The sequence below is a fragment of the Camarhynchus parvulus genome, chromosome 2 (genome assembly GCF_901933205.1).
Source record: "Camarhynchus parvulus chromosome 2, STF_HiC, whole genome shotgun sequence".
In the NCBI taxonomy this organism is placed as follows: domain Eukaryota; kingdom Metazoa; phylum Chordata; class Aves; order Passeriformes; family Thraupidae; genus Camarhynchus; species Camarhynchus parvulus.
The window spans coordinates 56,562,154-56,850,511 of record NC_044572.1 but is presented as its reverse complement, the minus strand read 5'-3'; the positions used below and the strand labels follow the sequence as shown (position 1 = coordinate 56,850,511).

Genomic DNA, 288,358 nt, shown 5'->3' with positions numbered 1-288,358 from the left:
GTCTGAATTCCTTTCTTAGAACTGGCAAACATATTTCAGTGTGTGGCAATTAAACAGCTGAAAAGAGAATGGTAAAACTTGAATGCAGCCTTCTGCTAATGGTCCTCCAGAGTATTAAACAAGATTTGTTTGCTTAAACTATGACTGGTCCCTTGCGAGTAGCTTCAGCCTATTGAGTTTAATTGGTCGGCAGGTATTATTCTCCTGGTTTTATTTAGTTGTAGGAAAGATAGAGAGAGGGGGACAAGTTGGACACTTCCTATTATGTTCTTGATTTTTCCCATATGTCAGGATTTTCTATGCTCTCCAGAGGACACTGAACTTAAAAAAATGCAAGGATAGAGTGAGGGAACTCTGTTTGAAATCTGTTTTGGCAGAAATTAAGAGACAAATGAAAAATTATTTTCTTTGTCTATAAATACCTTTTAAAAAAATTTATATTACCTGCTGGGATCTTGGACTGTATTCCAAAAACACATAGCATCCCTCCCCACTAGGAAAGCATTGCTATCTCTGTTGTTTTAGTAAAGGCTAGATGTCAGAATAAACTTTCTAAATGTCTGCTACCCAGGCTTGACTTTTCACTCTCGTGAGGGCTACAGAGCACTTTCACTTGTGCCTCTTCATTTGGAATGCTTTCAACCAGAACAGTATCTCTTTCAGAAAGTCAATTACATGGTTCAAGGCAGAGTGTAATTGGACTCAAAAAGCTTGTCTGGCCAATTCAGTCATTATTTAAAGGAGTGAGGAAGAAAAGAAGCTGGGCAGTGGATATTCTTCATTTGGCCGTGAGGATGGAGAATGGTAGGGTAATTTGCTATGTTGGTGTGACAAATGTTATGAAATCCTAATTCCTTTTTCCACTGACTCTGCTTTTAGAATGTGTGTCCAGCTCAACTGAGGAGAAAACCCAGGGGCCTGAATACTACATCTTTATATTCTAATGCTCTACCTTAGGTGGGGAAGCAAGACCTGTTGCCTGTGAAGGGTGGATTGACTGTTCACAGTGGAAAATTCAGCAGGTCACATATCTGAGCTTCATTCCCAGTAGTGCCCCAAACTCCTCCAGCTGGTTACTCATTATCTTTTGTACCAGTGAAAGCCCCTGGGCAGAGTGAGGCTATGTCTTCTGGGAAGGGAAGGCAACATCAGCCCTGGGTTCCAAGAAATGGGGAGTGTGAGCAATGTAGAACCCAGCCTGGTTGCTCCTCTGCAGAGTGATCTAAGAGCTTCTAGTTATAGTTATCTACTACTGTGAGGTTTTTTTCCTTCCCCTGTTGCCATGGTTACACTGTAATTCTGTTTAGCAAAAAAACCCTATAATTACCTTTGATCTCCTACGTTCATAACAATGGACCAGCTTCAGCTGTAAGGGGTAAGGGTCGATCTGAAGACAAGGGTATTGGAGAAAGGTTTCACATTAAAATCTGCAGATAATTTAAAATTAATCTTTTAATTTATAAAATTTGTTGGTAAACTCAGTAGTCCTTTATCATACTGTGAATCTGAAGACAGCAAATTTACTCTGCAGAGCCCAACCAGTCTGTGCTCCTGTTAATGCTGTGTGTTTTATGTGGATCATGGGACAATAACATATATGGTTAACTTAGTTTATTTACATCATATGATGTTGGACCCTATAAAGCTGACTTTATGCACTAGATGAACTGTCATGTATTAAAGTTTTTAATCAGGTAAAAATATTTTGCAAATTAAGAAGCAAGCATTTTATGCTTCTTTTCTGTTACAAAAACTTAGTAAAAAAAGTATCACATTTGTCCTACTTACCTTCATAATAAAAATTCTTGCTTGGAGTCTGTCTTGCAAGGTATTGAATGCTCTGGCTGTAACCCAGCAAGACATAGGCATGCAATTGAACTCTAAAGTCATAAATTGTTATACTTTATTGAAACCATGTTAGTGCTTAAAGAGCGCAGGTGCATTATGTGCTTTGCTGGATTGAAGCCATAATGTGAAGAGTCTTCCAAGTTCAAATACTTAATTAATAAATTGATTCAAAGCAGTTCTTGTATCCAAAGCAACAATAGCAATGAGATGTTTGAATAGAGTACTGAACTCTCTCAGGGCATCTAAGGACAACATGTTTTGTAAAATTATGGTTAAATATGGCTAGATATGGTTTGCTGTAATCTGTTCTTCTCAAACAGGCAAAATCTGGCTTGATGATTGTATGTTGATGAATACAAATGGAATAAATGTGTCACCTATGGAGAATAGATATAAACATTTATGGAGTTTTACTGTTTGTTTACTAACTTAAAATAAGTCTTTATCTTACTACTTCTTCAATGGTTAGATTATTTTTCTATTTGATTAGAAATTCTTTTTCATTAGAAGGATGTTGCTGAACCTCTATATCATTTGAGAGACTTTTAAATATATATTTCTTTTGTCTCTCCTTCTTGGATTATGTGTAAATGGAGAATACTTTCTCTTTTTTTATTCTCTAAGATTAAATTTACCACTATTATGCTAAACTATTAAGTAATCCAAAACTGTTTAAATATTGGACAAAAAGTGGAAGGCCTTTCTTTTATCTGTGACTTTACACCTGAACAGGTGATCAACCCTGGCAAACAGATGCCTCCTCTGATAGAAAGGTGCCTTGCCAACTGCAATCAAAACCAGCAGCTTCTCACTCTGTACTGAGGCCTGGCCACAGTGCCTACTGGGCCACAATGCAGTACTCTTAGAGGACTGTAGTTGAGGCAGGAACCCAAACTGCATTTGAGGGTACTAAAGCTGAGACGGGGACTTAAACTACAGCAACTACAATAATTACTGTAGTAGTGAAAAAGAAAAAAGGGACAAGATGACCAATGCATCTATATAATCTTTATGTTTAAAGTTCTTGATTTTGGAGATTTTCTCATGGGTGTTTTTGGGCTGGGTTTTTGCTTTGTTTTTCATAGAACTAACTTCACAGTTCATCTAAACAGAAAACTGAACCAGTTCTTCAGCAATTTCCTCCAAATCCTCAGCTGCTTTACAACAGCTAAAGCATAGTTCATTTCAATGGCCTAGGGTGCAGTAGACTTGACTGATAAATCTCAGACGTGGATCAATGTAGGCTCTTCCACAGTTACGTATTATGTAACGGAAAACAGCATGTAATGTTTACCTAGTGTTTTCCAAGCTTTCCTAGCTTCCATCTGTCTGTAGTTGTATGTCTTGCACCATAGATCTATCTTACGCGTTTTTCATGTTGCACAGCATCAAGATAGTCTCATGAAGCACTGCGCAGTGGCCATGCTGCTGGTTCCTGCTGCTACCATTTAATATCCCCTTCACCTAGTCAATAGCTGTCCACATATTTTCTTGCAAACCTTGGTGGTGAGCTAAACTGAGTAGGGTGGTGAGCTAAACTATAGCAATGTCTGTGGAGCAGCCAAACGCCCTCTGTAACATGACAATTCTCCTCCACCACCAAGCCAAAAAAGGGAGGGCCATGACCCACCCCCCACTCACCAGCTAAGTCTTGGTTAATCCCAACACCTCTCCTTGCATTATACTGAAATTCTGGAGGAAAAAATATCCACCCATTCTCAGAGCTGACTCCCCAGCCAAAACTCCCAAACTCTTGTTCCCCTGGTGGAGCAATTACACTGGTATGTGAGAGTGCTGTGCCATTTCTTTTGTTTCTTAATTACCCCTTATTCATCTCCTGAACAACCCCTCCCCCTCTTCTTTTCTGTTAGCAGATGGGGGAAAACTCCCTGAAAAACCCAAACCCACAATAGCACCCCAAGCAGTTTGTGCTTTTTCAGTCATCAACATTTTTCAAACCATATTTTGCCCATCTTTTCCACCACTAGTGGAAAGTCCATGTCTCAGAGCAGCCCACATAGCTCGTCTACCACAATACCATTTCAAAGCTTGACCTCTAGCTCCTACCTTGTACTGGAGATGGTGGCCTTTCTCCGGTGCTGTGATAATTTCATATGGGTGGCCCACCTTAGTGTAGGCACCTGCATAAAATTGATCAAAGGGTCATTCTTTACCTTTCCTTTAGTTTCACACTTTTGTGCTGTCCTGTAGTGCTCCCAGTATAATCTTATTTTTAATCTGGTCCATGTCAGACATCTACATGTCCAATGTTCTAAGAAACACTTTGGGTGTTGAATTCTGCCTGGAGGTGTTGTACCTGAGGTAACAAACACAGCCTTTTGCAGCAGACAAACACTGTTGTGCTGGAAATTGCTGATTCTGATCCTAAAACAATGTATGACAGTCCTACTGGTCTTAAATTTTGACTCGTCATTGAAGCAGCAATCATTCAATATTCTCTGTTCTGGAGAATTCAGAGCTGAACAAGCTGACCTTGCAATCAGGGAGAGCTTCAGGAGACAAGGGTGCAAGGTGCTGCCTGACAGGGCATTAGTAATAAATATTCATACTGCTGTGAGAAACAACTGCTCACTTTTAAAATTTCAGAAGTTTATTAACCTTAACAAAAATTACAGCAAAGGACTGAATAAGGAAAAAGATTTCAGTGCTGGCAGCCCCTGTGACTACCAGCCATGTGCTTCTATGTAAAATGGATGCTCGGCCTTTTATACCCTTGGCCCTTCCCAAAATTTTGTCAGTCAACTTATGAAGAATGCCAATCACTTGTTTTAAAACCTTAAAAGTTTAATAGTAATAAAATGGTTATAAAAATAGTAGTACAAATTAGAACAATAAGAACTGGAACAATCAGAGTTAGGACAATAAAGGACAATAAAAGCAAAGAATTACAAATGTTTGGATGCTTTCCTAGGGCAATTAAGCCCCAAAAGCACACACTTAACAAAGGATTAACCCTTAAAAGCAATAGCCTGTTGCATATTCATATATCTCATACATGATGCATAAATTCTTTTCAAACAAAGGGTATTCTCTGGTTATTGTCAACTTCTCCACCTTACTCCTGTTGGCACCTCAAGATGAAAAGGAGGTGGAAGAAAGTTTGTCTTTTCCAATAACGAGGCAATATTTCTTTTTGGGGGCTTGTTGCTGTTATCTCTGTGTGAAGAATTTCTTGCTTATCTTGTAGCTAGTTAAAAAATATCTCACATTGTACAGTTTCTATTTTAACATTATGTGATAACCTAAAACTATATTTATCACACTACTTAAGAGAGTTAATTCAGCATAACTTTCTAACATAACACACATAATATTAATTTTAATATCTGCAAAAAGCCAATCATATAATACACGTTTTTCACAAACTCTTTCTCTGTTGTTTATTGGTGAAGATTACTTTCTTATATCTTGATTGGAGGTCAGGTGTTGTTATGCTGTGCCTCCTGGTAATAAGTCGGCCTTCCCCAAATGTCGTCACTACTAAGGCTATTACAAGGAGGAGAGAAAAGAGGTCTGTAATATATGTTGTGAAATAATTAATCCTATAGAGAGAATGTATTTTATATAGATTGTGAAATCCAAACGAGTGTCTGACCACAAGCAGCCCAAAAGGCAGACGTCTACTGTCTACTCAAACTCCGAGATTCCTGGAGGTGGCAGGAGAACAATTGGCATTTAGCTTATGAATAGACATGCCCAGCGCAATGATCACCGCTATCCCGAGTCATCCATCTGCCTAAGAGTGATCATCACTCTGTCGATAACATCAATCAAGATAGCTGAAGTCGCCAGAAAGATACATCCGAATATGCAACTTCCCTGGACTCTAACACTGGCTATAGACCAGGAAACAGCGATTTTCCAGATCTGCACAGTGAAAGAACCAGCTTTGAATATGCAGAGTTACAAAAGAAACTGGGACTCCTCTGCTTCGGGCATAATAAACTGTATAAAACATCCCCACTAGAAGTGGCTCTCATGAACAGGGAAGGGTCCAATGTGATAGAGGTTGGATTTATGTTCACCCAGTGTTGAACTCGGGCTCGACGCTGTCTCTTTGGCTGTGGTGGTTTTGAGGACTGTATTTTGGTTGCAGGAAAAGATAAATAAAATCTTTTCGCATTTTTGATAACTTGACTCCTCAATTGATTATTTATAACAAGGTCTAAGGGGAGGGCATATAGCAATAACATTACTATATATCTATCTCTTAATTGTGAAAGTCAACTATTACATTACTCATCTATAACACTGCTATCAGTCTGTGGTAAATAATGTGTGCCTGATGCTTTTTGCATAATGGACAACACCCCTGAAATTCAGAAGTCCATGAGTGTTCTCCTGGTTCTGTAACTTTGGTGAAACTAAGGCAAAGATATTGTGACACTTGTTAGATAAATAACTTCATCAGCTGACTTTACCATGTGCTTCTTTTTCCTGAAGAATTGCTGGGTGACAAGAGAGGGAACGATGATTTTTCAACTGCATAGACCTGGTTAAAAGACTTGCAGTAAAATTAATGAAGAAAATGCAGTAAGCCCTGAGGATTATTAACTACTGTTTAAACTATAAAGAAAATTACTTCACCATTAGTCACGTAGCTTTGTGACATACAGGTGAACAGATACAATTTCTACGTTTCATGAAGCACATTCACTGAGCTGTAGTGTCAAGGGTTATTGTGTACTATTGCAAAAAACCAACCAACTAACAAAAAAAACCTCAAAAAACCCCTCAATTCTGATGTGATAAACTACAAATCTGTCAAATTTCTTGCATCATGTTCCTTGCAAGGAAGGACTACTCCTCCTGTACCTGCGGCCCAGCACCTCAGCATTTCTTTGCTCCTTCCTGTTTTCTCATGCATCAAAAAGAAGGAGGATCTGTGACCAACTGCAGCTGTTGCCTGGAGCTGTAAAGAAGGAATGACTGTCCCAGGGCCACTTTGCTTAGCAGGGCCCAGAACATAAAATTATGGTTCTGGGAGGCACTCGTCACTGGAAGCTGCATCCCACAGAATGTCTCTCCTCACATCACCTCATACACCAGGGAGTCCATGAAGCCCAACTGGAGGATGTTGGGAATAAACTTGAAAGAAATTAATTTACTGCTTGTTTCAAAGTATTTCAAAGATCCATTGTACTAGAAATAAATTTTTTAGGAGCCTTGACTTGGTAAGCACTAAAGATGGCATTCTATTTTATTTATGAATAGTTGATGGATATATATTGTTCTTTCTAGGAGATTTCTGTTTTGAGCAGAATTTCACAGAGTAATTATTTAATATAAAAATAATCAGAGAGATCAGGGTGTCTCTTTAATAAGGATGTTTTTCTTGAATCACTGCAAAGTTTTGGCCGGCTACATTTAAAGTGCAGATACAAGAATACCAGACTATATTCCCCTAACTTTCAGGATTTTACTTTTGTAGAAAACTGGAGAAGCATTTGCCAGGCTCAAAACAACCAGGGGTGAAGTGGTTGGAGAACATGGAAAGCTCTGCCAAGGTGGGTGCACAGCACCCATACCCCCTTGAGCCTTGCCCACATGAACATTTGAAATGTCAGCTGGTGGTCTGCACTGTAATGGGGAGCAGCCAACCACATGGGACTTCCAGTTGAAAGCACAAAAGACAAAGATTATGGATTGAGATAAGAACAAGTTTCTGGAAACAGCAGTGAGATAAGGAAACAAACAGTAGCAGCAACAATTACAAAAGTGTACAAAGAGAGAGGGTGATTTACATGAAAAATTTCTGGGGCAATGAAAAACAATGTTGGACAGACCCTCCACCTGCCATGCTTTCCCCTGACCTCAAACCATGCCCACCTTCTTTGGAGCAAGATACCTCTCCCCACCAATGATGATGTGAGGTGGTATAGAATAACAACTTAGACATGTCCAAAACTTCCAGTACAGTCAGCTGTGCTGATTCCCCTGTCACTACAGAAATAGTGGCAGATTATGCCCCTACAGATCTTGATTGCATCTGGGTACATTGTCTGCAGGTGTCAACTAAAGCCTTACACTCTTGTTGGTCTGATGTTCCAGGCCATGAGATCCATACAGTGCAATAGATTCAATTGTCTCTTTCCTCCACTTTGCTGGAGGCAGGGGCCTTCTAGTTCTGGTCATGGTACTCATTGTTCACTTCTTGTAAATATGACTGGAAAGTCTCTTCCAGAGCATTAGAACTAAAATTGGGCTTTCTATTTGGTCTGAGGATTTGCCTACTGGAAACTGGAGTGGCATTTTTCTTTGAAGAATTTCCTGTGGTGGTTGTTCTTCTTCTCAACTCATGTACCCATGCTACTGGAGCAGTGGTGGGTTTTTCCACTCCCACTTTCCTCCTGTCCTCCCTGTGGTTATGCTTACTCCTAGTAACAGAGACTCTGGTCCACACTGACAGGATGCAGGATGTTTCCTCTCTAGTTTGCTTGAGTATTTCAAATCTCTCTGCAGTCCTTTACAGTGAGGTGCAGGTAGATAGGGAGGAAAAAAATGGTCTTCATATTGTCCAAGTTGCGTAATCACCTGAACCAATGTTTGTTCTCCTTCTTTCATTGACATCAATGCTAATGAGTAGACATACAGCAATGGCACGCTTCATAAAAATTTCCATGACATGGATTAAATACAGTCAACTTGCAGGGCACTGCTTTGTTATTTGAATCCCTACAGATTATCTTCAGCACAGCTAACTCTCTCAGGTACTGGATACATTTCTCCACAGTATTCCCCTGCTTGGGTGCACTACTAGATCATCCTTGAGAGAATAACTTTTATTCACACTTCACATGAATAGCCTCCAGAGGCTGAGTTTCTGTCCTCTTCCCAATCTTGCCAATGTTCACATTCACAGGACAGGGATCCCAGTTGCATGGCTTCACTACCACTATGTTTTATAACATCGGCTGCAATATCCCAGCATCAAAGCAGCTAGGTCACCAGAAGCTCAGCCTGAACTATTTTTGTGTATCTCGCAGCTCACTCAGGGAGAGGGATCAGTTGGTTATCTCTGGCCCTGCCTTTTCTACCTGTCATGATGGCCTGTCTGGGTTTAAAGGACAGGTGTCTGCCAAAGAAGGGAGGTACCTACTTTGGAATGAAAAAACATGACCTGCTTTCCTCCAAATTATTATAACTTTGAAATTACAGAGTAATCTTTCACACAAGGATATGGGAAAAGGAATAACAGTTCTTTACTAGTATATATATGTATAACAAGACAAACAAATAACAGCAATGGCAATATCAACAATCAAAACCAGAAACCCAGGAATAGCCTTCTGTTGGCCATCGAGCACTTTCCCCTTTGGTGTAGTTACAGCCAGCAGGAGCGCTGTTGGCTCCCGGCCAGGCAGGGCAGAGGTACAATGATTCCCTTGCGGCTGCAGGGGGCGCTGTAGCCTGAGTTCAGCAGCCTCTCCACTGGTTGATGGCAGCTGAGCCAGGGGGAGAGAAACCAGGGGTTTCCTTTGCGAACTCATGGGTGGCAGCCGGTCTCAGTGCCACTCAGGAAGCTGAATGGACTGCAGCAGGAAACCTAGGAGCAACAGGCTGGAACAGCAGAGGCAGGCACACCTGGGGTGGCAAACAAAGTGTAGCAAAGTGTCCAGAGCCCTGCCAGAAGCCAGGGGTGTCTGGGTGGGTGGGTTAAAGCATAGTAAAAAGCCCAGAAGCAGTGACAGAAAAAGCAGGGCTGAGCAGGGTATCTCTCCCTTGCATAGCTCACCAGTAAAGGCTGGTCCTGGGGTCAGGCCGCTGCACAGAGGGAGCATCCTGACGGGTAGGCCTCCTGGCTCCTAGTACAGCACACCCTGGGTCTGGGCCCCCAGGTAAGCAGAGGACCAGAGAAGGAAGACAGCAAGCCCTAGGCACAGTGCTGAAGGAAAAGGGGAAAAAAAAAGACACCAAAAAAGATCACAAGGCAACAGTACCTCCAGTCAGACATCCATGCTGTGTGGCTGCTGAGTTGTTCCCTCCCACCAGAAGGAAGCAGCAGCCTCTGGCCCCCAGTCCTTGCAGGATGCCAGGTTGCCTCTCACCTATCACAATACTCCCAGTGCTGGGGGCTGGGGGAGGCAGTGACCATTAAAGACACAAAACAAAACCAAAAAATGGATATGGGATAAAACCTATCCCCAAGACAGGGCCCTACTTCCTCTTCATCCCTCACTCTGTGAACTGATTTATCTTGGATTTCTTCTTCTGTGTAGGAGTGATTGCCATCGGCACAGGTAGTTCCTCAGGTTCCTCTGTAGTTTGAGTGGCCGGAGTGTGTATTGGTTTGCTTTTGCCTTCTCCCACTGAGGGTGCTGTCTAGTACTGAGCAGTGTGATAAATAGCAACCAGGGCACCACCACACTGCAATAAATCACTTGTCTCTGGAGCAGCCATATCATTCTCCTTGTCACTTTAAGAGGATCCTGTAGTTGTTCAAGGGTGAACTTCCAGACCACTGGAGCAGAGAATTTCCTCACAAACCAGCCCATTTTCTCCACCTTCTATGCCAGTCTTTGACAATTCACCCTCAGGGTAGATCTTAAAATGACCTTCCTAGAAATATCCATCTTGATATGGTGTGGACTGCACTGAGGAGACCTGTCAGACTTCGAAACAAGAACATGTTTTCCTGAACATCCAAAGGGAATTCAAAATTCTCAAAAGCTGTTGTAGCAGTCCTGAAGGAGGAAGAGGGAATGAAGACTTGGAAAATAATTCTTCTCTTTCCCCTCAGACTGGGTATGATTATTACTGAATTTCCAGAGGTGGCAGCCAAGGCCAGGACAGTAGAGCAACACTGAATACACATCCCAAATGATGATCATTGCCTTTGGTGGTATCATGTCCTAAGCTGATATCACATACTACAGCAACAAAGTAATTCCGATCCTTCTCTCTACTCTGAAAAAAACCATCATGAGGAGCACAGACAAGAATATATACAGGATTAGGTACCACACCCACATGAACAGACCTTATCACCAGTGGCTCTGCACCTAATACACAAATGCTTAGATCAAATTTGTTTCCAACCTGCTCTGGGCAGATCTGTTGATATCATAATCCTTTGTGCCCCATATTGCACAGCAAATGAGGCTGTCATGGTTTAAGACTTGTATTCTTCAATTCAGTGCTCTAACAAAAACCATACTAGTACCTGGTTACCCCCTTCTTCCAGTTGGAAGCACACACACACAAAAAAAAGATTCCAAGTTCCAAGTTGAGATAAGAACACGTTATTGGAAATACCAATGATAAAAGGAAACAAACAGTAGCAGCAACAATTACAAAACTGTACAAAGAGAGAGTCTGATTTACATGAAGAATGCTCACCAAGGCTGGGGCAATGAAAAACAATGTTGGACAGACCCTCCACTTGCCCTGACCTCCCCTGACATCAAACTACACTCACCTTTTCTTTGGGAGCAAGAGTTCCTTACTTCTCCCCACCGATGATGATGTGAGGTGGTATAGAATAACAACTTAGACATGTCCACATGCTTCCAGACTCTGCTGCCCTCATGGCTAATGGGAAAAATTAATTATTAAGTCCTTGCCAAAACCAGGACATCTGGTGAGAAGAAAAGTGGTAAGGCTAAAACACTTTAGTAAATAATTAATTATGTTGGAGTTGCATGAAGAAACCAGACTGTCTTATTATGTCCATGAACAGAATGAAACTAAATCAATTTTTTTTAATCCACCTACTTCCTTGCTCGCCTTCCCCCAACTCTAGCAATACCTCTGTGTGTTAGTGTGTAGGTACAATAAAAAAAAACAGAAAAACAGTTCTCCTGACACACTGCTCCCTCTGCAGTCCAAGATGTTTATTTCTCTGCCCATCCATTCTTCTGCATTCTTCTGTATTCCCTTGTCGCTCCTGAATTCATTCAGGTTATCAGGACAAGGTTATCTGATAGTTTAGTTACACATAGCATATCATAGTAGCAGTTTCATAGCTAGGTAGTTCTGTTTTACCATGCCTTGGTAGCTGCATGATCCTGTGAAAAGGATCTCTTCTGTTTTTTCTGCCATTGGTATGACGTAACTCAGAGAAAAAATTTGCATGGCTGAAAGTATTTGGTTATTTAGGTGGTTTTCAGACAATGCCTCTTCTGCTCCTGGCCCTTCTGAGTAGGCTGAGAACATGATGCCCATCCAAAGTAGGTTTATGGGGATCAGCTGTCCACTTGACATTGCCAGATTTTGGGAAGGCAAGGTGGCATGGAGGAGTCCTTGCTGTATGGGTACAGACAACTCCAAACCCCTACCTGGTCACTGATGTAGCAATTCTGAAGAGCCAGTGGAACAGTGCTTACTATTTCCAATCTGCAAGTGAAAAAAATTACTCTGATCTGTTCTGGTACTTAACAATGAAGGGCAGGATTCAGCTCCTGTATAGCCACAGACTCAATTTTTAGGCAAACAGATAAATTAGTCCGATAGGCCCTTTTGTCATGGAAAAAAACCAGTGTTGTATTATCCCATCTCTGGAGGTACCTATGCTTCTTCCTTGATCACAGAGAGTATCTACCTGATTAACTTAGGCTAAAGGTCTGCTTTTCAGATGGCTGCTATTTAAATGAAATTAATTGCTTTCTAGGCTTCCAACTTTCTGCAAAGTTCTGAGTCCTGGGGTAGAGCTGCCAGTTGCAATACAGAGACTTAGACCAGTCTGTTAGCAAGAAGTAGGTGGCAGCCAAATGGAATTATATTTTGTGCAGGATCTCTTAAAATAATATACAACATATCTGAACTACTTTTGCTGCATCAGATGTTTTAGGAAGGTGTGGGGTTTTATAGATATATAAAACAAAAATCTATCTGGCAGTTCTTGATGCACACGCTTTTCAAATAACTTTTAACAACCAGATTAAAAGAATAAGATAAATGGAAATCTCATTACGGGTTTTGACAACAATGGAATTCTCTTTATGAAAAATATGCTTGTTGAATCTCTGACTTTTTAGTAGCAGTGAGATATTAGCTTACACTGTATATAATTCAAGGGAAGCCTTTTCACTTCTGTAGTATGCCAATGATTCAAGCATTCACTATGGGAACCTTGTTTTCAATGATTTGGTAGTTTGATCAGAGAAATAAAATTAGTTAAAATTGAAATGGAAGTAAATCTGCTATATGCATGTTGATGGTAGGTCTGATACCTGTTGCTCATTTCCTGTAGCATGGCCACTATACCGCTAGAGGGAACCCAGAGTGACTGCCTTTAAATTCAGCACTTACTATTATATACCTGAAGCAGATAGCGTGCAAACCTCTTCTTCTCCTCTCTTTCCTTTCAGAGTAGTATTTGTTGATCTAATTCCTCTGTGAACAAGGCAGCTTTGCCTGACCTTCTCTCAAGAGATTGTGTAGAACAATGACCATTGTACTGCACATGCTATAAAAAGTTGTTTGTGTGTATGTTGTTGTGGTGTGTGGGTTTGTGCTATGTGTATATTTTAAATCACCGTTCTGAGGCTTAATTTCCATTTCATGAAGTAGATCTGTATCAACACAGAAAACAGATAGTTCTGCAAATAGTATATAGGCTGCATTCATGTAGCATGAAGAGTGCTTTATTCTGGTCAAAATCCTTAGATCTAGGAACTGGATAGCTGTAGCAGCCAGTCTAATTTTTAATACCTTTTGAAAGTTGTAGTTGTATCTCATTTTACTTACTTGTGTTTGTATGATTGAAGAAGGAGCAGTTGCCTTAGGGAGAGAATGGCTTGGAGCACCTGTAGAGAATTAGGCTGGATGCTTCTTAATTTTTTTAGATAACTTGACGAGCGTGGCTTTCATGGCAATTCAAACACATTTATTCAAATTGTGTTTTTGAATGCATCAAGTGTAAAAATCTAGGCAGAAGTAACATCTGCTGTTCAGGTATACAAGTATACACTCAGGGTGTATGAAAATAGAGAAAAGCAGTGCTCTCAACTCCTTTGGGAGGAAGGATATGTAATTAATTTACTGTGTGGAACAACAGTATATTAAAAGCCATATACTGACATGAGTAGGCTGGCATTCAGGACATTGGCTAAGAAGCTGTTCAAGCATGAAAGTTCAGTTTTTCCTCCAGGGTGGAGGCAAAGGAGCAGATCTTGATTCTAAGAGCTAAGGCAACTTTTCTGAATCTGGTGAACTTGCACTGATTTGCACCATCAAATGATCTGCTTTCTAACTCTGTCTGTTGAATCGTGCACTCAAGATTTTTACATCATAGAAAAAACATGTCGGTGAATTCCTTTAGTAAAATAGAATACATTTAAAATTACATTTGTAGAATAGGGAGGACAGAAGAAGAAAAACTTCAGGGTTAAGTGAGAGGAAACAGAATAGTGGTATAATGTGTGAATTGGAAAGCAAGTTATTTTTCTATATTTAACTGCTGTTGTGGTTTAGCCCCAGCATGCAGCTGCTCACTCATTCCTCCACCAGTGGCATGAGTGACAGAATTGGAAGAAAATAAGAAAACACCTGGGTTGAGTCGAAGTTTAATAGGTAAAGAAAAAGCTATGCACACAAGCGAAGCAAAACAAGGAATTAATTTACCACTTCTGATGGGGAGATAAGTGTTCAGCTATTCCCAGGAAAGCAGGGCTCCATCACACGTAATGGTTAGTTGGGAAGACAAATGTCATAACGCCAGATGTCCCCTGCTTTTTCCTTCTTCCCTGTCACATATACTGAGTATGATGTCTATGGTATGGATTACCCGTTTGGTCAGCTGGAATCAGCTGTCCTGGCTGTGTCTTTTGTCAACTTCCCATGCATCCCCAGTCCCTTTGCCAGCATGGCAGCATGTGGAGCAGAAAAGGCTGTGTCAGCACTCCTCAGCAGTGATTAAAACATCTGCATTACCAGCACAAATACGAACACAGCCACATACCAACTACTGTGAAGAAAATTAACTCTGCACCAGTCAAAATCAACACAACTGGCTACAGCCCAAAACATCAGTAAGAATGATACGTACTGGGGAATCAAATGGGTTGCAATGGCTAGCTCGTTACTGATGTTCCACTGTGTGATGACTTTTCGAGAGGGCTAGCTGGAAGGAATAAAGGCAAAACCATGAACAAAGGAAACATGGTGCAAGTACCAAGAGGATCAGAAATCTCTCTGGCAAGATAGAAGGGAAATCTTTCAGTATCACTTTAATTACGGTATATTCCCATGAATACTGTTGGAAGCAGGAGCCTGTCTTTACCACATGTGTATGACAAAACTGTGTAGTGTTAATTCTTTTGCAACCTGTTTTTAACACTGCTACCTCAAGTTTTATTTTGCTGAGTAATGGTATAAGTTTTATTGGTCCTGATTTTGGTTGACTTGCTTTCAACAGCTGCTTGCTGTAATACAAAGAATCACATTACGCTGGAGAATCATACTTAACTAGTATGCTGAACAAGACCAAAGAAATAAAACAAAAATATAAAGACAAATGAAATCTGATCAAGCAGCACTGTTTAGAAAAGACTGGCTTTAGAGGATTAAAAATGTTTTGCTGTTGAAACTCTATTTTTTTTTTAAACCCTCCCCCTCCACCTGCCCCCAAACAAGGAGAAAATTTTCATTTAGAAAATGAAACTATACCTGGAGGCAGAGCTGCTTTTGGTCTTCATGGTACCAGGGACTGCAAGTTAGTGTGTGAAGAAAATACACAGGGATAAGTGTATTTGTGAGAATCTTTAGGGCCTTCATGTTCTCTTTTCCTACTAGAGCTTCTTTCCCATTGTTTACCTTTGCAAATATCCAGACCAGATGCTCCTCCACCACTTTGTTTTTCCTGATTGCAAGTTGCACTGGAAAGCTATATGATTATACTAGCTGCAAATATTGCATTTTTACTGGACACAGTACAAAAGATGGGCATCACTGCTGCTAGCAAATTGCATCTAGTTTGAAGAGGATCAAACTTACAATATTACTGTTGGCAGGCAATCTGAAGAAAGCATAAGCTATTGCTGATGATCCTGATGCTTAGCCTAAGCCTCTTCACTAAACTATCTCTTCCAGCTCTCAAATGTTTCAGTCTCTCTGGGTATTTAAGAAGGAGCTTCTCTAGAGAGTGATTCAGATTTTAGGAGCTCCAACTCACCTTTGGGACTCCCTGCTCACTGCAGTGGGAGTCACAGCTTTCCTCATTTAGGCAACTCAGCCAAGTGACTGAAACTAGATGGTGTAGATTCCTTCTGTGCTTTTAAAGACAATAATGCACTTTCTCTGAGTTGTGGAGCTGCTTGAAATAGTTGCGATGAAGTCCAAGCTCAAAATAATATTACATTTTTTATTCCTTTTCTGTGCTTTGTATTTACTGGATGCATTTGGATTTTCACCTATGGTGTAAAGTCACTTTAAATAGCACAAAATGTGTGTTTATTGGGAAATATAAAGTAGCATGAAGCAAGAAAATACTCCAGCAAGTTGAAGACTATTCCTTTTTTCAGCTTGTGGCAAGGGAAAAATGGTGGCAAGCAGAAAACACCAGAACCTGTTGATTTAAACAGCTTTCATTAAAAAGTCATATCGTCTTCTGGCTGCTACACCTAAAAAAACTTGTATGTGGTGAGTAGTCCTGACAATGCCAACCTCTGATAATATCATCACAACCTGCAGATGAAATGTGTCTAGAAAATGGTAGAAGCTTTCAGGGAAGAGTAGCATCTTTGCATAAACAACCTGCAATACCTAAGTTCATTGCTGATTGTGAGAAATACACCAAATACCTCAGTGATTACAGCTGAATTTCTTTTGTGAAGTTAGAAATTTTCTTAAAAGATTTATCAATTTTTAGAGCATCATGCTCATTCATATAACTTCTTTGGGATAGTAAATGTTTTCAGGTGATACTGAAATTAGTGGTGAGACAGTCCCTTAAAACGTCTCTCAAAAATATATGCTTATAAAAATTATTCAATTGAAGTTTGTGGAAATTCAGTGGTGGAATCAATATTTTCAAAGGCAGGAGCTTCCTTGTGCTTTTGTGGTCCCTCACTGGAATCTCCTATCTCAGGGGTTCCTTACCACTAGAAATCCTGCATGCTGGGGATGCCTCTGCCACTCATGTGATCACACATCACCTCTGGATTTATAGCCAGAAGACTTCAGAATTGATACTGAGTATTGGGCTAAAGAGCAACCAGGTAGTGAGAAGGAGAAAGGTTCAAAACAAACAATAGCAGGAAGTGTTCATGTGATTTGTAGTTAAACTGCAGACGTTTCTGATGGAGGATGCTGAGGGTGCTAACGTTTAAGCCGATTGAACAGAAAATTTTGGACTGTTTATGAACACACAGAATATATGCAGGCCATAAGGTACCCGAGCTGGCGGTGACTGAATACCAAGTATCACCACAGTCTACCTTGTTCTTGATAATTTTTAACATCTTTATAATTTTTGAAGCATTTACTTTTGAGCACTGATGGAGATATGATACAAAGCTTGATATGGGGCACTGTTTTTAATGGACCTTTGGTCTTATCTAGGATGGCTTTTTTTGGGGGTTTTTTTGCTGTTGTATTAAAAGTCAAGTTGTCCACTGATTTAGGATACCAGAAATATTTCTGATAAGATAAATTCAGAGATCCTAATTCTGATAACTTTAGTGTCTGGCACTACAAAAGGCATATGGGTACCTGAGACCTAAATTTATCACTTTATCACTGCACCTGTGAAATTTGCTTGCGTTAGGAACTAAGTGAAGAGGAGCACAGATATGAAAAACCAGGAGGATTGAGCTTCAGTCCTGTTGAAGTGAGTGGGAATTTTGCCCTTGACATTTGTGGAGTCAGGATTTTATTTAATGCTCTAATTTTCAAATTCTCATGCTACATGAGTTAGGGGATACAAGACTGAAAGAATAAATTATGCCTTTAGTTTATATGAAGAAGTATTTATCCATGTAACTGATATTTTAGATTATATTTGGAAAGTGTAAACTGCAATTAAAAATCCTTCAGTCTTGCTGAGGCAAATTTACATCAATAGTATACTTTTTCATGCTAAAGGGCAGAAAAAGGACTGGTTAGAAATAGGAAGTGTTTCCTGCGGCTGTTTTTTCACCACTTTTTCTAGTATGCATTTTGGAGATTAAGATATGATACATAAGATGTGCATTATTGTTTTTACAAATAATTTGGTGGGTGAATGTATGGGTGTTAACATCTTTAAAATGAGTCCTAATGTCTCTACTGACTTTGGGCAGCAAGTTTGTTACCAGACTCAGATAGTTTGGCTCCTGAAAGAGACAAGAATCTGCACAAGCCTGACCTTCTGAATTTTGGGATAAAACAATAAGTTCAAGGGGGAATATGGACTAGGTAGTTCAAGAAGGCTGTACCTTCCTAGTACCTCAGCCTATGGGGGAAAAAAGAAGGCAACAAGTGGCTGAGAGTTAGGATAAAAGGGAGGCTGCAGCCTCTGAAACCCTGAGTGAGAGAGAGAAAACCCCGTGGATGTGTGCCCCTGTGAACACTCTCCCTTTATTTGCATAAAGTTGAAGGACACCTCTGTCTCTTTTTGGACATAAACCTCTGGTGTTTCTGGATTTTACTGACAGATTGGTATTTTGTTTAATTTGAGATGATCATAGGTTAAAATAGACTTCCTGAAAACATGCAAACTCTTCTACACATAGGAAAGTAAAGGCAAAATGTCAAAGCAACTGCTGTTTAATGGGCTGTCAAATCAAAAGTTATTATGTAGACTGTGGTCTTTTTACAGCAATAATCAAAAATATTTTTGATTCACACTGTGCTTTTTACCTCAAAGGATTCAAGTAGTTTACAAATGACACATCTACTGCTCTACATGACAGTGAGCTGCAGCCACAAGAAGTGCCTGGTAATCTATATTGGTACTTCCTGGCAGTGGAAGGTAAACCACCTATACCTTGAATGAATCTGTAGGAATTGTTTGGGAAAGCAGGATGTAAATGCAGACTTGAAATCTAGCCAAGAACTGAACAGCAAAATGCAAAGAATCAGACAGGACCATCTATCAAGTTTCTGATACAATTTGGTAATTCTTTGAGCAGCTGGATTAAATTTTAACTGGGGCTGGGAAGAAATTGTTTTCTTCTTGGAAAATTTGCAGATCAAAACCTTTCTCTTTTCACCCCAAAGTGATTACCTCTGCAGTTTTGAATTGAGAGAGGATCCCTCTGCAACCAGCCAGTTAAGGGCCCTCCCCAACAGTATGGATAATCTGGCTTCTAAACTTATTTGATCACTTTACTCTCCTGAGTGACTGTCTTTATTCTGTGGTGCAAATGTTCACTTTGACCTAAATGAGTTTATCAAACTACTACAAATGTTTGACTTAGTATTAGGTGGACCTTGAACAAGTATTGTAAGGTAGCTTCAAAGTACTCAGCCACTTAAGGACCAGATCATTTTCTCTCTGGCAATCTTACAACGTGGCTGAAACACCAGTGAAGGAGCCCAGAAATTAGCATCACAGCAGTGGGTGATCTGGATGCTCTCCTCAGAAGAGAAATGCAAATATAATTCTCCTGCTTCCTGTGTGTGAGTACATGGTCCAAAGCCAAGGAGGAAGCAGGAGTGTCTCTGCTTGCTGTTTTTTGAGAAGAACATTTCTCCTCCAACTTCAGTTTCATGACTGAAACTTCATCAAATCATCATTGGTATCTTCCCAGAATTTTTCTTCATGATAAGTGCTTTATGCCTTAAGGAAGAAAATGGTGTCAGCAAGTAATTAAATTTTAAAAAACCCCAAACCTGATAGTTCCAAAATTTTGAAACTGTTAGGTTTCCTTACCTTTAATTTAGGTAACATTTAACTTTCTGCTTTCTAAATATACTATGAATCATTCTCTGTGCTTTTGCTGTCTTAGGAAGAGCATTGGTGCTTATATGATCTATATGACAGTGACAGACAAAATAATTCCTTAAAAATATTTTATACTTGGATTATTTTCCTACCTTCTTTTGGAGAGGCAGCTACATGATGGATTTCAGTAAACTGCATGAGCAGTCTTCATTGCAGGGGCTATAAAGTGTCTATAAAGAGCAGCAACTCTTAAATTCCAGAACTATTGTTTACATTTTTCATTGCAGTTGCAAGTGTTGGATATGTTATATGTAAGTAGTTGTTTTTGTTTCAAAACAATGACTTATGAAAAAAGCCCAACAAACCCTCACTGCTAGAAGCTGTTTTCTTAATGAACTTGTCTTATATTATTGAACATCCAAATAAATAATTAAAAAAAAAATCAAAAAAGCTCTACTTGGCTGAGGCTCTCCACTGTGGTAGAACTAAGTGGAATTTAAATTAACTGCTGGAGTTCAGTAGTGATTCTCTTCCATCCTTTTGTTATAAATAAGAAGCTTGACTAGGCCAATATTCAAGCAGCAATCAATTTATTATCTAATATGGTAAAGTATGAGCAATACAGCGCTGGGTACAGTGGGGGAAGTTTTCCCTCCAACTGCACACCGATAATTGAGGATTACAGGTATTTATAGGGGTACTCATCAGTTTTTTTCAGCAGTTTCTCTTTCCAATTTTTTATTCATCAGCAATATTTATTCCAAATTATTACATCACAATTCTATACACTATTGTGATTTAGTTTTTCTCAGGATGTGTTTTTAAAGGAGTATCCCCAGATGGTGGTGGTCCAGTTTCCGATCGAAGGAAGACGAATCCCATCTGGTGTAGTCCAGCTCCCCAGATGTGGGTCCACCTTCTAATTGCAGAGACTATAAATCTAATAACAGTGATGTCCATCTTCCCTTGGTCGAAACCATAAACCCTGGAGGTGGTGGTGATCTTCCTCTCTCAAGCTCTTTTTCTTTGCTTCAATAGGGTGTGAGATAAGCATATTTCCTTTATATATTTTCCAAAGCTATAGTTTCAAAGATATAAGTAATATTCTAAAATTATACTTCAAAAGGTTATTGTTGCAGAGCTCTTTATGGATTAACTATAAGCAAAAAGCAACATCTTTAACGCTTTAATTCCAATGCTCCTAAATCAACTAGGGTTAATTTCAAAGGCCTTTTCCATGCTTTATTTTCCTCAGTTATTATTAGAATTCACAGCTCTCCCACTGTCGGTGCGCTCACAAATACACCGTCACCTGTTTGTACCTGACACGAAACACAGCTTTGTATTTCACACTTTTAAAAGTGCAGCATTCTTATCTGACTTGAGCTTTTGTTGAGAACCCAAGGTAGGGCTGGCGTTTATACCTTAAACATGACCACATTTGCTGATATTTTGTAAACCTTTAGGAGTGCATTGACCAAGCTTTCAGTAAACCGTGTCCTGGCTATTGTTTTGATGGTAGTCTTCTTGCAACTTAGTGTTTCCAAGTGCTTTTGATCCAGACCAATTTGATGCATTTATGTGGAATTTAAGGGGTTTTTTTGGAACATAAAAACTGGACCATTTAAATAGCACATTTATAGTTTTAACATATATTGCAAGAAAAAGAAAGAATTGCACAGATTTATGTGTTCTGGAATCATTTAGATGTTGACCATGTTTCCTTAGATGCCTACTCATAAAACTTTGGCTTGCAGCTGGCCTTCTTGTGGAAACTTTGCCAGCTTTGACTCTAAATTTTGTCTGTTCTTAGGATTTGCCTGCCTTTTTCAGTGGATTGCTAGCATGTACTCTGAGTCAACATTTCTAAACAGTACTAAGTATAAAAACTACAAAGATGAGTTTGCAAACCATGATGAGCAACAAGGAGAAGGAAGACTCTGTTGTGTGTGTGCATGCATGAACATTTTGCTTAGCTTATCAACAGTACTGCTAAATTACATGTTGTTTCCCTGTGTTCTTCTTTACTGATAATCTCTAGTTCTGTGCTCTCAGTTGAGTTTCTAGAGACTCGCTGTTTACATAAGTAGCAGATGACTGATGGTGTAATGTATTTGGGTTGATTAATTATATCTTGAATTATTAAAACACACTGCCTCTCTGAAGAGCTGAAATCTGAGCACAATTTGCTGCAAGTCAAAAATCCCTATGAGTAAGAGGAGCCACAGAAACTAGTTCCAGCATAGCAAGGAATACAGGGAGCATCAGTGGGTAGATAACAGCAAAATCTAACCTTTTATTCAGGTTTTTTTGTGTGCTACCTCCTACACAGAGATTTGACAGCTACAGCTGGCTTATTGACTTGGTAGTCTTGCACTAATTGACTGCTGGCTTTGATAGGGGAGCCTCTAACCAGTTGAACTCTGAGCAGGCATGTAGGTAACTTGCCAATTAGAGTGTTTGGGGGAGGAGAAAATTCTTGGGTGCACGCCTCTCAGATCCCTGTAAGATGTGAGGCGTGGTGTGTGTGTGCTGTCACAGGCAGAGATACTCAAGGGCAGCTAAGAGTGAGCTCGAGTGCTTTGCTTCCACGAGGGAGAGAGAGGCAGCTACTGAAAGTACAAGCTGGTAGGAATCATGACAGACCCAAGCAGCAGAAAGGAAGCATTTAAAAAATGCCAAAGTGCTACATTCAGTATTGATGGCTATAACTTTACAGTTGGTAAGCCTGATTTAATTTGTCTTCTTTCATTCTCCTCTCCTCTCCTCTCCTCTCCTCTCCTCTCCTCTCCTCTCCTCTCCTCTCCTCTCCTCTCCTCTCCTCTCCTCTCCTCTCCTCTCCTCTTTCTTAGTAGTTCCAGTAAGTACAGTTAAAAGATAGCTGTTGTCAACTGCCATTTGTCAATAAGTGCCTCTAAAATGTACAGATACCTGCAATTTTTGCCTGAATTAGTTTTGCATTCCATCTTCTGTATTTCTTTTGCCCAAGAAACTTGCCTTTGATATGCAGCCACTCTACATTCTTTTGTTTTTGCTTGGGTTTTGGCCCAAGTTCACCAAGAGGTTTGCAGTACTTTTGTTTTGGAACCTTACCTCAGGAAAGCCTGGGCTCTGGCATTGCAGGTTTCCAGCTTGCTAGCTGCATTTCCTTCCTATGAGCCCAGAATGTCATCCTTGGGAGCCTTGGCTTTCTTTGCAATATTTTATTGTTTACTTAGCCAGTATTTCCAAATTCTGTAATCTTTTGTCATTTCTCACTTTGCACAAAGGTATATATGTAACAGTTCGCAAACACAGGAAGTAAAATTGCTGAGGCAATGAGAAATGTTGAGGAAAGATTAGGAATTTTAGGATAGATTGCTGTAGTTGTTTGGAGAGTGCTGTTTGATGTTTATGTCTTAGGGGAAAGTGAGGCTTCTCAAAGTGAAAGGGCTTTTTCCAACAGCCTTGGTACACAAAATTTGAGGAGTCTCTGAGCAGACTGCTTTGCTACAAATGCTTATCTTACTTGAGTGTGCATATATATATATATGTACCCCCATACATATCCATATAGATCTTAGAAGAAAAGCAAGCTTATATCACATTTGAATTTTTAGATTAAATCCAAGTTAAAGTATATGGATAACTTACATGTAATAATCAATAGAAATTCCTTTTGAATACTTTTAAGAAGACAGAGATTTCACTTCCTTGCCATTGTGAAATCAGGAAAGTTTTTCCTGGGTGATACTAACATAATTGGGCCAGTATTTCATCTAATAACGATGGATACAAGCTTTTATTGGTGTGGATGGACATACCTGTTTAGCCCTTTGATTCATGAAGAATTTGTTTTTGCAATCATTAACATCATGCAAACAGGCTTGTTGAAAAAAAGTGGAGATATATGTTTCATTAAAATATCTTTACATAGTTAAGATATCCTAACTATCTGTTAATGTTCAAACAGCACTTTAAAGGTGAAACTGCCATGCCAATGCTACTTTTGAAATTTCTTTCTCTAATGGGAAGGTCCTCCACAGGTTGTTGCAATATGCTCACTTTTGCATCCCCTATCATAATCTCTTCTCAGCATCATTATAAGTAGTGGGTTTTTATCACTTTGTGTCAGTCTGGTGGATGAACATATTCTTTCTCTTCAGGTTTGTTTTTTTTTTGGTTGGTGGTTTGTTGCTTTTTGGTTTTGTTTTTGGAGGTTTTTTTGGGTTTTTTTTTTTTTAATTCAGGAACAAACCAACAGGATTGCTGTGTTGTTGCTCTGTTGTCTTTATTGTTACTCATGCTCGCAATACAATAGGACCAATTTTAGGATCAAATGACTAAGGGTTTAGAACTGAAGGTTGTCTTGGGTAATCAAAAATGTTATAGTATTTCATATCTTTCTGAGCCCAAAAATTGTTACTGTCTCTTTAAGGTGGCATATCTGGCGGTCTGGAGCCAGACTCATGGGGCAGGCAGGTGTGGTACACTTTAAAAGGTTGGGGCACACAGGCAGAGTTCCCTTTTTCACCTGATGGCTTGCTTTCTCATCCCTTGCACACTTCCTGGCTTTAACCTTAAAGCTGAGGTAGTGTGGGCAGAGGCTTCCTTTTTGTGTTCTCATGTGTTGTGGCATTTTGCTTAAGGCAGAGGTTGTTTGGGGGGGAGGGGGAAGGAGTTCTGGGCTAGCTACCCAGAAAAAACTGCACTTCTGCAAAACAAAACTGTTTCAGAGTGAATTTTGCAAACCTCTATTGGCAGCGCAAAGCTTGAGCTGGTACCTCAGCGGGCCACCCCATGTTGATTCTGGGAGACTGTTTCTCTCCACTTCAACACACCTGTGGCTCAGAGGACAGCAGCACCAACACTGGTGGAATAAAGTGGGTGGCAGAAGGAAGCGGTGAGTGGTGGAGCTGATCCCACATGTGCTGGCAATTCCCACACGCCACTAGAACTGCTTTGTAAGCTCATACCTTCCCAGAAAGGTTTACTGCCATCCTTTCCCCTTTGTCTCCCAAACTGCGTGGTTGCCAGCAAATGCTGTCATCTTGGTCAGATGCCATTTCTGCTTTGTCTCCCTACATGTAGTTGCCTGTGATGGATGCCATATTGAAAGGGGTACTTTGCCATTTTGGATTTTTCTTTGTTCTCAGGGAGTCTGTGAGATTTATCAATTTTGTATCTAGTGAATAATTACTGTTATTTTCTGCCTGTTGCAGTTTTGCTTGTTAGTAATCTGTTATTTTTTTTCACTTATATCTACTCAAATTTAGTTTCTCCTTATTGGTGGAAAGGGATTGATTAAAACAGTGGGGGAGAAATCATGTTAGAGTGATCCCCTTTAAATTGTCTTAAAGCAAGACTCAAGTTTTTTCCGCTTCTTGGGACAGTTGTTGCATTGCAGCTTCTGTGCTACTTTTTTTCATGTGCATCTGTATTTCATGCACACAGTGTATTAATTCTGTGACCTGTGTATTATATAAAATTTATTCTTGTATCTGGGCAAGTGTGAATTGTATTGAATCACATAAGCACAAAAACATTGTAAACATGCTGTGTAGTATTACCATCACTGTGTGGTAGATTGACCTAAATGATTCAAGTATTCGTTAATCACTATACTGAAGAAAATAAATCTATCCAAGAAACCCCACTGTAACATTAGTGTGTTAGGGATGGGCTTAAATGTCTTTTTTTCCATCAGACGAGAATTCTATTTTTTGTGCCCTGATGATTTTTAAGAAGTTCTTGGGAAATGTTGAGCTGCTGCATCTGCTACTGTAGTATTAGCTGAGAGAGAAGGCTGATACCCTTGAGGAACAGAGAAATATTAGTTTGAGAGAAAGTAGCTTCCCTTTGGGTACAAAATGAATCATACTAGTTGTCATGCAAGATTTGCGAATTGTTGTCCAACTCTGTTGCAGCCAGAGTGGGAATAACACACTGGGAGTTTGGGTAGGTTCATGATGAAATATCTGTACTATTAGAAGGGAAGCATGGTAATAATTGTAACTTCTATCTTCACTATTGTCATCTGTAACTGCATGGTTGAGAGCACTGGAAAAGGATGTTTGGTCATTCCATTGCTTCTTTTGGTGTATTTGGCAGTGTACAGTTTCCAATTGATCTCAATGGTCTTAAATGTCTTTTCCAACCAAAATGATACTATGAAGAGAAAACATTATGCATACTGATTCACATTTATATCGACTTCTAAGAAATCATGATCTTCACAGTGTTTTGAAAACTTGATATTCACATTTATACTGACTGATATACTGATCATGAGACCTAATAAAAATTTAAATGAAAATTAGTGAAAGACCAGACTCTAACATCGAACATGAAATTATGAAAGCAAAGAAGAAACCTGGTGCAAGAAGAGCTACTTGCTGAAGGCTTGTACTTAAATACCCTTGTGTCTCTAGAGTTGGACAGCATCTACTTACAGAGCAGAGCAAACTAGGTTCTCAACTGTTCTAATTTTCACTTTGGCTGCTTACCACATTGGTGTCAGGACACAATAGGTGTGGGAACTACACACTTGCCAAGGACTTCACAGATCCCTGCAGAAGAGAGAGATGTGCCACAGCAGAAAGGCAAACCTTTGACAATACTATGTAGCTTTCTTTTGTATAAAGAAACAAGGTAGTTGCAAATCCTTTTCCTCTAGATGCAACTGTTTTGACAGAGACTCTGAGGAGGATTGAAGTGCACTGGCCCAGTGAGGATTTTGAATATTCCACTTTTATGCACTTCTTGCACTGGTAGCTGATGGACAGATTGGAGCCACAGTGTGAGCCATTTAGTGAGACTATTCAAGAACTGGAATCATGCAACTTAATTTGATCTAGAAAGCTCAATCTGTCTCAGATGAAGGCTTCAAGATCTTTATTTGCCATTGTTTATGTTACAAATTTCAGAGTACATGGAGTTTTATATACACAAGACACTGTATTTGAGCTCTTGTTTGATTTTAACTAAGTTTTCCCCCAATAAAGCATAACAGAGAGGAAATTAAGGCCTTTTTTTCCCCTGTGAATTGCCTTATCACTGCTGTGCAAATGAGAGACTCTTAACTTAGAATGCCAGTTAATTGTTACTTGCTGTTGTAATTGACGTTCCTGAGGTTGATCCACTGTCTTTAAACCTGGGAAAATGATAAACATAAATATTAATAGGAAGATATTTTCCTCACACTCAAATTTTCTGCTTTTTATATCCAGAAGCATCTGGCAACACTGTCCTATCCATTGTATAAAATAAAGTTTTAAAAATAGATTTATACAATGAGGTGAAGTGGTGAGGAGTTCTACTGTAACTTAGGTGTTGTCGCCGAGGAAGGATGTGGCACTGAAGCACTTAGTCTAGCTCACAGCAGTTCTTTATAAATCTTGTAGGTAATTTTCTTTATGAAAACACTCTATTACATTTCTTGCATGTAAAAGCTTTCCCTCCAGTTACTATGGAAGTGCTGAGTTTTGCTTTGTGGTGATTTTTGATCCAAACTCAAGGTGCAAATAGGGCAGAAGCTGGAGACATCTGGCTGGAGATGAGGACGCCTATTCTCCTCATACCAAGAGTTTGTCCCCGTATCCATCTTCTGTGAAGGAAGGAAAGAAATGCAGTCAGGCCTCTTTTACAGACAACAAATGATGTTACTCCCTACAAGGAGGGACCCGATATAAACATGATGAGAAATAATATTGCTTCTGCTTTTTTCCTCTCTGGTTTTTGGCTAACTATTCCTGCTCACAGTGCCTTCTGAATTGATACAAAGGTATTATTTTAAAGATTTAGATTTTCTAGAATCCCTAAGTTTCAAAAGAAATAAAGAGGCGTGAACTCTTCTGTGCCTTTTGAGCAGTTTTACGCAGGCAAGCAGGCAGGCCTGTTCCTGAGCAGGCAGGCTCTGACAGGGAGAACCTTCTCTCAAGACAGTTCCTTCTCCCATGCTGAAAACTAGATCTCCTCCTCCTCCCCCTCCCCCCCGACCCAGTCTTCTTCTTCCTCCCGCCCTTCCCCCCCTGCCCTTGCTGCTGCTCAAACTCTAGAAGCTTTCAAACTAACTGTCTTTGGGGATTTCTGTTTTTGCTGCAAATTTTCGCTTTCAAACCCTTGTGCTCTGCTAATTTGTCTATTGTTTTCATGTAGTGTAAATTTTCATGTAGTGCAAATACAAGTTCATTTTTCCTAGTTCTGTAGCTTTGCATAACTAAGAAAGCAAAAGGCTCCTGGACATATAATTCACTTATTTGTGTACTAGTGCAAATCAAATTAAGGGGCAGAATCCTAACCAGCAGTAAATATTCATCACGCCACTGCAGTCAGGAGAACTGCAATGATTTAAATGAGAAAAGGATCTGTCCTGGTCTTTTCCAGTTAAAGTTGCTGTTGGAGAAGGAACTATCCTAAATACAAGGTAGGCAAATAATGCAGCTTTTCCATGGCTTGCTTGCAAGACTTCAGCAAGGCTATGCTGGTATCATTTTGCTCCCTATTTCTCCTTGCCAGGTGACAGAGCTTGTACCTAACAAATCTGCTGAAACTCGATTCCAAATTTCTAACAGCTACAGGCTTGAAATTTTTAGGACTGAGAAATGAACCCTCATGATTACATCCAACAGCTCTGTGCTATGACTATGGAAATTTAGAGTTGTGGTGCAGGGAAGGATGCAGTAATTACTGAATAGTAGCACTTAATGAAGTCTCTACTGGCTTCCCAGCTGGTGAGTAGAATGGTTCGCTGGAACAACATGAAACAGTCACTTGGGTCATTATGTCACATCCTCTCTCTCGTTGTCATAGCAGCTGCAATCAGTCCCCTGAACATTTTTCTTATGTGCAAACATCATCTCTTTCCATTAAATGTCAGTGCATGGTTTTTCTTTTGCTGATACTGCTGCATGATGATACATTTCATGTCTGTTGATTTAGTACCTTTCCAATCACCTCACTCCTCCTTCTCACTGTTGTACAGAGTGATGAAACCTGCCAAGTGTATTGGGAAAGGGGAGAGGGTACACAACTTGCTCAGTCAGTACCACTTAATTCTGTTTCAACTCCAAGGACTTAAAGTAGATTTATAGCCATTGGAGATAGGAATAAGGATTCTGGGTTAATGTTGCATATTCTTTCTCTTTTAGTATTGATAGTCAGTCATTATTAGGAGTCAAAGCATTCCAAAATCAAATTTTATTTGTTTCTTCCCCACATACATGGGTAGCTGAGGTCCTTGCAGTTCTGCTATATGGCATGCTGATTGCTTTTTATGGACTAAATTTTTCACATTCTTTTTTTTCTTTCCATTTTTGGGTCTTGCATTCTTGAAGTGTGGTAATAGATCTGGTCCCCAGATTTTGTTCTAGTGTTTTCGTCTTTATATTTTTCTCTCTTTTATTTTGTACTTTGTAAATGCCAGTGTGATTTAGTTTAAATGGAGTCAACTGAAAACTAAACTTTCTTGCTCTGGTCTCCACACACAGCTAATCATATACAGAGAATTTCTAGGGAATTTTTTTATTGCTCAAGTGGATCAAGTCATTTAACACTTTTGGAAACAGACTTGAAGTAGAGATTATAAATATGTTAACTTTCTCTGAAACTACTTACAGTAATTTTTGCTGTTTAGAAAATTGAGTTTCAATTCTCTTCTTTTTAAAAAATGGATCTTTAGATGAAGACAAATAATTTACACGTATGAGGCAGACAGCCTTAAGAAAACCTAAAAGGAGATTTTAATTCAAGACATGATTCTGTTGATAGACTTGCACATGAAACCTTACTGAAGTAACAGGATTTTCCAAACAAGTGGTCTTCAGTTAGTTACAGGATGTGAAGCTCTGTTGCATAGTGATCAAATGTGCTCCATGATTAAACTAGAGTAATTGCTATTCTTAAATGTCAAGTTGTTGTAATTGTAACTCTCTAGGAAGTGAGCAAAGAATGGAAAGCCAAGGAGAAAAAAGGCTCTCTGAAACTCATAGATGCTATAATATGTAGGTGCCAATATATACGTGCTCCAAGTGCAAAGTGTGTTTTCCTCTCCTAGTAAAACTGACATTTGGCAGAATAGGATGTTTATGCTTGAAGTGATATGAGTAGCAGAATACTAAGCTCATTTAGTTGATACTGATTTACTTCCCCCCTCCCAAATCTGTAATTATTACCAAATAAGTATACTGGTAATAATCACTATTTGCTATGAAATGTACTCTGAAAAAGGCATCTTCAGAATGTACAGACCTTATTTTGTGACCCTGTACCACATTATATTAGCCTAGAGGAGGGACATGGTCTTTTCCCCCAACTGCTGGCCATTGATTTAAAAACAATTCATGATTTTTCCACCTCGAACATCACCATAAATTCAGAATTACAGATTTTTCAGGCCACATTCTGTTCTGACTCTTATGCAGCCCCAGTAAGTCAAAATATGATTTGGTCTCAAGTGGGTATTATTTTTTTTAAACTATTATATAAGCAAATTTAAGAAATCGCTGTCAAAGCTGAAGGGAAAAAAAAAAAAACCAAACATTTTCTTCCTTTGCCAAAATCTGAAATTTTAAACTACAAAGAAATAATCAAAGCTGATTTCAATCTGAGTCATAGGTCAGGTGATCTACACAGGGGAGCAGTCATCTCTGAACTACTCAGTTCAGTATGAATATACTTCTTCCTCTGCAGAGAGCTATTGCTGCTAAGACCTTTTAAGGGAGAACGGATTTAACCGTCTCTGTGTTGCATCTGCAGTAGCACTAGTATTGAGGCTGAAGGCCTTATATCATTGTCAGAGATCCTTGAAGGTACATATACCTTCTGCTGTGCACCTGTAGGCTGGCAGATAGCTCCTGCTCCACCAAGAGGCCAAAACTGGTTTGTCCTGATATTTCTTCTGTTGTACTGACTCAGCATTCACTGTGGCCGGCTTGCCTTTGAAGCTGCTGAAATAACACTGTCTCTAAAAAGACTTAAAGGATTTTTCCAGCCAGAATTAGTGATGTGCCTTAAAACCAAGGTGTCTGTTGGGAGATGTGGGGGAGATGTAGCATGTATTACTGCCTGGTTCAATCTCCATGGTATCTGCAATAAATTATCCTATGGCGTTACTAAAAAATTGACTGCTTTTCACAGGTGTTTAATTTAGTGGCTTTCAGAAGAACTAAACAAACAAAAGTATTTTTCATTGGTTAATGTTTCAATTTAAAGAGCCATATGTAACTTAACTAAGACTGATACTGTGTTTTAGCCTGTGTCAGTGTCTTTCCTCAGGGCCTTTATCAAGGACCTTGCAAGCACAGTGCAATAAATTATTTGACTCAAGCCTTGGGTCTTTTCTTCTTTTATCACAGATTGGCAGCAAATTGATGTGAAGCCTGGTGAACCTTTTAAAGGTATAAATTTTAAATTAATGTAGTATTAAGACAAAACTGTATCCTTTTAAGTGGGAAGGCAGCTTTGGGGAAAGAGACTACATTAGACTCATGACTACTTTTATGGGTGTTGGTAGTTTATGTGAAGTAATATTGGTAACTCTGGCAAGACACTTCCTAGTGGCATTTTTCATGTCTGAAGTGCTTAATGGTTTGGCTATACTTGCTTCAATGTAGAGATTTAAAAGAAGGAGTTTAAAAAGAGTATTGATTTTAAAATGCAGAGCATATTTGTGTGACTAAATACTTTTGCATCACAACTGGACACCAGTTGCTAGAAAGGTGTCTCTGAGAAGAGCTGTCTGCTGGTACTCACCAGCAGATTGCCAGTGGCAGTGAACTGTGAAGCAGCACTTGGTTTCTATATAAACCAGAAGTTTCTATATACACTTTAGTCATCAATCTTAAATTCAATTGCTTGAAACAATTATATCAGATGGCATCATGACACCAGCCCACCTCTGCTACAAGCTTTAGAAAGCACACAATCTGAAAAGAAAAAGGACCAGTGGTCATAGTCCTAACATCTGCACCAGCAGCTTAGGAAGTGGTGTAGTGTTACTGTATGGTATGGTTGACTTGCTGTATTGAATATTAATGAGAAGTTTATTTACCAGGATTATCTTTTGTAGTTTTTTGCCCATATTGTGCTTTGTGAGAAACCCTTTGTATTTGTTCCACCTGGCAGGTGAGCCAAAGCAGCATTAAGTTTTATTAAATCAGATTGATTTCATAAGTTGAAGGTGGCAAATCCTGCCCTGTACTTCCTCTCTGAAGTACAGGCAAAAATGCAGTCTGTTTGTATCCTGGTTTTAAGGCCATGCTGTACCCCAGGGTAGGATTTATTACTCAGATATTTTGACTCCTGAATGGAATCTTAAAAAACTCTTAAAGTCCATTATATCTGATCCCATGCTGCTTCAAAAGTACATAAAGAGTACATACACCAAAGTGTTTATATGGAAATCCTCAGCAACATCCATAGAGTGACAGTGAATGAAGGAAGTCAGAAACTTAGTGCATTTCCATTGTGAACAACTTTTGCAATATTTATAGAGTCACAAAGCTGTTCACATTCAACCTCCTGCTCCTGAGACAGTACACAGAAGAGTGAGAAGGGAGAATTCTCTGATGATTAAAAGTGAGTTGCTGGACAGTTAAGGGGAGGAATTATGATGAGGCCTCTTCAAAAAAGAAGTTGAAATGCTCCTTTTCTACTGCCCATGCAAACCTACTCGTCTTGGTAGATGAAAAAGCAGTAAACTTCAGGGCATTTTCAGTCAGAGCTACCACTAATATACTTGAGCTGTGAATCCACTCTGCTGTATGGCATGTGCAATAATCAGCTATACAGGATTCCTGTGATTAAAGGAGCTAGCAGGTCTGCCACTTCTTGTCTTTCTGTCAGTATGCAGATGGAAGTGCTGATGTTATTGGCAAAGAAAGGACTTTCTTAGGCCTCATTTTAAATATGCATGTGTGTATTTGTTCAACTTTATGAAAACAGAAAGGTAAAGCAACCATGCAGCAATTGTACAAAAATTTAGGAGAATTACAAATGATCAACGGTTAAAGTCAGAGAAGACCTGGAATTTAAAGAAGATCCAAACAGAGGAGTCGTAAAGGCATCATTCACACTTAATTGCCTTCCTTGTTTACCTCTTCTGTCCTGTTGGCTTTTCGAATTTCATGGGGAAACATTAGAAGTGATATGTAGGAAAAGAGGAATGGGGAAAATTACATGTTCAGGAATAGATATAGGTGTCCTCCGAGGGAAACACAGAACAAGGTTTGGGCTTCCTGGCACATGCTTCCTCAAGTATTATCTAGGTGTGCTCTGGGTCACCTCTGGGCTTGGATGATGCCCCCCTTCCTATCCAGGAAGGGAGGGAAAGCAGGCACCAGAGGAACTTCCTGAGAAGTCCCATTCACAGCCTAAATCTGTTTTAACCCTATTGGGCTAAATCTGGATCCCCTGGGATTGCAGAATGAAATAGAAGGGCAAAGGAAATGGTGTATAATTAGTCCCTATTGAAAACAATTGGATTGTTGCCTTGTAAACACAAGTACTGCATAAATAAAACTTCCAGAGACTGCATGTTTGGAAGTTCCTTTAAAGTGAACTCTCCTTGGAGCTGAGAGACAGAGCCCACAGCACGCTACAGTTTTGCAGAGCCCATTCATTTGTAGGAAGATATCTGATGAAAATCTGAGTGGGAAAAGTGATGATCCCAGGGGTGCATACAGATTAAAAATTAAAATAGGATTCTGGAAAAAAATGATGTCAATCATATGCAAATTATGCAAATATGAAAATAATTATTTCATCTCTTGAGAAAGAAAACTCAGAAATGCCTATTGCCTTTCCCAGTCATCTCTTTGTCTGATACAAACAACAGAAATCAGAGACAGTGGATCTTCTTTTCTTTTTGGCTTTTGGAATAGACCCAGTGAGAGAAAATGTAGACATAGCCTGGTGCTTGAAATGTGGGTTTGACATATAGCTAACTATGTCAGCCATGCTTCCCAGTACCTGAAAGTCTTTTATGTGTCTTCTGAACTCACATTTTTACAGGAAAAATAGCAATAGTTAATAGGAATAGTAACTCAGCATTTATACAATTTGTTCATTGTAGCGCAGAAGTATATCCAACTAATGGAAAAAAAAATCAGTCAGATTAGCCATGTTTCTTTTTTTAGTAAATCAACTAGCCTGAAATGCTTGTCTTTATGTACTGTTATGGAAATCAGTCCAATCCAGGCTATTGAGTATTGCAGTCTTTGCGTAGGGGGAGGATGAAAGATGATGTGTGTCCTAAAAGTATGTCCTATTCATCTAATGTACATAGAGGAGACAATATAGAGGAAGATCACAAGAGCTGACCATTTTTTTTAGAGCCTCTGAACTCTCAAGGAGGTCTGTCTGCTCAGTGCATCTTGTAGCTGTGGGAAAAGGTGAAAGCATACAGAATCACAGAGTGGTTAAGGGTGGAAAAGACTTCTGGCGGCCATCCTGTTCAATACCGCTGCTCAGGCATACCCACCTATACCAGAATTGCCTAACAGCATGTCCAGATGGCTTTTTAATATCTTCAAGGAGGAGAGACTCCAAAAGCTTCTGAGCAACTTGTGCCAGTACTTGGACAAACTCACAGTAAGAAAAAAAGAGGTGTTTCTTTATATTCAGAGGGAAGCCCCTGTTCTCCAGTGTGCGCATATTGCCTTTGGTCTTGTCATTGGGCACCGCTGTAAAGAGCCTGTCTCTGTCCTTTCTGCACCCTGGTCCTACAGGTATGGCTACACACTTATGAGATCCCCCTAAGCTTTCTCTTCTCCAGGTTGAAGAGTCTCAGCTTTTTGACTTTGCTTATCCATGAGGTGCTTTAATTATCTCTGTTGGCTTTTGGTGGATTCTGTGTCCATCTCTCTCCATGTCTTGCTCAGGGAAGTGCAGACCTAGACCCAGCACTCCAAATGTGACCTGATTAGTGCGGCACAGTAGGGAAGTATCACCTCCATTGACCTGCTGGCAACACTTAATGAAGCCCAGGACACTGTTAACTGCCTTTGATGCTAAGGCAAGTTGCTGGCTCATGTTCAAGTGCAGATAGCCATCTCACCCATCAGTGAAGCCAGGCTTTGCATCTTTGACATAACACTACTGTGACATCTCCTCTCCTTTGTGAATATCTGTGCTAGGGAAGAGAGAAATTGTGGCACTGCACAGTGTACTGGTTCCCCTCAGGTGTCCCAGCTGGAAAATGTATTTTCAGGCTGCACTCCTGTAGCTCCTCTCCAGCCTTGAAATGACTCCTCCCATGGCATTGGGTTATGCAGTTGAAATAGAGCTGTTGGACAGAAGGTGTGCACATCTGTGCTGTAACTGCTGTTGGGGAATCAATCTAATACTGCATGATCTCCTATGTTCTGTTTTGTGGCATATATTGGGCAGAATCAGGGCAGTTGAAAACAATCCAGGGCAATCAGGAGTTAAAGGGAAATGCAGAGTACTCTGGTTAGGTTTTTTATTCTTTGAATGTTTTGTCACTGCAAACATAGCCTAAGATACCTTTACTATGGATACAGGGCTCTATCTCTCCTAATTCTTCAGGAACAACTTGTTTACACCAGGCTGCACTAAGATCATAAAGATGCATGCTGTTGTTGATAGTTATCAGAACCTTTCTGTCTTCATAGTAGATGACATTTACAAAAGCTCCTAATCAAGTGGCAGCTGGGGCTCTGCTGTCAGGTGTAAATACAAGCACTTATGTCTCTGTGATTCTTAAAAGTAAGACTTGCCCTCCCAAAACATCACTTAGTACTGACAGAGAGTAATGCATCTATGAGTCTTGTATTTCCAGGTAACAGATGTGCTTCTTCGGCTGAGTGAGGATGCAGTTGTATCACTGTCAATTTAAGTATCTATCAATAAAGTGCTCTGGAGTTACTGCATTTTCCCCATGCTAGAGAATAATTTGATTTGATGTTGTATTAGAGCTGGCAGGTGCTTGAGGTTAAGAAGGTTTGTTGCTCTCTGATGGTTACCGGATCCTTTATTTTGAAAGCCAGTTCCTTTGATGAACAGGAAACCCCAAACATCACATATCAGAGGCTGAACTTCTAGTCTAGCATTCCTTTAGCTGTGCACAGCTCAGTGAGTTTCCTTTATTTTTTTTATTCTTCTTCTTCTTTCTTTGTTAAGAATCACTCTATTTTATCCCTGCAGCACACATTGTTTAATGTTTTTTGTGCATGTGCGGCAAGGGGAAAAATGTGCCTTTGAGAAATTAGCTGCTGTTACAAAATTCAGATCCAAAGAGTCACAGCCACAAGAGCTTATTGTCAAACTGTACTCTATCAATGAATTAAAAAAAAGTTTCCATGGTAACTTTCTAATGAATCTGCTTGAGAATCTTTTCAAGAAGAACTTTTCCCCATCAGATTAGACATTTGTGAGGCTGAGCTCCTATGCTGTAGCTACAACTGCTACATGGTATTGCTGGTAGTTTCTACATAGCCCAAGTATTTTCAATGAGAGAATCTCAAGCATGATCTGTACAAGCAGCATACATAACCAGGTCAGGGCAGGATTTCACTTAATTTAAGGCATCATCAGCTGAGGTAATTATGTTGGCTTCCTTTAGAATCAATGAAGAGAAATAGATTCTTTTAAGGTGTTGTTCATTTGACTTGTTTTAGACATCAGTCTTAGGCTGAGTTGAATCATGCCCTAGAAGCGACACTTTCTATTTTTTTAAAAGGAGCTGGATAATTGTATTATACTTGTCGATATCTGTATCCAGAGAAATATCTGTATCTGCCCCTCTCACTCCCCATAAACTTTTGTAATCTAGAGGTCTAGAAAATATGCTTTTAGCAAAAAAAGGGTAGAGTGAGTAATTAAATAGTCTGTGAAAGGTAAAATGAGGCACATGCATGCAACAGTTTTCAAATACATAAGTCTTCTGAGGAGAAGGGAAAAGTGATCAAACTGGACAAAAGTAGTGGGTTGAAGACTTCTAATAAGGATAGAGAGACATCAATGTTTCACTGAAAATTACTGAGAATCTACTTTTTTTAAATTTTATTTTGAAACATTCCACAGTTTGTTTCATTTTCCAGAATTCTGCAAGTTCCAGCCTTCTACTTTAACAGAAAGTTACTTACTGATATTCTTTTTTCCTGTTGTCTTGACTGCACATGCTTGTACACCCTCACTTTTTTTCTCAAGAATGTAAAAAACCCCAAGCAAATAGTTTTTTCTTTTTCTTTTATCTTATTTTCCAATTTTTTTTCCTTCATTGTAAAGGGACTTTTTAAGCAAGGGGTTTTATGTTGGTATTTTCTGAGGGAGTGGCTGCCAAAGATTTTTGCCCACATAGGATACAAGAAATGTAACAGTGTTTGAATGGAAATAAATTCTGAAAAGTATGGTTAAAATATCAGAAAAGCTATTTAAAAAGTGTATTTAGTATCTACAAATTACAGGGCCTCATTGGACATAAAGGAGGATGTCGCATGAAAAGGGGATGCTTCCTTGACTTTTAACGGGGAAATGTACTTGACCCTTAGTATTTAATTTGGCTGTCAGTTCCCCAGGAAATCTGAGAACCCTGTGCCCAACCAGTCTGTCAGCACCATGTTAGGGTGACCCTTTAGTGAGCAGTCCTGCTGGATTGGAGAGTGGTTTAACTGACTTAGTCAGAGAAATACACCAAAACAGCATATGGGACACTCCTCAGAGGGTCTTCCTCTTTATCTGAGTATACTGTTCACTGCTGGTGAATGCTAGTGCCCATGAAGGATTCCCACTAACAGTTTAGGGAATAACACTCTTTATTAATATAAAATTGTGACAAGTCAGTGATAGTAGCTGACCGTAAAAACATATTCAAAGCAATACACAGACAAGCTCTAATCCCCAGCAAAAGTATTCGGCATGCATAGAGTATGATTCTCACCCTATAGGGGAGAAGACAGATTTAGCCCATCAACTAATCCTAGCAATTATGATGGAGTCTTCCTTAACTTTGCCCCCATTCTCCACCTGCTTTTATACTGTTTTTTGCATCTTCCCTCATTCTTCACTTACTTTTATACTATTTCTTTGTGTTTAGGTAGAGTTTGAGTGACTCTAGTCATGCATACCGTCGTTAGAGATTGGTGTAAAATTATCTTGCTTTGCTTTTAAAGATACAGTCAAAAACATTATAGAGCATGTGCCCTATTACGGCTTGGGGTTTTTGGGGTCAGTTCAACCCCAGCAGCCGTTGGTGTCCCAGATAGAGAAGTACTGCTAAGTAACACTTGTCCAGGTGCCTCAGGCAGGCTCCCAGCTGCAGGCAGTCTTAGCAAGCAGCTCAGCTTTTAAGTGAGACCAGCTCTTTGGTGGATTCAGCTCTTTAGTGATTTCAGCTCTTTGCTTGCAAGTACCTCAGCAGGCACAGAGGTGAGAGAGGAGAAGCGTTGTATGAAGTTCCATGGATGTGTCTTTATTGGCAGCTTCTGCGAAGGGTGACAGTGACAGCTCTTCTGCCAAACTGGGCAGAGGCAGGGGTTCATATAGGGTGTAGGGGTTTTGGGAAAAAGTCCAATAGTAAGGGTTGAGATGAGTATGACCTATCATCTTACAGAGAGATAATGAGGGTTCAAAGGTGGAAGAGGAGTTTCTTTGGTCCAGTCATCATGACTAGGCATTTCTTATCTTAGGCAACTGACCGCCAGGGAGGCCTTGCAGGCCCTGTGGCTACTACAGTACCCAGTAAGGTGTAGTTGTACCATGTAGGTGGGTAACTTTGCAATTGTTAATACTACAGTTAGGCTTTAATGAACCATGTTCATCTGAGGAGAGTGATTTCCCCACAGCTGTTGGCTCAGCAGCAGGACATCTTTCCCTATATCTCCTGGTTGGCAGATGTTATGTGGTTTATTAGCTGAAGAGTACTATTGTGTTCCCTGTGGTAATCACATATCCTCTGAACAGAGAGAGACATAATTCCATAATTCTCTCCCAGGATTTTCCTGGGAAGCTGTGAGAAGCTGTGAGAAAGCTCACAGAAAACAATTCTTATCTCCACTTGCTGTACCTGTTGTTGTGCACATGTGGAATGTGTTATGGAGATTGTTTACCAAAGGGTGGTTTCTTAATTGGACTCTGGCGATAGTGTTTTGATTGATTGACCAATGAGGTCAAAGCTGTATCAGACTGTATCAGACTGTGGCAAGGGTGATGGGTTTTTCATATAGTATAGTACAGTGTAGTGTAGTAAGAATAAAGCAATTGATCAGCCCTCTGCAATCATGGAATCAATGCTCATTATTCCCCCATTCATGGAACCAGTGCCACAATAGCTCCCTTCCCTGCAAGCATTTCAACAGTGACTGGCCTCAGTGTCTCCACTCCACTCCTTCCTCCATTCCTTCCTGCTTAGCAGGAGCTTAGAGTTGCAGACCATATGCATAGGGAATCATCATGGAATAGGTTTTGAGCATGCCAACCATATTCCATCCTGGAGTAGCAACTATACTTTACCCTGTAATACCCATAAATTTATAACTTCTGTTAGGATGCAAATATAACTTCTCAGTTTCCTCTAATTTTATCCCCAGCCAGCTTTCCACAGGGAAGATTTCACATGGTTCAAAGCAATCAGCAATAGTGCTATTAAAGATAAGTTTAAAACCTCTTTCTCATTCCTGTGGTTTACTGGTTGCATTCATAGGAATATTTATTAGTGAGATAATTAGAAATATGACATTGGATGTTCTTACTCTGTATATTGCTTTTTTTGGTCCCTTTTTACCAGTAGAAGTGAGTCAGTCAGAGAAAAGATTTTTGAACTGTACAAGGTGTTTCAAACCACTGGTACCATTGAAAGAAGTAGTTCTGCTTTCTCATCACCTTCAGCAACTGCAGATAGTACTGTGTCTGGTAAAGGCACCAAAATTAGGAATTAATCCTGGATAAAGTCGGTGTCTTTGCTTTTCTTCCAGTGTCATCTTGGTGCAGATTAGGAAACAAATGCAAGACGAAAGGACAGGACTGCTTCTTTTGGTCACTAATGTCAAATATTGGTGAAAGCAGGAATCCAGTTGAATGATACTTGTTTATTTTGACTACTTTGTGGTCAGTAGTTGCTGCCTTCATCAGTAGTTGACATACTTTATTAACTTTGCCAAGGGTGAAGTTTAAATATTCTTCTAATTGCAAAATACTGGGAGCAAATTGTACTATAACAAGAAAGTACATTTTGATCTTCCTTTGTTTTCATCAAGGCATCATCTGAAAACCAAGGACACTCGCTTAATGACTTTAGAGTGGTGGTGGCAACCTAGACCTGCTGTTGTGAAATTGCTGAATGAATCTAACTAATACTTGTCTCCTGTCTTCCACGTGGTTACAGGTGAAGCAATATTTAGATTCATTGAAGTGACCTCCTGTTATTTGGACAGCAAGCCATTTGCTAGTTGACTCAGAGGAAATTTAGCAATTGAGATGACAAACATGGATGCTACTACTCTGTTGTGTAGAGAGCTACTTCAGACTGTAGTTTTAGCATTACAAATACAGCTGAATTTCTTCTGGAAATAAAAGAAAAAATATTACCCTACTTACAAAAATGTATGTCAAAAATACTGTGATTTTGTTTTGGACAGCCAAGTTCTGACATTGCGTCTATTAAGCTTTATTTTCCAGTGTGCTTTTTCAAAGCAAAGCAGATACATTTGAAACGGTGAAAGTGTCATTTCAAATTTGGTCGTTGTCCTCTATTATTTTTCTGTTTGACCCAGAGATCAGTTGCACAATTTGATCATGATGAGGACATGCTCATTTCTGCAATAGTTAAGTTTCCTCAGAGATTAACATTTTATTTCTGGATTGCTAGCCTAAAATTTACTGTGAGTTGGTGCAAGCTTTAGTCAATGTGACATAATTTTCTTTCCTTAAAATGTTTAAGCTTTCAAACTCCTTTTTCAGTTCAGAGACCGAGAGCAGGACATGCGTGCAAATTCAATAGCATATATTCTGAAATACTTTGAAAGTTATACTATGGAATTTGAGACTTTCTGACCATTACCTTGAGTACTTTTCTTGCCTCAAGTGTCTAAAATTCATAGCTATTATGCATCAGCATTTAGAACATCAGATGGAGCAAAGGTTTACAATCTGAATCCTCCTTGCAGAAGAAACAAAGTGAGAGGGAGGGAAACCACTGAAACTGCTCCCACTTTTAAAACCTCAGAAAGAAAATGCATGGGAATTTCAAAACTTTTTCTTAAACTGGAGACCACAAACCTCTTGTTCATTACCAGTGAATGAGGAGATGATAGTGAAACTTGGAGAAAAACAGATTTATGTAGGGGATTTGCTTCGGGGACAGTAGTACATCTTCGTGCACTGGAAGCAGGCACATTTTATGTGTCAAAGGCTATTAAATATGATATGTGCTGGAATGTTGACTATGGATGTTGCAGATTAGTGGCAGACTGGAAGTTTTGGAGAGAACTAATGGAATTGTACAGGCACCCTCTAATGAGTGGCTGGTGCACTGTGTTAGTTTTGCGTGGCCTGGTTTTTGGTAGTGGGGGGGCCACAGAGGTGGCTTCTGTGAGAAGCTATTAGAAGCTTCCACCATATCCAGCAGAGCCAATCCATGATGGCTCTGAAGGTGGACATGCTGCTGGCCAAGGCTGGGCCAATTAGAAATTATGGTAATGCCTCATTGATGGTAATATATTTAAGAAGAAAATCAAAATAAAGTGAGGGGCCATTTGAATTCCATCTAGACAAGAGAAGGAGGTGAAAACATGTGAGGGAAGCAACACAGGAGACACCAAAGTCAGTGAAGAAGGAGGGGGAAGAGGTGCTCCAGGCACCTGAGCCGAGATTCCTCTGCAGGCCATGATGATGACTATGGTGAAGCAGCTGCGCCCTGCAGCCCGTGGGGGTCCATGGGGGATACAGTGATCCACCCATACCCCATGGGGAAGATGTTCACACTAGAGCAGGTGGATGCGTGGAGGAAGCTGTGATCCAGTGGAAGATCCAGTGGAGAGAGGGAGCCCCTGCTTCCAAGCTGAAGCAGCCTGCACCCTGTGGAAGAGTGACCCACTCTGTACCTATTTTGTCAGGACTATTCTCTGTGGGTGGGACTCACGTTGCAGCAGTTTTGGGAGGTCTGTTGCTCGTAAGATTGGAATCATGTTGGAGTAGTTAATGGAGAACTGTCTCCTGTGGGAAGGAACCCCATGGTATAGCAGGGGAAGAACTCCTCTCCCTGACCAGTGGAAGAAAACCTTAGAAGACAAACTGACCAAAACTCCTATACCCTGTCTCTCTGCGCTGTCAGTGGGAAGGAGGGAGGGGTTGAGGGAGAAAAAGCTGTTTTAAGGCCTTATTTTACTTCTCCTTATTAGCTTCTGATTTTGTTAGTAATAAACTCACTTTGTATCTCTAAGATGAGCCTTTTTTTGCCCTTGGAGAGTTTTCTCCCTGTCCTTATCTCAACTCACGACCCCTTTGTTAATTTTTTCTCTCCTGTGAGAAACAAAGCTTACTTTTAAAATTTCAAAGGTTTATTATTACTATTAAACTTTTAAAATTTTAAAAACAAGTGATTGGCATTTTTCACAAGCAGAACTGTCCAATTCTCTAACCGTCCAATTGTCCTTAAGCTCCAATGGACTCCTGGAACAGATCCCATGTACAACTTGTCTGGAGTTGACGTCTGTACACCCAGATTACAGACGAATAATCTGGCCAAAACAATTATGAGGATCTTCTAAGTTTCATACCCACCCCAAGCACACTCCTGGAACTACCTCACTCACACTCCAAGTATGCTCCCAGCTCTTATACGCACAAATACTCACAATCCTCTAGATCTCCAGTTTTTCAGGGGCTTTTTCCCTTCTTCTCCTTCTTCTTTTTTGTTATCCAGTCTTTGTTGTCTTTGGGGTGTCAACCAGCAATCACCGATAGCCCCAGGAGAGGTTGTTTGAGCCGTCAAATTTGGTGAGGGTGCAACATTTATCCAAAATCTCCTAGGGCCACAGAGATGAGGTTTTATATCCTGGACAAGTCCCCATTTGTGTGAAATGAAATTTTAAAATTTCAAAGGTTTATTAAACCTCAACAAAAAAAAAAAACAGTAAAGGACTGAATGAGGAAAAATTACAGCGCTGACAGTCTCCATGACAAGCAGCCACATGGTTGTTTACAAAAATGGATGCTCTGCTTTTTTGGGAAGGGCTCTCTTGGCCCTTCCCAAAGTCTTGTCAGTCAACTCCTTCTTTGCTGTCTATTGGTGGACATCACTCTCTTATAACTTGATTGGGGGTCAGGTGTTCTCATGACGTGCCTCCTAGTAACAAGCCTGCCCTCTCCTCTTATGCCTTGACTAGTGACTACAATACAAGGGGGAAGGGAAAAAGGACTATGGGGAGAACATACTAAAATAATTTAACTATAAAATTTTACCTCTATAAAATTTTCTTTTAACACGCACATAATATTTATCTCTTAATTGTGAGAGCCAACTATCACATTATCTATTTATAACATCTCCCCTGCTCAGCTGTAGCAGGGGAGGGTGAATGAGCAGCTTTCATGGGTGGCTGGCATTTGGCCAGTGTCAAAACATGATGTGGACTTACCTCAGTGAATGTCAATAAAGTTGCATACACAACTTAATCAAGCTAGCTGTGAAGTGGAGGGACCCCAGCTGACTTCAGCTTGGAAATTATCTTCTCATTATATTATCACCCTGTCATATTCAAAAAATAACACTTTCTGAAAGCTTACTAATTTTACCTCTTAAACTTTTATTAAATTGTGCTGTTTTGAAAGGGACAAAAGCACTGTAAAGACTATTGGATCTTGAGCTGTTTTCATTGTATGCTAAACCTGTTCAATGTGTACATTAGGGTTCACATGCACAGACCAATCTAAAGCCAGGTTGCAGTATACTTCATTTAGATTCGTGATTTTTCATGACTTTCCTTTTACAACTAGCTCAGGCGACTCTTTTTATTGAATGAATGTACATATTTAATTTTTTGAGCTTTTCTTATTCAGCTCTTGAAGAAATTCCTGCATCTTAAGGGTGCATTTTAAGAATCTACATATTGAAGCTGAGTACATTAAAGCCTTCTTATTTGACACTGAAAAGATACTGCATGTATTCAGGAAATAATCAATTATATCTGCAGTTCTACTCTGAGAGACTTAATCTTGTAATCTTGCTGTGGCTGATTATATCTGCAGCTGAAACTGATGATATTTCAAGAAATCTTGATATGGATAGTTTGGAATTGTTCTTTGAAGTTTTATAATTGTGTCAAGTTTTAAAATTTTTGTTTTCCTTCTGAATATACTGCGCTTACATTCTGGCTTGAATGCTGGGATACTTCTTATTCAACAAATACTGTTCTTTAGACAAGCCTCAAGAGATTAAAAGCATTCTTTTACAGTTTTGAATTATTATTATTATATTATTATTATTACTATCCTCGAACGTGACCTTAGAAAATACAAAGAGTTAGGTGACTGGCTGTCATGGTTTAGGAGTGGTACTGCCCAGTTCAGTGCCCCCACCAAGACTCCCAAAGCAGATACTGCTTGTATCTCTCCCCCTCTTCCCCTCCCCTTGCTGCTCTGGGGACGGAGTTGAGAATTGGGGGCACAAAAGATGACAATCATGGGTTGAGGGTTGAGATGAGAGTAATTTACTAGAAATAGCAACAATACTTATAACAAAAGTGTACAAAGAGAAGGTGATTTACGTGCAAAATGTTCACCAAGCCTGGGACAATGAAACAGTGTGGAACCAGCCCACCATCTGCAATGCTTGTTCCCCTGGAAAGGAATGCCCTTCTTTTTAGAAGTGGGGGGAGAGAGAGAGAAAAAATAAGTCCCTTTCTCTCCACCCCCTCCCCCCTGCCCTGCTTCCCACAAATGATGCGAGATTGTCTTGATTAACTTTTAACAGGCCCCAGGCTCTGCACCTTCACAGCTACTACAAAAAATTAATCTTCTCCTTGGCTGATTTCTGGTGATTTGTGGGTAATGTCAAGCACACTCTTTGAGACAAACCAGGACAGTGGGAAAGGCCTGACATTTCCTTGGCTGTGCCGTGGGTACAGTGAGGCTGTTCCTGCAGGCATACTGCTTTACTTTTTTTTTTTCAGCCCAGGCTGGAACATCTCACCCAACATTTTGTGGGAAAAGTGAGGCAGAGTGGAAATTTTCCAGGGTAGAAATCCATTTTGATTTAGCTGGAATGTACATCTTTAAGTATGTGGCTTGCTGTGTAGTCTGGCTGCAAAAAGCCTAGGCTCAGAGAAACTGCTTCAGTGAAGGAGAGAGATAAGGCGGGGTGGGGGGGGGAGACAGAGGGTGATAGAAAGAGACAGAGACTGCTGTGAGAGCAAGTCAACCTTGTGGGAATCTATAAAGTTAAAGGGTTCTATATTGGTGGGAGAGAAAGACAGGCTTCAGTGCAGCAGAGTTATAGATATTGCTGATGCATATAAGCTGTAGCAAAGACGTGAAGAATAGAACAATAGAGCTATGTATTAGCGATTCAGAATAACTTTCTAAGTTGCAAAAAGTTTCTATAGCAAAGTTGAAATTATGAATAAAGTTTTATGCTTTGTCTTCTTATGAATGAACAAGCAAGCATTGTTTTAACTCTAGCTACGTGTGCTTATGTTGATTAGATAGAATCACTGCCAATATGCTTTCTCTCTGTGTAATTAGCTAAGATGAGTATTTGGTGACTTGTAACAAGTGAGTTTCTTTAGCTTGCTGCTTAGATGCGAACTGTCAAGATCTTTGCACAGACAAAACTATGTATTATACAGATTCTAGAAAATAAACAGTTCCTGACGCATCCATCAGTGGTCCCGTCCTGTTCATGTCTGTATATAGCTAGCCAGCGAACCTGACCTAGGAATTCTTTCTGATAAAGAAGAACTAGCAGCAAATGTTATGTGAAATTCGTAAAAATGAATATGTATGAACCTGTTGCAGCGTGATGTAATAGCCTGTCTCAGCATCCCGGTTCTTTCCCCAGGTGTGCCAATAACCCCTCCCCTCCCTTGCCCCTGCTAAGTGCTGTCCGTCAATCTTGGCATTCCAGAAAGGGCGTCATGTGATTGGCGAAGTTCAAAATATACCTCTCAGCCCTGGGGACATTGGGCCATCCAGGTGTCATTTGTCCCCTGAGACTTCCCCCCCCCCCCCTTACCGGGTTGGTGGGATCCCTACCCTTTCCCTCCCTCTCTCCCTGGGGTTAAAAGACACATCAACCATGCAGTTCTGCTGTTCTGTTGGAACTGTTGCTGGATTCAGAGGCCTGTGTGCCAGGAATAAAGCTCTGTATCGAAACCCTCCAGCAGAACCCGATTCCTTTTTTTCCTTCGCCTCACCTAAAGCCTTTCCGCCAGAGGTAAACCTGAGCTCCTGCATGCCTGGACTTGTCTCTAGCGCCCAGCTGCAATATCCAGCTAGCCAAAGGAGTCTCTGAGATGAAACCACCACAGCTTCTGCCTCTGGTCAAGCAGCAAGGCCCAGACAAGCCCAGGCACGTTCCATCCGGCAATATTGGTATTTAATTCCAATATGAACCTATTGTGAAATTGTATGCATATGTATTTGAGAGGGAGATAAAAAGAGACCTGAAGTTCCCAGAAGTACACATCATTTTAGGGGAATGATTCCCACATGCGTCCAGCGCTGTAATAAACATACCGGCTTTACAACTTTCACAAAAGTTGTAGAGTTTTGTTTATCTCCGCAAAACAAAAGGAGCCTAGACAGGATTATCTAGCACCTTATGCTGTTGCATCCTGAAAACTTCCAGTGATGGGGACTCTCTAGTGCCCATGAGAAAGTTGTGATTTGATTGTGATTTACTGTAAAAAATTTCTTACACCAAGATGAAACATCTCCTGTCCAACCTGTACCTGTTGTCCTTCTTATCCTTCATGAGGCTACTTGTGAAAAGACACTCTCCATCCTCTTATGAGCTGCCATTTAAGTACTGGAATACTGTGATGAGGTCTTCCCTGAGCCTTCTCTCCCTCAAGGAGAAAAGACCTAACTCTTCATCTTTCTTCATACAGCAGTCTCAACAGCCTTTTGATCATCTTCATTGCCCTCCTTTGGAATCTCTCCTGTATGTCTGCATTTTTGAATTGTGGAGATACAACTGGAAACAATACTTCAGGTGCAGGGCTGAATGGGATGATTGTGTCCCTGTCTCTGGTAGTGATATTTCTATAGATGAAGCCCAGGATCAGATGTGCTTTTATTGCTGCACTGGCACACTGCTGACCCATGTTCAGCTTGTCCACAAGGACCCCTAGGTCCCTCTTAGCAAGACTACTTCCCAGCCACACAGATCGTTGCCCATCCTGGGCTCCAGTTATGATGTCTCAGATGAAAAATCTTGCACTTGCCTTTGTTAAACTTGGTCTTGCTAGCCCACTTTTCTGGCCAGTCCACATCTTTCTGTAAGATGGCTCTTCCTTCTAACATGTCCACATCATTACCCAGTTTAGTGTCATCAGCAAACTTGGTGCATGTGCTTTCAGTCTTATACAGATCATGTATTATGATGCAGAACAATGTGGGGCCTGCTATCGATACCTGGAGAACCTCCCTGGTGACATACTGCCAGCCTGAGTAAAAACCATTAATCACCACCAGCTGAGTATGGCCTTTGAGCAAATATCTTATACATCTCGCAGACCACCCATGTAGTCTGTATCTTGTCAGTTCTGGCAGAAGAAGGCTGTATGATGGAAAACAGCACTGAACATTTTGCTGAAGTCCAGGTAAACAACACCCACTGCTTCTACCATGTAGTGCCATGGTGAAAAATGGCATTTTGTTGTAGCTGGTGATCCAGTCAGGTTAGTCTGGTATGACTTCCCTTCCCTGTGCTGGCTTTTCCCAGTCACCTGCATCATTTGTTCTGTATTAGTTTCTAGCAGCATTTGTTCTGTTACCTTCCCAGGAGCAAATTAGGACTAATGGGCCTATAGTTTCCTCATGGGGGCCTTTCTTAAAGAAGGGTATGTCATTTGCTCTCTTCCAGGTTTCAGGGATATCTCCTGATCAACATGATTTTTCAAATATTCCAGATGGCAGCCTTGCAACAAGGTCGGCCACTTCTTTTTCCACCCTGCCAGGCCTAGAGATTTATGTGTGTTGAGCCTGTTACTCATCCCTGAAGGCAGGGTAACTGGGATTCTTATTAATAGACCCCTTGGGGCAGATTACAGTGAAATGACGCTGAATGACCATTGTTTATATCCATCTGTATCTATATCTATAACCATATCCATAGGGTTTATTTTATAAAAAATTGGTTGCAATGGAAAGGAAGGATTCCATTCCTTCTGCTTATTATCTGTAGAAATATAGCAGCATAAAATCATAAAAATAACACTTAAGAAAATGTATAAGGATGTTGGTGGGGGGGGGCTCATGGCAATGAGGTATCCCATGATCATTTGTGCTGGGAATTGTCACTGTTCCCCCCTGACTCTTGCAGTTTGGGGAATATTGCAATAGGTGTAAACTCAGCTGGGGACTGAGTTTGTGTGTCTAGCAAATTGTGTGGGGAGCCAGCCGAGGCCGGCTTTCTTCCATTTGGGATCAGGAGGACTGTGGAGGGTGTGTGCATGGCCTGGGATATTGCTATATTGTAACTTTATACTAAGATCAGATCTGCCGGCTTCCATGCCTTCTGCCAGCTGCTAGTGATCCCAAGACCGACTGCTGCCCTTAAGTTTACAAAAGGAGCAATTTCCCCTTTTCCCCTTTGCCCAAGCCACCACCTAAGGAGATTGCCGAGCTCACATCGGAGATCCCCCGTGCTGGCCTTGGGGGGGTCAGTAAAAGCCTTCTGCCTTGCCAGAGCCGACAGCTCCCCCTGCCAGACATGGTCATAATTACACCAATCGTGAAATTGCTGAGCAGGGGGGGAAACTTCTGTTCTTGTGCTGTTTGTTCTGTCCTGGTATATATATATTTATATGTATAAAAAGTAAAGAACCATTTTTTTTTCCTACACTTTTGCCTGGAAGCTCTGTAATTTCAACATTACAATAAGTTAGAGGAACAGATTGTCCTTCCATTCCAGGAAGATTCACACCTTCCTTAGCTGACATTTGGCCTTGAAACCAGGACAAAGGAAAAGAAAGAGAAAGAAAAGCTAAGAGTAGGAAGATATCACCGCCTGTGGATCCAGTGATAAGACTTGATTTTTGGAACTTTGATGTCCATTGGTCAAAGTGATCGTTGCAGTCTTGATTTATCAGTGTTGGGGGAAACCCACAAAACACAAAGTTCAATGTGTTAATATACACTCAGATTCAGGTGGCAATGCCCAGGTATCTCCCTTGGAGGGGAAGTTTACACTGTCTGAAGTAAAACTGTGGATCATGTGCAGTCTTCTGGTGGAAGCCCCCAGAAATGAGTCAGGGAGCACGGTTGAGGGTCTTGGATGGTTTAGGACACCTTCTAAGACGTGACAGCTGCCTCTCACATCAGGGTACTGGAGCCAGTACCCCACTGGAAGGGATGAACATCTTCAGGCCTATGTGTGAATGTCAGCGTCCGGATACCTCTCTGGGGACAGGGGGGATGTTTTACACCTGAGCAAGTTGAGTAAGAGAGGAAATGAGCATGATAAAAAGTACCACCCCGTTCTGCAGGGTCTGCTTGTTTGTGGGTTCTCTGCTTCCTTTTTCTATAACTCTATTGGGGTCAGGATTGAAGGCACTTGAGACGATAGTTCATGTTCAGACTGAGGTGTTTATTTTTTCTTAACAGTGTTACAGCCTCACAGCCATGAGCTCTGCAGTCTTTCATTAGCAAGGCACAAAATGGCTGGCTATCTCTTGTTACAAGGTCTTTTAAGGCTAAACTATCCAATTAAGAAATGACACCTAAATTATTTTACCTTTTAACCCACTAACTGATCACTCAAAGCCTGGAATGTGGACTTTTCTGTCCAATTACAAAATACCACCCAAACTCAGAAGAAGGAAGAAGAAGGTAAAGAAGAATGACCTGTCTACACCCTAAAACCTTCACCTTGCTTCATATTTATTACTATATTCTAAAACCCCAAATTCTTAGGTTTTTCACCCTGTCATATTACACACTTCTAACCAACTACATACCCATAATCCCAGGGCTATTAATCAATTTTGGAAGCCTTCTCCACAGTCTCAGGTTAATTGCAGTGTTCTATTGCAGGTCTGTGCCTTTAAGCACAGAAAGTTTAAAATTCTCAACATCCAGGGTTCTGACACTTCTGTATTGTCCTTTTTCTTTATCTGTCTTGAAATGCAGCTTGTAGCATCAGAGAATGGGTTTGCAGGTTTGCACCCCCTCTGCGTATGACAGTTACCTTGCATGTTGACAGTAAAGCATCCCACTGCTTTTGCAAATGGCACTTACAATGTCACTTGCTGTATGTAAGTGGTGGTATAATTTAACTATGATTGCTCAGCCATCACAGTAGGTCATTTTTATCAAAGGAATTTGTGCTGATTTGGAGTTGATAAGACTTATGCAAGCTTATTTCATGACGCATAAGGTCATAGGTAAAACAAGTGTTTTAAAGGTTATGATGGGATTCAAACTGAGCCTTACATGCATGTTTAGATTTCATAAATCAGACAATAAAGTGAATGAGTTCCTTGTAAACTGGTGTCCTTTGGGCACAAATATAAATGTTTAAGGTCTGAAAATGACTGACCTTTCCACCTCAATAGTGTTATCTCCTCTCACTTGTTTTCCAAACCTGTGTAAAATCCATGGTGGTCCGTTGGCACCACACATGCACATCTATGGCTCTGGTTAGTCTTTGGCCTTCCACCAAACTGCAATTGCCAAAATCAGTCCCCTTGACCTCCAGGAAAAGGGTTTCTGTCCAGACAGATCAAGTTTTTTGTGGTATGGTCTCAGGGAGGTTAGCTCTGATGCACAGAGGGGTCTGCTATTATGGGTGGTCTCTCGGCTGCAGGGATGGATTCTGCTATGACCTGAGAGATGAGTAACAGCATTGGTTGGTCCTTGAGAGCCAAGTGGCAGAGGATGCATCAGGGCTGCCCGGCAGATGTGCCCAGTGTGTGGCAACCAAGGGCAGGGACAGCATTCTGGGCCTCCCTGAGGCTCCCCAAAGGCTCTAAAGGACACTGGGTAGAGAACCAGTGGGTAGGGCTGCTGTACGGTAGGGCTGGGCATGGGGGGCCCCATCACCCCCATATCTCAGTGACACCACCCTGCAATACAGAACTCACTGGCCTGCCTGGAGCAGGACAGAAAGGAGCATCCTCCCACGTCCCACTGTCAAAGCTGGGCTGGGGCGATTGGCACTGCTCCTCAGGGGGTTTTGCCTTCCTTTGCAGCATCGAGCATGACTACTGGTCAGGCCTCCTCCAATCTCTTTTGGCTAGGTTACTGCTTGCTGCTCATGCACCAAGGAAGGTGGTCTGTAATGACATAAGAGCTGTGGGGAGGAACGTTTTTTATCCCTTCAAGGTGAGTTAGCAACTATTTCCAGGTTTTTTTGCCTTCCTCTGTAGCACTGAGCACAGCCACTTGCCAGGGCTCCTTTGTGCCATTTTGACCAGGTACCAGCAACTCATGCCTCGTGGAGGTGGCCCTCACACCCCTGCACAAGGGGGCTAGTTTGGAGCAATATGACTTGATGTCTACATCATGTCTACATACATATGACTACATCATAATTGGTGACTATATATAAGAGCTATATGTGATAGACAAGCCAGTATTTCAAAAACAGATGAGTTGCTGATCTGAACCAGATTAAGGCAGTTCAGTGGTCTGTTTCAGATGGTGAGCTTATTTTTGGAGCAAGAGAAGGCAAGGCAAGGGAATGGAAGGGAAGGCAAGCCTCAAGGAAAGTACTGCAGAAAGTTGCTTCTGCAGATTTTCATTCAGATTTCATCATGTGCTGTCATTACAGTGCAAGAGTCCTACTGTCATTACATTGCAAGGGTTCCATATTGCTAGAATGTTGTTGTTCCTTGATGTTTCTTGTAGGCAGCTCCTCTAGACACTGACTCTTCCTTGTCCTCGCAGTAGCCGGCTAACTCCAGTTCTACTCTTTTATAACACCCTTCTTATTGGCTACAGCTGTGGCCTGTTAAAATCAGGCCTGCTCCTATTCTCTAATAATTAGCTCAGCTGCAACTCCTTAATGGGGTAATATTACTTTCTATACTACCTTCACTTTCTTACACTGTATCCCCCTACAATCATGCACTTTATCCAAGTCTGTGTCAATCAGACTGGGGTATCTGAGTATCTCATGACAGCAATTGCTTATGGATCAATGTAGGAAATAGTACAAACACTTGATTTTTGTTCTGCATCCTTTCTTCTAGATAGGCAAAATAGTCTTTCTGTTGAGGACTATACCCAGTGCAGGTAGCTCAAAGTGCAGATGCAATGCAAGATTCAGGTTATGCCATGGGAGCAAGGAAAAGGTGGGAGCCCCTGGCAGTGGGCTGTGAACCGCTGCTAACTCTTTGCCTAACATTCTGTGGTGCTGGCCATGGAGAGGGGTGTCTGGTCACCCATAGACTCTCCAAGAGCCAATGAAGATGAGAAGTCTACAGAATAAGTATCAATATTGGAATGGTCTCATAGACTGTAAAGGGGATATGTTACATCCCAGTCACTCTGGGGCTGCCCCCTGTGTGAGTTGCAGAGCTGCCCCCAGTCTTAGCCACATGGTGTCTAACAGCAGCAGGGTGGTTTCCCGGCAGCAGAAATTTTGGCAGCTGTGCTGTGGCCCAGCCTGGCCCTGCCCAGTTGTGGGGCAGGGATTGGCCTGGCCCACTGGCTGTGGATGCGGCTCTTGTGGGCAAGATTTCAGCAGCTGTGCCATGCATGGGGGCTCAAACCAGGCAGCAGGAGGCCCAGTGGCTTCCCCTCCTCCCACCCAGCAGCCTGCTGGGAGGGTCTGGCCTGGCCCTACTGGGAAGGGGAGTGATGAAAGAGAGGGCCTCCACTCTTTTTCAGAAAGCAGGAACTAGAGAGAACCTTTCATGGTTTCTCCTTCCTTAAATATGGTATTCATAGAGGCGGTTGTAGTTCCTCTAATTGGCTAATCAGTCTATCAGTTCTCAAAGCCAGGCAGCAATTGGTTTTGCCAGGCATAGAGGAAGCTGTAATGTTCTTTACAGAGAGAAATATCGGTGATGGAGAGAGGCAGAGAGACTGAGTGGTGGTGGTCAGAATCTGAATTTATTGTGGATTACATATGCTTATATACTATTCTAGGAAGTTTAATAATTTTTTACTACAATGATTGGGTTAATCATCACATAAACAAACTTACACATTTTGCAACATCTCTTGCTTGCAGAAGTATTGATATAATCTTCTTTCTTGATTCAATCTTCTTGCAAACTTCAAAGCTCTGTTTGTTCTTGCCAAGGCATCCTGATTATCAAATCTCTTATGCTAATCAGGTCCAAAGTGTATGAATAATTACTTCCATGCCTCGTGGGTTTTTTTTGGTTAACTAAAACCCAAGCTATTTCAACCCACCACAGTAGCCTACATGGGAAGATTCCTTTTCTAAAAATCTCATTGTTTATTATTTCCATCTATGTGAGTTAGATTCACTGCACAGAAATATGATCTAGACCTGGTTTTCAGATGTATATTTATCCTCAGGAGAAATGTGTGAGGGGGTTTACTTTTGTCATTGTTAAGGAATGATAGCCCCCAATTTCATGCCCCCACTGAGATTCTCCAAACCATGTGCCCCCCACTTGCTCCCCTTTTCCTTCCTTCCCTCTCTCCCTCCCCCCGGTGGCTGGAGATGGGAATTGGAGGCCCAAAAGGCAAAGTTCATGGGTTGAGATAAGAACAATTTACTGGAAACAGCAATGGGACAAGCAGAATTTGAGACTCCACAACCAGCGGATTTGTGAAGTAAGCATGTTTATTCAGCACTGGGCACATGGGGGAATAGTCACACCAAAAACATGTGCCTTGGAACAGAGCAGACGCTCTGTTTATATATACTTAAGATCATACATATTCATGAAAATTTCAACATCACCTATACATATTCATGACCTATCCCCACCTACTCTTGCTTCGTATGGTAATCAGGTTTTCCTCGTTCTGCGCTTGCACCCTATCTTCTGCTTTCTTCTCGTGGTCTTGGGCAGGGGTTGCTGGATGAAGTAAGTAGTCATCCTGACAATGCCCTCTGGATGAAACTAGTCCTTGTGCAGGCTCTCTTGGTGTCTGTTCATCATTCAAGGCTTCTGGCCACAGTCCAAACTGAAGATCCAGCTTTTACTGGTTTTTCAAGGACTAGTTCCTACTTTATCAGTTTTAAACTACAGGGGAAATCCTGTTGTTGCTTGGCAAATGATTATCTGTTCTTAACACACTTGATTACATAGCAAATTTTAGTTGCATAAGTTCAGTTATAGGTTCCCTATATCAAATGACATAAGAAAATGAACAGTAACAACAATATCAATAATAAAAGAGTATGAAAGAGAAAGTGATTCACATGCAAAAATGCTCACCATGGATCTTGTGACCTGACCACAGCCACACCACATCACCCTGACCACTCCCTTCAGCTCAGGATTGGTACCATCCAAACTAGTCCCTCCAGCTAACAACCACTGTTATCCCACTGCTCCAGCTGCTACACTTGCTCCATTAGAAAGAACTCCCTTCTCCCCAGAAGAAAGTGCCTTCCCCCAGCCCTGGCAATAATGTGAGGTGGTATAGAATAACCTTCATGTCCTAACCATGCCCCCCACAATGACTGCAAAAAGTACAAGTCTAGAAAATCAGCCCAGACACTTCAAGGTTAAAAAATAGAAAAAAAGGAAGTCATATTCCAGAAGCCAAAAGAACTTTTCTACTTCTCTTGCTGTGAAGAATGTCTATATATTTATATAGTTATTCTTCTGTCATCTTCTGATTCGCAACTTTTCTGCTGGCCATTCTCAGGATTTTAGCAAGCAATTACAGATCAATCACATGCTGCTCACAACTGGGAATTCCAAGAGGTTTATGTGTGTGTGTGTCTGTATGTCCAGAGAAGCAAAGAGGTTATCCTGTTCACACTCTAAAGACTACCACGGCAGAAGTTGGAAATGAGAGCTGCCTAAAATTGTGTGACCAGAGACATTTGTTCTGTGAACTTGGAGAGCCGGGGCATATGGAATTTATAGAGTGAAACATCAGGTAGATAAGGACTTTATATGTGAGAGTCCATTATTTATATAAGGGATGTGTCACAGCCATCCACTAATATGTGACCAGGCAAGAAGAGGCTACGTTGCATGTTTGCATATGGTATCTGTGAAAAAATAAATTAATACTGAAGAGGTTCAATAAGGATGGAAAGAGGATATAAAGATAGCTATTCTCTGAGGCAAGACTGAATGGTCATGGTGAGCTCAGTCCACAAAAAGATGGCAGAAGGAGAAAATTCAGTCTTTCCATGACCAAATCAGAGGAGGATTAATCAACAGAAAAAAAGCTTCCAAAAACCTTCTGTTTAAAGAGATGGCTTGTGAAAGAACAAATTTATAAAAAGTGAAACCAATTAAATGATAGGCCATAACTGACACCGCAGTCAGGTTTTGGCAAGATCTCATAATGTAAGATGTAAGCAAGATCTCATAATGTAAGATGAAAAGAAATCTACTTTTATGATTGTGTTTGGGAAGTTTATAAAACATCTAATATCATAGTCTTAGAGAAAAAGCTGCTGGAGTTTTCAGAAATGATGTTACTGAAGAGTTTATCCAGATTGTGTATCCAGTGTAAATTCATCTATGTATCTGTGTTCTTGCCTTATCTAATGTATTTTTCTTCTTCCTAACACTGACCATCTTATTAAAAGTGTGAAATTTATAGTTAAGTTTGTCTGCCCTTTGACAGATTAAAAAAAGTAGTCTCCTTGAAAGAATATCTTTACTGGTGTGTGAAAAACACCTGACATTCTTGTTACAGACTCTTAGCTGCTTAATGGCAAAATATAGATGATTTGTTATCGTCTGTCAGTGTTGATGAATCAATGCTATTAAGTGGTATGGTTTTTTTGCATTGTACTAGGAGTTAGGCAAAGGACATTGGAAAGCTAAATTGACTGAGGTGGCATACCTTCTGGTGAAATGGATACCTTCTGTAGAAAATAGTGGCAAACTGTAGGAAATAGTTTAATGAGGCAATCACTAAAAAAAGGAACCTGCCAATAAGGTGGGCATATAGTGAACTTGAATATGAGTGATCTATGTTAATCAAAGAACTCATGAAGATATTTTAATAATTGCAGTTTGAAGCTTTTGAACTTTCCAGGCAGTTACAATACCAAATAAAACTTTTGAAATTGAAGAAATTTGTCTAGGCCTAGTATTTTGTTGTCTACTTGGACAAGAAAGTACAGAGAGCATGTGAATATTTTCCCATAGTGGATTGATTATAGGATGATGTCTCCTGCCTGTAAAGGCTGTCTTTCTGAAAGAACAGCTGTTACTTACAAACTACTTGCACTTTGCTATACCATTTACTGAGATTTATTTGCTTCCAGGTTGGAATGGAAAATGTGCATGGTATTAAAAAAAATTAGGAAATGTTGCAATGTAAGTCAAAAGGTGTCACCCATTTAGGAGAATAAAGTAAATATCTGTAGTTTTCATGCTGACAGTCTCATCTAATCAGATGAAAATCAGCCTAGACTTCATTCAAGAGTCGAGTGTTGTTGCAGCTGGAATAGCTGCTAATAAGGTCTGGGGTAAGGAAGCAAAAAGGGCCTTTGCATAATATCCACAGATGTTTAATTCAGCCACACAGTAAGATGTTCAGGGTCCAAGTGCACACTCATGGGGAGAGTCCAGGTTCCTGTCTCTCGAGAGGTAGGGGCTGAACTGTGGTATTGGGGCAATACAAAGATGAGGGCCAATGGGGGAATAGGGAGGGAGTAGCTGAGGGACATAGATTCAAAGGAAGGAGCCAATGGGGTTGGGAGAGCTTTTGAGGGAAGCTTCTTGTGTTTCTCTAACCCAGGGAATGCCTCTCAGGGTCTCCACAGAGTGTGGCTGGACAATAAGCATATCTAAAGGAATGGTGGTATGGGAAATCTATGAAAATACTAGAAATCATCTTTGGTATTGGTTGTGACTTTTTTGTCAGAAATTAATCTTTTTTCCTGTCCCAGATTGCAAGGCAAGATGTATTCTATTTGCCATCTGTATGGCAATTGTCTTCTGTTACGTGGGCAGTTTTCCTTATCTCTTCCACAACCAGTCCTCCCTCCGGGGAGACATCTGCTGATAACAGGCTACTGAATGTCACTGCATGACTGATAAGAACTATAGCATCCCATTGTGAGATGCTCTGCCCAGAAGGAGGAGCCAAGCATTCCTACCTGCATATAATCTTGACATTCTGAAACACCAGCATGGCTTGTCCACTGGATTTCCCAGAGGAACAGCTGGCTCTTCCACTGGATCTTCAGAGGAAGACTACACCCCTTCTTCAGGATCACTTCTCCAACAGAACCGCACCTGGCACTCCAGGAGGACTGCAGCCACAATTCCAACTGGACTGCTACCAACACCCTGACCAGGGTGTCAGGTTGTATTCTGACTCTGTCAGTGTTGTTTTGGTTTACTGTATTGTTTATTTTATCTTTTTATTTTCTTCCCTATTAAAGAACTGTTATTCCTGCTCCCATATTTTTGCCTGAGAGCCCCTTAATTTCAAATTTATAGCAATTCAGAGGGAGAGAGTTTACATTTTTCTATTTCAGGGGAGGCTCCTGCCTTCCTTAGCAGACACCTGCCTTTCCAAACCAAGACATTTCCCCAGCTTTATTAATTCATACCTGGTTTCACCCAAAAACTTATTCCTATTAATAAACTTGAATAAACCAGGTGTTGAGAAGATTTCAGACCATCTGGAGAAAAATTCTTATTTACATATATGTAGGATAACTATGCAGAATTTCCACAGTAAAAACTGCATCAAGTAAAATCTTCTAAGATTTTCACAGTGAGCAAATGCAGAAATGCTCTTTGCTTCTGAATCCTTTCCTTATACTGCATTGGGTCTGGACCATTCCCAGGCAGAGGTTATCTCAATTGTATCAGGAATATTTCTAGTAATGCAGGTTTAGCATCCCCTGTATTTCTGTTCTGATTGTTGCTTTGCTGTTCTCATCACACCTTTGCTCTGTCATGCATCAGGAATATTATGGAGAGGACAGAGATTTTTCACATTAGCAGGAAAAGAATATTTAATGGAGAGGAAATGAGGAATGTACAGTAAATCAGTAAAGTTACCTGTAGAAACTGACCAGCCCACACTAGTGGTATTACAGAAACAGGGAGTCCTGTAGCTGATGCAACTGCAGAGGCAGCTCTGATGCAATGTAACATTGACTCTGATGGCTGACCAGACGGAATGGCTAAATTTAAGACATCAGAAGACTACTTATGAGAAGGACTGCTGAACAGAAAAGCCAATGGGAAAAGTGGAAGGCAAATCAAAATAATGATGGAATTATGGTCAGTTGGAGCAAAATCAATTCTGCCAAAGAAATACTTCCTCAGCATGGCTAGATGATTTCATGAGAAAGCCCATGGAAGGATGGAAGCAATAGCTAAACCAGTAGAGAAAGTATGGGTGGCTACAAGAATTTTTGCTGCTGCAAAATGAATCATAAATAACTGCCCAACTTACCAGAAATTCTCAAGTATCAGACTGAGCTCTGAGACTGTGTGATTGTGATGTATGTAGCGAGTCAAGTGGGGTGCTGTCAATTCACCAGAGTTGTCCTCTGCAAAGGGGCTTCAGTCCCAACAATGAAAGTCTTAGATGATTGGAATGTGAGTAGCTCCTGATGGTTAGACAGAAAAGTTTGCTAAAGTGTTGTCTAAAAAACAGCCATAACATTACAGGCCCTTGAATAATAATATTGTGTTGATGTTGCAAAAATTTCTGCTGTTTTTGTGTAGCCATTACTTGGCTTTGGACTACATGGTGTGAGAGGTTATATTTCTAGCTATTGTAGCTAGAAATACAGCTACAGGGCTTGGCACAGAATCTCAAGGCTACCTGTAACTCTGGGTAAATACAGTTCTTGCACATTAGGTAGCTGCTCACATTTAAGAGCAAAGAGTATGGAGTTTTCCTGATTACCTGGGAAATTGTCTGAACATAATTATGGAATGGAGAAAGTAGATAAGAATTATTGCTGATTTTCTGTCTTTGTAACATCTAGACTGTGTGAAAAAAAGATATATAAGACAATCAGAAAAAAAAAATGCTGCTGGCTCCTGTCCACAGCAGCAGATATTGCTGCTTCCAACAGGATAGTTTTCGTGATTTATTTTCATGACCCATGGGATAACAGCTCTTCTGATTGGTTTCATCTTGTGTATTTACTGTGTATTGCATCAAAAAGTAACCCTTAATCTGTGTATTAGGTCCACTGGATAACTGACCACAAAGCTGGGAAAATATCAGAAAATTTTACCTAATTAAAATCAGTTGCTGACTTCAGAGACACCAGGACAACCCAGGACAGGTGTGAAAGCCTCATGTTATGTAATAAAATATTTTTATGGGAAGCATTACACTTTTGCATTTGGAATGACCCTAATGTTTGTGCTTATTTCCACTTTGAATTTTTATTTAGGTTTTCAGGCTTATTCCCAAACTGTGGTTATGCAAAGGTAAAATGATAGCAGACCACCTTTATTTTTCAGAATTCTGACATGCTGGGCAATAAGCCTATGAATTTATTTTCCTTCTCATTGTTTTTTCAGGGTCTAAATCACAAAACTGCTTGCGGAACACCATTATCGGTGGGCTGACCAGCAACATCAAGGAAAGGCCAAAGCTGACCATTATCAATGACCCGAGACCTCCTGAAGAAATTTTAGCAGATGAACTATTGCCAGTGGACAGCCCTGAGGCACTGGTGAAAACATCTTTCAGGTCTGACTGATATGAATTTACTTCATTTATCTTTGAGACGCTGTCTGTTTAAGATTAAATCTGTGGTGTGGGTTTGGTGACAGAAATTGATACCGAAAGATTCTGTAATGCTGCATATCTTCATACTAAAAAAGAGTGTAAAAATAAATCCATAAATAATAGTGACTGGATTGGTCTTTAATTTCTTACACTTCATTAGCCTCCCCAAAAGATTATTTACTAGGCAGAAAGTCTGTAACTAGTCAAAAAATCAACAAAGACACAGCTCATTATATGATTATGTCGTTGAAGGTTGGTATTGTTTCATTTGCAAGGCATTAAATGATGAAAAATTGCACTTAAGGTCAGATGTGCTTCATTGATGCAAGGGTGAGTTACATCTTTTCCTATTGATGTAATGTCTCGAGAACTGCCTGGCATTAATATATGAAGGGGAAGAACTCTGACCAGAGTCTTGCAAAAAAGTGATTTCTGCTGTTGCAGAGTTATATATCTCTATATAGATAAATATCTATATATTCTTGTGTTTTCCACTCTTTTATTTAATGCTGTCAATGTACAGTTACCATATGTTTCTTGGAAGCATGTTTTCTGAAAAACTGTCTCTCAAAGTGAGGTAAAATAGAGAATCCATAGGGCATACAATGGATTTTTAACTGAAATTTGAAAATTGGTGTGAAATTGGTGTGCCCAGAAAAAGCAAAGTGAGTGGCAGAATTGATTTTTCAAAATCTTTTTTCAGCTTATTTTTTCGTTGTTGAAAATTTGTGCTCTACTTTTCTTTTGTATTAAACATACCTGTGTTTAAAATAATGTTCCTTGATTTGGATAAATTTCTCTGACTACAGTGATTTTGATTATACCTGAGTCTGTGAAACTTATTTCACTCTTCATATGATCATTTTGAAGGTACTTGATTGATTCTTTATATTAGGTAGTAATTTCAGCTATTTGTTCATGTTGATTGATGTTTAAAAGCATAATACCATAAAGTGAGTTTATGCCAGTCTATATTAATAACCCTGTAATTCCATAGTGGATTTTCATTCTTTAATATTCACATTTAAATTATACAGGACAAGGATTTCCGAACCTTACCATCCTTTTATGATGGCCTATGGTATTTAATGACTTAAAACTTTGTACCTCTGATATTTAAAATCTATAATTTCAAGAGATCTAAGTATTTGTCAGCTTTTACTTTGGATAACAATATATGGGTAGCAGCATTCCTTACATTGCTATTGTCAAGATAATTTGAAACATTTAATGCAGCAAAATAGTGTGACGGCATTCTGAATAGTATAGCATAATAAGGACTGATGAGTTGGAAAATGTAATTTAACAAAACAGTTTTGCTAGTACAGTTTAAAAAGGCTTTATAAACATCACATGATCTTTGTATTGTATCAATATAGATATTACTGTATAATGTGGCATTTTGGGGGACTTTATAGATGGAAATCCAAACAAATTGTTGTTACAAAATAAATAGTAAATGCCTAGTTTTCCAAAGAATCAAAGCCCTGTGTGTGCTTAATAGTTTTGTGGAGGAGTGGAAGGTAAGAGAGTTGTCTTGGTTTGTAAAAAAGGTGTCGGCCAAGGAAGGCAGGAACCTCCCTTGAAATGGAAAATATCACCCCCTTCCATTCAAATTATTATAACTTTGAAATTAAGGGGCTTTCAGGCAAAGATTTGGGAAAAGGAATAACCGTTCTTTACTAATATGTGATAACAGGGCAAACAAACAACAACAATGGCAGCAACACCTAACAAAAATAGAAACCCAAAAACAATCTTCTCTCAGCTGTCAAACACTTTCTCCTTTGTTGTGATCTGGTCTAAACTCAGAAAAGCAAAGAAAACACTGTGTATAAACCAAATAAATAAACCTCTGTGTATAAACCAGAAAGAACTTGGAAGGTTCAAAATATACCCAAAAATGAGATTAAGGCCAAATGAGGTTAGATGCTGGCACCAAAAAAAAATTATATATTTTATTTAATAGTTAAAGAGGCAAAGAGAAAGAAAGGGAAAAGAAAGAAAGAGATAGGGAAAGAAGCGTGCATAGGGACCAGGGAGATGGGGAGAGCGACAGGGCTTAGGTAAAAGCATATCACCCATCCAAGGATCCTTACATTGTTCCCCTCTGTTATAGATATATATTATATTATTGGCTTTTTGCAAATATTAAAATGGATGCTATATGTATAATGTTAAAGTAACTTTGCTATAAAAATGTAGTCTTTATTTCTGTTAGATATAGTAGTGAAATAGCTGATATAAGTATGCTTGTGTTAAAATGCCTGCTTGGTTGGGATAATATCCAATGAACATATGATGAGGACCCCTGCTCCTGATATGCCAACTATCAGCACTCATTGTCTGAAGACAGTATGGACCAAAACCCAAAAACTAGAGGCAGTGATAAGAATGGACTAAAACCACAATGAAGAAATGTGCATGCTCTAAAAGGCAGACCCGAGGAGGGACCCTACTAAACAGTTCTTGGAACATGTAAACTAGTTTGGGGGAAAGTTTAAATATGCATAATTGTTTATGAATATGCAACCTGCTGATGCAATAGAAATTGTATATAAAGGGTGTTTCCAAAATAGCTGGTGTGCTCTTGGCTGACGCCAAGAAGCACCCAACCGTGTATCTTTGCTTTATTGTCTTTGTTTCCTATTGTCCTTGATTAAACTTTTAAATTTTACCAGGAGAATGAACCTTGCTTTTCACACCTCCATCTGGTCTTCTTGGTGGTGAAGATTCCCCACTGTGGCCGCACTGCACCACACCACACTGCACCACAGGCTGCCACACACTGAAGAGTATAGAATTCAGTGGATTAATATACACTTCGGGCTAGTTTGGAATGCCAAGTTTGACACTGTCCCTTGCAACACTGAGGGTCTGTTGCATCAAGTTGCAGCGCTCTGGTGCAGGGTCTGGGGACCCCATGGGGGGAGTCTTTGGTGGGCCATGACACTCCCTTCTGCTGTGGATAAGCTTCTCCAGGTGAAGGGCCCCAGAGCTGAGCCCCTCTGCACACTGGAGGATGGGCGCTCACTGCCTCTGACCAGAGACCTTTCCAACATGCACCCAAAGTGCTCTCCCCTCACTCTTTGGTGCAAGAGTCTGTTCAAAGCCTGGAAGCTGATAGCCCTGGGGCTGTGGTCTCCTCTTGAAGGTGCTAAGCTTGTGCTTTGTGAATGTCCCCAATCCTGAGTTGTTACTTTATCTTATCTTCATCACCGAACAGTCCAGGGCCTCACTCGGAAGCCTATTCAGGGTCTGGTGGTATTCTTTGCAGCTTTAGTAATACAGTTTTAAAAGTCTTTCATGAAAATGTTTAACTCATAAACAATAATATTTCAGCCTCTGACAACCTTTGCTGTAGTTATGGTCACAGCCAGCACGGGCGCTGTTGGCTTCCAGCTGGGCAGGGCAGGTGCGATGACCCCCTCGTGGCTGCAGGAGGTGCTGCGGCAGGAGCCCAGCTGCCTCTCTCCACATGGGTAATGGTCAGGGTGTGGGCAGAAGAGAGAAAAGGGCCTTCCTTTACAAACTCACAGGGGCAGCCGGTCCTGGTGCCCCTCTGGATGGCGAAATGGGTTGTAGCAGGAACCTTGGAGCAGCAGCTGGAATGACAGAGGCGGGCACAGCCGGGGTAGCAAATGAAATGTAGCAGAAACTCCTCAGCTGTAGCAGGAGATGGGGTGTCCTGGAAGGTAGGAGATATAGTGTAGTGAAAAACAGAGCAGTGGCAGAGAAGTGGCAGGGCTGGGCAGTGGCAGCTGGGTTCCCAAATGCAGCTGGGAAAGGTGATTTGTGGAAAACACAACTCGTGGAAATTGTAAAGTAGGTATGTATTTATTCAGCGCTGTGAAAAACACCATTCACTTGTGTTAAAATTTTAGAAGTTTAATAGTAATAAAATAGTAATAAAAATTAGAGCAATAAGAATTTGGACAATCAAAGTTAGGACAATAAAAGACAACAAAAAGCAAGGAATTATGTCCAGGTGCTTTTTGCACTCTGCCACAAAAGCAGGCTTTGCTAACAAAGGATTAACCCTTAAAAGCAATAGCCTGTTGCATATTCATATATCTCATACATGTTCCAAACAAAGGGTGTTTTCTGCTTAATTTCTGCTCCCTCACCCCATCTTATAAATCAGTTTCTTGGTTCTTCGAAGTCTGGGAGAAGTCTGGATTTTCCTGATAAGGAGGCAATAATTCTTCTCTTAGGATCTTGGTGTCCTGGTATTGTTATCTCCATGCAAAGAATTTCTTGATTATCTTATCCATTCCTTGAGCTAGTTACAAAAACTATCTTACATCACAAGTTTGAGCTTACCAATTTATGGTTAATTTCCCTTTTTCAACAGTTTGCGTGTTTTTCCTATCAACTACTGCATACTATCCTATCAACTACTGTCTCTTCTCTTTTTTTTTTTTCCTGTACCCATCTTATTGGTTTTCTGTCCCATTTTTCAAGATCTTATCTATTCGTCCCCTGCCTCTGTTTCTCACTTTCTCTGAATACCACCTTCTTCTGACTACACACACAAAAGCTCTTTTTTCTCACAATATTATTCAATACAATACACCTCCCTCCAAGGAGATAAAGTGAAGCTTAAAATAAACAATCTACATTACATATACTTTCATTCATTTACATTTACTCGCTTTTATTTCTCATTCACTTTCACACATTCTTTCACACCCTCAGGACCTGAAGTGGACCCCTGTTGCCAGAGAATCACTGGTCCATGTGGTTCCCCCTCACCTTGTGGCTGGCCTCTGGGCTTCAGTACTCCTGGGCCTCTGGCAAGGGCCCTGAATCTGGTTGCCTCTGGCGCCTGTTCACCTGTGAGGCTAATTTGTGTGTAACTCACACTCTTTCACCACGGCCCCCCACACTCCCCAGGGGAACAATGGACTGTTTGCGGGTCACATACACCTTTTTCCACAGCCCCACCCCCGCCACCTGCCTGGGAAGCTGAGGCTGATTCTGTGTGTGATTCACTCTCACACACAGCAAGACAACAATAAGGTACCTTTTACTTTCAAATCACCTGTTACTATCTCAGATGTTACTGGCCAGCCCCGGATGTTTTTGGATATCCTTCAGTCCAGCTCTGTTGTCCAACCCCAGATGTTCTTGGGCATTTTTATCCCTCAATCCAGCTGTGTTGTCCAACTCCCGATACTCTTGGGCATATCCTCAATCCAGCAGAATTTTGCTCAACCCTGGATGCTCTTGGACATATTAATCCCTCAACCCAGCAGGTTTAATCCTGGATGCTCTCAGGCATTCTCATCCCTCAACCCAGCAGAATTTTTAGGGGCCCCTCCCTTTTGTCCTACTTTCCCAGTGGATTGTGCTAGGAAACTCCTCTGCTCCCTTCCTCCGAGGGGTCCAACCCCTGGGACCCAGTCCCAGCTATCCCGGGGGATTCTCTCACTCCTTTTATCTCTCACTTCATCTCTTTACTAGCTGTTTTTCTCGCGAAAAGACCGAAACACAATATGGGAGACTCCCGCATTCACTTAGCAGGTCTGGAATGAGAGGTCTAGCCACCTCTCATTCACACACATACTCATCCCCCCTGCCGCTCCGTACCCGCCCCCTGAAAAAGTACTTACCAATCCTTTTTGCTTTTCCGGGTTTTCATGCACACTACTAGTCTTACTGCGGTTTTAGGGAGCCTTTTCCCTTTTCTTTGTTTTATTGTCTCTTTTTGTCCACTGGTTGGAACCTGCATCTGCCCAATCACTCCAGAAGAAATAGAGCGAGGCTGCCAAACTTGGCAGGGCGTGCCTTCCTCACTCAGAATCCTCTGAGGCCCCAGCAGCGAGGTGTTAATTTCTGGGTTTCAGCACAAAATTATGAAAAATGCAAATCACTTGTGTTAAAATTTTAGAAGTTTAATAGTAATAAAATATTACTATTATATAAAAATAGTAATAAAAATAGATAAATAGTTATACAAATTATTATAAAAATAAAAAATAGTAATACAAATTACAGCAATAAGAATTTGGACAATCAGATTTAGGATAATAAAGGACAATAAAAAAGCAAATAATTATGAACGTTCGGATGCTTTCCTCAAAAAAGTATGTCCGCTAACAAAGGATTAACCCTTAAAAGCAATAGCCTGTTGCATATTCATATATCTCATACATGATACAAACATTCCTTTCAAACTATGGATTTTTCTGTTTATTGTCAACTCCCCCACCCTTCATCTTATAAATCATGGTTTGGCTCTGTGGAGTCTGTAAGGAGGTAGAAGGAGCCTGGTTCTTCCCGATAAGGAGGCAATAATTCTTCTCTTTGGTATTTTAGCGCCTTGTTGCTGTTATCTCTATGCAAAGAATTTCTTGATTATCTTATCCATTCCTTGAGCTAGTTAGAAAAAGTATCTTACATCACATAGGTTTTTTTTTTAATATTATGTTGTAGCCTAAAACTGTATTTAACACACTACTTAAAAGGATTAATACAGCACAACTTTCTAACACAACACACATAATATTCATTCTAATATTTGCGAAAAGCCAATCATATATATGCATTTTTCAAAACATCTTATGTTTTGCTAAGGTCTGTAGTACAACACGTTCATCACACCACTATTTCTATAAGTGATACATAGATATCATATTCTTAACACTACTATTTCTATTAGCGATTGCATACTTAAACTGATAGATTATGTTATATTAACAAGCAGCTAAAAGGAGTTATAATTTGTACTGTATCTAAATACTTATGATCAATAACAACATGCAAAAGCTAATACATAAAAGTGAAAGCCAATATTATATGGTCATTTTTACCTTACTGCATCTGATTCACTGTTGTTAAAGCAGTATATAAATCCTTTCATGCACAGTGTCTTGGGGTGATTTTATGATGATATTTTATTCCCTAATCATCGGCTTTATGCCCAGAAATGTTTGCTGTAGCTTTAAGATGGACCTGGGGATAGGGAGCCTTGGGCTCTGGCAGGGCTTTTGTTCAAACCATCCTTCTCCAGGATGTTGCATTGTTCCTTTTGTTGGATTAGCTTTTCTTGCTAGCTTGAAGCAAGAAATTTTCCTTTTTTTCCTTCCCCTAGCCTGGAGGCTGTAGAGCTGTAGAGGCTGTACCAGGAATCCTCTCTGCTTGCTTTTTTTTTTTTTTGTCGATCCAGGGAGCTGGCAAGGCGCTGTCATGAATCTGAGACCTTGGAGAAGCTGAACCAATATAAGAAAGAACACAAAAACCCACCAGCTTCACTGGCTTTGAGGAGACTAACACCAAAAATGTTCCCATCTATTCTGCCTGAGGAGCTGCATGAACTCCTGTTCCTCCCCTTCCCTGAGACAAATGGGGCAGCTGCCATCTTTGCCTCCTGGCCATGTGGTCTGGGGTGGGGGGGGGGGGTTAAGGTTTTGAAATTTCAATATCCAGCATTTATTCAATCCTTTTCTGTGCTTTGTAGACACTTTTTTTTTTTTTGGTTAATAAACAGCTTGATTTTGTGAGAAATGACTGCTCACTTTTAAAATTTTAAAGGTTTATTAAACCTTAACAAAAAATTTCGACAAAGGACTAAATAAGGAAAAATTACAGCGCTAGAATCCCTCTCTGCGACTACCAGCCAGGTGGGTCATTCACAAAATGGCTGCTCCCCCTTTTATACCTTTGGTGTTGCACCAGGTAACTCTAGCCCCTCCTAAAGTCTGTCAGTTAACTCTTCATCACCGTCCATTGGTGGAGACTGCTCTCTTGCAAACTGACTGGAGGTCAGGTTTTCCAATGCCACGCTTCTTAGTAACAAGCCTGCCTTCCCCCCAAATGCCCCAACCACTAAAGCTATTGGAATGGGAAGGGAAAGAGGACCCTGGGGCACATTTTACAACAACATCACTACACATCTTAACATACCCATAATATCTATCTCTTACTTGTGCGAGCCAACTATTACATTACTTATCTATAACATTTTTTTGGTTTTTTTTTTACTTTCACTCACTGGTATTAATTTCTCTCATTGGCAAATGGAATTATCAAAACCCTTCTCTTTAGAGGAAATGCTCATTCCAGTGTGTTTTCTCCTAAAATTTGTCTCTAAAGACACACAGTTAAGAAAATGTCTCTCCAAAGTCAAAATGAGTCATATTTCCTTCTGATTTCCTATCTTTTAAATGACTGCATATAAGCAGCATGAAATTCATGTTGCCATATCTTGTATTAGATCTTGTTTTCTACTGTACAATTATCTTCTGTAGCTTGGAAATTTAAGAAGAGATCAATATTTGATTTTGTCAACATCTAGATATGAGCTGGAAATGCATTTAAACATAAAAGAAGGAATGTGGTTATTTCAATGCTTTCATGTTTAGCTTTCCTGCATTAATAATCCATTGTAATCCAGATGTAAAGCAAAAAAAACCCCAAAAAATCAGTCCTCTCTTTACATCCCAAATACATGTGGTGCATGATCTTTTAATAATTTAGAAGCATTCTGATGGTCTTTATTTTTTTTTGTATAATTATTTTACTATCTCTTTTCTGAAAGAGATTGTCATATATATTTGTTTGCAGTAATGCACTGAGTTAGCAGTGCACAAGAAATTTTGTGTCCTGACTGATTATACTACTGCGGTGCTTAAAATACAGATTTTAAAATCCCTTCTCACTGGCATTTAGTCTGTTCGTCTATTAAAGACAGCAGAGGTCCAAGGCTGAATTATATTTGAAAATACAGTGGAATTGTAGTGGTTTATCCCTTTTTATACAAGGGAAAAATGTAATTGGAGACATGGAAGTGATTAGCTTCTTGATCCACTCTTAATACTTCCAATCTGACACATCATTTCTTTTGCACAAACATACAAGTTCACCACTACAGAAGCCATGATCATTATATATTTTAGCAGCTGCGCAAGGCTGTGAATTGATGCCCAGGAATATTCATATGGACTTCTCAGGGCTATGTGATCTGGATGTTGGGTAGAGGTGTCAGTACTTACCAACTTTGAAGTCTGTAACTCTCCTCCTAAATCTGCATTTTGATCTGCTAGATCCCTGTGATAAGCAATGGTGCAATTCACCATTGTAAATTCAATAAGAATTTACAATGGTAATTAATGAACTCTTAAGAAGGCTCTATAACAACTTTATAGGCTGCTTTAACTTCTTTGTTCTAGTCCTTGCAAGCACTACCCAAGCAGGCATTTTGATAATGCTGAGCTGGCACCCACCAGGGAGAGCACAGAAACAAAAAACACTTTGGGACACAGTTCTGCAAACATCACCTAAAAGTTTGTGCAAGCTCTTTATGTTAGACAACACAAGAAAAAATGCTGCTTTTGTCACCAGACTAGTGCCTGGATGATTCAAGTGTTCACAAGTGGGTGGCAGTGCTTCAGCTGAAAATTTCGCGTGCCCAAGATGTAATGATTTCTCCTAGACTTGTTTTAATGTATACAAGAGATTCAGTGTTATTTTGAGTCTGGAGATCTGGAAATCTGCATTGAGATGCATAAGACTGTGGTGGTGCATATGGGATATAATGACTGTGTTGAATCTTGTGACAGACAATAGTCAGCACGAGCTGACTGAGACATCCAGGGCAGAATGAATATGCTGATCTGTAAAAGACCCAGACAGTTATTAGGGAAGCCTCCCTGTCCTTGGTCCAGGGCCTGCATTGACAGGTAAAGTAGGCCTGGAATCTTGGAGCAGTTCAGTTGGCTTTGTCTAGCACTTGGGGCCTTGAAGTAGCAATGTTAACGACAAATCAGGGTAGCAGGCAGCAGGTGAGGCAAAGACCTTCTGTCTCATAACAGACATTGGTATTCCTACACAGCTATGCTGTACCAGGAAGTGATGCATATTGTCTGTTCACAAGGCCATAAGACCAGAGAACCAGAAAGGCATATTCAGTTACTTCAAGGTCAGACTGTTTTTCAGCTCAAGGCTTGCATGTGTTCTTAATTTCTGTTACCTTTCAAAATACTTCCACTTCATATATAAATACTATTTCCTTAAGTTAAAAGAATGTTAAAAACTTTTCAATTAAATATCTTATAATAAATCTAACAGAGTTCTTATTATAACTTATAGCTTATGTGGTTCTCTGGAGAAAGAGGTTCTCATTTATTAAAATAGCTACAAGGAACGGAGTACCCAGGATAAGCCCAGACACCCACACAGCGAGCCAAAAACAAAACAGTGCACTAACCTCAAGCACACCAGGTTCTTCCCTAAAAAAAACAAGCATCCAAAAAGAAGAACCCCCTCCCCAACCGAACTTCTCCCATTTATAGCCCCCTTTGAGTCCAGGATTGGTCCATTTTGGATATGCATGATGACTGGTCCATTTCCAGGCTTCTCATTGGTCTTTACCGCCGTTCATTCTGAACCAATTCTGCAGGGCTTCGAATGATTGGTCAGGTCTTCCGTCCAATCCCTCTTTGACCTCGCCTTGCCCTGACAGACCACTGTTCCACCAAATCCTGGACTCTTCTCCTAGCACATTCTAATAAGCCCCCCCTTTAACATAATACAATTAATATAACATAATTAATACTATATAATTGAACTATACCCTAATTTAACTTAACTTTTACCTATAACATTAATGGTTGCTTTTCTTATGTCAGCTGCAAAGTTCATCTTTCCAAAGACAGTTTGTTTTGCTTTTCTTATCATCCTCAGTTCTGCTTTGTGGTTTTAAATCTCATTGGCAGCTAATCTTTCAGTTATTTTTTATTTGGTTGTGGGTGATGTAAAGTCTTGCTCCTGCCAGCTTCTGGCCACTTGATGTACAGCATAGAGGTGATACTGCAGTGCTCTGAAAATTATCCAGTCATAACACCATGTGTTTGGAGTCAGCCCATGAGCCTCAAACATGTGGCTATACCAGTGTATGCAGTATGAGCAAAAACCAGGGGGCATGTAGCCACCATGATGCTAAAGTATGAGCTCATTGTCATTACTGAAATTTGGTAGGATAAATCCTGTGACTAGAGCATGGCTGCAGGATGTTTAAAAGGGACTGGAGAGGAAGGAGGGGCAAAGGGATTACCATCTATATCAAGACATGGATGGAATGTGAAGAGCTCTCTCTGGGGAACAGCCATGAGCTGGCCTAAAGCACATGGGTAAAAATCAGAGACTGAGTAAACAAAGGGAACATTGTGGTTGGTGTCCACTACAGCCCACCTCATCACAGGGATCCTGTTGACGGAGCCTTCTTGCTCCAGCTGCAGGAGGCATCATACCTGCAGGGTGTCATCCTTCTGGGGGACTTGCACCACTCTGACATCTACTGGAAAAGTACCACAGGAGATTCCTGGAATGCATGGAGGATAACTTCTTAAGTCAAGTAATAACCAGTCCTACCAGACCAATTGTGATACTGTACCTGATGGCCATCAATGCAAGTGAGTTATTGGGGGTGTCAAGATTGGAGTCACTGGACTACAGTGATCATGTACTTGTGGAGTTGCAGTCTTGATATTGCCTTTTTCCCAACCTGGAAAATGAAACTCAAGGTAATTTTAGTAAGGAGATAATATAAGAGTAGATCTTTATTTGAAGACTTTCAGGGACAGTTATGGAAAGATGTCCACAAAAGCCCACCCCTGTCAGGGGTGAATACATTTTCATAGGTTTTAGGATATTTGAATAGGTTTTAGGTTAATTAGGTTTTAGGATGAGTTTAGCATAATTGATAAAAAGTACCAATTCGGAGGACAAGTGGTGATGCAATTTCCCCCCAGGTGAAGGCTCTTCTCTGGAGTCCCTCCATCAGCACTAGCTGTGCTCTGCCTATGAAATGTATCTCTAAGAGTTGTTCTCAACCTTGGCTCCCAGGAAAAACCAAGATAGCACTGGGGCTCTCCAGCCTCCCAGGGCTTGGAGCTCTGGAATTTGTTTTGTCCTTTTGCTTAAGGAAAGTCCATAGTAAAGTACTGGGAAATCTAGCCACTAATACAATAGGCTACAGAGCAACAAATATATGTGTGAAGAAAACAGAGAACATATAAAAGAAAAAAAAAGGCAAAACCCAAACCAAAGAGTTAAGTCAGGCAAAGACTTAAGTCAGGACCCTGGAATTTAGGAAAGCAAACTTACAGGTCTTCAAGGAGTTAGTCAATATGACCACCTGGGAAACCACCCTCAGAGAAAAGGGAGCAAAACAGAGTTGGCAGATCTTTCAAGGATGCCTTTCATACAACTCAAGAGCTCTTCATCACTAAGTGGAAAAAGTAGGGCAAGGAAGGCAAAAGACCAGCATGGCTGAGTCAGGATCTGCTGGTCAAACTAAACAGCAAGTATATGCACAGGCTGGGAAGGCAAGGACAGGTATCCTGGGAAGAGTACAGAGATACAGCCCACTTTTGTAAGGATGATGTGAGGAAGGCCAAAGGTGAAACTGGACCTGAACTTGCCCAGGCAAAGAATAACAAGAAGAGCTTCTATAGGTACGACAGCCAGAAAAGGAAGATAAAAAATGGTAAGCAAGGTTGGCAAACTGGTAACGGTGGACAAAGTGAAGGCTGAGGCATTCAAAAACTTTATTGTCTCAGACTTCAATGGGAACATCTTCTCCCACATCTCTTGCATGGATGAACTATTAGATGGGGACTAGGGAAGGAAAACATTTCCCACTCTAAGTGAAGATCTGGTTCATGACCACCTGACGGAACCTGATTCTACTTAAGTCCATGGGACCTAGTGAGATGCATTGCAAGAATTGTCTGATATAGCTGCCAAGCCAACTCTCCATGATATTCAAGAAGTTGTGGCAGTCAGGTGAAGACCCTGGTGAGATACATTATACCCATCTAAAAAAGGGGTAGAAAGGAGGATCCTGGGAGCTCCCAGCCTGTCAATTTCACCTCTGTGCTTGGGAAGATAATGGAACAGATCCTCCCAGAAGCCATGCTAAGGCACATGAAAGGGAGGTGAGTTGAGACAACCAGCACAGTTTCACCAAAGTAAGGTCCTGCCTGATCTAGAGACCTTAATGACCTTCTATTATGGAATGATTACATCGGTGGGCAATTAAAGGGATCTAATCTGGATTTAGGAAAAATCTATCTGGATTTATTTAAGGCCTTTGATATGGTTCCCCACAACATCATTTTGCTAAATTGGAGAGAGATGGATTTGAGGGGGGGACTGTTCACTGGAGGAGGAATTGGTTTGACAGTCACATCCACAGGGTAATCAACAGCTTGGGGACCCAATAAGGGCCCCTGAGGGAGGTGTCCATAATGGGGCCGGTGCTACTTAATGTCTTTATTGGAGTCAGAGACAAAGGGATTGAGTGCACTCTCAGTAAATTTGCAGATGACACCAGATCAAGTGTTTGGCTTATCTAAAGTACCTGAGGTATCTGGACAAGTTTGAGAAATAGGCCCATGGGAACCTCATGAGGTTCAACAAGTTCAAACACCAGGTTCTGCACCTGGCTCAGGGCAACTCCCAGTACAATACCAGCTGGAGGATGAAGAAATTGAGAGCAGCCTTGCAGAGAAGGACTTGGGAAAGTTCTGGTGGATAATAGCCTAAAGATGAGCCAACAAAGTGTGCTCCACAGCCCAGAAAACTGTGTCCTGGTCTGAATCCAAAGACCAAGGCCAAAAGGGAGATGATTCCATTCCCTACTCCACTTTCATGAGACCCCGCTTGGAATACTGTGTCCAGTTCTAGAGGTCTCGAACACAAGAAATAATGGATCTGTTGGAGCAGATCCAGACCAGGGCCTCAACGAAGAGGGGTGGAACAGCTCTCCTATGAGGAAAGGCTAAAATAATTGGAGGTGTTCAGCCTGGAGAAACGAAGGCTCCAGAGACCTTCATTGTGACCTTACAGTACTTAAAGGAGGCTTATAAGAAAGATGGGGGCACATTTTTCAGTAGGGCCTCTTGTTGTTGGACAAGGGGTAATGGTTTTAAACTGAAGGGGGTCAATTTATATTAGCTGGAAGGAAGAAAATGTTTATACTATGCAAATGGTGAAACACTGAAACACTGAAATGCCTAGAGAGACAGTAGATGCCTCATCCCTGGAAACATTAAGGTCAGGTTGGACTGGATTCTGAGCAACCTGATTTAGTTGAAGACATTCCTGGGGCTGGACTAGATGACCTTTAAAAAGTCTCTTCCAACTCACATAATTTTATGTTTCTATGGTTTTAAGGTGACACCAATGGGAGTAACAGCTATGAGCCTTAGTTCACTTGTCTGAGTCATAGCAAGAAGCCTATCTCCAGTTACTCAACAGAGAGAGACCTGCAGGACTCCTGCTTTACCACCTGTCACATTTTGACAATCTTGGAGCATCAAAGCTTGTCGGTGTCTACTTAAAGCAGTATGTGGGATCTGAAAATTGGAGAGGGAGGCCATGTTGTGCAGGATAGCTGTGACTTTGCAAAGAACAGGTGTTTAAGGCTAATTGATGGGTAGAATAAAGCCCACATTCTTTCCTTGCTGGGTCTCAATATTTGTTTACTGCCTGTTTTATTTAGATTAAAAAAACTCCCAACACAAATAAGAGAGATGAGTTCCACTTTCCCTAACTTGTTAAAATAATAAACAAAATCATTGCACAAAGCTGAACATGTGAAATACACTTTCTTGTATTTTAAACTCATCTACAACAGATCCAGGTCTCATTTATCATTAAAACATTGTTTGTCTCTCTTCCTTTTAATTGTCTCCCATCTAGGTTCATGTTATGTTTCATGAGAGCTGTGTGCCCATTTTGTGTGTGCCAATCTGACTTGTAGATTGAGATTTACAAGTCAGAAGGGGAATGCAAGGAAAAAGACTATTCAAAGGCTGCATTTTCTCCTTACTTTTGTGTGTATCCACATGGGGTCTAAGAAGGTGTTTTTTAGGCAGTTCAAAGAGAAATGCATATCTTGGTTTTTTTTGTTGTTGTCATTGTTGTTGTTGTTTTTGGGTTTTTGGGTGTTTTTTTATATCACTGTCTTCTTGCACTTCATAGGATAAGTGTATTACTGATGATAAGGCAAGATAGTGACTTGTGGGTGTTCTAGCAGAACTGTGCCTCTCTGAACAGCAGGGAACAAATACACTTCTGAAATGGAAACAACAGTTTGAGCTGAAGCTCCATGGATAAACAAAGACTAGAAGGTCCTAGTTTGAGGACTGACAAATGCCTGTCCTTGACCACACTTCTCTGCCTGATGTATATCAACTGAATCTTGTACCATAACGAATCCTGAGCATTTGTTTTGTAACTGTGCGAGATTTCCAGTTCTGGTTTTGGCAGCATCAGATCAACTGCAGTTCTTGACATAGATAGACTGTGTTGGGGCCTGACACGCAGATATATTTTTAAAGATATATTTTTAAAGCCAAATGTTGTATACCTGTACGAGCATGTGAGTCTTAAATGTCTGTGTAACACTCATATGTACAAGGCTGTTCCAGGAACTGTTAGTTGTGTGACTAACAGAATTTGCCAGCCCAGTCTTCCCTTCAGATTTAAAGAAGAAACCACATATGGGTGGGAAGTTTTGTATAGGAAAATACATGAATTTAAGTATAGTCTTTATCTTGATAAGGAAGGAGGTGTTTAATAAAGTATTACTTAGAAACATCCACTATGAGAGATTAATAGCCTCTACAAACTCATACCAAACTGGTATGCCTTGCAATTCCTGTTGGCATAATTCTTACCCTGGATTCCTAAGGAAAACTGACCATCCTTTTCCTTAGGAAATTTCTGTATGCATATCCCATTAACTTTTTAGACATAGCTGAACTTGATCAGTAGCTTAACAGAATGGTAGACATCTCAAAAGTCGTATGCCACAACCTCCTCCTCTCCTGTCATGTTATACCCAGCATGGTCTTTTTGTGCACATGCACAGTTCCAGCTTTTCTGATGTCAAGTGACTCTAATGAAGTGTCTCATCATGGGAAGGACCAGCTGAGTTTTCAGGAAAATAACACTGAAATTGGGTTGGAGACCATCTGTCCTATTCTTCCAGCCTGTGATTTGCAATTGAAATGCACTTTGGAGAAAGGGATGTGGGTTCTGGAGCAGATATATTGTCCCGATGTCTGTGCATGTCCTGTGCATCCTAAGTTCCTCGCCCTGTTATTAAGTCAAGACTGTTACATTATATATTTTATTCCCAGTGAGAAAACAGGAAAGCAGTTTTTTTACTCTTAGCAGTCAGAGAGTGTGATGAATGGAGATAAAAGTCTTTTGCTGAAACTTTTTTTTGAATTCTTTAAATTGTGTAAGCAAGAAACATTAAAAAGGCACTCAAAGGCAATTCCTATACAGTTTAATCCATTTTTAAAGGACTATCTGATGGCAATAAAGTTAAGGAGTATGTTCTACTGTGATGTTTTCCTTAAACATATGGTAAAACATCCTCCAGATCCAATCCAATCAGGAACAGATTTAGTTTGATTTTGAGACCACAAAAACTGCAAGTAAGAGTTCAGGAATATTTTGAAGTGAAAAAAGTAGCGTATCTTGGAAAGGAGGGTGTGTGGATCAAGTACTCACTGTTTTTACTCTGATGAGAAACTGTGGGCTGTCACAGACTTAAGCCTGCTTTTCTCTCTACTGTCATCAAGTGGAAATTTTACTCCTTTCCAGGCAGTGTTGCAAGTTGAAACCTATGAACACACTGCACCAACTCAGTCAGATGGGTAGCCTGAAAGTATACTGAAGGACAAAATTTAGCTGCTGCAAGAAGCATCAGGAACTGGCAGTGATGTTTGTCATGAACAGGTCCAGTGACAAACCAGATATGTTGGGTGCAACTCCAAAAAAATGCAAAACCCACAACTAAGCTAAAAAGACAGGGGAGTGGGGCAAGGGGGAAGAAGAAACAAAAAGAAACACAGTTTAGAGGAAAGCACAAATTTTTCCCTTTCATGTAAAATACAGGAAGTATTTTCAAGTGTTTTGTTGTTGTCATTACCATTTTATACAAGTAGTTAATGCTGCAACAGGAGAATTGCAATTCTGTTGACAGTGTCAGTGTACTTTCCATTGTAGGAGGCACTGCATTCCCATATCTCTGTTGGCTTGCAGAGCCTCAGTTGATACCAAGGAAGGGGGAATGCAACACTCGGATCATGGACATGGATAATTTTGAGGCTGAAGATCGCACTCAACTCCTCTTACCATATACTGGTCTGCAATTACTTTGCTGTGGGTCTACAAAGCTGTGACAGAATGACAGAAAAGTGATAGCTCTGGTAAGCCAGACTTCTATGCAGTGTCTAATTTTAGTATTTATCTAATCAGTGTGTAACTGAAAGTGTTGTCAAATGACAGCTAAAACCCTAAAAACATGCACTGTTGCAATAAAAAGACGGTCATCTTTTTATCACTAGTTACAAGCTGTGGGGATAGGAATCCAGGATGTCAGTTTTTGTTCTGCAGTTCAGTTCAAGAGTGAAATCAGAAATAACTTTGAGTGTCAAATGTAGTCCAAATCTGTAGGTTAAAATAATTTCAGGGACAGACACTCTGATCTGTCCATGAAAATAATGGAAATTTAGAGATCAGTTTTTTAACTTAGCACTTGCAACTACTTAATTGAATTCAGAAACTGATGGGTGCAATATTTTCTTTCTAGCACACCTGCACAGAGGAAGATTTTATCACAGTTCAGGCATACACAAAGCAGCAGAAAATTATAAATACAATGTCAGTTGTTTTCTTTCTTCAGTTGCTATAGACAAACACCTGAAGTAAGGTAGAGTGGCATCTTTCCATACTGTCATTCTCTGTATTTTCATTTCCTAAGACTGTTTCCATAGTACTTTAATTTGAAACATACATACAGAAATAATGGCATTCTCATGATGTCTGAGTAACAGTTGTTTAATCACTTACCCCTTGTCAATGCAGAAGCAGGCTTACTCACCATGTCAGGCTATCAACCATTGCTTTTTTTACCGCATTAGGCTATCAACCAGCATTTGTAGATAATTTATGTACTTACAGATTTGCAGTTGTCATTCTTCACCAGCTCTCCTTTTTAAAAGCTTTTGGCACAGGACACAGCCCTTCTTATCACTTTTAAGTCATCCCCTCTGAATCCTTCACAAATTTTGACATGGATATGTTCACGAAAGCAAAGAAATGGTCAATGAAAAAATCAGAAAGAAAGAATTGTCGTGTTAATTTATATTTAATGGAAGACTTTTTTTTTTTTAATTCAGTGTTAAATACCAAACCTTTTCTCATTTCAGTTCTTAAAAATAGTTTAGCTGTAGCCCAAACAACATACATTTATTGTTCTCAGGCATTGTGTGGGTGATGGAACACATCCAGCCTCCAGACCACCATCCTGTTATTCAGATGCCAGAATCCATGATCAGTTGTGAAACACAAATACAAGCAACTTTCTGCATGTCTTTGTGGCATTTGCAAGGCACCTACTTCTATGTATTATTCTATTATATTTTGCCACTGACATAAGATTGCTGCAGAGCTGATCCATAGACATGTAAAAAAGTTAATTTGGCATGCCTTCTGGACAGTGGAGCCTCTTTAAAAGTATTCAAGTCTGAATGAAAAAGGAAATAATTTTGGCTTTCAAGATTTTTCTTTGTTTTAATGAAAGTTTACAGTTCTGAACAAAAATCTGTGTGCAGCCATAACTTAGTTGAAGTCTGTGAATGACAAGGCAAATAATAACAAGAGAAAATTTGACAGAAACTGGCCCAAATTCATGCAAGCATTTGGAACAATTAGCACAATTTATAATTTTTTTATTTCTTTCATTTTTTTTTTAATTCCAGGAAATCTTCTTGGCTTCATTAAGGTATTTTTCAAGGTCTTCAGTCTTTGAAGCAGAAAGTTTTCATTGTCATCCTGAGACCTTTCAAGCATGGGACGCTCATCTGAGCAATACTGATAGAGGAATGAAGTGTTTTTGGCATCTGTTATTAATAGAAATGTACCAACAAGGTAATTCAGAATTTAATTTTATTTGAAGTTTGGGAAAAAAGTATGGGGGAGGGAAAAATAATCCTTAGATGAATCATTCTGATTTAGAGAAATAGTTCTCATTCCACTTACCAAAATGCATATTAAGTGGATTGAATATCAGACTAAGTAAGTGCAAAGTAATGGAGAAAACCTGACAGCCACCTGCTGTGTCATTTCCACATTTAATGAACAGTAAGTGATCCAGCTGTTTTGCCACATGTGTTGCAATACTTAGCAACAGAAATTGAGAGATGGCCATAGACAGATGTGGTAAAGCTATGGTAGGTGCCTGTTTAAAAGAAGGTGACCAACTGTCAGTGTGCAATTTGTGATCATTTCAAGAGAGGTTGCTTTTAAATTTAATATAGACAGGAAACAGGTATGCCATGAGTGGCAGATTCATGCTTAAAATCCTCTGCTTTTAAGAATATAAGTGAAATGTGAGAACAGGTAATTCTTAAAACTCGTATTTTGCTCTGTCCACTCTAAGTTAGGAATAAGAAAATGCATATGAGACTGCTAAAAAAGAAGTCAGATTGTGTTATCTGATTTTACTTGGGACAATATAGCCATTTTCTCATCTGCCTCAAGGTTCTGTTACATTATTTTTAACTTGATGGCAATTTTTTTGCCGAATTGACAGCTTGAAAAAAATTATACTCTAAGCAAATTACCTCTAACTGGCCATAAGCAGGACTGAAGTTTGTTTAGGAAACCATCTTAATTGTTGTTCATTGCTGATTTTGTTTAGTCTTAGAGATCATTGTTGTGCTGGAGGTCTCAGTTTCAGGACAGTGTGACAATTAAAGCAGCCATAGATCCTCTCCTTCTTTTGAGTTTTTTGCATGTTGATGCAGCCCCGCAAATCTTGTCCAGAGGCAGACAGCCACATAATTTGCTAGATGAGCAAAAAGATAACCTTAAAGGTTGTGCTTGGAGCCATTCACGGAAGTAACTTTCTAAGAGAAGCTGCTTGCAGTATCCTCCTTGTCTGACAAAAAACTAATCAGTAATTAGCTTTGAGAATTGACAATCTGTTAAACCACTGAAAAAGCTGGACACACCTCTATGAATACACATGCTAAAGACCAAAAAAACCCTGGGAAGCCCTCTGTTCCTTCTGCCCTTGATAATAAGGGCAGAATAAGCAGGTAGATCAGGCTACAAAGATAGAGGTGTCAAAGATAGACTTAGATTGGCCAACACTGAACACACCACATTAATTAGTGTGTTGGCTGAGAAATCTCAAATTAGTGAACCGAAACCACTACAAAGGTGCTTTCTACATCTCTTGTCATCTTCTCATATTTTTGAAAAGGGATTTGAATGTGAGGAAGAGGACTAGAAGCAATGAGTATGTTTAAACTTTGTATAGTTTATTTCAATACCATAGTTTTTGAACAGGACAAGATGGTATGTCAAAGCCAGGGCAGATAAAATGCTCATACAGCAAATTTCCTAATTTGTTGTTATTTTCTGTACAAACAAACCAGTACTTTATAATGCACTAACACTACTCAAATTGGTGAATGTTGAAACCCTGTAGTGTAGAGGCAGCAGTGTTTTGGAATTATCATATTTGCAAATGGATATTGGCAAGTGCTGCAAACGAAAAAACAACACAGAGAAAATGGAGGATGTGACTGATGCATGGTTATCTCAATATTCTGCAGAACACGGTAGACTGTGACTTCTGAGACCTGAGGGACTGTTTATTAAGGAGAAAGTATATGAATTTTTAAAATTATTTTTTCATGTGTCTCAGGTTACACAGCTAAGTATACACAGTTATACATGCATAGGCATGCTTAAAGCAGCATAATTCCTCTGGGAATGTCCACCCAAGGAGACCTGATGTGGATGTGCAGAGCCCTGAGGTATCCAGCGATTTGTGGAGTGGTAGGGCGGCAAGGCAGCAGGAGCATTTCTTTCCTGCAGCATGATGCAGAGGCTGCATACTCTAATTCCAGGAACATAATACCAAATTATAGACTTTTGCAGGTAGCAAATGGTGAATACATAATGCAGTTAGTGGTAAAACATAAATGCAATATAGTTTCTTGGAAAATGCAGAATGAAAATAGCTTTGCTGCTATTTCATTGCAAGTTCTTTTGACCTATGAATCAATCCCTTCAGACAGCTCTAGAGTAAGTAATTGGAATGAAGTTTTTTCACTTTTCCCTTAGTCCTATTTAGAGATAAAGGTATTTTACATACACACACATATATACACACATACACACACACATAGAAGTATAGTAAAATTTTTAGGAGTATGCTTCAATCTTGAGTCTGTTATAGATGAGTAATGAAATGGTTTGCTCTCACAATTAAGGGGTGAATATTATGTGTATGTTAAGAGAAGTTTTGTAGATGTATGGTTATGTTATTGTAATATGCCTTCCCCCTTGCATTGTTATGCCTTGGTAGTTGGGGCATTTGGGGAGGGTTGGCTTGTTACTATAGTAATTCCTGACCTCCAATCAAGATGTAAGAAAGTGATCTCCACCACTGGATGGCAAGGAAGGAGTAAACTCACAAGACTTTAGGAGGGGCTAGAAGTATAAAAGGCGGAGCATCCATTTTGTAGACAAGCACATGGTGGTATAATCCGTGCTCCTAGTGCTGCAATTTTTCCTTACTTAGTCCTTTTGTTGTATTTTTAATAAAGCTTTTATTAAAATCTTATAGGTTTAATACAGCTTTGAAATTTTAAAAGTGAGCAGTCATTTCTCACAAGTCTATTATAAAATTTGATCTCATTTTGGGAGCAAAGCTTGGGTCAAACAACATCTGTCTGGTCTTATATAACATTAGTTGAAAACAAAATGCTTTATATATTTATCCACTGTAAGATGTGAGGGTTTAAAATCAGCCACAGAGTACATGAACCAGAATGAGTGGAATTTCAGTAAAGATGTTCTGTGGTAACTCGAGTAATATAGGAGATAGTTGTATCCATTTAGCAGTGCAGTTCTTCTTTCTTAAAAAAAGGCTGTTGCCTCGTAATGAGAGGAATCCTAGTTATATAATGGGCCAACATTTTGAAACTTGTGGCATATGTCTGCTAGTGCAAATACTTAATTTATAAGCAATACTTGGTGGGAGTGTGTTGGTACATCTGTGTATAGTGGACAGCATTGGCAGCACCCTGCTTCTTTGTCGGAGAATTAGGCTGTTTACCTTTACACCTGTTTTGTCTGAGACATTTTTAGAGGAAACACATTTCCAAGTGTAGTGCTGTGCTTGCACATGCTAGAGATATACGTTATGGCTTTTCCTTCCTTTGTAAAGAGAAGCAGGTGGCAGTGCAAAGTACAGTGCTGTGCATAGGGTAGGTGTGTAAGCAGGAGGTAATATGGCAATGGGCCTTCTGCTTGCATGCTCCACCCCAAAGTGTATTCCTGTTCCCTTGAGCTTCTGATGCACTGCTCCATGAACATCCCTTGCTGCTCTCTCAGATCTCCTCTGTAAACCTCATGTCTCTTATACATACTCTTCCAGACTCCTTCACAGAGGGAAAATCTTCTCACCCTTCTTCTCCCAGAAGGCAGAAGGGTGTGATAATATAGATGATAGCCACTAAATGTAGACTTGCCCTGGGAGTCATCATCTCACCTGCCTCTGCAACTCCATGTCTGGCATCCCATTCTTCTTCCCCCCTTCCAGAGTCTCACACTTCTCATCTCAAAAATCTTGTCCTCTTGCAGCTCTAGCTTCTGGCTCAGATTTCCAACACTTATCTAGCAGCTGTACTTATAAAAAAAAATCATTCAGAGAGGACCCCAGTAGCTTAAAAGAGAGGACCAGGAAGAGAAAATGGACCACTGCAGACTTTCTCAGGCCCTTGTTTTTCATTTGAAAAAGACTGTGGTGATAGATGTGTCAGACTCTGAAGAGGAACATTGCTGCAATGGAAGAAGGTGTTTCAGAAGTAGGAGGCAACTGAAGCCTGCCTTGGCAGCATCTGGAGGGGGCTAAGGGAAAAGATTATGAGCAATGGAGTATCTGTTATAAGGTGTATCTGAGTATGGAGTCCTCTGTGGCATTGTGTTTATCACAGGGTTGTGTTTAGCACAGGGCCACTTACTGTTTTGTTTCCAGTCTTCATGCTTTTAGAGGACTAGGAAACCAATGGTACTTTGGCTTACATTTTACATTTTGATTTCTTGTTTTTTCTTTCATATCGTCTGCCTAAAGAAAGTGCAGTCTAGGTTTAATCAAGGGCTGTTTTTCTCCTGGAGGCTGATGTAACTCTTCTTAAACAGAGATGTTGTGGTTTAACTCCAGTCAACTATCAAGTGATACGCAACTGCTCACTCATGCCCCCACTCGCAGGATCACAGAGATAATTGTAAAGGTAATAGCTAGAAAACATGTGGGTTGAGACAAAGATAGATTAATAGGGAAAGCTAAAGCCATGCACACAAGTAAAGAAAAAACCAAAAGGATTAGTTTACTGCTTCCCATGGGCAGGCAGGCATTTAGCTGTTTCCAGGAGAGCAGGCGTAATGGTGTATAACCGTTACTTGGAAAGACAAATGCCATCACTCTAAACATTCCTCCTTCCTTCTTCCCTCCAGCTTTATATACTGAGCACAATGTCATATGGTATTCAATATCCCTTTGGTCAGTTTGGGTCACCTGTCCTGGCTGTGTCATCTCCCAAACTGCCATGCACCCACAACTTCCTTGCCATCTCTATATTATCAACACTGTATCCAGCACGACTATGAAAACAATTAATTTTACCCAATCCAAAAGCTGCATAAGAGACCAAAAGGATTTTGTTGCATTAGCATTCATGTGTCAAGATTTGAAAATGTGTAACCACACACTAGGCTCTAGGGTTTGACAGGAGAAAAAAAGTTTGTCTGAAAACCAAGTTTCCTTTACAGTTCAGGAATCCATTTTCCTTTTGACTGTTGTGGGATCTGCAAAGCCAGAAACTTGCTGACTAGATTTCTTCACCCTTACACTGAAGACCTTATTTCAGAGAGCCTATTTGTGAAACTAGCACTACTGCTCACATAGGAGGATGCTCAGAGAATGATGTTCTGTTCAGTAGAAGAGACAGGACCATCACTTCTGAGGCTCCTTGAGCTATTGCTTTATTTGTAAAGAAGCACTTTCATTCCCATTTGCTATTTTCTTTGTGGAATTTATTTATTAAATGTGAAACAAGGGATGCTTTGTGGAAAACAGATTAACGTGGAAAATATCTATCTTCCTATCATCCTTGAGAATCCATTTCTCTTAGTATTACAATTTGTTGTCTTCTCTGGCTGAAATATGGTATTACTATATTTATGATTAATATTTATGATATTATTATTTTAAATGCTGAAATGATATATCCATTAAATAAAATTTACATTGAATGTCTTAATATCTGCTGTTTTTTACCCAGGAAAACCATGTGTACCTTCTTAAAAAACAGTACGGTTGCAGATGACTTCACTTATTCCTACATAGAGTTAAGTAAGCTTTCAGCCTAAAGTTTTGTCTAAGTTAATAGCACTTCTTTAAAATATAATATTTTCATGTCAGCAAGAATGAACAGGAGATAAAGAACACTATGCCCAAATGAAATCATAAGGTTGATTTTCAGGTAGGCATACTGAATTTGGTAAAATTAGAAACATTCCTGCATAAGTGGGTTAGTATCTTTCTTATTACTTCTGCATCACTTGCTATGCCAACACAATGGTAACAATAGGTATTTTCTGCCTGTGGGATATCAGTGCTGGAAGAATGGCTGGAGTAATCCTAAAACTTCTGGATCCGTTCCTGAGATCACTGTACAAAAAGCATTTTCCTTAATTTATCCTATTAAACCCAACAAGTCTGAGTTTTAAAAAACACCTTAAAAAACACCTATCAGATGTGGTACCATCTGATAAATGTAATAGGGATTAAAATGTTAAACTTTACTCTCTTAGACACATTTTAATGAAATTTCATTATTTGTAGCAAAAGAACTCATGTCTTAAATTTGACCACTTGTAGTATCACAGGAAACTATACCACAGTCACATGTACTGCCTTTTTTGTGTCTTTCTGTGAGTTCATGATGATATAATACAACACAAATCTGTTTTATCTCAGTGGCATCTTCCATAGCTAAAATGCCCAAGTAAACAACCAACATGTGATCTGAGGCACCACAGGTTTGCTTGAGATTCCTCCAGAATTTACTGAAGCTAAGAGGACATTTGAAAGATGAGCTGATGTTTCTAGCTCTGAATTTTTGCCTTGGCATTATTGGCAGTTCAAGATGAAAAAAAGAAACTCTTGATAAGCTGCCGTGCGTAAAGAAATGTTTGCACAACTTCAAAATACAGGGACTGATCACAGGGCAGAGCAGAAATTTCAGTTCATTGGTAGGACTTTCTTGCTTACTTTTTAGCTGTGTTGAGCTTCATAAAAGGACTGGGGAAGCAAATTATAGACTGAACCTCTTCCCATGTATTTTAAAGGTCTGAGGACATGATATGAGATGCAACCTACTTGCTGGCTCTTGTGCCAAGCCTCAGCTGCTTTCCACCTGCATGTAGGCTTCAGGACCATCAACATTAGATGAACTCCCATAGAGGGGATGCAGGAAGCCAGCAGAAATTTCTGCAAGGGGAGGGGGATTAAAAACCTCTTGAGCTCTGCTCCATCCTCAATGCTAAGAGGTGCATAAGCAAGTCCAGACATCCCCAACCTCTTTTTTATGTCACATTGTAGGCACCCGCAAAGGCTTGTCAGTTAGGTACATACTTCAGAGACTAGTTATTCCTTCCCTTCTCAGGAAGCACTTTGTATCTTACCTTCTCTAACTTCTGTAAGGAAATTATAACTTTCTTTGTTACTTCCTGCCTTGGTATCAAAGCTTTGGCAGTGGAGAGACTGCTGTGAAAAGGGCACCTACTTACCACATAGTGAGCCTCATGTAAAAACCTCAGGAGATTAGATAAGAATGTTACATGTGACTGTGGTTTTTACTCTGCCTGATCAGAGCCTCAGGCAGTTTGATTCCTTTACGTGAGGCTGGCAGGCTGTGCTGGGATACTTGTGTCCTATCCAGTGACTAGGCCCTACAGTTTCTGTAATCTAAGTGCCATATTTCTAGAACATGAATAAACCTCATCTACACAAGTTACATCTGTTTGAAATAAATAGTTACTAAAGTGAAAATGTAATGTGGTTATCTTAATGATGCCACAATCAACATTCAGTAGAGGCGATGTTAGCCCCTCACTTGGTAATAGTCGTGTAGGCTTATGTCCAACTTCAAGTTACTATGCTGTGGAAAAGACTATGAAAAAAATGCAAGAAACATGAAGAAAGAAGGAGAGGTTTATACTTGAGAAAGGTTAAACATCTTAACTTTCTGCAGGGAAAGGAGATAAGAACTGGTTTGCATTACTTTTATATCTGAAGCAATGGTCGATGATACAAGTTAGCGTGTTATGGTCTTATTACACCAGTTTGCTTTGCTTCCTTATTTGCAACTATCCATGTATGATTTAGGACTGATGCAGTCTGAAGGAAACAGACTTATTTTCACAATTTCAACGCAGCCACTATATTTAGTGGGGCAACAGACTGGTACAGAACTAACACCAAGGTCCCCAAGGCAAATCATCTGCTACCACATCTGTTTGCCCAAGACTTAGTGACACATTTGAGTCCCGGGGCCTTGTGGCTGCATTTCAAGCTTCAAAGCTTGATAATTTGGCAATTAGTGGAAAAGGGTTTGGCACCTTGCAGACCCTGTCTAGTATATTCTGGGCTGGGATTTGAGGTTTTTTTCAAGAGTCTACCTAATGATTGACCAACTGTGTCTGCAATTATATACCTCTGTTAACTAGCTTCTTTCTCAACTGAGAACAGTTATGTAACGTGTTTGAAATCTGTAGTGTCATTGAAAATAATCATCTCTCACTTCAAAAAGTAATACAAGTCTTGTAAGGAGGGATATGCAGTGATGGGAATTGTGGAGGGAAGAGAGAGAAAAATCCTTATACTCAAGATACTCGTAGGAAGGATGTTGAGGTAAATATTTCAATTTCAAGCTTCTGTTCTGTCTGCCTTTCACACTGTATGTAAGCACCAGGCTGATTTAATATGCTGTTGCAGAAAAAATCTTAGGTCATCTTGTGAGACATCTCTAAATTTTATTTCCACCTATTGCTTCTAGGATTGGAAGAAGGAGGGAACTACAATCTGCAAATTCTTCTGTGCTATGCTGGCTTTGTCCTGTGTGCCTTTTTGTTGCTCCCTAAAGTCAGTACTCAAGAGTTATTTTTTCCCCCAAATGAAATATCTATTAAATTATACACAGTGTAATATCTTCCTGGTGTTACAGAATACATTTTTTGTTTTCTTATCGTGTTTTAGAAGATCGTGTTTTAGATTAGAAGACATATAAGGCTGACAATAATTTGTTATATAGCTATAAAGCGATATAGAAATGAAATAATCTCAAAAATTATGAGGAAAATGATTGCTTCAAGTGGTATGTCAAATCCAACATGACTACCAGTGCAATACATTTATGGGAGAGCTACGTTTTTGATAAAGAGGGAAATGGAATCTTACTGAGTTATCAGTTATAAACTTATTGATGAAGTGGTGAGACCAATCTGTGCTTTGCTTTCTATTACTGGAAAGTACAGTTTGGCTTACTTGAAAGATAAGGAAAGTAAGGAAAAAATATAAAAGATACTTTGAAATAAATGCAGCATTATTTTACTACCTCTTATTAAACTGTCCATCTGTGCTTGTTTTCTTAAGGATGCCTATATGATTAAAAAATTCCGTATGGGGACTTCATGTCAGAACTGGGATTGAAGTTCAGGATGAATACTGAACAGGTTTTTTGGGGTGAACAACCTGTGCTTAGATGCAGACTTTGTCATTCTTAAGCTACTTGCAAATTTGGTTTTGAATCTCATAAAAATGATTGCGCAAATATGTACAAGGAAAAGCCAAAAGGAAGCAAGCATTTAATAAGCATCAGTATCAAATTTAGTTTTCTGTGTCTCCTCACCCAGCTCCATTCTCTCACCTCCCTTATTTCCTTCTGTATGTCCAAATTTGCTAAATCATCCCACCAGCCAGAAGTCTGCAGTAAGAAAAGGAGAATGAGTCCTTATATTGATGGTCAGAGCACATGCCTGGGACAGAGTGACATGGCTTTAGGGCCCTACTCCAAGGATAATTCAAGTATTTCTCACAAAGCAGAATAAGTGCTGTAGCATCGTGGTGCTACCGAGGCCCTTGGAGCATCAGGCACTCACGAGCCCAAAGCTCACTGCTACTTTTACAAAGCTGACAGAATAGGCAGGACGGGTCTTCATATAATTATGATCTCCAGCAAACTGGGTTTATTGATACAGGAACAGAGTACAGAGCCAAAGAGGGTCAAGGGACGAAGAGAAAGTATAAGCTGAGGGCACAGAGTTTTATATGGGGTAGTGAGGGCAGAGCTGAGGGTCAGGGTCCGATGGATATAGGGAAAAATGGTGCAAAGGAGGAGTTAAGGGTCGGGTCAGCCAATAGGGAAACAGGGGCAGAGGAATGCAGGGACAGAGAGAGAACATTCTAGGGACTAACCGAAGATGGACAATAGGGGTTAAACAAGGGAAATTGGGCCAATGGGCAGCATAATGGGGTAGCATAACTTTACAAAAGTTAGCAGGTGCCTGCAACGACCTGTGGGAGAAGCAAGCTTCTCATCCTAACCTGAAAGCCTATTCCTCTTATTTGGGACCAGTCCTCCAAGGCTGAGGGATTGAGACTCTGATGGTAGGCCCCTAGACTTCCACAAACTGCAATGGGAGAGACTGAAGAAAAGATACTTTCAAGGCAGCCATAAACTATCTTTCAAGGTGCTAGACTTTCTTCAAGTTCTTCCATGGAGTGAGGAAGTACAAATGGAAAAGAGGCCTTTCACATTGATCAAAATAAGCTGCCCACCCCATTCCCCACAGCAGCAATTTTGAAGGAGAGAACAGAGATAATTGCACCCTTTTCTTCCCTGTTTTGCAATCTGCACATTCATTTCAATTACAAATTCCTCCACTTTGTTTTCCAACTAAGAAAAACTTTTATTACTTTAGACAAGCCATCTTGATCTTCTGTGGAAATGTGCTGGTTTTGCATCATGGAAGTGATATTTTGGGAGAGGCTGCTGGCAGTTTCCTCCATGTCTGATAAGAAACCAATCTGTGGTTGGCTTTGGGAATTTATAATCTGTTGAACCACTGGAAAGCTGTACATGCCTCTGTGAAAAACACATATTGAAGACAAAAGAAACCTGGGAACTTTCTTTTTTCCCTTCCAGCCGGCAAAGAGGTAACACAGCCAGCCCTGCCCCTGTCTTAGCCAGGTCAGGCCAGGTGGCCCCTGCCGCAGGACCCCCGCATTAGCTGCTGGGCAGGGGCAGAGGAGAAGCCATCAGCCCTGGCGTGCTGCCCGCTGAGACGCTGGCCGCTGCAGCCCTGGCGCGCTGCCCGCTGAGACCCGGGCTGCCCCCCCAGCCGCATTCCCGCCACAAGCTACCGAGTCCAGCCGGGGTCACGTGACCATCTACGGGCCCCAGGCAAGCTATTGACTCTTTCAGTGCTTCAATCCTCCCTCAAGTGAGAGAACATGTCAGAAGTGTAGACACGTAAAGAAACAACATGAATACACTGAGGTCAGTGAAGAAGTCGTCTCAGATGGGAGGGATGAGGAGATGGCTTTAGTTTTAGGCTGAAATCCTCTTCTAAAGATAGGGAGAAGGTCTCTTTTTCCCCTATAATGCATAAAGGTATGGGGAGATGAAAGTGTTTAGGTTGTAGATAGTAAACAAAGGCCTCCATACTAAAGTAAGCAGATGTTAAAGTAGCTGTGATCCTATGATAAGTTTGAACAGAGGAGAGAAGAGCGATGAAGATCTTGTGCCCCCAGGAAGAGAAGGTCTGTTCCTAGAGATGAAGATGATTTCAGAGATTGATAATGAGAACCTTTGCTTTTGAGCAGCTCCTCTTTAAAATAGTACCCCATAAGCTGACATGGCCCATAAATACAGCTGTGGGAGAAGCTGTGGAAATGTGAGGGATTTCACGATTGCAGATTTTCTTGGGCAGCTCTATTAGTGGAAATTAAAAGCCATGAGAGAGCTGTTTTCTTGTGGAGATGTCTCCATAGCATTAACAAGAGGGACTTCTCTCCCTAAGTGAACTGAAGAAAGACTATTCTAGAGGTGGTAAACTGACTGAAAATTTTAGGTTTTGTCTCTTTACATTGTCAGTGTGAAAGAAGAGGTTGTAGGGGGAGGAGAAGTGTTCTGAAGGTATTGTTCTGATTCTTATTACTCTTTCTTTTAGTTACTGTTATTAATTTTTTCTTGATACCCTTTTAAAGTTTTGAGCCTTCTTTGAGCCTCCTAATCCTATCTCACAGCAGAAAATTATTAAGTACATTCTAGTGAGTGCACTGGTGATTGGTCAGCACTGAACCCACCACAGGAAATAAAACCAAATTACTGAAATGTCAAGACTATCAGCTAATAATGCTTTTGTCTTGAAAGTCGTCTTCTTTCTTTAAGTCCTTGTGTTAACTTCGTCCAGACAGTATCATACAGTCATAGAGTGTCCTGAGTTGGAAGGGACACACAACCAAAGTCCAATTCCTGCCCTGGACAGGACAGCCCAAAAATCACATCTTGTGCCTGAGAGCATTGTCTAAAAGCTTCTTGAACTCTGGCAGGCATGGTGCTGTGACTGCTTCCCTGGGGAGCTTATTCTAGTGCCCCACCACCCTCTGGGCAAAAAAAACTTTTCCTACTGTATCACCTAAACCTCCCCGACACATCTTCGTGCCATTTTCTTGGGTCTTGTCACTGGTAACCAGAGAGAAGTGATCAGTGCTTACCACTGCATTTCACCCCACCTGGCTAATGATGATGTGTCTTATAGACCGTAGGACACAATTTGCCCTCCTGGCTGCCAGGGCACTGCTGAATCATATTAAACCTGATGTCAGCCAGGACCCTTTTCAGCGGTGCTGGTCTCCATCCCTCCAATCCAGGGTTGTCCTATCTCAGGTGCAGAATCTGGCACTTGTCTGTTTTAAACTTCATATAGTTGATGATTGCTCAGCCCTCTAATTTGTTGAGGTTTCTCTGCAGGGCCTCTTTGCCTTTGAGGGAGTGGACATGTCCTCCCAATTGACTATCATCATCAAACTTAGTATCCCTTCAAGTCATGCATTCATGTCATTTATGAAGATGTTTAAAAGAACTGGGCCTAAGATAGAGCCCTGTGGAATCCTGCTATGACTGGTCACTAGCCTAGTGTAGCTTCATTCATGCTTGGTGCCTGACCCACAAGCCAGTTGCTTAAATATGACCTTTTTACCCAGCTGCGTGCTGGACATTTTGTCCAGAAGCATCCTGTAAGAGAACTGTATCAAAAGCCTTACTAAAATCCAAAAAGATTACATCAACTGACTTCCCTTGATCAGTTAGTTGGATTACTTAGTAGATGAAGAGTGCTCCATATACTCTTAAAAATACAGCTATCACCCACACTTTCCCCCTTCTAAATATTATTACAGTTACAAGATATATGCTGCTCATTTTTTCCCCAAATTTTAACACATCAACACAGCAAAAGTATGAAATATAAATATTCCTGATATGAACTGAAACTTGCAAAGAAACAAGCAAAATTTCCTTCATGATCATGGAGGTTCTTTTGCCAGCCTTGGTTTTTATGAGGCAGAAGTAATTTGCAGCAATATCTGATTACTGCAGGAAAAACATGTAATCATATTTAATGCTCTGGAGCTGTAGATGTATTACAGCTTCCATCTGTCACTTTTGACTAATATAAAGCACTGAACTGGATGGAAATAAAGAGTAACGTAATCAAAGATATCTGGGCTATGGGAGGCATTGGGAGCTGTTACCATCCGCCATGGTCGCTGTGCACATGTCAGGATGACTTTAGCACTGTTTCCTAAGAAGGATGGTTTGGAGTTATGTTGACATGTGGCACTAAAATAGCATATTACTCCAAACATCTAGATCTTCTACCTCAAGTACAAGTACACTGACATGCTTAAGACTGTTTTTCAGCAACTATGAATCAACTAAGGGAGCTGAAGAATGCAGGAGAGTGGCAGAGGGCACTTAATTCCAGGACCATTGCTGTACTGGAAGAGAAACTGGACATCTGTAACACTGAAACAATGAAAACTACCTGTACTGGTCATCCTAGAAAGTCAGCATTTACCTACTCTCTCATACTAGGGTTGGATTTATGTTTTTCATGTCTGTCCAAAATATGTACCATAAGGGCCTGATGACAGAGAGGAGTGTTTTTTTCTCATAGAACACTGCCATTTTTAGTATAAAAAAAAAAAAAAAAAAAAAGATGCTCAATATAAAGTGATGGCATTTACTTTAGCTTGATTATTCCAGAGTTTTGGTGACCACTGGGTCTCTTCAGATCTTAAAGGTGTTGAACAGGTATCAACAGAAAGAATCTTTCCTTATGCTGCACAGCAAAAACATTGGAATTTTGAATTAATAATGTCGTTGTCTCACTGCATTGTTTTAATGCTTTGTGTTCCTCTTACATTGTTTTTATTTACACAGAAAAATTAATCTCTAACCTGGTAATGTAATAGTACCTGAGTCTGCTGAGACTTCCCTGTCACCCCAGCAAAGGAAACAGGTTCTGCCCCTACATATCCTGATGGTATCAGAGTACATTGTCTGCCAGTGTCAGCCAAAGCTTTGTATTTTTGTGCTTCTGATATGCCAGGACATTCAATTCACACAGTCCAATAGACTCAAATTTCCCTGACCTCTATTTGGCTAGAGGCAGGACCCCTCTAGCTCTGGCTATTGTTCCCTCTCTGGGCATGCATTCTGGTGGTCCCTTCAAGGGGATCAGACATGTCATCCTCCCTTTTGTTAGGCCTAGCAGCTTGGTCATGAGAAACTGGAGCTATATTCAGTCTTGCAGAATTCATCATTACTAGTTTCTTCTTTTAGCTTATGGACCTATGCTGCTAGGACAGAAGTGGGTTTTCCATCTCATCTTCTCATGTTTTCCCCATGCTCATGCAGGAAGAACCTCAGGTTAGTTTGTGGGATGTACCCCCTCTCCCTAGCTGGGGAACTCGGGCTTCTGAAGCAGGGACTCTGGGGTGTACTGATGAAACTTGTGGAAAGTCGTCTTCAAGCTTCATCCTGAGCTTCTGACTCTCTTCAGTCCTTTCTTCTGGTTTCTGCATATGCTCAGTCAAATCTGTTTCCACTGCTGAGATTTGGGCTTCTGTTGTGGTATGGACAGTATCTTCATGTTTGTATCATTCTAGTCATTAATGCCTGCTGTCTCATTTCCCTCATTCCATTGCAGCATGTTTAGGAAGTGGGAGTATGCTTGGCCTGCATGGAGTGAGTTTGAGCAATATCAGTGTTGTACGTTTTACTAGGACTGGACCCTTGATGGTTTGGTCATCATTTGAGAAAAGGATCTATCACAGCCAGCTCTTGTAGACATTGAATTCCTTGCTCCATGGTGTTTCGAGGGCCTTTCTGCAGCTGGAGGTCTTCTTGGCAAAGGTATCTCTCCTTCAGGCTTGTTAAAAGCCACATACAGAAGTTGAGAGGTGTGGGCCTCCTCATGATTCCCTGGTTAAAACCCACATCAGGTGACACAGATCCCAGACATCTTGCTTCAGTACCATCCAAAACTGCAGCATCACCTGCAGCGTCTCAGACTCAGATCAACCAGCTCAATATTGACTCATTTGTTCATTGGATGAGGTCTTTCCTCAGATTGTTAAGGATAAGGGATAAGGATAAAGATTCAGTAACTATTTCTGGGTTTCATTCATCTGCTGGCTGTGAGGGTTCTTCCTCCCCATTGTCATCCACTGGGGGAATGAATTTGTTCTTATATTTCCTTCTCTGGGCAGGGGTAGGCTTATGGTGTCCTTCTGGTTTGACTGCAACCTGAGTGATTATGGTGTCTGTGGATTTGTTCTCTTTCCCTTCTGGCTGTAGGGCTGTTGTGTGTAATAATGACCAGCATGCAATAAGCATTAGTCAGGGCCCAGCACAGTGCAATATTGCCCCTCTTTGGACCTGTGACTGCAATTTTCTTTCAGATATTCTGCTCTTACCTGTATTCTGAATTTGTTCAGGGGTAAAGTTCTAAACTATTGGGTCACCATATTTCTTCAGAATCTGACCTATATCCTCCCATGTTCCATGCAATTTAGGATTTTCCACCACTCAGAAAGATCTCTGGGGAACTTCCCTGGAAATCTCAGCCCCATGTTTCAAGCCATATGGAGGAGACATAGCAGAATTAACAACAAAAATATAGTGTCTTTAACAGTCAGAGGGAAATCAACATTTTCAAAAGGCAACATGTCAGACCTGAGGTGAAGATGGAGGTAAAAGGCTGGGAAAAATTGTTCTGGTAGATGAGGACAGGAAGTGTAACAGACTCCCTATATTCCAGGAGGAAGCCATTAGTGACCTGATGAGCCATCGCCGTGCTCACAAGTTGTGGGACCAGATGGGATCCACCCTGAGTGATGAGAGAGCTGTCGGAAGAGCTTGCGAAGCTGCTCTTCACCATTTATTATCAGTCCTGCCTAACTGGGGAGGACCCAGATGACTGGAAGCTGGCCAGTGTGATGCCCATCTATAAGAAGGAGCAAAAGGAGGGTCTAGGAACCTACAGGCCTGTCAGCCTGACCTCAGTGCCCAGCAACATTATGGAACAGTTCATCTTGAGTGCAATCACACTAGAGCTACAGGATGGCCTGGGGATAAGACCCAGCCAGCACAAATTTAGGAGGGTCGGGTCCTACCTATCCAATCTGATCTCCTTTTATGACCAGGTGACCCACCTGGTGGATGAGGGGAAGGCTGTGGATGTTGTCTATCTGGACTTCAGCACAGTCTTTGACACCATCTCACATGGAATAATCCTGGAAATTCTGGCAGCCCAAGGCTTGGACAGGTGCACTCTTCACTGGGTTAAGAACTGGCTGGACTGCTGGGCCCAGAGAGCAGTGGTGAATGGTGGTGCATCCACTTGGTGGTCAATCACTAGCGGTGTCCCCCAGGGATCTGTGTATAGGCCCAGTCCTGTTTAAGATCTTTATTGATCATCTGGATGAAGGGATGGAGTCCACCATTAGCAAATCTGCAGATGACACCAAGCTGGGCTGGACAGAGGCCAGGTAGAAAGGGACCTTGGGGGTACTGATTGATGGCAGACTGAACATGAGCAAGCAGTGTGCCCTTGTGGTCAAGAAGGCCAATGGCATCCTGGTCTGTATCAGGAATAGTGCGGCCAGCAGAAAAAGAAAAGTGGTTCTTCCCCTTTACTCAGCACTGGTGAGGCCACAGCTTGAGTACTGTATCCAGTTCTGGGCCCCTCAATTTAGGAAGCATGTTGAGATGCTGTCCAGAGAAAGGCAACAAGCCTGGTGGAGGGTTTGGAACACAAGTCCTGTGAGGAGTGGCTGAGGGAGGTGGGGTTGTTTAGCTTGGGGTAGGCTCTGGGGAGACCTTTTCACTCTCTACAGCTGTCTCAAAGGAGGTAGTAGGCAGGTGGGGGTTGGTCTCTTCTCCCAGGCAACCAAGTAACAGGAGAACAGGACATAGCCTTAAGCTGCACCTGGGGAAGTTTAGCTTGGGCATTGGGAAGAAGTTCTTCGGAGAAAGAGTGATTAGAATGGTTTGCCCAAGGAGATGGTGGAATCACTATCTGGGAAGGTTCTCTTAGGTTGCAAGATGTTGCTGGGTGTGTGTATTCTATTGCCGTCTGTTAGAGGTGGGGCAGTTATCTTCTGTTAATTGGGCAGTTTTCTTTATCTCTTGCACAACCAATCCTGCCTCTGGGAAATATCTTCTGTTAATGAGCCATTGAATCTCACTGCATGACTGATAAAATTACATCATCCCATTATGAGATGCTCCACCCAGGGGAAGGAGCCAAGTATCCCTACCTGGATATAATCTGAGATTTGGAACACCACAGGCAGCCTTCACCCACTGGATTCTCAGAGGAGCAGTGTTTTCCCACTAGATTCCCAGAGAAGCAGCTTTTTTCTCCACTGGATTCCCAGAGGAAGACCAGGCCCATGTACACCACCACTGGACCTTCAGAGGAAAACTACATCCTTCTACACGATCACTGCTTCTACAGAACACATCTGTCACTCCAGGAGGACTGCAGCCGCCATTTAATTGGACTGCTACCAACACCCTGACCAACAGGGTGCCAGGTTGTGTTCTGACTCTGTCAGTGGTGGGGTTTTTCTGTGTTTTTAATTCTCCAATTAAAAAATTGTGGTTCCTATTCCCATATCTTTGCCTGAGAGCCCCTTAATTTCAAAATTCTAATAATTCAGAGGGAGGGGGTTTACATTTTCCATTTCAAGGGAGGCTCCTGCCTTCCTTAGCAGACACTTGTCTTTTCAAATCAAGAAAAAGATGTTTAAGAAAAGACTGGATGTGGCACTTAATGACATGGTCTACTTTATAAAGTGGTGTTGGGTCATAGGTTGGACTTGATCTCAAATGTCTTTTTCCAACCTGGTTAATTCTGTGATTCTGTGAGTCTCAATTGCTCCTCCAGCAGGCTGAATGCAATTATTAATCGCTTCAGAAGTAGCAGCCAAGACTAGGACCAGCAAACATCAATGAATACACATCCCAAATAATCTTCATTGCCTCTAATGTTATCTTTACCTAAGCTGATATCACTGAGTGTATCCACAAAGCAATCTTGATTTGTGTCCCTGATCCAAAAAAGAGCCATATCTTGGGCTAATTGTACCATCTGTACAAAGAAGTATAGAAGGCTAGATGCCACAGCCCCATTAGGCTGAGAAGCATGGTGACCAGTGAGTTCTGTAGGCAAGACAGAATGTTTCAGTCAAAACATTAGTTTTTCAGTCAAGACATTGTTAGTTTTTCACTTTTTCTCTCATGTCCCTTTAGTTGGATCCCAAATTTATCTTGTATTAAGACAACTCAATGGGGTAGACACTTGAAAATGTAACACCTCCTCTTTAGTTTTAACCATTCCCTTTCCACCAATAAGGAAGAATGAATACAACTAAATATAAGGGTAAAAAAACCAAAACAGTTTACTAAAAAATGAAACAGCAGCAGACAAAAATATAACCATGAATAATCACTAGATATAAAACTGCTAAATCTCACAGTGTCCCTGGCAACAAAGGGAAAGCTGAAATGGCAGAGAAACCCCTACCCCAGTATAGAACCCTCCACAGATGACTGCATATTCTGAGAAACAAAGGTAACATGCCAGGCAAACCCACCCCCCAGGGTGGTGCCCTCCACAGATGTGTGTTCTGAGAGACAAAGGGAAAGGATTCAACCCCCCCCTGACAAATGCAGTGGAGGTTCCCCTACTTGTTCCAGGGAACACAGACAGAAATGGTGAAGAATCCCCTCTCTGGGCCCTGTAGCTGAGAGAAAGAATGTAGAAAAAAACACAGAAAAAACCTCCATTGTTCCAAAACTCACTTTCTCCCCAAAGGAACAATGGGAGCTGGGAAAAACAAAACCTGGAAATATTGTTTCTGGCCAAAAAAAGTCGATGCTGCCAGAGAGAGATGCAGGCACTCACATCTCTCATGTGGTGCTTGGCAGGCTTCCATCCTCTCCTTCTCTTACTCTTCCTCAGCTGGCTCTACACTAGTTCCACAGAGCGCAAGCTCTGCAGCCTCCAAGCCACTGGTGTTGGTGCTGCTGTCTTGGTCTCTGTTCAAATGAAAGACAGACGTACAGATGCTCAACTAAAGCTGTTCTGACTCTCTCTGAGTGGCATTTATGCTCTTCTGATTGATCTCATAGTCCTTTGACTGAATCCTGCAAACAATGTATATAACTTCTGCCTCTTTGCTTGTTCTTTGTGATTTTTCCTTTATGGCAGCAGTTAGTGCCGCCCCAAGTATAGCACAGACAGCAATTTTATCTTTCACTTTTTGCATTTTTCCTTTGGTTCATATGCTAGTAATGCAAACAGCTGTCACCTGTTCATTATCTCGATTAGTTTGTGTCCACTCCAAACCAAGAGCAGAGGGACAATTATCAAACTCTCCAGGAGAAAAAGCAAAACATTAGCCTTACCATGGTCGTCCTGGGTAACCATTTTTCCTTCAATATCCCTCAGAGGGAGACAATTGGTCCCCACCAGGTGGGAGAAAGAACAGTAAAAGTTTGGTCAACCTCCCTCAGAGGAAGACAATGGGAAGAAGAACACTAGAAGTTTGGTTCTGTTTGTTAAATGGCACTTTGGGTCAGAGAACAGTATCCTGCCCATGACATCGACTAAAATGTTGCAGTTCGATAGATGTTAAAGTCCTCTTCTCAAATTAAGGTGCAAATGTGGATTCAGCAATTCTGACTTTATTTTGCAAAATTAATTGTATTGGGGAGAGAGGGAGAGACAGAGAGAAGAAGGGAGGGAGGGACAGAGGGAGGGACGGAGGGAGGGAGAAGGAGAGAGGCAGTGCAAGTTGAAGACAGTACCATAGATCCAGCAGAGTTCTAGTGGTCTTTCAGTGCCCTGGACTTCTCGGTGGTGGGGTCCCTCAGGTTCACTCCCTGAATAATTTTTATTTGTGTGAAGAGCGAAGGTAGGAGTGACTTTCAGTTCCTCATTAACATGGGAGGTAAGACTAGTAGCAGTTTTCAGTTCCTCATATAGCATGCTAGGTGAAAGTAGGAGTGGTTTTGCTGTGGTGCATGCTTGGGACTTAATTTGGAGGTCATCAGAAGTCTGCTGTGGAGATCATAGACTGCAATGGAGTGTTGGGGTGAAAAGTGTCAGCTTTGGTCCTGCTTATGCAAACTCAGAACTGAACAGTTTAATTTAATGTAAGTAATATTATGCAGTGTGAACAGGTTCTAGAAGATAGCTTGTGATCTGAGGAAGAAATTGCCACTCTAAAGAAATCCATGTATATCTGGGAAAAAATTTCCCTTTAATATCCTTCTGCACTGTAGATTCTTTAATCTTTTCATGCTAGAACCATTCCAAGCATTCCACCAGCTCCTTTCTATGTAATGCCAAGACCTTGCTGTTCACATTCAGGGATGTACAGGCTGTTCACAGGGATATTACTGTAGCATCCATTTTTAGAAATCTGCTCCATCTTATGTGCTTCAGGATCACATGTAAATTTTCCTGCTTGAGGGCCCCACTGGTAATGGGTGAAGTACCAATCTAATCTCAGCATTGGGACTTTAAACTTAAGGTTTGACATAATACCAAAATTCCCAAGGGTCAATGCTAGTTTTGTGTCCTATTCCCTGTACTATTTGGTGTGGTCCAGTTTGTTTTTCATCTTGTGTTCTGTGTCTTCATCTCCACCTTGAAGACCTGTGCTCATCTGAACTACAGAGGAAGTTGGAGAGAGTTTAGGCTTCACTTTCCCACCCATCCCTATTCCCTGTCTCCTCTTGAAGAGGTGCTACGGGAAAGAAAGAGCTGATACTACGACCTGTGATCCTTCACCTAAGATTGTGCTAGGGGCATCAGGGTTTGCACTACGCTGTATCTTTTCACCTTCTGCCTCCTGGGAGGTCCTGCAGTCTCAGCTTGCTTCTCCAGAGGTTTCCTGCTACAGCTCCTTTTGCAATCCAGAGGAAATGCTGGGATTGGCCGCCCCTGGAGGTTCGTAATAGAAACCCCTTCTCTATCCCGCCCCACCAGCTGCGCCCGCCATTACTGCATGGTCCCCAAACTCGCACTGGAATGCCCCCTGCAGCTGCGCAGGAATCATCACACCTGCCCTGCCCACCAGCGCCCTTGCCATCTTTAACCATAACTACATCCAAGGGGAAAGTGCCTGCAGCCGAGAGAAGGCTGTTAATGGGTTTCTGGTTCTGTTTGATGTCACCGCCATTGTTGTTGTTTGTTTGCATTGTTATACATACTAGTAAAGAATGGTTATCCCTTTTCCCATATCTTTGTCTGAAAGCCCCTTAATTTCAAAATTACAGCAATTCGGGGGGAAGGGGGTCATGTTTTCCATTCCAAGGGAGGTTCCTGCCTTCCTTAGCAGACACCTGTTTTTCAAACCAAGACAATTGGGAATACATTTATTGATTAATTCTACAAGGCATGATTTCACTCTCAAATCTTGCTGTCATTTAGCATTGTTAATGACAACATGTTCTTGAGTCGTTAAAACAAAAGATCATGGACAAAGACTCTCTAACTAATCAAAGTTAGAAAGTGCTATGTTTATTACACTGGCGGGTGGCACAGGAGTCATCCCTGAAAGGTGTGACTGACCTGTACAAGGTTCTTTATTTTTATTACATCTGAAAACACTGGGTTCAAATAGGCAACTGTTCAGGTTTAAACACAATCCATGTTTACACTAGTTTTACCTAGCCCTGCTGATGCTGAAAATGACTCTAGATCAAGTTCCCACAGGATACTTCAAGTGTATTTGGAGTAAAAAGGTTAGATAGTGTTTAAACAGCCCTGTCTTTTTGGGCAGTGTGTAGATCTAAGTATGTGCTTAGTTGCCTGAAATCAGGAAGAACCTTTCTATGAGCTGTGTCAGCTAATGGTATTTGAAAATGAAATGCACATAGTGGTTAGTGGAACCTTACCCAAGTTCATAGTTGAAGGCTAATTCCAGGACACTTAATGAATAAGTATTTCTAGAAAATGACTGTTCTATATAGTTGATAAGTGCTGCTGTGCGCCTTTGTATGAAACAACTACAGTGCACTAGTTCCTGAGCAATAAATAATTTTGTGTTTTCTACTTCAAATAGACTTCAGGGAGCTGGAAACTTTTTTACAGATATATACAGATATATTACAGATATATATACTTGCTTTACCTTTGAGATCGTGGGTATTATTTTCAGATATTTCACGGTATAATTAGAGACTATCATCCTGTTAAAATAAGGCTTAGGATCATAGTATTTTTTGGATCAAAATATGATCACATTCTAACCCCTCTACCCTGTGCATGGGCACCTTCCACTGGACAAGGTGAGTCAAATTATTTGTAGCCCAGAAAGCCAACTATATGCTGGGCTGCATTGTAAAAAACATGGCCAACAGGTTGAGTGAGATGATTCTGTCCCTCTACTCTGTTTCCATGAGTCACCACCTGGAGTACTGTGTTGAACCCTGGAGTTCTCAAGCACAGGAAACACGTGGACCTCTTAGAGCAGTCCCAGAGAAGGCTCACAAAAATTATCAGATGAATGGAACACCTCTCCTACGAGGAAAGGCCTGAGAAAGAGCTGGAGTTGTTCAGCCTGGAGAAGAGAAAGCTCTGAGGAGACCTCATTGTGGCCTTTCAGTACTCAAAGGGGACTTATAAGAAAGATAGGGACACACTTTTCAGTTTGTATTGTAAGCAATATTTTCTGTCATAATATTGATGGAATTGACCCAGCAGAAGAGCAGGAGCTGTGATTTGAGCAAGTAGCTGTGACTTTTCCTGGCCAAATGCTGAAGTTCTTCAGTAGATGAAAGTCAATAGGGCTTTGGAATTAATGTTTAAATGGGATTGCTTAATTGCACTCCAATACAAATAGGAAGAGTGGAATCCCTCCAAGAGTTCTCTGTATCCTAATCTGATCAATCTTAGCTGAAAAGCAGGACTAAAACTAATACCCAAAAATAGTAAAGGGCAAAACAAAGATTAGGTTACATAATTTTGTTTCCTTCTTTTGTTATTAACATAATTATGTAATTAAAATCAGGAGGTCTTTACAGCTTTAAAGGCTGGGATCCTTGTTACAATTTTGATTCTTTTGAGTTAATACACAGACAAACACCTATTTGTTTGACCTAACAAGAAGAAGTGACCAGCGAAATCCTACCACAAATGCCTGCTTTGATGGCAATTTTATACTGGCATGTGAAAATACATTTGTATATATATTGGGAAGTTAGACATGCAAATTTTATTGTTTAAGATGTAACTGAAATATAGTACATTAAATTTCTTAAGCTACTCACTGAATTATTTGTGAACAAGTAAACAAATTAATTTCATTTTCATGTTTCTGCAGAAACTGGGAAGTTATTTTGACGTGAGGTGGGGCATGTCCTACCATTTATTATATCTCTGTAATTTACTTGGACACTAAACTAAGAATAAATCAGAACAGCAGATAGTATCCATTCTAATAATTATTTGTACATGCAGCAGAAAAAGTGTTTCCCTTCCTTTTAGCACACATGCAAGATGAATTGTTGCGGCAAAATGTTTTTTCTAGGCTCTGATTAAAACACAAGTCACAATCTGGCAGATCATTTGAGTTGAATTGCTCAGGCTCTTCTGCTGCATCTGTTTCAGTACACTTCACAAAGGATTATGGAGCTGCTAGAATGAAGGCGGTGCTAGTGAAAAGAGGGAATTTCCTCTTCTGTCAGGCCAAACATATAGACAAGAAATTACTTAGAAGGCTCCTAGAGGAGCCTTTGGATAGTTATAAGCTAGTGCCATGAAAGAGTCTCTGGAGAAGGCACCAATTTGAAATAAGTGACAACTGGTAACCAGCTGCATGTCAGAACCACTGAATAGGCTTGCTATACATCACTGGTTTTAGAGACGATTAGGACTATTTAATTATGAATAAAGGTTTCAAATACTGCATTGAATTTATTTAACACATATATGCTGAGATTTCATACATCATGAATTTTCACTGAATCCAGTTTCTGCCAAGAATCACAATGAATTTTATTAATATTTGTTGATTTTACACTGGATGCATTACTGACAGGCCAAATCTAAGCACTGTTTTAGTGGCACAAGAGGCCTCAAATCATGCCTGTTTTGGCATGGTTTGCCAAATATATACTCAGGGGTGCCAGTGCATATTTATCACTTATCATTAAAATGCAATCTTTTCAGAGTCCATGGGTAATATATTCAGCTAAAAAAATATCAACACAAGAATTATTTGAGCAAAAGATGGGAGAATAAAACTGCTTCATATTGGTACTGGAGATGGAAATGCCTCATGGTAGCAGAAGCAATAATTAAATGGGATGGTGCATGAAAAGGAAATGTCATGTCTAACGTCTTTCCTTCCTAATACCAGTTTCATGTGTGTTTGAATATACATGTGGAAATAAAACCAAGCTATTAATGCCAGATTCTATTTCCAGGCTTTGTACCAGTATGCACCTTATCTACTCTGGTTGCTAAGCTGACTAGTCTAACCTGAAAAGAGATTAATATTTCTAAAGAGTCCTCATGAAAGACCTTGGTGTGCAGTGTGAAAAATGTTTTTGTGATTTGTGTCAATCAGCAATGGAATCAGCAAATGCTTGTATCTGCTGTGTTGAAAATGGATGCATTCCTTGGGATAGCTACAAAGAACGGTTTTGAAACTTTCTATAGCCAAACAAAGCATTGGAACAGAAGTTAAGTAAAGAGATGAGGTAGCAAGATGGCTGATGCTTAGAATAAAATAGAGGAAGTTGTGGTAAAACTAAGGGGATTGCAACAAAGTGACTAAATGCTTATGTATAATAAAAAACTTGATGCACTTAACAAAATCATGTAGCAGACTGGTGAAGGGCCTCCCTCCAGATGACTACAAGAAGGAGAGGAAGCCAACGACCACCTGGAAAGATTAGGAAACTGCTGATCCCAATTTATTGATATTTGCTGATTCAGACTAACCAAGCACATCGGAAAATGCTTTGTAGGCTTAAAAACAGTATATATATTTTACTGAACTTCTAAGTGGTGTGTGCCATGAGTGGAGCAGTGACTCCCTGGCCACCCAGTGCTGCTTGCTTGCTTTCTTTAAAATAAAAGATATAGAAATAAAATTTGGTTTGACTGTCAAAATTTTATATCACAATACAGTCTATATGATACTATATGAAAATATATATGAATATCACGTATCTACAAGTTTTCTGAAATGGTTGGCATGTATCAGAGTTGCATAGGGCTGTTTGTGTACTTTTATAGTGTCTCTTTTTAAACTTTTGGTACTAGCCTTTTTTAGCTTAACATTCCTGTGTCCAGTCTCATGCTTTTACTCAAAAACACTTGTGTATTTGTCATAGACATGTTTCATGAAAAATCCTTTTGTTAGGATTTTTTCTCCTGAGAAGCTGAGAGGCCTCAGGAACAAAATGTAAACAATAATTATCTGCTGCTCTGCAATGCAACAGGTGCATCTTTGATTGGTCCATGTTGGTTGTTTCTAATTCATAGCCAATCACACTCAGCTGGCTCAGACTCTCTGAGAGTCACAAGCTGTTGTTATCATTCCATTCTTTTCCTTTCCTTGCTAGCCTTCTGATGAAATCCTTTCTTCTATTCTTTTATTATAGTTTTAATAATATATATATATCATAAAATAATAAATCAGCCTTCAGAAACATGGAGTCAGATTCTTGTCGCTTCCCTCATCCAAACCACCACATGTATTTATGTACACAGATACAATTTTACCCTCTGTGCAGATGGTCACAACTGACATGTAGAAAAAGAATAATTTGAGTCTTGATAAACATTTAAAACCATGGGAATCCAAAAGCAATAATAATACTTTTAGGAAATACTTAGGTCTGAGTTATGATGGTAACAAATGCTTCATGCATATAAATAATATATTTACTGACTGGTGAACCAATTGCTGCTAAGCTTATCTTTAATTAGTCAAGGTAGCAGGCGAGAATGAAACACATTAAGTCATGAATGAAACTAGTAGATACTTCTTTGGACTGTGTATGGACTTACGGATTTATGACACTGAATCATATTTATCTGAAGGAAAGACATACAACCCACTTCTCTCTCAAAGATAGATCTGTTCCTTGGGGACAATAATGTAATAGCTTCTTGATTCAGAAGTGATTTAATTGTAATCTTCTTTCTTATTAAAATACCCCTCCAGGCTGACTTTTTTAATGTTATGGCATGTACAATAAAATACTTCATGTTTTCTTAGGTGTAACCTAGATAAGTAATTTCACAAGCCACTTGTGCAGAATTCCAAAATCTTTTCATGTCAGAGATGCAGTGATTGTAGTTGAGAGATCTTCAAAACATAATTTTCCATTTTTGCCACTTTATATAAATTTTCCCCTTCCCTACTAGATTGCAGATACATTTTTTTTTGTCTGTATGTGAAAGTACACAGATTTTTATGTGTTGGACCTACATGGTGAAACTGAGGCATCTGAAGAGGACATTCATAGTTGCTGTTCTGGATATTCTTGCACAGGCTGAGACCTTTCTACGTATTTTCTGCTTATTTGGACATGCAGGTGAATAGTCAAGGTCTGTAAGGAATGAGTCTGGGGAGTACCCTTTGCCAAATCAAAACTTTACCAATAAACTGTGAGAAGGAGATTAGTGATGGTGATTCCCTTATACTGTTTATAGGAAACATTATGGTATTTTTTCCTGACCTCTCCTGCACTGTTCCTGTCTATTGCTTCACTTCTTAAATTCTTAAATCCATTCAGTAGTGGCCAGATTTGCACAAATGGGGCCACTACTGAATGGATTTAAGAATTTAAGTGGAAATGGGGAAAGAGGTTAGATGCGAGTGTAGACAAAATGTTGTAAAGTCTAACCCTAATGGATCTAATTTCAATGAAAATTTGAATGGAAATGGCAGGAATTAGCTTAAATGAGAGTTTAGGAATATCACTTGTTCTTCCAGTGCAGGATTAATCATGAAGTATGATTTAGCAGATTTCTACTTATTGATAACTTTTGGTGTTGCCCGTGAAATGCCATAAGACAGTGGTGAATATTATGGGTGAAGTGGAGGCTGTAAATAATTTGTGATCTTCTGGCAGTGCTTGAAAAATTAGTTTAAAACCCAGTCCTTATTGATGTAGAATGAACAGTATGACTTTTAGGTAATTTACTGCACAATTTATTTTAAACATTCATTGGAAGTGTAAGAATTTAAGTTGATGATTTTCCTTTCACAATGTGGACCAGTAGCATTGAGAGGATGATAAACAAAAGGCAAAAGGGACACTGTAAATCTCTTGCTGTTAAGAAAGCTACTTATATTTCCTGTAATATGCAATTTCCAGGATTTCATAGGTATTCATGTTCTTTGCAATACATTAGTTGGTCTGTTTTAGGATATTTTTCTGTCCAACATGATAATGAAAAGGGAGAATAGCAGTACAAAGCCCATGTAATTTCTCTGAATTTATAAAGGCAATCAAAATTCCTTAGCATGTTATGTCTCGATGGGTGCATGCCTGTGAAACATTCTAGTCAAAGGAGACACCATCCACTTTTAGAGAAGACAAGGAGGATTTAGTTTCACAGTAGCAGGATGGAGGGTATAAACTGCCTTTGAATCCTATGTCCTCTGCATCCTGAAATGTGGATGCCAGTTACTTGCCTACAGAAGAGGACCGCTTCAACCCTTCTTCAAACTGTTCTGCAATACTGTTTCCCTGGTGTGAACAACCTCTTTATTTGGAAAGTGTCTGGAGTCGGCTCAGCTACATCCATGTTGTACAAAGCAACACACTCCATTTTCAGAAGGCTTCAAACCTGTTTTTATTTTAGCATGCATCTTTTCATGCATTCTTACAAAACTCATAAGTTTACACAACTCATTGGTCACGAGAGACAAAGAAAAAGCTTATTAGAATAGGCAGTTGCAGGTTTCTCTTATTTATGCTTCTTTCTTTCTTGTTTTCTATGTCAATGACCTTGGTAGAAAATTCTTTCAGGGGTAAACATGGATCCTTTCATCAAACTTCTCTCTGGCTCACAGAAGTTGCTGTAAAACCTCTTCCACACATCCATAAAGTGTTTTCTTGCTATGACATTTTTTCTGTAATTTTTTTATTTATTATAAATGTTACTGGCTTTAAGCAATGTAAGAATTAATAATTGCAGTAAGAGTAGTTGCAGCAAAAGAGGATGGGGAACATGCAGTACAGTAAAGTGCTTAAAGTACCTGCCGGCTCACAAAAGTCATATTTTCATCAAAGGGAAAAAGGTAATTCAGGTTTTGAGGATAGGCCTTTCCTTTTTCTATCAGAAGACAACTTATGAGAGGGGAGGAAGTTCAAAAGTGCTTAACCTGTTCAAGGCAGCTCAGCCACTGGAGCTGAGAAAAGAGTGGTCTCTGAGGAACACCTTTTAAGACTTTAAAGAAGCATCTTCTGTGAAGTAAAGAGTTATTTTTACTGAATAAATATTTGCTAACTTCTTTCCTCTCCTCCAAGAGAAGAAACTCCTGTTACCTTTTTTTTCCCTCTCTGAAGAGTGTGTTGCTCTAAGCTGATTATCCTCTCCTGTGGGTATCCGTCCAAGACCTCTCTACAGAGGCATCAACATGTTCAGGGCACAAGTCTTGGTACAGCTGGCTGGGTCTAGCCTGCTGTCTAGCCCTTGTCTAGCATGGGGAACCTTCATCTTCACCTAAGTGAGGTGGGAATTTTCTTTTGTGCTGTACCAGTCAGGAGACTTTTCCAGAAACTCAGTGCTGTGGTAGAAATCTTCCATCTCTCAAGATGTACTCATGGCCTGTTATTTCATTCTGCTGTTGTGGAAAATTGTTCCTCTAAAGGTAAAGTTTGCTGTTGTTTTTTTGGTTTTTTTTTACCCTGGTGTTTACCTCTCATAACTAACAGAGTATTGCAATCCTTTTTAGCCTTCCTTTTGCTCTGTTGAAGCAGCTGATTCCTTAGGGTTTTCATGAGCAAGCACAAGTAGGGAAGACAGGTCAGCTGTGGCAGTGAAGAGTACTGTGAAAACTATTTTACCCAACATCCTCATTTTACTTTTAGCCATGTCCCTACTAGTACTGCAGCTCTCTGTTCCACTGCCTGTTAAAAAAAAAAAAAAGAAATGGAGGCCTTCATGAACTCCAAATGTGCTAGATCTGCCACATTTGTGTGATCACAGGAAGTGGATTTAGGAAGAAAGAGACCAGGTTAATCACCGTAAGAGCCTGAATGAGAGGTGTAGGACTTCAGGCAGCTCTTCAAAAGGCAGTTTATTGTATCCCAGATGTTACAGCAGTCCAGGATTGTGGGTGACAGAGCCTGTGCCTACAGCTGTCAGCCCAAGACGAGCCAGAAGACCCCTTAGTTTTGGTTTCAATGCATTATATACTTTGCTGAGCATCTTAATACAGAAGAATCAATCTATGGCTTAACTTTTACCTGTAGCCTATCATAACTACTATAATTACCATATTCATGTTACTATTCTCCAATCACTAAAAGTGATTAGTATGTTACAGTTTAAGCTAGAAACTGTTTTTCAGTTTTCTTGCAGTGGAAAATTCTGAGACCTTTTTTCTACTTGCACCATTGGCAGGCTTGTTTGCCTGTGGTATCTTTCTGCTTGGTAAAAACATCTTGTTTGAGGTGGGTTTATCCTTTGCTCTAAGCCATAAAACCCCCTTCTAACTAACATACCCTTTGCCTTCTTAGTTATCCAGTAAAACTGGCTCAGCTATTCTTTTCTTCTATATCAACACTTGCTTTCATTTCTATTCCTTCTTCAGATTCTACATTCAAAAATCTTTCTGCCAAGCATACATATCTGTTAAACTTTCTTGTCAAACTTTCATCCTTCCCAACGTCGGTATTAATGGCTGTGCGGCTCTGGTGTGTCAGTTGCCATCAAAACCCTAAAGTCTAACCTTGGGCAGAAAAAGAGATGATATTTCACTTGGAAACTACTGTTTAAGAAGTACTAGATATAATTTAATAAAACTAAAAAGTGGAACTGTCTGAATATCTTCCATCACTCTCTTAAACCTCAACGTGAAGAATAAATAGGGCCAATGCAATTCAGTTACATAGTTGAACATGTCTCCCTCCTCCTAACTCCCTTCCAAACAAAACAAATAAAAAGTTGCTTTTAACTGAAAAGGAGCAAGAAGCTATTTCCCGCTAGGATAAAGACTGGGCAAAATCTGCCTAGTTTATTTTGGCATTAGCAGAATTAGAAGACATGTCAGTGTTTTACAACTGTTTGAATATAGAATTAGCAAAACATTTTGGAATATGTTACTGGCTGACTCATCATACTGACATAACTGAAGTTTAGGGATCCAACTCCAATTTATAATAAATTTAGAAAAGACAACCTACTTTACTGCAATTTTGGTTGGACGCATTAGTGGTAACAGAAAAAAATGTATTCTGGATCATTTTTGCATGGACAGACATATGAATATATTGTAGTTGTACTAATTATAGAACTTGTTTCAGTGTTCACACAGGCAATATGGAGCAATCACAATAGGCAATATGTAGGAATAGACACAGGCAATATGTAGGGATAGACAACATCTCAATACACTTCCAGTATCTTATGCTACCCCTTCAGCATGGGGTATCTTCTCCATTTTTCTTGCAGTCTAGCAAGGACTTTATATAACTTGCTGTCTGAAATTATTGTTTCAGTTTGCTCATGCTCACTGAAGTTCTGTTTCTGTCTTGGAAGCATTTTTGGATGCATTTCAGTAGGCCTTTTGAATGTTACTGCTATACCTACTTCGCTCTGATGAAAGTAAGAAGGTCTCTGAACTTTCTCACTGTTTTTCTAGTCTTCATTTAAAAATGTAAAGAAAAGGAACTGTTGGTTCCTTTCCTTCCTTAACTGTAGGTTAAGGAAGCTTGCTGCTGGTAAATTCAACATGAGGACAGAGTATAATTTGCAGCCACATATGTCAGAGGTGGCTCTGATTTCTCCTTGGACTATGCATGAGATACTTGTACCACCATTCTGAGAAAGGCAGACCTACTCCTGCATTCCCTGGTATTTTGACTGTTTTACAGTAATGCCTGTTGTCATGGAGGCACAGTGTGGATTCTACTCCTTTCAGCTGCCTTTCACACCTCTCTGCTGCATGTCAGCATCCTCCTACATCTTCAGTCCTTCAGAACTGAAAGAAATACTTGTAATTAAGACCCTTCCTGCTCAATCTAAAGGCTTTTAACATGGATGCCACTATTGTCCTCAACTGAGGAAGTGGAGGAAAAGAGGGCGAAGCCCCCAGATTTTCCCAAATCTGTGTGCTGTGATAAAGGAGACAATCAGTGTAGTGTATAACTGGCCTGCCTGGGACCTCCATCTCTCCATCTCATTGCTCTTCATCCCTTGCTGCCACTGACAGTGCTGACCTAGTGACCTAGGAAGGGAGTTTCTGAGCTGGCTGAGATGGGTGACCTGGCTCTTTTCCTACAGGCAAGCAGAGGAGGCAAGAGGGCTGCTTCAGGGGCCGAGGAAGGAATCGTCCTGTGCTGAACCTCATGCCAGGTAACAGAGCAGCAGAGGGAAATGCAGTGTCTGACTCAACTTAGACCCATTTGAAGGCAACAGTGGTGTCCTGGACCCCGCTTGAAACTCCTAAGAGATAGGTTGGGGAAGTGCTTGGATACAAAAAATTACTAGGATTAATTCAGTTGGTTAGAACATGGGACTTCTAATGCCAAGCTTGTGGGTTTGATCACCATATGGGCCATTCACTTCAGAGTTTGACTCAAAGATCCTTGTGGGTCCTTCCAATTCAGAATATTCTGTGATTTTTTGATTCCAGGGATAATCTTTGTGTAGTGTTGCTTCAGCCATAGGTGCTGGCAAGGGTACATACACTGTGCTATTTGCCCTACCAGCTTGGTCATCACCTGTGTCAGGCTGAACAACAGATGTTTCTGACAGGCAGGTGGACATTTGCTCATCTGAGCTCCCTCCCCTCTGCTGTAAAGACATGGCTAATCCACCAGGAGGTGGCTTACTGCTTGTATCCATGAAATGGCAGTCATGATTGTCAAGCTCTCTAAATGAAGAGAAATCAAATGGTGCCATTTGGTTGCCTACAACTTGTTGCCTTAATGCAGCAATTAATGTGAGAACTGGAGGAAGGATGCTTACTTGGCCTGTAAACTTTGTCATCTTGGAAGTTACTCTCTCACCATGAGGTGAGCCATAAGTTTAAGGACAAGGCAAACAATATGATATGTATTCATGTCAGATACTTATGGCACAAATTCATAACGTTTTACAGCCACTGTCTTGGTGTTTGCTATTTTGATGACATCTATCACAAAGTCAGACCACAGGACTGACACAAGAAAGAGAATCCCAAACTTGAGCTCAAACCTAGTGCTACCAACATTCTGCATTCCCATTTCTCCCAGTTACTTCCTCTGTACCTTAAAATAAAATGTGTGAAAAAAAAAGACAATATTTTGTAACTACTTTACTTACTAATAAAAGGCAGTGATATGTGCAACATGCTAACAGTTTACTGATGGGCATCAGTGTAATGGAAAGTAGCACAAGCAGTGAAGAATAGCACTGTGTTCTTAAAGCAGGGACGTAAGATAATATGCCCCAAACTTTTGTCAGAAAATGTGCAGTTCTTTGTATCATTTGAAAGAGGTTCCTAGAGCAAACATACTGGCTTGTCTTTTGTAATCCGCAAGGGGAAAAAGGACCACCTAGAGAATTATTCATGTTTTTACCTCCCATAAGCTGTCTCTTTTCTTTAATGTGTACCAACTTCACTCAGCTGCTTTCTGGTTATATTTGAGAATCTTAGTCAGCTGCAGAGAGCTAGAGATGGTTAACAATTGCAGCAGCACTCTAACTGGGTAACTACTTAAGAACTACTCCTAGGAAGGGATTGAAACTGCTTGGAGTGATGGCTGATACAATTTGGCACCTAGCAATGGGAAGGATGACATTCATTATACAAAGAGCTTTCTGAAAAGCAATATCAAGTGTGTCAGAGACCTGCCTTGGACCTAGCACTACAGACATATTGTTGAATGTTATTGCAAAGAAGAGGGGACTTCTCCAAGTCACAGGCTACCCAACTGTTTGAGATGCTAATTCTTTTGCTGCAGGCTCTACTTCTCAAAAGACAGCTTTTGCAATTTGCAGCAAAATGTGTTTTACGGCTGAGACAATATTTTGACAGTTATTTTCCCTCTGCTCTGACTGCTTTGGCTGAAGGCACCACATCAATAAAATTAACTAAAGAGAGGCGTGCAGACATTTTGGCAGAGTTTGAGAGATGACTGATTGGGCTGGTGCAATTAAAGAAATCCCTGTTCTTCCTTGTGCTCAGAGCACAAACCCTGCAGGTGTAGAGAGGCATGTCTCTGGGGGCCAGTATGGGGATGCTTCAGGGGAGCCAGAGGCAGGCATCCTTTTGTAAAACTGAGTTTTAACCTCCACTGTGCAAACCTCTTATTCAAAGACACTGACACAAAGAAACATCTGTGACTAATGTGTTGAACTTGATTTCCCTTCAAGTGACTTATCTTCTGAGCATTTTCAAGCACTGGCACTTTACTGATTTGTTTACTTTAAAAGTGGATTTTGCGCCTGTTGAAACCTTACAGCCCCTGCTTTGCGTGTCTCTCTCAGGAGAGCAGTCTGACTGCAAGGAAGTAGATAGCTGTTAGCCAGAAGTGAGTGGCTCACTTTCTGTTATTTCTCCTTTTCTACTTTTTAGTCAATGATTTTTCTTGGTTGGGTTTTTTATCAAATTCAGTCTTTCTCCAATAGCCTGTTCTCCCTCATATGTCTGTGGATGTGCATGCACATGAGAGAGAGAGAAGCAAAGAGGGAGGCAGAGAGTGAATCTGTTCTTGGGCTGTGTTGACAGATTAATTCTTCCTCAGTTGTCAGGTTTCAAGCCTGTTTGCAGCGCTGCTGGTAAGTGGGAAAAAATACGGCTAGGGAGAGAGGGTGAGGCTGACCTGGTGGAAACTAGACTGAAAGGGGCCTGTGTACTGCCACTTGCACAGCAACAGGCAGCGTGGTAAGGCAGAGCTGCAGCCTTGGGGACCCCTGCAGCTGTCATACTCCCCACAGCAGCCCCTGCACACACAGCTGACTTGTCAGCAAGGGATTTTCCTCCCCTCCTCCCCAGATAAAGATCCCTCAGCTGCTATTATGGGTTGTATCCTTGGCTTATTGTAAAAGCAAAATGAAACAAAAAGCAAAGGGAAAAAATCTGTGTGGTTTTGCAATCTGGAGATGAGCCTTTGATCCTCTTGCTCAGCCTGAGGATGGTGGCATGCTGGCACAACTGCCCCTCGTGTACATCTGAGCTCCCCAGAGCTACCCACACAGTTCCATTTGCAGGATGGGGGAGAAGTGTGTGCCAGAAATGTTAACTGCTCCCCATCAGCATTAAAGGGGAAGAGTGTGTGTGTGTGGAGGCAGCAGTTGTCATCGCAGAGCTTTAACCAAAGTGGTAATCTCCAGCTATGGAGTCACCGACTAAGGAAATTGAAGAATTTGAGAACAACTCTCTGAAATACCTACAGCCAGAGCAAATAGAGAAAATCTGGCTTCGTCTCCGAGGCTTGTAAGTAGTACATTTTTTTTCATCTCCTCCAATTTCCTCCCACTGTAAAAATTATTGTAGCACCTTTTTTTTCTTTCTTGCTGTACCTTCAAAATCTCCATCAGTTTCCATACCTGTTCTCCATAAATAAAGTTACTTTATCTTAGCAAAAGATCCCTTTACTTCCTTAAATTGAACTGCTTCTTACATTGAACACTTTCAAGTGGAAATATAGAAATGCCATTAATGAAGTATTTTAAGATATAAGTAGTTACTGGAATGCTAATTACTTCAGGTGTTATACTAGGAAAGTTTTGTTATAGCCTGAATGATACTTAATTGAATCCTTTGTTTTCAATAATCTTGCCCTTAGCTGCAGCATAGAGACCTTTTCTCCCACTACAATGTACACCATTTCTAGCACTGGCACGATGCATAAGTACAAAAATAGACAGTGAAGGCACAACTGGAAAACATTTCCAATAGCATTTGTAATGGCAGCAAATTCATCTTCCACTGATTTGATTGTACTTATTAATTTATATGTTAAGCCTGACTTGCCATGAGATGACTGTATACTGCCTCCTGAGTAGAAAAAATATCTGTACTTAAAGAACTTGGCACTGCAGAAAATAAAAAGTTATAGTGTCTGCCTAGCTTATTTGGAAACAATTTCTGGTGTTTTTCATATTCTCAGTATGTAAAATCCTGTCAACCATTTGCCCATAATTTCTTACCTATGACAAAGAGGAGTGTTACCACATTAAACTACAACCCTTCCTGTGTTCAGAACTGTTTATGTTTGGTTTTTTCCTTCAGCCTCACATGTTAGAGTTATTAAAATTTCAGCCCTCAAGAGAAAGGTAGGGGGGAAGGGACCAAGGAGGCTTGGAAACAGCAGAAGCAAAAGAAATGAAGGAAGGGTGGGCCAATAGTTGAAAACAAATGGGTTCAAGTTAAACTTGAGTTGCTTTTTGGGTGTTATTTTGTGCGAGCAACTATGGTATGTTTTGCAAAGCATAGCCAAAACTTCTGTAGGACTTTAAGCAATACAAGAGACATGCATTAACGTGTTTCTTTCAAAGCATCATTCCAGGAAGCCTGTTTTGTGAAGGAACCTAATCAAAGTAGATGACACCTGTCTTGTGAGCCTTCCTAATAGAAGAGTCACACAAAACAAACCCTCTATTAGGATTTATTTAATTTCTGTTTAATATAGTGTTTAGGAGCATGCGGATTTGGATTCTACCTGACTGAGTGGTTTTTTGTGGGAATGCTGGGCAGGTATATTCCTTGTGCTTGAGGGCCATGCAGGACTGGAGTGGGGTTTCCTCTATCACTGAGTGGCTGTTTGTGAGAATGCTGAGCAGGTGTGTTCCTTGTGTGCTTGAGGGTCACCATGTTTGGGGCGGGGCTTCCTCCATCTCTTGAGTAGTGGGCTGATTAAAAGAGGCCTCTGGAGAGTGCAGTGACCCAGGGCAGGCAAACAGGGGCAGGGCACAGCTCTGAGGGCGTAGCACAGCAGTTTGTGAAGCAGTTTGAGCAGTCACAGTTGTAGGATTTCTTGCTGGTAAGGTTTACTGTGGGTTGTGCATGGCATTTTTGTTGATTGGTAGGTTTTAGCATTTCTGGTAGTAATGGTTTGTACATGATTAAAAATTGTAGTTAATATGAGTGTATGTAATCAGGTGGAACCCTTCAAAAAGGATACGTCTGTCCAGACCTGTCTGTGTGGACTGTTTGAGCTTATCAGTGGTTTCAAGAGACATTGCAGAGGAAACCTGCCTGTGGTATGAACAGGTGAACAATCTCCTTTCACTGGTGGCTGAGCTTAGAGATGAAGTTGAAAGACTAAGGAGTATCAGGGAAAGTGAAAGGGAAACAGATTGGTGGAGTTCAGCCCTTCCATCCTTGAAGGAAGCCCACCAAGAGTTAGAGGACTCTCATGCCTCTCGCTCTCAGACAATAAAAGGACACCTGGTAGATGAAGGGGAGTGGAAGTGGGTACCTACTTGAGGAGGTAATAATAAAAATTCCTCCCTACCCCAACTCCCAAGCTAGGTGCTACTTCAGAATAGGTACGAATCCCTGGTTGGAGAGTCAGCCAGATGATTTAGAAGAAAATTATCTGCACAGTGAATCTCCAGATTATGACTCATCTGTGAGAAGGATTACCACCTCTAACATCAAAAAGGAAAGAAGGGTAATCATGGTGGGGGATTCCCTTCTAAGGGGAACAGAGGGCCCACCCCACAGAGAAGTCTGCTGCCTCCCTGGGGCCCAGGTCTGGGATATTACTAGAGACTTTCTGGGCTGATTCAGCCCTCTGATTACTACCCACTGCTGATACTCTAGGCTCTCAATGATGAGATTGAAAACAGGAGTGTCAGGGCAATTCAAAAGGACTTTAGGGCACAGGGACAAGTAATTGATAAGGCAGGCATACAGGTAGCCTTTTCCTCAGTCCCTTTGGTGGCTGAGAAAAATGGTGAAAGGAGTAGGAGAGCTCACATTCTCAATAAGTGGCTCAAGAGTTGGTGCCACTGGCAGAATTTTGGACTTTTTGATCATGGGGCATCTTTTACGGCACCTGGCCTATTGGAACGAGATGGGCTCCATCTCTCTGTTAAGGGTAAAAGGTTTTTAGCTTGTAAACTGGCCAAACTTTTTGAGAGGGCTTTAAATTAGGTTTGAAGGGGGAAGGGAATGTAGCTGGTCTCTCTGGAATCAGGCTCAAAGGTGATAAGCCTGAGTTAGGAGCAATATCAGCAGCCCAGCTGAGGTGTATGTATACTAATGGGTGCAGCATGGGCAACAAACAAGAAGACCTGGAGGCCATGGTGCAGCCATGGAGCTATGATGTAATTGCCATCATAGAAACATGGTGGGATGACTCACATGGCTGGAGTGCTGCAGTGGATGGCTACAAGCTCTTCAGGAGAGACAGGAAAGGGAGAAGAGATGGAGGGGTGGCCCTTGATATTAGGGATGCCATAGGTATTGAAACCAATGATGAGAAAGTTGAATGTCTATGGGTAAGGATTAGGGGGAAGGCCAATAAGGCTGACATCCTACTGGAAGTCTGTTATTGTCCACCCAGCCAGGAAGAAGTGGTGGACAATTCATTCTATAAGCAGCTGGAGAATGTTTCTGAATCATCAGCCCTTGTTGGCGATTTCAACTTGCCATACTTTTATTGGGAACTCAGTACAGCTGAAAAGAGACAGTTCAGGAAATTTTTAGAGTTTGTGGAGAACTTTTTGTCACAGCTGGTGGGTGAGCCCACCAGGGGAGGGGCTATGTTAGATCTGTTCATTGTAAATAGAGATGGGTTGGTGGGAGATGTGGTGGCTGGAGACCGCTTGGGGCATAGTGATCATGAAATTATAAAATTCTCAATATTTGATGAAGTCAAGAGGAACATTAATAAGGCTTTTACACTGGACTTTTGGAGGGCAGACTTTGGCTTATTCAGGAAACTTATTCAGAGAGTTGTCTGGGAAATAATCCTTAAAAATAAAGGAGTTCAGGAAGGGTGGGTGTGCCTCAAAATGGAGATCTTGAGGACACAGGAGCAGATTGTCCCTATGTGCCAAAAGACAAGTCGGCAAGGCAAATGTCCAGGGTGGATGGGCAAGGAGATTTTGGAGAAACTCAGGAAAAAGTTTGTGGAAGGAGGGTTGGGTTTCTCAGGTAGTATTTAAGAGGGCTGCTAGAGTATGTAGGAAGAAAATTAGGGAGGCTAAAGTTTAGTTTGAACTTAAAATGGCGACTTTCATAAAAGATAGCAAAAAACATTTTTATAAATATATGAATGGTAAAAGGAAGGGTAAGACTAACCTTTGTTCTTTACTAAATGCAGAAGGGAACTTTGTTACTTTAGATGAGAAGGCAGAGGTGCTTAACACTTTGTTTGTCTCAGTTTTTAGTGAGAAGACTTGCCCTCAGGATAACTGTCCTCTTGGGTTGCTTGATGATATAAGGGAGCAGAATGGTCCCCCCATTATCCAAGAGGAGGCAGTCAGAGAACTCCTAAGCATCTGGGCTATTCATAAATCCATGGGACCAAATGGGATCCATCCCAGGGTGATGAGGGAGCTGGCAGATGAACTTGTGAAGCTGCTCTCCTTCATTTACCAGCAGTCCTGGTTCACGGGCAAGGTTCCCAATTACTGGAATCTGACCAATGTGACAGCCATTCATAAAAAGGGTGGGCACGGGGATTCTGGCAATTATAGGCCAGTTAGCCTGACCTCTGTACCAGATAAGGTTGTGGAACAGTTTATTTTTGAGTGTCATCACACAGAACTTTCACTCCCTGGCTGCTGATGGGCTGCCAGCTGCCTCTGCACTTTGTTTCATGAGGCTGGGCCTGCCTTTAATCAGTTTCCCCTTTTACCTAAGCAGTCCTCACCCTGCAAGAAATGTTTCTCAGGGATGTGTTGATTGTTTGCTTAATGCTCTCAGTAGCTGCTGCTGCCAGAAAAATATCTTGAGTCTTTTGCTCTGTTCTATTCCCCTTGCTTCATTGATATTGTCCAGAAGACAGTCTTTTATTCAGACATGCATTATTCAGCTCTGGACTTGGACACCATACAAAGTATAGCCAAAACTTCAGTAGGACTCCAAGCAATTACATGTTAGTCTTCCTTCCACACTCTAGTGGTTGCTAAAAATGCTGCTGAGATCGAAACCTTCTGTTCTGCAAAATGTATCAATTAAGATTAGGTGGGAGTCCCTTACAGGTCAGTGTTAGCAGTGGAGACCTTATTTCAAAACATATGGTTTCAAAATTGCATGATTGCTTTTCAAGCTGATTTTTTCTCTGTGGAGGTATGGGCAGTGGTGGCTGTGTTGGGGAATTCTTGTTTTAGCGCTTGGAACCCTAGCTGTGAGACTTAAACATCCATCTGCTACTTACAACTCTTAAAGCTTCATGAAGTGACTTCAGTTGCCTGCTGATTTCTTAAGAACAGAGAAAGCACTGAAGCCCTTTTCAACACTAGGATTAGATGTTGCATCTGAGGACAAAAGAATGCAGAGGCACGTATTCAAAGAGCTTTGTGAGTTTCAGTAAAGATGTGCTAGTTTGTGGAAGCTGAAGATGCAGCTTGCAGGTATTTTTGGTTTGATTTTCGTTGCTTTTATGCCATAAAACACCACTTTTTTAGCTATTACAGTAGTGGTACATCAACACTGGCATCTGCTGGTTCCCTGCTCTGATTTACACATTGAAGGAGGAAAGGAGAGAAAATGGGCTTTAACCTTCTTCCCAATTGCTGGGGTTGACTTGCTAAGTACATAATAAATCTCTGCAGTCTCAGTCTTTCCTCATGTTGTTACTCTCATAGAATCAAGGTTGGAAGAGACCTTTGAGTTCATCAAGTCCACCCATCAACCCAGCATTACCACTGTAGCCCTAAACCACTAAACCATATCAGCCAGTGCCAGATCCAGACACTTCTTAAAGGCCTCCAGGGATGGTGATTCCACCACCTTCCTGAGCAACCTTTTCCAATGCCTGACCAGCCTAACAGTGAAAATTAAAAAAAAAAAAGTTAATCTAAATCTCCAGTGTCTCATCTTAAGGTCCTTTCCTCTGGTTCTCTCTTTGCAGGCACAGTAGGAGAGACCAGCTTCCACCTCACTACAACCTTCCTTTCATGTAGTTATAGAGTAATAAAGTTCCCCCTGACCTTCCTCTTCTCAAGACTAAACAAATCCAGATCTCTCAGCTCTTCCTCATAAGACATGTTTTCTAGACCTTTCATGACCTTGCCTTTCACTGGAAAGGCTCCACCACCTCAACGTCCTTTTTAAAGTGAGGCACCATCACTGAATGCAGTACTCAAGAACCAATGCTGAGTACTGGGGGATGATCATTTCCCTAGTCCTGCTGGCTACACTATTCTTGATTCAGGCCATCTATCATTTACCATTTACATGCCATTTACCTCCTTGGCCACCTGGGCACACTCCTGGCTCATATTGAGCCAGCTGTCAACCAGCACCCCCACACTCCTTTCTGCTGAACAGTTCTTGAGCTACTTCTCCCCAGGCTTGTAAGGCTGCATGGGATTGCTGTGACCTAAGTGCAGAACCCAGAACTTCACCTTATTGAACATCATGCTGCTGTCCTCAGCCCCTAGATTGAGTCCATCCAGGCCTCTCTGCAGAGCCTTCCTATCCTCAAGCAGATCAACACTCCCACCCAATGTACTGTTTTCTGCAAATTTACTGAGGGTGCCTTCAATCCCCAGGTCCAGGTCATCAATAAAGATGTTTAACAGGACCAGCCCAAAAGTGAGCCCCGGGGAACACAGGTAGCAATTGGATTTAGCTCCAAGTCTCTGGGTCCTACCATCTATCCATTTTTTCCCTGCCAATGAGCCTACCCATCCAACCCGTGAACAGACAGTTTTTCTAGGAGAATGCTCCGAGAGACGGTGTCAAATGCTTCACTGAAGTCTAGAGAGGCTACATACACAGCCTTCTTCCACTAAGTGGATCACTTTGTTGTAAAAGGAGATCAGATTCATCAAGTAGGACCTGCCCTTCATAAATCTATGTTGGCTGGGCCTGATCCCTCGGTTGTCCTGCATGTGCCATGTCATGGCACTCAGGATAATCTCTTCCATAACCTTGCCTGGAACAAAGGTTAGGTTTCATAGGCCTGTAGCTCCCCAGACCATCCTTCTGACCCTTGTTGTAGATGGACATTACATTTACTAATTTCCAGTCAGCTAGGACTTGTCTGGTAAACCAGGTGTTTTGTTTAACCCTGGTCAGCATTCAAGCACCACACAGCCACTTGCTTACTCCCCACATCAGCAGGATTAGGGAAAGAATTAGAGGGGCAAAAGCTAGAAAACTCATGAGTTGAGATAAAAGTTTAATAGAGAAAAAAAAAAAAGCCATGGCACAGAAGCAAAACAAAACAAGAAATTATTTCATTCCTTCCCAAAGGCAGGCAGGTGTTCAGACATCTCCAGGAGATCAGGCCCACATCACATATAATGGTTACTTGGGAAGACAAAAGCCATCACTCCAAATGTCCCCCATTCCTCCTTTCCCTCACTTTATATACTGAGCATGATGTCATATGATATGGAATATTTCTTTGGTCAGATTACGTCACCTGTCCCAGCTATGCTTCTCCCAATTTCTTTTGCTTACTTCCTCACTGGCAAAGCATGAGACAACGGGGAAAAAAATCCTTATGATAAACATGACTTGGGAAAACCCCAAAATGTCAGTGTGTTATCAATGCCATTCTCATTCTGAATCCAAAACCGCACTCTTAATAGCCCCTGAAATTAACACCATCCTAGATGAAGCCAGGATACCAAGACTGCTGGCAGATGACTGAAAGTGGTTTGGCAAGTTCTTTTGCAGTTCTCTCATTATTCTGGGGTGTACTCACAGACTTGTGAGTGTGTAATTTACATAGCAGATCACTAACCCTCTTCTCCTGGGTTATGGGGGCTTCACTCATCTCCTGACCACCAACTTCCAGCTCAGGGAGCTGGGTATCCTGAGGACAACCAGTTTTGATACTGAAGACTGAGGTAAAAAAAAGGCATTAAGTACCTCTGCCTTTCCCCTGTCACTATACTACCCTCTGCATTCAGCAAACGGAGACACTCCTTGTCCCTCGGTTTGCTGCCAGTATATTTGTTGTTTTTAACTGTGGTGGCCAAATCAAGTCCTAGTTAGGCTTTGGCCCTTCTAGTCTTCTTCCAACATGACCTGCAACATCCCTGTAGTCCTCCCAAAATACCTCACCCTCATTCCAGAGGTCATATATTCTATTTTTTTCCTCCTAAGGTCAAGCATAAGTTCTCTGTTTAACCAGAGTGGTCTTTTTCCCTGACAACTTATCTTTATACACATGGAGACAGCCTGCTCCTGAATATTTAACAATCCATTTTAAAGCACATACAGCATTCCTGGACTCCTTTGCTCTTCAGAACTCACAAAATCTCTGTCAAGCTATATCCAGGTGTTGTGAGACCCACCTGGTGCACAGCATCAAGCTCTAGGGCCCACAATATCAGAAGGACTGCTGGAGCACCAGAGGAAGCCATGAAGATGATCAGAGGGATGGAGCATGTCTCCTATGAAGACAGGCAGAGAGAATTGGGGTTATTCAGCCTGAAGAAGAGAAGGCTCCAGGGGGACCTTATAGCAGCCTTCCAGTAAGTCTACAGGAAAGCTGGAGAGTGACTTTTTACAAGGGCATGTAATGATGGGGCAAGGGGTAATGGCTTTAAACTTTTAGAGAGAATGTTTAGTTACAAGGAAGAAATTCTTCTCTATGAGAATGGTGAAACAATGGAACAGACAAGTTGTGGACACACTATCCTTGGAAGTGTTCATAGCCAGGATGGACAGTACTTTGAATACCTGGTCTAGGTATATATCTACATATGCCGATATCTACTTTATATCTCCCATGGCAGGGAGGTTGGATTAGATGATCTTTAGAGTCTTTCAACCCAAACCGTTCTGTGATAACAAACAGCAATCTCTGAACTGTGACATGAATGGGATGCTTGAAATTGTACTCACTAAGAAATTTGATGGGCAGATAAGGTATAGACACACGTAAAGCAGTGCCTTTGAAAACTTCATGCTTTTGCTGAAAATCTGGAACAATAATCAGCATTTATGGCATATCCTTAGCTTCCTCTGCAAAGCACCCTGCATCCTGTCAACAGTGAAGAGGTCCCAATGATAGATCTTGCATAAGACCAACTTTTTATTGAAGTAAATGATGAAAAAACAACTGATTTCATTGAAAAAAGATGAGCTTTGGCAACTGAAAATGATCTGGCAAGTGTTAGTGCCACTGCTGAGTTACCTGTTTCACTGTCTTATCTGTATGTGCTTTACAATATTTTTAGAATTTCTTAGTTGCAAAATGTCACATAGGGAACAGCTGGTTCTACCTGTGACAGTATACTGATCTGATTAAATTTTATTTATGTGGCCATCATAAACAGGAAAGCAGAGAACTCTTCAATTCCAGAAGCACACTCTACATCATGGACTTTGTCCCTCAATATTTTAGCTCACAGAAAACACTAGGGTTTAAAAAAGTCCATCAGAAAATACCACTTTGTTAGGAAGTGTGTAAATACATTGGATTTCAAGTGGAAAATAAGAATATGTTAGTTAGTTTCTGGAGGTGAGAGAGTCCCAAAGGCTTTCTTTGGCCTTGGTTTCAGTCCTCCTGAAGGTCCTGAGTTTCTAGGTTTAAACTGAAGCCCTGTTTGCCCTGAGAGCAGAACAGAGCTACCTTCAATCATATTTAAATGCAACTGCTGCCACCCTTTTTTCTCATTTGGCTTTCTTGATGGACATAGTGAGGAATTATATGTCAAAGAACCATGTTAGAAAACCTCTCTGTAGACACCTTAGGTCCATGTTTCACTTTCATTATGGTTGTCAGTTCACAGAAGGATTAGGAAAGTCTTATTTGTCAGAAAGTGGATATTGGGTATGTGCTGGAGGCAGCAGTGCAGCCTAGAAATTCCTGGTTTGGATGAGCTGTGGGTATGGATATCTTGATTAGTTTTAGAGTTTGGCAGGGTCTGGTTGATCCATAATATTGTTGTTGATGTAGAGTGAAGAAGGGCCCAATTTTATCAGTAGACTAACGTAAGTTAGTCGTGTTTTATACTACCTGCGGTATAGTCCATGGAGGAGCAATGGGAACAAGAGAAGTGTTGCCACCTTCTAGTCTCATGCCTGACAAATGGACAGAGGAGAGAATGTATTCCAATAAGTAGAAGAACAGAAACTTCAGAAAAAGTAATTAAAATTGATGGTGTTTGCAGCTGTATTTATTTAGTAAACTGATACATTTTGCAACAGTCCTTCTGTTGCTTTGTTCGACAGACTGACTTTCTTTTGAATCTTAAGTCAATATATGATTCCTGTAGGTAACAAAAGAGTTTGTGTTTGTAATAGTAAAATGTTGCCCAAGCAATAATACGTACTTTGGTTTTTTCCATAATTATAAAAGAGCTTTTATTCTTCTGAGGATAGTACAAATGAAATACATTCATTCCAAGCCCCAAAAGTAATAAAAACACCACAATCTGTCATAGAAGAAGGGGTCTCCCTTTGTAATACTAATTTCAATGCTTTTCAAGTATCACTGCTATAAAGCTTGCAGTCCTGCAAGAAATGAAACAAATTATGTTTACAAAGATGAATTTAAACCTTAAGTCAAGGTGAAATTAAGAGTCTGTATCTGGAATTCTTTTAAAAAACTGTCTTGGTGGGATAGGAGTCCATTCAGAAAGATGCAAAACCTGGTGGAAGAAATCACTGAAAAATCCTCTCTGTGTGTTTTAAAAGCTGTGAGGAGAGGTGCTCTCCTAATCTGACAGCTTTTGATGGATTCAAACACTGTATTAAATCCAACTCAGACCTTGAAAGGATTTTTATTTAATGTGTTTCTGTTTCTTCCTGCAATTCACACAAAATTTTCCAGTTTCAGTCCTTTTGTCTTGTTTCTTCAAAAATCACTTCAGCCTCTTCAAAATCCTAGAAAAGGTCTGACCCTTATCCTGGCTGGTAGGTGAGGAAAGCTTAAAGTTCACAGTGACCCAGTAAATACTACAGAAACAGTGAAGCCTCTACAAATGCAAATTGTTCTCAAAATACTGAGAATTTGGATAAAGCAGAGCTGGTCTAGAAGGGCATGTTTCATAAGGATTCATGAGGCTGTTTCTGATCTCCTGAGCTGTGCTGTACTAGAAAGCATTGATATCAATGTGTTTTCAGTTCTTGGTCTTTGGTGTGGTGGGGGTTGTTTGTTTTTTTTTTGGTTGTTTCATTTATTTATTTTTTAAATTTGTTTTTTCTTTGTTTTCTTTGTTTTCTTTGATAAAGATAGGTTTTCTAAGTAATTCATAGCTTAAGAAAAGTTTAGCCCCATGGTGGTGCAAAAATTTCCTCTGACAGTTTTCCACCCAGAGTTGTGCTTAAATCTGAATTGTAGATAAGCAATAATCCTTTCTCCTGCAGACCCTAACCTTTCCCAAAATTTGTTTGGAACTGCCTTGGATATTCAAAAAGCAGATTAAATTTGAAGTTGATTACAGATAGAAAGAAACCAGAACTAAAATTTGCAATAGATCAAGAATGCAACTCAAACTCTGGTAAAACTCACTGTAATTAACTCAACAAATTGACTTCAGTGAATTCAGGATTCTTCAAAACAATTGATAAGGTGGATATTGGAGACTTTTGAATTTTCCTGGCCAAGAAGGTAGGTGCAGAGTTCTTGGTGAGAAATGGATCTATATGGTTGTCACAGAGAGGTTTGAAAGGCTTTGTCTCTGCCAAGAATTCCAATTCATGTCACAGTAGTCTGACATGCCTTCTTTGGGAGAGCTTCTATGCCTGTCACTCAGTTATGTGGGATGCAGCAGTTCACACAAGCTTAGGTAAGCAGCAGGAAAAGATTGTCATGATCTTTCTTGTCAAGAGAGATGTAGGAGACAGTTTAGTTTTTAAGATGCATATAGAAATGTTTGACAACAATGTATGTACAAACATCCTGAATGGCTATTTGTGTTGTTTGGGTCATATGCTGTGTCATCACTAGGAGTGATTTCTTACACTAATAGAGATAGATACTGCTCATGCACAAAACTCCTAGCCAAGACAGAAAGTTTCACAACATCCATCTGTAGCATGAATCCTGGCTTGACACAAAGCTCATTTCAACACCAAGATTAGCACAAGTTGGATGTAAGATCTATGCAATATTTAACAACTAAATCTATGCAGTGCCCTTGAGCTACGGCTCTGGCAGGAAGGGCCAAGGATCAGAAGTAGAGCATCCTTGCAAGGCTGAGCAGTTCAAATGGTTGCTGTAAATGATGCTCAGATCACACTTCCTCCCACGCCTCTTGTGGAGCAGCTGGTTTTCAGGGATTCAGTAGTAATAAGCAGTTACTAATGTCTGTTAAGCAATGAGTGTGAATACAAAATTTAGATATACTTCTCTACATATATTGATGCAGCAGGGACAGCTATAGCCAGATGGAAGAACTCTCCTTTTTCAGACTTGCTTGAAAAGTAAAAAGTGAGGAAGCTGTGGGAATTGAGACTGGGAAGGGAGAATCTTGAGGTCATCTACAAAAGAACATACTGATGCGTAAAAAGGTTGGAGAGGACAACCAGATGAAGCATTTTAAAAATAGAAATAAGAAAAAAGTGATGGTGGGAAAAGAGATAATCCTGTGAGTTCTTTGGATTCCCACATGTAAACACTTGTTCGATTTATATCCTTCCAGATTGAAATAGTTCACAGCACAACATATATGCAAGTCTTTTAGGAGTCTGTGTTCTGCTGAAAATCACAGGGACAAGGACTGCTTTCAAGGGCGCTTGAAAATGTGCTCATTACCCATCTGTAATATTTTTTGCATCTCTCAGACTTTAGTGCAGGCTTTGAAGGAAAGTCTGGTTTCTGTGAGAACCCCACTGGTTGCAACTGCTGCCCAAAATACTGCTTCTGTATTACCTTCTAAGCATGTCCTTGTTCAGAAGAATGAGGATGTCTTCTCTAGGAGGCCATTGCTTTGTTTCATTAGAGGAAGGAAGAGCTTATTTGGTACTTGGCCACATTTTTGTTGTACTATCTGTCATAATTCTTCCTCCCATGTGTTTCCATTAATGCTGTCTGGGCAGTTATTTTTCCTTTCTCTCATTACACTAGTTTTATATGTGCAGAGAGCCTACAGATTTGGATGCAGTTTGACTGGATGGGTAGGGGTAATTCATAATGTACAGGGGGTGTCTTCAAAGTGCTTTCCTGAGAAAGGCTTTTGCATAAATGCTGAGTAATCTCTAAAAGACTTATTTCTAATTAGCTGTACTGCAGTGAATATCTTGCAAATGGAGAAGAATGAAATTCCTGAGTTATGTAAATTTGCTGAATAACTTGAAGTAAATTATCATAATGGTCCCACCTAGCCTCACATTCTGTGAAATGTCAAATTTCAGTTTGAATAACATATTTACCTTATGAAGGCATACCTGCTCCTCTTCTGAGCCAGGGGCAGGGAACTTGACTCGTCCTTACAGGAGGCAAACTTTTAAGAGCTAGATTTGCTGTCTCAAGCATGGTACCTGGTATGCAGAAAGGACAGGACTTATTTAAATACATCTTTATATCTGAGGCTTCTGAAGACATATCTCACTCCTTCCCCCATAGTTTCTGTGCCATCTAGATACTTGTGAGACAGCTGGTATCAGGATGGAGTTAGGGTCTAAAGAAATAAAGATCTTGCACAGCCTCCTTCATTCTCTGTGTACATGCTCAGCACCTGTTCCCATCTGCCTTTTCATCTGCCCATCCCAGTTCTCTCTCCCAAAATTTCCTCCTGTGTGGCAAGATATTCCCATATTGGGACCACAAGACAGTGTTTTTGAGCTTGCGAATGGCAGTACTGTCACCTCTCTCTCTTCACTTTCCTCGCTTTCTTCCCTTTACCCTCATGTCTATTTCAGTGGAGCCAGCTGTGTGCCATCACATCTGTGCCATTTATGCCTAGGGAAGGGAGGAACAAAAGATGGGCAACCTTCTTTACTCTCTGCAGAACATAATCTTGTAGTGATACGGAAATGGTGTGAACAAAGCAGCAGGCATCCTGCAAAAGATGATGAACCCTGCTACAACCATCAGTTTTGGAGATAGGAGCCTCTGTGAAACCACTTCTCTGCAAACACACTTTTGCAGCTATCCCAGAAACCCATCATCATTCACATTACTTTCCTCTGTAAAGTCTCTGTTCCTGAAGATGTGCTGAGCTCTAAGAAGCCTAGAAAAAGAGCATTGGCTCTCCATGAGAAGTTTAAAAGTTGCATTTTCGTAAGAGTGACATTTAATATCTGGTCTGCTAGTGAAGAAGCATTATTAGGACAGCTACACAAAGTAGTGTTGCTAAAAGGCTTGAAGAATTTTCAAAGTCTACCATGGTGCTGAAGGAGGGGAAAGTTTGGAGGTGGGGATGGGGAAGTGAACCTTCTTTTTGAAAGGGAGCACTGCCTCTTTGTGTAGAAACTTTTTCTCCCAGTGTTTAGGCTTGTTCAACAGTAATCCAAGTGTTTTAGATTGTAACCCAGAGTCAGGAAAGGATCTGACACAAACCCATGAGATTTAAAATTCTGCGTCACACCAGCTGTCTGTTAACAGACAGAAGGGGTAGGTTGTGTTTGGGGGGAGGAAGATTGGAGGGAGAAACAGTAACAAGCAACATTTAGATCTAAAAATAGCAACAAATAGATTTACTCAAGCTTAAGGCTGAATGTAAATTTGTTTAGTGACTTTACGCAAACAGCTTGTCTGGCCTGATGTAATTCCAGTCCATGTTTCCTGTCTTCATATTTCACCCAGAGTATGAAGAATGATTCCCCCCTCCCCATTTTCATGCATGCTATAACATCACAGAGCCATCCTGCACAAGAAAAGCTGGACAGCTGACAGCTGGCTCCTACAGGATCTGCATACGTTAGTTTTACATGGTAGTGATGATTAAAGTACACGCTTGTTTCTTTCAGGGTCTAACAGCTTTTTGCCACTGGGAGAGTGGAATGCCTGCTACACAGTATTATGTACTTCATAATACATCATGACACATCAATATTACATATATATGTGCTCTGCAAAGTTCTGCTTTGTCTTATTCCCAGTACACTTCTTGTTGATTCATTTTCATTACTTTCTTCTTAGTGAAATGAACAGCTAAATATAGCTAAAGGATGCCCAGTAAAGACTGTGTATTTCCTTTTCCTGAGACATTTTACTAGCAAGGAAGGGGCATCCCACTCGTTTCCATCCCAATCAGTTGTTGCCATGTAAACATACTGTGAAGCACATTTATGCTCCAAACAGCAGCTGGAGGTATTCTTCCCCGTTGGCTCCTCTGATTTCATTGTGCACTAAGTGTCACATTGTCTTCCAGTTGGAGAGCCTACAGAATAAGCATGTTGAAATACTAACCATCTTGTACTTTGCAGATCATCACCTTTACTAATTTCAAAGCTAAAAGTTCCTTAAGTAATTTGTAGTGGCCAGCTAGATAGTAGAACTCAGGCTAAATATATATCTATTTTTCCAATAATAAATATGTGAAGGCCATATACTATAATGGTTTGACTATTTTTTTTACTTTTAAAGGATGAATACTGAGAACTGCTCTATTGGCTTTTTATACCATAGGACTCTATTTCCCTGAAATATACTTTCCTGTAACTGGATTTTCATGAGTCTGCACTTCTTTAGAGAATATGATTTGCATGAAGTACAAGAGAATTTATTATATTATTATTTATTATGAGCCTGCACTTCTCTTGAGAATGTGATTTGCATGAATTACAAGAGAATTTATTAATTGTGTGCTGTGAAAAAGCAGAATGAGCAGTAGATCACGTTTTTTCAAAGGCTTAGATTTTCAGAAGCAGACTAATTTTCCTTTTTACTTCATATTTTTCTTCAACTGAATCCACATCAAATACAATAGCAGGAGCTTTTAGTTGTTGTGGTTGGTTTTCTTTGTTTATGGTTTTGCTTGTTTTGTTTCATCTTTTGCAATGATGAAAAACTGAGTAAATACAGAGAAAGAACCTCAAAATGTCAGTGGTTGTACTGGCCATGTACAAAATCTACATAAGTGAAATCATATGTTTAGTTTTTAAGACAAAGTTTGACAACTTCTTTTGTAGTTGAGAAGCCAAAAGCCCAGTCAGGTCTATTTTCCAATACAAAGCCATTTCACTAGTGAATTTGAATTTACCCTTCTGATTTGGTGGTACTGAAAACTTTGGTGATACAGCTGAATCACTAAGTTGTCCCTGCAGTGTTTCATCTGCTCCTTGCAGATCCTTGTACCTCAGATCTGTGAAAAATGCCAATAGCTTGTTTTTAAAATTTAAAAATTTATAATTTTAATAGTAATAAAATGGTTATAAAAACAGTAATATAATTAGAGTAATAAAAGTTTGGACAATTAGGATTTAGGACAATACAAGACAATAAAAACAAAGAGTTACGGACAGTTCGAGTACTTCTTTCTGGGCAAAATAAGCCCCCAAAAGGATACACGTTAACAGAGGATTAACCCTTAAAATCAATGGCCTGTTGCATATTCATACACCTCATATATGATGCATAAATTCCATTCAAACAAAGGATTCTCTATGGTCAGTGTCAACTTCTTCCTCTGAATCCTAATGGCGTCCTCAGGGCTGAGCGAAGCGGGAAGTTAATTTCTTCTGATAAGAGAGCAATAAATTCTTTTTCTCTGAAAGATTTAGGTGTCCTGTGGCTGCTAGCTCAGTGGGGGTCCTCTCTTTAAAAAGTATCTTACATAGCATAGTTTATATTAGTGTGTATATTTAACACACCACTTAAGAAAATTAATACAGCATAACTTTCTAACATACCACATATAATATTAATTTTAATATTTATGAAAAGCCAATCATAAAATATGCATTTTTCACAGACTGTCTTGCTCAAAACCATCCTAAACATACAGTATTCAATACAGATCAATTAAGTAAACCTTTCCTATGTTGCTTTTTCTTCTCTTTCTGTATACATACTGTGCCATGGAAAATACACTGACGTTAGCTTTCCTCTTCTGATAGCTGATGTTATTTATCAAAGTTTGAGCAAGCCATGATTGTCCTTTATTGAAATGAAGCTAAACCAATTATGTCAATCATTTTTATGTCAGTGGAAAATAAGGTACCTTTAACTAATACAGCTGTCACACTACTGCTGCAATAAAAGAATTATAATTGTATATAGTCCTGTCCAAGGTCAGTAGGGGGTTGATTTTACACTCACCTTGGGAGATAAGATCAAGACATGGGTCAAGTTTGTAGTACCAAATAGTTCAAGTCAGTTGTATCTTTATTAGCTGCAGGAACAGATCTCAAAAGCAGCTCCCTTCTTACAAGTCTTCTTCGCCCTTCTGCTTTCCCTCTCTCCATTCTTGAATCCTGCTTTGGTAGGGAGCTGGTGTCCAGCACTCAATGTGAAAAATGAAGTGCAATTACAGATCATCCGGTCTCAAGACAGCATATAGTATAATAACATCATTAAACTCAGTCTACTCAGATAGTATCCATAACACCCATTTGTAATACCTCTAGGCTCTATTCACTCTTTGCTAAATGGTAGAGAAGGGATTTCAGCTCTCTTGAACTTGTACTGCAGAAGAAATTCCTGACTGACTGTGATCACAGAGGTTATTTTGTAAGAAGAATTTAAACTCATTGCCTTTCCAGCTATGATTAACATCTACTCAGTACACATATTACACATTAAATGAGCAAGTAGGAAACCGGTTTCTAAGAGCCCTACAGTGGCAAAAGGTCACAGCTAAGCAGAGGCAGAACAAGAGACATCAATTGATCATATGTACTAATGATTGCAATCATTTTTGTAGACAAAGCTGTGCGTTTCTTTTTTGTTGCTTTTAAAAAACTTGGTAGTTAAACTGTTAAAATCCAATGGTCAGCCAGATGAACTAACATTTATTAAAATAGTACTTTCCTTGGACAAAATCAGACTCTATTTTCTGGCTTTGAATTACTTACATACATTATTTATTAACTGTGATTTGTTGGGTTGCTCACCTGTCTTGTTTCCATTTCTATTGAAATAATTCTACCAGTTTCAAGTTGTGAGAGCTTCTTTTCTTTCTGTACCTTCACCATGCATACCCATACTTTGGAGCACACAGGCTTTTCTAATCTACTTCAAATGAGACAAGCAACTGCCTCATCCTTGCCTGATTTCAGAATGTCCCCATATAGTTCAGGGCCCAATTTAAAATTATTTCCTTTGTTTTTAAAAAAATTCCACATAACCCTCCATCAAATTTTGAGTATCAGCTGAAATTTTGCCTTCTTTCTTCACCCTTCTTTCTTCTTACTGTTTCTTCTCCTCTGCTGTTAATAGTCTCTGAGATTGTATTGTTTTTAACCTAGCATATTCTGATAAACAGCCCATGTGGCAGAATTTTTTTTTTTTGTTATTGACTGGAGTGTGAGTAAAGCAAGAAAGGGCATAATTCTGTTTAAACTAAAGAATTAAAAACCTGTCAGAAACTGGTGGTATTATACCATTAGTAAATCTGGTCATCTCAACATATTTCTGAATTCTGGTCAGGGCTCCCATGGGATCCTGTGCTTTGCCTGATGCTGTAGTGTGTGCTGTGAGATTGAGGTTTTGTGAGCTGATTTATACTTGGTTATTAAAATAGGCTTTGTTAATGTAACATAAATGCACCTCTAATCCTGTGGTGATGATGATTATTTGGTAATGCACTGCATGATTGAGAATATTGAGCTGCTGGGAAAGATTTTCAATTTATTTTAAGTGATCCTATCAATCAACTTGATCTCAGCCTCCTTTGGAGTGCTGTGCCGAGGGACAATGCCTACCCCATACTGCTACGCCACTGCGACACACGAGATGGCACCTGAGCTTGTGAGCTGGGAAATGCTCTTAAATCCTTTTGTTTAGACATGGTCACCAAGGGAAAATCGTGGGAATTCTGGACCCATTAGCTGGAAGGGCCTGGGGGCAAGAGCAGTAAACATGAATTGTGGTTGGCTCTTATAGAAAAAGGTAGTGGAAGGAGATCATTCAGAAAAAACATAGATTCACCAATGGGTAAAAAGGAGCAGGAAAAAATCTTCCAGATGTGACTTGCAGACAGACATTTTTCTCTCTTGCCAAATTTCATTCTTTATGTTACAGTTGGTTTGCTAAACTACAAAGTAGGATTTTAGTAGTGTTATCTTAATACCAATTTTAATATCAAGAAACCCACCTCTGGCAGGAAAGAAAGGAAAAGGACCTGAGAGAATGTGTGTATTATGACATGGATATTTCACTCCAGTAAGGTGGCTTTTTTCTTTCTAAATGAGTTGGTCATAGGAGCCCTGCAGGGAAGCAGAGACTATTAGCCCTAGCTTGTGTGAGCTATGGATGTTGTGGGATTCCACTATTAAAGGACATTATTGTGTGCTTCTGTTAACAGAAGACTAAGCTTCCCCCTCATATCTTACAGATGCTAATTATAAAGCTTTTTAAATATAGGAGGAAAAATACCTCTTTCTCCTTGAGCCTATGAACAACTAATTTTAGCTTGCCAGAGCTTGTGGCAACTGTTTTCCTAAACAATCAAGGTTCCTCTGAAGAAGTGGCTTTTACAAAATGATCCTCTTAGGCAGGAAGAACAATCCCTTTTCTCTTATCATGCTTTACAATGTCAGTGACAACACTAAGGGTATGGCACACAAGCTCTGACAAGGCTTGCTGCATCAGCTGAAGGAGGTAATGCACTGGTAGTTCTTCTTCTCTGCAGAGTGGGCACTAAGGAGTGTATTTCAGATGTGGAAGTACAAAATCTGGCATCTCTGTGAATGTCACCATTGTTGGCAGTTTAAGCCAAAAGGTTGAACTGAGGCAACTGATGCCCGGAAGTGTCCTCATCTCTGCCAGCTGGGCTGTGGGGGTGCAGACCTGTGGCAGGGCACCACATACAAGGCAGCTGCTGGCAATAACTTTTTAAACAGTGTAGCAGATTTATTTTTTGCCTGTCTATTGGTAAGCTAAAAAGCTGTTGCCCTCTTTTTCACTAAGAAACACAGATCCAGCCTGAAAACACATGCTATGCTAGATCTAGGCTTGTGCACTCTCAACTGGTGGTACAAAGAGAGCACAGGCCACTGAGTTTTAGGGACTTCAAAAGATCCAACTGCTTTGATCAACTGTGTGTACCCTCTGAACTCATTGCAATGGCCAAGCAATACTGCCGTCCTGAGCTGGGTTTTCGGTGTTTTCCCCCAGCATGGGTCTGGATAGCGAGGTCCTGTTCAGCACAACCTGTCTGGGCCCGCAGGCAACTCCCAGCCGCAGGCAATCTTAGCAAGCAGTTGAGCTCTTAAGTGATCTCAGCTTTTAGGCGATTTCTAGTTCTTTAGTGATTTCAGCTCTTCGCTTGCTAAGTGCTGTAGCAGCAGACAGGGAGAGAGAGGAGAAGCGCTGTATGAATTTCCACAGAGGTGTCCTTTATAGGCCGCTTCTGCAAAGGGGGACCAGTGACAGCTCCTTCTCCTGAGCTGGGCAGAGGAGGGTGTTTATATAGGGTTTAGGAGTTTTGGAAATTGTCCAATGGTAAGGGTCGAGGCAAATATGACCTATAGTCTTACAGAGAGATAAGAAAGGGTCTGAGGGCAGAAGAGGGGTTTTTGCTCCAGTCATCATGACTAGCCATTTCCTATCTTAGGCTGCTGACTGCCAGGGAGGCCTTGCCGGCCCTGTGCCTGCTACAAAGCAAAACAGAACACATTAGATGAAGCCACTGTGAGTGTTGATTGTGAGCTTCAGCCTTAAAATTGAGCCATTCCACTGTCTCAGCAGCCTCAGGAGATTCTTCTGGTACTTCCCACCCTGAGCTAGGAAGTATCAGCCTATTGAAAAGTGTAATCTGCATTCAAATACGTGTACCTTAGGCCATCAATCATGCATCCACCAGCTGGTGGCCTAAGTCTGATCACTGCAGTGAAGATAGAAGCCTGCAGAGCCTTTTTCCAAGGGCAGATATAGCCCCTAATCTCTAGCAGAGTGTGAGCAGAGTGTGAGATTAACTTTCAAATTTTAGTATTTATTTTCAAGGATGAAACTAGACAAAGATCCTTCTATTACTTCTGCACCATCCACAGGTTTATCCATATTCAGAAAAGGTGCCATTAATACCTAGCCCTGTGGAATGAATGTGGAATAACACCATATTAACCGAACCGCTATTTTGAGTAAAAAAACATTAAGTGTTTAGATGATTTTTCAGAGGCTGTGTAGGAGTGAAATAGCAATTCATATAGCTAGTTGATATTATGAGTTGTATGGTTATGGTGCAAAACCAGGTTGGCTGACAGTTGTTTAATTCCCCCTACCCCTCTGTCCTCTCTTCTCTCTGTAGGTGCTCAGTTGACTCATTCAACTGTCTCAGAAGACTAAGGTCTGTGAACATCACTACTAAATGCAGGCACAGATTTTGTGTATTTATATTATATTCTCTTCATTTCCAGGTTCCTAGATGCAGAGGAAGGGCAGGTGCATTTCTGCAAAAACTCAAATGTAGGGTTACTTGGGCTCAAGTCATGAATTGCTGTGTAAAACCCTATAGACTAAAACTACAACCCTGAAGAGATAATAAATTAATGGAAAAGTGCCTGAAGGGAAAATACAGGGAAAAGCAAATTGGCTGATGCTGCACTGGAATTAAATGGCAAAATCAGCAGCATAACCATGAGAACAGACAACCGTGAAGAAGTTGATGGGCATCAAAGCACAAAGACAAATTTTTTATATCTATTTATTTCAATGGGAATTGTGTGGCCACACAGCATAACAATCTACATCTTTTTGAAGATTAAATGCCTTCAAAAATCTGTCCTAATTTTATTTTGGGCCAGTATGCTATTTTTATTTCTCTGGTTACAAGAAGGATTCATCCTCAGAAGAGAAGATACTGAAGTAGTTGACTCAATATTTTTGTTAACTTTATAGTTTCTGAGTTTAAAAATTTCATTTTACCTACCACTTCAATTATAAAATATCTATCTTTAAGTGTCTTACTACTTTTTTTTTTCCATTAGGCTCTAGCAGCCTTCTTAGACTAGGACTGACTCACTTCATACTATACTCATGCAAGTGTAACTGTATTAAGTTCTGTGAAGTTACTTTTAGTTTACACTGGTTGTATAGGGTCTATCTAGCGTGAGTCACTTGATAATTCTCTTCAGCATGAAAAAAAACCCTACTTTGTTCTAATTAATTTTTTTTAGTGTAAGCTAAATATAAACCTCTGAATAATACATTCCACAGCCAGTAAAAGGAATTGAATGAATGTGGCAGTCCGAGCATGACGGATGCAGTGAGAAAAACTGAACTTACACAGATTTGGTAATATCAATAAGCCTCTTTTCAGGCATGAGCACAGGATGGCTCACAGATGTGGGAAGCTGTAACATTACCTCCTTTAAATCTGTCTCATTCTTTCTCTCCTGGGAAAGAGTGTTTGTTCAAAAAATGAGAAGTCCCTTGTGCTTGACTGAACGTGTGCCTGTTTCCAGGTTTATTCTAGAGCATCTGCTGAAAGCAATTTCATGGATAGTTGTCTCTTCATAGATGCATCCTGGGGACATAAATCAAGATATCTTGTCCCAAGATATATTTTTAAATAAACAAACAAACAAAACCGCTCATAACAAAACAACCTCAAAAAACAACAACAACAAAAAAAAAAACCTGGAAACCCGACCAAATCTAAATCCAGCCCCGTCCAGTTTCCTCTTGTTAATGCACACATGGTTGCTGATTCAAGCCAGTCTGATGCTGGTTGTGGTATTAAAGAAGTAATTTCTAATTCCTTTGTTTCCAGTGATCTCATTTAATGGAAGGCCTGTCTAAGTGGTGGTTTGTAACCATAAAGAAGATAGATGTTGACACTGTGTTTCCAAAAACAAACTGAATACTATATTTACAAAAAGTTACATGTTACCAACACCATTTTTTTTATAATGTGGTGAGTGTCATTGTTAGACCTTGTTTTTTGAGATGCTGGAAGTTCAAGCATACAGAATTTTTTCCTGGATATCAGAATTTGCTAATGGTGTTCCTTTTAAAGCATATGCATGCAGTAGTGATATTGAATATATAGACAAGTGTTCCTCTAGTTATATTCTCTTCAAGTGTAAATTGCAAATTCAGTCAGTGCTTGGAAAAGCAGTCACTAACTTGGTGCATGTAAATTTTAATTGATTAGACTGCAGGTGTGAAAACAACAACAACAATAAAAAACTGTGTATAAGTTTTTAAAAATTTCTATTTCTTAGGCAATTCTTTTTTTTCCTAATGCTGTCATCTGTAATAGTACAGCTTTCTGATGTATTAAAAGTATTCTCGAATGAAAGGAACATTAAAGGTGTAACTGATCAGAAAAGTCATGCTATTAATCAAATGTAAAGAACACCCTAAGACTGGAGTTAATGAATTTTATCTTTACTCAAGTGTCTGAAAGAGAAACACATTATATAACATTATATGAAAGTCACTAACCAATGAAATTTGAATTAGTTCAGACAGTGTTGGAATGAACCATAAGAGCCTCTCAGGGGAAAAAATTAACTTGCAAATAATTTCGTTTTAAAACTTAAAAAAACTTGTATTTCTTGGGAATAAAGTCTTCTAATTAGTGTGCATTAGACTGGCCAATCAGATGGCCTATTTTTCAGCAGGTTTTTTGCCAGAAAACATAATGAAATTTTTTATTTGTCAGAGTATAAAGTTCCTAATACACATTCTTCAAAACAAAAGTTCTGCTTTTCATCCTTCTGAAATGAAAATGAAGAATTCTCATAGAATAAGATTTGTCCAGTTGCATTTCTGCTTTTATGTGTCAACACTCTTAAATGTCAGTAAGCTGTAAACTTGATACTGCTATGAATATTTTCTCTTTTACTCCTTTGCATAATTTCAAGTTTGAATAAGTAATTCTTCACACAGTAAATTGCAAATAAAATATTTTTAAAGTAGCTATTTAGTATTTTTATGATTCCAGCATGGTCAGAATATAGAAGTGGGTATAACCACAAGTACAATTTGTAAAGACATTTGTTGGATGAAACATTTTACAGTCAGGAGACATTATTCATGGCTCTTGTTAAGTAGAAAATAGCACTACATTCCATTTTGCCATGTTTCTTTTTTGTAAAGAAAGTTACTCTTTGTTTGGGTTTCTTAGACCCACCCTAGCTACAATTTTCCATCTACAGTAGTATCAGAAATGAAAGTAAACTTGATGCTAATAGCCATGCATCTATTTTAAAAATATTTGTTTGTTAAACAACATTGAAAATGTTGGGAATGTCTGTTAGTGTATTGCTAAATCACAGTCCACATTGAAAATTGTTTAATTCAATACTTGTGAAGTTTAACTATCATTAGTTTTACTTTAGAACATAAAAGCAGAGCTGAGTTCAAGTAAATAATTGCCATATTTTGCCAGCCTCTGTGCAAAGCCTTTGGAAACAGGTGCAGAAACAGCAGCTCACAGACAACATACAGTGCTGATACACCCCTGCAGGTAACTGTATAGCCACATAGACAGCTATACAGAAAGGCATGTATTGCCTTATTGTGTATTGCCTTACTCTGTGCATTGGTAGCCTGTGTCATTGCCTGCTGCTGAAGACAAAATCCACCATGTTAAGAGGTGGATAAGTAAGAGGTAAGTAAGAGGTTTGCAGCCTTTGCTGTAATTGATGTGGTGTAAGTATTGGCGTAGAGAAGAGGTCCTATATGCTTATCTGCACTTGCCATTCCTAGTCCTGGGTTAAAGGTCTGTAAGTTCTCAAGATAGGTGCAACAAAGTGAAGCTCGGTGGTGTGGTATCTGGAATTTGTCGGAGTACAGAACTTGCTAGGATCTAGACTTTCTTTCTAGAGAGAGACTGTTCTAAAACCACTGGAGTTTTCCTCTGAGTGACCACAGATAATATGGTTGGATGCATTTCATTACTCCTTGTTAATGGGAACTTCACAGAACTTATCTTAATTATCTGTTGGATGAGAGATGTAAATATTACAACTAGTAAATACAAGTACATTTCTGACACTTGGACTTCCTGCTAAGTCATTTAGAATAATAAATATTTTTTCCTAGTTGCAACAACCCTTTCTCACAAGAAAGAGTAGTATGTGCATACAAGCAAACACAATTTTTTTCTCCTGAATTTAGTGGCAACCACAACTGAGGTTAGTGGTGGTTGCTGAATTGCTCCTGAATTGCTTCACTGAATTGCTCCTGAATTGCTTCTGACCCTCTCCTTTTCCTCCTTGCCTGTGAAGCCTTCTCATCTCAGTTGTATTTTGTTCTTTTCCTGCAGGAGAAAATATAAGAAAACATCACAGAGGTAAGAGTAAATCGCAGAGGACTGGAAGGCATTTGTGAGTCATTTCTCTCTTTAGTAAGGGGTTTGAAAAAGGATTTTCCTGTTACCAGGTTGGTGGTTTTTTTCTTTTCTTTCCTGGGGAAATGCCATTCCACTGATTGTTTCCCACTTTAAGGACCATCTTGTGCTGCTGCTGCTCCCAATCTCCTTTGCTGCTAATGGCAGTCCTTCCTTCTGATGTTAGTGGTAGTTCTCTCTGAGTAAGGACAGAAATATTTGTCTTTGAAGGTGAAATCCTAACATTTGCACCGTTTCTTCTGCAAGATCTGCTGGCTCTAACTTGTATTGTTTGCTTATTCGGTAATAACAAAATGAATTGCAGGCTTGTAGAGTTACTAATAATCTGTGCCATTGCAGTAGACTGAAGGAAAATGTGAATCCTGTTAAGAGTCCATATTACAGCCTCCAGATGTAGTTATCTTACTTCTTCCTTGTAGGAGGCAGGCTCAGTGGGTGTCTTTGACAGATAAATTTTCTTGTTTTGGAACCCCTGAGCATGCTGGCAGTTAAGCCAATGTGATGCCTCAGTCAGCTGATGCATCATAGGCACCACTCCTGTTTGCTATAACTCTTTGGTGAAGATTATCACTCTAATGCAGCAATGACAGGATAGGCTATATGCATACTTGTGTGTTACAGCCACAAGAAACTGAAGTGTGGTGGCTTGAGTCTTGGACAAGGTGGGTTTAAGCTATAAGAGTTTAGTAAAAAATACTGATTTGGAGACTTCTATGGTGATCTGTGCAAGAGGGCATTGGATAATGTGAGACACAAGAACAGGGAGAAGGTAAATATGCTCCCAGATTGTTTTTCTAAATATGGGGTTGACACTGTAGGTCTGCTTTTGCAGGTCTACTTTTCTCCCCATTTCCCTTGCTGCTGCCATGATTATTAATTAATTACGAACATTTCTCTGGCCACAGGTCTTCAGCTGCTGCAAGAAGATTGTTTCCAGAATGAATGATTGCACTGTGTTTGTGTGTATTTGTGAGTGCCTTGACTGCTAGCATTGTCAAAGCATTGCATTGAGTACTGTGTCTTATTTAGATATCTCTTCTGCGTGCATAACTGTGACAATAGCAAGGTTTGTATTCAGCATCTCTTTTCTATGGGAGACTTTCTGTAAGCCTCAGAAGAGAGATGTAAGTATGTTCTACAAGTCTAATTGTAGAACATACTTGTACATTCTTGTATTGATGACATACATAGAATACAATATGTCAGGTTTTTTAAACATAGCATTACAGGGATAAGTTTTGTGCCCTGTGGGACTTTGAACTTTCTGGTTTTTTTCTCTTACTGTTACGCATGCCAGCTGCCTGCCTGATGGTATGCATCCTTGCAGCAATTTTGCAAATGGACTTTCATGACCTTCTGATGTCTAAAATGATGTGAGCTCTGCAGAGGCCAAAAGGCCACTGCAGGGACCAGCATATGGCAACTGCTGAGCAGCTGCTCCTGATAACCTTGCCCAATAGGCACTGACTGCTGGTCCAGAGGGCTCTGTAGCACAATGGGCTAACTGTTATTTAGGTCTAGGAACCGCACATTGGCAGCACCTAGGGAAACCTAGATGGCTAGTAAGATTCTGCCTTGAATTTTCCACCTGCTGAGTGACAAAGTATGATGCTAAATGGAAAATTGCACATACTGCCACCTGGTGCAAAAGTGTAAAATCCAGCAAAAAGAAGTGGTAGGACAGCAGTTTGCTTAAAGTCTGGTTTTAAATAACACCTATTGAGTTAGTAATTCCAGCAATGTTGCATCTTCTAGTGGCTTTAGTTTTTTATCTTCCAATTTGTGATCCTGGCACATGTGGTTGCTGGTAGAGCCTACGAAACTAAAAAAGCCCTAGACATAGGATAAATAGTTCTTAGCAATAACCAAAACATTGTGTTATTTATATTCTTCTCAAACACAGCACCTACTAGCCAAGACACAGCACTACAGCACCTACTAGAAAAATAACACAGAGTATTAACTATCCCAGCTGAAAGCATATCTAGATGTAACTTCACAGCTTGTGGCCTAAATCAGGCTAAGCAAGCTACTCAGGCTAAGCAAGTGAAGCTAAGAAGACTAAATCCACACTGTATTATAACTGTGTGTAGCTCATTCTGCTTCAAATGTACTTATGCTAAAGAAGTAGTATGTCTCAGCAGGAAATGTAAAAAAGAGTCTTTGAAATATGACTTTGGCCCTGAATAAAAGCATCCTAATGGGTCCTGCAAAATACTAATGTGGTTTCTTCAAAAAAAGATTGTACTCTGATTAAGAAAGGTTGACACCTGATACAAACCACATGGCCAGAATATTAAGACCTCCCTAATCTTCAGAAGGATTTTGTTTTTTCTACTTCAGACAATAAGGCAGGAAACTCATAAGCAGAGGTCTTTTCCATTCCTTTCTCCTTTTCTTATTCTTTCTCATCTATGTATGCGCTTCTTAGTTCCAGTTTGCTTCAGCAGTTAATATGTTCTTAGAGAAATGTATTTATGCTAGTGTGGAGCACAAGAGAAGAAACCGTAAAAGTAATGGTGTTACTTACAAAATAAGTGGAAAAGTGTATTTTTCCCCCAAATTTAGTTGGTAATCATCAGGGTTGCTTATGCTGACACCTCTGTAGGTAAAAACGATCCACTGTCACTTTTGAAATATATTGCCTTGTATGTCTCATTCTAAGTAATCTTTAAGTTTTGGCATTTACTTCCTGTGAGGAAAACTCTGTTCTGAGATTAATCTCATCTTTTAGTGCTATTAGGCACACTAAAGAGATCTTTATTGGAATGAAGCATCAGTGCTCTCTCAAAGCTGATTGAGTAAGGACATTATCGCAGAATGAGTAAAGTTGCAAGGGACCACGGTGGGTCATCTGGCCCAACCTTCCTGCTCAAACTGGGTCATCTTAGAGTACATGTTAAAGGAGTGTGTCCAGTGGTTCTTCAACATCTTCAAGGGAGACTCCACCCCCTCTCTGATCAATCTATTGCAGTATGTGGTCACCCATACAGTAAAGTTCTTCCTCATACACAAGTGGATAGGTAGTTCATTGATTTTTTTCTATCAAGCATTTATAGGGTATGAACTATAGCAACTTCTTGGCAATTTTCAGTACTGGGTTATAACAGAAATCTGGTCATTTAAATTACCCTAAGATGAAGCATTTCCATGACTAATTCAGACCTCCTGTGTCTTAGCTGTGTATTAAATTTGCTTTGGATTGATAAGGAGTTGTTTTAGTCCTTCACTTTGATTTAGCAGTCAGACGTTGGAGAGGAGTGGGAGATAAGGAGGAAAGAGGTAGAAAGAACAAAATTGTTAGTGACTGATCTTATCTTGACAGTTAATATGTGAACAAGCTTTTAGTTGGGGACATCCTCAGAGGGTGGGTGATGCAACTGAAGTCCTACATAAGCTTCCAGACATCAAAATATCTCACTTCTTAAATGTGTGTCTCTCTTGCAAATGATTATGGGTGAATCCTAAGGCATTTTGTTAAAAATCTATCAAATGCAAGGGATAAGGCATCTTTGCTGAGAGAATTTGTCCTAGGAGAGAATCAGCTATCTCCTGGCAACAGGACGTTTTCTCAAGTGAAATTTCTCACTTTTAGTGTGAATTACACTTAAACCATGTACTGGTTTTGGCTGGGATAGAATTAATTTTCCTCTTAGTAGCACTGGTACAGTGCTATGTTTTGGATTTAGTATGAGAACAACATTGATAACACACTGATGGTTTTAATTGTTGCTAAGTGGAGCTAGCTTTAGAACAAGGACTTTTCCATTTCCCATGCTCTGACAATGAGGAGGTCCACAAAAGCCTGTGAAGGAGTAGAGCCAGGACAGCTGACACAAACCAGCCAAATGGATATTCCACACCACAGAACATCATGGTTTATATACAAACCAGAAGGAGCTAGCCAGAAGCTGCTGATCACTACTTGGTAATGGGCTTGACATCAGTCCATTGGTGATGAGCAATGGCATTCCTTATTTCTCTTGGGTGTTATTTCTTGCTCTTCTTTTCATTTTATTATTATTACATCTTGCTTCAATTATTGTGTTCTTAGCTCAATCCACAACTTTTAACTTTATTATAATTCTCCTCCCTATCCCACTGAAGGGGTCAAGAGTGAAGAGAGTAAGTGAGCATCTGTGAATTTCATGTGTACATTTCCAGGGTTTGGATTCCTATTATGCTCCAATGGATGATGATGTTATATTTTCATCATGCAGAAGAATAATTGTTCTCCTGCTGAGGAGAAGGTTCTCAAGTAGAAACTTCCATTTGTTATATGCTTACTTCCATTTGTTATATACTTACCTGCACATGTTATGCTTTACAAAGGCTTTGTAAAATGTCTCAGGTGGATATAAATTAATTGTGGATTATACGTTTGACTGTACTCAAAGATGTGCCTGACTGTGTGTGTGTATAAGTGGGTACATGTACAACAGGTACATTATAGATGCACCTAGATTATTAAGACTAATCCTAAGATCTCAGCAGTAAGATTTGGTACACTAATTTCCAAAGACATGGTGTGGATTTTTTGTGTTGTAATTTTATTTTTTTTTCCCTCAGGAAGATTTTGGGAATAATTATGGTACAGAAGTGCTTTGTTTTGTCATGAGAGCAGGATTTTGAGCATCTGGGCCTCCAAGGCCTAGTCAGAAAACCTTTTCTATCGCTAGTGTTTTTAACAATTATTACTACTTATTGCTAATCATTCTGATTCATAGAATACTTAAATCCACATTCCCCCTCACCTAGTTACAATCATATCTTCAGAGAGGAAATATAGCAATTGTCTGAACATAATAGAAGTGCTGTAGTTAAATCATTGTGTGTTTCTGAGGCTATTGCTCTTAATATATACAAGTAACTTATTTCTTGAGCTGCTGTGCAACACATACAGATTTAGTGGTGCATGTAATTAAGGTTCAAACTTTGGAACCTGACTTGACTAATATTTACACAAACAAAGTTTTCAGCTTATTTTATTTCCTGTCTTGTTTAATACAAGCTATTTTTTAAAGAGGAAAAAATATTCCTCTTCTCTTAAATTTGTTGTCAGAAACAATACAGTACAGACAGTGCTCTTTGGACTTGTTGATCAGTGATAGGCTTGTATACCATTGTCTTATCAGGCTGGTTTTCAGAGCCTGGCATGTTAGTAGTAACAAGTGGATAGGATGAAAGTGGTTCTTTCCTGGATTCTCACTTGTTCTTTCTGGGAAAATTCGCTGCAGATACCACTTATTTTGATTTTTAATGAAAACCAAAGTAAAAATTTAAGAAGTGAAAGATGCTGACAACATTTCAACAATTCCATACATGGAATTCTATTCTGATTTCTTTGTCTGCCAAGGGCTGGTTTAAAATTCTAGGGTTTTTTTTCCCCTTGCACTATCAAAACAGATACTACTATAACTGAGTTTCACATGAACTGGTATTTCCCTTGGAGGTTTTCTCAGCTAGCTAATAACATTTATACAAATTCCAGTGGTACTGACTTAAGACTTCTTCTCCACTTCTGTCTTTTAATGAAGAAAGAAATGCTTATCTGCTACTGACTGCAAGAATTGTGTGATCCACACCCCAGAAGAGAGACAGTCCTGTAATTTACATCTTGTGGTTTTGTGAAAGAAGTCATTGGTATTGGAGCATCTGGTTAAGCCCTGCAAAGTGCAACAGCATGTTGATTTTCATGGGAGTACTCAAGGAATGTTTAGGTGCAGAGACGAAGCTAGTTTACAACAGCTGCTGAAACAAACTTGTTGTAGGTCATGACTAAGCAGACTGATGGAAAAAAATTGGACTACAAATGCTGAGTTATGTATGGATAAAGAAATGAGTTTGCTTTCCCGGGAAGCCAGTCCAACACCTTTTGATAGGAGCTGTTGATGATGTGAAAAGTAATTAACTTGTTGCTGCTTTTTTGTTAGTCTTGCTAAGCTGCATGAATAGTTGTACTTCAGCTTTCAAATTGCAGTTGCAATTCTTTTTTTCTTTCACCTGGCAATACTGTGGATGTTTTCAGATCATGGTGACAAAGTCTCCTTGTGTAACTTTCAGCACTAATAAACAGTCACAGCATCACAGAAATGCAGAATGAAGTTGAAAGGGATCTCAGTGGGTCATATGGCCCAACCTCCCTGCTCAAACAGGGTCATTGTAGAGTCATAGCAAAGGATTGTGTCCAGATGGTTTTAATATCTTCTGCAAGGGAGACTCCACACCCTCTCTGGTCAATCTACTGCAGTGTGTGGTCACCTACACAAAGAAGTTCTTCCTCATATGCTGGTGGAACTTCCTGTGCATCAGTTTCTGACCATTACCTCTAGTCTTGCTGCTTGTCACCACCGAGAAGAGCCTGGTCCTACTCTCTTCACACCTTCCCTTCACACCTTCCCTTGCTACGTAGACATTGATAATGTCCCATGTCAATTGTCTCATCTTGAGGCTTATGTGGCCCATCTCCCTCAGCCTATCCTTGTAAGAGATGCTCCAGCCCCTTAATGGTCTTTGTTGGCTTGGACTTGCGGTTATCAAGTTTGCCTTGTAGTTCTGTAACATTTGAGCCAGGGAAGATCTTTCTTCCAACATTTGTTACCCTGATTCTCCAGCATCAGAGATCCCTGAGGGCTGGTCTTTTCAGTGAGGTTGATCTGCCATTCCTTGTTACCAGGGTCCCCCCCTCCATTTAGGAAGGCCCACGTTAGCCTTTCTTTTCTCTTTGTTATTGATGTATTTGAAGAAGACTTCCTTGTTGCCCTTGGCATCCCTGGCCATGTTTAATTCCAGATGGACCTTGGTTATTCTTGTCTTATTTCTACTTATTCTGAAAATCCCTCTATATCCCTTCTAAGTGGTCTGACCATGCTTCCACCTCCTGTGTGTCTCCTGTTTATACTTGAGTAATGACAGGAGTTCTTTATTCATTTACGTAGTTCTCTTGCCCCCTTTATCTGATTTCTTGTTCATTGGGATACGTCGCTCTTGAGCCCAGAGGAAGGGATCCTGGAATATCAACCAGCTCTCTTAAACTCCTCTTTCCTGTAGAGTCTGTTCCCATATAATTCTTCCTGGGAGATCCCTGAAGAGACTGAAGTTTGTTGTCCTGAACTCCAAGGTGACAATTACCTGCTGCCCTGCTTCCTCTTTGCCCATTACTGAGCTTCACAGTCTCATGGTCATTACAGCCAAGGCTGCTCCCAACTTTCACATCTCCAGCAACTCCTTCCTGTTTGTTTGTATAAAAGTCAAGCAGCACATCATTCCTTCTTGGATTCTCTATTACCTATGTCAGAAAGTTGTCATCAATGCTTTCCAGGAACCACTTAGACTGTTCGTGTTTTGCTGTGTTGCTTCTCTAGTGGGTAGTTAAGAGAATTTCATGAGAACCAATGCCTATTTCTTTAAAACTGCTTCCAGCTGCCTGTAGAAGGCCTTATCTATTTCATTCTCCTGCTCAAATGACCTGTAGCAAACACCCACAACAATGTCACTATTACTAGTCTACTGGTGATGGAGAGGGGTGGGGAGACTGAGTGGTGGTCATCAGAATCTGAATTTGTTGTGGGCTATGAATGCTTATACTATTCTAGGAAGGCTAGTAATTTTTTACTACAATGATTGGGCTAATCATCACATAAACAAACTTACACATTTTGAAACATCTCTTGCTTATAGAGTTGACTCAATCTTCTTCCCAATCTGATCCAATTTTCTTTTCCCATCAGTCAGCCTGATTTAATCTTCAAAGTTCTGTTTGTTCTTGCCAAGGTATCCTGATTATCAAATCTCTTATGCTAATCAGGTCCAGAGTACTCTCTGTCCTGTGTGCCTCAATACTAGTCTGATGATTTATTCTAATCTGTAAACTCTCAACTTGCTCATCATCTGCTCCAAGACAGAGCTTGGTACAGTGTAAGTGTTGCACATAGAAAGTCTCCCTGGTCTGTCTCTCCTAAACAGTGTGTAGCCCTTCATTTCAACATTCCAATTTTGTGAGCTATCCCACCACACCTCCATTATCAAAATTATATCAAAGCTCTGTAATGCACACAGTTCTCAAACTCCTCCTGTTTGTTCCCCATATTGCATGTGTTGGTATACAGGCACTTTATAAAAGTATTTGATTGTATCAATATCCCGGCAGGTGTGCAAAGGGATGCCCCATAGTCCCTGTGCCTAATGTTGGTTATGTCTTTGGCCACTTGTGCTTGATTAAGATTGATTTTTAAACTTCCTTTTGGTACTAGCTTGGTTACTACAGTTCTTCCCCTCCCAAACCTTACGCCTGTTGAGCCTAGCTATGCCTCTGCAGCTTGCTGGTCGTGTGTCCCCTATACCCCGATTCTTCAGACTATGCTGTATTCTGCAATTTGATGATCAGCTACTCTCCCAGGAGGCGCCTCCCCAAGAGCTGTGTTTGCTTCTATGTGCTCCCTGCCATCCGCAGCCTGTGCACTCATCGCTCGGGTCCGCTCTGCTGGCCAGTTCTTGTCTTTTCTTGTTTTGTGCTGTCTTGCGGCTGGTCGTAGCTATATTTCTTTCACTACTTGGTGTATTCAGTTTCTGAGTTTCATCTCACTGCAGGCTGTGATTCACAGCAGGGTGTTCTGCAATCAGAACTTCTTTCACTGTAGACTGCTCACTTGCAACTTTGTGTGTTCTGTTCTCAAGTCCTGTCTTGGCTTGGCCCGTGTCGTTTTTCATGGTAGACTTGGCCGTCACCTCCCACAATCATGTTGGGGTCACCAGAGATTGGAATAAATCGGGTGACACTCCATTTTCTTCATATAGGAAAAAGCCCATTCTTTATTCATATAATTCATTTTTATACAGTTTTACAGATCCCATGTGTGACTCCAGTTGGTTAGTAGTTTTCTTGCCAATTACTCTGTTGGTTAGTAAAAGGTATTTTACTTGTCCATCAAACCTCTTTATTCTTAAATTGTTTACGTATTTTCTTCCCTGATTCTCATGGGCTAGATCTAGTGTTTATACAGGTGCTAGTTGTTTTTTACCCAGGAATAGACTGTTATCTTAATGAACTATTCATACCAGGATTGTTTTCACATGGGAACTTGCAAAGAGCTTGCTGTACTTAGTAGTAGCAGGCTAGCTACTGATCTAACACAGCAGACTTGATTATATGTGGCCTTCCTTTAATAATTTTTCTACTTGACTGCTACAGCATAGCACTTCAATAAACCTGTGATTATCCTCTGGATTGACATAGTTTGAGAGTGAATGAGAGACTTGCTTGGTAATAGAACTGGCAAAATTCCATTTCCTAAAGAAATGGGGCAAATGATGTAAACAAAATCGTGGCTACCTTTTTCAGATGCAGACTTTGTGATATATATATGTAACTGCCCCTTCTTAATTTCAAAAATTATTTTGTTATAATAAGAGCAGACCATATAGCATTCACCCATCTCTTCTTCCAGCTGTTTGTTGAAAGGATGTAATTATGAGTATGTTTCTTCAAACCATCATATGCAACACTTATTCATCAGAAGCTTACAATCTGAATTAGGAACAGGCTAGCCAGGCATCAGGTTTTATGAGCATATGACAGGTTTGTCTCTGTGAAAGGATTTCAACTTCAGGAATGAATGTAGGAACATTGATGAAAGCATGAACTCAATAGGAAACAAAAAAAACCCTATTATTTCTGCTTTCAACTAAAATTTGATTAGAACTAATATTATTAATGTTTACAAATGACAAGTATTTTCAGTGGATTAAGAAATGGAACTCATGTTTTGGTCAGGAGTACAAAGAGATGTCTTCCAAAGGCCCTCTTGGCAATCCTCCTTCAGACCCTTTCTAATAGCTTTATATTTTTTTATATTGCAGTGCCTAAAACCGAATCACTTGCCACTCTATGTAGCTGAAGTATATTTGCGAATTGGGTTTTACTGAACAAGCAAACTTCTTATAGACACTATGGGCACTATACAGGACAAATTATTTGAATGTTTTTCTGTAATGGGGAGTAGAAAATCTGTCTGTGAATACAGGTTTGTAGTCAAAGAAGCGAAGGAAGAAATTAGTAGGCAGTACTGGGAAAACAAAAGGGGATTGATTATAGGGCTATTCAGCTTTGTTTCATGGTATGAAAAAGTCCAGGTTGCAATTAAGCCTGCTGAGTGGTTTATAGAAAATCACCTTGATGACTTAAGCAGTTTCCCACCTTATATCTATATCACATGAGGAGTACCAAGGTATGATGCTTTTCCTAAATGAGGAAATGATGGGTTCAGTGTATCTTATATATTTTCATACAGTGTTTTTAGAAGTCTTTAAGAGTACTCGGCAATGCAAAGAGAAACAAAGAACTCTTGGCTGGCTAATTCATAAAGACTTAATGTGCTCTGTCTGCTGCAATTGCTTGCAACTTGTTAGCTAATATCTATATATTTTCATTCTGGTATTTGAAAACTATTTTGTTTCAAATTATATCTGTAGCATTACCAGATCTTTTCAGTCTGTTTTGGACATGGATTTCAACACAGGATGTTAAGGAGACACTGGCACAATTTTTTCTGGGAAAGGCCAGAAACTTATATTTCCAAGATATTTCTACAAGTGTAATGACCACCACCTTTTCACAAAATGAAAGAATGACAAAGTAAATAACTGATTAAAAACTATTAAGTTTTTATCAAAAACTGTTGATTAAAAACTGTTGAGGCTAGGAGTGATTAATTTTAAAAAACTGGTGTTCTTGAAATGGAGCTTTTAGAAGGAGAAATGTGCTATAGATATTTGTTCAGGTCCAAATGCAGTTCTATGACTGTATCAGAGACAGACATGGAAGTTTTCTCTCACAACACATATGCATATATGAGTATAATCAACACCAGGCTTGAAGATTTGTGCATGTGGAAAATCATGCTGTAAAAATCCAGCATCCACAAAGAGGACACAGGAGTCCTGCAACTTAATTTGAGTAAAGGAGAGAATCCACTAGGCAATAACCCCATGGGATCTCTCTGGAATTTTTGGAGGATGCAGCCTCCTCTTATCCTAAGCTCCCAGCTGCATGTTGCCCTCTTCCTTTACCCATTGGCTGAGGTACTAGGAAGGTACAGACTTCCTGAACTGCCTACTAAGTGTTCCCCCTTGAACATGTATCACACCCTCATCATGCACTTTATGACCATTAAAATTAGCTTTAAGCCCACCCTGGGCAGAGAAGTTAATATCCATAAATCTATTCAGCCTGTGTATTTTCCCCCAAAGTTCAGAAGTTCTGAGTGTGCTGATGATGATGAAGAGCAGCTTAGTGAGCTCTTCTGCCAGCTCCCTCATCACCCTAGGATGGATCCCATCTGGTCCCACAGACTTGTGAGCACTGAAGTAGCTCAGCAGGTCACTAACTGCTTCCTCTTGGAACACACAGGATCTGTTCTGTCCCCTGTCTGGGTCTACCAGCTAAGGAGGCCAGTTGTCCTGAGGGTAACCAGTCTTAGTGTTAAAGACTGAGGCAAAGAAGGTGTTAACTACCTCATCCTTCCTCATCTTTGGTGACTACATTCCTCTCCTCATACAACAAAGAATAGAGATTTTCCTTGCCCCTCCTTTTGCCATTAATGTATTTATAAAAACACTTTTTATTATCATTTACAGAAGTGGCCAGATAAAAGCCTAATTGAGTAATTTTCTTTTTGCATGACCTAACAACATCTTTAAACACTTCCTGAGCTTCCTGTCCCTTTTTCAAAACATGATAGACCCTCTTTCTTACCCTGAGTTTCCATAAAAGTTCCCAGCTCAGCCTGGCCAGTCTTATTCCCACCTGACTCACCTTCTGGCATCTAGGGAAGGCCTGCTGTTGCTTCTTGAAGATTTCTTTCTTAAAATGTGTCCAGTCTTCCTGTGCCCTCTTGTTTTTAACGGCTGCTTCCCAGGGGACTTTCCAAATCAGTGTCCTGAACAGCTCAAAGTCCACCCTCTGGAAGTCCAGGTTTTGTTGATGCCCCTCCTTACATCACCAAGTGTTGAAAACTCTATCATTTCATGGTCTCTCTGCCCAACACAACCTTCAAACACATCTCCCACCAGACCCTGTCTGTTTGTAAACAGAAGGTCTAGTAGGGTCCCACCTCCAGTAGGCGCACTTAGCTGCGACAGGAAGTTACCTTCCACACACTGGCAAGTCGTGAAGAGATTATCTAGTTTTGTGAGTAGTGTATTTCAAGATAATGAATACAAAGGAAGAGTGCATTGCAGTGTAATTCCATATTCCATATATGAGACATTGATTCACTGCATTGAGCAATCAAGTCTCCTATAGCCTTTGGCTTGATGAATTGGGACTTTCAGCTCTGGTTCATTATAATTTTTGCTGCTGCTTATCTACCTTGATGTTATTTGACTGTGATTGCTCCTGTGCTGTTACAAAAGTGAATAGACATTGCAGTGTGCAGCACTTTTCATTGTCTGCTTTTAGCAGGATAGAGTGATCTGATGTATTGCATTGTTACAGAACTTCCTCCAGAAGTTAACAAATCAAGGAGAGGATGGACTGGCCACGCTCTTTAGAAATGTCATCCCTGTATTGCTTCTAAATATTTATAGTGCATGGGATTTGTAGCATTTTTTGAGCTTCAGGTGTATGCCATTTTAGGATAGCACAGAGCCTTACCTGCTCCTGGACTCTTGCAAATATTGTTATTAATACCTTGGCCGTTGCAGTAGGTCTGTGGCATGGGTGCATGCATGTTTGTAACTTTTCAGTACTTTGGCATGATTCAGAACAGTCTCACAGCAGCTGAAACAAGGCACAATGTTGTTTTCAAACTTTTTCTCCCACTTCAGCTTGTTTCTAGTTTATTACTTCTGACTACATTGGAGTACATTAATAATTCTTTTAATATAATCATATTGGTTTAAAAGGACCTTCTGTCAGTGGGGAAAAATTGTTTTTGGGACAGCCCTGTGAAAGAGGGAAGGTAAACTGGAGGATACTGGCTGGGTACTTAAGTTACTCACTTGACCTATAAGAAAATCAAGTTAAAATATCTTCACTAGGTTGTCATGTTGACACTAAGCTTTTCCAGTTCTGGTACAAAAATTGTTACATCAAGTGTGTATCAGTCTGAAATACTGGCTGAATACTCTTCAGGTATGCACAGTTAAATTTCTTCTGGAGTGCAGTGCCAATAACTGGCATATAATGGAAGCAATAAGCATAAAACCCACCTAGATACCCATTTGTGCAGGCAAAAATAATGGAATTGATTTTGTGAGGACTTTTTCAAATCACTAGCTAGCAAAATCCATTTTGTTGTTGGTTCTAGGTTTTCCCAGACACCTAGTCACACACAGAATCACATAATAGAATCATAGAATGGCTTGGGTTTGAAGGGACTTTAAAGATCATCTACCCCTCTGCCATGGCTGGGGACACCTTCCACTAGAACAGGTTGTTCAAAGCCTCATTCACCCTGGCCTTGAACACTTCCATGGAGGAGAATCCATAGCTTCTTTGGACAACCTATTCTACTATCTCACCAGTCTCACAGTAAAGAGTTTCCTCCTAACCTCTAATCTCCTCTCTTTTAGTTTAAAACTGTTCTCCCTTGTCCTATCACTATCAAGGATATGCTGAAGAGTGCCTGGCCAGGCTTTTGCCACATACTGATACCAATATATAGGAAAAAAATAGTCTGCTTTGATTGGCATTAGAGCTGTATATATTTTGCAAAAGGCTATGTCTTGCAAGTAGTTCACAGGTTAAAGAACTCTTAATTTGTGTCTTGCCTCCTTGCCTTTTGCCCCTTTTTGCATGGGAATGTTCATTGCAAAGAGAATTTGTGGAAGGACAAGCTTTTCTTAGTGTGCATAGATGGTCAGAAAGCAAGTAGATAATGGGACATAATATTTAAAAGATTGAAATAGTGGGTGTCCTGCCCTGTGAATATAGCATTTTGTAGCAACTCTGTAAATATAAAGAGTAAAGCAGCTGGAAGAGGATTCTACTGTTTGGTGGTAAACCCCCCCCCCCGCCCCCCCCAAACAAACAAACAAACAAAACCCAAAAACAAAAACAAAAACAAAAAACCCCAAAAACCCAAAAAAAAAACAAAAACAAAAACAAAAAAAAAAACCAAAAACAAAAACAAACAAAAAAAAACACCCAAAACAAAAAACAAAACAAAATTAAAAAACCCAACAAAAACAACCAAACCCAAAAGGCCCCTGTATTTGTCCTGGTTTAGGGCAATTTTGGGAGGAAACCTCCAAAGGTTTTCCTCTACAAAGCAAATTCAAGTGGCCCCTCCCCTAGCTGGTTTGGGAAAAGATTTCCTTGGAGAGAAGTGTAAAAAACCTGTTTATTTCACAGAAAAAACATTCACCAGCACAAAAAATGAACAATATTAAAGACCAAAACTTCTCGCTGCTCTGAAGAGATGACAAACTCAGGCTGTAGCTCAGCTCACTCAGTCTATTATCAGTTCCTCCGGCACTAGGAAATGCTGTGGCCCAGGCCAGGCCTGGTGGGCCACCGGTGTGAGCTGCTGGTGCTCTTCTGGGTTTTCAGTCCAGAGCAGGTTTAAACAGTTCCAAGAAAAAGAAAAACCACAGTCCAGGGAACTTCTCTGCCTCAGCTAGCTAAAACTAACTAAAAAGCAAAGGAGAGCTCTCTCTGGCTGTCAGTGCTGCAGACAACACAGTCTAGGAGCAGGATCCGGGGAAGCAAGTGCAGTTTCTGATAAAAAAACTCTGAGCTTCTTTTTTCCTCACTCTTCACTCTCAGAACCAGTTTTAAAAGTGCAAAACTTATTTCTGGGCTGAACAGACAAATGCGGATACAAGCATCATAAAGCTGTCCCACGACTTCCCCCCTGCAAAGAAATCCAAACAAAAAAACACCAACCCCCCCACCCCTTCCAAAAACCAGAGAAAATTTCATTTCAAGATGAGAGAAATCAGAGTAGATATTTCTGTGTCAAAAAGTGCTGTAAGAAAGCCAAATTAGTGCAGAAGTGAATAAGAAACCACAAGATTATATTGAATGGACATTAATTTTACATTAAGGCATACAGAACTGCAGTGTGAGATTGAAACGATACCATTTTTTAAAACCTTTTAAGGTGATGATGGAGTATACTCTTTTATTTAAAAAAAAAATCTGTCAGAGTAAGACTAATGTTTGCATTTTATTTCCCTTTTCAGTATACAGGATTATTAGAGAAAATTAGCTCTTCTTCAGCAACTGTGCATGTAATAATTTGTTGTCATTCAGATATGAATTTGATTCAGCTGAATGATTTTTAAAGAATGTGTGAGTGAATTCCAAAGGGAAATCTATTTCTCCAGATTGATCTAAAAAATGTGTTGGTTTTTTTTTCAGTTGGAGAAAGGGGGAATAGTTGGTGAGAAAAAAGATTGGCCCCTGTTGAAAATCATGAATGATCCTACACTATTTTGATTTAATTTTAGAGCCTGCAAATATTTTCATTAAAAACCTTTTGAAAGAAAGAAACAGAGTTGAATATCTCATGTATCTCATTATCCAGTGGTGGTTGGTAGACGGATGAAATGAAAAGAGAGCAAACTAAGGCCAAAGGAAGAAGAGGTTTTTAGACAAGATGAAAAGGAAAAGTGATGGTTTTGAACATTTAACTAGCTTTTCTCATAGGTATTAGGTTTCTGGATGTTTAAGATGAATTTGCAGTCATTACAGCTTGATGGATTGTTTTACAAAGTACGTGAAAATTTCAAAGCTAGTAACTTCAGAAAATGACCATGAAAATAATTTTTATGTTTCTAATATGCTGTGGCTTTGAGTGAGACTGAGTTTGTCTCATTCAGGCTCCCTGCCACCTTAATACTTGAGTATTGCTATCTCTGCATAAAGGAGCTTCATGCAGAGCGGGGCATTTTGCAAACACAGCAGAATGGCCAAACCTGGCTCTTGCGATTTACATGCTTTGGTTTCTGTTTAGGGTTTTGATGTATGATTTTGTTAGACGTTCATTGCCTCCAATCCAAATTGTGTCACAAAACGGTCTTTGGGAAGAGAAGGGGAATAGTTAATCAACCTACTTTTGGTATGAACTGTCATTAGATGCTTGTAATCAGATTGCATCTACTTTGAAAGAAGGATTATGAAGAAGAATTTTGCACAGTGAAAGGTTGATAGGTATGCAGATATTCTAGTAATTTTCTGCTTTGGTGCATATCATGAAATATTTACCTAACAGTCTCAATGTTGAGAGAGATGAGTACTAAAATAGAAGACAAGTATTTTAGTGATATTTTGTTGTACTTATCTGGACAAAATACCATACCTAGCTGCAATATTAATGACCTGTGCAGTAACAAGCAGAGTCTGGAGGGAGAGGTAGTATATTTTAATGGACAAAAAGGTGACAGAAAATTAAGAATCCTTTGGAAAATCAAGTCTACTGTCAAGTACATTTCTCTACTCTCCTCTTACCTTCATCTATCAATTACAGCTGCAAAAACATTACTTCCACAATCCAGAATAATCAGGTAGTAGAGGGGTAGACTACTTCTTTTTTGCATGGAAGGAGTTACTAGGTAGAGCAGCAGGGCCTGGAGCTGCAGATTATTCTCTTCGGCTACTTGAGAATAATCAGCATGACAGACCTACTTGAGTCTGTCATGTCCTTTTGTGCTCATGGTTCTGAGATCAAGTTGGACATACAGTGTCTGATAACAGATGGACTGCTGAAGAAGTAGTCTTTGAGAATATTTCAGCCCTCTCTGAGGGAAATGGATTCTTTATCTCAGGACACTTTTTTTTACATGGTTGCCCACATATTGTAAGGAACCCCTCCAAATTAAACTGTTAAGGGGAAAATAGATGCATGTTTGAAAGGTTTGGAGAGAGGGCTAGGATCCAGGAAAAGCTCATTTGTCACCTATGAAATGAACTTCTTCTGCTCTTCTTGTCTTCTCCTCAAAATTGGAGAAGAGTTGGAAGGTGTCTTGGTTTAGAGCAAAATTTTGGGAGAGAGAGAGAGAGAGTCCCCAGAGGGGCTCTAGTAGGAGAATAGATTCAATGCCCCTCCCCCACAACCAGTCTGGGAGAAAATACCTCCTTGAAGAAAAGTGGAAAAAACTTGTTTATTAAACAATAGAACCTAACAATATTAAAACAATAAAACCCCTTGCCGCTCTAAAAAGATGACCAATTGAGAAAACCCCCGGTGCAGCCCAGCTCACTCAGTCTCTTATCAGTCCTTCTGGTGCTGGAATTCTCACCAGGCCAGGCCCGGCCTGCCGGTCCATAGGTGTGAGCTGCCGGTGCTTCCCTGGGTGTTCAGTCCAGAGCAGGTTCCAAGAGGTCAAAGAAAGGAAAAGAAAAACCACAGTCCAGGGACTCTTCTTTGCCTCAGCCAGCTAAAAACCAAAACAAAAAAAGGAGAGCTCTCTGTCCTGCCGTCTGTCTGTCAAAACAACACAGTCCTGGAGGAGGAATGCGGGGAGTATGCGTGCAATGTCTGGGGAAAAAAAAAGAACTGTGCGATCTTCTCTCCCCCTTTCACTCTCTGCAACAAGTCTTAAAGGTGCAAAACTTATTATTATTCAGCATAAACCAATGAGACGATTTGGGGATAAAACATCTATATCAACCCGGAGAGGTAATCCCGGTGTTTTCTTGTAGAGAATGACATATTGGGAGCCATGTAGTGCATAGATGTGTATGTGCAATTTTCACACATCCACTCTGTAGAATTTCTCAGCTAAATTTGGGGTTTTTTTCTCGAACCCTGACATTTTAAAACTTTTAAGTGTTTCTAAAGAAAAAAATAGTTTCAAATATAAGTTTTCATAAATGTACGGGACTAGATGAATTTTTTTAAAACTTTCATGCATTTTGTGGGCAGAAATTATGAGCATGTTGAGGAGAGAAAGGGAAAAACAAATAAATAAGCTTTCTGCTCAAGTCAGTTTTACAAAATATGCATGTGACTAATTTTAGTGTTGCCTCAACATCCAATTTGTGTTCTGTTGGGCTAGAGGTGTTTAAAAATTACTTCTAAGGCCTCTCCAGCTTGTCTAGCACTGTCACAGCTGGACAAGGCACTGACATGGCTGGCTCAGGAAAAGGGCAAGGATGGAAAAAGGGTAATAGAAGTGGCTGCATGTGCACAGTTTTCAGGCCACTCGGTGAGCCTGTCCTGTATACATATGTTGCAGTTTCATGTTAATGCTCAGTGAAGTGAAATTTAGAGACACACCATACCTCACTCTTCTTAGAGTTTTGCAGCTTAAAGTCTCTGTTGAGATGGACAGGACACGACACCCCCTAGTTCATGTGGCAACAGCAAATTTTTATTGAGTGCAGTTCCTTTTTATTTGGTTTTCAAAAACCTGTCTGAATTTGGTTACTACTCAGCTCACTGGCCAATAGCTGCCTGTGTCCATGCTTGCCAGGGATTGGCTGGCGTTGTTTGAATTTAAATTTCCCAGCTTTCCAATGTTTTTCTATATTTCTGAGGGTGATTTTGTTTGTGACTCACTCTCATACACAACAAGACAACTATAAGGTACCTTTTACTTTCAAATACAATTTCAGATGTTACTGGCCAGCCCCAGATGTTTTTGGGTATCCCTCAACCCAGCTGTGTTGTCCAGCTCCAGATGCTCTTGGGCATATCCTCAATCCAGAGGATTTTTGGTTAACCCTGGATGCTCTTGGGCATATTAATCCCTCAACCCAGCAGGTTTAATCCTAGATGCTCTTGGGCATTTTTATCCCTCAACCCAGCAGAATTTTTAGGGGCCCCCCTCCACTTTTTCTTTTTTTTCCCCACTTTCCCAGTAGATTGTACTAGGAAAACAAACAAAATTATTGGAAGCAGCAAGCTGGGACGTCAGCATGTTTCAGCAGGCAGGTGGTGTGAGCCTACAGTGCAGCAAAAAACTTGGAGCAGTGCTGCAGATGTGGTGGGGGCAGGGCAGCAGCAGCTCAGCTCCCAGTAGGGCAGGGAGAGATGAACTCAGGATCCTGGGCACCCAAGCTGATGGTGATAGGTCTCTTTTTGTTGGTGGGGTAAATGTTAATAAGGTCCCAGTTCATTGGCTGCTCTCACAAGTAGAGGCTCACCCATGGCAGAAGAAGCAGGCAGCACCAGCAGCAGCGAATTCCCTTCCCCAAGCAGCAGCTCTGACTGTCCTCCTCTGAAGGTGCGAGAGAGAGAGAGAGAGAGAGAGAGAGCAGCTGCTCCAGCCCCATCTTTTATCAGCCAAATTCTTGTGGCATCACTGCCCTTCAGAGAGAAACTCCCAGATAAGAGAAGTGCAACCAGATGCCCACCTTCCCTGAGCTTCACCACTTCTTTTATTTTTCTTAAGCTGTTACTGTTTCCTAGCAACCTACGGGGGGGGGGGAGTCGATAAGAAAAAAGTAACAAAAGGAAAGAAACCTAACCCCTAACACATGGCATTGCAGAGAGGGGACAGACCAGGAGTGCTGTGCTGAACAGATGTCATTGGGAAGGTTAGGACCATAGCTCACCATTTTCTCCTTGGCATTAGTCTTTTGTGCCCAGAGTCTTCCCATCACACCTGACCACAGCTCATTCTTCTGAGACATGGGTATAAATACATGCAGCTTGGAAAGCTAGCTAGTCATCAGTCATGTTTGTTGAAGAGTAGACCTGCTGAACATGTTGGTGAAAAGCTGCACTGTTGTGATGGTCTTTTTGTTGCCTGCTGTTTACCTAAAAGGTTGTTGTGTCTGTGTCTTCAACCCCTGTCTCCAGTATTCCAGTATTCTACAAGGCACATGTGGTAGCTGGCTGTTGTTTGGGTGACTTTACCACAGAAAATAGAAGTAGTTACTGTGGGGAATTAACAACAGCTGTGCTTGTAATAAACAGTATCACTGCAAATATATCAGATGCTTTCTAGTGTGGATTCTGCCCTAGACACCCAAGAGGGAAAAAGGCCTACCTAGGTTCAGAGTAGTGGCAGGCTCATGTCACCTTAGGTACACAATTTTCCTTTCTTAATTTGATTCTCTATTTTTCTCAGTTTTGCTTTCAGACAAGAGTACATGTTCATTAGCCATGCTGTGAGTTAACAATACTGATAAGCAAATAACTTAATAGATAGCGTTTTCTGGAATTGTGAAAATTATGCCCCCTGGGAAAAAAGATAATCGTTCTGAACATGGACTTGGTCCTTCTGTATTCTGAATCATCATGCAAAGCAATATATGCTGTTATAAACTCGTTTGTCTGTAGTGTATTGGGGAAAAAAAGGATATTGAAAAGCTTCTGAATAATCTTAGCATATACTCCTCATTACACATTTAAATGTGTGTTGTAGCGGGATTTAATCCATGCTTTTCCCTCTTTTCTCAGCTTCTGGAATGTGATGTAGCAAAACAGACAGATTTTTTCAAACAAATTCTTTGTAAATTGCACATTACAGCATATCCTGAAAATTAACTTGCATTTCCTTTGATGGGATGTTTATATTATGTTTTGTCAACATTATGATGTATTCTTCCATGCTTTATTCAGGCTAGATGTTTTTACATCTCTTAGCTTATTTTGTTACAGTGAATGTTTCTCAAATTTATTTCCTATTATTTTCTGAGCAACAAAGATGCACTTGGACTATTCACTACAGCTTATAACATCAAAAGATCAAAAATACTTTTGCTGAGTTAAATTTGTTACATTTTATGAATCCTCCTTTCTTACATAAATAGTGTTATGATTACAGATCTGTTTCTCCACCTTTGCTGTTGCTGACCTCTTTTTAATTGTCCATACCAAAAAATTCACAGAGGCTGTGAAAGATTAAAGAATAATAGGAATAAATGTTGTGCAGCTGTGGACATTTAATGCTCAGAAGAGTCTTAAGGCTTGCTATTTAGACAAATGGTATTCTGAAAGCAATCACTTCTTTTTGTCAACACTCACTTCTGGGAGGTATGAAATAGCACTCTGATGCTGCTGGGGTCAGCCTTTATGGTGACATGTGCCTGCCAATTATCCCAGCATCATTAGGTGCAGAACCGTGTTTCCCACATGTTCAGATCATGCAATTAGCTTGCTTATGTGAAACAGAATTGCAACATAGCAAACAAGAGTCAGAGGCTAGGTGTAGCTTGTCCAGCCAACTTTCATTTTGACAAGAAATAGCAGCTATGCTGATGGTAGTTGCCACGAATTGCAACATAGCAAACAAGAGTCAGAGGCTAGAGCTCCAATACTTCACTGTGTTGGTCTATGTGCCAGATGTCACTGTCATATTTTCTGGAAAAATTCCTTCGCTAGGATTTCTCTCCTGGAAAGCTGAGAAGCCTCAGAGAAAAAGGAAAACAATAATTATCTGATTTGCTTCTTCTGTGTTTTGCTGCTTTGGAATGTGGTTGGAGATTGTTTATCCAACATTTGGATTGTTTTGACTTAATGACAATCATGGTCAGGCTGTGTCGGGACTCTGGAAGGAGTCACGAGTTTTTCGTTATTATCTTTTAGCCTTCTGTCTGTATCCTTTCTCTATTCTTTAGTATAGTTTAGTATAGCATTCTTTAATATAATTTAGATAATAAAATAATAAATTAGCCTTCTAAGAACATGGAGTCAGATTCATTAATTTCCTCCTCCAACTGGGGACCCAGAAAATACCACATCCCAGACTCACAAAAAAATTTTCATAGAAAGGGACATTCTTAAGCCACGCATTACAAACTCATGGCCATATCTCCTACTCCTCCAATGGTGATATCATCCACAAATTCAGAAAGGATGGTTGCATCTAATAATCCAAATCAGTGATAATGATCTTGAATAGCATTGCCACCAACACCACGATCTTGGTGTCTTGGGTTTAGCCATGTCTATGCTGCATTCAGAATGGACTAATTTCTCCTACCTCTTGAGTGAATTTAGAGCCTGTTTTGGGAGAAGTGTATCATTGCAGATGGACTTGCCTGTTTCCCAAATTTAAAGGTAGTTCAGGTAGATCTGCTGTAGCATGAAAACACACACAGAGGGAGTTGGGGTTTGATGCACAGGAACTAGAAAAACATAGTACTTTCATGAGAAACGCTGGTATTTTTTCTGAGCAATACTAACATTTTTTCTCCTTCTGAGTTGCTTTTTTCTTTGTCTCTCTTTGAATACCACCTAGCTTTATGGGGAAGGGAGAGGATCTAAGGGATCCTCCTTTAATACTACTGTCTGTATTAGATTCCAATTTGTGGAAGTTGTGGTTGAATGACTCTGAGGTGCAGAAAGAGGAAAATGGAAACAGTAGTGTGGAATGCAATCTCTGAAATACAATGTTTGTCAGTGGATCTTAAGTCTTGCCTGAGGGAATGTTCTACACTCATGTTTGTGGAGTTTTCTGCTTAAAGGGATTTCTGGCAGAAAAAGTCACTGAACATGTTTTGATCTTTGCTTGCCTCCATATTTCTAGTGTGGTTGTAAGAAAGTTCTCTGCGATTCACTTAAAAGTTGAGGCAAAATTTAGCCTGAGATGAAATAAAAGTCTGAAGGCAGTACTAAGTGTTTGGTAAACTATGAAGGAAAGGCAAGCCTTCCAGGTCTCCAACTAAAATCAGCAGTAGAGACAGGAGTTCTTATAGAGAATGCTTTTGTGAAAAACTCCATTCACTTGTGTCAAAATTTTAGAAGTTTAATAGCAATGAAAATAATAATAAAAACTAGGACAATAAGAATTTGGATAATCAGAGTTAGGACAATAAAAGCCAATAAAACCAAAGAATTACAGATGTCCGGGTGCTTTTGCATTCTGCCACAAAAGCACACTTTGGATTAACAAAGGATTAACCCTTAAAAGCAATAGCCTATTGCATATTCATATATCTCATACACGATTCAAACATTCCCTTTCAAACTAGAAGTGTTTCTGCTTAATTTCAGCTTCCTCCCCCCATCTTGTAAATCAATCATCTTGGTCCCTCAAAGTCTGGGTTGTCCCCATAAGGAGGCAATCATTCTTCTCTTGGAGTCTTGGTGTCTTGTTGCTGTTATCTCTATGCAAAGAATGTCTTGATTATCTTATCCATTCCTTGAGATAGTTACAAAAAGTATCTTACATCACATAGTTTTTATTTTAATATTATGCTATAGCCTAAAAACTATATTTACCACACTATTTAAAAGAGATTAATACAGCACTACTTAAAAGATATTAATACAGCATAACTTTCCAACGTAACATATATAGTATTCAGTTTAATATTTACAAAGACCGAATCATATAATATACATTTTTCACTCTTTGAAGAGATACAGAATGGTTAAGTCTGGAAAGAGCAACAGTAGGTCATCTGGTCCAACCTCCCTGCTTAAGCATGGTTATCCTGGAGCACACTGGACTGAATTGCATCCAGACAGTTTTTGAATATTTCCAGTGAGGAAGACTCACCAACATCTCTGGGCAATCTATTCCAGTGCATAGTCACCAGCACTCCTCATTCAAGAGGAACATCCTGTGCATTAGTTTCTGCCTGTTGCCTTTTCTCCTATTACTTGGCATCACCAATAAGAGCTTTTTTCTGATGCCTTGGGAGGCTGACCTGGAACAGAAGCTAGACAGAGTTAAAGGAATAAAGTAGGTATTTATTAAAAGGCCTTCAAAGGATATACCTTGGGCAGTACAAGAGCCCGGTTGTGGTTTACCCAAGATGGACCCAAGATGGACACAATATGGATGACTGGTCACTAGTTTTCACACTTCAGTAAGTTTTAGTCCATTAACATATTGGGATCAATTGTCCAATTACAGCTTCAGGTTATGGAGTCCCATCCTCCTGGTTTGCTCTCTTCAATTCGCCATTGTTTACACTTTCTGGGTCTGAAAGTGCAACAGTGTCTTTGATTCTTAGGCTGTAAAAGGATTGTTTGGTCTAACTAAGCTGTGAAGAGAAAACTTAGTAACACTTCATATGAAGTTCAGAGTTATACTCTAAGACAGTACAGAATCTAAAAAATATGAAAGATAAAACTTAAGGCATCAGTTCCATTCTCTTGACACCCTCCCTTCAGATGCTTATATATATTAATGAGGTCCCCTCTCAGTCATCTCCTCAACTCTGAACAGGCCCAGCTCTCTCCCCTATTGTTTTAAGAGAGATGCTCCAGTCCCTTAATCATCTTTGTTGCCTGCCACTGGACCCACTTCAGAATCCTTATGTTTCTTGTTCTGAGGAGCCCAGATCTGGACACAGCACTTCAGATGTGGTCTCACCACGGCTGAGTTGAGGGGCAGGATCACCTCCCTCAACCCGCTGGCAACGCTCTTCCTAATGTATCTCAGGATGCCATTGGCCTTCTTGGCCATAAGGGCACACTGCTAGTTCCTTGACAGCTTGTTGTCCACCAAGAGCTACATTAAGTTTCTCCTCCTTGCTCCTGTTTTTCTGCAGGAGGAACCTTCTCCTTCCCTCTTCATTATGAATAATTATGCTCATTATGCCAAAGGTAGCTTTTGTAAATCTACCCTTAGCCCTCATGATATACAGTTACCACAGCTCTGTTATTGGACTGTCTGGGTTGCAGCAAGAGAAGGCATGGGCTCTTTGTTCCTTCAGTGGATATCCTCTTTGTCAGGCCATGTTGATTTTTGCTTTTCTCTGAGCTGTTTGTCTCTACTTTAATGTTTAATAATAGAAAGTTGATGTGTAAAAAGGAGCAGCTGTATCATTATTATTGCGTAAAGCCCCATTCATTTCCATATTCCTAAATAACATCTTAAATTCCTGTTACACTTTTGCTTCTGTTGCTCATTATAATGTTTTCTAGTCAGTTCTTGGAAACATATACCCTGGCATACCTATCTCTTTTTGCATGGGAAGGGTGAACAAACTAAATCCTCTGTTGAAGAGGAGGGTCACAGCAAGATGCAGATGATGCCAAGCATAGGGACAGTTGGGGGTCTTGAAAATGAGTTTGGAACATTTCAGGTCCTTTTTCCATAGCTGTTCTTTTTCCATTCAAAGTTCTGATCTTGAGTGGCTGTATATCTGGTGGGGCTGCTCAGAGGATGCCCAAAGCATGTAGGATATAGTTGTGCACACTGCAAGAGCCTGAAAGTCATGATGAGGTTATTTTAAAAATGGCCAGCTGCAGGTCATGTCTTTTTCTCTTCAAGTATTTCCCTTAAATTTTCAAGTAAAAGACATCTGAAGGCTAGGAGTGGAAGAGAAGATGGGCTCACCTCAATATGTTTAATTTGGTAAAGGTCTGGTGTAAATATTAAAGGAAAAAACCACTAGTGTCTGTATTTCTGGCAGGGTGTACTGAATTTCTGACACAAAAAACCTGTTGCCGCTTTATGGCGACAAGAAAGTTATGTCAGCTCTGCTGCTCCCTTTGTGATTATCATTTGTAATTTTACACTATTGTATGTCTAATGAAGTATTTATGGAATCTCTTCTTCAGGAAAGATTAGAAGTAGAATCATGACAATTATGTTGAAGTCTGTTTCCTTAAATATCATGCTGTAAAAAGGAAGAGACATTCTTCAGGAAGGTGAATGGTGTAGGACAGCTGAGAGAGACGTTAATTATGCATGTGATGGAATGGGGACCAGTTCAAGGTGCCTGCTAAAGGCGTGTCATGCTCTGTAGGTCCTCCCGTGTCCTTTAGAGGGATGTGAAAATCCACAAAAGTGCATTTGACTCCTCAGACTCTTCTCAGTTTCTTTATTTAGGAGTGTAGTTTTGCTGCTAAACTGCCTACAAGAAATGACAGTACTGACTTGCTGTTCACATTAATTTGTTTCACCAGGAGCTGTCTGGTTTCTAGGAGTTTATTACTGGTATAATAAACCCTCTCGCCCAGAACCATAAGTGGGAACTGCAGATTTGAAGTTATATGTTCTTGCAGGATTTCTGAAACCTCTGCAGGATCTGGGGTCAGGTAGGCAAATGAAGAATGATCCTAGGGGATGGCAGAATCTCTGCTTGATTGTTGTCAGAAAGTGTATCTCTACTCAACTTATGTGTTACCCTCCTACTTTTTTTCTTTATAGCACAAATAAGGCTGAGGTAGGTTTAAGGTCATTGTATTTCAGCTTATCCATTATATATATATAAAGTGACAAACACATTACTTTTGAATAAGTTTCTGCATAATTCTAAAAATGTAAAAATCTTTTTGCATTTCTTCTGGATATCTTTATTCTTGTTAATTTTAAGAATATATCGAGTCTACACAATTTTTTTATTATACAACTAATGTTTATAACTTGTTATTAACTTGTTATATCCTTTGGCTATATTTAAATTTTCAGAATTTTTTACAACAGAAAGGTTAATGTCTTGAGCAATAGTTTGCAGACTAACAGAACTGTTTTATTAAAATCAGGTAAGGTACTGGTCTTTTTTTAACTCTGTTTTTAAGTTCAGTGAAGGAAAGAATAAAAGGCTAGAGATAAATAACAGAGAGAACAACACCATAAAAAAGAGAAACATAAAGAAGAGTAGGTCTGCATGCAGCATTCAGGGTTAACTTAAATATTTACTGGCCTTTTTTCAGATTGCAGAATAGTTTAGGTTGAAAAAGACCCCTAAGAACAAGATCAACTATTAATCCAGCATCGCCAAATGCACCACTAAACCACATACCCAAGTGCCACATGTTTTTTGAACACTTCTGGGGTGATCATTCTATCACTGTCCTGGGCAGCTTGTTCTGGTACCTGACCACAATTTCAGTGAAGAAGATTTTCCTAATATACAATTCAAACCTCCCCTGACTCAACTTAAGACCATTTAATCTCATCCTGTCACTTGCTACTTGTGAGAAGAGCCTGACCCCCATATGGTTACAGCCTCCTTTCAGGCAGCTGTAGGAAGTGATAAGGTCCCACCAACGACTCCATTTCTCCAGTCTAAATAACCCCAGTCCCATTAGCTGCTCTTTTTAAGAGGTGTGCTCCAGTTCCTTCACCCAGTTTTGTTGCCTTTCTCTGGGAATGCTTGAGCACCTCGATGTCTTGTAGTGAGGGGTCCAAAATGAACATAGTACTCAAGGTACATCCTCAGCAGTCCTCAGAGGGGGACAATCACTTCCCACGTCCTACTGGCTGCACTATTCCTGCTAAAGGCCAGGATACCATTGACCTTCTTGGCCACGTGGGCGTGCTGCTGGCTCAAGTTCAACAGGCACACCCATTTGCTTTTCCTGCCAGGCATCTTTCCAACTACTGATGCCCAAGCCTGTAGCATTTAATGAGGTTGTTGTGACCCAGGTGCAGGTACCTGGCATTTCACCTAGTTGAATCTCCTACAATTTTTCTCAGTAGATGGATCCAGCCTGTCGAGGCCTGTAGAGACTTCTTACTTTCAAGCAGATCAACACTCCCACCTAACTTGGTGCTGTTTATTGACTATTGTCCATTTTCCCAAGAACTTTGCGCATTTATATCACTAAGTGTATTTCCTTCAGGGAAATGGCTGGCTAGGTCTGTACTTCTTCAGCTTCCCAAGACTGGGCTTTCTTTGGATTTCACTTCTTTATCAGTGTTGAATTACTGTTTTTCTGAGCTCATCAGTGCTCTTTTCCCCTTTTCTGTATTTAGCACCCATCAAACTTAAAAATAGATGTCTAGTCTCAAGTACAGATGTGCTTTCTGCCTGTGATTTCTGTCCAGAACAACTTAATGTGGGCATATTGTATTTGGTTTGCATGGCCTGGGTTTTGGTGGCGGGGGCTACACGGGTGGCTTCTGTGAGAAGCTGCTGGAAGCTTCCTGCATGTCCAGCAGAGCCAGTCCCTGGAGGCACCAAAGATGGATGGGCTGCTGGTCAAGGCTGGGCCAATTAGAAATGATGGTAATTGTTCTGTGATAACATATTTAAGAAGAAAGAAAAAATGTTGAGCAGTTGTAATTGTGGCCAGAGAAGAGAAGGGTGAGAATATGTGAGAGGAACAACCATGCAGACACCAAGGTCAGTGGAGAAGGAACGGGAGGAGGTGATCAGGCACTGGAGCTGAGATACCTCTGCAGCCCATGGTGAAGACCATGGTGAAGCGACTGTACGTCTGCAACCCATGGAGGACCACAGAGATGCAGACCTGGTGTGGAGGAGACACATGCCAGAGCAACTGAATACCTGAGAGGAGTCTGTGACCCCATGGGGGGCCCATGGATATCCCCCACTTGAGCAGCTTGTCCTTGAAGGACTTGAACTCTGTGGAAGAGTGGAGTCTGGAGACAACTGGCAGTCTGGAGTCTAGAGACAACTAGCAGTCTGGAGACAACTATTGCCTGTGCGATAGACTTACATTGCAGAAGTTCTTGGAGAGCTGTCTCCTATGGGTGGAACTCCTCAGTGGAGCAGGGGAACTACTCCTCTCCCTGAGCAATGGGTGAAACCACAGGGGATGAAGTGACTATAACCGCCATTCCTTGTCTCCTTCCACTGTTGGGAAAAGAGGCAAAGCTAGGAAGGAAGGAGGGGTTGGGGGAAGGTGTTTTCAAGGTTTTATTTTACTTCTCATTATCCTGCTCTGATTTTGTTAATAGTAAATCTAATTAATATGTCTAATTTGAGCCTGTTATTCCCATGGCAGTATTTGGTGAGTGATGTCTCCTGGTCCTTAATTCATGAAGCCTTTATTATATTTCGTCTCCTCTGTCCAGCTGTGGAGGAGAGTGAGAGAGTGACTTAGCTGACTGCCTGGAATCCAGCCAGGCTCAATCCACTACCTAGAAAAAAAATGATACTGTGATTGCAGAATTTTATTAGGAGTATTGCTGGATATGGGAGTTACCTCATTTTGTTAAATTCTCCATCTTTGTTGAAGTGTTTCTGAATTTAAAGTACTCACCAAAAAGTAAAAAAAAAATGTAATAAAAGTCTAAAACCATTATTTTGATCAGATAGATAGTTTAGCCTTGTGTTTGTCTAATAGGGTAAGATCTCTATTTGTGCACCTGAAGAGAGTCAGTGTCTTTGTCAACATGAAGATGAAAATCCAGACTCCTGTCCTCCACAGCAACACAGCAGGGCATGTCCACAACTTAATTCTTGCTGTTTATTATCAACATGACAGGAATCAACTCTGAAATAGAAACTTCATAACTTAAAATAGTCCTGAGCCTATGAGCAGTTACCTAAGAGCTTATGTTGATGATAGACTTTACCATTATTTCTGGCTTGGCTGCATGCTAAACACATAGTTCCAGACTAGTAGGGCTGTTTTGTTCATCATTTCTCCATACATTGTGTTCAAGTCAGGCATAACTCTGTCAGCCTATCTCTGGAATTATGTCTTCTGGTTCTTGATGTGTGTTGTTCCTTGGGGTTCTTGCCCCAAAGTTTTCATGCTTCAGCTGCTGTAACTGAGGAGAACTCTGTCAGCCCTTTCTGAATATTGAGAGTTCTTCAGGGTACACACACTTCCCTAAAAGGAGCATGCATTTTCTTTGGGAATGTTATTCTATTTTTTTAGAAACAAAAAACATAAAAGAAAAACATATTTTTCTGAAAAGTATCCTGGCAGTTGGTTGTGCTGTTAAATCTACAAGATTATTTTGTGAAAGTATAAAGTAATATAATTAATGGGGTGATTTTTAAAACTTCTTTGTTTTCTTTCTGCATTTCTAGAGCAATGTCAGTGAAGCCATCAATAAATTTGTTGTCTGTAACAGAAAATCTTATTCAGCCCCTTTTACCATATGTTGCAAAGCAGCAATCATTTAAAAAAATCCTGTAGTCATTAATAGTATTGGAAGGACTTATTATGTGAAATGTCTGGCCTTAAAATACACATTACAGTCACCTTGAAGTCCCAGACACTGATATCAACCACATGGTACTCTGTCATTACTTGACAATGGAATAATTCTGTATGTTGACTTGTCACTCCTACCACAGTAGGTGCTTGTGAGAACATATTTGAACTGCATCTACAGCATGAGGCAGGGTTGAAATGATAGCTGATCAGATGAAGCAGGGAGAACCTTTGTCTGTGCTGCAATTAAAACCAACATTTTTTGGTACTGTATATAAAGCAAGTTAAGTCTTGAGGAGCCTCTAAATACTCAAAGTATTTTTGATTGACAGTGTGACAGTATTTTTACCCCAGTCCTGGGAACATGCAAATAAAATCAAATGAATAAATTATGTTACTTAGAAATATTTTATATAAATCTGAACATTCAAGACTCTTTATGGAATCGTAACTGCATCCTAATGCTTTTCTTGTCACCACACTGTTGGCACTAACACTAATGAGTGTCAGTGCTACAAACACTTAAATGTGACCATAGTTTTACTCGCCTGCAAGACCCATTGTTTGCTTATTAGGAATCCCATTTTAGTGCTCTTTGCTGAAGTAGGAGCATTGCCCTTCTCTTCTGATGCCTCTGCACTGGGGCTGTGCATTCATATATGCCAGCTCTAGTGTCTTATGCCCCCTTTCTTCTAAAATTTTCACTCTTTTGGGAAAAGCTAAAGCCACAGAAAAGTTCTTCAGTTATACTTGTTTTTCCTGGTCTAGCTTGTCATATTTTAAATTCCAAAAGTTTAACCTGATTCTGTTAATTCAAAGCACCTCATTCAGTGAGGTGAGCTCTTGCGTTGATATGTAACGCAAAATTATCATTATGTCAGAGTAAGGATATTTGTACAATGTTATACCATCTGCAGGCTGTAGAGATTGCCTGCATCTTACACACAAAGATGACAAGTAACTTTGTTTTGTTGACTTTTGCTCTTCAACCCTCTGAGGTACCAAAATTAACTCCTTTGTTTAGTTGTGACTGAATGGGCTCATCCAAATGGAATTTTAGTGCTTTCATCTAAGCACAGCACAACCTAATGCCCAGCAGAATTAGGCTCTACTAAGAAATTTAAAACAAATACTAAACTGTTCTTTTTCTGTATGAATAAAATAGGAGAGAGGCTGCTGAAAGAAAAGAAAGTAGGAAGTAGGAAATTTACACTACCAGAAAGATAACAAAACTAATTTAATTTGCTCAGTTTTAACTTAATATACTTGATTTACAAGAAATTGGATATTTTTCCATACCAAAATATTAAGAGAACTAAAATTCTGACTCTGCAAATAAATTTCAGAAATCTGAAATTCCAAATTCAGTGAAATATTTATAATTAGGCTCCTGTGTTAGGGCAGAATTTTTTGATTGGGTGATTTATATTTATATTTTTTAGAATTACTTTTGAAAGAATGGATAATTGAAGTCACAGAAATAAATGGCAGAAACAGATGGAATTCAGTATGCATTTGCCAGTCAATATGCCAGTTGTGATCTCGATTAGTCTATGTGATGGCTTTCTTCATTACATAATATATATTCTAGGAAAATGGGGAATGAAAGTTTCAGTCCAGTTAGACTTTGGGAAATTATGGTCCTATGGTTTTTTTCAACCTGAAGGAAATGGGGATCAAAATTAGAAAAGGAGGTGGCATAGAGAACTGACTGATGGAGCGGCAACAACAGGTTGTGAGAGAGGGTGAATTACAAGGAATATCTACAGAAATTCCTCATGACCTTGTGGCTGATAAGATTTAGAAAAGTAGGATGATAGAATAGGAAGAACAAAGAAATACAAACATTCAGAAAGTTCCATCAGTGAAGAGGACTGCAGGATAAAATAGAAAAAACCTTAATGACTGAGAGATGGAGTAACTACACAGGGATGAAATTTAGCATTGGAAGTGTAAGGTTGGATGTGTTTATATTTAGTAACATAACAATGTTTCATAAGTTTATAATGTGGCAGTAAAAGAAAAAGATAGTCTCAGGCCTATTGTTTATTAACACAGTCTTAATAGTGTATAAATGCAATTGCCATCCTAGGAAGCATCAAGCAAGTTATTTTAAAGGCAAGAATTTGAAGAAGCCATTGCTCAAGTCCCCATGTATATTACTGCGCCATTCATATTCAAGAAATTTTGAAAGAACACAGAAAAGAACAGGTAGGTTGATTAGGGACTAATAGATCCAGGCTCTAAGATAAAAGCTTTGAGTGAATGTAATAAGTACATCAGAGAAGTAAATTCAGGAGCGGGAGAGGAGACATTTGAGCTGGTGAATGATGTTACTGGCCAAGAATAATATCTGCCTAGAAAAAAGATGGTCTTAGCCATCTTTGCAAGGAGGTTCAGGAAACAATTTCTCATAAGCTAATGGAGGGCCAGATGTAGTTGTCAGATGGACTTGACATGTTTGAGAGAGACAATCTCATAGCTGATAAATATTTGAGAAATAATATGGTCACTTATGCCAGTGCATGACTGATTTCTGCTCAGTGTTTTTTTATCTATTCTATGTTTGCCCTGATGTATCTGAGTTAGAAAGCAGTTAAGAACTGGAAGAGCACTGTCATATACTCGGATGCTACTTCACTGCTGTAAAAATATTTTTTCAACCTAATGATTCGTAATTCCTCAGTGGAGGGATGAAGTAGAGAGAGTGGTTTTGTGTACTTCAATCTCACTTTACTGGGAGTACAATAGTAATTACAACTGGAAAAGAAAATATTTTATATTCTTCATTATGGCCACAACATTTTCAGTCATTGGAGATAAACGAATCAATACATCTGCTGGAATCTGTGTGGGCAGAGATGGTTTTGAAATCATGTCTTACCCATTGATGTGTCATACAGGCTTTTACCCTCTGAAGTCAAACCTATTGTTTCCAGCTTGTGTTCCCACCTTCTGGAAGAAGTGTAATTTCTCTTTAACATTAATGTTTCTGTACAAGAGCATTATATTATAAGATCCTAACTCTTTTCTGTAGTTACTATTATCTTGAACTTTAAAAATTCAGAAGACAATGGAATAGGGCTATTCCAATAATCTTTGAAGCATCAAAGTTAAAAATTATTGACTAATTTCAGAGAACTTCAACAGAAGAACATGCCATCAATCTGTTTAAACGCAATTTGTTTGGTGCTGTGTAGGCAAAATTTCTGTTCCCATGAAAAAAATTAATGTTTTGTTAATAGTATGCTTCCTCAATAAACATTTTGTTACAGTTAGTAATTTCATTCTGAGAAAGCAGAAAGGAAATTTTCTCCCCAGTACTTCCCTCCCACCATTGGTATAATTTGACAAAAATCTGTGGTAGATGAAAAACAATGAGCTTAGTTTGGTGATGAAAAAGTTCACTGGGCAAGTGGAAAAGCAGAAGAAGATGGCAGAAGTCAACTATCAGCTTTTGTGGTGGGGAAGAAAGATTAAAGAGCTGGTGGGAAGGGAGATGAACAAAAAGAAAGGACAGATAATTTTGAACCTCTTATTTCTGGGGAAACCACTGAAATCTGTGGACATTATACTGGAACAAGAGGGGGAGACTTGCAAAAAAAAAGGTAGTGAAAAGGGTACCTCACATTATATGGGTGTGGAATTCTGTTACACTGGAGAAACAGAGTTACTTAGTGTAGAAAATGGCAGGCCAGAAGGAGAAAATGTCCAGTGTTTGCTGGAAGAAGTTGGTCCACTCTGGGATTTCCCTGAGGGACACTGAGTATATCCAAGAACTGAGACAGAGAGTATGTATGTCAGGGGAATAAGTAATAACTAGTGACTGGTGGGACAGGCACTGTAAAACTAAAGAAATATCCTATCTTTAGCAAAGAAGCTTTGCAGAGTGTTGTTATCCAGGATATAATAATTCTAGATTGATACACCCCAGCGACAGTCGCACAGTATGCCTGCGCATACTGCAGGTACATGTGCCAGAGATTTTCACTCATTGTTTACCACGAGTAAATTAAGATTGTTTTACAAGTTGTTTCTTTAATTGCCAATTACCATGAGAAAGAAAAATTGGATTTAACTTTGCATGTTGTTTCATTAAATTATATTTTACGTCTTCTCTAACCCTTCAATTGCGTGCACACTTCTCTTTCCTTTATCCTTAAATGTGAGAGGAAATCATAACCTCCATGATCACTCCTCAGCCAAAAATATGCAAATGGAACTTTATGTGATCCACTCAGTGCATTAATTTGATCTTGTCTGTGGACTCATTCGCACTTGACTTGCCAGAAGGAGATTCTGTTGCTATTTAGCTTTCTCCAAGGAATATTTTGACCTTACTTTCTGCAGTGCCTTTATATATACTGTCTTTGCAAAATGACTTTTATTCTCTAAAGAACATGTGCTGCTGCCAACTTTTGCATTTTTTCAATTTGTTTCTTTTTCTGTTTTTAAGAAAGAAACAAAAATTGGACTTTTTCAGCACTTGTAGAAGGACCTGGTTATCTGGGGAACTCAGGAGTAAAAAGGCAATCAAAATCAATTATTCATTTTGTGTTCTGGATTTTTTCTTTAGTTTTCTGAATGTATTTTGGTGATGCACATGGGTATATTTTTTAGTGGGAGGGAAGTTTTGTGATCCTTATTTAAACTCATTTGTGTAATCAATCCTTGAATCAATTCACAATGCACCGTCTGTGTGCAGAGAGCAGCTATCCAAGGGCTGTGGTATAACCCCAGCTCGCAACTTAGCCCCACACAGCTACTTGCTTACTCCCTTGCCAGTGAGATGTGGAGAGAATTGGAAGAGTAAAAGAGAGAAAACTCATGTCTTGGCATAAGACACTTCAATAGGCTAAGCAAAAGCCACACATACACAGGCAAAGCAAAATAAAAAATTCATTGCTTCCCATGGGCAGGCAGATGTTCAGTCATCTCCAGGACAGTTGGGTTCCATCATGCCTAATGGTTACGTGAGAAGACGAATGTCATCACTCCAAACACCCGTATCTTTTCCCTTCTTCCCCAGCTATATATGCTGAGCATGACACCATGTAGTATGGAATAGCCCCTTATCAGGCAGAGTCAGATCTTCTGGCTATGTCCTCTTCCAGCTTCTTATTGCACCCCTAGCTGCCTTGCTGGTAAGGCAGTGCAAGAACCAAAAAAGGCCTTGATACTGAGCAAGCACTGGTCAGCAATACCAAAAAAATCTTTATATTAGCAACATTGTTTTCAGCATAAAAATGCAAAACATGGCCCCATACTACCTAGTATGAAGAACATTAACTCTACCCTTGCTGAAACCAGCACAGGAATTAAATGTTATCTTCATATATTGTGACACCACAAGTAAAATACTTTAAATGATGCTGCTTACTAATGAAGGATTCTGATAATAAAGGGAAATAGCATGTTTTCTGCAATTGAATCAAGATGACTTATCCACATAATGTTGGTGAAATACTAGCTGATAACTTTGATGTTAGTGATATTACAAGATGAGTTCTGCAGTTTCTGGTATTTTCAATGTTTATTAAAATATTTTACTTTATATTTATCTGCATTGTTATGCTGCCTAATTTATTTTTATTAGTGAAATGTTGAATAGAAAACAATATTTCTCACATCAGCTTCTGTTTCTCTGGAGATTTCAATGTCACTCAGAAAAAAGCATCAGCATTGATCAAGTTTAATGAAAAGGCATCACCAAATTTAATGAAAATAAGTAAGCCAAAAAATGCTCATCACTTTTATGATATTTAATAACACAGATCCTTTATCATATTTTTTGTACAATTATATTGATTACTTAAAATTTCAAGCTTCTGCTCAGCTTTAATCATAAGAACAAAAGAATTAAATGCTTTCAGGGCCTAATATCCATTATGTGACTATACAATAGAGACTACAATTTACCAGAGTTCTAAAAAAATAGGACTTATGTACTGGAATTAAATGAAGTGAATATTTATCCATATAGCCCATTTATGTGACAAATACCTGAAGTCTTGACTTGCCCCATATGTACCTGTTTAGAAAAACCTTTTCTCAAACCAGATCCCTTCAGATCTGAATAGTTACATTATTTTTTAATTTATTTCTTTCTTACCAGGATGAAAGAGATAATTTATGGAAATTTTTTCTATTTCAGATTTTCATAGGGATTGTGCCATGCAATCTCTGTTGGGTATACAGCAAAAGAAATGAGGCTTTATGAGACACTCAATGTTTTGACCTCCTGCTGTACACAATAGAAACAGTAGTATTTTCCATTGTGTATAAGGCCACTTCATTTCGGTGCCACGAAGAGGACTTCTAATTTCCAGAAGTATGTGATAACAAAAGTGTAAAGAAGGAAATTTGAGAAATAAAGAATTTCTGTTCTAGTCCCTTCATGTTTTGCCATCTGTTTATTTCTTTTTTTTCCCCCACTGGATCTGTGGGGGTTTATTTCCTTGCATTGTAACTGCCACGGCTTCTTTTCCATACTTCAATTACATTACAGAATATCAAGGGCAGGGGAGTAGGGAGAAGAGAAAGAGGGACATTCCTCTTGTGAAAGTTCACTTCACCTGTTCTGGTTTAATTTCACTATTTTTCTCATAATATTTTTGATATTTTCCATTCAAGTTTACTGTATAATTTGTTTTATTATTTTTACTTACCATTCTGCCCACCACTTAGTCTCAAAATTGTATTGTAACAGTACAATAATTTGCTTTGCTTATTTCTTTTTATTAATGATTTTCTACAGATGCTTACAATGTGTTCATTTCTATGCAGATTTATAACCTGTAGTCTTATTAAGATACATGTCTGGATCACTGAATGGATAGGGAACTTTCTTTGCTTTTCTTCAGCTGATGCTTTCTTCCTTTCCCTTGGCGCTGTGACATAATTTGGGATACAAAGTGGCAAGATTCAGGAGTGCAAGAAAATAAAAAACTTGTTTAGCAGAATGAAAAAGGAGGCATGAAATTCCTGGAGACATTTGTGCTTCTTAAAAAAATTTGATGCCTCAGACAATGTGTTTGAATGTTTACTTTTTCATAAAGCTCAGAAAAAATATATGTAGTTAATGCAGGACCTGACAAAGGACTGCATGTCTCTCTTTCTACTTACTTAATTTCCACAGCAGTGATACCCATGCAGCCTGCAGCCTATTTTGGTCCCTGTAAGGCCATTCATGTAAGAGTTGTACGTGATAATCCTTGTGGGTCCCTTCCAGCTTAGAATATTCTGTGATTCTGAGTGATATTCCAGAGAAGCAAGTGTTATTGCTAGGTGGTAGGTGTTTTCATTCCTATTTTATCTATAGTTGTTGAGAATAAAGCAATTTAGGTGGCAGAAGCTGCAAAAAATATTTTAATTACCTTAAAATTCTAGCCTACAGTGACACAGAAAATACATAAACATTTAAATAGTTCATATAGTTTACTCCATCTCTGCTTTGTGTCAGTGATATGTTATCTGGTCCTGATCTTATTCCCATAGAAGAAGCTGTCTGCATGCCCCTTGTGTTCCTAACTTAAATCAGCTTCTGGGGCAATAGGAGAAAGGGTCTGCTTGTAAAAATCTGTTGTGCTTCTATTGTATTTTCCTATTTTATTACTGTAATTAACCTTTTATACTTTCATTTACAGTCAATGCAATTACATTTACTCTAGCTTTTGAGAGATTATATATTCAGAGATATTTCCTCTATTTAAAACAAGGAAACTAGAATCAGGCTTGCATTTTTTGAGTGGTTTTATTATACCTTTCAGTAAAATTCAAGACTGGCCTACTGTAGAATTCTCAGAAATGGTATCTTATGCAAGTACTAGCATGTCTGTTGTTGAACTCAGCACATCTGAGAAAAGCACACTTTTGAAAGAATGAGCTGGGTTTTCAATAAAACTGGACAAATGTAATAAAAAATACAGAAAAAATAAAGTACTATTACAATTTAAAAATGCACGCCATAAGAGAATTTTTCTTTTCTTTGATAAATGAAGTTTTATGCTACATTTATACTGCTTCTTGCTTGTCAATACAAGGTCATGCCAAGATTAAGTGCTGTGTCAATAGACTAAGGTCAAAGATGAGTATTCATCCAGTCTCTAGCCTGTGAAAAGACATGCATTTGAAAGAAATTGTGATTCCTAAATAAAATAGGAATGGAACAATATGTACAATATCTTCCAAATTATTGAGCTACAGAACTTTGTGAGTGGTTTTGGGGGCTAATTTGGGATTGTAAACTAGAAAGATTACTAGGCCAAGCAAGTTGAAAGGAAGAAAACAGAAAGCTTGAAGAAAGGCTATAACAGTGAGAAAAATTGAGGAAAGTTGTTAAAAAACATCTTGTGCAATTTTGTTGGCTATTGTGATTAATAGTGGAAAGATAAATTTTGAGAAAGAAGATTGGCTCATTTAGCAATGTGAAGAGGGAACTAAAAATACCACTTTTTATTGTGTTCACCAACATGTCTGGTTTCTCAGATGATAAATATCTGTAGTCTGCCTGTAGGGATTTGAAGTGATGTACAGTTTATTCATCTGACCATAGTCATCCTCTCAAGTCTTTTTTTTTGGAAGGTTTTAGGGGTGTTTCTAGAGATTGGATTAGGTGGGAAAAATACTCTGTTGGACAAAATGTTCTAGCCTGCCTTACACTGCTGTATAACAGGTAGACTAAGGTGCGTGGACTTGGAAGAATCATCTCACTACCCTTTTCACTTATGTATGTCAGCCAAGGCCTTAAACATGTCAGAGGCCACAGAGAGGTGGAAATAAAACCGAGGAAAACAGTTCTTATGAGATAATTTGATATTTTTATTTGATGCCTTTAACATTTTTTCTACCAGTTATTGAATGAGTAGTGAACAGAATGTGATTTGTGCCCATTCTTTCATTATTTATAATAATTACTTGAATGATTATAAGGCTATGGGTATGAGGATATCAGTCTGGATTTGCTTCTCAATGACTCACTGAAATTACTTCTCAAAGAGAAGTTCACTGCTAATTTTCTATTTCTTCTGGTCCACCAAGGGCATGAAGTAGTTCTTTATTCCTGGACTGAAGGACTTTTACATGTTTTCAGATGGTGTTCTTCTTTCCTCATCACCTTGTCAGGGTTTGGCGCTGGCACAATGCCAGTGCCCCCATGAAAATACATTCTCCCTAGTGTCTACTGTGAGATGTGACCAGGAATAGAGCAAAGCAGGCTCCAACTTAGGAATAAAAGGAAAAAAAACTTTATTAACTTACAATATATAAAAGAAACACACAGAACTCAGGATGAAAACCTTCCAAACATTCCTCCTCCCCCCACCAAATTCCCAATACATCACAGTAAAACAAAACCTTGGATTCTCAATTCAGTTACCATCCCTCTGATCACCAACTCTCAGTCCATCACCACTCTTCAGATAATCAATTCTCAGTTCATCAAGAAGAGAGGAGTACCTCTTGTGCCATAGGTTTCCCCTGGAAACAAAGTTGAGACCTCTTGTGTTTCCTGTCACACGTGGCACTGCCCGGAGATCATTTGCCATCGTGACATCTTCCTTCCATGCCCAGTGCTCTCACCACTGCGCATGGACCAGAGCTGCTTCTTGGGTTCCCCTTTTAAGGATGCTTTGTCCAGTTCCAAAAAGAGCACAGTCTCTCACTTTTGGGACACCTGTCCCCCCCAAATTCACCCCCTGGGGCTGAGGGGTCTCAAGAACAGAGATCTTCTTCTTCCCTGAAGACGGAGGGCACCACCACCCTCCTCACCCATCATCTCTGTTCATGCACTCCTTCACATAACATCACTGCACTCTCTTGGCTCCAAGCCATTGCCTCCCCCTAAATGCAGTCTCTGTGTCACAGGAAAAATGATTCTGTCCATGGCTATACAAGAAAAGTCCAGCCAAAGGCCACTCCATCATCTCCTGCCACCTAGAATTCTTCTCAACTTCTCTCGGACATCTTTCACTTGCACAGTGGAACTTGCATCACACTTGCCCATTTCCTGCTATTCATCCCTATCTCTCTTCTCATTTAGCTCCAGGAGGATCGGCATTTGTAAGGTTTCCATCATCCGAGAAAAGGGTTAAAAATCTCAGGCTCTGCCTGTCCAGAACTCCCACGCTGCCCTGCTGGGCACCTTCTTGCTGCACCCCCTTCTCCTTCTCGGCTGGCTGTGCTATAAATGTCAAGGTGGCACAAGCATAGACACCAGCACTGTCTCTCTCTCTTTCTCTCTCTCTCTCTCTCTCTCTCTCTCTCTCTCTCTCTCCTCTCTCTCTCCCCTGGGCGGGGGGTGGCTGCCCGATGCCTCTTGGTGCTCCTCCACCCTTCCATCCTGCAGGGGCCTTCACCTCCCTTCTCTGTCCAAGGCTCCGGCCTACCTCACCCGGCCGGCCACATGGCTTCTCTGCCCCGCCCAGCCCGCAGCTGGACAGGGGAGCCTCTGACCTCTTTTACCACTCGAACCCAAGGGAAAGTTTTCCTGGGAGTTTTCTGCTTTTAACACCACGTGTTCTAAGAGGTGCATCCATGTCCTCAGTGGCCACACCAGGTGCCAATATTCAAATATGAGCACCTATTGGTTTGACCACAGCATCCCAAAAAACTCACTTCCTCTCAAACCAGGACACACCTGATATGTAAGTACTCATGTGCACATGCCATTATGCCCTTTAATGCCTTGGGTTTTTTTCCAAATATCCTATTGAATATTAATTTTTTTCCTCAGAGATCTGCATCAGTACTGAAAAGAGTTCAGGAATGTTATCTTTTCCATCAATGGTTCATGATTTTTTAAAAAATGAACCCAAACTTGGTTTTCCAGTGCTTGCCTTGTGTTAATAAGTTACTACCGCACAGCATTTTATGCAAGGAGTAAATAACTCTTCTGGGGATGGAGGATATGAGACTTTTTTTATCTATTAATAAAATGGCTTGTAACTTTCATTTCAAGGCAAAACCAAAGATTAGTCTAGAACAGTTTTATTAATTTCTAAATAATGTCTTGTAAGAAACACTGTACCTTTTCCCCCTTAGTTAATTTTCATTTAACATTAGGATAGTGGGTTAACATTGAAAATAGTGCATCAGAAGCAGGTTACCAGCTGTGGAAAAGGGACTCCTTTTTGTTCCTCATTTAAATATAATCATGTCCACTTATACTCCTGTCCACTTCTATTAGGCCCCAACTCACACATTATCAATGCATCACTTCTCACTGTGTCAGGGAATTTTAATGATTGCCCTTTTGTTGAGCATTCCTGAGGATTTCTCTTTAGTCTGTCCTTCATGGTTGTATGCAATAAGAGATCAACTGAAAGAGTATCATGAGGGATGGACCTATGGGATTATAATTAGATTTTACTTGGAGATTTTGTTTCACTGAATATGTAAATAAAAAAGCATAGGCAATTGCTTTGCTATGAGGCAGAAGACACTGACCAATATGCAATGGTATTGCTGACTACGCATAAGCAGATGTCTGTTTCATGAAGTGCAAGTTGTCATGCTACTGAGCTTTGAAAATGAAGCTGAATTTTGATTTCAAGCTGCAGTTGAACAGGAGATGTTTTGAAAATGCTAAAAGCTTTTCTTTTGCAGTTTTACTTTTGCACATCCTGCTTCTATGTCCTCCTTCTCTGGCTCTCAGCAGCCCCATAGGAATGAGGTCTGCTAAGATGTAGAAGTGAATAATTTCCCCCAGAAATGAAATATGCCTCTCATTTCTCCCAGACTCTGGAAGAATTTAATTTCTATTTCAGCAGGCAATAGCTGAACTTTGGTTTCCAAATGATGAGGTATCTAGAAGGATTCAGCACAGTGTAAGCTCTAGTATGTCAGCAATTTAAAAAGTGATTTGGAAGGAGGCTGCTGAAGTGAAAATTATAAAATTTCCTTTATTTTACAAACGGGGCAAACTGCAAATCCAAAACCTAATTTTGGCTGCTGCTTTAATCTAGTAAATGTCACTTAAAACAGTATTTCCTATTTTGTATAAAAGGGAGGCTTAAGTGAAACATTTCTCTTGTCAGCTTTCATGCTACCAGAGGAAAGCTTTTCCTTAGTATCTGGGGTCTCAACTAGCTGGGGGATCAGGACAAGGAGTAGCTGAGGGAGGCAACACAGGTCTAAACAACTGCTGATGTCTCACTCTTCCTCCCCACCAGTGGTGGGAATGACAGCCTTGTGTCCTTGGGCCCAGAGATTCCAAAGGCATCTCCTGAAGCTTTCAGGGAAAAAGGCAAATTTAGGCATATAAACACTATAAGCCCTTCCCTGCTCTATTTTACTCTTTAGTGGTGTGTAAGAGATTTGAATTCCTATGAGTGAAGGCTTTTTTGTGAAGAGCCAGTTGACTATTAGGAAGAGAGATTTGGACAGGATGGTATTTTAGGCACCAGTAGCCAGTAAGTTGCAGCGGTATGTGTTATGAATGAGTGAGATTGCTTAAAAAATCACTGTTAAGGGTATAACTAAAAACTGATTAAATATTAAGTGACAGCGCAACAACATTTGTTGGCAAGATTCAATCTACTACTTACTAGACAGTAGCACATAAGGGAAAAACCCAGTGAACAAAATCCAGTCGGTGTGTGTGACAAAAGGATAGTGAGGGCAAGGATTGAAAGGAATATGGCCTACAAGTGTAACAGTACTCAAACCTAACAGTACTTAACCTTTACTTATACACCTTAACAACTTAACAAAGGAACAACACTTAGCTTAAGCCTAACTTAGCTGATAACTTAACTTATAACTTGACTGTAACAATATAACAGAAAAATTACACTTAACAGCATTTAACATAACTTGTAGGTGAAACTTAGCAACTTAGAAAGGAACAACACTTAGCAGCATTCTACTTAGCTTTTATACTTACTTACATATCTAAGGTACTTAAAAATCTAAGAAAGCAGCATTTCTCATTTCTCCCAGCTTTGCCATAGCATATGCACATGTGCATGCACACAGAGTAACAGGCTAGTGCAAGCAAGGTACCTATGAAAAAATTCTCCTTGAAGGTAAGTGAAATACTCACCTTGGGTACCTTTGCATCTCCCCAGTAGGTGAAGGGTTGAGTATTGAGGAGTGAAGATATTGGCCTAGGATTCATCATTGTTCGTTGATCCTCCAAGTACAAAAACTTGAGAATTCACTAGCTCTGAGAGGTGTCCCACTCAGAAAATTGCGGGTCACAGCCTGCTACACTCCAGGAGAGCCCAAAGCCCATTTTGGCTGCTTTTTCGAAGATTTCAGAGAGGTCTGTTCCCCTCTGCACAGTCAGGTTGATAATTAAGTATCATCCTCTAAGGTGTCTGTCAGCAGCATACATGCCAACTTGTCCATGGACTAGACCATTGATTGACTGAAGCTACAGGCATTGGAGGAGTTTCAATTCTCAATAACTGACCAGCTTTATTCTATATAGCTCAAAAAGTTCAGCTCAAGGAATTCTGTTTACTAATACCAGTGTGTTATGTCTTGTTACAGTCATCTTTGTGTAATACATATTCTTCAAAGTAGAGTAACAAATGCAGTCAGTGCTCAGTATCACAGTGGAGGGAATTAATTCTTTTGAGCTAACGAACTTGTCATCAGTGATAATAGCTTTTGTGTTACAACTATCTTGTCACTTGTCACAGTTTGACCCACACACATCCTGCTGTTCACTTGACATGAAATTTAAATCCAGTAATTTTCAAGAAAGCATAGGTTACTAGAGTGCATAGTAAGAGTTAGGTATTATTAGTTGTATAAGTAATGGTACTCACTTAAAAGTTTCTGCTGCTGTTACAGGTTAGGTTATGACTCAACTTCTGCTCAGGCACCTTTTAATTAAAAAATGTAGCCACAAAAACTGAACACAAACCTTCAACATGCCAAGAAATCATTAACATCATTATGAGACAACTAATTATTAGTAATACTCATAAATTCTGGTCTCTCTGTAGCTGAGGGGATGAGGACCTGGATCTCCATTCTGTTTTTCTAAGATAATTAAAAATCATCTTTGTACTGCATTTTTCTGTCATCTTCCATGCTTAGGGAGATGTAAAGGTCCCTTTTAAACTACAGGAACTTTGCAGTTTTTTCAAAAAATAAAGAGGCCTAAAGATTTATTTGGAGATTTGTTTTTAATCCTGGGACCTGCTCCTTGACCCAGGAAAGTAATTTGCTCACTCTCCTCTCTGTGGAGGATTTACTCACCAGGGCTGTCTCATTGAGATCTGTGCTGCCTCTAGTTTCCATGCCAATGTACCTGGTTCAGGGTCAGCTAGGACTGCATAGTCCTGGACAGTAGAAAGATTTGTTCATCATCTAAGAGAAGCAGGAAGCAGTTGGGAGCCAGCTGGCAGTAAGGATCTGCTCTACTACGTGATCAGAAGTACTAAGTGATTGGCTTGACATAAAACGCAGCTAAGAGCAGTGTATATAAAGAATTTTTTCCACCTGTACTTATTCTTTTCTTTGTTTTTAATTAGTGGTTAATTTTTGTCCAACACTGCAAAGCTGAATGGAAATATGAAAACAGGGATCTCTGAAGGAGATATTTCTATGGAATTTAGAGAAAGAAAAATGTTAGGTTAAATCTGTGCTTACACTTGCCTTAATCTGGTGATTTCAGTGGTGCCCTTCTGTTCTCTGATGATTTGTGGAGTACACAGTGTTTCATGTTGTAGATAACTCCAGCTCAAAGCTGGGACATGTTGGTTTTAATAAAATGCAACTAATCCTTAGAGCCATTTAACATCTGGAAAGCAAGTTGTTAAAAACGTAAAGTACATCTAATCCTGTGAGCTGCTCAGAGACTAGAAGAGGAGCTTTTTCTTTATGGAATGCTTTAAAGATGTGAACTCCTGCAAGTCTGCAAGTCTGGAGTGCTATTTGGGTTGTTAGGATTGTCTACCAAGTGCTGGATGAAAATGTTTATAGCATTGTCTATCATGTTCTTCATTTAACATATGTATAGCTAACATATATTTAGAAACAGAGAATGACGATGAGTGTGAGAATAAATAAGCATTCTTGTTAAGAGTACATAAAGAGAAAATGCAAGAATATATGAACATATGCAATAAAGATTTTTCCCTGCATTTATAATATTTTCCTGGTGAATGAAAAGGACTTTATTCTTCTCAGCAACATACTGGCAGTTTGTGGATTCAAACCCCTTAGCTGGTGAATATGAATTTTTTTTTTTTTTTGCTCTAGCAAAAAACTAAAAAGTGAGAGCCCTTTCATTTGTTTTATTAAACAGCCATATATAATTCTCAAACCCTTTAGACTTACAGACATTGATCACATCAGAAGTCAAATACATAGATGAATACAATATAAAATAGTATTTTTAATTCATTCTTCATGTTGTTAAGATGAGCCCATATTCCTTCTCAAAATTTATATTTTCACTATTTCATTCATTATGATAGCAAACAAAATTGCACAACCTGTTTTTTCTTATCTTTCTTGAATTGACTTCACTGTTGTAGCCTTTACTCAAGATTTCTGTTTGCTTCCTTTCAAATTATAGTTTATAGTAGGATACAGTGCTATAAAATATTCCTTTAAAATGAGGTTTAGAATTGTGTGATATGTAGTAAATATGCTTTTACTCCATCTATACTACAGAGCAGAGTATTTAAGAATATATTTTACCGAAAAAGCTGTTTTGTTTGGTTGTGTAGGAAGCTGAGAAGCAAGAAATATTAAATGTCTTAAAAATTAGAAGATAAAATTCAATATTTTTAAAAATTTCAGGAATAGTTATATCAAAATGATACACAGAGTCACAGAATCAACTATGTTGGAAAAGACCTTTGAGATCATCACGTCCAACTTATGATCTAACACCACCTTGCCAACTAGACCATGGCACTAAGTGCTATATCCCGTCTTAAACACCTCCAGGGATGGTGACTCCACAAACTCCCTTGGCAGCCCATTCTTATGCCCAATCAGTCTTTCTGTGAAGAACTTCTTCCTAATGCTCAAGCTGAACTTCCCCAGGTGCATCTTAAGGCTGTGTCCTCTTGACCTGTCACTTGTTGCCTCAGAGAAGGACTGACCCCCACCTGCCTACTACCTCCTTTGAGGGAGGTGTAGAGTCAAAAGGTCTCCCCTGAGCCTCCCTTTCTCCAGGCTAAAGAACCCCAGCTCCCTCAACTGCCCCTCATAGGACATGTGCTCCAGACCCTTCACCAGTCTTGTTACATTTCTCTGGACATGCTCCAGCATCTCAACATCCTTCCTAAATTGAGAGGCCCAGCACTGGACACAGTACTCAAGGTGTGGCCTCACCAGTCCTCAGTACAGAGAAAGAATCACTTCCCTCATCCTGCTGGACACACTATTCCTGATGCAGGGCAGGATGCCACCGGCCTTCTTGGCCATGTGGGCACACTGCTGCCTCATGTTCAGGCTGCTGCCAATCAGTACCCCCAAGGTCCCTTTCTGCCTGGCCACTGTCCAGTCACACTGTTCCCAGCCTGTAGTTCTGCAGGGGGTGGTTGTGACCAAAGTGCAGGATCTGACATTTGGTCTTGTTAAACTTTATGTTGTTGGATTCATCCCATCAATCCAGCCTGTGCACGTTGATCTGCAGAGCTCTCCTACTCCCCAGCAGATTGATATTCACAACCAATTTGATGTCATCTGCAAATTTGCTAATGGTAGACTCGATCCCTTCATCCAGATCATCAGTAAAGATCTTAAACAGATCCATACACAGATCCCTGGGGGACACCGCTAGTGACGGGCCACCAACTGGATCCAACACCATTGATCACCACTCTCTGGGCCCGGCCATTCAGCCAGTTCTTAAGCCAGCAAAGAGTGCACCTGTCCAAGCCATGGGCTGGCAGCTTTTCCAGGATTATTCCGTGGGAGATGGTGTCAAAGACTTTGCTGAAGTCCAGGTAGACAACATCCACAGCCTTTCCCACATCTACCAGGCGAGGCACCTGGTCATAAAAGGAGATCAGGTTGGTTAGTCATGGCTGGCCCCTCCTAAATCCATGCTGTCTGGGTCTGAATACCTAGGCCATCCTGTAAGTGCCATGTGGTCACACTCAAGTTGAACTGGTGCATAATGTTGCTGGGCACTGAGGTCAGGCTGACAGGCCTGCAGTTCCCTGGATCCTCCTTTTGACCCTTCTTATGGATGGGCATCACACTGGCCAGCTTCCACTCATCTGGGACCTCCCCGGTTAGCCGAAACTGATGATAAATGATGGAGTGCATCTTGGTGAGCTCTTCTGCCAGCTCCCTCATCACTCAGGATGGATCCCACCTGGTTGCATGGACTTGTGAGCATGGAGGTGGCTCAGTTGGTCACTAACAGCTTCCTTGTGGATTACGGGGGCTCTATTCTGCTCCCTGTCCTCATGTACTAGCTCAGAAGGCTGGTTGTCCTAAGGAACACGTCTTATTGTTGAAAATGGACAAAAAGGTTTTAAGTACCTTAGCTTTTTCCTCATCTTCGATAACTATATTCCCCACAATGTCCAATAGAGAATCGAGGTTTTCCTTGCCCCTCCTTTTGTATTAATGTGTTAATAAAACTCTTTTTTATTATCCTTTACAGAAATGGCTATGTTAAATTCTAATTGGGCTTTTGCCTCTAATTTTCTTTCTGCATAACTAATGACACACTTAAACACTTCCTGATTTGCCTGCCCCTTTTTCCAGATGCAACATGTCCTCTTTTTTCCCCTGACTTCCTTCAAAAGCTCCCTTCCCATTCAGGCTGGTCATTTTCCCTGTGGGCTCATCCTTCAGCAGATAGGAAGAGCCTGCTCCTCTGCCTTGAAGATTTCTTTCTTGAAGTGTGTCCAATCTTCTTGGATCCCATTGTTTTAAGGGCTGTTTCCCAAGATAATGTCTGAATCTGCATCCTGAGTAGGCTGAAGTCTCTTCTGAATAGCCTGTAGCCATCCATTGCAGCACTCCAGTCATGCAACTCATCCCATCATGTTTCTGTGATGCAACTACATCATAGCTTCCCTGCTCTATAATGGCTTCCAGTTCCTCTTGTTTGTTACCCATATTACATGCATTAGTGTACATGCACTTCAGCTGGGTGCTGATTTCATCCCTGACTCTGGCTTACCACTCTTAGGCTCCTCTTTGGAGACCCTGGTTTATTTCTCTTCCCTATTCAGACCTAATTCAAAACCCTCTCAATCAGCCCTGCCAACTCACAGCCTAGAATCCTTTTGCCCTTAATTATGACCTCTGTTCTACTTTACATAATGGAAAGACAACAATGCACCAACATAGTCAGCAGTGATTAAATTTGGGGCAAGAATAATGTGGAGTTTTTAAGGAATTTTAAAGCACTTATTAACCTGTAGAAGTGAGTTCAACAAAGGAGAGTTTAATGACAAGGAAGCTTGATGTGTCAGGCTAGAAAAATATGTTGCTTTATTCGGAATATTTCAGTCTAGAAATATGATAGAGAAAATAAAGGAAAGATTACTTGTTCAGTTTACAGTGAAAAATGCTTTTAAAATTCTCTTTTATTTTGCTCTTGTCTTTTCTGTTTAAGGAAACAAGAAATCTTTTTCCCAGTTAGTTATGATGAGATGCATCTTGAAATAGGGTTTTCTTCAACCTATACAAAATGGATCTTTTTCAGCTAAGAGACATTAGTTTTTCTATATGCAATATAAAAGAAAGATTTATGTCCTCTGGAAAAAGACACATTTTAGTACAGAGAAGGTTAATTATTAGCTGTGGATAGATATTTTTTTAACATGCAGGCTTTCCATCAGGAGGGGAGGCTGGAGACAGATGCATGTAAATCTCTCAAACTAAGGGATGTTGAATGAGTAACTAACTCTGCTTCTCTTTAATGACAGGTTAATGACAATTAACCATTAACCTTAGGTTTCAGATGTTAGGAAGGCATAGCAGCCAAACTAGCTGCTAATAAAGTCCAGGGTAAGGAAGCAGAAAGGGCCTTTGCATAGATCCATAGATCCCCATGGTAAGATGTTCAGGGTCTAAAGGCTTGACTCATGGGAAGAGTCTAGGTTTTTTGTGTATGGAGAGGTAGGGACTGATCAGTGGGATGGGGGCAGTACAAAGATGAGGGGCAATGGGGGGATAGGGAGGGAGTGATTGAGTGACATAGGAACAAGGGGAAGGAGCCAACGGGGTCTAACAGAACAGGGTATCTTTTGAGGGAAGCTTCTTGTGTCTCCATAACCCAGGGAATGCCCCTCAGGTTCTCCACAGGAAGGCATAAAAAGCATGGTAACAGCTGCTCTCGACTTTGTTAGTTCCAGCATCTGTTCTATACATTTAGCCCCAAGTATTTAAGAAGAAACAGGGTCTTAAAGAGAACTTCCATAGCTCTTAGGCTCATTTTAATACAAGTGTTTGACATTTGGATTTTATCTATCATTCAGATTTTTTATTTTGTCTTTTCATGAGTTTATCCTTGTTTCAACCAACTCTACTATTTCTTACTTTTTATGACTTTCTCAAATCATAATTCATCAGTGTTAAAATAACTGAAATAAAGGAATCTTCTCACGGGATAAAAGAACAGGTGTAGTGTTAGCAACAGCACTAGGAAGATGCAATGGTAAACACCTCATGTTTGAGAGTACAACAACCAAATACATAGTCTTAGCAGCACAGTACAAAAAGTGTAATTTTTAAAACCTGTGAAGGAAAATGGGTAAAAATATCAATAGAAGGAGTTTATGTAAAAAATACATAATACAGCCAGATTGGGAAGGTTTTATCCCTTTTTACTAGTGCAATTTACTGCAGCGGGTTACTGCTCTTGACTTTCCAGTAGTAAACAGGCATGGTGATAAACATTATACCCAAGAAAGACTGGTTTCATGTGGCTCTGGGGCCTCTTATTAGACAGATATAGCATCCAAAAACATTGCAGGCTTTTTTATGTCTTTGAAGCATTCACAGTATCACTGCTACTTGGAGCCCTGAGGTTTAGTAAAAGTTGTGCTGGTACTGATACCTCTCTCAGTATGTTTCTGTATATAGGTACCACTCAAAACTTTGAAAGTCTCTAACTGTTTATTCAAGAGGGTGATCACATGTCACCTGTGTATAAACACCCAAGTTTTAAAAGGAAAGGATAGTATCTTTCATAGACCATTTGGAGAAAAAGCAAAGTATTTGAGACCTGAGGGGTTTTTTAAGTTAATAGCATACTTTTTTTCCCTTCAGCTCTTTCAGGTCATGAATAAAATATGCTTCCTCTCACAATTAGCTTTATGGTTTGCAGCCTTAAAACCTCATATCTGCAGCCAGGATGATTGCACTCTGATTGGTGTAGGAAAATGAATAATTATCACAATATCATTTTCCAGGACTAAAAGGAGTAAAATTGTTAATAATCTGTGTTCCTCTTTTTACTTGCAGAGGCCTTATTGTCACATAATTGCTTGGCTAACTTGTATATGAAACAAACCCTCTGTGACTAAGAAATATTCCCCCACTCTTTACACATGTAGCTGATTATTTTTGTCTCTTGCATTCATCCTTCTTGATTCCTCTAGCAGTAACTTAATGTTTTGTCCATACTGATTTCTAATGATTTTGTAAGATTTCTTTTATAATAATTTTTTCAGTATATAGTACACTAAACTATTAACAGTATTTAGTAAAGATCCTTACTCTTTTAAGAGGAAAATCAGTGTTGACTTCCATTAGAAATTGACATCACTGAGTGGAAAATGCTAAACTTGAGAGGGGACCAGAGAGTTTTGCTACCACTATCCTTCACAGAAGCAGCCTATGTTTTGCTTGTGTTGGGTTTCATTTGCAGAGTAATTTCTGCTCACTGATGACAATGCTGTTATGTTCTTGGACCATGTGATAACCCATATTGATAGTGATAGATACTCGTGTTCGTGGTGCTGGAATGGAGAGCCAATTGGATCAAAGGGTTGTTTTTCCCCAAAACTGACCATTTAAAGACTGAGCTCTCAATCATACAGACTCTCTTTAGCATTTGTTCTACACTGAAGCTCAGAAAGTTACAGTGGTGTCAGATGTCTCTTCACTTGCATTTGTAACTAGAGTATATATTCATTCCTCTAGACAGAGAAATGGGCAAATTGTGAGTGCACTATATGCTTATTATTTTCCTCTTCCATTATTATTTGAAGGACTAATTTATCTAGATGCATTTTAAACAGTTTGGATAGATTCACTCCTTTTGAAAGCTCACGTTTTCATATAAGCTCAAAAGATTTGCCTGTATAAAGGGATAATCTTACTGACAAATTGAACTGTTGCTAAATGCCCTTGACAAACATGATAATTTTGTTTCTAAAGCACTTATTTTGCTCGAAGGCTTTCTGTTTCTCCAATCCTCTTGCATACTCATGGACAATTTGAAAGAAAAAGTATTGGTAAACAAGAATCAATCCAGCCCTATCTCTGTCTCAGTTTGAGCCTGACCCTTTTTGATTTCTTTTACAAAGTCCAACTTGGGTCAAGTAGTTAGTCAAAAGTCAAGAACCTATTCAACTTGAAGGCTGGAATCTGGTCACTGCCCATACTAGGAGGAAGGCTCCTTCTCCTGAAAATTAGATGATGGCAGGAGGATTGGCACTTTTACAACAGGTATAAGGCCCTGGAACTAGAAGGACAGACAACTGATGAGATGGACAAAGGTCCTTCTGGGATATAGGGGCCACACAGGCAAACAAAATCTACCCCCAAATCGCAATCTCCTCTGTTAAGATGAAATGAAGAGTAATTGCCATAGATGACTCCCTTCTAAGGGGAACAGAAGGTATGCAGTATGCAGACCAGACCCAAACCATGGGGAATTCTGCTGCCTCCAAGAGGTTCAGGTAAGAGACATTGCTAGATAACTCTACAGTTTAATAGGGCCCTCTGATTATTTTCTGTATTGGTTCTTCAAATCAGCAGTAACAAGATAACAAAGAGAAGCGCAAAGGAAATCAAAAGGCATTTCAGGGCCTTGGGACAATTGCTTGAAGGTTTAGGAGCACAGGTCATGTTTTCCTTGATTATTCCACTGGCAAGGAATAATATCAAAAGAAGTAGGCAAATCCATCAGATCAATGCATGGCTTCAAGGCTGGTATCATTGGAAAAATTTTAGGTTTTTTGGCTGTAGGATGATCTATACAACTCTTAGTCTGCTGACATCTTGTGGGATGAGCCTTTCTCAGAGGGGCTCATTGACAGAGCTTCAAACTAATTTGGAAGGAGCAAAGGGACAAAACCTGGCTTGCCAGTGATGAGCAATGGGATGTATGCCAAAACTTGAGGAAGTGAGCTCTCTGGTCTCCCTCAGTCTGCTCCATTAGGTGTCAGCTGCAATGAAGCATATCTGAAATGTTTCTATCCCAATGCATGTAGCATAAGTAATAAACAAGATGAGCTCAAAGCTTTGGCCCAGTCCCATTTGACATGAATAGCATAAGCAAAACCTGGTGGGATGAGTCCTGTGGCTGGAATGCCATGTTGGATGGTTACAGGCTCTTCAGAAGGTATAGGCAGGGCAGGTGAGGGAGGGTGGATGGTGTTGTATATAATTGGGGGACTGGCTTACAATTGGTGATGGCATGGTTGAGAGCTTCTCAGTAAGGATTAAGGGGCAAACAAATAATGCCAGTGTCATCATGGGAGTCTACTCTAAACTATCTAGCCAGGACAATAATGCCAATGGATTGTTTTTTGAGAAACTAAAAGACACATCCAGATCAACTGCCTTTGTCCTTACAGTGGACTTCAATCTGCCAGAAACTAACTGAGATCATCACACAACTGGAACAAATACGTCCAGAAGATTTCTGAAATAGCTAGATATTAACTTCATGGTAAAAGTACTAAGGGAGCCAACTAGGAAAGATGCCCTCCATTTGCTGCCTATTAACAGAGAGGAGCTCATGAGTGAAGATTGGTGGCCATCTTAGCCACAGCAACCATGAAGTAAACAAGTTTAAAGTCTCTGTTGGCAGGAGGAATAGTACCCTCAAAACTTCAACCCTGGACATAAGGAGAGCAGACTTCAGGTTTCTCAGGGAACTAGTGAGTAGGGTCCCCTGGGAAAATACTTTTGAAGGTGCTGGCATCCATCAGTGATGGTCATCTTGTAAGCATTACCTCCTAAGGTCATTGGAGCAGGAAATTCCAAAATGTTGGAAGTGAAGCAGATAAGGGATAAGGCACACTTTGCTGAGCTAGGTTGGTCTTTTGGAGATAATGCAAAAAAGGCAGGTGCAAGCAAAGTCAGGTGACAGGGAAGAAATAGAGAGATGCTGCTCACCACTCTAGGGAGAAAATTTGTGTGTCCAAAGCTCAGTTGGAGTGAAAGCAATAAAACCACTTTTTTTAAAGATTTACTGCAGAAATAACATTGTCCTGCTACAGAATGAGGATGGTCACCTCACAATCAGGGACACAGACAGAGGCGCTTAATACTTTCTCTGCCTGTCTTCATCACTGAAGACAAACTGAGGTGATTCCAGTGCCCTGCACTGAAAGACCATGGCTGTAAGAATAAGTCCCAGTTGACTGAAATTGTGTGGAATCTGCTGCTCCAGCTGGATTACTATCAATTTATGGGACCTGATGGCACTCATCCAAGAATATTCAAGGAGATCATTGATTGACAGGACTTGAAGCTATACCATGTAAGTTTGCAGATAATACTAAATTGGGAGAAGCTGCTGACTCCCTCAAAGGCAGAGAGGCCTCACAGAAGGACCTGGACTAATTAGAAGGCTGGACAATCACCGTGATTATTAATCATGTTTAACAAAGACAAGTGCTGGATTCTGCACCTTGGACCAGGCAACCCTGGATGTACAGACAGATAGGTATGAGGTGCTGGAGAGCAGCCCCACAGAAAGGGATGTGGAGGTCCTAGTCAATGGCAGTTTGAATATGAGTCAGCAGTGCCATGGCAGCCAGAAAGGCCAGCCATGTCCTCGGGTGCATCATCCCTGGTCAAGGGAGGGGATTGTCCCACTCTGCTCTGCATTGGGGAGGCCTTGCCTCTAGTTCTTTGCACAGTTTTGAGTGCCAAAATACAAGAACTATATAAAGCTACTAGAGAGGTCCAAAGGAGGGCTATGAAGATGGTGAAGGGTCTACAAGGGAAAGGCATACAAGGAGGGGCTGAGGTAATTTGGTTTGGAGAAGAGGAAACAGAGGGGAGATCTCATAGCTGTTTACAACTTCCTCATAAGAAGCAGAGGGGCAGGCAGTGATCTATTCTCTGTGTATTCCAGTGACAGGACCTAAGGGATTGGTATGAAACTGTGCCAGGTGAGGTTTAGTTTAGATATCAGGCGGAGGTTTTTCACCCACAGGGTGGTTGGGCATTGAAGCAGGCTCCCCAGGGAAGTGGTCAAAGCACAAAGCCTGCCAGAGTTCAAAAAGCATTTGGACAAAGTTCTCAGGCACATGGTGTGATACTTGGGACTGTCCAGTGCAGAACCAGGAGCTGGACTTTGATGATCTTGATGAGTCCCTTCCAGCTCAGAATGTTTTATGATTCTATGTTTCTACCTGTGTCAACACTAGTAGCTGAAGTCAGAGAGTAGGGGTTAGGCATATTATGGCTTTTACACTAAGCTAATTGGGATGGTTTTTAATATATTCTGATTTTCTAAATTAAGAAAAATTCTTTGTCTTCCCTGGTGGCAGAATTAGACTAGCTCTGAGCATGGTAAAAACATTTTCCCTTTTTGGATAAGTCAGAACTAAAACTCAGGCTGTCACAGTTGCTGCCACTCAGGTTTGCTGGCCAAGAGCCAGAGGGCAGAGTGCTTTTGCATCTTTAGCCAAATAAAAAAATTTTTGTTCTCCTTTCTGAAACAAATATTACTTTTTACTATACAAGGTAATTAGCCATTTAGCTGAAATCTCAAATGTTTTAGTGAACTATAGCACTATCTAATGTAACTGTACGATTGATTGGTTTTTCATATAAATATTCCTATCCCCGCTTATAAAGTGATGTTTGCATGGTTGAAAAATGCTTAATGAACAAAGCAGGATTTGGGATTTGCTGCAGACATATGAAAGTATTTTTTTTTTACAATTTGATGATAAACTGACATGCTGAGGCTGTCAAATCAAAACAGTGAAGGTTCCTTCAGGATGTGCACGCAGCATATTTTAATGCAGAAAGGCCCCTCCAGGTGTGTATTAGGTTTAGACAGGATAGTACATGCTCCAGAATCATATTGCTGATCCAGGATAAATGGCCAAATCCCTTGTTTCTAGCTATCAGACCTGTGTTTTAATTGTCATGGTAATAAGTCCATCTTTATGTATGTTTTTAAGAAAACACACTGATCCTGGGACATAGTAAGAGCATATTGCACACTGAGGTCAGTGAAAACTAATGAAGCAAAGAAATTTTAAAAACAGTCCTGTAGGAATCTTTATTATTATCCTTTACCTCAACTTTAAGACCAGTTCAAATCTACTTTTTATTACTTATCAAATACTACTTCAGAGGAGTTCTGGGTCTTAACCATCTAGTGCTTCCTCTAATTAGATTTGCTTTATCATTCCTTAACTGTGTTCATTGGTTCTCCTGTGCTCTCAGTCTGTTTCCAGAAGCTTTCAGTATCCCACTCTCTGCTAATTAACTCTTACTGACAAAATAGTCATGGTTCCTTCATTTCCTCTTTTGCAACTCTGAGGAAGACAGCGTGTTGTGGTAACAAGCATAGATTTTTCAGAAAAACATGTAAATCTCTTGTCATCTCAGAGATTATAGTGACAAGAAGCATGAGCTATTGGTGAGATTACTAGTTATTAACTCAAAAGAAGTTTAATGAAATGCAGACAAAATTAAAGTTACCAGGGGTTGTCAACTGTTAGAACTGAATCTGAAACAGTGAAAGTTTAACAACACTGCTTATTTGAGATAAAATTTCTCATTGTCTAGGGTGATCCACATGATTTGGGAAAACAGTCTCTCTTATCTGAAGGATCTGTAAACCATGTTTATGTAATGTTAGACATTTTAGCTCAATGAAGCACATTCGCACCAAAGCTTTATTGGTTTTGTTGGTGGCTTGTTAGACTGTGTTACTAGTCATTGAGAAGCAGACAGAAAGATTTTTGTACATACAGAGAAATGCTAATATTTTCAACTGTGTATAAATATAGCTGTTGGTTTATAGCTGTTAAGCTATTAAACAGCTGTATAGCTGTCTCTATTCTGTTGACTCCAGTATTACCTGAACAATTTGATTTTTAAAAGAGACCGTCTTTTTCCAAACGATGTAGCTATATAGTATTCACCCATGTCATTAAGATCTGCTGCAACAGATCTTAATGATGTGGGTGAATACTATATAGCTACATCAACAAATACAACATTTCTGTTAAAAACCCATTTCCCTAAAATAATTTTATTAAATTGTACACTTTTGAGTATAAAATGGGACAGGAGGCTTTTTCAGTTCTGTTGTATCTTTGACCTATACAAAAGTGGTTTCTCAGGCTGCAGACATGTTTAATTACTTGTATTGCAGAAAATTGTAATTGGGGAGCTTAAAAGCCATAAAAGTTTCTCGGTCAACTATTGTCAGTGTGCCATTCACTATTTCATGCAGTTCTAACTTAACAGTGTGGAAGCCAAGTTCTTATGTTTCAAGTATGTAACAGATTTAAAAAGTAACTTCATAGAAATGCATTTATGTATGGCAATATAAGCCACAAAGCAGAGAAAGAAGACACAGTATCCCACAGTGAAACAAAGAATACAGATGGGTCCACATTTATAAATTCTTGTATAAGCATTGCCTGTGAATCTGTTTTTTAATATTTTCTTCCCCTAAGTTATCAGTCACCAAGCAGAGGAAGAATGAACAGTATCATTCATGGGGGGAAAAAAAACCCAAACGAAACTAGACAAAACAAAACAAAAAACTAAAACTGCACGCTTCTGTGATTTTTTTTTTACTCACTGGAAAGCAGAGATGGTAATTTTATTGGTTTTTCTGTTAATTACCAACCCTAAAAGGGCTTCTAAAAGGGCTTAAGTTATTGGACTATGATACAATAGTATTTTTAGATGTTGATAAGTTATTTTTAGGAATCTTAATAGCTCCTTCTGCTCTGCAAAATTAATCTCAAGGCATTTTACAGAATGTTTATTAGAAATCATCTTCTTATTAGAAATAAATTAGTTCAAAACCCTATAGCTGAGGCAGCTCTTCTGTTTTCTTATATGCAGCGAACAAATTTCACTACACAATTTATTAGGGCTGTAGGAACCTGCATGTCAGGCACCACCATGCCTAGCTGGCGGAAGACTGGCTCCTAGCTGGAGACCAGCACTTGGAGATAATTCATGGTGTGTCATTACTCCTGGGGCCTTTTAGAGGGTAAGGTGCTATAACATCCAAAGAACTCAGTACTCTACTTTTAAAATAATAATTAAAATGCTTACTATTTATTTTGTGATCTAGTATTTAGACCACTGTCATTGACAATGCCAAGAATTTGGCTCAAGGCCCTACATCTCAAAAGACAATTTGCATCAAGTGGCACAGTTGGAAGATCTCTAACCCAAAGAAATGTCAGATTTGTGAGGCCATACAGAAAGAAAACAAGAAGAAATCACAGAATATTCTGAGTTTAAAGGGATCTGCAAGTCCCTTAGGGAATGGCCCATACCGGAACTGAACCCACAACTTTGGCATTATTAGGACTATGCTCTAACTGAGCTAATCTCCTAATGGTTAATGTTGAAAGAAGGATTTCTGGATGTTAAGTCCCAGCTTCATACTTGGTTTATACTTTTTGCTCTTCTCCTTTATGAAAATGGTAATCTTTAGCAACAAGGCTGGGCAAAACTGTACTTTTGTAGATGTGTCAATCAAATTATTGTTCTGCTCTATTTTATTTAATCTGTATTCTAAAGTTACAAGTCAAAATATCATGTCTAGTTTCACAGGCATCTAAAGGCAGGAATTTGAGGATCTAAGTGGGAATTAGATCTTCTTACAGCATGAAGTAGTCCACCACAGATGAAGTATCATGTTTCAAGAAGCAGGATGGAAAGCAAGTAGCTAAATCTTGGCTGTGGCATTCCAGTTAAGCCACCGGCTGGCAGGGAGCTGAGTTTAAACCTTTCATCACTGTTCAGAAAATATTAAGCTTCCAGGCTTGGAGACATGGGATCAAAGGGAATTACTGTTAATAAGACCTTGAATTTAATGTGTGAATTGTGCAATGGTACCTGATGCTGCAAAATATTGCCATTGCCCTTAAATTAATGTGTACTAAAAGTTGTCTTGATTTGGGAGATCAGCATCAAGTCCTGTATTTTTTCCTACCACTATTCATCTTAAAGTAAGGTTACAGGAAAGGAGAGGGAAAGGGAAAAGGCATTTCAACTATAATAGTTTTCAAGTCAAACTCTATGCCCATGAGCACAGCAAGTTCTATGTGCTGTGTGCCAACTCTGATGATAGACTTAGTGTAGTAAGAGCCCATTCTATTCAGAAAGGTCTTGTGCAAGGAGGATTGATGTGAACTTAGCTGAATTTCACATTTTCACAGCACTGTAAGGAAGGATAGGAAACATCCTGGAAGAGACCTATTCTCAAAGAATCTGTCTGATTTTTCTCAGCTTTTCCCAAGGAAAAAAAAAAGAAAGTTTTGAGTGCATGTGCTCTGAGAGTATTGTTGCTTATATTTAGCCTCTGAAAGCAGAGAAAAATGATACTGTCTATTTCTATAATGCAGAAATAATTTTCATCCTATGAAAATAAGGACATTTACCTCTGCACTGCCAGAATCTGGCTGATCAAAGCTGTGGTATACTTCATGATTTTTCCCTCACAAATAACACTCTGCAATCTAAAGATGTAAAGTGACTGCCCTAAAGTGGTCAGGCAGGTAGACTGGATGGTTGTTTTAAGTCTCTTCCAACTATACTAGTCTATTCTAAAAAAACCCTAAGCTGAAAGCTCATGTAAACAGCAGAAATGAGGTAGTCCTATTATGTGGATAAAGTAAAATGGGGTGTACTTATTGTTTTCATTAACATTTATTAAAGAATAAATATTGCCTGTGACCTTCTACTGAAGCTAATAGAACCCGTGATCTTAAAGGTCTTTTCCAACCTAAATGATTAGATGTATGCATTGTACTAGTCTCTCTTCAAACATTCAGTTGTGAGGCTTCATCTTTTCATCCCACACACGACAGATGTGCCTGTCTGCTTTTAGGACATTTGGACAACTTATTCCGTAATTTCCAGAACTCTGAGATGAGTTGTCACAGTATGTCACAGTACAAGCTGGCTTGTACTGGGCAATTTATTTGGCTGTAAATAGGAACCCCAGCCAGTTCCATAAACCGGCCCCTGGGTTGACAGACAGGAACCTCAACCAATTATATTCCATCCTAAACTGCAGACATGTATACAGGCCAGGAAGGAAGATCCAGGCACCTCCCTGGGGCAGGGGAGTTTGCCGTTGTCTCTTACAACAGATTCTGGGTTTCTTGCATCACATGCAGTCCTGTGGTGCAAGGCTTCAGGGATGACTCTGGGGATGTGAAAACAATCACTTGTTTAAAAATTGTAAAAGTTTAATAGTAATAAAATAGTTATAAAAATAGTAATAAAAATTAGAGTAATAAGAATTTGGACAATAAAGGACAACAAAAAAGCAAAGAATTACAGATGTCTCGGTGCTGTGCTCTGCCACAGAACACACTTTGCTAACAAAGGATTAACTCAAAGTAATAGCCTGTTGCATATTCACATGTCTCGTACATGATGCAAAAATTCTTTTCAAACAAAGAGTGTTTTCTGGTTATTGTCAAACCCCACAACTCCCCCCCCCCACCCCCCCCCCCCCCCCCACCCCATCTTAAAAATCATTCATCTTGGTCCCTCGAAGTCTGGTTCTTCCCAATAAGGAGGCAATGATTCTTCTCTTAGGCTTTTGGTGTCTTGTTACTGTTATCTCCCCTTGAGCTAGTTAGAAAAAGTATCTTACATCACATAGTTTCTGTAGCCTAAAACTATATTCACCACACTATTTAGAAAGATTAGTATAGCACTACAAAAAAAGGAATAATACAACACAACTTTCCAACATAACAAATATAGTATTCATTTTAATATTTGCAAAAATCCAGTCATATAATATGTATTTTTCATAGGGGGGCACTTCCAGGAGCCTTTGATGGATTAAGGCATGCCCTCATCTGCCCCTCATCTGAATGTCCCAGGGATTCCATTGCCAGTTTGTGTAAGGGAGGATGGGTTCACTGCCCCTGAGCAGAGGTTACAACACACCGAAACTTCCTGCCCCCACCTTGGCTGTGGGGGTAATCTGTGCAAACCTGCTCCCAGAAAATGGGTCTGTGGGATACAGTCTCTCCCACCCCCAAGCAAGCCAAAGATGATTCTTAGCACAGCTGCTGGGTTTGGCCCACATTTTTTTCCTTGTTTACTTTTTGTTTCGGTCAACTGAAGAATGGGTTTTCCTTTTATCTAGTCTAAGTAGTTTGACTTACAGTCCAAAGTTCCAGGTAGGCATCTTCAGGGAACTTTCTTTGGTTGTAGCTTCTTTATACAGTTTTTGTTATAATGAGCAAAACTTTATATCAATGTTTGAGGCATGAACTATTTCAGTCTCTGACACACCTAAACTGCTCTGGCTCACAAGTTCTAAGAATGGCAGAACAAGTCTTTTATAAAAGGAATTATTTATTGAACAGACAGAGAATAGCAGACAAAAGGTCTTGAACAGATTTACTTACTGTCGCCGTTAGGCCAGACATGACATACACACGTGATCAGGGTCCAAGAAGAAAAATGTTTTTTTATTCTGCATGTTCTCAAGCTTATATACTCTTAACAAAGCATGATCTTAAGTCATTAACTACATCACAATAACTTATTATATTCATTGGTGCAAAGCAATTAATGTTAATATAATTGGCAAAAGTTTTACAGAAATTTAATAAGGCACGTATACACATCTACTTACACACGTAGTCTAGGTTAAAAAAAATTTCATGCATCCTTTCTAATCTGTTTCCATGCTGACTGCCTTGTCTTCATCCTTGATATGGATACACTTGAAAATCATCAATTGTTATTTCTTCTATTAATTCAGCTTGCAGGCCAGCTGTCAAGCCCCTCCATAACTTACTACACATTATAAAACAAATGAACTTCTAGTAGATTACATAAAAACAGTGCATGACATTAAGGTACCAATATTAAAGCTAGCAAAGAAATAGTATAGATTAGGAGTCACTGTAATTTCCCACCGAACTGATGATAGTGTACGCTGAGTCCTTTCACTCAACCCTCAAAAGAGTAACTATAAAACCAGGATGCTGACTTTGGGGAAAAAGCCCCACAAGTTTCCAGGGAATGTGCAGAAGACTTCTGTTTTGTAAAAGTTTGGTGTATCTGTCCCAGTTTAGGGCAAATTTGGGAGAAAACCTCCAAAGGGGGCCCCTCCAGAAAGCAAACCCACACGGCCCCTCCCCCCCAACTGGTTCAGGAAGGATTCCTCAGAGAGAAGTGGAAAGAACCTGTTTATTTAACAGGCAAAGCACCTCCCAGCACACAAAATGAACAATACTGGATGACAAAATTCTTTCCTCGCTCAGAAAAAAGATGACAAATTCAGAAAGTCTCTCCTGGGAGCAGTCACTCTGTTATCGGTCCCTCCAGCGCTGGGAATGCCTGCTGCAGAGTCAGAGTGCAAACTCTTGGTGTTTCCCAGGTCCCAGTCTGGAGCACATTTGAGTGGTTCCAAGAAAAGGGAAAGAAAAACAGTCTAGGGAAAATTCAGACTGCCTAGATAAACTAACTAACAAGCAGAAGCAAAAGCAAGAGCAAAGCAGGAGCAAGAGCAAAGTGAAAGCAAGTACAAAAAAAAAAGCAAAACCAGCACTATGTATTGCCCCATCTGTGTCCCACCAATTGTGGGGGAGTGAGCAGGCTGATAACAAAACAAAACAAAACAAAACAAAACTTCACTCTTCAGAGCCAGTCTTGAAGGCACAGAACATAATATCCAGCATAAACAGAACAGGTGACTGGGGATACAAGCATCATAACATCACACTAGGACAGTAGTTTTTATACTGGATGTCTGTCAATGGATTGTCTGTCAGTCAGAAATTCCAGCTTATTTCCACAATGCTACTTCCACAGCAAGATGTTTATTGTCAGCTAGAAGTGTCACTTCCAGGGGGCAATCTGTCTTTAGTGAGTTAATTCAAGAATTAGCAAGATCTTGTGGTGGGGGACATGCCTTGCTACAGTGATTGCCTCATGTTTGGCCTTAAATACCCCTTGGCCTTTCTGGGCTCTTCCCTCAAGTGGAACTTGTGGTTATCTGCCCACCCAGGAGCTGAGTTAGGGGGCTCCAGATGTGGAGCATGAGGCATTGTCTCCAGTGTGCCAGGGATTGGCAGCCACTGACAGGCTGGGATACAGGCTCTAAGAGTGGTGTGTACAGGGCAGTGCACTGCCTTGCCAGGGCAAGGCCCAAGCTACCCCTTCCCCCACACAAGCATGAAAATTTTGAGCCAGCAATCTCTTCTGGTCTCTGAGAACCACCCTGTGGCTCAAGACATTGACATGGACCACAGTAAGGGTACCTTTCCTCCCATGGCCTAATCTAGCAGACAGAGCAAAAATGAAAGAAGATGAAGGTATACAGGAACTTATGTAAAGACCAATTGCTATTCCAACAATCAAAGCGTAAATCTTTATAAAAATATTTTCCTCTATACAAGTCATTGTCCCCGACTCAGTGAGTCTCTAACATTGCAGGCAAGGTGCAATGCAAACCAGGATCCAGGGAGAGAGTTCATGAACCTATCTTTCATCTGCCGTGACCAACGAGTCCAGCGTTTGGACACATCATGGTCTAAATCACATGGTTGGTGATTTCCTTTGTGTTTCTTGAAAGAGCACTCTTCTTCAGTGAGGTTTAGTGTTGAATGTTAGACAATTTTATAAAACTATTTTTGATGTTTGCTGAACTAACAAATTGGCCTCCAAAATAGCATGGCAAATTTAATTTAAGATTCTCTCTTGCTTATTGATAGTGCAATACATTAGACTCCTTGTACAAACTCTAAGAAATGATAGTTAGGCTACCTTGCCTTTTGGTATCTATGATCTTAAAGGTCAAGTTATCACCACCACACAAACAAATATACATGCACAGGATTACTAGTCTTACTCCTCTCACCAACCTGATTTTGGGGGATCTCAGAACTCATACCTAGGGAAAGAGGAAAAGATCAGTGGGTACCATGGAAAAATTACATTCCATAAATATTCTACTAAATAATAATTTGGATTGCCTCAAGAGTGGGAGACAAAGTATAACGGCACTCAAGCCATTCCAACCTCTTCAGCCTATCATCAGTCAGGATCCTGAGATCAGACTGAATAAGTTTTCAGCTTTATCAAACCCTTCAGTGGTTCTCAACCCCAAAATTCTTCTTCTTCTCTTAACCACTTATATCTTCTTCACCTACAGCTGGAACTTTACAACTGCCACTTCAGCTCATCTGTCAGCCCCTTTTCTCCCTCCTTACAGAGGCCACCAACTGTTCAACCCTTTCTTCTGCAAAATTAAGCTTTACACATCTCTTACTGTTACTACACATGCTTCCCTTGGTATAGTAATTTTAAACTGCTCTGAGGAGATAGGAAGAAGTACAAAAACTTGATTCCATAATCATATTAAATCCTATGTAAGCTGCCAAAACTAAATTGAGAGAGGAATCTTTCCCATCCACTGTGGCAACTAGAGAAAAAATATTAACATCTTAAAATATTGCTGGCAAAAAAATTAGAAAGCTATATAGGAACATAAATATCCTAAAACTTAACAAGATAAAAATGTGCAAACACGATGTGGTGAAGAACAGTGACTCTTCTGTCCCATTACCATGTTATACTCTCAAAGAATATTTCTAGATGGAGAAAACTCGATCCTTGGACCTACTTTAAAAGGAGGAACTGTTCACTTGGTATTCTTCCGTACTCTTTTTCATAAAAAATTTTGTTAGACCTTTACTCAAACTAACAAGAACAGTCTGTGAAATGAAACTTAGAAGACATCAAAATGCAACCATCACTAATAAAACTTATTTAGTAAAACTTACCTAAATTATCTAGTACTTTAACAATACTAATGAGGATTCTTAGCACCATGTAGGCAAACCGGAGTTAGAGTAACGAGCCATCCTTTTGAGATATTTTCCCTTTTAGACAAAATGGTTTTTGATGGATCTACATATTCTGTTACAACCTATTTTTCAAATTTGGACTTAAGTCCTGAGCCAACTATATTTGTTCTATGTGGGTGATATTAGAGTGGTCCTTTAGGAAAAAGAACACCACTTTATTTTCTTTCTTTCTTTCTTTCTTTCTTTCTTTCTTTCTTTCTTTCTTTCTTTCTTTCTTTCTTTCTTTCTTTCTTTCTTTCTTTCTTTCTTTCTTTCTTTCTTTCTTTCTTTCTTTCTTTCTTTCTTTCTTTCTTTCTTTCTTTTTCTTTCTTTCTTTCTTTCTTTCTTTCTTTCTTTCTTTCTTTCTTTCTTTCTTTCTTTTCTTTCTTTCTTTCTTTCTTTTCTTTCTTTCTTTCTTTCTTTCTTTCTTTCTTTCTTTCTTTCTTTCTTTCTTTCTTTCTTTCTTTCTTTCTTTCTTTCTTTTTTTCTTTCTTTCTTTTTCTTTCTTTCTTTTCTTTTTCTTTCTTTTTTCTTTCTTTCTTTCTTTTTTCTTTCTTTCTTTCTTTCTTTCTTTCTTTTCTTTCTTTTCTTTCTTTCTTTCTTTCTTTCTTTCTTTTCTTTCTTTCTTTCTTTCTTTCTTTCTTTCTTTTTCTTTCTTTCTTTCTTTCTTTCTTTCTTTCTTTCTTTCTTTCTTTCTTTCTTTCTTTCTTTCTTTCTTTTCTTTCTCTTTCTTTCTTTCTTTCTTTTTTTCTTTCTTTCTTTCTTTCTTTTCTTTTCTTTTCTTTTCTTTCTTTCTTTCTTTCTTTCTTTCTTTCTTTCTTTCTTTCTTTCTTTCTTTCTTTTTTTTTTCTTTCTTTTCTTTCTTTCTTTCTTTTTTTTTCTTTCTTTCTTTTTCTTTTTTTTCTTTCTTTTCTTTTCTTTCTTTCTTTCTTTTTCTTTTCTTTTCTTTTCTTTTCTTTTCTTTTCTTTTCTTTTCTTTTTCTTTCTTTCTTTCTTTTCTTTCTTTTTTTTTTTTTTTTCTTTTCTTTTCTTTTCTTTTCTTTTCTTTTCTTTTTTTTCTTTCTTTTCTTTTTTTCTTTTCTTTTCTTTTCTTTTCTTTTCTTTTCTTTTCTTTTCTTTCTTTCTTTTCTTTCTTTCTTTCTTATCCCTCTGGTATTTGAAGTCATGCTTGGTATTTCTATCAGTATTAGATACATGGTCCTGCTAGGATGATTGGCTAATCCAGGAGCAAACAACTCTGCTGCCATTCTGGGGACATTTGTGAAAATACAAAAAGATAAACCATTTAATGTATTTCATTTTAGAGTTTTGTGTTTTGTTGCAGCTTTGTCTGCAATGGAGTAATTGTTTAGTATATTGTTCAATATAGTTCCTCTGAGTCCAGAGCTGAGTTTATGTTTGAAGATCTCACCACCCATTGCTTTCAATGTGGTTTCCAACAGTCCATCGTACCGTTCAATTTTTACAGAGGCTGGTTTGTGTTAGGGAATATGAAATGCCCTCTTCATACCATGCTCTTTGGCCTAGGTGTCTATGAGGTGATTTTTAAGATGAGTCTGGTTATCTGACTCAGTTCTTTCTGGGGTGCCATGTTGCTACAGGACTTCTTTTTCAAGGCTCAATATGGTGATCCCAGCAGTGGTGTGAGGCACAGGGCACATCTCCAGCCATCCAGGTCCAGTGGTTTCTTCCACCATTGTAAGAACAATGGCCTTGCAGTGCCCACCTTGTGGGTTTGCAGGAGTGTGATGCAATCCATCAGCCAGGCCTCCCCATATTTATATTTCAACCACTGTCCCCCATATCACAGAGGCTTTACCCATTTGGCCTGTGTAAGGCCCCAGTCAACTTGGTAGATGGGACTTTTGAAGAGGCTTCATGTACTCTGGATGCACAGGAGGAATACTGACAAGATATTCTCAAGGGGTCAAAACAACACAAAAGACTTTACTAGCAAACTTACAAAAATCAGGGAACTAGCAAACTTAAGAAAACCAGGGAACTGGCATCCAGTCAACACAAAACATTTCTCAAAGCATTAACTTGGCCCATTCAGTTCAGCAAATACTATGTTTATCTGATGTTAAGTTACAATATTTCAAGAAGAGAGAATTAGAAGACAAAGAAAAAAGAGAAAGAAAGACAAAGAAGACCTAGAAAAGCACATATATATAGCTACCAACTCCTGGGTTCCAACGGTGTTCAGACAGAATTTCTAAGAATGAAGTAAGTTCTAGACAATTAGAGGGCCTCTTGTTCAGCCTTAAATACCTCTTGACCTTCCTGGGCCTTTCCCCCAAGTGGGACTTCTGGTCATTTGACCACTCAGAAACTGGGTTAAAGGCTCATGGGGTGGATGTGGAGCATTGTGCCAGGGATTGGCAGGCTCTGCCAAGCTGGGATACTGGTTCTAACGGGGTGGTGTATGCAGGGCAGTGTGCTGCTTCGCCAAGACAAGGCCCAACCTGTCCCTTCTCCTCTGCATGCATCCCAAAACGTCCTGAGACGTCAATCTTTCCAGTCTCTCACAGCCTGCTTGATTGCAGTGTATGTTTTACAGTTGAGGATAACCTGGGAGACGGTGGCTGTGTTTCTGTCCACAGCTCAAACATGAGCCCACCTGTATGTTGCATGTCTTCCTTAATGGCTTAAGGTGTCATGGGCCCACTAAGCCAGAAATAATTCACACTTATGCTGTCAATCCAGATCCACCTGAGACACTTTAATCTTAGCAGCTTGATCCACCTATCCATTGTTGTGGTGTTCTTCAGTAGCCCGACTGTTGGATGTTTGTGCATCTCCATGACGTACTTTTACAGCCAAGTTCTCTACCTCTGCAGTGATGTGCTGCCACATTTCAGCAGCCCAGATTAGTTTCCCTCTGTGCTGCCAATGCGTCTTTCTTTCCATAGGTCTAACTACACAGAGAGCATTTGCTACTGTCAACAAGTCAGTGTTGGAGTAGAGCACTGGCCATTTATCTCTTTCAGTCATATCAGTAAAATGCAGCTAGACGACCTTCAGCTCTGCAACCTAACTTGATCCACCTTGTTCCTTAATAGCTTTTGTGACTCACTGCATAGGACTCCATACAGCTTTTAATTTTTTATGTATCCCTACAATACAGCAGGAACTGTCAGTTAAGAGGATGTATCACTTTTCTTTTTCAGGTGGTTGATTATATGGTGTGGCCCCCTTAGCAGATGACATCTTTTCCTTCTCGTCCTCTGCAGATAGTTCAAAATTTTTCCCTCAGGCCAATTCATGAAGATTTCCAAGATCCCTGGGTGACTAGGTTTTCCTATTCAAGCTTGTCATGTGATCAATGTGATCCACTTACTCATGTAGCAAAAGAGGCATGATGTGTGGAAGGGACTTTCCTTTTGAATATCCAGCACAGCAGTGGCTGTCAGGGTGCCAAGAGGAGCTGGTGCCAATCACTTCTTAAGCAGCTTGAACCCCTTCATAAGCTGCCAGTATCTCTTTTTTGGCAGGCGTGTAGTAGGCTTTGCTTCTTTTGTATTCCTGACTCCATGGCTACTGCATGAACAGTCTCCTGTTTATTTGTTTAAAAGGTTATTGTTGTTAAGGACCCTATTTGAAACCATTCTTCTTCCCAGTCACTTGATAGAGAGGGCTTATGATCTGAATGTAATTCAGAACATGGATTCTCCAAAAATCCACAGCACTGAGGAAAACTTGTCTTTACTTTTAGCAGGTTGGTGGGGACATAGCTGCAATTTTCTTGACCACATCCATAGGAATCTGATGATATGCCATTTTATCCCTAAAAACTGATATTCTTGGGCAGGTCCCTTGACTTTGCTTTATGGCAATACCAGCCTTCAGGGGGATATGGATTTTCTCCCCTTTCTCAAAACTTCCTCAGCTGTTTTGCCCCACATGATGTACTCCACTGTTCTGGAGCCTCACCCTTTTCCAGTGCAGTCTGAATCAGTCCATGGCAAATAGTGAAGCTGTATTTCCTCCCTTTGGACAGCTGAATCCATGTGTAGTCAACATCCCTTCAGGTGAAAACAAACTTGCTAAAGGAATGGAGAAAAATGCATTAGCAAAATATCAGTGGTGGCACCACTTTACTGCCTTGGACTCCAGTTTGTACTGAAGCTCCAGCATGTCCACAGCAGCACTCAGAGGTGATGTGACTTTGTTCAGGCCATGATTAGTCTACTGTCAGCCTCCTCTCTCCATTGGACTTATGCGCTGTCCATATAGGGATATTAAACGGTTGCTCTCCAGTTTATGAATCATCTCATGGATGGGGGTGACAGAGTCCTGGTTTGTGTGGTACTGTCGGTGCACAGTTGTGTTAGTGATCAGTTGTTGTTGTTCTTTGATCATCATCCATCCCACAGCAGAAGGTCCTCTGAGAAACCAGGCAAAGTATTCAGCTAATTTTATCTATCTAGAGAAGAGTTACCCCAAAATCCCAACAATGCCCTTTTGGATCCTTGAAATACCCTCTCTTGAGTTAATCTATGCCAAGGACACTCAGAACCTCTTGGCCAATCAGAATTGGAGTGTTTTTGCCATTCATTCCCAGTCAGGTTTGTTTCAGCTCCTATCCTGTCAGCTGTCACCCCAGAAATAGAAATAGACTCTGCCTCTATAGATCTTGATGGCATCAGGGTACATTGTGTGCCAGCATCAACTAAAGCTTTATACTCTTGCAGGTCTTCTGATGCACAAAGCCATCAGATCCACATAGTCCAATAGATCAGATTGTCCCTTTCCTCCTGCTGGAGGCACAGCCCCTCTAGTTCTAGTCATAGTAGTCATTGTTTATGTCTTGTAAATATTAACTTTAAATATCCTCTTCAAGAGGATCAGAAATAACATTCAGCCCTTCCGTTGTGTCTGTCAATTAGCCCACTGTAAACTGGAGCAGCATTTATCCTTGAAGAATTTTCTGTGGTGGTTGGCCTTCTTCTCAACTCACACACCTGTGCTGCTGAGACAGAGGTGGGTTTTCCATCCCACTTCCTCATGTCCTCTCTGTGATCATGCAGGTAAAAGCATAGGTTACCTTGTGGTGTGTACTGTCTCTTGAGAGAAACTGGAATGATAGTTCTAAAGTAAGTGTCTACTGAGACCCTGCAAACCACATTGCTGCTCCTTTTGCTTCCCCACCTCACCTTCCCTCTGCCCTCTGTGGCAGGTTGGACAGGAGAATTGGAGGTACAAAAAGTAAAGGCTATGGGTTAAGATAAGAACAATTTACTGGAAACAGCAGTTAGATAAGAACACAAACATAACAGCAACAATACTAAAAACAGAAGTGTACAAAAGAGAGAGATTCACATGCAAAATGCTCAATGCAGAGCCAGACCCAACTGCAGCCACATAAAAGACCAGAAAAGACCTCTTAACCCTGTAGGAGTCTCCCTTTTCCACTGGTAATGATGTGAGGTGATACAGAATACCCTCCGGGTTCTAGCCATGTTCCCTCTTGCTTACTGCAAAAATCATCCCTGTCCTTGCTGGAACCAGAACAAGTTTCAAGTCCTCTTCCATAAGCATGGACTTCTTCCCCGAGAACAGGTTGCTCAGAGCCCCATCCTGCACTCTTAATGTTTTCAAGTATGGAGCATCCACAACTTCTCTGGACAACCTGTTCCAGTACCTCACCACTCTCACAATAAAGAATTTATTCTGTATATCTAACCCAAATTTCCCCCTTTGAATATGTTACTCCTTGTTCTATCTCTAGAGTTCCTGATGGAGCGTCCCTCTCCAGCTTTTCTGTAGGTCCCCTTCAGATAATGGAAGGTTGCTATGAGGTCTCTATGCCGTCTTCTCTTCTTCAGGCTGAACAGCCTTGACTTTCTGAGCCTGCCTTCATACAGGAAGGACTCTGATCCCTTAATCAACTTTGTGGCCCTCCTCTGGACTTGTCCCAACAGTTCCATGCCCTTCTTATGTTGGGGGCACTGGAACTGTATGCAGTATTCCAGGTGGTGTTTCACAAAAGCAGGGTACAGGGAGAATCACTTCCCTTGACCTGCTGGCTGTGCTCCTTTTGGTGCAGCCCAGGATTCGATTGACTTTCTAGGCTGTGAGTACACACTGCTGGCTCATGTTGAGTTTTTCATCACCTGTCACAGCCAAGTCCTTCTTCACAGAACTGCTCTCAATCACTTCTCTGCCCAGCCTATAGATGCTCCTGTGATTGCCCCAACACAGATGTAGGACCTTTCACTTTGCTTTATTGAACTTCATGAGGTTTGCATTGGCCAACCTCTCAAGCCTGTTGACGTCTTTCTGGATGGCATTATTCCTTCCCTCCATCATATTGACTGCACTGCCACTTGTGGTGTGCAGAGCTTGGTGTCATCAGTGAACTTGCTGAGGGTGCACCAATCTCACTGTCCATGTTGCCAACAAAGATGTTGAACAGTGTCAGCCCCAACACCAGTTCCTGAGGGACACCACTTGTCACTGGTTTCCATGTGGACAATGAGCCATTACCACACCACTGTGTGGGTGCAGCCATCCAGCTAAGTCTTTATGCACTGAGTGGTCCATCCATCAAATACATGTCTCTCCTGTTTAGAGACAAGCAAGTCATGCAGGACAGTGTTGAGTACTTTGCACAAGTCCAGGTAAACAATGTCAATTGCTTTGCCCCTATCCACCAACTCTGTAGCTCTGTAATAGAAAGCCATCAAACTTGTCAGGCATGATTTCCCCTTAATGAAGCCATGCTGGTTATCACCAGTCATCTCTTTGTTCACCAACATGGTTTCCAGGAAAATATGCTCCTTGATCTTGCCTGGTACAGATGTGAGACTGAATTGTCTGTAGTTCCTTGGGTCTTCCACTTTCCCCTTTTAAAAAATGGAGGTTATATTTCCCTTTTTTTTCAGTCTGTCATGGTTTGATACTGGCCAGATGACAGGCACCTACAAAAGTATTTTGCTCACTCTCTTCTGTTGCAGTTCAGTAGAGGATAGAGGAAATAAAAATTAACAAAGGGCTCATGAGTTGAGATAAGGATTGGAAGAAAAACACTCTAAGGGCAAAATGGGCTCAAATTTAAAGTTATAAGGTAAATTTATTATTAACACAGTCAGGGGAGGATATAAGAGATCATTTCCCCCAGTTCCCTCCCTCTTTCCCACTGACAGTGCAGAGAGACAGGCTATGGGGTTTTGGTCAGTTTGTTACATGAGATCTTCTTCTGTTTGCTCAGAGAGAGGAGTCTTTCCTCTGCTATGCCATGAGGTCCCTCCTACGGGCAAATACTCTTCCAGAAAACTGTTGTAGCATGGGTCACTCATCCACGGGGTGCAGTCTTCTAAGCTACTCTAGTTTGGAAGCAAGGCCCCTCACTATCTCTGGAAACAGGGGCCCTGTATCTCTATTCAGATCTCCCACTGGATCATAGCCTTCTCTGACATCCACTCGCTCCAACATGAGCACTTCTCCCACAGGCTGCAAGTGTATCTCTGCATCTCCCATGGACTTCATGTACTACAAGGGGACAGTTTGTTTTGCCATAGTCCTCACCACAGCCTGCAGTGGAATTTCATCTCCAATGCTTGAAGCGCCTCCTTCCCCTCCCTTGTCTTCCACTGAACTTAGTATTGCCATGTTGTTTTCTCTAACATGTCCTCACTTCCTCCTTGTCTGTGACTGGAAAAAAACCTGCTGCTTGTAGGTACCATTGGCAACATGTTCCACTAATTCAAAGATCTTGCAAGATCTTGCAGTGCCGAGAGGTCGATCCCATCTAGGTTCTGTGTTGAGGAGATGCTTGTTGTCTTTCTGCTGCTGGCTAGGCGACCCCGCCACCATCCTGTGGGCAGTGGTGGCTGCTGTGGCACTGGTGCTATTTAATGCCTCTCCTCATGTGGGGCACTGGGAAGGAGAAGCCGCCAGTGCTGCCCCTTCCCATCTGTCTGCATCATGGCTGGCTAGGGGCAGCCAGGCAGGCAAGGCTCTCTGGGGCCACACCAAGATGGTGGTGGCTGCAGCAGCGCATCACCACTGGCTGTGCCAGGATGGCCCCGGGTGGCACTTCGCCACGCCTGGAAATAAAAACTGCTTGTGTACTATTTTTATTTTCTTCTTATACACTTTCACAGGGGCGGTAACAACCTCTCTAATTGGGCCAGCAGCATGTCCATCTTCAAAGCTGTTAGAGATTTATCCTTGAAGAATTTTCTGTGAAACTAAAACCTCTATTTTTAGTTTCTAGTATTGCAATATGATCTGGCTTTCTAGGTGTGTGAGACACAGTGGAAGCTTCTAGCAGCTTCTCACAGAAACTACCCCTGTAGTGCCCTACCCACTACCAAAAACCAGGCTGTGCCAAATCAACACACAGTCATCAAGAATTTCACCTGACTGCCCCAGTTTCTCAAATATGGTGGATAATAGCTTAGTAACTTCGTCTACCCTTAGGACCCATGGACGAATCTCATTAGATCCCATAGACTTGTGCACATTCTGGTTCCTTAGATGGTCTTGAACTTGATTCCCTCCTACAGTGGGCTTAGGCTCTTCACTCTCGCAGTCTTTGCATTTTCCTTTCATGACTTGGGCAGGGTGTCTGGAAGCACTTGCTGTAGAAGACTGAGGCATAAAATTCATTTAGAATCTCAGTCTTCTCCATATTACAGGCCTATCCAGGTAGCCAGGTCTCCCACTTCCTGCTAGAGAGGGCTCACATTATCCCTAGTCATTTTTTTGTTATCACGATAGCTATAGAAGCTCTTTCTATTTTCTTTGACATCTCTGGCTAGACTCAATTCTAACTGGGCTTTAGCTTGTCTTTGCTTCTACCTTCAGTAAACTTCTTTTTTATCTCTGAGGTGCTCAGCAGCTCCTTATCCATGTATGGATGCCTCTTGGCATTTTTGCCCCATATTCTCTTGTTAAAATGCATTGTTCCTGAGCTTGGAGGAAGAGATCCTTGAATATTAGCCAGTATTCTTGTGCCACTCTGCTCGCCAGGGCTCTACCACAAGGTAATCTATGACACGGGTCCCCAAAGACACCAAAGTCTGCTCTCCTAAGTCCAGAGCAGGTGATCTTATTGTGTATGGTTTTATTATATGTATAATATATTATCTATTTATTGTATATTAAATATATTTATTGACAGTTTCTTTCAGGTACCTATTTTTAAAGATGCAAATTAAAAATCGTTAGATTTGTATCTGATGTGTTATAATGGATGTTGTTTTTTTATAAAAGGCAACAGTGGTTTGAAAATGCTTAATTCTGGAAGATATAGTTTGTTGTCTTTGGATGTCATTGTCAACAAATTCAGTGACTATATTGTGTTTGAACAGTTTCCTTGAAAAATTAATTCACACTAATATCTCAAAAAGGACTAGTCTGCCAACAGGAAGGCATGCTTTGGTAAATACTGATTAGAAGATTGCTGGTTGTGAAAAAAGAGTACAGCAGCCTTTCTTTCTCTCCTACATCTGAAATTTATCCTTGTTCAGCTCTCACATTTATTCAGTGGAATGACTCATCTTACCTCATCTTAGCCTTCTGAAGCCACAATGACCACCTAAGATAATCTCCTGGCTCATTTCTTTCACTAGTGGGAGAAGGCAGTGCACACTTTCCTGAGGAAGTATATGACAGACAGGTGGTTTATCATTGCTATTCACCCCCAGTGACTTCCATCAGCATCTGTGTATCTGATTTCTATAAAAGGTTTGTGCTAGGTGAAGCAGTTGACTTGAATTAAAAAACAAAAAAAAAAAAAAAAAAAACCCAACAAACCATGACCAATCCTTTTAATCGCTTATATTTGCTCATTCAGTTCCCAAAGTTCAGAACCTGAGAATGAGGGAGGTGTTTACATATTGGAGGAGTGCACACCCTTTAGAGTTCTCAGTAGCAGGACAGTACTCTGCGCTTTTGGACAGTGTTAAATATTCTGTGTATTTGCTTTACAGTTTTTTACATCCCAACAGGCAGACAGATACTGTTGCAGGGCATCTGTCAGACCATCTATGTGCTTAGATAGTCTGCACATGCTCTTTAACTCTGATATGACTCTCAGAATATCCAGTTTATCAAGCTTGTCAATTATAATGAGATGGCAGATGCATGCCTATTTCTATGTAGGAATTCTTTGATATGGTTCGCTGCTTCTCAAACTTAGTAAGAATTTCTTACCAGTAATTATGGTGGCTTTCCAGAGGAGAGCGAGGAATGTGCTGAAGATCAGAAGGAAGGGTTTGCAGTCAGGTCTATTTCTGATAACTATTTTGTTAATTTATAAAGTTTGTTGTTGTTTTTACCTTTTTTTTAAAGCTATTTGATCTGCCTCTCAAAGGAATGTTATCACAAATGAGTTGATCTTAGAGTTGACTGCTAAGATCATTGAGTCCAACTGTTAACCCAGCACTGCCAAGCTCTCACTTAACTGTGTTCCTAAGTGCCACAGGTGAATTTGATTGAATTTCAAAATTATTTCAGCCACCTTGAAGCAGAATTTTTCAGGTAATAAATTTTCCTGGATTCTCTTCAGTCCATTTAGGATTATTTAAAAAAAAAAACAAAACAGATACATTAAAGGCAAACTAGCACCAGGCTCTTATTTAATACAATTAATTTGGAGTAGCTGCTCAATGAATAATGATTCAATGAATCAGCAATAGTTAAAGATAATGGATGGTAAGACAAAGACAGTGTAATTTTTTCACATGATGGTGTGAGAAACAACAGTACTTCTGTTTTTCTAAATGATTGATGCACATAATACTTTGCATAATCTGCATTGAAGAATATTGGTTCCAAGAAGCAATGATTACTCACGGTGCTATTATTGAACATGAGTTTTGAATGAGTTGCAGCATAAAGCTACCAATTACTTTTATCAATTAAGTAAAAGTCAGGAAGAACCAAAGGTCATGTTCTTTCTATAAAATTGACTGCTGTGGTTTGCGTACAGTGTTTCTGGTAGCTAGTTAAGTGGTCATAACTGCAGACTCCCTATACGTGGAATGAAGAAACAGGAGGCATATGAAGCAATGCTTACTGTTCAAATGTGAAAGTAGTGAGTACTGTTTAATATACATGAGATATATGTTGGCTGCTTGATCTAATGAAAATCATAGCATTTCCTAACCTTGTATTGTATTTCTACAATAGTGTTTCTAAGTATACTCTAATAGAGTTTTGCATGTGTATGTCAATCATTAGGAATAAGAGTAATTTATTAACAGCTACTATTCAAGAAGTTCCTTCTTGTGGCTGAATTGAAATTGTCCTCTCTTAGCTCCTGTGTTAAATTTAAAGCAATTTCTATTTTTACTTATTTCAGTTTTGAGTAGGGAACAGACAGCTGATTAATGGAAGTGGTTGACCCGCCCTGCTCTGCACTGGTATGGCCTCACCTTGAGTACTATGTGCAGTTTTGCACACCACAATATAAGATATTATACTGTTAGAAAGTGTCCATAGGAAAGCCACAAGTATGGTGAAAGATCTGGAGGGGAAGCCTTACAAAGAGTGCCTGAGACCACATGATCTGTTCAGACTGGAGAAGAGAAGACTAGGAGGAAACACTGCAGTCTTCAACAATCACTTGAGGGGAAGTGAAGGGGCGGATACTGATCTCTTCCCTCTCATGACTAGTGACAGAACTCAAGGAGTCTGAGTTCAGAAGCCTTTGGGCAATGCTCTCAGGCATATGTTGTGATTCTTGGGGTGTCCTGTGTAGTGTCAGAGGCTGGACTCAGTGATACTGATGGGTCCCTTCCAACTTATCATATTCTATCATTCTATGTTTGTTTGATTCTGTGATAACCCATGGAATTATGTATATTTACCTGGCATCATTGTCACTGATCTTTGAAAAGTAATTTTTGTTGACTTCATGTATCAACATGAAAAAAACTTCAGAATCTTGTAGACCTCCAAAAGTTCTCACCTGTCAAGGTGTATGCGAGGTCTCATCCTGGGAACTGACACTCACTTTAAACCTATTTTGCTTTATACTAATCAGATTTTTGTTTTCCTTTCCTTAGATTACGGTCTTTGGTAAAGCAATTGGAGAGAGGGGAAGCTTCAGTTGTAGATCTAAAGAAGAATTTGGAATATGCAGCGACTGTTCTTGAGTCAGTATACATTGATGAAACTAGGTGAGCTTACTACAAGCATCAGCACTCATATCTAGCACCAGTTGTAATTTACATGCCAGTTGTGAAAGTTGGTAGAGCCAAGATTTATTACTTGTAGACAATATGGTTTTAATCATTAGAATATTGTATTCTGCTTAGAAGAGATCTTCAGTCCTTCATTTAAAAAGTTCTTTAGTTTCCTGGAAAAGGGAAGGAGATCAAAACCAAACATAACTGTAATACACTTTTTCTTAGAGAAATGCTTTCATAGTTTTTGCAGCCTGAGCAGACTCAACTATTTCTTCTGAACAATGTTAAATTTTTCACTTGTATGATGTCTTTGAAATTAAAAAAAAATTACTCATGAACAGAGGTAGACTGGCAAGATATTGCAGAGGAGCTCCCCCCTCTTGGTTACATGCCATTTACCCAGTGATTAATGCACTTCTAGAGTCAGCACAGATGACCAGAATGGGAGAGGAGAGGACTGTATGTTACTAACTCAGATGTTAGAAATTCCCAGAAATTACCATAAATTACCTTTGAAAGGTGGAAAGTTCAGAAATATGATGAGCTGAAGATGTAAAGATATTAGAGGATCATGTAGTTTTGCTTCAGAAGGCCGATACGCCTTGTTTCTCAGCCTAGTAGCAAATTCCACAATCTGAAATGTAAGTATGTAAGAGAATAAACAAACAGTTGAAGAGTTGTACTAATTGTACTTTTATTAGGGCTGATGAATCAAGGACTTTTAACAGCTGCTTTAATTAGAATATATATGAGTTTCTTTTTAAATAATGTTGTAGTGCTCTCTAAGGAACTCTGTTTACCCTTCTGTTTCCTCATCTTTCTAGGCGTTTACTGGACACAGAAGATGAACTCAGTGGTATCCAGTCTGACTCTGTGCCCTCAGAGGTCCGTGACTGGTTGGCTTCTACCTTCACACGGCAAATGGGAATGATGCTTAAAAGGACTGAGGAAAAACCCCGGTTCAGGAGTATTGTCCATGCAGTGCAAGCTGGGATATTTGTGGAAAGGTGAAGCGTTATGTAATTGCTTTCCACTATCTACCCAGGTACTTCAGGTTTCACCTATAGTATGTCATGGCACAATGACAGGAGGTGGAAAGGAGTACCTTAGGCCAAAAGACCTCAGAGGACTAGTGGAAGACTGCTGAATGAAGAACACTTTAATGTGCTTCTGTTAATATTTCTACATAGATCTGGGTAACACCTAAAAACATGTGATTTAGTAAAAGACTGCAAACTGAAACAGTACCTAGTCCTCTGTTCTTACTATAGTACAGATGTAATAGCACACGGTATAATTTTGACAGACAATATACACTTCTGCATAGTCCTAGATCAGGAGTGACAGCATTTAAAATTTGGACAGATCAAACTCTCCCTTTCTTCCATGTACTTCTGTGGTCTAGTATTTCTTATGAAAAAGTTCTAAGATACAGAACAAAGTTCTTTACCATATTATTACTGGAGCTAACCATAGATCAAAACTGATGTGAAAATTCTGGAGCTTAGAGAGGCTTTCGAAAAAGCCATTGAGTTCTCTAAGTCTTCCCTCTTGTGATTTACATCACAACCTGTTGCTAAAACTGATTTTACTTTTTTAACGATTTAAAACATTTATTCATTTCAATTGGGATTCCTAATCTTACCTTTTCCTGTCAAGTAACCACTCTTCACTGACCTTCTTTGTTTAAGCCAGGAGAAGGGCTGGCATATGTGAAACTGTCAGCATTCTTTGGACACCCTGAAAGACAGCAGCTCTCATATCTCTGGTGTAATTTTGTAACAGCAAAATTCAAGTCAGGAGTGGAAGAGTAGAACACCTTTCACTGTTGATCACAATTGCAGTGACAGCCTAACAGCCCTCTGTGCAGGAGGTTATGCGTATCAGACAGTGGACCACAACCCACACAGACTCACAGAAGACTCCTTTGTCATGACTATAGCCAATATTTTTGTGCGCTAAAGTTACTGTACATGTGTCAAGAGTAGCAGCAAACTGTAGTAAGACTAAACCTCTGATTTCTCCTTGGGACAGATTTCTCCAAGGTTTGACAGGCTACTTGTGAATTAACCCTCATTCTGTGGGGCATTTGCTCAACAAGGAAGTAAATGCAGAAAGCTGGCTCAGTGGGCTGTTTTCCAGCTGACCTGGATCGCTGTGACCCAAAGAAGGAAGTGTTCAGATATAATATGGCACTGGAAGAGGGTTGTGACTCTCCTGAGCTATGGGAAAGGGGTTCTGCCTCAATTGTCTCTTAAGAGAATGCTATGGAGTTTCAGACTAGAGAAAGGAAGGGATAAGAGATTCTGTGATTTGGGAATGGGCGAATATAAGTCTCCAAAGGTGAATGACTTTTTTCAGGTCTGAGTGCAGAATATGACAAACGGCAGTGAAGGAAGGCTTTACACAGGATCATTCAGATGGGAGAAAAGAACTTTCCATTATCTCCTTTTAGTCCTACAGTGCTTTAGGGCAAAGAAAAGGTGACCTGTGGAAAGACCTTCTAGCTATGACAGAGTTTCTACATTTCCCAAATCCTGTTAAACACAGTGTGTCCTGAAAACAATTTGAAAAACTTGTACATACTTTATAATCTGTTTAAAATATACTTTATAATCAAGTTTAAATTCTGGTACATAACATACTTTGTTTAATATGGTTACAGATGTTGATTATTGCCTTGTTCTTTTTCTCTCACTCCCTGAAACACAGACACATGGCAAACACTGAAAAGGTTTTATACTAATCTTGAAAACATGCAGACAAAAATAACAGCTGTATCACACTGAAGTTGATTCATTTCATACAAATTATTTCTGAAGTACACTCAGAATTAGCTTGCATGTGGGCCAGCAAGGACTAAGGGAACTGAAAGGTCAGTAAAGTTATGTGCAATGGAAAATGGGGAACATTTTGTTCATTTGAGTGTAGCCTTTCCATCTGATGAAGACCTGGTACTGGCAAATTCTTTGTCATGTTCAGCTCAGTAACCAAGCTGTGAGATACTGGGGAGTGTACAATCTCAAATTAAGCTGTACAATAAGAATAGTATTCAGAATATTGGTCAAGTTAGAAACAAAATGGAAGGAAAAAAGGTCCATATTCCAGTTAGGGTTTTCTATGCTAAACAAGGTCTCCTGTAAACAAGGTCTCCTTGTCTGTTGTTTTATGAGTTTTGTTGATTGTTTGTTTTGTTTCATTTAATTATATTTATGTGTTGCTTTATCTATTTAATCTTGGTAGAATGTACAGGCGTACTTCAAATATGGTCGGCTTGAGCTACCCACCAGCTGTAATTGGAGTGCTAAAGGTAATCCCAATAAAAAGGTGTCGAAGGGGGGTCTGTACAAAGCATAAAAATAATACTGTGATATTTGACATGATAAGGGGAGTCTTAATACTTGGTCTTTCTTTCTCTCTGACATTCAGTTAGTTCACATACATTAATCATTTAACTGGCCTAAGGAATTATCCTTTCAATAAAAGAAAGAATGAACTTTAAGACTGGTCATTTTCAGGTTGTGAAGGTTGCAATTCTGTTCTAGATTACAGTGATTAAAATGAAGATTTAGGAATCACTCATATTTCACAAGGAAGAAAGAAAATGCAGATGGAGAGAGATGGAGAAGGGAAAGGATCTGTTGCTGTGAGAGAAGGGAATTTCTTGCATTGTTCATCTTCAGGTCTTCAAAGTGACAATCACTTTATAAAAATGGACCCTTCTTTGAGTTTTGAGGTTTCAGAGTGAAAACAGTCAGAAGTAGTCTGAAAAATAAACAGTGCTTCAATCCATGGAACAATGGCAAGATTCTTGACTTAGGCAGGAATTATCAAGACTACAAACAAGTTGACAACTAGCTGCCTACACAGCAGTTTTGCAGATTACGTGTTGCATGTGGTTCAACCACGTCATGCAATGGTGAAAAAAGGTGATATAGTGGAGCAATACAGAGGGGTATTAAGTATAAAACTCATTAAGACATCTTGCAGCATTTCTTCACACTTGAAAGATTTGCAGTTAAGCTATCCTTTTCATTTTGAATAGTAGAACTCATCAAAAGATGTGGTGGAATTGCAAGAAGAATGATCAAACATGCCCTTCCTATACAGAATCAAAGTATCCACCCGCATCTTTTTCCAACTGCGTATTGACTAGTGCTAGCTTCACTTGCTTCTCTCCTGAAAGGGGATATAAATTCTTTGTTATATTGCAACTACAGTCTATAGCATCTTATGAGAGAAGATATCTATAATGGTACCTCTTCTCCTGAGTTCCTCCGCAGTAACAAGACAGTTGAAGAATCATCACCTACTCGCAACCGACTTAAGCCTTATAGAATTCCTCAATTTTTTCTATCTTTTCAAATGATTAGGTTGTAAAAAGAAGCGATCATCTTAGAATAAGTTAAAACAAACCAATAACAACAAAGGCATTGACTAATTTTCCTCAGAGTGAAATAGCATCTGCCTGGTCACTGTGCACTCTAGAATATATATTTTTTTCCAAAATTGTTTTGAGAACATGTCTTTGTTTGGATGTTTTTGGAGTTGGTAATGGATTTGGTTGAAATGGGAGTTACTTTGAAGAAACCAAAACAGTCTCCCTAGCAAAGTAGTCCCAGCACCAAGCCTAATGGAGTTCAAGAAGCATTTGGATGATGCTCTCAGGCACATGGTGTGACTCTTGGGGATGTCCTGTGAAGGACCAGGAGGTGGACTTGACAATCCTTGTGGGTCCTTTCCAACTCAGCATATTCTATGATTCTGTGAAGTCTTCTGTCTTAAAAATCATATTTCGTCTGAAATCTCTCAGTCCCATTTCCTCCATTGAAAATGGTGTATTTTGTTGCTTGCTTCAGTCCAGTAAGGTCAATTAAAAAACCCTTACAGTGACCTGACTGCTCAGTGTGCTCTGTAAAATGACTTGATGATTTAAGCATGCAAAAGGGTGTAGGAGTGTACCACACACACACACACATCTTCAGCTGCTCTGGATTGCCATAATCAACATTCTCCTCAGAGTCATGCTAATAAGGACAAGGATTGAGATGAAATGAAGTCAAAACAAGCTTATTTTTTAACTACAAATTCTCATTTTTGCTGCTGTGGTCAAGAGCACATCTGCACTTCATAACTCAAAGCTGTGGTATCACAGCTTTGCAACAGATGTTGGTTTTAAAAAGAATGAAATACTGCAATTTCTACAAAAAAATGAAGGCTGTAGCAGCACAAGTTCTAGATGTATAATCTGTCCCATTTTTTCAGTGGATGAGAAGTTAGGCTTTTTTTTAATTTAGTGCACAGCATCCCTCTCTCTTTATATATATTTTATACTATTTTTTCTACTGCAGTAATCTGTTGCCTTTCTGTGTGACATGGGTGTGAAGATAAAAGACTGGTTGCCATAAAAGGGCAATCAGCCTTGTCTTTCATTTGAATAGTGGTTATACAAACCATTCATAGAGACATGTTTACAGGGTACGCTGTGGTGATCTGTTGTTCATCAGTCTAGTGCTGGAGACGGAACTTCACTGTCTAACATTAATTACTGCTGAAGGAGTTACATGTTTAGCATTGAATTTTTCAGCCTTTTTTGATGCCCATGCCATGACAGGAATATTTTCTAGGCTAGCAAATATACAGGTAATGAACACAGAACCTGTAGTCACAATGTCTGCAGTATAGACTTCTGCTTATCTGTGGCTACAAAAATGTTGTGCCTTCCAGTAAGGATGAGCAGGATAACATCTATCCCTGAATTTGCTTGTTGAGTTATATATCAAGTCCCCAAAGGTTAAGAAGAGACAGAAAACTAGGAAACTGAGCATTTAGAAAGAATTAGCGTTTCTCTTCATCTCTTGCTAGATAATGAATGCTGTCACCTCCCACAGCCTTCCCTAACATTTGAGATTCACACTCAAACTTCTGCAAGAAGATTAGACCTTAAAGTTTAGATGTAGGAGCTGAGAAGTGAACTTGCCCTCCTTGATCTCTTGACTGACCAGCCTGAAACACTAGTAGGTAATTTACAGCTGACTGTAACTTTCCCAACTGGAATTAGATATTTATTCTTCTGTTATAAAGGTTAGAATTTTATATAATTGTTAGCACTTAGTGTATCACATCAGCCCAAATAGGACCATCTCAATGTCTCAGGTACTAAAACAAATAAGGATTTTCACCTTTTAGGATTCATCTTTTGGTGATTAAATTCCAGTGTAGAGAATTGCTGTGTTTAGAATAAACAAACAGCATATGTGTTCTTAATGGAAGCTTCTTAAACATAAATCACACAGCATTAATAAGTATACTGATACCTATTCATTGGTTAAATGGATTATGAAGAATATATTGAAAAATAAATGATGCCTTTACATCACCACTGGAATTCTCAAATTGTGAGAGAAAGCGAAGAAATGGAATGATACTGTAAAAATGATAACCATATTAACTGTCTTTTCTACCTCCTCTTTCAGAATGTAGACAACTGGTCCTTTGATGTATTTGCGCTAAATGATGCCAGTGGGGATCATGCACTGAAATTCATTTTCTATGAACTTCTCACACGCTATGATCTGATCCATCGTTTCAAGGTCAGTAGTTAGAAGATGGCTATCTTTTTTCAACTTCCCTTTCATCCTGCTTTTTTCAATTAAAAATGCAATTTTAGTGATCTTTGAAGAATTTGTGAACATTGCACTTTCCCTAATAAGCAAAAACAGATGTGATTTAAATAGTACTGTCAATTGCAATGACATGCCATGAACTAGGTGGGGTTCTAAATGAAATCCATTGGAAATACCACATTTGGCCCTCTGAGAATGATGGTGTCATTTTCCTGAGCTTCATAGGCACAAAAGAGAACAGGAGAGTATGAAAGCAAATTCAAATTCATTCCAATTAGATTGGCCAGCAGGCCAAAGTAGGTGATTCTACTCCCAAGTCAACTCTCTTAAGACCCCATTTGGAGTACTGCATCCAGATCATCCAGGTCTGGAGTTCTCAGCATAGGAAAGACATGGACTGTTGGAGCCATTGTAGAGGAGGGCCACAGAAATTATCAGAGGGCTGGAGCACCTTTCCTGTGAGGAACAGAGTCAATGATGTTTTTAAGCCTGGAGAAGAGAAGGTTCTGTGGATTGTTTATTGCAGCCTTCTGGTACTTGTAGGGGACGTATAAGAAAAATGGAAGAAAACTTTATAGCAGGGCCTGTTGCAATAGGACAAGGGCTAATGATTTTAAACTAAAAGTGGGTAGATTTAAACTAGATATAAGGGAACATGTCCCTGTTCATTGCAGGGCAGGTTGTCTAAGTGACTTTTCAAAGTTCCTTCCAGCCCAAACTATTCTATAATTTTGTAATTGTTACAGAGGTTTCCTCCAACTTTGAAGAGGAAATATTGCCATCCAGTTCTTGACCACTGGCCCCATGCAGATACTCTGTCATCCCTTCCACTGCTGACATGTCCATTTCCGAGGGGTTCCCAGCTCACTTTGACTGGAAAGAGTTTACAGATGCCTAGATTTTTCAGGAACTGCCTATGCCTGATGAGACACCAAGATGTCTGCTTAGAACTGCATCCTCTGCTTAAATGTACCTAAGAGGAGAATAGCAGTCATCTTTTATATGGAAACTTTAGCGTTGAATATATTTGCTGTCTGAGCAGAGGAAACTGGAGAACCCATGTTGTCAGTAACATATGTTACCACCTGCATAGATACCTTTCTAGAAATCCCCTGAATTGCATTTTGTCAGGTAATTGCAGTTACTCTTGAAGGCAGAAAAACATGGCAATCCCATTGGATGGGCAGGCTAGATTTTGCTGTGAAAACCCAGAGGTCTGATAAATTATAGTCCTCTTAGACTATCTAGGATTTGCTATATCATGTGTTTCATTAGAAAATTTTAAATATGAATAGTAAAGCAGAGATATATTCCAGTTGGTCATGAAGGTAACAGGCAGTTGCTTGCAATCTATTTGAAAATATTTCTCCATGGCAATCAATCCAGTGATTGCTGTTACTTTTCATACTCTGTGTGTGCTCCAGACAACATTTCATAATATATATATTTTGTGTATTTATTTGTGAGGAGTCACATATAATGTAATTATGGATGGGAAAACCAATTTTAAGTAGTAACCTGAATTCACTCTCTCTCTTGAATGACTATTTCAAATGTTCTAGCACTTTGTTTGTGAAGTACACATGGCTCTTTGAGAACCTATTATCAAAATACTCCTGTCTGAATGCTAGCCATTAAAGCTGGGAGTTTTTGGGGGGTTTTGTTTGTTTGTTTGGTGATGCTTCTTTGTTGCTTTTTTTTTCCCTTTCTTTAATTCTGTGCTGCTTTACTTAGATTCCCATATCTGCCTTGGTGTCTTTTGTGGAAGCTCTGGAGGCTGGCTATAGTAAACACAAAAATCCTTATCACAACCTAATGCATGCTGCAGATGTCTCACAGACAGTCCATTATCTCCTTTTCAAGACAGGCACTGTGGTAAGTAAAAGACTTGGCATCCTGAATATATAGTGAGTTTACAAGAGTTTCTGGTTATTAATTGAGATAATGCACAGTGGAAGCTGTTTACACTGTAGACACATTTAATTTGATATGGCTGGAATAAAAAACGTAAAGACTTTGTATTATTTAGGAACAGAGGGTAAATGAAGTTGTTGATAACTCATTTAACAGTTATGTTAGGATGAATGACAGGATGAATGAGAAACCCAAGCTTGGTTTTTCACTCTGCCACAGATCTTCTGTGTGAATTTGCCAACACACATTTACTGGGATTCATTTCACCTAATATGAAGAATTGTATTGTCTAAGCTTTCTTCTTAACTTAAGGTAGGGACAGAGTACATCCAAGTGATAATTCATTCCACTTATCTGAGCATAATAAGTGCTGGGATCTGGAAATGCTGACCTCAGTCCACTTCTCTACAGCAAAAATATCTGAATTGGCTTGCACAGAAACCTACAGACAGCTGAAGTCTGACAACAATGACAGGAATGGACAGGGGCATAAAAAAAACTTAGTTCCCACAGTGGTTCTCAAGACAAACAACAGAAATACATTTGAGGATGGACTAGAGAAATTGAAGGAAGATAGATTCCCGAGAGTGAAGTGATTCCATTGCAGTTTGGATTTAGCTGGAGGCTCAGAAAGTTGCTGGCCTACATGGCTGGGGGGAGAATAAATAGCAGGGAAAGTTCAAAGGATACTTATGTATTCATTCTATTCTTCTTTCTCCTGGCTACTGCTGCAGCCAGAAAGAAGAATGAAATTACCTTTAGTCTGATTATGTGGAGCAGATCTTTTCCCCACTTATTTGCCTCACTTTTTTCCACACATCTAATTTGCCCTTGCTCTTGCACTGGCAGAAGTGTAGAGGCAAAAGTGACAGTGAAAGGGAGGTTAATCTGTTAAATGTTTACCAGTTATCTCCTGTTATACCAGGGTCATTCAGTGATTGCTCTGTTTGTGGCTGGTACTTGAATACATGTAATTCTGTTCTATTGCATTTCATTTCTCTGAGGTCCTTTCACTAAGCAGTGTGCAGTTCCAGGGTCATGGACTCTTTGTATTGCAGAGCAGACACATGAACCCAGGTCAGCAGATGTTGAAGCTCTTACTGCAGCTCAGGCCTTCTTGAACACTCCCCAGTTGTTACAAACTCTGTATCTAGAACTGTTGAAAAAACGGGTAAGGAAAAACCAAGTGCCTCAATCTAACCAAATTCTAACACTTTCTCATGCAAGGAACACCTTTGACCAACTAAAAATATCACTATAAAAATTGTCTGTCAGCAACACTTGTGGTGATATTTGTTTGCTGATGATACCTTTTTCTGTGCAGCTCAATAGCAAACCCAAAATACTGACACCAGTGTCTACTGGGTGATGGAGTATAAGAGAGAGAGGTACAAGCTAACAAGGCATAGTGCAGTACTTGCTATGTCTTTTAGGCTAGTTTCAACCACTGTAGAGTTGCTCACACTTGGGAACTGTTTTGTGCATATGATCTGTATTTCTGCAGTTCTTTGATTGCTGCAAAGATGTTGCTTTCAATTCTGAAGCCAGAACTGGATGTTCTTCCTTGAGGAGTCACATGCTCCACAGCCTCCTGTTAACATCATAAGTTTCCTGTGTTGAATGTAGATTACACTTGTGAATTGCAGTCACACAGTAATTAGAGCAGTAAATGCTGCTATTTATCAGAAGCAGATTTGGAAGGACTTAGGTGCTATCTGTCTCAAGGGGTGATTCAGACAGGCTGATCCTGATGGAAATTGTGTCACTCGCTTCTGATTTTGCCTGAAGTAGAAAGCACTTAGGTCAGAATTGAAGCAAATACAGTTACCTACTCAAAACCACCTGTGAGATACTAAATTGATCACTGTTGCTTTTAGGACATTAGTTACTGAAAATGCACTGCAAGCTGTAGTCAGTAGGAGCAGGTGCAATGTTGAGTAATGTGAATTGTATTTGAGTGGTATTCCTCTAGAATTGTATTCTAGAGGAAATGGATTTGCTTTTTCACCCCAAAACAATGGAAGAAGGGCAGATTTCATGCTCCAAAAGACTACTGGATTACAACAGTTGCCCAAATATAGCTGACCTCCATCCTATGCATATTCAGAACTACCTTTTTTTCCATCTTGCTGCTTCTTGATCTGTTAGTCATTTAGCAACAACTCAGATGTGAGTGAACGACTATATTTTGTTCTAGCCTGCAATGCAATGTGCTGAATGGGATTTCCTATGCTGCCTCTGAGTGCAATAAAGCAAGGAAAGTGTTAAAAAAGAGACAAACAGAAGGACATGAAAATACATGAGTAAGCAATGGAGAAATGCAGGCTTTTTTCCTCTGAGAGAGAGAATGCAGCAGACTAAAAAGAAATAAAAATCCAAAGCAAAAAGAACCCCCCCAAAACCAAACTAAACCAACCTCTGTTTCAGAGGAAAAGATGATCTGAAATCATAGAATAAACCAGATTGGAAAAGACCTTTGAGATCATCAAGTCCAACCTATGACCTAACACTACCTTATCAACAAGACCATGGCACTAAGTGCTACATCCAGTCTTTTCTTAACCACCTTCAGGGATGATGACTCCAACACCTCCTTTGGCAGCCCACTGTAATCCCCAATCACTCTTTCTGTGGAGAATGTTTTCCTAATGTCCAGTCTACACCTCCACTGGTGCAGCTTAAACTCTTCTTGTCCTGCAGCTAGTTGCCTCAGAGAAGACATCAACTGCCACCTGCCTACCTCCTTTGAGAGAGTTGTAGAGAGTGATAAGGTCTCTCCCCTGAGCCTCCTTTCCTCCAGGCTAAAGAACCCCAGCTCCCTCAACTGCCCCTCATAGGACATGTGCTCCAGACCCTTCACCAGTCTTGTTACATTTCTCTGGACATGCTCCAGCATCTCAACATCCTTCCTAAATTGAGAGGCCCAGCACTGGACACAGTACTCAAGGTGTGGCCTCACCAGTCCTCAGTGCAGAGAAAGAATCACTTCCCTCATCCTGCTGGACACACTATTCCTGATGCAGGGCAGGATGCCACCGGCCTTCTTGGCCACGTGGGCACACTGCTGCCTCATGTTCAGGCTGCTGCCAATCAGTACCCCCAAGGTCCCTTTCTGCCTGGCCACTGTCCAGTCACACTGTTCCCAGCCTGTAGTTCTGCAGGGGGTGGTTGTGACCAAAGTGCAGGATCTGACATTTGGTCTTGTTAAACTTTATATTGTTGGATTCATCCCATCAATCCAGCCCGTGCACGTTGATCTGCAGAGCTCTCCTACTCCCCAGCAGATTGATATTCACAACCAATTTGATGTCATCTGCAAATTTGCTAATGGTAGACTCGATCCCTTCATCCAGATCATCAGTAAAGATCTTAAACAGATCCATACACAGATCCCTGGGGGACACCGCTAGTGACGGGCCACCAACTGGATCCAACACCATTGATCACCACTCTCTGGGCCCGGCCATTCAGCCAGTTCTTAAGCCAGCAAAGAGTGCACCTGTCCAAGCCATGGGCTGGCAGCTTTTCCAGGATTATTCCGTGGGAGATGGTGTCAAAGACTTTGCTGAAGTCCAGGTAGACAACATCCACAGCCTTTCCCACATCTACCAGGCGAGGCACCTGGTCATAAAAGGAGATCAGGTTGGTTAGTCATGGCTGGCCCCTCCTAAATCCATGCTGTCTGGGTCTGAATACCTAGGCCATCCTGTAAGTGCCACGTGGTCACACTCAAGTTGAACTGGTGCATAATGTTGCTGGGCACTGAGGTCAGGCTGACAGGCCTGCAGTTCCCTGGATCCTCCCTTTGGCCCTTCTTATGGATGGGCATCACACTGGCCAGCTTCCACTCATCTGGGACCTCCCAGTTAGCCGGGACTGATGATAAATGATGGAGTGCATCTTGGTGAGCTCTTCTGCCAGCTCCCTCATCACTCAGGATGGATCCCACCTGGTTGCATGGACTTGTGAGCATGGAGGTGGCTCATCAGGTCACTAACAGCTTCCTTGTGGATTTCAGGGCATCTGTTCTTCTCTGTGTCCCTGTCTACTAGCTCAGGAGGTTGGTTGTCCTGAGGATGACCTGTCTCATTGGTAAAGACTAAGGTAAAGAAGGTGTTAAGTACCTCATCTTTCCTCACCTTTGGTAATTGTATTCCCCACCATGTCCAATAAAGAACAGAAGTTTTCCTTGCCCCTCCTTTTGCCATTAATGTATTTATAAAAACATTTTTTATTATCCTTTACAGAAGTGAATCGGAGAAATATGCATAAATATGTGCAGTGGTAAGAGAATGTACACGTCCCAGACTTCCATCTAGAAAATAGGAACTGGGGTGTGTGCTTGCAAGCTAGAGTGTATACACTTGCACCGCAGCCAGTGCCTGAACTGAGCCCATTACTGCAATTAGCCACATACACAGTAGTCCATGCAAACCAGTATGGTAGAGTTATGGTCCAGAGGAGTGTCTTCTGCTTCCCAGGAATATTCCCAAGTACTAATCATTCCCACACCCAAATCATATCTGTAATTTGGTTCAGGATCAAATATAGCACAATAGGAAACCACTCCACAAACTTGCAGCACTGTGACATTTCAGCTTTGCTTCTCTTGTTTGAATGCTTTTTTATACTTAGATTTTAGGTTTTTTTCTTTCTTATTTGTTTTCACCTCACCTTCCTTAAAGTATACAACCAATCTCAAAGTGCATAGATTAACGTAGTTTGAAAATGAGAAGTTATCAGTCCTAATGTCCTGCTGACAGCAGGGCTAGTCTCTTACATGCATAATCTGCTCACACACAATAAAGAAACATAGGATACATTTTTCTCTTTCCAGGATTTGCTCGCATAACTATCTTACCATTACTGTAGCACGTATAGTTCTTTAGTTCATCACTTCTACTATATTTATGTAAGTAACTTGGACATGTTGGAACACGTGATTTTGGTTTCAGAAGTATGTTAGGGCCATTAGTTTAATTCTTCACCAATGGGATGAAGATCATGTTTAAAAAGTTATACACAAAAATAAGAAAAAAAACCCTAATTTTTCTTGCTAATCTTTCTAGTTAATTGTAATGTGGAAAATTGTTTTTTTCATCTTTAAATAGTCCATATAGTTAAAATTTGTGCTAGTCTTAAAAGTAAGAAACACGTTTCTGTTTTGTCTTCACATGGTTCATTTGCCTTTGTCATGCTCCTTGTTATTTATGAACTCTCTGAAGAGTTTTGTTTCATCTCTCATTTTTTAAAACATTTATTTTCAATTAAATCTTCTTTCCCTCTCACAAAATTTCATCAGCTTTCCTGTTATTTTTTCCCTCAGGATGATGCTTTGGAGTTAGTTTGTTATACTTTACTGTATGAACTACAAGAATTTTTGCTCTCTCATAGACAAAATGTTGAAAGAGAATTTGGAATTAATCTGATGTTTATCTGTCCTGCTTTAGGGCAAATTTGGGAGAAAACCTCCAAGGAGTTTCTTCTAGAAAAGAAGAAGTGGCCCCTCCCCTAGCCGGTCTGGGAAAAGATTCCCTTGGAGAAAAGTGGAAAAAAATGTTTCTTTAACAGGCAAAGCATTCACCAGCACAAAAAAAAAAATGAACAATATTAAACAATAAAACCTCTCACCACTCCGAAGAGATAATAAAGTCAGAAAGTCCCCTTCGTGGGTTGTAGCTCAGCTTACTCAGTCTCTTATCAGTCTCTCCTGTGCTGGAAATGCCATGGCACAAGTCTGGCCCAGTGGGCCACAGGTGCAAGCTGCCGGTGCTCTTCTGAGTTTTCAGTTCAGAGCAGATTTATACAGTCCCAAGAAAAGAAAACAAAAAAAACAACCCACATCTGTCCACAGACAACACAGACAAGGAGCAGGAATGTGGAGGAGAGACTGCATTGTTTGAAAACAAACTGTGTACTTCTTCTCTGGCCCCTCCACTTTGCTCTCAGAACCAGTCTTAAAGGTGCAAAACTTATTTCTGGGTGAGACAGACAAATGGGGATACAATTCAGCATCATAAAGTCACCCCATGATATTATCTCATAGTGGATTGGCATACAAGCATGATTTGCAGGAACAGCTTCCAAGAGCTGACACACTTTTTGCTCATTTCAGTCCTTCCTTTATTATGCTCTGTTGTTCAGCTCTGATTATTACTTTCTTTGGTATTGTTTTCTGATTAATCTTTATTACTGTTTGGAAATACCACAATTTCTTTTTTAACCTAGACAATGGTGGGAAAATTGTAAAGCTTAAGATTTCTTATACTGACAAGAATTACAGGAGACTATTTCCTGCAGCAGACTTGAAAAACTGTGAAAGCTCAGGACTTCTGTCACATATTTTAGTACTAAAGGCAAGCGAGATAATCTTCTCTGCTAGCCTCTTTTGATTAATAATCAGATCATCATAAGCTTTGAAAATAATACCTGCTTTGGAATAAAAGTTAATAAACTCTTGGGAAGGAAACTAGTTAATTGCATATATTGTAGCAATTTACTGGAAATGCATCCTTTTTTTTGGTGAGATTTGGATACACTACTCTTTCTTCTTCATTCCTCCTTCTTCTTTCTATATTCATCAATCCTTTTGTTTACATGCAAATGAGCCACCCTAGTAGCTAATGCTTCACATTTATTGTATATTTTTGAAAGTCAATTATGCTTCCTTGCCCTTTTTTTTTTCATTCTGCAAGCAAATACTTGGTATTTAATGCCTTTTACCCTTCGCCATTTCTGACCTACTACCATCACAGAAATTTTGATAAGGTTTTATTCTGGATTGGTTTTGTTAGCCCTTTAGAAATCAAAACCATCCACATTTCCTTGCTCTTTTCATTTTTTGTGACACAGTCGTGCTGGTCTTGATGGCTTTGTTCTTTAAAAATTAGCTTTCTGTTTCCATGATGAAATCTACCACAAAGCAGTGAATTGTAAAGCCAGTACTTTGATGGAGATTGCATCCATTCTCTTCAGGCTCTTTGCTGTCTTGTTTGCTTTGTCTTGCAAGGTTGTGGCAGGAGAAAAGGGACTAAGAGTTTCCAGCTACTTCCCTTGTGTTACTCACAAGCCTATTTTGACTTTGTTCTACTTACACTGCTTTATTTATTACCAAAAATTAACATCTGTAATTCCAGTTTTATTCTGGGTGATCTTCCTGGAATGCAGTTATGATACTTAATACTGCTAATAAAAGATACCGCTAATAATAAGATTTACTGCACCATATTTGAAAACCTTCCTTACCAAAATTGTTTAACAAGAGATGCTTTGGTAAGGTATGCAAGTCAGCACTTTCCCTGTATGTGCCTTAAGAGACAAGGTAGGAAACCTCAAACACTAAGACACATTGCATTAGTGATGCTGTAAGACTTGGGTCATGAGATCTTGTTAGTGTGGAAATCATCAGATGCTGTCTAGATGGTCTAAAGTGGATGTGTTGGACTAGCTGAAGGTGTCTTGAATGAGTTCTGCAACCATAATACAGACTTGCTCTGGCTGTTTCTGAGCACCTGTGCCCTGATTTTTTTCTGTCATTTGCAGTCTCTCCTTTTGGGAAATGGCAGACCCCTGTGGGCAATGAAAGTCCAGATCTAGACATGTAGCCTGGAAACCTTAGTTCCATTTGCAGTTGCTGGGAGTTGTTGCTTGAAAGTTGAAATAATGTTCTTACTCATTTGGCAATCATTCCTTATTCACATGTCACACCTGGAAACAAAATTGAACAGACTTCTCCACCATCAGTGCTCTCCAGTCATATCCTGGATCAGTTGTGTAGATATGAGAAAACAGTGAAGTTTCTGTTTCTGATCATTTCTTGCACACCTCACCATCCTCTCTCCCTTGCTATTAAAAAAAACAAAAACAAGCAAACAAACAACAACAACAATGACAACAAAAAAAAACCAAAAACCCACCAAACACAAAGAAACAACCCAAACCCAAGAACTATCTTGATTATGGTCAGTAGCATTGTGCAAATTATCTTTTCAAAAACATCTACATCTTTAATGTAAGGGGATCTTTAATACTGAGACTTGCTCCATTCTTCACTGGTTATGCAGAGATGACTGTGAAACACAGATAAAGAGCTAGACAGGTTGCTGTGTGCAGTCCCACTGTTACCTGTGCTTCCCAGCACATGCTTAACATATTAGTGGTGGCCCCTGAGCTCTAGGAGATATCTAGAATAGATTTTGGATGCCTTGGTACCTTTGCTGGGCCTTGAATTAAAAGGTAGTTTGTATATGAATGCCTGTCAAAACATTTGCAGGTTGTCAGTGAGGTGTTACAGAAGTATTTGGCAGTCACTGTGGTAAAGGCTTTACTAAATGCAATACATTTAAGCATTTCATACAAATATTTACAGCATCTACAGTATCTAAAACCTTTGACTCCTTTTCCACCTTTTCAGTGGAAAACCAGACAATAAAATTATTTGACTCAGATACAAATTATTAGAAGCATCTGAATAATTTATAAATCTAAGGCAAAAGTGACTTAAGCATTGTCTAGGGAATTAGGAAAAATTCCACAAACTTCAGGGCTTTCTCAAGTGTTTTAAAAAATGATAAATAAATAACGAGAGGTACATCTTTTGTAGTTATCTTCCTTGTTCTCCTCATGATTCAGTGATTGACAAAGACTTTTGTTTTCTGGAAAATAGTGACATTCTTATGTATCTGAGTCTCTGCTGCTCAATTAAACTGAACTGAAAATACATACCCTGGTGGTATGCGTTTACCTGCACATATATCATCAAGTTCCCCTTGATGAACCTTGACCTTCTTGAGTTTTCCTCATTTCTCTCCTTGAAACATTGCTCTCTTAGAAGGGCACAGTTCCCCTTGCTCTGCCTTAGACTTTGTTTGCTGTAGTTCAATTTACTTAGATGGAAGCCCAGGACGAGCACTGGTTTGGCCTTTATGTATCAGCCAGAGAAGTTTCCTTTAAAACAGCTGGCAGACTTCAGGGGAAAGGTAATGACATGCGACACTGACTTTCAGCAGAGGATAAATAACTTGCTTTAGAAGACAAAAGCCTGAGAAAATGACAACTTACCTGATTGTACTGTAATCTCTTTTCAGCACTGGCTGACAGAGCTGGAGATCTTCGCTATGATTTTTGCAGCTGCCATACATGATTATGAACACACTGGAACCACCAACAATTTTCACATCCAGACAAGGTGAGGCCACTGTAAATCATGATGAAGGGTCAGGAATTAGAGAGAGAAATCTTTGGAGAATAACAGCACAGCCACCTTAGAAAAGTACAGGAACTTCTGCTTTCAAGTGTTGCAGGAGGAAAGTTAACTTTTTCAGGTTACATTTCATTTTCTCTTGTTCAAACATTCACAATGGAATGAATGTATTCTTAATTCCAGAGCACTGTTTCATATTAATAACTAGGAAAAAGAAAGTTCCAAAAATATTTCCATGTAAAGTTTTCAAAGACATAAGGCTGTATAGAGTGATATATTTTGACAAAGTTTTGAAGGAGCTACTGTAATTTTACAGTTTTTCCTCCTTGTTGAATTTGAGGATTCAGACAATATCGGCATAAATCAGGCATTCAGTCATGTTTGTTACATTCATCAGTGAATATTTTCACGTACTATTTTCACTTGAGTGGAAAGCCACACCTGCAGCAAGAGTATATGCTTACCGTTAGCTAATCAGGGAAATACTTTTTTAGAGAATCATAAATTGCTGGAGCATAATTAACTGATCACAACCTAGACAGAGCTATGTATTTTATAAAGCTTTTGGGTTGGTGAAGAGAGGAAAATAAATTAAGATGGCAGCAAAATTCAAAAGTGTGCAAGATTATGAAGTCTCTAGTTTCAGTGATAATTGGACATCCAATGTCTGTGTATAATTTTGACATTAGGAGTGTGCTGGTAGAAATGCCAAAATGTCTAAATGTCCTCAACTGACACTGCACGCTTGGGCATTTTTAAAACACATTGTAATTAAATTAGATTACATGTTTGTAATTAAAATAGATGTCTGTAGTGTGTTAGCTGAATCACGCTGTGCATCAATAATGGTTTCCAGGATAAAGCACACATACACACACTAAAGACTGGGAATGTAGAAAGAAGTCTCTGTCTCTATTCTGGGTGAAGCCACACTACTCTTCTTACAACTTTATGCATACAGGAATTAGGGATCTGCTGTACTTTCCAAATATTTGTAAAAATATTCAAGGAAGAACAGTCGTAATTTAATTTTTCTAACATTGAACATCAGATGGTGTGAAGTGTCAGGGAATAAAAAATATACACTGCTCTCTGTGAAGGAGATATGAGTGGATAACTATAACAAAACATATCACCTTCTGTTGCTGTTAACTTCTTTGTCTTCAGACCGGTTTACCCATTTATTAATCACAGATCTCTGCTCTGGGGCTTAGCATCAGGCATGAAGTACCTCTGATCCTACTCTGTCCCACTGGCAATTACCTTTCCAGACAGCATAGTCTAGCGCACAGATGTCAGAAATAAGTTGAGTTATATCTTGCTTACAGCCAGTTTGCTGTTCTGGAAGCTGTATTGGGTCACATCTTGCAATTGCTTACTTGGGTACAGTCAGATTTTAATATCATAGAGACATCCACAAGAGCTAGGAAAAAGCCTCATGGTTCTACTCTAAGTTTATATATCTCTCACAGCATTCAGTACTTGTTTTCAAGTATGTAACAAGGCAGCTAGGTGAGCCTCATCTGGTGAAATAGATTTTTCAGTGTTCTTTAGATTTCTTTTGCTGAGTAACAGCAATTAACATAGTATTACAAGAACTTTTAAAATGCTCATATCTATTCTATAGACTTAATTGCTGTAGCTGATCAAAGGAAAACTTCTGAGTCTCTTTAGACAGGGAAAAACCAACCTTTCCCATGTTTTCTTTTGAATGCTAGGTCAGACTCAGCCATTCTATATAATGACCGGTCTGTGCTTGAAAATCACCATGTTAGTGCGGCGTATCGTCTTTTGCAAGATGATGAAGAGATGAATATTTTATCTAATCTCTCAAAGGATGATTGGAGGTAAAAATGAGCATGGTGGCTACCTAGGAATATTGGAGCACCATCATAGACTGGTATTACCTTGTTTGAATAGAAATATGCATTATTGTATATTGCATATTAGTCTTTCTATACTACAAGATAAAGAACTTTAAAAGGTGTTTGTCTTGTTTATTCCTGCTTTCAATGTTCACTTCTGATAGTGAGACATACTTTGTGACAATGGGTTGTAGTATACATGGGTTGACTCTCATATAATTATTAAGTATCACAGAGACACTCTTTGTATACATGTAATTGAGTGTAGACCTAGCCTGCTGTTTCTTTGTCCTAAAGTATAAATATAACTTTTATCTAATTTAACACTTCCTGTCTGGAAATTATAAATGGGACTTAAGCAAAACATAATCCAGTCCAGGGAGCATAGATCTACTACATATGCTTAGAAGATTTAAGAAGCTGTAATTTAAAAGAAGCCTCATGAAATATATGATTTATGTGATAAAATGAGCCCATGATTAACTTTATAATAGCCCATGATTAACTTTATAATAGTTCAAAGTGAGTTTTCTGTTTTTCATGAATTTCAAGGGGTGATAATTTAAAAATAGCCTAGTGTGCTAGACAGGAAGAATCCAGCCCCATGGTCTTTTTCATGGGAGAGGAAGCAGCTTATGAAATCCTATGTGACACACAGTGCCTTCTACATATTCTTAAATGTAACATAGTTCTGCATAGTTGTTTAATCTAATTTTAATATAAATGTGAGGAAATAAGCCTGCCTCTGGGGCTGACTTCTACCAAGATGGTCAGTGAAGGGTCTGCTTGCTAATGTGTTAAGCCTGAGTTTCCTATTTATTTCAACTTGTCGACAGTGATTTGATCCTATAGTCAAACACCAGGAATTTACAGTGCTGATTTCAGTCAATGTTATGGAGGAGTGCCCTGAAAATTCTACCATCCAATATATAGAATAGTGTCATGATGGGCAGCAAGAAGGAACAGAAAGAAAATATCTCCACTGCGATGTCAAAAATCTATTTTATGTACATATGGAAATGCCTTGTCAAATATTGGCAGAAAATTACTGCTTCTTTTAATGTTAGCGACGAAACATAAGGAACTAAGTTACTAGAAATATCAGTCTTAGAGCCACTGTCTACAAGGAAAAGCCATGTTTTGTAGTGAAGCAGCTAATTGATTATGCTTCATTGCATAGATACTGACTTTAGGTAAAGACTTTAGCCTGATTTTGAGCTTTAAACTGTTTAAAGTTTTTGATTGAATCAAAGCCAGTTTCAGATATTTCTCATTGATTCTGTAGTGCCAATATGTGTGTTCTGCTGATACAATGTTCTTGGAACCAAATTTCCAAATATTAACCCATCCCTTTAAAAATATTTTGACTGCCTGAGCAAAAATATTCAGTGCTTTGGGTTGCTTATTTGTTCTCTCTCAAGTATGATTTTATAGCTGGTGATCAAACAGCAGTGCTGAAAAATAAAGGACATTGTGTGGAAGTACTGTAATACCAAAACATTGTGATTTCTACGTGCTTTTTCTTTTGACTGCCACTAAAAAATCCCCTAGGCAAACATTTGCGAAGTGCTGTAAACATCAACTGACTTCAGCAAAGACATAAAATGCAAGAAGCCCAGAGCTTCCCCATTCTAAGACTTAAGAGTAGGACCCTCAGTATTGAAAGATTATTTGGGCAACTAATATGCCCAAATTAAACTTCACATTTGTAGACTGATAAATCTCCCTCTGCAAAAGGCCTAAGTGATGTTTTTGGAATATAATTCTTGAGTACCTTTCTGAGCTGAGCCCTGACTCCTTTTTTCACATTACTGGGAAAAGAAGATCTGATGATCTGCAATCCTAGATATCTGTGTGGATTTTACAACTTTTGTATTCTGTCATCTAATTAGGGAACATATTTTCAGGAAAGATACATAGAAAATTGGAGACACATTTCAAAGTTGAAAAATAAATGGCCATGGGTTTTGTAAGGAAAGCAGATGAGAATGGAAGAGAATTTTGGGATATGGTCAAGAAGAGTTGAATGCTTACTTGTGCTTAAACATTTTTTTTTTCTTCCATAGAGAAATATGTATATTTCTCTGGTGCTTATTAAATATTAGAAAATTAATTGAGTTGCTGCATTTTGTGAATCCCATTTGTGCAAGTTATAAAACGAAAAAAATCTAACAAAGCCAGATCACAGTGAGCTAAGAAAAACTGCAAATTTAACATGTTTTCCAATATAATGTTACAGATGTCTTTTTTGACACTGTATTTAATTGTTAGTAAGTTCCATACAGTTTATTAAAATCTTTACTGCCAAGTACAAAATAAAAGTAATAATTAAAATAAAGAGGTTGAATAAAGGCTGAATAAAAAGATATCTGCAAAATGTTTAGTTGTTTAGATTTGTATAGGAGTACAACTTCAGGAAGTAACTTTGAATTCAATATTAACTTTCTCAGTAAAGCTGCCTGGTGTTTTGTCCCTCAAATAAATCTGAACCCTCCTTGTCAATCACTTTTATTTGTTTCAAGATTGTGGTGAGAGACTATGATTTTTTTTCTACTGACTTTGATAATATGTTTTTTTTCATAAGTAATAGTGTGTGAATGGTGGCAGGATCATGTAACATTTTCTTGTAAAATTTTATTCCTATGCACTCAGGATGGGCACATACATATTCTGAGTTTTATACCTTTAGTGAGAATTAGCCAATGATGATATTTTTTCTGATGTAGTGTTTTCCTAATTATTTCTGTAATAATAAAGTTCTGAGACTTTGACTGAACAAAATTAGCCACATAGATCAGTTCAGGAGACATAATTATTGTAACTGTGTAGTAAGTTTTCCTGTTTTAGGCTTCTATAAATTCTTGTCACTGTTAGCAGACTTCATTGTCTGTGGGTTTCTGTGTAAGCCAGCTTAGCTTGTTTGCTGTAAAGACTGACAGAGATCAGCATCTTTTAGATTGTGGCTTTTGTTTTCTTCGAGAAGTGGAATTATCCTTTGAATTATCTCAGCTTAGTGAGAAACCTGAAAAAAAAATGATGCCACCAGTGGGTACTGTGTAATGGAGTATAGAAGAGAGAAGTGCAAGCTAACAATGTGTAGTGCAGCTCTTGGTATGTCTTTTAGGCCAGTTTCAACAACTGTAGAGTTGCTCACAGTTGGGAACAACATTTTGTGGCTATGATCTGCATTTCTGCAGTTCCTTGATTGCCACGCAGGTGTTGCTTTCAATTCTGAAGCCAGAACTGGATGCTTTTCCCGGAGAAGTGTCTTGGTTAGAGACAATTCATGGGGTGGCGCTTGGGAAACAAGCTACCTTCTTTTTCTGTTTAACCATGCCCCTGTCACCAACAAAGAGAGACAAATGCAAGATATGAGTTGAAAAGTAAATTTGCTAAAATAAACCCAGCCATAATCAAAGTAATTTTTCTAAAATAAAGCCAGCCATAATCAAGATAACAGTAATAACCACTAGATACAAATGTTCTGAATGCTATGGACTCCCGCAAGAACGAAGAAAACAAGATAGCAGAGAAGCCCCACCCCAATATGGAGACTTTTGTAGAAGACCACATTAGCCAGACGACAAAGACGAGATGGTGGAGAAGATCTGTTCTCCCAACCATGTGACAGAGAGACAGAGCAAAGGAAAAAAAAATAGAAAAGCAGTACAACTGAACCTCCATGATTACAAAATTCCCTCTTGCCCCAAACAACAACGAAGGGGGAACAAGGATAAAAGAAAGGAAACCTGGAGAACTTGGGGAGCTATTCTTGTTCAAAACCACTCAAATTTTACTGAACCATTTTCTCCATACCACCTGACAGGGTTTCTCCTAGTGGTGGCATCTCTGTCAACAGTGGCAACTGGATCTGGGGCAGCAGATGAGTTACAAAGCTGTAACTCATGGAGGAAGAGGGGAGGATCAATTTTCAAGCATGACTGTCCTGCATGGCAGTAGCAAAAACAAAGCTCCCAAAAAAAGGTCCTATTCCAGCTGCAGGGACAGGGATTGCTTGTGGCAACTGTGACCAAAAAGGTTGTTAGGACATTTCCTCCAAAACAGTCTAGGATTGACAAATGCAGTTTCTCAGAGACCTGCACCAGGCAATTTTCCACAGAGTTCAGAGAGAAACTAAAGAATGCTTCTGCTTCTCTCTGCTCTGGCCTAGAGAGTATGCCCCCAGAAACTCTCTTGGCAGCCCACAGAGAAACAAGAAAGAGCTCTGCCTGTGTTCCCCCACTCTTAAAGGGACCCTGGCACCTCCAGTCTCCATGGACCCAAAACCCTGGTTCCAGATCCACTTCTGATCCCTCGGTCTTAATGAGACAGTAACACAAACTGCATGGATTGACACAGAGGAATAATAGAATACAATTCACATTTTTTGGGTCACCCACCCAAGACTTTAGCTACTCTTTATTCCATATCATCTATATCATGTCCCAATTAATATATTTTAACTATATATATATATACATACAAACAACTATATACAAATATAGGTATTGTTTCAGTAGTCACTGATTGTTCCCCCAAGATGCGGATTGAATTCATTTGGTCCATGACTGATCTAATGGGAACAGTTCATTCTCATTGTCCATGTTATTTCCAACATGGAGTGGCATTGCCATTCAGCAACAAATGTTACATATGCAATTCAACACTACAGACTTGGCTCTCGTGCCAAGTCAAATCCCCTCAAGGTACATGACATGTTTCCCTGTCCCTCTGCATTACCCACCATGTGTAACCAGGTCCTCGAGTAAAAACACCCCCATGGCAGGGTTTGAAGTGGGATTAACCCAGACTGTTTTTCCTGACATAGCTCTCATATGCGTCATGAGACAATATCTCCATCTGTTGTGCACAGAGGTAATGATTGGGCCAGTTCAGTTAATTGAACCTCTGGTTTTAACTAACCAGATAGATAGTCTTTGCTAAATGCAGATGCCACAGCTTGAAGGTCCCATAAATCATTGCCTTCAGTGTTGTTTTTAACAGTCCATTGCTCTGCTTGACTTTCCCAGCAGCTGGTACAAGTGTCTGTCTATAAGGCTATTTATGAAATGAGTCCCATTGTCTGGAGGAGTGCCGTGTTGCTATAGGGCCTGTGTACTGGGCAGTGACACGAAGCAATGGGGTACGTCTCCAGCCATCCAGTGGTAGTTTCTACCATTGTGGGCACATAGCATTTGCTTTGGTGGGTTTGTAGCAGTGTGATGTAATCAATCTGCCAGGCCTCCTCATACCTGTATTCAGACCAATGCCCCCCATACCACAGAGACTTTACCTGCTTGGCCTGCTTGATTGCAGCCCATGTCTCACAATCATGGATTACCTGGGATGTAGTATCTGTGGTCAAACCCACCCCTTGGTCACAAGCCCATTGGTGTGTTGCATCTCTTCTTCCCTAATGACTTGAGGAATTATAGGCCCACCAAGCTAGAAATAACTTACACTTGTGTTGCCAATCTATATTTGCCTGAGACACTTTAATTTTGGCAGCTTGCTCTACCTGTTAATTGCTGTGAATAATTAGCTTGACTCTTAGGCACATATGTATACCTTTGATGAACTTTCATGATAATTTTCTCTACCAGGTCAGCAATGCCTTGCCATACTTGAGCAGCCAAGATGGGTTTTCCTCTGTGCTGCCAATTGGTTTTTATCCAACTTTTCAGCCACCCCTATAAAGCGTTTGCTACCAGCTATGAGTCAGTGTAGAGACAGAGTTTTGGCCACTTCTCTCACTCAGTGATATCCATAGCCAGTTAGATGGCTTTCAGCTCTGCAACCTGACTTAATTCATCTTGTCTATTGGTAGCTTCCACAACTCACTGTATAGGGCTCCACACAGCTGCTTTCCATTCCTTATTAGACCCTGTGATACAGCAAGAACCATCAGTGGAGAGAGTGTATTGCCTTTCACTCTCTGATAGCTGCTTACAGGGTGGGGTCTCCTCAGCATATGTCACCTACTCATCTTCCTCTTTTAATGATAGTCCCAAATTCTCACCTTCAGGCCAGTTCAGTATGATTTCCAAGAACCCAGGGTGATTAGGATTTCCTGTCTAAGCTTGCTGTGTGATGAGAGCCATCCATTTACTTCATGTAGCATCCGTGGCATGATATGTGGAAGGGACTTCCCGTTTTAATATCCAGCCCTGCACTGGTAGTCAGTGTGTGAGAATGACCAGTGCTTCAGTGGTAATCACTTCTAAGGTGGCTCAAACGTCTTCATAATCTCCTAAGATCACTTTTCCTTTAGGGTGTAGTTGGCCTCATATCCTTTGTATCCCTGAACCCAAAGGTCATCCTCGAGTTTCTCCAGGCACCTTCTGCCAGAGGCTCCAGGAAAGACCATTCTTCCTGGCTGCAGTGTAGAGCATGTTCTTCTCATTCTGTCCCATCCTGTCCGACCCAAGGGCTACTGCATGGGCAATCTGTTCAAAGTACTGTTGTTGTTCCACATGAAATAATTTTTCTTCTGTGTAACAAGGTAGAGAGGGCTTACAATCTGGCTGTACCCTGGGATTTGCATCCCCACAAAATCCATGTTGCCTAGGAAAACTTGTGTTTCCTTCTTGCTGGTCAGAGGAGACATAGTAGCTATGTTGCTAATCCCCTCTTCTGGAATTTGTTGATGTCTGTCTTGGCACGTCACTCCTAGCAACTGAATTTCTTGTGCAGGTCCCTTGACCTTAATTTGTTTGATGGCAAAACCCACTTTGAGGACAATGTGGATTATTTTTTCCCTTTTCTCAAAAACTTCCTGTGCCATTTTATCCCAAAGGATCATGTCATTTAATGTACTGTAGATGTTCTGGAGCTTCACCTTTTTCCATGGCAAGTAGTGGGACTCTGCTTTCACCCCTGGGGTCATTGTTTCCAGGTGAAGGGAATGCCCCTCCAAGTGAAAGCAAACTGTAGCCTGCACTCTGCTGTTAAAGGAGTGGAGAAAAATGCATTAGCAATGTCAATGGTGGCACCACTTTTTTGCCTTGGACCCCAATTCATACTGAAGTTCCGGCATGTCTGACACAGCAATACTCAGTGGGGGTGTGACTTCATTCAGTTCATGATTAGTTGCTGACTGGTCCCTGGATCTCCAGTAATGGATCGTCTTACAGATGGGAATCACAGAGTCTCAGTCAGTGCGGTATTATCAATGGTGCACTGCTTTGGCAGCAGTTGGTACCTGCTCTTCTTCAACCCTCAGGTGTCCTACTGAAGAAAGGTCCTTTAAAAGACTAGGTAAGGTATTTAATTGTTCAATGTCTTCTGTCTCCACTGCAGCTATCCCAAAAGCCCAATAAAGTCCTTTTGGGTCTTTGAAATAACCACTCCTAAGGTAATCTATACCAAGAATACATGGAGCCTCTGGACCAGTCAAAATATGTTGTTTTTTCCATTCGTTCCCAGTCAAGGTGACCTCAGCTTCTAACATAGTCAACTGCAGAGACCCCATGTTACCCCAGCAACGGAAACAGGTTCTGTCCCCACAATGTCATGATGGCATCAGAGTATATCGAGTGCCAGTGTCAGTCAAAGCTTTGTATTTTTGTGGTTCTGATGCACCAGGATCTGGGATCCACACAATCCAATAGAGACAATTTTCCCATGTCTCTATCAGGCTAGAGGCAGAGCTCCTCTAGTTCTGGCTATCATTCACTCCCCGGGCATACATTCAGGAGGTCCCTTCAAAGATATATGACATGTGATCCTAACTTCTGTTCTGCCCAGGAACACACCCACAGGAAACTGGACCTAAATTAATTCTTGACAAGTTTCCTTTGTTAGTAGTTTCTTCTTTTAGTTTATGTACCCATGCTCCTAAGATGGAACTGGATTTTCCGTCCCATCTTCTCATGTCTTCTCTATATTCACAGAAGAAGAACCATAACTTGCCTCTCCCTAGCTGTGGGATGCCTACTTCAGATAGCAGGGATTCTGATCTGTCCTGGTGAAATGTGAACAAGGCCCTCTCAAAGCTCCTTTCTGAGTTTCTGATGGGCTTTTGATGGCTCTCTGGTAGCTCTCTTCAATCCTCTCTTCCAATTTCCACATACAGTCAGCCAGGTCTTTTTCCAAGGCTGAGACTTTGGCTCAGGTTAGAATGTGGACAGCGTCTTCATGTCTGTAGCCATCTTGTGTCATAGTACTCAGTGTCTCATTTTCCTCATTCCATTGCAGAATTACTAGGAAGTAGGAGTACATTTGTGTCCCAAACTGTGCAAGTTTCAACGACATTAATGTTCTACAGGGTCTGGAATTCTTTTGTGTTCTTCATTATTTGAGAAAATTATCTCAGTCACAGCCAGTTCTTTCAAGCTTTGGATTCCTTGCTTGGTGGCTTTCCAAAGGCCTTGATGCTGCTGGAGGTGTTCTTGGCAAAGGTATCTCTCCTCAACTATTGCTAAGAGTAACATCCAGAGCTGAGTTTGGGCCTCCTTGCAATCCCCTTGTTGATACCCATATCACACAACAGAAATCCCAAGTGCCTTGCTTCAGTGCCATCCAAAATTGTAGCATCACCTGCAGTGTCCCAGTCCCTTGTTTTCAGGACATATCAGGAGACAGAAGGCAATACAGGCTTTGGAAGTCTCCACTGGTGACATAAGGTGTTACCTCTCTGCTGTTTACTAGTTTCCTTTCTCCCTCTGACTCATGCTTCTTTTGTCAAGGCCACAATGCAGACTGAATCTTTAGAGGATTGTCTTTTCTTTCAGTTAGATTTTTACTGTCTTTTAGGAGAGGGAGAGAGAGGATGCAGTTGGGGAGGAGGTACTGAAGAGCACTGTTATTTTCTTTTAATGAAAACCATTGTGGATTGTGGAGATCTCAGGACACTTCTTCCATATTCCTACCATACTTGATGCCATGACGCCACATGACCAGGAGTAAAACAGTAGATCGATTTAGCTCTTAAAGTGCCAATGGAAGCTTCCATTGTCTTCAGGGCTTTTCCTGGGCCTGAGCTGATGCACAAGCTATCGACTTTAATAGAAAATGTTCTGATATGGCCACATTTTTGAATACTTAACGTGATGCATCTGTGACTTTCTCAAGGAGATTAATGCAAGGACATGTCTAAAGCTATCTGTTTGATATAGTAGGGAGATTATAAGGGCATAATCATCTTTCCTTTTTCATCAGCTTGCACTATTTCTTTGTTTCTTGGATACAGTTTTAATTTACTTATGTTTTAATGATATGGACAATTTTTCTGAAGTCAAGTTATGGAAGAAATTACTCGTAACAGTCAGTATTTGAATGAATTAACATTTATTTTTCATTAACTTCTTCCTGAATACAAAACTGTGTTTGAATACTATAGAATAAATAGAACAAGATAGTGCACAAATACCTGGGGGATATCTGACTTAACTGTCTCAGTAAGCAACATGGAGAGAGAACTAATTTGCCTGCCTGTTCACCATATGTTATTAATAATATTTATAAAGCGTAAGTATTCAGTGCTATAGTTTGGCCAGTTTTGTAGCAATGTATTGATGTTTAAAAGTAGTGCAGCCTCTTACCTCATTTAATCTTTGAGTTTGTCGAATATATTCTTTAAAAAAAATCAGAAACTGTTTCAGTTGGCTTGCTTTTCTTCTGATTTTATATACTTTGCTTCTATAATAGAAAGATGTTAGCCCAGACAAAAATCAGATCACTCTGAAAGTATGTAATGTAAAATGTTAACAGGCTTTTGTGCATTATTGGAATAATTAAATATAGTCAAGAGACACTTAAGTGGAAACACATTTTGTGAGATATTTCCAGGGTCTATTTAGCTAGAGCTGCTAGGCAGCATGGAGAGCGCAGCACCATAATCTGTAGTGTAGACTTCGAAGATGATTGCAGAAACAAAGTGCTCAAGATGGTCAGAGCACAAATAACAGTTGTGTGTATCCCAGGCTCTAATCTGACTCAGATGCGAAACCAAGACATGGGTAAATATCTATTTTCAATTCTCTCTGTAATGAATTTCAGCATTCTATCAACTTGTTGTCAAATGCACAAACTTATAATCCTCAAGTGTTACATCTTTTGAGATCTCTCATGCATAACCTACAATTTTACCTATTGATTTTCAAAGTCATATGCTGTTGTGATGCCTGTTGTTTGAAGTGACAAATAAGAACTTTTCAGTAGTCAAATCCTTTATTTTTTTACCATTTCAGGAGTATTTTTCATCTCTGTTTCAGAGAAAATGATGATCTGAAATATGTGCAGAGGTCAAAGGATGTGCATGTTCCAGATTTACATTTATGAAAGAGAATGTAGTATCTGTGGGTTTGTAAGCATATGTACATTCTTACACTGCAATTACTGAGTTGTTTGCCTGAATGGAGCCCTTTGTTTTTGTATTCCTACTGCAATAAGCTACACATGAAGTAGCCCATGAAGAGTAGTATGATGGAGATGTAGTCCAGAGGATGCAGTGAAAAGTCTTCTGTTTCCCAGCATTAATTGTTCCCACAGCATTATCACACTATATTCTTGTAGAAGTATATTTCTATGCATTTAGGTTCTTCTCTTTTGGTTGTATTGACAGAGACATTTGCACTGCTGGGAACTGACCAGGACTGGCAAATTAAAAAAAAATTAAAACAAAATTAGTTACTTTTCATCCATCATATAATTATTGGGATGCTGTTAACTATGCAACTGATTGTATTTATGGGTTGGGAAGAGGAGGTGGTTATAGGGGGTGAAGATCAAGGCCAACTGATACCATCAGTGTTGCAGAACTGTGGTGGTGAAGCATCCATTGTATGCCACACATGGGATTAGGTAAGCACAGCAGTCTTGGGCCTGTACACTGTGGTCACCTGGGGCTGGAATTTGAGCACAACTACTATGAGCAAGAGAGGAATCATCAAAATAGACTTCATGAAACATTCATAAAAAGGACAGTAGTGATTTATTTTTAAATGAGTGCTGACTCATTTCAATCTTCAAAGTCTTGAGCTGGTATGCTAAACTTGAGCTGTTTTCCTCTGGTAATCTGTAGAAACTGAATTGAGAGAAAGAGAAAATAAATTTGTATTGTGTGCTAGATCAGAACATTCTGATATTTTAAACTGTTTAGGAACATCCATCCCCTTCTGAGAAATTTCAACTAGGGCCTAAACTACTGTTGTAATACTACTACTAATGGTGATGATGATGATAATTATGATAAGAGTAAAGAAATAGAGAGAGAAATAACATCCAAGAGAAACAAGTGATGAACAATACCATTGCTCACCTCCTGCTGACTGATGCCTAGTCTGTCACCAAGTAATGATCGCTGGCTCCAGTTTATATATTGGGCATAACATTCTATGATATAGAGTATGCCTTTGGCCAGTTTGGATCAACTGTCCTGGTTATGCTCGCTCCCAGCTTCTTGTGCACCTGCTCACTGTCAGAGTATGGGAAACTCCAAAGACTGTGTTTTGGAGTAAGTACTACTTATCAACAACAAAAATCATCAAGGGTGTTATCAACATTATTCTCATATTAAACCCAAAACACAGCATTTTACTAGTTAAGAAGAAAATCGACTCTAGTCCAGAAAAAAAAACAGGAGAGCAAGTTTGCTTTACAAAATCTCATACAGGAATATTTTGAATTAATAATAGCAGGGAAGTAGTGCAGGCTCTCAAAGGTCTTTATTTCATATATGCATCATATCTACTAGGCAATTTTTTTAATGTGGTGATTTTCCACCATATGACTCAACTTTAAACATGCATATTGACCAGTTGAATCAAGGTACCTGATTCTGAGGCTTTAAACAGTCTTTTCCCTTCCTTCTAAGAATGCCCTAGAGAAGAAAACAATTTAGGAAGTTTGTGCTTAATTGAAAAAGGAATACTAATACCAATGTGCTCTTCAGAAAACATCTAATATTTTTCTTACCAAAGATTAGCCACCTGGCTTCATTTTCATAACTCCAATTTCTATGTTTGTGCAGAAAATCCTTCATCCTCTTCCCCATCCCTGAAACAGGAATGAAGAGTTACATACAAAAGCATTACTGCCAATAATTTGCAGATAACAAAAGAGACTGGAGTGTGTCTGATGGTGGTTTTTGTGCTTCTCTTTCCTTGCTGCCCTCACTCTGATGCTATCCAAAAGGGAATTTAGAGCTCTAGTCATTGAGATGGTGTTGGCTACTGATATGTCCTGTCACTTCCAGCAAATCAAAGCTATGAAGAATGCTTTGCAGCAACCAGAAGGGTGAGTCATTTCACAACATAGTCCAGTTAGGGGGCTGCATTTCAGCTGGTGCTTTGCCAGTGTGCTTAACTTTAAAAGCACCTCTCCAGAGGCCCTCTCTTTCTTTGATATCTACAGCAATTTTCTTTCTGCTGGTGAACTTTGAATTAATTCACTTATGAAGGGATGGGCACATGCCTACATGCACATCTATATTCTGTGCTGGTGGCCCAAAACTTTCAAATGTCACCATTGTTGGGACCAGCCTCATTGGGCATTTCCCTGGTGGGTAACATCAAGGACATGATTCATTAGAGTAACCTCTATAATTGAGTATGACTTAGGTTATAAGACCTGCAGAACATAACTTGCACTTTGCCCTTATGCAGATGGTATCAGCTGTCACCCCCAAAAGGGACCTCCTTCATAAACAGAGAACAGATGAAAACTTGAGATCCACTGAGGGAAGGACTGGAAAATAACAGATGGAGCCGTATGGGGAAAGCCTTTACTTCTTCCCAGTATGCCACTGGGAGCTGTAGTATTTTGTTCACAGCTTTTCCCCAAAAATTCCTTCTACATTGCCTTGAGTGATGGTCAGTTATTCACCCTGGACACAGTTATACTAGAATTATACCTGTATCAGAATTATATCTATATCACTATTATACCTGTATCAGAGCAGGTTATTGGTAGCCATCTGATCCCCTCAAAAGCTACCACTCCTTCAACCATTTTGGATAGCCAAAAAGCAGAATTTAAAAATGAGAGCACCCATACCAAGAAAGCATTATTTACTGGGTTCATGGGCTAGCTTCTTAGGTTATGGTCGTCAGAAATCACCAGTACTTTTTCTGTGAAATCAGGATTCCCTTCTGTACTCATACTAGTTTTCTATCAGAGAAAAATTTATCAGTTATTGTCTAGATTTGTCAGAGCCCCAGACATCCCCACTGTTCATTACAGTGGGGTGATAGGGACCATTTTCTCTTCTAAGCTGCATAAAATACAGCACTGATTAAATGGGGAGCACAGCAGCTCTTCAAGACTGCTAGTGCGGACAAGCAAGCCTGTAAAGTTTCTGAGCAAGGCTGAGCAATATTTCTTTTTGCGTTTCTTAGTATCTCTTTTAAACCAGGAATCATGTATGTTGGAGAAATAAGACAGTCTTTCAGAGTTGTCTGATTTTATGATCAAAGAAACCACTTCACAAATATCCTGGCTAAAGATTATAATTACCTTATTTTCCTGTAGATAAGATTTTTGTCATTCTTCCCTGCAAGAGCAGACAATTAATTTTTTTGATCCTTTGGGTTTTCAGAATTGACAAGCCAAAAGCCTTATCGCTGTTATTACATACAGCAGATATCAGTCATCCAGCCAAGGCCTGGGATCTCCATCATCGCTGGACCATGTCTCTGCTAGAGGAATTCTTCAGACAGGTAAAGCTAGAGAAGTTCTTTTCTTTTCTGCAGCTGAGAGGGAGTGTGTAGGATTGGGTAAGGAAGTAGGAAAATATTAACATGGATATGTTTCTTTTTCTCTGATGTTTTTAAGAACCTCCCAAATGGTATGGAGCTTTCTCCTCTAGCACAATTAGCACTGGCTATTATGCCTCTTAGGCATAGGAAGCTAGTGTCTGATACATTCCCTATAGATTTAAACATTACCTACATAGTAGAAATTCTAATTTGGGAAGCTAATAAGCCTTTCAAATTAGGAAAAGGTGGAATATATGTCACTCAGCTCTAGAACCATAAAACCATGTTTGTGTAGCTGTATTTTAGAGAACTCTACTCACATTGTTGCAATGGATGTGAAAAAGGCCTACTTTGCCCTTACTTTAAAAGAAGTGAACTGATCAAAATTATAGTTCATAGTGGATCACCTGTTGACAGACCCACAAATCTAGACAAATCATTGAGCTCTGTGTGATGGTTATAAGGTTCTCAAGTGATTAATAAAAACTATTTAAAGAATTAAAGAAAAATAAGTAAAAGCAAACAGAGCACTTAAGGAGTGTATAGGATACTTTTCTCCAGTGTGAATTGCTAACCTAAGCAGTGCTAGCACTTAAGTGCTTATTTTCTCTGCAAAGTCCAATAACTTCATGCTCTATAGTAAATCTAAATGCAAAAGGGAAAAATATGACTTCTTTAAAAGCTCAGACAATTTTAAAAAATGGTATCTGTTTTTAAAGATGCTGCAGTAATCCCTGTTTTAACAAGGATATTGAAAAAATTTGCTTTGAAATTATTCCTTTGGTTTGTTTCTCAAACCAAGAATTGTTTTACTGGGTGGAAGCAGTTAGCTCATACCTGCAATTGATTCTGTCTTGCCACACAGGAGGTTCATGCATGTAGGAAGATGTTAACATGAATTTTAGGGAAAATCTGTGCATATTTATGCTTTTCTAGCTCGAAGTTTTACTAGATGTGATAAAATACATGACTGCCAAAGACTTAGGAGGAAATTAAGATTACCTCACTTTAGGATGTGAGACCACAAAACCTCCAAGTTTTGATTTATTTTACACATGTAATGAAGACAATCTATTATTTTATATGTTTTAAAGAGTATTTTAATTTCAGCCAACAAATTCTACCCTAATTTAGTAGATAGATTTATTTTATTTTTTAGATAATGCTATATATAAAACTCATATTCTAATTCCAAATTCAGATGCAGTAATAATTTCCTCTTCAGGAAAATCATTAAGCTTACCATGAAGCATAGACTTGTGTTCGTTGAAGTTATTGAGTACTAATATTAGAAGAAAAACACACATCTCAGAAATTGCTGTCCTAGTTCTGGCCATGACAGAGTTACTTTTTGCAGCAGACAAGAAGTGGCATGGCTAGGACCTGGAGATTATTCTATCTCACTTCATTTTCCAGGGATGAAGGAAGGGCTGTTTTATGAGTTGGGGTGGTGTTCAGTGAGCATTTGCACGTGAATCACTTCCTCTCTCTTGAACTTTCTTATCTCATTGCTGTTTCCAGTAGATTAGTGTTATTTCAATTGCTAATCTTTACCTTTGTGCCTCCAATTGTCCTTTCCAGCCCACTGCAGGGGGAGGGGAAGGGAAAGGGGAAGAGAGGAGTAAGTGAGCAGTGAGCAGTGAGCAGTGTGCAGTCATGGTTTGGAGTTTTTTGGTGGGAGTACTAAATTTAAGGATACCATTCTTAAACTGAAACAGCCTAGTTTGGCACCCACTGTGGGACTCAAAGAATTGAGATAACAACAGATGTGGTCCCAGAGTGTTGGAAACAAATTTGATCTAGGCATTAAGTTTACTATGTATGGAGTGATCACAGTGTTGCTTGATCTGTTCACAACGTTGTGGTACCTAACCCTGGTAGTGAAGCCATCAAACTGGGATCCCTGTCCTGGGGTGTGGGCATTGATAAAGGGATTGGGAAGAGAACAGAAACTCTTAGCCTCTGGAGCAACTCCCATCAAGTGTGAGAGAAAGGTATTAATTCTTGCAAGTATGTTCTAGTAGTGTGATCAAGCAGGGGGAAAGCTGTGGAGAAATGTATCTAGTACCTGAAAGAATTATCTGCACTACTGGTAACCTAATTCAAGTAACAAGCAGTCCCTTGCAGACTCAGACCAGGTCCAGCTTACACAATCCATGCGGCAGAAGTTTGTATGCAGCACACCATTGTTGTACACAAGCTCATTAGCATTGATATCAATGAAGGAAAGATAATAAAGAGGGCTTCAGGTGACTACACTACTACGGCAATATAAAATAATTTTTTTTCCTTCCTGAGTGTGGACAGACTGGAAAAATTCAAGCATGTTAGAGGGGAAATGTCCTATGTCCCTCCAGTATGGGCCACAGTCTCTGCTATTGGAAACATGCACTCACTGGCTTGAGAGAAAAGGCACACACCACGAGATAACCTGCAGTTTTACTTGACCCCAGAGAAGACATGAGGAAGTGGGATGGAAAACCCACCCCTACCCTAGCAGCACAAGTGTGTGAATTGAGAGGAATGACAACTACCACAGAAAATTCTTCAAGCATAAGTGCTGCTCCAGTTTCCAGTGGGCTAGTTGTCAGACACAATGGAATGGAATCCATTCTTCTGATCCTCTTGAAAGGACATCCAGTTCACATTTACAAGACATGAACAATGACTACTATGACTAGAACTAGAGGGACTCTGCCTCCAGCAGGAGGAAAGGGACAACCTGAACAATTGGACTGTATGGATCTGATGGCTTTGTGCATCAGACCTGCAAGAGTATAAGGCTTTAGTTGACACTGGCACACCTGTACCTTGATGCCATCAAGATCTATAGGGACATGTTATAAATGATCAACAGAAAGCCAAATTAATAAATGCAAAAGATTTTATTTTCACGACTGAAAATACGGTCCTTGGAAGCCACAGTCAAAGAGACAGCATCGAGCCTGGGATTGACGCTGGGTGAACCTAGATCCGACTTCTGTTCGCATCAGATCTCCCTCTGCTCACGAATGCCATCTCCAGTGGGGCTGTTTTATAAAGTTTTTTATGCCTGAGACAGAGGTGCTCCAATTTCTTTTGTTACCCTGCATATGTATGAATTTTCTAAAATTTTACTGTGCAGGGCTGGACAATTGTTGTTTTCTGGGTAGTGGCGGGTGCTGATCATGTCAGCGGAAGTCCTGTATTCAGATGTATGTTTCTCGAAGACTTTGGTTATCTTGATTGATGGTATCTATCAAGCTCTGATAGTCCCTGGGTGTTCCCTGATGGTTCCTGGGGAAGCCCATCTTCGTGCCAGTCACGTTCTTTTATTAGTAAACGAGGCATTCTTCTCCTGCTGCCACCAGGAGTTTCGTAACCTCAGTGCGGTAATCTGTCTCCAGGTTGTCCGTGGTCAGAGGTGCATTGGATGTTAAATTTATTTTACAATTTTTATTTTTATACTGTTTCCCCCTAAGCATGAATTACTTTACACTATATATTACAGACAGAATCTATCTCTGTGTCTGTGGTGACAGGGGGATCCCAACAGATGAATGTACTGGAAACAAAAGGCAGAAATACCCCATTCTGATTGGCCCAGAGGTCCTGAGTGTCCTTTGCATAGATTCACTCAGGAGAGGGCATTTCAAGGGCCCAAGAGGGCATTGTTGGGATTTTGGGATAGCTTCTGTGGAGACAGAGGAAATTAGACAGCTGAACACCTTGCCTGGTCTCTCAGAGGACCCTTCTGCTGTGGTACTGCAGAGGGTCAAAGAGCAACAGGTACTGATCCCTACCACAACAGTGCATCATCAACAATACTGCACTAACTGGGACTCCGTGACCTTCATTCATGAGATGATTCATGAACTGGAGAGACAGGGAGTAGTCAGCAAGGTTCACTCACTCTTTAATAGCCCCATATGGCCAGTGCATAAGTCCAGTGGAGACTGACAGTGGACTATTGTATCCTGAACACAGTCACACCAGCACTGAGAGCTGCTGTGATGGATATGTTGGAATTTAAGGATGATCTGGAGTCCAAGACAGCAAGATGGTGCCATCATGTACATTACTAATGTGTTTTTTTCCATTTCTTTGTCAAGAGAATGCAGGCCACAGTTTGCTTTTACCTGGAGGGGTGTCCCCTACACCTGAAACTGATGACCCCAGGAGTGGAAGAACAGCCCCACTATTTGCCATGGACTGATTCATTCTAAACTTCAAGAGAGTGGGGCTCCAGAACACTTGCAGCATGTTGATGACATTATTGTATGGTGCAACACAACAGAGAGAGTTTTTTGGAAAAAGGAATATAATCCACATCCTCCTGAAGGTCAATTCTGCCATAAAGCAAAGTCAAGGGACCTACCCAGGAACATCAGGTTTTAGGAGTAAAATAGCAAGATGGATATCATCAGATTCCAGTGGATATGGTCAAAAACATAGCAGCTATGCCCCCACCAGCCAGCAAGAGGGAAACACAAGCTTCCCTCAGTACTGCGGATTTTAGAAGGATGGATATTCTGCATTACAATCAGATTGTAAACTCTCTCTAACAAATGACCCAGAAGAAGAAACATTTTAAGTGGGGGCCTGAACAGCAACAAGATTTGTAACAAATTAAACAGGAGATTCCTTGGGAGCAATAGGCCCTGTTAGGGCAGGACAAAATGTGAAAAATGTGCTGTACACTGCAGCCAGGAATCATGATCCTTCCTGAATCTCTGGCTAAAGGTACCCTGGGAGACTTGAAGAAAACCCCTGTGATTCTGGAGTCTGGAATACAAAAGATATGTGGCCTGTTACACCTCAACTGAAAAAGAGCTACTGGCAATTTATGAAGAAGGAGTTCTAACTGCTTCAGAAGTGATTGTCACTGAAGTACAGCTCTTCGTGGCACCCTAATAGTCTGTTTTAGGCTGGATATTGAAAAGGAAAGTGCTCTTCACACATTCAGATGCATGCTAAGTGGTCTGTGCTGATCACTCAGAAAGCTCAAATAGAAACCCCTAATTGCCCAGGGATATTGGCCTGAAGGCAAAACCACAGATCACGAATTGGCCTCAAGGCAAAAAGTTTAGACTATTATCATCATTGGAGAAGGAAAAGATGACATGTGCTGAGGAGCTCCCACCATATATAATCAGCTACCAGAAAATGAAAAGTGATATGCACTCTTTACTGATGGCTGTTTTGTAGGAATATACTGAAAATCAAAAGCTATTGTATGAAGTTCTATGTGATGAGTTGCAGCAATTAGACAAAGTGGATCTAGGCTGCAGAGTTGTTAGATGTCCAGCTGGCTTTAGATTTTTCTGAATTGGACAAATGGCCAGCACTCTACCTCTACACTGATTTGTGGATGGTAACAAATGCTCTGTGGGGTTGGCCCGCAGACCAATGGAAAAAGACCAGTTGGCTGTGTGGAGTAAACCCATCTGGACTGCTGAAATGTGGCAAGACACTGCTGCCTGGCTTGTAAAACTAAGTCATGTAGATGTAAGTGTACCCAAGAATCAGGTTGCTGAAGAGCAATGCAACAATGGATGAATGGATTGAGCTGCCAAGATTAAAATGTCTCAGGTGGATCTGGATTAGCAGAATAAGGATGAATTATTTCTGGCTCAGTGGGCCCATGATACCTCAGGTTATCAAGGATGAGATGCAACAGGGAGGAGATGGGCTTGTAACTGAGGGTGGATTTCACCATGGATCCTATCTCTCAGGTTATCTGCAACTGTGAAATATGCACTGCAGTCAAGGAGGCCAAGTGCATAAAGCCTCTGTGGTATGGGGGACAATGGTTGAAATATAAATATGGGGAGGCCAGGGAGATTGTTTACAATACACTCGCTCAAACCCATCAAGTAGTATGTACTTACAGTAGTGAAAACAACCACTGGAGATGTGCGCACTGCCTGTAATGCCATCCTGGACCTTGAAAAACAAGTTCTGTGGCAACATGACAACCCAGAAAGAATTGAGTCAGACAACAGGACTAATTTTCAAAATCACCTCATAGACACCTGGCCCAGAAATCATGGTATGGAGTGGGTGTATCATATTCACTATCATGCACCAGCCTCTGGGAATATTGAATGGTAAAACAGGCTGTTAAAAAACATGTAGAAAACAATAGGTGGCAGAATATTCAAGCATTAGGATCTACATTTTGTGGAGGCCATCTAGTTAGTCGATACTAGAGGCCCCACTAATTGAGCTCCTCCTGTGCAATTAAAACCTCCACATACCATATAAGGGGGCAAAGTCACTGTGGTGCATATGAGGAATATGTTTGGAAAGAAGTTTGGCTTAGCCCTGCTTCAAGCAAATGTGGGATTGTTTTGCTGAAGGATCTGGGTGCACTTGATGTGTAATGCAGAATGATAGAGAAACACTACCTTGAAGGGATTTGATTTCTGGGTGAGAACAGTCTGTAATGTTGAATTGTATGATACTGTCTGCTGAATGATACTGCCACTGTATGCCATAAGCACCATGAACAGTGGATATGGACTGCTCCAGATACATCAGTTGTGAGCTCCTGATGTAGCTTGCACACACCCAACAGAACACCAGCCCTCCTGCCCTTGAAGACATCTAGGATGGATAGAATCGACAGTCATGGACTAAATAAACTCAACAGATGTCTTGGAGGGATGGCCATTGACTACAAAAATTATAATAGTGCTTGTAAACACATACAGATATATATATTTTCTCAAAAACTATATAAATATATAGTTGGAAAGTGCAAGATCTGGGCATAATGCAAATGGTATAGAATAAGGAGTGGGTACTGTTCTGGTTCGAACAGGACAGGGTAATTTTTACAGCAGCCAGAGAAGGCATGGCTAGGACCTGGAGGTTATTCTATACCACTTCACATAATTTTCCTGAGATGGGGTAAGGGCTTTCTTCTGGGTTGGTAGATAGTGTGGCAGCAGTCAGGTTGGGCCCCATGCTGAGCATCTGCACGTGAATCACTTGCTGTTCTCTTGTACAATTTTGCTATTCATATTGTTGCGATTACGGTTTGTTTTCATACCTCATTGCTGTTTCCAAGAGCTTGTTCTTAAGTCTGTATCTTTTTTATGCCTTCAATTCTCCTTTCCAACCTTTCACTGCAGAGGGAGTGGAATGGGTAATGGGGAGTGAGCAAGTAGTGAGTTTTGAGGTTTTCAGTGGGAGCACTAAATTGGAGAATACTGTCCCTAAACCATGATATTGAGAACTACTACTAGCCAAGGGGACTATGGTTGTAGGGAACCTGCTTGACCTAGGATTGGAAATGTATTTCCTTATGGTCACTTATTGCAGACCCTTTCCTTTCCCTTCTGCTAAGTGTTCTTCAGAGACATGAAGCCTGACTTAACCTATATTAGAAAAGATCCCCAGCTCTGTTGATTTCCCAGTATTTTGAGATGTGACATGGCACAGGTCTTGATACATCAAGTGACCATTCTGTAGGTATGAAAAATTCTAAGTACAGAACTGTTTTTTTATACTCAACATGTTTGAACATATCTTAAAGCAAACCTTAATTGATTAGTTCTACTAATGCATTTTAGCTAGCCATTAGGAAGCTGCCCAAACAGCTTAGAAACCAAATGTTTTTCTGAGCAGTCACAAAGGCAGGCAGGTGTTCTTTCCAAGATAATTAGCAGCTGTGGTTTTTAGAAGGTCTAAGGAGTAAGAGAAGAATTATGAGCTGGCATTGAGAGGTGTTTTTTCTGAGTGACACAGCTGACACAGTAAAGGAATGTTACTTAGAAATGTTTCTGTGTTTAGTTTGTGTTTTACCCTGATATTTGTATATCAGGCTCCTAACATAAATCAGAATTGTTCTACAATAGAAGGATACTATTGCTTGTTGTTCCAGACAAAATCCTAACAGAAAATATGCACCCGTTTTATGTATGTTATATTAAGAAAAATAAGAATTCAGCTCTTATAACCACAGAAGCCTTTCTCTGCCTATGTTTCCTGAATATTTTAGCTTCTATTTGACATTAGTCAGAACACTGGCAAGAAGTCCAGCACAATTATAATGACCTGCTAATTTAAGTAAATTATTTTACAGTATATTTAATAGGCTATTTAAATTTGAATGCTCTGTTGGCGGTACTGCAGCTCTGTTACCCTATACATATCTTCTCAACATAAAGCAATGTTATAGAGTGACTGAATTAAATTAACAGGCCTTTTGGACCATGTGACTTGAAAAACTGGAAAACTGGGAAATATGGGGTTATAACACTTGATCTTCTACCATCCTGTGATTCTAGAAAAAGACTTTCACTTCTGAGGGCTGGTAGGCATGTTTGGATTTATGTAGTTAAAATGTAAATGTAATCTAAAGGTAATGTGAAATGTCGTATTCACAGCACCATAGAATACCAGGTTGGAAGGAAGCTGAAGGATCATCCGGTCCAACCTTTCTTAGCAAAAGCACAGTCTAGATGATCGAGCACCTTATACAGCTGAATCTTCAGAGTGTCCAGTGCTGGGGAATCCACCACTCCCCTGGGTGGATCATTTTAGTGGCTGATCTCATTGTGAAAATTTTTTGTCCTGTGTCTAATCAGAATCTCTTCAGGAGTAACTTGTATCCATTACCCCATATCTTTCCATGTGCCTCATTGTAAAGTGAGGGTCTCCATCTTCTTTGTAGCTACCCTTTAAATACTGGAACCTGGAACCTGGTGATAAGGTCTCTTTTAAGTTTTCTCAAGGCTTAACAATGCAGTTCTCTCAGCCCTTTCTTACATGATAGGCTTCACAGTTGCTTCATCATCTCTGTAGCCCTTCTCTTCACCCTCTCCAGCCTATCCACTTTTTTTTTTTTTTTTTTTGCATGGGAGGACCAAAACTGAACACTGTATTCCAGCTGTGACCTGGCAGGTGATGAGTAGAGTGGAATAATGATTTCATTATCTCTGCTGGTGATGCCCTTGTTGATGCAGCCCAAAATTCTGTTGTTTTCTTCACCAGAGCACCACATTTGTATTAGCTTTTAGCCCAACAGGATCCTCAGGCCCTTTTCCACAGAGTTACTCCTCAGCTGGGTTGTTCCCAGCCTGTGTTGTGGTCCTGGATAATGTTCTCCCAGGGGTATCACCTTACATTTATCCATGTTGAACTTCATAATGTTCTTGTAAGCCCACTCTTCCAGCCTATCCAGCTCTACCTGCAGGATGACTCTCCCTTTAGAAGTGTTCCCTTCCCGCTTGGTTTGGTACCATCAGCAAACTTCACCAGGGTACACTTGATCCCATCATCCAGATCACTTGTAAATATATTAAACAGCATTGGGTCCAGTGTTGAATATTGGAGTATCCCACTTGAGACAGGTTGCTAGTTTGAAAAGATGCCCTTACCATTTGTTTAAGTATGAGCCGTAGTAGATTCCTCACCCGATGTGTAGGTAGATGCAGATGAAGAAGAAGGAGGCCACTTGCTGACAGGCTGGGGCCTGTCAGCCAGTTCCCCACCTGCTTCATGGACCACTTGTCTATACTATAATGCATCAGCATCTTTAGGAGGAAGCTATTGGAAACCATATAAAAAGTCTTGGAGATATCCAGGTAGACAATGTCCACAGCTTGTCCCAACATCAACCAAGCAGGTTACTTTCTCATAGAAAACTTAGTGTTTTCTTTGGAAAAAATTACTAATGTGCATCCAGCCAGTCTTATCTAAAAGATGTGCAAAGAACTGCAAGCCCTGAAAAATCAGTCCTGACAGTGATGTTTGCTCATCAAAGATTTGCTCTGAGAACCGATCTCTCTGGAGAACTGCAGTGAGAAGCATTCTTGTGCTCAAGGGGTTTTTAGTTGGTGCATAGAAGTACCAAACAAGCAGGGAAAGGTCTAATGAAAAGTCACTGGAATCAATATGCTTAATTCACTAAGTTCTCCTTGGACTATAACTTTTCCATCGAGACTCAAATTCTCCACAATTTATGTTAAAAAAACCCCAATCTAAACAAAATCCAAACTTAATTAAAGAAAGTAAAATGAGAGGCTTTTACAGTCATGACATAATATATGAAAAGTGCAATGTGTCTTGTCTTTTTAAAATTTCTTCTCCATTTTTTTCTCCAGGGTGACAAGGAAGCAGAACTAGGGCTGCCCTTCTCTCCTCTATGTGATCGGACATCTACTATGGTTGCTCAGTCTCAAATAGGTATGTCCCTTTTGTTGCATGCAAAGTAGCATCTTAAAAGAAAAACTTCATCTTCTCAATAGTACTAAGATCCTAGTGATATAATTTGGAATTATGTTAAAGAGAGAAAATAAGGCCTAATGGCATTATTTTCCCCAGATCAACAATTCAAAGAGGAGCCGTAAAATTTATGGTGATGGTTCCAATACAGTAATCAAATTACTTGTGATGTGTTTGCAGAAGTAACTACAGTACCTGGTTATGACACTTACTCCATGATTTTGTGATTTGTGAAGACAGGGCACACATGAGAATATCATGTGAATGAATGTCATTGGTGTATATGGAAATGTAATGTCAGTTCCTTTGATGACCTGGACAAAATATTTTATTCCTTTCACCCTTTGCCTCCCAATGCTTTAAACCAAACATTATTTTTCACTGAAGCCAAGCAACTAACAAATCTTTTTCTGTGCCACCAATTCAGAAAAGGAGATCTTTTTACAGATGCACTAACAGTACTTTTTCTACCACTTCTTCAGTTACTGAGTGAAAAAGTAGGGGAAGCATGAGGCAACAAGCCTCACTTTTAATGAAAGAACAGGAGGGGCTAGTAAAACTATTCAGGGGGCTTGGTACAATGAAGAGAACATGGAAAAGGTGGATTTGTGGGTGGATTTTATACCTTCGAAGTAAGGGAAGAAGGTAGATGAACATGTTCCAGCCTCAACTGGAGAATAGGTAGCTAAATGGAATGAAAAAGGAAAGATAACATGGACGCTAAAATTGCGAGAAGTGAAAAAACCAGAAAGATAGAAAATATACTAAAGAAAGCAAACAAAAATTTAAAGCAAGAAATTTCTCTCAAGTAATGAAACAAAGATTTCCCTGAATCTAGGAAACTAGAAATTTGTATCTTTGGCTAAGAGCTATTTCTGTTTAAAATTATTTAATTGTTCCTGGTAAGCAAGCCATTATCTCAGAGACAGCATCCCAGACTTTACTGGCTTTGGAAATTTAGACAATTCACCTAAGAATCTGAGTTTGAAGAGCCCTATACAAGCCTGGCCTGGTTACCAGGCTTGTAGCATTTACTCCTCTGGAACAATAACCTACCAAAAACTGTGTGTTCTGCCAGTAGCTTGGTGGAGGAAAGAAGCAGCAAACTTGAAGTGCTGCAGTCTCAGCTGAAACTCATGTTGAAGACTCCTGGACATAGGCTTATTGCTGTGCTATGGGAGAAGAAAAACTCTCCCTCTCTGGTTGATGTGAGAGAAGTTACAGGTAGATACTTCTCTTACACATCTGTTTTATCAGCTTTCAGATATGTTCCTCACTCCTTACAGGGAAGAGGAGTTTTGCCTTCCCCAGGGTCCCTCTACATAGGGTTGTGTATGCTTGGGAACCCGTTTTCCTGGTCCTCTCCTTTTGGTCTCCTTTGTTCAGAAAGACCACAAGAGGAAAGAATCTTCTGTTATGATGCCCCTTGTGTCAAGCCACTGCAAAATTATTGTTATATAAAACCATCAGAAATACAATTTACCTTAGAGGCACTTGTCAGTAGGCAAAGGCAGGCATATTTAGTCATAAACTATTTCATTTGTGCAATTTAGTAATCCATTGACATTAATAGACTACTCTTTATTTTTGCCTTCTACCATTATAAAATTATTAATTTCTCAGTCTGCTGCACTTTTTGACAGTGTCTTTCTTTATGTCCCTTTTGTTAAATGGCAACCACCTGTTTTCTGGTTATCTGCTGAGATAAGACTTTCAAAGTTGTAGGCTAGATTCTCAGACAAATAATCTCCTTTCATTTATTTATTTACCCAATTAATAGTCTCAAAAAAATGTTTCCTGGAATAGTAATTACATTTCTTTGTGGAAGTGAGTTCTTACTGAATTCCAAATTGTGCTATTACATGGTTGGACTTGACAATCTTAAAGGTCCTTTCCAACCTTAGTGATTCTGTGACTGTCATCTGCACTAAGCACTAAGCCATCAATTCTCCCAAATTAAAAACTTTTGTTCTTAGTAAAATATAATTGTGCTTTTGGATCTATCAAGGACACAGCCTAGAAATTGTGTTCTAGTGGCTTAATTTGTTTGTAGTTGCTGATTTGCTGCTGTAAGGTCACTGTAGATGCAACAACAGTAGGCACACATTTTCACTAATTAAAGATTCTCACAAACACAGATGACAGGCTTTGGCAGTATGGTTTATGGAATTAAGCAATCCAACAGAAAAAAAAACTCCTCAAAGGAAAGAACATGTTTCTCCTGTTGTGTCAGGTTATGAAAAAATTGTTCCGTTTAAACTGATGAATAAAAACCCCATGAATATATATTTTTGAACTTTATTTTGAAAACCTATTAATGTTAACAATGATGACCAATTTATCATCCCTTTTCTTATTCAATAAAACGACTATGGCAAATGTTTCTGTACCATAGTGAAGTACAAAAACTGGGAGAGTTATGTTTGGAAGTCAAGCTGCTTGCTCAGAGTGAGGGAGAGAAAAAAACTGCAAAGAAAACCTGACCAAGACTTTAATATTTTCCAACAAGCATATCAGGAGCTAAAACTTCTCTGGCTCAAACTCTAGGAAACTTGTGTAACTGAAGATCAGCCTTTATTGTCATTGTCCTCTTTCGCAGCTGATATATGCAAGAGTATGATTTTTTTTTGTCCTTTTACTGTCAAGAAATAAAAATGCACTTTCAGAAAACCGTGGATGAAGGCTAATGAGTGCATGCTGCTGATTTTTTCTTTAAGGTGAACTTTAGAGAAACTGTCCTCTACCTATTTTTTTTCAATGTTGATGTTCACAGGTATAGTGAGTGAACACTAGGCATATGCCTGGAATTCACTCTTAGCATGCAGCATTAACTGGTAAAATCATCTTAGTCTCTAGCATACAGAAGTGTTTATCATGTTCATTCTGTTAAAGGAGAAAAAGGATGATAAACTGGTCATTACCATTAACAGGTTTTAAAATTCAGGCTCATTTGATATTCAGGGTTTTAAATAGCAAACTAAATTACTGTATTTAAATCTCAGTGTCTTCAGATAAAGAGGCAGAGGAAACAAGGGGAGCAAGGCATGTGGGAATATGGCAAAAGTTACAGAATGCTTAATAAAGTCCTAATTTCTTTTTCTACAATAGCAGGTTATGGTTCCAACTTTATTATAATCCCTATTTTAAAGTAACATAGTTGAATAACTTACTTATTAATGTAACAGGTAATAGAGGAAAAAAATGCTACTTACCAAAGGAAAGTTGTTCTATGTATTTGAGTTTGTTTACCTGTGGTCCCTTTTGGGACCTCTGCTCACCTTTGTTGATGAGATGCAAGACATCTCACATGGAAAACTTGATTCATAAACACAACTGTTTAATGTGTTTATGTGTAACTGTTCGGTATCTCACAAAACAGATCCCACCATCCTGCTGCTGAAGTTAGTGATGCATTCATCTGTCTGGTATCAGAGATTTGCATGTCTCAGTTTTTTTAATGGTAAAGGAGCAAATGGCAGTGGTATTACTTGCTGAGCAGAATGACAACGTACTATGACTAGGGTTTCTTTGGTCATTAGGAGGTAAATAAGTTTTTGAGTGAAGGAGAATAGAAGAGACATATAGACAGCCAGACACACAAATGCCACAAATGTGTAAATCAAGTTTTCATGATCCTTAGGATTCCTGTGGCACATTTAGCACTGTTCTAAGTTGGTTTCTTAAAAAATTACATTAATTTTGCTGGGACTATCTGCATTGTGGTCTAGCATACAATTTTCCATTCAAGCTTTATATTGCATGCATTTCTGATTAACTACCTGGGAATTCTTTTTTTCTAAATTTTACTAGATAAGTCTGATACTGTGTTATACAGGCACATGATTCACATGTGCAGATAAGACTGCATGTGTCCCCAGATTTACAGACTATAACGTAAAAGTAACATTTTTATTTGATTGTCATGAAAATACACTTAATAATCCATCCTTTTCAAAATTTAGCAAAAAGATGGGGAGGGAAATGGAACTAGGAGGTTGCTCAACTGCTTTGCACTCAAGATGTGGATTGAAGTGTGAATTCAGGTGCCTGAACCATATGATCACTTCTTTTGATGTTCATGTCATCATCAAGAATCGTCAGTAGCATAGAAATATATCATGACTTGCCCAGAAAAATTAAAATATTGCTAATGAAAAATTAATTCTTAATAATTTAAAAATATCTAAAATTTGTAATAGTGGGGGTTTGTAACAGTAGTAATTGTAACCTGAATTCCAATGTGCTTTAGGGAGGAATCAAGGACTTTGTTGTTTTCTTGGCTACCTGCGGCACTAAGTAATTTCATAAACGAAGTACTAAAAGAATTAGGGAAATATGTAAGCTACTCACTTCCACATTTTATTCATGTATCTTGGGTTGGAAATGGAAGATGTGGCTTGGGGTGTGTATTCTATTGCCCTCGGTTAGAGGTGGAGCAGTTATCTTCTGTTAATCTGACCACCTGTCAAAACCAGGTGGGGCAGTTTTCCTTATCTCTTCCACAACCAATCCTCCCTCCAGAATATATCTTCTGTTAATGGCCCATTGAGTCTCACTGCAGGACTGATAAAATTACATCATCCCACTGTGAAATGCTCCACCCAGGGGGAGGAGCCAAGCATTCCTACCTGGATATAATCTGAGATTTGAAACACCAGAGTCAGTCTTTCCACTGGATTCCCAGAGGAACAGCTTTCTTCCCAGAGGAAGACCAGGCCCATTTCACCACCACTGGATCTTCAGAAGAAAGCTAAACCCTTCTACAGGGGTTTCAAAAGAACTGTACTATATCTACTATATACTATTCTACTGCTTTCAAAAGAACTATATCTATCACTCCAAGATTACTGCAGCCACCATTTAATCAGACTACTACCACCACCCTGACTGACAGTGAGTCAGGTCATATTCTGACTCTGTCAGTGTTGTTTTGTATTACTGCATTTTTATTTCACTTTTATTTTTTCCCTAATAAAAAACTGTTATTCCTACTCCCATATCTTTGCCTAAGAGCCCCCAGTTTCAAAATTTTAATAATTCAGAGGGAGGGGGTTTACATTCTTTATTTCGAGGGACCCTCCTGCTTTCGTTAGCTAGCACCTGGCCTTTCAAACCAAGACATCATACAATTTAGATTTTCTGTCATCTCATAAACTTATGTCCACAAAGCTCTTCAGTCTGCATTTCCTGACATTCAGATCAGACCCATATTCGTTTCTGTCAAACTATATACTGAAGTAGAAAATATTTTGGTCTTTATTTTTTCTCTCTTTTTTTTTAATATTAAAAAATGTGGGAAAAGCATCTAGATCTCTTTTATTGTCACCAAGAAAAAACTGGCCAAGCACTGAGGAGAGGGAATTCACAGCAACATATTGATGTTGTAAGGGAGGTTCAAGGTTATTGGTATTATTGCTATTTCGTCTTTGAGAGAGTTCTTCTTTGAAGGTGAACTTTAAGTTTTATCAAAATATACTAGGAATTTGACTTCAATATCACACTACTCCTCTTATAAAACAAATCTTGATGAGTTTATGTTTTGATTTGCCAGAATTTCTTTCCAATGTTTAAATAGGTTCCTTTCATTGCATGCTATATTGAGGATCTTGGGTCAGGGATTAATGTATAATTCAGTTTTCCCTTTCTAGTATTTGCCCATCCTTCTTTCAAGGTATAATTTTTTTACTGTCATTTACAGTGTGGTCATCTGTATTCACTGAAGCAGAGATTCCACATAAATCTTCCTCTTGCCTGCTTGACTCTGCTTGTGTTTCTGCTCAGGTTTCATTGATTTCATTGTGGAACCCACCTTTACTGTGCTGACTGACATGACAGAGAAAATTGTGACGCCGCTAATTGATGAAGCTTCCCTCTCTGGCATGTCTGGATTTAGGCGTTCCAGGTGAATAACCTTGCACCCTGTCCCTTCACTCTATGAGTTGCCATTGTAATCAACTGCCCTGATTTCCCCCCTCTTCAGTGTATGTCTTTCTTGTGCCTTAAAGACCCATGTCTGCATTGTCAACACTGCAGCTCACCTCGTGAGGTAACTTTGTGCAGGGAAAGTGCAGCCTGGAGGAGATCCAAGAGGGAGGAGGGTAATATCAACCTGAGTCATACCTTCTAAGGCAAGGAGCACAAACGGTTGTAGCCATGCAATCAGATACACTCTCAGTGCTCTGAGTCACTGTCAGAGGGAATGTACTGAGAGTAATTGGGAGGAACTTGTTTCTCCACGCCTAGAAGTATGAATGGGATTGAAACATAAATGATAGCTGGAAAGAATAAGCACACTTTTGTGGCAGTATTTAGGGTTATGCAAATGTGCAAAGAATCACCACAATTCACCTGGAGTTTAGGTGTAGGAAGTCTTGGACCATTCAACCTGTACTGCTATTTTAGAGATACTACTCTTTTAGTAGTTTAATTGACAAGGCATATCTTGGAATTCAAATGCCACGTGGCTAGTGATCCCTAGAGTAGGGCTATCAATTCAGGATTTGCTCTTCCGGGTGACTTTGCTCTTGGGCAAACAAAGACCAAATACTAATATCTTTCTATGTCAGTAATCTTGCTGTCTTTGTTAAAATGTTCACAATAAAGCATCAAAAGTCAGCTGTAGGATCTGTAACAGAAATTAATGCCTAAGCCTCAGGTGAAGTCCCCAAGCCCTTGATAGAGATTTGCCTGTGCCTAATACCTGCCATTGGTGAAATTTAGGAGATTCCTTCTGTGACATATTTGATTTCTAGAATTGGCTGACTCTCCAGTAATATTTAGGGAGTGGAAATACACAAAAAAAGTAGTTACAGCACTTAGTGAAAATGAATGCCAAAAAATAAGACAGGGAAATGCAGCCCTTTATTTCTAATACTGTCTCAGGTTGTACTCTTTACTTTAACATTGGTTGTCCTGGGGTGGGAGAGATGGGAAAGATAAGGGATTCAAGCTTAGTTTTTCCAGGGTAGCTCTATTATCTGACTTTCAACCATTTTTTTCTTAGCTGTATTTGAGTGTATGGGATGCTAATTTTTTTCTGTGTTTTGTGATACTGTGTCCTAGTTTGAATAGCATTAGTCCCTCTGAAGTAAAAAGATCAAGTGTCAAGAGCACTGGGTGTGAAGGAAGTGCCTCACTCAACTGCTCCATACTCACTGTGGACTTCAAATGTTTTAAAGCCACCTGGACTGAGGTTGTGCAGCAGAACAGGGAGAAATGGAAAGCACAAGCCACCAAAGGTAACAGCCAGGCTTCTTAGTGAAAGAATAAAATTGTGTTGACCTCTTCTTCCTCAAACTCATCTTCAGTCTGACCATTCTCAAACTGTTAGTTTGAAAGAATCCACCTATTGAGTTCAATAACCCATTCTGAATTCAAAAAGATGGGAACATTGTTACTCATCTGTGCCTTATATTCTTCTTATGCTGTGTAAGTGTACATAACAGAGACAAGGTGAACAATGGGAAGAGAAAAAAATTTAAAGGGAATTCCCCTAAAGTCACAGATCAGACTCAGTGGGTGCAAAAATAGTTGGAATGGTATTTGTAAATCTAGATTTATCTATATTTATAGATAAATATAGATATAGATAAATATAAAAGATATATAGATAAAAATAGATAAATATATTTATATATTTATTAATTGTTCAGGTTGCAAAGGGGTGGTACTTTTAGAGATGGATGGTAGCTGGGGGATAGTTCAGAGGAGAAGGACAGAATATTCTGTATTCACATCTGGTTTCATATTTCTGGTGATAACTTGGAAAATTAATTAGGAAGTAAGCTGAAACTGTATGTGATGTCATTGGTCTGGGAAGGACTGCTAATATTTCAGAAGAATATGAGGGCTGTGTTGGTTGAAGGTTGACTAGGGTTCAATACTGTCATGAAACTGAAAAACATCCTGACCAACATCCTACTGCCACTGAAAAAAACCAACCAACAAAGCAAAGCAACACTCCCCACATACACACACTAAAAAACTCCTCAAAAGACTTTCCTTCTAAGACCCCTTTGGCATTCTTCTCACCTTTTCAGCAGTGACAAGGCCCTCAGTGTTATGTCCAGTTTTGGCCACTGCAGTTGGAAAAACATATGAACCAGTTGTAGACAGTGCAGAGTACAGCAATGAAAATTATGATAACTTGTTTATAGCTAAGAAAGTGTATAGATGAAAGTTTTTTGAAGACTACTGCAGCTGCAAAATAAGGAAACTATTTTTTATTCAAATATCTTGGACCATTAAGAGGAGCAACAAGTGGCAGGTTATAGACATTATTATAATGTCTAATAAGTTAGACATTAGCAAATCTCTATTATTTGAGATCTTTTGGAAATACTGAGAGCCATCTTTTGAGAATTATTTAGGTATAATTTTCCCTCAGCTCAAGGGTATGAATGATTGTGCAAGGTATCTTAGAGCCCTTAGGTGATTTAGACCAGATTTGGAGCAAAAAAAAAAGAAGGAATAGGTCACTGTTTTTTCTTTTCTCCATGAAACTGGGATACAATTTATTCTCTGATCTGAATGGTTGTTGTTCAATCCCTTATTTAATGGAGTTGTTTTATTTCATATATGGAGTTCATATATTTCATAAATGGAAGGAGTTTGATTTTAATGTAATATGTGACTGTGATTTAGGGATTTGGCACCGTTCTCCAAAGTGTCAGAGCAGATTTGTTTCTCTCCAATTGAAAGACCTGTCCTAAGATTCAGGAAATCATGTATTATTCAAAACAAGTTTTCCTTTGTGATTAAAACTTGCCATTAAGGAAAAACACTTCATGGGTATTCCAGGAAGATGAAAACAAATGCGTAATTTAAAATCTATTTCCCAGGGAATTTTTTTTTTAGTTGTTTGGTTTTGGTCCACTTTTTTTGTGGGTTTTTTTTTCCCTGGTGTATGTTTTGGGGTATTTTTTGCTTGTTTTGGTTTTGTTGTGGGTTTTTTGTTTGGTTGGTTTTGTTTGGTTTTTTTTTGTTTTATTTAGTATCTAGCGGTTCCCTATGGACCAAATTAAAGCTAACCAAAAAAGCAAAGCATGTAACATGTTCAGTGTCTTGCGATATAAAAGTGATGAGTGAATGAAGTTACAATACAGGTAACTAGTTTTAAGAATTTAATTTCACCATATATTTTCTTGACTAAGCATAAACAGTATAAAAATCCTATGTGCAAGACAGACTTGTGAGGGACTTTTACATAATTTCTGTGTTTCTAGGTACATTTAATAGTACAAGCATGCATACTTTTTATATCCTGAGAGTTATACAAACATACAGCCCAGAATTTCTTTGTATGGGCTAAGGACTAATTAACTGGTTTTGCACTCCACTTGCATCAGTATCTTTGCTCAGCTGCTATTTTCTATTGACTTGCAGCAAGTTTCTGCATCACCCTCCTTGCTTGTCTTGTAGCAAGGCCTACCACACAGCAGGGGCTTACGTTGCTGACCCTTGACAAACTGGTGTCTTGCAGTCAAGATGCATTGCCAATAAAAACAATTATTATTAAGAGAATACAGAAACATTTACTGTTTTTTGACAGCGAATAGTAATTGGGGATCAGAAAGGAAGGAACCTATTAGAACTATTTTTGTAGCTAATACTATAATAAATTATTTGTAAAATACTGTATTCCCTTTGGTAATGGCATTGTCCCTAGAAGCCTCAATGAGCTGTTTTTAACCTATGATATTTATAAAAATTTTCTCATACTGTGTGATAAAATTGAGATCATTACCGATTGGGGTTTTTTTGCCTAAATGGTCATCATGAAAGAGCAACAAACAAAAGAACTGACGAAACAAGCACTCTAATGTACAAAGCACCATTTAGATAAAGTATTTTCTGAACTACTTTTGACAAGAGACACTTATCCAATGGTGTTGTAGCAGGCCCAATTCTCCTGAAACAAAGTTCTGTCCTGTGGTTCAGGTGCAGAATAAAAAAAGAAGCGCTTTTTTTCAGATCTCCAAATGAGAGGAATCCTTCTGTATGCCATGAGACCCTGAGATTAGCTCAGTTGTTTAGAGCATGAGCTTGACCTCTGTATGGCTCATTCACTTAAAAGTTGCATTCTATGGATCCCTTCATACTCAGAATATTCTGTGAAATCTGTGAGACATCCCTACAGCCTTCAGTAGCTAGTATCGCTTTTTGCCATTCAAGAATTTTGAGTTCACCTTTTCAAGGTGAATTTTAAATGGGAAGAAAAGGACATACACATAAAATACATTTAGGAAAACCAGGGTTGTCCCCTGAAAACCAGTTGTTTTCAGAATATTTTGTTAAATGTCCTCTTATGTTCTTTTTCCATTGTCAGATCAGTTCCTATATTTATCTAAGTAAATTTGTTTGCATGTGAAAAGCTGAAGTAGATTTAGATACGTGAGTTGTCACATTGACTGATAGCTGTGACTTCTTTCCTTGCTTGGCTGCTCTCTTTGCTGAGGATGCAGAAGAAAAGGCTAAGAGAGAAGCAGAGGAAAATGCTTATCAGGGAACAGATGAAAAGGAAAGAGATGAACATGATGGGAAGCCAGGTGAAGGTGTCACAGAAGCAAAGACAGAAAAGAGCAAAGAACCAAATCCTGGGGAAAGCAAAAGGACAGATTCCAGTAAGAATCCTGTAAATGGCGCTTGGCAAAGTGGTATGAGCAAACACGAAGCCTATCAAAGAAAAAATGCAGCTAGGACAGATAAGAAAATGGATCCTCATCATACTATGGGAGAAGAGAAACAGCATGTCCAGAAAGGTGAGTTCTCTTCTTCTACTGAAACATGAATCCAGCCCTAAAACCAGTAACCCACTTTAGTGACAGGGGAACCTGATGTCCTGAAAAAGCATTCCTGGGCCCAGAGTCTCTTCCTGAACATAGGCATAGTCACCTACATATGGGAATCAGAAACTAAATTAAATTCCAAATAGTGTTCTTCTGTAGATGGGGTTCACCATCCTTGCTTGGAAAAAGGAAAAATTAGTTTTTTTATGGAACTGAAGTAGCCTCTTATGATACAGAGCATGGAAAACTGAAACAAATAACCTGCTTCAATGAACATTGTCATTGCTTGAGTAACTGATAGGAGAAGCCAAAGTTGTCTTCTAAACTCATTTTAAAGCCAATTAAATGCATCTTTGATTTGAGCCTCAGATCAAAATATGTTTTGGAACAGAGAATTTTTCTCCCCTCTTTTTTTAGGATTTATTTTATCTCTCCTTCCTTTGTTCAGTTTATTTTTTATAAGGACAACCACTAGCCTTTATTTTTGAGGGTTGTTTTCACAGAAATATTATTCCAGTTTTTTTAACTTGCTGTGGAACTGAGTTAAAATAAGAATCCCATTCTGCACCCAAAAAAAGTTGGAAAAAATGTTTGAAAATTCCATTACACATGAAAAAAACTTACTAAACCAAACAGAAGAGATCTCTTGTCTCTTGGCCATTACACTGTCCTTTCCTGCACAACTCCTACTCCCTGGAGCCAATATAAAAAAATAGCATTACAGCCACATGTGTCTTGTCACAAACTTGGCTAGTATCATACAGTCCAAAAGCAGCAGTAAAATCACTCAGAAGCCTCGTTTTAGAAAAAGACTGAATGGGCATTTAGGCTTTGAAAGTCCAGGCTCAAGCAGTGAGTTTAGATGGCAGGGGATGCAGAAATTGTGTTTAAAACATTCCTGATATTATTCTTAGGGTTGCTGGCCCCGTAATTCCTTTGTAATTAGGGGTTTTTTTTAGAATGGAAGGGTTGTGGGATCAAAGCTGTCATTCTCTCTATTGTATGGGATGTTTCTTCAGACAGTGTTACATGTGTGAACATGAATGGGCCCCTCAGGAAGACAAAAAGGTCAGGGACATATGAAATGCGAGTTAGACTGCACCAGACTTTACTTCTGCAATCTTTTGTTTTGCATGCTTCTAGCAATATGGGAACTAAGTGTGCTCTAGTGATTTTGCTAGTACTTTTTTCAACAGTCTGTCTCTGCTGCCGGTGTCAAAAGTGCTCTGAAAGGAATTATGATGATTTCTGAAAATTAGTGTCTTCCTCAGGAAAAGAAATTCTTTTCCTTTATTTATGGGATAAGGCCTTTATGAGGAGCAATCACTGCAGAGTCTCTGGGGACTGATGAAATCTTAACATTCATATGTCTAGATTTACCACAGCTTCCTTTATGCCTACATATTAATATCTCGTCTAATATATTTGTCTGATTATTTCTCTGCCTTTGTAATCCCTTTCAAAAAGATCATTATGATCATTATTCTGCTCTTCTGCTGGCAGGGTAGATATTACATTACCTGAAAGTCCCCTTTTCATTATATTCACTGAAAGTTCAGAAATTGTGTTATCCTGTGACTTTAAAATCTCTCTGTCATACACTGCCTTGTGCTTTCTTTGAGAGATCAAACTCTGAAACAGTGCATGTGTAGACGTTCAGCATTTTTTCCTGCACACACTTAGGGTCAAGCAACTTCTTTATGCAATGGTCAAAAAAGGTTTGTTAGCTCATCACTACCATCAGCTGTATGATGGCAGAAGAAATACAAGAATACTTTTGTGCATATTAGTTTCAGTTGAAGACTATGCCCTTTTTTTTTAAGACCACCTTAATCAAACAGACACCTAAACTCTGTTGGATCTGCTCATAACCTCTCTGACTCCAAGTCAGTGGCAGTCTGATCAGCTGAGGAGGGTGCTGCTTGTTCTGTATCATCTTGCATTCATTTTTTTTTTCACCCACACAGTGAGCTTAGGAAGATAAACGTGAAAATTTTGAATAAAAACTGAACAGAACATGCTTTAGTTCCATCTTGTTAAATATTTTAGGGTTTGAAAAGCATTCCTCTTTTATACTATGATGAAACATAATTGGAGAGAGAGATTGATCCACTACTGTCCAAGAATAATGAATATGCTAATGGTTAAGGCGCACTGTGGAAGAGGGAGACCTCATTTCTCTACAATTTTTCTCTTTTTTTGAGCTGTTCCAAAAATAAATATCCACTGCCCATGAATATTGGGAAGGCAGATAATATCCTCTTTAACACTTAATACCTTTAATCTTGATCCAAAGGCTAGGAAGTAGTTATAGTACCAAAAATAGCAATACAAATGGAATAAGCATCACTGTAATACAGCCACACATGGAAAAAATTCTGAAGTGAAACTTCTACAGCTTTTTGTGTTGATGTGTGCATCACAAAAGGAAAAAGACCCTTCTTGCTGTTTGGATACTGCAGCTGAAATAGCTCTGTTCTGCTACAGCTTTCCATTTAAGTTTTTATTTTATCTAGCATTCAACATTCTCATTCAATGAAGGGATGGTCTGGTAAGATCTGATGTGCTTTGCTGTATGGCTAATAGAGGACCAAAAAAAGAGTCACTCTTAGTTGACATTCCTAGCTTCATAAAATACACCCCATCTTAAGTTGCTATTTTCATTCTGCATGAACCATTGCTCTGCCAAAAGCCTTGATTTTTTTGTTTGCTACATAGACTCTAAAGGCAATGATCAATGCTAGGATGATTGTTTCCTGATACCAACACAAATGAATCGATGGATAAAAGGAATCTGGTAAGAGAAAATAAGGCAAAATTACATAGTTGTGTTAAGGGTATCTAAGATGGTTCTTTAAAACAGACACTTATGATGAAGCCTTGCAGGTTCTCATTTCTTTGGAAAGCATGAATGTTTCAGACTCTGAAATGAAGCTTATGAGCAAGTTTTTAATGGCCAACATACAGTCAGAGGCATTGTGAGTTTGCATATAACTTTAAAAGGTTTTGATAATTAGAAGAAATTTATAAGTGGATTTTAAAACTTGCTTATCTGTAGGAGTTGGATACATGTTTTCTGGTGCTTTGTTCTATGGAAATCTGTTAATTAAGATATTTTTTAACTCAGACCTTTCCTCCTAAGGAACAACATCTCCTTTGGTGTTGCAATTTCATTGAGTTACAAGCATTAAAATGCACTCTGCATGCATTAAAATGCATTAAATGTTTCTTATTGCTTCTTTCTAGGTGAATCAAAGGAAGACAACAAATTGGACAGAAAATATAAGTGTAGTGTGGGGGATGAATCAAAGAAAACAGATGGTAAGGCAACATTTTATTGCATTTTTGACATCTATTTTTACATGCAATCTGTTGTTTCCTAAATGTCTCCAGTTTATTCTAAAATGAATAAGAATGTGTGGTAACCAGAAACAAACTTAAACAAACAAACCAGAAACAGTCATTAGATTTGAAAAACGCCATTGAAGCATTATGAGGGAAAATCATTCCTTTCACATAATGCTTAGTACTACTAAGTTCTGCTGGTAAGCCTTATCCATCAAATTTTGGGCAGAGCCTGAAAGAAAAATCCTGGGTTATTAGAGTAGCTTAATAGGAGAAGCAGATTCGTGAGATTCTATCCTTCTGACTTTGTTCTGGCCGTATTCTTCTGTCTGTAAGAACAGGACACATTGGACACGAAGAAAGCAGACTGAAAAAAAATGCTGCACAAGAGATTCTATTAAGGATGCTATTGAAAAGGGAGACTACTGAAACATTTTTAAACTGTAGCAATCCCAAGCCATAGGATGGTTTCATGGGCATCTGGGAATAATTTCAAGTGAGTCTGAGCCTAGTGTAGAGGTCCACAGCCTCAGCAGTTTGGAAAAACATCTCTAAGTTCTGCAGTGTGTTTACACTTTTGCACTTCCTCACCTGTGTACCACAGGCCCATGAGACAGTATCTGAACCCACATTGCTTCAAAGACTGTTGCTGAATTATTAGGTAGCAAAATAAATGCAAACAATTTTTTTCTAGCATTTTCTTCGTGCGTGTATCAGTGAAATTCGCTGAAATGTAACTATTCCCAAGTAAGTTTAATACAGTGCTTTGTTTTGATAGTCAAAACAATCAAAATTATTTAAATTCCTACTGCCCTAGCAAAGTGGTAAGTAGGAAGAAAATATAATAACTCAACTAAACACATAGAAAATTTCATCTAGAAGCATGTATTAATTTCAGACACATAATCATGTACTTTTTCTTAAGAGACCCCTTAGTAATAATTATTTAAAAAATCAGTTCTTTTAAGAGGTCATGTTACTTATATACTTGAGTTAAATATCTGTCAGGAAAAAGTCTTGAACAAGTACCAATCACAGCTCTTACTGCAGTCATGCAGAAACTAAGTCTAAATACTGAAATAACATATGACTCTTCAGCTTTTCAGGCGTATGTGCAGTTCCATATGTAACTATCAAGGCTCCAGAAAGATTAAAGGGCAGAATGACTGCTCTCCCTACTCTGATGGGTGGTGGCTGAGCAGCAGTTGTGCTGGAAGGGTGCTTCTTTGCAGGACCAGGTGAATGCAAAAACACTGGTCCAGGAACATGGGCTTTTTAGGAGGACTCAAGAGCACTAGCTCAGCCAAGAGAGTAGACTCATGACTCTCTAACTTTGAGGAAAAGGTTACATTTGAAGGCCTTCACTCTCAAGGTCTTAGAAAGATTAGGGCTACATATTTATTTGGGCTTGAGGACTAAGAAATGAATGTGTCACAGTAACTTAAGATTGAAGATTGAGGATGTGAATTTGGTCTTTGCAAGTTGCTTATCTTTGGTGTTATTTATATTTGTGATCTATTGTCCTGTAGGAGACAGCTAAGTTAATCTCTTTAGGGAAAAGACTGGTACCATGGGACCAACTGATTACAGTGAATAAGCAATTCTAACCATGCAAAAAAAATTTGTAGGGAGACTGCTTCTGTCATTCAGACAGTGTAGAGGCAGATTATAGCTAATTATCTAATTGATAAAAATCAGAAAAAATACTATGAATTATGCACCTTAGAAAGAAAAACACTGGAATAGCACTTCTGCTTTGCCAAATACTGCACAACCTGTTGTATCCATTATCCTCTTCAGAGCAAATCTCCTTAACAGCCATGTGAGGGGTATGGAGAAAGGAACATTATCCATGGATAATACATAGCTATTGGCAGACTACTAAATTGTTTACTTGAACATATGCTTTCTCTTGTGCCAGTGCATGGTCTTTCACACATCACATGCTGGAAAAAAGATTAAACAATTCGAAAGATTGAGATTATGGCTATGATGTGCTCACCACATGTAATTTGCTGCTGGGTGAAACTCAGCCTGGACTTTTTTCAGGGTCAAGGGTACTTGGGTTTTAAAACCTCTGTTCTGTTCTTGGGTTTTACAACCTCTGTTCAGTGTGTAGCTGGGGAGTATTTGTATTAAACAGGCCCATTTGTGTATGTTTAAAATAAAAGCTTTAACTTTCTCACCACTACCCTTTTGCATCAGCTGAAGACCTGAACCCAACTGACAACACTCTGTCCTACTGCACAGGCATCCTGCACCCAGAAAAGAAAGCTGCAGACAGTATTTTGCATAAATCTTTGCAGGATATGTATCCAAGTTGCTTTTTAAATTATATACAAAGGAAGCTATTGTAATATCTACTTATAGACATACATACATGCCAAAATAATTCTGATATGCTTGTCCTTCTACTGCATGGGGAATCTAGTGACTAGTCTTCTTCTCATGTTAATCTGATCCTCATATTATTGTTGTTGGTTGTTTTTTGGTTGGGTTGGGTTGTTTTTTTTTTCCTGCAGGAGATACTGCTTGTTACCCACAACTGCCTTTTTTCTCAGTTTCAAGAAAATGAATATGGGGATGCCATTTCACAAATAAAGATACATACCTGTCAGAGACATCATCAGCACAAGTGTTTCCTGTGGGATAGAACGTTGTTGAACCATTTTGGGAAACTGAATTTTCTCATGTGAAATCATTGATTGGCAAGTCTTTGAATGGAAAATTATAACCAGCCCATGGACATAATTTTTCTTTACATTCCAAACTTTTTTAAAAATAATATTATTTTCTAATAAAACTAACAACAAATGAAAAAAATATTCTTCCCCATTACAGACTTGATATAAGCAAGAAATTTTTTACAGTAATCGTGGCAAATGACTGGAACATTATCTCCATTGACATGGTAGAAACCTCATTCCTGGAAACATTCAAAGTCAGGTTGAACAGGGGTCTGAGCAACCTGATCTAGTTGTAGATATCCCTGCTCATCATTGGGGTGTTGGGCTATATGGCCTTTAAAGGTCCCTTTTCAACCCAAACTATTCTGATTGTATGATCCTATGATTAACACTTTCACAGGTAATTTCTACCACATCCTCATTTTTTTTTCCTCACTGGGAAAAGATTCTGCAATGTTAATGCAAAGTTTTCAGTATAACTTCTTGGTTTGGGGAAAACAGTCAATTCAATCAAATATTACTCTCTCAGGTACCAACTGTAGATAAATATAAAGTTCCCTTTTTGTGTGTTTGTCCTAGGAACTTATTACTCTAGTGGCAATGCGCATTTTTAGCATGGAAATATACAGGATGTTTGCATCTTCAACAGCTGGTACATACAGTGAAAGCCTAATGTGCTCTGGCTATGTGATGAGCAGTACTGCCACCTCATGGTCAAAGCAAAACGTGTGTTTTGACAGATCTGCTTCAGTACTGCATTCTTCTATGCAGTGCAACACACTAGAATAGAATATAGTCACTATAATATAATGTAATATAATACTACATGTAGACTTTTTAATATATGGACTATATTTCAGATATGGAGGTTTTAGCTTTCTTTATTTTGATTTTTTAAAAAGATATAATGTTGCTTATAAGTAGTTAAAAGCTTTTCCTTTGAGTTCTGTACATTGCCCATGCCAACATGTAGAGCTACCTTTCAGTCTTAATTTTTCTTGATAATGATTTCTTGATCAGGAAGTGAAAATTTCCCTGATTATTAAGTTAAAGCCTTCATTCCTTTCTGTCCCAGTTGTCCCAAAAATAAAGTGGCAGAGTAGCTGGCACAGATGTTATCTGACAATGCCTTTGGTATAGGAACATGGTGGTGAGAAGACACCATGATAAGGTGTCTACAATTATTCAGAGAGGGTTGAATTAACAGGATTCTTCCCAGCTTCATTCGCCAAAACTTCTCAACCATTGAATATTGACTGTCTTTGCAGCCTTCTGCAAGATACAATTTTTGTATGTGTCAATCTAGCCAAGACCATGCCGTAGCAATGAGCACTATGTCTGATGAAATCCTGCTTATGTAATATTCATGATTCTGATGTTGTTTTAAAACAGGTTACTCAAACATATAAAAAAGAGCATGTCTATGTCTCCTTGAGAGAGGTAAGAAGGTAAATTACAGGTCATATAAATAATGGTGTCATTTCTAATTCTGCTTTGAAAGATAAACTGATCTCTTCTTATTGTCAGAAGCAAAAAATCCATTTCCGTTTGTAAGGCAAAGACATTATATTTTTCCTTGCTGCTTGATAGTGCTCTGCATATTATGTGTCATAATCCAGCAGCACAGGCAAGTTGGAATGACTGTAGTCTAAGTCTACTTACTAAAGACAATTTCCTTCCTTTTCTCACTTCTTTTTTATGGCCTGTTACCTGAATTACATTAACAGCTATGGCTCCAAGTTACAAATCAGAAAGACTTGTTAGGTTCTGGAAAAACTTGTTTGAAACATGAAGGAATTTTGCCTTCCCAAAAGACATATTTCACTGTAATCTATCTCTGCTGAGCAATTGTTCCATAGTATTGCAGTATAGGATAACTGAGGGGGGGTGGAATAGTTTCTGTAGCTTTTAAAATCCTCTTTGTGCTTTTTTGAAAGAAACCGTTTGTCTAATTTAGCAAGTGGCACCTGAAGCAAGCTGGAATTTGCATAGAAGAATGCATTCTGAAGAAGGTTTTATGCTGTTTTAATAGCAGATAAATATGATATTTGATGCTAAGTGCAAAATACATTGTTAGTATCTAGACCAGGCAAACAGTACATCACCATGGTATGCCTGCTTGGTGAGAATATACGGAATATGTAAAAAGGTATCTTTTATAATTATGCAGATGATTTTGCAACATTTTCGTTTTGTGTGTTTGTAAGTCTTATGGAAGGCACCTGGTTTTTCCTTTGAGACTTTCATGTGTCTCTTGTTTAGCCTGCTTTTTATTATTCATAGGACCCTAGATACATGGTTGTTAAGATGCTGGATTGCTTTTTGAAGCTACTTTATATGACAAGCTGAAAAATTGAGAATTCAATTTGTCTTGATTTAGGTGAATATTTGGAATATTCAGGTGCATGATGAAAAAAAATCATCACTGGAGGCAACTTAACTAGGGTTTTTTGAGTAGTTACCTGTATGGGGAACATTTTTCCACATGACGTCTGGTCCTTTAGATATATTTCTGCTCAGAGATGACACATGGTTGCATTGTTCCTCAGGGATAACATTCATGGTCCTAGAGACGTGGAGCAATGTGTAATTTATACAGTGCATTGCAGAAATTGTTCCTTGATTTTGTACCATGAATTAATTTATTGCACCAGTCGGGGAATACAGCTGTGATTTTGCTTCTATTATAGTCCTCATCCCATTTAGGAAAATTTGCCTGTGCAATGATGCATAGAAATTTTCCACTTCAGCAAGAGGAAAGTCCTCTTTGCTGCCAGCTGCAAGAATTATGTTTGGTAGAGTGACAATCAGGCTTCTTTTTCCTGACGCAACACTTAGTCCTGAAAGAGAAACAAGATCATGTCTTCTCATGAGAAGAAGGAAGAATATGAAATGGCTCTTCAAAAGACATTGGTGACATTTAGATTGCATCTTCAACAACTCACAAAACAGCTAACTTCCAATTTGAGCATACCAGCTACAGGAACCAGACAGGATGACTCTTATAAGGTGTGGCATCCCATCCCAAAAAAGCAACATGCACATACCCAGATACTCATGACTGAAAAGTCTAATCTTTATTACTTATTAATTGATCCATCACTAGGCTATTCAATATTTTCTCTCCTTCTAAACCACTCCTTTCCTTTTCTTAACTTCAAAACCTGGTACTTGCAGGCAATAACAAATATAGAAGAAGGTCAACAACTGTTATCAGTTGAAAAGTATCTTTTTTTTAGTGTTTAGGAGCTTAAGTGTAATTAAAAACAAGTGATAAACAAAAACTGAAGACATATTGAAAAAATCCAAATGAGAATTTTTGCTTTGAAATGGTTTTTCACATTTTTATCCGCCATTAAGTAAATGGTAAACAAAAAAACTTTTGCTTTAGTTAGATGAAAAGCTCAGCTTGATCTTTTATTTTCTATCTATCCACCCCACTACCCTACCCAAACCCCAATCTCCAACAGACATTTTGCCATGCAAAAATACACTAATTCCTTGTGTCTGACCCAGAGCTAGGCGTTATCCTAAGTTTTTGTTTTAGTCACTCTGCCAAAGAAGCCCAGTGCTTATTACAAAATTCTAATTCACATATGTGACTGGATACCTTGCTGGCTTTGATTCTCCTTCTTCCTGTGGAAGGTTCTATGATTTGCATGGTAAGATTTTGGTAGTGGGATAGGCTGGAGGGGTGGCTTTTCTGCTAGCTTCTTTCTGCTAGAAGCTTCCGTCATGTCTGACAGAGCCACTGCCAGCCAGCTCCAAGATGGACCCACCCACCAAGGACAAGCCCATCAGTAGTTATGAGAAGTCCTCCCATGAGGAGGAAAGAGCAGCAGAGACAATGTTTGAAGAATTGATTCTAACCCTCATTCTCTGTCCTTCTGTTCCCTGTGGAGGAATAGGTAGAGAATCAGGAATATAGTTAAGCCCAGGAAGGAGGGAGAGGTGGAAGAAAGATGTTTTAAGATTTGGTTTTACTTCACATTAGCCTACTGTGATTTTAATAATAAATTAAATAAATTTTTCCAAGTCAAGTATGTTTTACCTGTGACAGTAATTGGTTAATGATCTCCCTCTGCCCTTATCTCAAAACATGATCCTTTCCTTATATATTCTCTCCCCATGTCAAGCTTAGGAGAGGAGTGATAGAGTAGCATCTTGGGTCTAGCCAAGGTCAACCCACCACACAACTCATCCCCCTTGCTCCTTGAGAAGGACTGGGGTTCTTGTTTCCATCCACAATGGAATATCTCTTTATGAAAACAATTATCTAGCTTTTACCCCAAGCATATGCAGAAGTTTGAATTATGTTTGATTATCAAATATAGAATAAGATTTTGCACCTAATTTTCTAGGTGGCTTTACCTAGTAAGTATCTAATTTCATTCATACATGCTTTATTCAGGAAACTCATTAATTACTTTGTGTAATCAAACCTTTGCCAGTGTATTCATTATATTTTTATCTGCTTAGATATATTTCCATAATATGCTGGCAGTCAAATGACATATATTAAACCAAAACTGATCTCTTTCATCACTGATGTTATCCTAGGTCAAGTGGAATGCAAACTGTCAAGCCAACATAAAACTCAACATCAGTGTGAAAAGAGCTAGAAATTTGTAGCTTCATGAATTATTTAGGCACAATTATGTGCCAAAGCTCCAAAACCAGGATATCTTCTATGCTAATACTATTTCTCATCATAGAAAAATTGATACTATGCACTTGAGTTGTGTGCTAAATTGGAGTGATGTTATTTAAATTCACTTACTAAACAAATATTCAAAACTTTTTCCCAAGAGCATTTATTCTTGTTTTCCCTTGCTTTAAAGAGAATGCAAGCACCTTCAAATAGCATTTTGTTTTCTTTGAAAAAATAATCACTTCAAAATTTCTCATTCATTAGACACACCAATAACAGAGATGAATTAACTTATGATGCATATTTCTTCTTTATTTCATTGATCTTCTGAACTTTGCTTCTTAGGCCTCATACATCTCTCAGGCAATTTAAGAAAGAAAATACCATACTATACAGAATTTATTTCTTCATGGTCATAATTATCTTTGAAAGGCTTTCAAATGGCTTTAGTAGGAGACAGGATGATCCAGTCTGAGAACTGAGTTCTTAGATTTCAACATCTTTGTTTTATTTTGAGCACTAGAAATAGCTTCAATGGTCCTTTTGAGGTGGAAAAGCTGCAGATTATGACTAAACCCACTTTAGTATTCAGGGAGAGAAGAAATAACAGGTTTGAGGGAAAAAGCTTACAAAAAAGAAAAATTACTCCTTTATAAACTGTAAGATGCTGAGTGAGTCCACAAAGGAATTAAAAAGGAATTAAAAGTGGCAGATTTGGTAATCTGTCTCAGCAGCTGCAAATACTTCTGTCGTATTATAGATTATGTGAGATGCAGGTACTCAGACTACTATTTCACCTCATTGTCCACTGCATCAGTAGTAATTGTTTTATGATATCAAAGGCCATACAAGAATTTGCAATTTCTTTTGTCATTTTACTCAGTGCTTCGATGGAGCTGGCTTCTGGGGGCAGCAGGGCTTGCAATAAATAATCTCATTTTGAAAAACCTATGCTTTTAATTAGTTGGGCCAGAAGCTACTTTCAAACACCATGTCAGCTTTGCTATGAATGCTTGAACAACATTACTGGTTGTTCAAGCGTTCATAGACCAGAAGTCCCTTCAGCTCTCCATCACCTGCGTGACATCATTTCATAGAAGAGACCTTAATGAACAAAAACCAAAATTAGAGCATCTTTTTATTCTTCTCAAGTTTACTGTTTGCAAGTTTGTTTGGTAATTCCCTTCTTGGATTGTGAGAAACAGTGAGTAATTTTTCCCTTTCACATTCTTGGTACCACTAATAATTTCATTTACTTTTTGTTAGACTCTCTCTGCAACTCTGTTTCTAGGCTAGAGTCATAGCACATGAACTTTGTGTATTGAACTTTCCTTCAAGTGCAACCCTTTTGCTAACCACTATGTTAGGATGTAACACTGACAGTCCGTGTTACACATGTTCACTGCAATGTGACAAGAGAATCTCAGGTTAATGAAAATGAGATAACCTCTCTTTTTTTCCCTTTTATTTTCAATAGTATAGTCATGGATAATCGTGCTGCCATCCTGTGCTTCCTTCAGAATTAAGTATGGTTATAATACTTCAGAATTTGAGCAGAGAAAACAAGGACCCTGCAAGAACCTCACACTTTCATTCATGGGCATTCAAGCAGGCTAAATAGATGGTGAAAAAAATGCTGAAACCCCTGCCCAAAGACTCCTTAATCTACACCATACTGTCCAGCAGTCTTCATTCAGCATTTATTTTTTTAGGAAAGAAAAGTGATTTTTCTTTTGAATGCAATTTGAATACCATAGGGCTTGATAGGGGTCCTGATAGCCTGACCTGACACTGGATGCCACTGGGAAGCGTCTGTTTTGGTTTAAAATAATTTTCTTTAAATTATTGTCTGCCAAGGAAGGCAGGAACCTTCCTGGCATGGAAAATATGACCCCTTCCCTCCAAATTATTGTAACTTTGAAATTATGGTGCTTTAAGGCAAAGATATAGGGAAAGGAATAACAGTTCTTTACTAATATATATATATGTGTGTGTGTGTGTGTATGTATGTATGTATATAAAACAAGACAAACAAACAACAACAACGGCAGCAACAACAAACAAAAAATCAGAAGCCCGGTAACGGCCTTTCTCGGCTGCAGGCACTTTCCCTTTTGGTGCAGTTATGGTGACAGCCAGCAGGGGCGCTGTCGGCTCATTTCTGTGGCGCAACTTCAGCCCCCTCCGCACGTGGCAATGGGGGCTTGGGTAATGAGAGAGAAGGAAAAGGGGCTCCCCTTGCGAAACTTACGGGGAGCAGCCGGTCTCAGTGCCTCTCCGGGTGGCGAGCTGGTCTGTAGGAGGAACCTCGGAGCAGCAGGCTGTAACACCAGAGACAACCACACCCCAGGTGGCAAACAAAGTGTAGCAAACACGCCGAAACCACGGCAGGAGCAGCAGGAATCCCGGTGGATGAGGGGTGTCGAGTTAAAGTGTAGCAAAACCCCCCGAATTAGTGGCAGAAAACAGCAGGAGCAGGGCGACCCGAGGACGAGAGAGAAGGTGGAGGGAAGGCGTTGTTTCAGGTTGTGAAAAGTGCATATTATATGGCTCTACGCAGATATTTACCAAATGGATTTTTGATGTATTGATTAGTAGTGCTGTATTAACATTTTAATAGTGAATGTAGTCTTGTAATTAGAAGGTAATTTTTTGTAGTCACAATAAGAACTGTGTTAGTGGAGTTTGTTTTTCTTTTTTCTCTCTAAGAAAGGAATGAGGCACTCTTATCAGATAAGTAACCACAGGACACCTAAATCTTTCAGAGAAAAGAATTTATTGCTTTCCTATCAGAAGAAATAGACTCCGTTTCGCCTCTTTGGCGCTATGGGGATTAGAAGAAAGAAATTGACACTGACCAGGCAGAATCCTGTATTTGAATAGAATTTATGCATCATGTATGAAGTGTATGAATATGCAACAGGCTATTATTCTTAAGAGGTTATTCCTTTGTTAAAGGGTGTCCTTTTTCCCGGGCTCGTGCTGCCTGGAAAAAGGTACCTGGATATCCGTAGTTCTTTGTCTTTATTGTCTCATATTTTCCTAACTCAATTTGTCCAAATTATTATTACTCTAATTGTGTTACTATTTTTATAACCATTTTTTATTACTATTAAACTTTTAAAAATTTTGAAAACAAGTGATTGGCGTTTTTCACAAGGTTTTCCTTCGGCTCTCACATCTCCTGTGTGATATCCTGAAAATATCCGTGGCAGCCGGACTCCCTCAAGCAGCCCGGAAATGCTCCCTCCAGAGAGTGGTCGGGGGTCCAGGTTCCGAGCTTCCCCTGAGACACCCAAGCAGATAGTGAGGGTCCCTCCCAGTGAGGTTAGGTGAAAAGTTCTCAGTTCAATGATCACTCTTGCTAGCAAAGGCTTACCCACGTCAAGGAGAAGCAGTGAAGGACAAAACTCCGCAGTGGCAGCAAATCCTTCGGGCAGCAGCAGTCGGGCACCAAAACCACAGCCGTCGGCCCTCCGATCCCCAGAGAAAGAGAAAGAGAGAGAGGGCTGAGCCCAGCCCCTCACCTCCAGCCATGGCTCCTGGCATCTCTGCGTTTCCCAAGAACGCTGAGCTTCCCTGCCACCACACTCGCTCCCCCAGCTGCAGCAAGACTGAAGCAAGCTGCATCCCTTCCCTGCCCTTCCCTATCCTGGTCACATCTTTTGTCTCTTAAGTACCCATCATTCCCATCTCTTACACAACAAAGGGTAGAAGTCCCTAGTGTTCAACAGTGTCCTAAGCCCTCTCTGAGCAGTACTGTGGTTTTGACAGCTGGAGAGGAAGGGGAGGAGGTAAAAGGCGCACATTTATCTCGAGCGGCAGAGCTGGCCGCTATCAGAAGCAGTGCTGGGAGAGGTCAGCTCTCCACTTCCAGTTGGTGGAACCAATGTAGTAATTATGTATCCTCTGAACAGAGACAGACATAGTTCTCCCAGGATTTTAGAAGCTGTGGGAAACTTAGACAGAAGAATTCAAACAACTATTATGTCTTTCTGTAACCATTGTTTATAGATATGGTTCTTCAGAGTGTGCTATTCATAGTTCACCAATAGTGTGAGAGAAGATTCCTAAAGGCCAATCAGGTCTTAGGTCCACCACTGTTTCTATAAGAACTGTAGATTTCTAATAATAAAGCATCATTTCATGCCTTCTGAGAATGGAGTCTCTGTATCACCTTTGGCTGTCCCTGATACCCCTTCAGTGATAGAACCAGTACCACGTCTGTGAATTATACTTGGTGAGGAGCAGGACCCAAAACAGAGCAGATGCTTCTGAGTTAGTTTAAACTCTCACCACAGTCTAAATATTTCTCCTCCAACTATGTTGAGAGAGCAGATTTTGAAAGTTTGATCTGGAGCAGATTTTTAAAGTTTGAATTAGACAGGCAGAATAGATGCCAACTGTTAAAAGGGAAAGCTCTTCTAAGATTTTGGACTCCAAAACATTATTAAGAGGGTATAATTACTGTGTAAATATGACAGTCAGCTTTCTTGCTGTATGGGTGTGCTCATTCATGAATTCTGTGTGAAGAAAAATATGAACTGTGGTGTATTTTCAGTATTTCAGCCTGTCTAGATATATAGCTTCATAGTCCAGCAGGCCAAAGTTAAAAATGCCTTGGTATAAACTAGAAACTGATAGCAGAAATGGACTCACAGTGGGTGCTGGTATCACAACATGGAAAAGTTGTAGAAGTCACTAGCATTCACATTAGCAGTTGAAGTGAAGGCCAGTACTCAACCTTGAGTACTTAAGTTCCTCAGAGACACTGAAGGACTGAGATGTGTATTCAGGCAAGGCTATTTCAGATAATGATAATCAATATATGCTAAGTGGACTGCTTAAAGTCTTAGATGTACAGAGCACTGCATATTCATTCTTTTTCCTCTTTCCACTACCTCTGTTGATACATGCTAGTATTTACACTAGAGCTGTTGTATTTAATTGAGAAAGAGGCTGAATCTATCCAAAGCTAGAATAGTTGAAGGAAGTTCTATTATATCCAATGGGAAATTTGGCAAGAAAACCAAAACTTCTGCTCCACCAAGCAGAAAAACAATTCAGAGCAATATCTATGCTGCTGTGTTCTTGCTGGAGCTGATGAGGTAGCTAACAGAAATATAAAGCTATCACAGAATCATAGGAAGTTAAGGGGTTAGAATGAACCTTAAAGATCATCTAGTCCTAACCTCTCCTGCCATGGACAGGGGCATCTACCACTAGACCAGGTTGCTCAAGACCTTAACCAATCTGGCCTTGAACACTGCCATGGTTGGGACATCCACAGCCTTTCTGCATTGACTCAGTTCTCCACAGGCAGGGAACTTCCAGAGAATGGAGAAAACTGCATTTTGCCTTGCTTCATTACCTGGGATGGGAGGGGTTAAAATTCTTGTAAGTGTGGATGGCATAGGAAGAGAAGCATGTGTTAGGTGGTATTTCGAGCTCTGTTTCAGATCCCTGGTGTGATTCAGCAAATCCTTTAAGTTCAGAAATACATACTGCTCAAATATGTCATTTAGTCCACCTGCCCCAAATAATTACCCTTCCTTCTGGGTCAGTCTTTTCTCTTTAAAATGTGGCTAATTATAAGTGTCATGGGATTGTTATGATCCTGTTAATGACAGTAAATCAGGCTGAATGTTTCTGTTGGGAAACATCACGGAAATGTACTACTGTTGTTATGGCTGTTACTACTGCCTATTGTATATTATGCTGGAAATGTGACAACTCAATCTAAATAAATCAAATAAAATGCTGAAACCCTAATTCTTTAAAACAATGTCTTAGAATTGCATCAGTGAGCAAGATTTGGTAGTAGTAACTTACGGGTGACCATCCTGAGAGGAAATGTTCCCCTGCTATCTGTGTGGTAGAAGATACCAACTCACTAGTAGATCTGTGCAGTTGCTGTGTACATTCAACACAGACAATGCAGTCCAGCAGTAAAGATCTTCGTTTTGCAAGTCCTTTTTCTCCTTTGCCCAAATACCATTAAAAAAATAGATTATTGAGTGCAAAAGAAATTGGTTTCCTGAAAGGAACCAAAAGATATTTTGATGCAATAATGTCTTCCAAGGCATGCCCAGCCCTACAGGTAAATTCATCTCTCCTTGGGCTGAATGTCCTTATTTGAGAGACTCTTTCAAATGTTCTTTAAAACTCTCCTGATATAAGCATTGCCAGAATTACAGCATCTGCCAGGTGTTCTCAGGGAGCCAGTTAGAACAGCCAATATAGAGTAAAATATTCATGTTCCTGTTTGAAGCTTTTTCAGAGGATTTCTAGTGATGGTTATGAGACAAATTGGATGGACTCTCCTCTTTAATTAGAAACTGTCAATTTTCACCAGAGATAACCAAAAATTTCCTTGCCTATACTTCTTTCTCAAGGAGATCTGTTTATTGTGAAGATGCACTTGTAGTATAACTACATAGAAAACAGTTATGTTTGTTTGTACATTCAGGATAATATTAGTCAAACATAACCTAATTATGAGGCCAAGGGATTATAAATATTTGACAGAGGAGTCAAGCAGATTGTAAAATATACATTTTTTGTTATATCTTTGGTGCCTCTCCATACTTAAGGCTGTGTTTTTCACTGAAAGCTCAATGGGAGCAAACAGCTTTTAAAATGTAGCATTCTTTTGTGTTTGGAGCACCTGCTTTTCTTCATTTTAAACCACTTGTACAACGTTCTTGCCTTCATAAGCAAAAAGGTGCTGGAAAAGCTGTTGATGAAAGATGATAAGGGAACCCCACAGTAAGGAAACCTATTAAAACCTCTTGATCTATGCATGATGGACTCTGTTATGTGATCTTCTTCATTCCTAAGTTTGAATTCTAGCTGGATTAGTCTGATCACAATAGATTTCAATTTGTTTAGGACAGAATGATATTTCCAGTTGTACCTGTAAGAGGTATGCATTGGCATGCCTCACCTTGTACCCTTTCAACAGTTACGCAAACTTCAGTGCTTGCAGAAAATGAGGCTGTCTAAACTGATACCCTTGTTTTACTTTCCCAGATTATCTACCTCTTGGACAAAGTGGAGAAAGGCAGCATTTGACACTTTTCTATTTATTTTTCTTTTTTCTTTTTTTTTCTTTTTCCAGGTACAGAAGAGTAAAAATATATTTAAAAAGACACTGCAAATCCCTTTCATCATTTTATCTGACCTTCATTCCTGTTCTACTCCTGCAAAGACCAGATTCTGGGAAAGGAATTAAACAGCTTTCAAAACACTCATCCTCTCACTGGCTACTTCACAGCTAATGAGTCTGGTTCAAGGGTGGGGGCCTTGGTTTTTTTGTTAATTTTCTTTGTTTGTTCATGTATATATGTTTTTTATTGTTGGTTTTTCTCGGAAGGATTCTTGTTAAAAGGTCAAATTGTGATTTCATTGTAAATCGTTCCATTTTACTGGACAGGTTAAGCAAATAGAAAAAAGTATTCTTCAAAAGCTGTTTTTGCCCTTTGCTATGCCTCAGCTGGTGAAACCAACACTAGGATGATGCAAAAGAATATAAAAGAAAAAAAATCAAAAAATCAAAAAATTCTTGATAATAATTAACTTTTTCTTTTTCTTTTCACTGAAAGCCTTTTCCAATTGCTATGAGACAGAATTTGACATCAGTTTTACCCCTATAGAAGATTTTATTAATAAGCACAGTGAATTTGTAGAGCCATTTGACTATTTCTTGGGATTTGGTATTTTTCGCACGCAATACAATGACAGAAAAATGTTTTTCTTTCTAAAGAGCAGACTCCATCAACCCTTGATTTTGTTCTTTTTTTGTAGTTAGGAAAAGGATTACCAATGAAACCAATATTCTCTTGAGGCAAATTTTGTTTGTCAGACTCTGAGCACATGTATTAATGTACTGTGTGATGTGCCTGTATAACTTGATATTGCAGAAAATTATCTGTTTCCCACATTTTTTCATGACCCACTAGTAGTAGCTGTTTGTCTGACCTGAAGATCTAGGAGAAGAGGAGCATCAGGGAATCACATGGGTCAGTTCTTACTTTCATCTCAATATCCAGTTTAAACTTTCATCACTGACTGAATGGACAGTCCAATGAAAAGGAGAAGCATTGTTGGATAAGGATGGACAGAAAAAAATCAAAATAAGAGTGTACGAGGAACATCAAGCACTTTTGTGTTTCTGGCTTGGTATCTTAATAGGAATCCAGTTGATTGTAAGCAATTTTGCCTGTTTGTGTGGAAGTCAAGACAAACATATGCATACAATATACATATACAATACCTACAATGATTTTTGCTGAACAGCTTGCTGTTCAGGATGAGATCTTGCTCTATTACTCATATATGTATTTTTTAAGGAATCATACTCCTGTCATGGAACTTTTCTATGTAGAGAACATGCAAAATATTAGCTAAGAAAGGTAAATCTCAATATTTCCTTTTCACGTTCAAAAGCCCAGAATTTAGCAATCAAAATTTGGGTCTCTGTTCCTTCTTAAACTATGCATATATAGGGAGGAGCATCCTGTGATACTAGGAAAAATTACAGCAGTAAGCTTAGACTAAATCCATTTTAAAAGTGAACATATTCGTACTTAAGAGTGTTTAGTATTTGGGATTTTCATTACTGGGGCTAGAGATACTTTAAGGGGTTTTTTCTACTTCAGTTTGAATTTTTTCAAAGACAGAGATTTATATTATGTTCATGCTGTGAAAAGGTTGCACTTCAATCACGTGTTTTCAGAAAGAAGTACAAAAATAATTCCTGAAGTTTTTGGAACTCTTAATTGGCTTCACTGAACCAGCTCATTTAAATGAAACAGAAGGGGAGATAGCATTCCCATTTGTGAGTTTGTGGTTCAATAGTAGCTCTGGTGTAATTTTTTGAGGAAAGTGAAGGGCTGGGAGGACAGTGGCTCCACCGTCTACACTGAGCACATTCCATGTTATGGCAGGCTGTCATCTCTTAGCATTTTTTTGACTCCTCTTTTTCCTTCTCCATCAGCATTCAACCCCAATGAGAGTAGTAGAATATTAATTCCAGCCCTGAGCAGGTTCTTTGAAGGCACACTGATCAAATAACAATGATGCTCAACTAAATACCATAGTAGTAAAAGTCTGTGCTTAGTTAGACTTCTCTGTGGAGTCAGGGAAAATATACCCTAATAGAGTGTTTGATCAGAG

The 288,358-nt window shown here is 39.7% G+C and overlaps 1 protein-coding gene across 1 annotated transcript; it reads left to right on the top strand.

Moving 5' to 3' along the window:
* The first annotated feature begins 112,947 nt into the window (after positions 1–112,947).
* PDE1C (phosphodiesterase 1C) lies at positions 112,948–286,433 on the top strand. The gene is made up of 17 exons (XM_030971433.1): positions 112,948–113,048; positions 138,026–138,052; positions 214,070–214,183; positions 215,017–215,199; positions 217,436–217,502; positions 220,669–220,785; positions 222,553–222,693; positions 231,819–231,919; positions 233,653–233,781; positions 245,935–246,036; positions 247,337–247,457; positions 257,591–257,672; positions 263,493–263,613; positions 264,774–264,949; positions 268,175–268,471; positions 271,745–271,819; positions 286,302–286,433. The coding sequence occupies exons 1-17, from the start codon at positions 112,948–112,950 to the stop codon at positions 286,313–286,315; spliced, it is 1,968 nt and encodes a 655-aa protein (XP_030827293.1). The 3' UTR covers positions 286,316–286,433.
* Positions 286,434–288,358: the final 1,925 nt, after the last annotated feature.

Coding starts and splice junctions, on each gene's coding strand:
- PDE1C (XM_030971433.1), top strand. CDS start 112,948: ATGGAGTCACCGACTAAGGAAATTGAAGAATTTGAGAACAACTCTCTG. Junction 220,786..222,552: donor ATCTGATCCATCGTTTCAAG/GTCAGTAGTTAG, acceptor TGCTTTACTTAG/ATTCCCATATCTGCCTTGGT. Junction 264,950..268,174: donor GAAAGCACAAGCCACCAAAG/GTAACAGCCAGG, acceptor CTGAGGATGCAG/AAGAAAAGGCTAAGAGAGAA.